General features: G+C 36.3%; 1 pseudogene; it reads left to right on the plus strand.

The window, feature by feature from the left end:
* Positions 1 to 76,709: 76,709 nt before the first annotated feature.
* Actb-ps1 (actin, beta, pseudogene 1) lies at positions 76,710 to 215,702 on the plus strand (annotated as a pseudogene).
* The last annotated feature ends 72,656 nt before the right edge of the window (positions 215,703 to 288,358 follow it).

Raw genomic sequence — 288,358 nt, forward strand, 5'->3', positions numbered from 1 at the left:
TTGACAACTTTGGCTTTCACCAAAGGCCAGAGAACAGGTACTGCTACTCTTGACCAAAATACAAATGCATGTATGTGTAAAAACATTAAATATCATTTAGCCCATTTATTTTTCTATATTACATAATTTTTCTTAGTAGGGAAAAGCCCACACCTAAGAGTATGATAGCCATATGCCTATTTGGCTTCAAGATAGGCTTCAAGATAGAGAGGACTAGAAGTGAAATTTCAAATAAATTTTATATACATATATAGATATATATTTGTAATATGTGACTATAATATATATATTCAAAAATTAATGAATACATTAAATGAATAAATATCTTTCTATCTCTAAATAGATTTTAAAATTATGACACAAATTATATAGTATTAGCTTCCAGGATTTGCCATTTATTGTGAAAGGTCAGAAAATTAATACATCGCACATTGTAAGTCATACAGCTCTGTTACTTCTATTCAATTCTACATTTGCAGTGTGAAAGCCACTATGAAAACAAATGGGTGTGTCTGACTTCTATTAAAAACTTGTTTATATAAAGAAATAAAAATCATATTTGACCTTTGGTCCATAATTTACAAACTCTGTTCTAAATAGGCAACCCTGTTAGTGATAAGGTTAAGTGACTTAATAACAAACACTTTAAAGGTAAGAAATGAGAAAATTAGCCTAATTATCATTATTATTCATAACCGGCTAGAATATATCATCCCAGTGAAAATATTCTAGAGCACTTAACTGAATCTATTTGAGTCTGTTGCCATGTAAAAGAAGTGATGCCAGTTATTTTCTACTTAATCCTAATGCATTTTAGTTTACAATGAGAGTCACAAAAAGGTACACTCCTCCATTGCTGGTGGGATTGCAAGCTGGTACAACCACTCTGGAAATCAGTCTGGAGGTTCCTCAGAAAGTTGGACATAGGACTCAGCTACACCACTCCTGGGCATATACCCAAAAGTTGCTCCAAAATGTAACAAGGACACATGCTCCACTATGTTCATAGCAGCCTTTTTAATAATAGCCAGAAGCTGGAAAGAATCCAGATGTCCTTCAACAGAGTAATAGATACAGAAAATGAGGTATATTTACGTAAACATTGGAGTACTACTCAGCTATTAAAATCAATGACTACATGAATTTCTTAGTCAAATGTATGGAATTGGAAAATACCATTCTGAGTGAGGTAATCTAGTCATAAAAGAACACATATGGTATATACTCAGTTCTATGTGGATATTAACCCAAAAGCTCAGAATATCCTAGAAACAATTCACAGACCATATGAAGTTTAAGAAGGAACATCAAAAGGTGGATATCTCAATCCTTCTTAGAAGGGGGAACAAAATACTCACAGGAGGAAATACAGTGACAAAGAATGGAGCAGAGACTCATGGACAGGCCATCCAGAGACTGTCCCACCTTGGCATTCATCCTATAAGCAGTCCAAACCGAGGCCCTATTGTTGATGCCAAGAGGTTCTTGCTGAAAGTAGCCTGATATAATGTCTTCTGAGAGGCTCTACCAAAGCCTTACTGATACAGATTAAGATGCTGGCAGCTAACCATCAAATTGAACATGGGTTCCCAATGTGAGGCATTAGAGAAAGGACTGAAGGAGCTGGAGCAGTCTGCAGCTCCATAGGAAGAACAACAATATCAACCAACCAGACCTCTCAGAGCTTCCAGGGACTAAATCACCAACCAAAAAGTACACATGTGGGTACCCATGGCTCCAACCACATATGTAGCAGAGGATGACACTGCCTGTCATCAGTAGGAGGAGAAACCCTTGGTCCTATGAAGGCATATTTCCCCAATATATGGGGAAGGCCAGAGTGTTGAGGTGGGAGTAGGTGAGTGGGATGGGGAACATCCTCACAGTAGCAAGCAGATGGGGGATGAGAGGGAGAACCAGGAAAGGGGATAATATTTGAAATTTAAATACATAAACTATCCAATGAAAAAAGAAAAAAATCAAAAATAAAAATAAAATAAAAGCACAACATGTAAATAATGGAGTAACAAGGTTTTTTATTTTAATGACTATAGAAAGTAAATAGAGTGAAAGGAGTAACAGACTTACAACACTTTGAGCTTCTTATAGATCTTTGGACATGATTGGTGGATCAATTGTTTGGCTGTTTTGTTTCAACAAAGAAACTTGAGATATGAAAATCTTTGTTGCATATGTACTCTCCATAGAAAAATTGATTTTAGTCACATGAATGACAAATTATAAATAGGCATAGAGTATCAAATAGAATATTTTGCCTAAATGTTCATTCTGAACACACAGTTTACTTTATTCTGTAAACACCTAAAGCATATTCTGATGTGTTTCTCTCCTTCTAGTACAAGAATGCCTTCTAGTGTGATTTAACAACAAAATATCAAAAGGATATTCTAGGATAGAACTGTACTCTTCTTTGTTTAAAAAGAGATCAGGGGTGTGTGTGTGTGTGTGTGTGTGTGTGTGTGTGTGTTTGTGTATGTATCTTGATAAAGGTTGCTAAACCATAGCTGCAAAGTGGCTACCTAGTTTTTATAAATGAAGACACCCACTGGGAAAGGGATGGGAAACAAGAAAAGATGGTGTTTGGATGAACTTATGTATATTATACTTGTAAACGTATATGAAAATCTTATACTAAAACAAAACAATTAGAAAATTTTTCTTAACTCAGTAATAAAACACTTTAAGGACCATTTGAGCTACATAATGAAATTTTCTCAGAAGGTACAATATTAGAATATATCTTAGACCCGAGATTTATTCGATAATTAATTTATCAAAAGTGGTGAACTGCTTATTCTAAGAAAAACTCCACATAATAATGTTGCTGTTTCATTGTTTAATATGATAAAAGGAACAATAGATGCTGGCAAGAAAACAAAACGTTTTATCTTATTCTTCAAAACTTAATTAAACCACTTGAATATGTATTTTTATTAGAGTTGACATCTGTAAATACAAATGTCAAGAATTATGAATGAACTTTGGGAGGGTTGGAAATATAAACATATTTTAATTCAAATGAAAAGATATCAATCTTCATCCTTGAGAGAATGTGAAGCTGCTTCATTCTAAAAGTAGATTTTATATGTGTACTTATGTTTTTGATCAAAAAGTTTAGTGAAATCTAATGTGTCCCATTCAGTTTAATTTTTTATGTCTCAATTATTGAGGAATACTTTGAAATATCATATGGAAAATAATTGTAAATATTCTAGTCATTGAATTAATGTTGAGTGGATATTCAAAATAATCAGAGATTTTTTTTTACACTTTATTTTAAATATCAGCCAAGTACAAGTTAACTACTTTCTACAAAGTGTCTTTCTAGGTTCCTGGTATACATTTCTGAATATTGAATTTATATACCGAATGCAAGGTTTTCAACAAATATTTTCAAACCTCTATCACCTGTGGCCCTCAATTGCAATCGAGCTCTTTCTAGGGACATGGAAAAAAAAGTTGGAGCTCAGTTATATATGTGGTATTACCAAATTGCCACTATCATACTATGCAAGAACAGAGAAAATATAAAAAAAATATAAAAAAAACATTTGAACCTTAAGTAGAACAGTTTCTCTGGAAATGCCCTCATAAACAGAATCAGAGGTACTCTTCACTACTTTGTAATCAAGCTGGCATTTTTATTTTATTGCAAAAGAATGAAAGGCACTCTTTGAAAGTTGATTTTATAAAATTCATAATAGATACTCATTATAAAAACATCATTCAATTGACAGACTTTGCCTTACAAATATGGAAGGTTGATCTGGGCAGTCTTGCCATCAAAGGATGCTCTACTTATAGTAAGTGATATAACAAAATGAAAAACATGTATCTTTTTTCCCAAAAAGCATGGCTAAAGAATATAAACTAACAATGTTGGCTTTGTTCTTTTATGTAGCGCCATTACATAAACTTTATTGCAATTTGGTGATTTTGAAAACAAATCAATGACAGGTATCTGTATCATCTAATATATATATATATATATATATATATATATATATATATATATATTAATAATATATATATATTGCTGAACAAGCAGAATTTAACCAAAAAAAAAAGAAAAAAGAAAAAGAAAAAGAAAAGTACTTAATAAAACTAAAAACCTTCCATAAAGCAAAGGACATATTCACTAGGACAAAACAATAGCCTATAGCCTAAACAATGGGAAAAAAGTTTTTATAAACTCCACATTCAACAGAAGGGTAATATCCAAATTATATAAAGAACTCAAGTAACTAAGCACAAACAAACCCAACAATCCTATTTAAAATGCCAATGACTCAGATTGGGGCACATTGTGTGGAATTACCAAGTAGTCAATAAAGTTATGTTGGAAAAATGAGTACTGGAAATGACATTTGTCACCAGAGGAATATTGAATGGTTGAGCAACATTTGATGAAATGGTAAAAATCCTTAGCCTGCAGGAAAATTCAAATCAAACGACTCTAAAATTCCATATAACAACTGTCAGAATGCCTAAAATCTTGAACATGAATGACATCTCATGCTGGCAAGAATAAGAGGAACATGGGGAACACTCTTTTTTTTTTTTCTTTTCTTTTTTTTTCTTCCATTTTTATTAAATTGTGTATTTTTTATTTACATTTCAAATGCTGTTCCCTTTCTTGGTTACCAGTCCATCAGCCCCCTAACCTCTCCCCCTCCCCTTCGATATGTGTGTTCCCCTCCCCATCCACCCCCATTACTGCACCCCTCCCGACAATCCACTACACTGGGGGTCCAACCTTGGCAGTGCACCTACAAGTCTATTCATTGCTACCTATGAATTTGGAGCCCAGGGTCAGTCCCTGTATAGTCTTTGGGTAGTGGTTTAGTCCCTGAAAGTTCTGACTGATTGGCATTCGTTCTTACCGGTCTCAAGCCTCTTTAGCTCTATCAGTCCTTTCTCTAATTCCTCCAACAGGTGTCCTATTCTCAGTTCAGTGGTTTGCTGCTGGCATTCGCCTCTGTATTTGACATATTCTGGCTGTGTCTCTCAGGAAATGTTCATATCCGGTTCTTGTCACCCTGCACTTCTTTGCTTCATCCATCTTATCTAGTTTGGTGGCTGTATATGTATGGGCCACATGTAGGGCAGTCTCTTAATGGCCGTTCCTTCAGTCTCTGTTCTAAACTTTGCATCCCTATCCCTTCCTATGGGTATTTTTGTTCCCCTTTTAAAGAAGGCGTGAAGCATCCCCATTTTGGTCATCTTTCTTGAGTTTCATGGCGGACACACTTTCATTGCTCTTGGGAATGCAAAATTGTACGAAACTGTGGAAATCTATACGGAAATCTATATGTTTTTTCCTCAGAATATTGGGAATCTGTGTACCTGAAGACCCAGCTATTTTACTCCCAGACACATGCCCAAAGGGTGGTCTATTGTTCAAAGACACTTCTTCAACTATGTTCATTGTGACTTTATTCATAATAGCCAGAAACTGGAAACAACCTAAATGTTCTTCAGCTGAAGAATGGATAAAGAAAATACAGTACATTTAAAAAATAAAGCATCACTCAGCATTTTATTTAAAATAACATAATGAAATTTGCAAATAAATGGATATAACTACAAAAAAATCTTTAGTGAGATAACCTAGATTTAGAAGGTCAAATATGATATGCACTCACTTTATATGAGTACACTCACTATATATTATCTGTTAAGTATAATCATGCTACAATACACAGAGCCAGAGAGACTAAGTAAAAAAATGAGGTTTCAAGTACATACACATGCATATCCCTGGAAAGGGAAACTAAAACAAAACTTGAGGTTGGACTGTAGGTGGGGAATGGAAACAGGAAGTATTTTGTGGGGAGAAGGGAGACAGTACAGAGGGAGACAACTGGAATTGGGTGACATTTGGGGGATTATATGGAAACAAAGTGCAGTGGAAATTTTCTAGAATATATGTGACTGACCCTAATGAATAGTCTTAGTAATAAGGGGCACAAAGCCTAAATTAACCATCTTCTTTTACCAACCAAGGCTTCCAGTGGTGGAAGTTGGACACCAACCCAGCCAAAATAATTTTAAACTACAATTTGTTCTGTCTGGAAGATGTACTGGGGCAATGGTGGCATAGAGTTTTTAGAAGTGACCAACCAAGAACTGATCCAAATTGAGTCCAATGCCATGAGAGGGAGCCCACACTTGAGACTGCCTGAAGGGTTATGTACCACAGGCTCAGAGAACTAGAATAGAACCAAACACAATGCATAAAAAGTCTATGAAATGAGTTTAAATGATATTCATAGATTGGTGCCTATCCTAGTCATTAGAGAATCTTTATTCAACAAGTGATGGGGGCAGATGTAGAAAAGAACACCAAAACTATAGGCAAAGCTTGGGGAATCCCAAGGAAAAAGGGAAAAAAAAGATTTTAGAAGCCAGAGAAATCAAGAACAAGGCCAAAAAATCTACAAAGCAGAGATGATAGGGGTTCACAAAGACTAAACTGCCAATCAGGAAGCCTATATGGGTCTTACCTAGGTCCTCTACATACTTATAATTTTGGTACTTGTTATTCTTGTGGCAATTCTAACAGTGGAGTGGGGGAAGTGTCTTATGACCCTTTTCCTCATCCTGGGTTGTGTCTTCTAGCCTTATATGAGGGTTTTTGCCTAGGCTTATTATAATTTGTTATGCCATATTTGGTTGCTATCCCTGGCAGGCCTGCTCTTTTCTGAAGGAAAATCTAGGAGCAGTGGAACTAAGGACTAAGTCACATAAGCAGTAGAGGAGGGAAACTGGGTGCAGTGGAGGAAGGAGAATATCTGGTCGAGATACAATGAATAAGAGAAGAATAAACAAAAACTAATGTAATTGATCAAAAATTCTAATGTTTTATTCATATAAAGTGTTTACTATTTCTAAAATGAATAAAAATTTAGGAGACACCCCAATGTGTAAAATACCATCTTTAGTAAGTTTCTCCTACATGTTGCCCATGTGGTTGTGGTTGCCTGGGAAAACCAGTTTAAAATAGAAACCTGTTATTAACTTATCCCATAAAGAAATAAAAGAAAATGTCAGAGGAAGCTAGTGTAAGACTCTCAGAGAGAATCTTCCCTCAGGAGGGAGATCCTCAAGCCCCAATGACCAGTCTGAGTCCACAGGCTGCAATCTGCAAGAGGATTTTTTATTGATCAGGAAGCACAGGTATCTGTGGGCGTCTCAGTCAATTCGGAAGACTGGCGCGCCTAGCAGAACTAGGGACGGGTTTTTATAGTGTATTGGAGAGCAGAAGCAGGCTTATAGAAGCAGATGCATGGTGACAGGGAGGGATGTGATTGGTGGAGTAAATGAGGCATATGTGTACATTACCTATTTTGGCTATAATCATAACAGTGAGTTAGCAAAAAGTACATGGTGGTCGGGTCTCTCAGGGGGTCAGGGACTGTTTCTTTTTCCCTGCCAGGTGGCCCATGGAGCAATGCCCATATTTTAGTCTGGTTTCTGCATTTTGTTTTCTTTTCTGGGCTATTTTGTCTAAATGTTGGGTCAGCTTGTCCCACAAGTCTTGGGACACATTTGAACCTCTTGAACTTTCTCATAAGGCTTATTTTAGTTCCAAGCCCGTGTATTAAAACTTATCTGTCATTTCTATGTTTGAGGGCCTAGGGCTGGGCTTGGCTTGTATAATTCCCTTTCTGGAAGGGGGTCTTTCACTAGAACTTTCTGAAACTCAAATGTTAGTATTTCAGGTTTCTAAACTGTGTAGTAAATGAAAAGCTTTCAAGGATAAATACAATTAGAGCAGCATTATTGACATTGAGAGAGTGATAAATTTAACTATAGGATATAGCAGAAAGGTTAGTCAATTCTTACCATTATAATGGTTATTATAAACTATTTTTATAGCATTTTCAAAGAATATTTTTCATCTATAAACATTATGGTCATCTAAAACCTTATCAGTCCTGACATAGAAGAGTATTAAATGTGTAACACCGGCAAAGTACCGAAGAATGTACTTGTAAAGCTCTAAAAAATATTTTCAATTTTTTCTCAATTATTTTTAGATACTGTCAAAATTTTACTATGAATAATATAGGAAAAACTGAAATTTATACAATGTATGAAATACATGACAACAAAGTTGAAAAGAATGTTCCATCTTTACATCAGAGCAATCAAATTGCATGCCTACAGTTTTAATATGAAATGAATTTTCCAACATTTGCAATTGCCTTTAGCTCTCTTTCAAATATGTCTCTATAGTTTATTTAAATCGATGAAATACTCTATCATGCTTCAGTAGAAGTGAAGACACAGGGCTTTGCTTCTTCCTTATTTCTCACTTACCAGTTATTTTCATCAATTAGAATGTCCCATACTCCACTAACATGTTGCAGGAATGAAGGTTCAAATAAGCACAGTGAATGAGAGGTCAATAACTCCTTTATTAAAATTAGAAGCCGATTACAGAGAATAGACTCAATACATTGAGATTATTAAAGACCAAATGATCCAATTTATCTTACTTGAAGAACAATCTTTCATAGAAATAGAGGTAAACTGAAAGGACTAGTAGCTAGTTTTCTACCAACCAAGTCCTTTGAACCAGAAAAAAAGCTAAAGGTGATAGGAATTACACACAAACACACACACACACACACACACACACACACAAACACACACACACGGGGGGGAGACAGTGAGAGACACAGAGAGAATGATACAATTCGTTATTTAGAACAAATTTTCACCTTTTTAAAACAATAAAACAGTGTGGGTCACATACTGACAAAGAGAATGCAGCTATGTTCTCTGAATACAGAGAAATAATTTAGAAAAATTAGGAAGGGTTCAGAGAAATATGAGGCATGTATAAACTTACAAAGACAGGCATAATAGAGCTACCAGAAAGGGAAAACAATTCAGGAAAGACTAGAAACACATTACAAGAAATCATAGCCTAAAATTTCTCAACTTTGAGGAACATTCTACTTGTAAGAAGTTCGACAAAATCAAGTGAGATAAACAGGTCTGAATTGGACTGGAGAGTGGGTTTGGTAGTTAAGAGCATTGACGACTCTTCCAGAAGTCCTGAGTTCAAATTCCAGCAAGCACATAGTGGCTCACAACCATCTATAATGGAATTTGATGCCCTCTTCTGGTGTGTCTGAAGACAACTACAGTGTACTCATATAAATAAAACAAATAAATTAAAAAGAAAAAGGTCTGCACTACAATATATTGCAGAACTCATTCAAACATCACTCAAAATTATATTAGCCAGCCTTAAAATGAAAACTTTTGAATAAATAGCATATTGTTATTGATATCATATGTTTGAAACTAGAAACTCTGTCTGTAATTATGTTAGTAATTCTCTAAGGCAGGGGATTTTAGAGTAATGGTACAATGACTGATAAAGTATACGGAGTCTGCGAAGCTACTTGGTTTAAAGAATATAATCTAAAATCACTGTGGTGAACATTTACAAATATATGAATTTACTAACAATTGAACTCCCATCATTTAAGTAGTAAGATATGTGATACAGAAATCATTCATCAATAAAGCAGCTTTAAAAAATAGAGAGTAAATCTAATAGGTTAAATGATTTAGGAGAAAGGTCAGTGATAGCTGATAAGGCCATCCTCTGCTACATATCCAGCTGGAACCATGGGTCCCTTTATGTGTACCCTTTGATTGGTGGTTTAGTCCCTGGGAGCTTTGGGGGTCTGGTTGGCTGATATTGTTGTTCTTCCTATGGGGTTGCAAACCCCTTCATCTCTTTCAGTCCTTGTCCTCACTTCTCTACTGGGGTGCCCATACTCAGTTCGATGTTTCACTGCATGCATCTGTATCTGTAATAGTCAGGCTATATTTTCTTTAATGAGCACGATATGTTCTAAAATTTGTTGTGTTGGTGTTGAAGTCCTGTGAATGTGACTAAAAGAAAAAAATTAAAATAAAAAATGAACACTGAAGTGTGCATTTTTTTTTTACTGGATTAGTTTATTCAGTCAAGTTAGTATACACAACCATCTTTGATCAGTGAAAATAAATATTCTATAAGGAAAAGCTTGAACTCATGTTTTGATGAAGTTGGACTCTCTCTGTGAAGCTTTTAAGTTTACTTCCATGGTGAAGAGAGGAACAAAGCTTTGATCTTAGAAAAAGTCTACCAAAATGATCGAAATATTATATTAATCAAATAATTCAACAATTGTGTAAAGACTAATTATAGAAATGGAAGTATAGCCCTGTGGAGTGGAGAAGTATTCCCCTCTGTTTCATCTCTGTCAGGGTTGGCCATTACAAAACTTAAGAACACTAATAGAAGAATCAAGAACTCCAATAATGAGATGGAGGTCACAAATGAAGGACCTAGCAAGATGATACGAATGAAGAATAGAATTCTCCAGATGATATCTCAGAGCAGATTCAAAGAAAGAGAAAAAGATGCTAACCTGGGAATGTTGAAGGAGCCCTGTAACTTTAATTTTTTTCAGATCCTATTTTTTTTTTATTAACTTGAGTATTTTTTATATACATTTCGAGTGTTATTCCCTTTCCCGGTTTCCGGGCAAACATCCCCCTCCCCCCTCCCCTTCCTTATGGGTGTTCCCCTTCCAACCCTCCCCCCATTGCCGCCCTCCCCCCATAGTCTAGTTCACTGGGGGTTCAGTCTTAGCAGGACCCAGGGCTTCCCCATCCAATGGTGCTCTTACTAGGATATTCATTGCTACCTATGGGGTCAGAGTCCAGGGTCAGTCCATGTATAGTCTTTATGTAGTGGCTTAGTCCCTGGAAGCTCTGGTTGCTTGGCATTGTTGTACTTTTGGGGTCTCGAGCCCCTTCAAGCTCTTCCAGTTCTTTCTCTGATTCTGAAGTGTGCATTTTAAATGGATGAATTATTTGATTTGTAATTTATAAAACTGCTAAATTCCAAGGAAAAATTTGTAAAAATTTTTGACTTCTAGATGAACTTATGCAATTATTAAAATGACAAAAAAGTTATTAGTAAAAATTTATATATCTTAATTAGGAGAGAATATTACAATGCTTCTTCATGTACTAGTCAGCTTCAACACTTAATATTTGATAGTCTTCTTTCAAATGATGTACTATGATTTCTTTAAATCAAAAAACAATATACTTTCTTAATCTTCTGCTACCCTAAGCCATTAGAATCTCACATATTTGTGTTTTTGGTGAATTTCTTTTTTTCTTTAATATACTTCTGTTGTATTTGAGAATTCCATGCATGTATTCAGTGTATTTTGATCATATATATTCTCATATTCCCCTATTCAAATCTTTCATGATATACGCCATATCCCTTTTTTAACTTCTCAACTTCATCTTTTAATTTTCTAATCTATTGAGTCTAACTACAGTTGATTGAATCCACATGGGTGGGGATTATAGCCTGCTACCTACCAGAAGACACACATTAAATCCTAATTGACTCTTTCTCCCACCCAGTAGGCATTCATTACCAACAGTTGCATAACCAAAAGTAGAGCCTTGTGAGAACCTTCTCTGTCTTATTTAAGGTTACTGTTACTATGCTGGAAAGAAACACCATGACCATGACTACTCTTTTTTTTTTAAATATAATTTTTTTTATTAACTTGAGTATTTCTTATATACATTTCAAGTGTTATTCCCTTTCCCGGTTTCCGGGCAAACATCCCCCTCCCCCCTCCCCTTCCTTATGGGTGTTCCCCTCCCAACCCTCCCCCCATTGCCGCCCTCCCCCCATAGTCTAGTTCACTGGGGGTTCAGTCTTAGCAGGACCCAGGCCTTCCCCTTCCACTGGTGCTCTTACTAGGATATTCATTGCTACCTATGGGGTCAGAGTCCAGGGTCAGTCCATGTATAGTCTTTAGGTAGTGGCTTAGTCCCTGGAAGCTCTGGTTGCTTGACATTGTTGTACTTTTGGGGTCTCGAGCCCCTTCAAGCTCTTCCAGTTCTTTCTCTGATTCCTTCAACGGGGGACCTATTCTCAGTTCAGTGGTTTGCTCCTGGCATTCACCTCTGTATTTGCTGTATTCTGGCTGTGTCTCTCAGGAGCGATCTACATCCGGCTCCTGTCAGTCTGCACTTCTTTGCTTCATCCATCTTGTCTAATTGGGTGGCTGTATATGTATGGGCCACATGTGGGGCAGGCTCTGAATGGGTGTTCCTTCAGTCTCTGTTTTAATCTTTGCCTCTCCCTTCCCTGCCAAGGGTATTCTTTTTCCTCATTTAAAGAAGGAGTGAAGCATTCACATTTTGATCATCCGTCTTGAGTTTCCTTTGTTCTAGGGATCTAGGGTAATTCAAGCACTTGGGCTAATAGCCACTTATCAATGAGTGCATACCATGTATGTCTTTCTGTGATTGGGTTAGCTCACTCAGGATGATATTTTCCAGTTCCAACCATTTGCCTACGAATTTCATAAACTCGTTGTTTTTGATAGCTGAGTAATATTCCATTGTGTAGATGTACCACATTTTCTGTATCCATTCCTCTGTTGAAGGGCATCTGGGTTCTTTCCAGTTTCTGGCTATTATAAATAAGGCTGCGATGAACATAGTGGAGCACGTGTCTCTTTTAGACCATGACTACTCTTATAAAAGAAAACATTTAACTAAGGCTATCTTATATTTCAGAGAGTTTAGTGGTAAACATGGATAAACTTAGGCTGACATGGTACTGGGAGGGTACAGCTGAGAATTCTACATCTGAACTGGCAGATAGTGATGTGAGAGAATGTGAGAAAGAGCTGGAGAGAGGAAGGAAGGGAATGTGAGAGAGAGGGGGGATAGAGAGATAGGGATGGAGAGAGAGGGGGAGAGAGAGAGAGAGAGAGAGAGAGAGAGAGAGAGAGAGAGAGAGAGAGAGAGAGAGAGAGAGAGAGAGACTGGGCCTACCTTAAGCATTTAGCATCCCAAACCAGTTTTGGATTTTCTCCCAACAAAGCTACACCTACTTGAACAAAGTCATACATCCTAATGCCACTTTGTAAGCATTCAAATATATAAATCTATGGAAACCATTCTTTTTCAAACTACCACAATCCTCATGCAGGAATGTTTACTAGCTTGACCTTGTGCATGGTTTTAAAGGTGACCACAGTTGCTATGAGTTCATGTGAGCATAAATAAACCCTTCTCATGTCCAAAAGGCAGTGTTTTACAGGACTCTTCCTTGACTTCTGCCTCATTCAATCTTTCTGACCTTTTTCTCAAAATTTTCTTTAAGTCTTAACATGATGGGGTACGATATATATTTCTCATTTAGCATATAACACTACACAGATACTTATTCTTTACCCTCTGACCAGTTCTGAGCCTCTCTGTTAAGCACAAGTCATTTTCAAAAGAAGAGTCTCTGATGAGAACTGATAGTTGAACTAATCTATAAGTATAGAGATAAGTGTTTATAAGGCAGATTTTCTTTCTGTTTAGTGTCTCTTTAGCAAAATTATAGTAGTAGATTCTCCCCAAGGGACTATGAGATCCAGAGTCAACATCTCTTGGCCAGATTTACAGTACCAGGCATGAGATTCCTCCTGTGGTGAGTGCTTTAAATCCAAACAGGAAATGTTGTTATACCCATAATAGTCATGCTTCTATTACTCTCATGGGCATATTTTGACAAAGTGGCCATTACTGTGGCTCACAGAGCTCATCAATGGGTAAGAATCCAGCTGCATTTTCTCTCCTATAAGGCTTAATAATATTTTGAAATCAAGCTGTTATAAGACCCCATAGTGGCCTTACCTCAGAAGCACCACCCACAGAGCCCAGATTGACAAAATGACCACTGCAATAGCATGAGGGTCTAAGGTTTTTAATCCATGTACTCGGGGTTGCTCATCCACACAGGGAGATGCAACCTCGAACCCAAAAAGCACAGAACTTTTATTCCTTACAGAGGGCAGACTTCAGCAACAGGGTTAGACATGGCCCATTCTCATTGGTGGTACACAGGACAAAAGATCTGGTCAGTTATTGGCTGGCCTGCTCAAGGGGCTGTTCTTGGCTCAGTTAGATACTTTGCTCATCCAGCTCTGCACCTGGCCTTGGAGAATCATTGGAAAATGGCTGAGTTGGCACATATCTTAGAGTGGGGGTGAACTGGGTAGTCGGGCAGGGTCAGGATGACATCTTGCTGTTGTTCTCAGAATTTTCCACACGGAGCTGTAATGTGTGGTCTTCCCGAGAACAGTTGGAGAAGAGTTGTTTTTGTTTTATCTTAACTTTAGTTCTGTCAAAATAGCCTGGTTTTCTGACTCAATATCTTGATCATCAAAACTTTATCATATCACTGGGCATCCTAACATCAGATGTATGTCTCAAAATCTTGTTTTTACAGCTTTGTTTTTTATATATATGAAACTTTATTTCTTCAAAGCCAGCTGAAAATAAGCTTCTAGGCTAGCATAAGCTTGATTTATTCAAGTCTTGTGTTCAAAGTGTGTGTTTTCTGCAGTGGTATATTACCAGCAATTGGCTATATTGCTTTAGGAGGGGACTATCTGAAATACTCCTCTGCATTGATCAACAGTCAAAAGAGAGGATATATATATATATATATATATATATATATATATATATATATATATTTGCACTAGGCTTTTAGTTTGATAGCTTATGACTCTGTGTGGACCATTATCCCTCGTGTTGTGTATTTAAACAACTTATATATGTGACATGATTGCATTATATAGGCAATTCCTAAAATTCCTGATTCCTATTACTCAACTCCTGAGTACTTTGATAACAGGCATAGGCCATCATGCGTTGTTCTGGCCTTGATTGGTTTGAAGATCAGTAATAAGATTTTATGTAACATGCATCTCAACTGGAATTTGTTTGAGTTGTCTTTTCATGAGTAGACAGTAATTATTTGGAGGAGGAAGAATATTGCAGTAAAGGTAAAGTTTTATGACATGATATTATGAATACATACAGTATCTTTAATGGTTTCTTAATATGATAAGGAAGAAGTAGAGAATGCCAAAGTTATCTAATGATGCAATTGCCTCTACTGTATCAAAAAATGTTAATCACTATGGAAAGCCTATATATCATTGTGTTCTTCCTCTTCTAATCTCACATGATAGATAAGGAATACTTTTCAACATGCATTGCCATTCTCTTATTAATTAAAACAATCACTTTACTTCAATAAAAATTCAAATTTAATTGTTATATACTTTTATTTATATTATCATTCTACAGAATTATATTTCATACTCTAATTGGTCTATAACAATCAATTAATGGACTTTTGATTGGTTTCCTGTGTCCCTATAACACATCTCCAATATCGTGGTATGTGTATTTGAAGTAGAGAAATTTTCATATTTATAAAATATATATAAGCATTATAAAATGCTTTAGAACTTTTCTATTTCTTTTGTGAATACTAGAATCTTCCATATCTATCTGGCATGGTTGAACACACCTGTAATCCCAGCCTTTGTGATTGAGCTAAAAGGAAGGAATGATTCAGACCAACTTTGACTACACTTTTACATTCACTCTCAAAAGAACAAACCAAAAACTTAAAAATGGAACACAGACTGAAGGAAAGGACATACAGAGACTGCTCCATTTAGGCATCTATCCCATTTGCAAACACCAAACCCAGACACTATTGATGATGCCAAGAAGTGCTTGCTGACAGGAACCTAGTATGGCTGTCCCCTGAGAAGCTCTGCCTGAGCCTGACCAACACAGATGAGGATGCTCAAAACCAAACATCAGAATAAGCAAGAGGATCTCAAGGGAAGAGTTACGGGAAAGAATGAAGGAGCTGAAGGGGTTTGCAACAACAATATCAACTAACAAGAACCCCCAGAGCTCCAAGTGACTAAATCACCAACCAGAGTATACCTGGGTTGACCCATAGCTCTAGCTGCATATGTACCAGAGGGATGGGACGTCCTTGATCTTGTGGAGCCTTGATGCCTCAGCAAAGGTGAATGCTAGGGGCATGATGTGGAAGAGGGTGGTAAGAACACCCTCATAGAACACAGCTACTCTCTAACTGCTTTGTGGAGCTTTATTGACCTCACACTTGGGAAGATGTTATATGAGCACACAAACATGGGAGTATTTTCTATATCTGCACACAGTTTTATTCATTTCTCCCCATACCTACAAGCATCATCCTCAAATTAAAAATATGAAATGATATTCCGTGGTATCAGCAGCTCTTAGATCTCAAACTGACTTTAAAAGAGTTTACAAACACAATTCGGATAGGTAATAAGTAATTATACCTATTTTTATACTTTTTCCTTTGTAATAAAGTCATTTATTAGTGGACAAAAAAAAAAGAACACCCTCATAAAGGCAGGGAGGGAGATATTGGAATAGAGAATTTGTGGAGGGGATACTGGAAAGGGGAACAACATGTGAAATGTAAATAAATAAAATGACCAATAAAATAGAGAAAACATTTTTTAGAAATGTGCTGTAATTATATAAATATATATAATTTGCAAATAACTAAAAATAAACATTATTAAAATCATTTGCTTCTGATATATTAGTCAAGCTCTTAAAAGTTACCACAGATCCATCTAGTTATTTACTTACTAACATCACTGTTTGGATTCTAAGTAAGTTTAGTCAGAATTCTTCCTCATCATCCACATCAGGTAACCAAACTGATATATGATCAGGTTTCACAATTGCCATCATTCAGGTAATGTCTCATCACACTAGTCTGTCTTCACAATCATAATGGAACAGTGTAGACATGTTTCCCTCTATCCCTAACCTTTCCTGTAACAATTTTTCATCTTCCAACCCTCACACTTCTCTTTTCCTGGAAAACTTCCGTATATTGATGAGGTTTTTAGATTTGAGCTCCTCCTTCCTCTTTCAATGTAAGGCCCCAATGCAGTAATATTTATTTATTCCAGTAACTCTGAATAAGATTTTCTCTTATCTTTCTTTAACAGATATCATTGAATTCCTTTGTATTCAAATTGATAACCATAAGAGGCTTGCCTCTTTAAAATTATTAAATCTTATGCATTATTCAATTTTAACACCTCAAATACCTAGATAATCCCTGATATTTTATTAATGTTATTTTAATTTTATTTGCCGAATATTATGTAATTATAATTATGCAATAATATATAACTTTTTAAGATGAATTTCTTCAACTTAATCTGTACAAGTTTAGAAATCTTCTACATATCATGAATTTTAACTTAATGAGTTAAATACCAATCAATATGTTGAAGAATCATATGATCAGACTAAGTGCAGATTTGTAAAATCCTGGAAAGTTCCATATCTCCACCAAATTTGTGATTGTTAGTTTTTTAATTTACAAAGTTTCCAGTTAAGTGTGTAATTTACTTTCAAGTATTTGATTTTATATATATATATATATATATATATATATATATATATATATATATATATATATAATATCTTAATTTGTAACCTTGACTGGCTTTAAATCTACTATGTAATTATAAATTCAAGAATTCTTGATCATCCTGCCTTAGTTTACAAATTTCAATATTTTAAAAATTGCGGCCTCTCTCTCTCACTCTCTCTCATTCTCTCTCTCCATTTCTCTCTCTCTCTCTCTCTCTCTCTCTATATATATATATATATATATATATATATATTATATAGTTTAATATATATTTTAATAGAGCACAAAGTAGATACATTTTTGATGCTTATGATTTTTTTATCTACTATTGCTAGGTAGGGTGCCATGAGGATTTGTCTCACTGTATTTTCTTAAGATTTTCAACATTATAAAATTTATATTTATTTCTTGACACAATTTAGAAAGCAAGATTACAATTTAATTTTTTTACAAAATGACTTCTTATATGTATATACTCACTATCATATACCTTGCTATCAAATTTTAGTACATTATCCTTTATTCAGATAATGAGAATAAAATCAAAAACCTACTTGCTTTGTGCACAGTGCACATGAGTTTCCAGGACCATAGAATGTCAAGTTAAATACAGGAAGAGCTAAGAAAGGCTTCACTTCTCTCGTGTGTTCATGTGTTACACTGGTGATATATTTTTTTTTCAGTTTTTTCTGCTTGAAATCCTTGAAATCAATCCAACATCTTTGAAAGTACTGTGTGATGGTTTTCCTGATTGATTAGCATAGTATGGTAGTGGGCAAAGTTTACTTCAGTTATTCTAAAACAGTTGCGTTAGAGAGTCTTGGCAATTGGAGCAGACTCTTTATAAGTCTTTGAGCTAAAGAATAAAATCCACAGATTCAAAGTACAGGAATAAAATAATGCTAGAGGAGTCTTAATCCACTGCATAAACAAACTCAATGAAAAAAAAAAAAGCACATGATCACCTTATCAGAGGATAAGGAAACATTTGACAAAATTCAACACCCCCTTCATGATATCAAGAAAATATCAAGAATTCAAGGCCAATACCTAAACATATTAACAGCAATATACAGCAAACCAGTAGCCAACATCACACTAAATGGAGAGACAGTTGAAGCAATCACACTAAAATCAGGAACTAGACAAGGCTGCCCACTCTCCCTACCTATTACAATACAGTACTCAAAGTCCTAGCCACAGCAATTAGACAACAAAACGATGTCAAAGGGATACAAATTGGAAAGAAAGAAGTCAAAATAGCCCTATTTGCAGATGATATGATAGTATATTTATATTGACCCAAAAATTCCACTAGACAACTCTGAAACCTAATAAACAACTTCAACAAAGTGGTAGATATAAAATTAACTCAAACAATTCATGAAGAGCCTTCCTCTACTCATATGATAAATGGGCTGAGAAAGAAATTAGGGAAACAATAACCTTTACAATAGTAAGAAATAATATAAAATACCTTGGTGTGATTCTAACAAAGCAAATGAAAGAAAGATCTGTATGATAAGTAACTTCAAGTTTCAGAAGAAAGATATCAGAGAACATTTCAGAAGATGGAAAGATCTCCCATGCTCATAGTCTGGCAGAATTAATATAGTAAAAATGGCCCTCTTGCCAAAAGCAATTTACAGATTCAATGCAATTCCCATCAAAATTCCAACGCAATTCTTTATAGAATTTGAAAGAATTAATTACAAATTAATTTGGAATAATGAAAATAGAGTATAACAAAAACTATACACAATAGTAAAAGAAATTCTGGGGGAATCACTATCCCTGACTTCAAGCTGTATTACAGATCAATCTTGATAAAATCTGATACAGAGACAGGCAGGTAGATCAACGTAATAGAATAGAAATCCAAGAAATGAACCCACACACATATGGTCCCTTGATCTTCACAAAGGAACTAAAACCTTCCAATGGATAAGGACATCATTTTCAACAAACAGTGCTGGTTCAAATGACAGTCACCATGTAGAATAATACAAGCCAATCCATTCTTGGATCATCATCATCATCTACTTGGACAAAGCTCAAGTCCAAGTGAATCAAGTACATCCACATAAAACCAGATCTACTGAAACTAATGGAAGAGAAAGTGCTGAAGAGCCTCAAAAACATAAGTACAGGGGAAATTTTCCTGAACAGAATAGTAATGGCTTATAGTCTAAGATGAAAAATAGACAAATGGGACCTCATAAAATTACAAAGCTTCTGTAAAGCAAAGGACAATGTCAATAGGACAAAACATCAACCAACAGATTGGAAACAGATCTTTACCAATCCTACATTGGACAAAGGGTTAATATCCAATAAATACTAAGAAATTTAGAAGTTAAACTCTAGAGAATCAAATAACGCTATTTAAAAAAAAATGAAGTACACAGATAAACGCGGAATTCTCAACAGAGGAATATCGAGTGGCTGAGAGGCACCTAAAGAGATGTTCAACATCCTAGTTATCAAGAAAATGCAAATCAAAACAACCCTGAGATTCCACTCACAGGAATCAGAATGGCTAAGATCAAAAACTCAGGTGACAGCAGATGCTGTTGAGGATGTAGAGAGAAACACTCCTCCATTGTTGGTGGTATTGTAAGCTGGTACAACAACTTTGGAAATGAGTCTGGAGGTTCCTCAGAAAATTAGACATTGCATTACCTGAGGATCCAGCTATACCACTCCTAGGCATATACCCAAAAGATGCTCCAACATATAACAAGGGCTCATCTTCCACTATGTTCATAGTAGCCTTATTTATAATATCTAGAAGCTGGAAATAACCCAGATGTCCTTCAACAGAGGAATGGATACAGAAAATGAGGTACATTTACACAATGGAGTACTACTCAGCTAATAAAACCAATGACTTCATGAAATTCTTTGGCAAAGGATGGAACTAGAAAATAATATCCTGAGTGAGGTAACCCAGAAGGAAAATACAAAAACAAAACCATACATCTTATACACTCACTGATAAGTGGTAATAGCCCCCAAAGCTCAGAATACCCAAGATACAATTCTCAAAAAAAACATGAATCTCAAGAAGAAGTAATACCAACATGTGGATGATTCGTTCCCTCTTACAAGGGAGAACAAATTACTCACAGGAGAAATTATGGAGACAAAATGTTAAAATGTCGAAGAGTGGTAAAGCTCAGTCTTATTATAGATCTATTTTCCACTTTTTGAAGAGGCCAATGATGATTTCTATAGGTGCTATATGACTTTGAACTCCAACCTGTAATCAATACTATGCTCCCTTCTTCATATCCTCATTAACATTCACTATCATTTATTTTATTGACACTGGCCATTCTGAGTAGGGTAAGATGAAATCTAAAAGTAGTTTTAATTTTTATTTCCTTAATGGCTGAACATGTTGAACATTTCTTTAAGAGTTTATCAACCATTTCTGTCCTTAGGCTTTACCACCCTTCGACATATATTCAAAGGACTCTACCTCATACTACAGTGATAATTTCTCATCCATATTAATTACTACTCTATTTACTCTATTCACAATAGATAGAAATCTAAACAGTGTAGATGTCTATATTAGTTACTTTTCAATTGCTGTGCTGAAACACCACAACTAAGGCAACTTATAAAAGAACGTATTAATTAATCTATATTTGGTTATAAACCTTATTTTTAATTATATTATTTATTTTCTTCATGTTTGATATATTTTTGAATCTATATATATCCTAGATAATAATACTCTACCAGATGTGCAATTGGTAATATTTCCCCCAATCTGTATTTTTCTGCTTTACTGAAATGATGGTGGCTATTGCTGTACTTTTTTTTTTCCGGAGCTGGGGACCGAACCCAGGGCCTTGCGCTTGCTAGGAAAGCGCTCTACCACTGAGCTAAATCCCCACCCCTATTGCTGTACTTTTTAACTTCGTAGGTTTGTTTGTATTTATTGTTGTTCTTAATGCTTTCACTATTAGAATCCTGTTAAGAAATTTATTTTTTGTGCCAATGAGGCTGAACCTATTCCCCAATTTCTCTACTATCAGGGTCAGGGTAGATAGAGGTATTATTTTAGGGACTGTCCTATATTACAAGTTTGATTTTATAAAGACTGATAGATATGGACAATTTTTCACTCATTTAACTACAGTGATACAGTTTGACAAGATCCATTTATTGGAGATTCTGTCATTTCTTCAGTGCCTATATCTGGCTTCTTTGTCAAAAATCAGGGGTCTATATATGTGTGGAATTATGTTTTCCTTTCATTGCATTGAAAGTTACCAAAGCATCTATTTAGATGTATTTACATAGATTGTTTCTTTCCAAATACAGATGAGACTAGGTAATCACTTTTCACTTTTAGTTTAATAAAAGGTTTACTTTTTAATAATTGTTTTATATCTAGCATTTGCTATGGATTATTTCTTTCACCTTTTTATTTGTCAGCATTTATTATCCTTCAATTACTTTTCTTCTTTATATTTCATTTAGAAACTAAAAGAAATGTTCATAATTATTTTCACTTCTTTGACTACCTGAAAATCCTAGGATATATCTTTAAGGGAGCATAGGTAAAATAACTTTACAAAGGGTGTTTGAACACCAGATAATGGATGTTTATCACATTGTTATAAAGGCGAGACAATACAATGGTGCCTCCATCTCATATTCTTGCTGAACTTATTTTAGGATTGAATAGAACTTGATCTCCTTGATGAAGAATCCCATGGAAGATTTGAGGTATGTTAGAATGTACTAGCTAACTTACCTTCTGTTAAACTGCCTGTTTAGAAGAACCCCTATCCATCTATCTGCTTATCTTAGCTTCTGTTAAAACTGCTTCTTCATACTCCACCAACTCCTGCACTGCAGCTGCTGAGGAAGAGGCAAAGATGTGGAATTTTCCTCAAAAAAACTATGTGCTCTCTATACTTTGAGTAACTGCAATGTCCCCAAATTTATCAAGTTGAAATAAAGACTTTCAATTGGCTATGAACTATTTCTGGGTGGTCATCTCCAGTGGACTACTCACAACAATATAACATAAATATATAGAAATTGCAACAGTCTAGTCAGTGTAAGCAATGAAAATATTTTATATTTACTTCTTTGTGATATTGATGTGTGTGCATGTATGTGTGTGTATGTGTTTATGTGTTTAATTAAAGCAAAAACATTTCATTTTGGATCATGATTTCTAAAGTTACAGGTCATGATTATTTGACACCATAGACTTTTCTACTGGCGACAAGGCAGATCTTAGGGAAAACATTGTGGATGAGAAATTTTCTTTTTCATAGTGGCTATGAATTAAACATGGAAAAGGGCTATAGTCTCTACAGGGTTTATTAATATATCTCTGGCAAAGAAAAAGAGGAATAAGCACAAAGATTATGAAAACCTGCTCATATAAATAAAGCTTTAATGATTCAATGGGTGGAGATTTTTTTCATTATACTCAATTCATTTGGCCTGTCAGTGCTATAGGCTCCTTGTGGTAGTTTATGAAACTACTTTGTTGTTGTTGTTGTTGCTGCTGCTGCTGTTGTGTTTGTTTTGTGTTTTCTTGGTGACTTTTTTTTGCGGTTTCATTTGTTGTTTTTTTTTTTTTTGTTTATTTTTAAAAAAAGCAACGTTAAAGACATTTTATTTAAAATTGCAACAAAAAAAATATTCCCTTAAATGGGGTTAAAGGAAAGTACCAACTCTGCTTACTGTCCTTTGGTCTTCCTGAATATTCCAGACACAGGAACACTTAGTCATCTATGCACACTAATAGTGCAAAAGACATAAGAAAATACTTTTAGAGAAAAGAAAAAGAAAAAAGAAAAGATCTACTCTCAAAGAGTGGAATCATCACTACGGGCATAGTACAAATACACAAGAAAATAAAAGGAAGAGCCATGGCTGGGCACTAAGGAGTATATGCTTGACTTTTCCCTATCACATTGCCTTACAGGAACTCCGCCTTTAGATTCCAGGAGATGGGAGTAATTTGAAACCAGGAAGTTGGGGATAGTCTCTGCACCTCACCATGAAAATTGTATTGTATTCTATTGCTTACTATCAGCCAGTTACAAACAAGAAGGTGTGAGTATATGAAACAGTCATCTTTGGCTATAGAACTCAGGCTTATCAAATGTGGCTAGCTAAAGATAAAATCAGAGTCCTGAGTTGCTTCCTAAGAGAGGATTTACTACTGATTTTTGCTAAGAATTAGGAATAAGCAAAGATCAAAAATTGAAGAAAATACTGGTAAATGGAAAAGTAAGTCTCAGGAAACCAAAGCATGAAAGGTATCCAAAGCTCTGTGTATACATTCTATGATATTGGGCATGAATAATATAAGGAGTAAGAGGATACTAGAAGAAGGATCAAATAAGAACAGAGTATATCTGGACTTGAAAATAGTATCACATGCTCCAAGCCAGTGTTTGTTAAGGAGGATCTTAATTCTGGAAAGGAAAGAAAAAGGTCATTCGAAAAGATTATGTGAGATGTTATTGGATGCTATCACCAATTCCATGTAAAATATGAGAGCTGAAGTCCATGCTTCCTTCTGAAGGTAAGGCTCTGTTTCCTTAGCCAATAGGTTCTTGGTAGGGGAGGTTATTTTGTTTCTGAAGAAATGTATAATTTGCTAGGACTAAAATTATCAGGTAGTTTCATTGTGTTTGTAACTACAATCATTTTCCTGAGTCACAGCTTCAGTTTTGTACCTTCTTTAGAAAACTAAAAAAGCCACATATAAAAAGTAATTTTAGTTGTATAAGGTCCCCAGTGTAAGCTTTTGCAGTCAAGATAAGACAGCATCTGCTGTTGTTCAACACTACACTCAAAAAGCAATTTTACCCAAGTGCCACTGCCATAAGTTCTGTATCTACCTCCTGTCTCACTGTAGAAACACTGGGATTACAAAGGTATGCTACGATTTCTGGCTTTATGTGGATTTTTGGGGATCAAACTCAGGTCCTCACACCTTTATCACATATATTGCACATATTGAGGTGATTCCCCAGCCCTTACTTTCTTTTTTATGTCAATGTAAAGTAAGAACTCATAAAATTTCAGTAATGGTTCTTTTAAAGACTAAAGACTAATGTAAGAAAATGACGTATTTTGCTTACTTTGAGGATAGAGTTTTGAGGCAATACAAAATAATACATAGAGATGTTTTTATGAAATATCTTTCCCAGACTGTTATGGATATTCTAGTTAATTTTACCTGGGAAAAAATCCATTGGTCAACACAACAGAATGAGGAGGCCTGTAGAAGGGAAGAAATAGGTAAACTGCAGACTGGAGGCACATACACGTTACATCATTGTATTATCATCGCACAGGCTAGATGTGTAGGCTTTCTCCCCTCACACCTTAAGATTCAGCCTGAGAAGTTTGAGTGTAAAATTCAGGACAATGCAACTGATTCTACTAGGGAAGGACAATCATCCTACTATGTCTGTTTCATGGGAGAAGGCTTGCCTTTGGTACGAGCTAGAGTTCTAAACAATGACTTTTTTTTTCTGGGTTTGCTTTTCCTTTGGCATAGCAGATAGCTCTGGGCACGGTTGCTCTCACATTCACTGTTAGTGATGGGCTTAGGGGCTTAAACAATGACTTTTAAACGTTTACTTTGCAATCCAGTGAGAAAACAGGCCAGGTGTTTAAATGTGCATTCCTAGGACAAAGTTTTATGAGACTGATTTCCAAACTCAAGCTAAAGCCACTTCTAACTCTATCATAATTGAATTGATCTCTCATTCCTACTTGTTTCAACTGTATGATTTAAAGTTGTTGATTCAATGGGGATGACATTAGTTGAAATGCCCAATAATAGGGAGATGGAACTGGAACAGACCATCTCCAGTAGATAGACATGGCCTCAAGTTGAGGAAGCAGACCACCTGCTCATCTTCAAAATTGTCAACCCAGAGTTTTTCCTGTCTAAAGAAAATGCAGGGACAAAGATGGAGCCGAGACTGAAAAAAAAAAAAAAAGGCCACCCAGTGACTGGTCCAACTTGAGATCCATACTATGTCTGTAAACAAAATTCTGACACTTTTATTGAAGCCATATTATCCATGCAGACAGAGCCTCACACAGTTGTCCTCTGAGAGACTCTGGCAGCAACTGACTGTGACAAATGGAGATACAACCAACTATTGGATTGAGGTTGGGGACCAATATGGAAGAATTAGAGGAAGGACTGAAGGGAATAACAACCCCATAGGAAGAACAACAGTGTCAAACAGCCAGGAACCATCAGAGCTTCCAGAGACTAAGCCAAACAAATGAGCTTGATCCTATAAAAAAATGATGTCCCAGTGAAGAATGATGTTGGTAGGAGTGAAGTAGGAGTGGGTAGGCAGGTGTGGGAGCACCCTTTCCCAGGTGGGATGGAAGGGAATGGGGTGAAGAACTCCAAGAGGGCAGATCAGGTAGGGTGGCAACTTTTAGAGAGTAAATAAATAAAATTATTCAATAAAATAAGATAAATTACAAGAAACAAAAATCTGTATTATGAAAGTACTAAATTGGAAATAGTTTGTATTCTGCTTTTAAAGACTTCCACTGAATCAGAGATACCCTACTTATTCTTTCTTTTGCTGTTTTTGTGCTACTTCTTCCACAAAGCCCCAACTCTTAAAGACTTAACCACATTCCTACAGTGCTGCTGAGAACCAGACCATTATCTTTGAAATTTTAGAAAATATTTAGGAATGAAATTACAAGATCCTGATCCTATTCTTCAGATTTTTGATATGCTTAGAATTTATAATACACAAGCATTTGAAATCACATTATTTGTTATGACCCTAAGTTGTTGTTTTTTTTTCTAATTTTATTATTGGTTATAGAAAATACTGCACATGTAGGCCACCATCAAATACATAAAATAAGACATCATGCTTATATTGTCATTAATTTTGGCCCTCATTTAACTTTTTAATTTTGGTGAAGTAATTTTATGTAAAAAATAGGCTATTTTAATATGCCAAGGAAAGTGTACCATTTTAATAATTACTTACTAAATATACATTTTATTATGTACATCTACTCTCTTAAAAATTATGCATATTTGACAAAATCTTAAATAGCTATCAAATTTTGAAATTAAGCAATTCTCTTTACCTAAATGAACTGAACTTCACGGTTCTATTTTTTCAAATTAAATGTAAAATTTAAATGTCCTTATTAAACTAAGCATTGTTAAAAGCTTTCTTTTTTTTAACCCAGTAATATAATTACAGTTTGTGATATCATATACTACCACTGCTCAAAAAAATAATGGGTGACATCATTTACTATGGTTGTCATTTTCTTTTGAATATGGAAAAAATACTAGAATGTATACAAAATTATTTTAAGCTTAGCAATAAGAAAAATTATATTGCTCTGTTGCTTTTTTTCAAATATTTGTGTATTTCACTACTTTTATATATTGGTAGACCAATAAAATATCCCCAATCATTATAAAGACATAAAATCCATGGGCTTAATAAAGTGATTTAGGTACTTGAGTACTTTTTCTGATCTCCAGTTAGATACAGTGAATCACATAAATATATGAAACCCTGAAAATATATGGAAATTTTGCATCATCATAATAAGTCTCAAGACAGCTTCATCATTTAAAATTAATAAATTTCTAGAAGAGGTTTAATGCTCATTAGCATGAAAACCATTCTATTACATTTACCTTGATGAAATATGGAAGATTATTTTCAATGGAGTAATAATAAATCACAAGCACAATTGGTATGGGAACATCAATGAGTTGCTGCTTTATACAAAGTTACAGTGTATAAAATTTGTCATTATTTGGCCTTTTTTTATCCAGTAGAAATCAATTTTTTATGTTTTGAACTTGTTCATTGAAAGGGAATGTTTTTCCTCAATTCTGGACTTTTGTGGAAAGAAACATAATATTCCATGTTGAGAAAAATGCAAAGCATTTGAATGTTTTAACAATATACATGAAGAGACGGCAGTGGATGTATGTACTGTTAACACAAGTACTCACTTGGGAAAAAGATTCACACAGATTTCTGTGAGTCCAAGGCCAGCCTGGTCAACGCAGTGAGTTCCAGGCCAGTGAGATCATCAAAAATAAAAGTATGTGTGAAACTTATTTATGCCCATATGTTCCAGCTATACCCACTTTGTTTAATACCATGTTCTCATGATCAATAAAATCAAGAGATTCACAGCCTAAAAAGTTTTCATATTCATTCTTCTTCTTCTTGTGGACATCAAATATGTTTACATTTCCCAGCTATTGTGGATAGAGCAGCAAAGAAATTACATTTTTTTTCAGGCAAATAGGTGCAATTGTAACAATTTGTGCTGAGTATATTAATTCAGCCCCATAAGGACAAACCCCATATGGCCTCTCACATCTGTAGACTCCAGTATCAAGACTACAGCTTCATGTGTTTATCTTGGGGCACTTGTAGAAGTCATAAAACCATAAAGGGGGCATCAGGAGGATATCTTGATGGCTGGGAAGGTAGCAAAATATAGTAATATTAAAGTAGACAGGGAAAACATAAGTTTAAGCAGGGATAGACTTTGAAAAATGAGGAGTATGGGAGGTGAGAAACAATGAGTAATCTAAGTGAGTAATCTTTTTAAAAGGCATTTGAAAACCCACTACATTGTAAAGTAATATTTTAAACTAAGTTACAAAGAATAAAAGTGATATATTATACATTGCTGAATACATTGCTGCTCCTAGAAGCCATTGTTTATTACACAGAAATCCTAGTGCCAGGTATGGGTGACCTAGTTATTAGTTCTTGGTCAAGAGGTTTCAGAATCCCCATCAACAAATTACACGGTATTGTTGTTCCTCTTTGTCGTCACTAAAACTAGAAGATAATACCTTGTTGCTGAAGACAGTACTCATCCAGACTGCAAAATATGAAGAAAGCTGGCTAGAAATGAACAGGATGCTTCTTCACTATGAGACAGCTTCCATGGTACTGAAAGATGCTATATAGGATTTGTGGTGAGAAAAGTTAACAGTGGGTCTATCCAAATATGAAGTCTATTAACTACAGTGCCAATCTACCAGGAGAGATATAACCTCTAGTACAATAGTGGCATGAAGATTATGAGTATAATCAACAACTCCTGAATTGCTTTTGAAGTCAATCTAATGATGGGCATGCATGTCTGATACTGTGATTCTAATCAAAATCCTGTTTGTGGAGTGTGCAGACCTTAAAACAGACCCACTATAGATTAGCTAAATTGACAGAATAGCAAACTTAACTTCCAATATTCATAATTCTTCCAAAATATTCATGGTTCTACTAATTGACAAATGCTATTCATATCTCTAATCAGAAAAGGTCATTTTTTGAGAGAAAGAGTGAATGTAGAGACTCATATCTGTTTAGTGTTTATAATATATAGCAATCTTGACCAACCCTTAAACAACCAGGTAACATGATGAGTGAAAGAGAAATAATTAAAAGCCAGAAAATATGGAGAAGGCATGTGAAAATATAATTTTCCAAGCATCAAATATTCACTGAAAAGGTACTATCTTAGTTGCCTACTATAGGGGTTCATATAATTTTGTGTCTTAGTTATAAGTCACAAAAAGATTCATGGGCCCTGACCTCTAGTCACTACCTTTAGCTGAGTAACAAAGAGTAGGTGAACACAGACTAATGGATATTCCTCAAACTTGTAGCCATATAGAAACTTCTGGTTAAAACCTGTTTAACAAAACTAAACAAGGGGGCATCAATGTGTTAAGAGATCTGTACATAACAGATAGCAGATGGGAAATAACAAGAATAGAAAAGAAATAAGAAGAAAGGATGGGAGGTAAAGGTCAACAGAATGTGTGTGTGTGTGTGTGTGTGTGTGTGTGTGTGTGTGTGTGTGTGTAAAATGATCAAAAAACAAAGGTAATCAATAAGCAGTCTTAAAAATTAGTTTTCCTGTTAAATTGTTTTAAAGTGACCTGTGCATAATCTGTCTCAACATCTATTTTTTTCTTTCTTATCCCTGTTATTAAATTGACAGATAAAATGTACAAGTACAAACACGGATAACTTGAAAATATCACTGAAGAATATAAGGTGTACTCTACATAAAAACATTTCCTGTTGCATAGGACAAAATGACTTAAACTATTATTCAAAACTGGATTAGATTAATCCATTTGTCTTTTCAGTTATTCAGTAGTTTTACAAATTCTGATAAAAAGCTAGCTATGTTATATAATGAGATTGATTGATATAATTATGTTAAGGAGCATATCCATGCTTTGAGCTGGAAAATCATAAGAAACACACACTCATTCACATATACACATTCCTAAGTTATCCTTCGAAGCATTGGCTTTAAGTAATGCTATTTATTATTTTATCTTTTTTCACAGTCTAGATGTTATCTCCCTCCATGTCCGAATGTTCCACATCCCATAACTCCTCCCCACATCTCTAAGAGGATGTCCTCACCCCACTCCCATCCCACCAAACCTCCCAACTAATTTGGGCCTCCAGGCTTTTGAGGCTTAGGTGCATTTTCTCACCTAATTCTAGACCCAGCAGACCTCTGCTGTAGATGTGTTTAGGGGCTCTTATCAGCTAGTGATTCTGCCTGATTGGTTGCTCAGTGACTGAGGGATCACAGGGGTCCAGGTTAGATTAGACTGCTTATCTTCTAACAGGGTCATCTTCTTTCTCCACTTCTTGCAGCTTTCCCCTAATTCAACCACAGTGGTCACTAGCTTCTGTTCATTGGTTGGATGCAAATATCTGCATCTGACTTTTTCAGCTGCTCGTTGGACCTTACAGAGGGCAGTCATGATAGGCCCCTGTTTATTAGCAAACCATAACATCAGTAATAGTTTCAAGTCTTGAGGCCTTTCTTTGAGCTGAATCCCAATTTGGGCCTGTCACTGGATCTCCTTTCCCCTCAGGCTCTTCTCCATTTTTGTCCATGCGTTGCTTTCAGACAAGAACAATTCTGGGTCAAAGTTTTTGACTATGGGATGGCAACTCCATCCCTTCACTTGATGCCCTATCTTTCTACTTGAGGTGGTCTCTACAAGTTCCCTCTCCCCACTGTAGGGAATTTCATCTAAATATCTCCCTTTGAGTCCTGAGAATCTCTTACCTCTCAGGTCTCTGATACATTCTAGAGGATCTTCCCTCCTCCTACCTCCCAAGGTTGCCTGTTTCCATTCTTTTTGCTGGTCCTCAGTGTTTTAGTCTTGTTTTCCCCACCTAATACTTGATCATTTTCTCCTCTTCCCCTCCCTATCACCTTTCCCAACCATGTCCCTTCTTCCTTCCCCTATCCTGTGATTGCTTTCTTCTCCCGCTCAAGTGGGATTGAGGTATCCTCATTTGGGCCCTTCAGCTTGTTAACCTTCTTGAGTTCTATAGATTTTATCGTGAGTATTTTGTACTTTTTGGCTAATATCCATTTATTAGTGAGTACATACCATGAATGTCCTTTTGAACTTGAATTACCTCACTCAGGAAGATATTTTTCTTGTTCCATCCATTTGTGTTAAAAACTCATGATGTCCTCATTCTTAAATGGTCAATGCTTGGTTCTCCTTTCCCATTTACCTCTTTCCTCTCTCTTATTCTTCTCCATTGAAAAAACATTCTTAATAAATCACGCATATTAAACCTTCACCTCAAACATTCCTTATAGGAAATTTGATATAAGATATATGTTAAATGAATTTTCATGGAGGAAACAAAAACAATTTTAGTCATTTAAATATGAATAGTATTAAGAAACTGAATACTAATCCATAAATGTGAAAAGAGCACTGGATTAAATTGAAGGATTGAACGAACTTTGTACTATCAGGTGTTTTGAAAGAAATGTTTAAAAAAATTTAAAAAATAGACCCTTCAATAAACTTAGAATTTATACTGCATTTATATGTGATATGTCAATGACAACAAATAATAAAAAAGGATGCAATTTCTAAACAAATTGAAGGAAAATAGAATGATACAATGAAATTTAATGGATAGGAAGCTAGGACAAGACTAGAAATGAGTCCTAAAAGCTAGAAGAAATAAAGAGCAAGACAAGGTGCTGTGTTGTATTTTGGATCATAGGAGATATGGTTTAGCACTTGAGATTGTTTGTAGCTCTTACAGCAGTCCTGGGTTCATTTTGTAGCATATGCATTAATATAATCCACCATATAAGCAAACTGAAAGGAAAAACAAAACAAAAGAAAACAAAATATGGTCATCTCACTAGATGCCAAAAATCATTTGAGAAAATCCAACATTCCTTCATGTTAAAAGTTGTACATAGTGATACAAGGACATAACTAAACACAATAAAGGCAATATACAACAAGAAAATAGCCAATGTCAAGTTAAATAGAAAGAAACTTAAAACATTTCCACTAAAATTGGGGACAAGACAAGGCTGTCACTCTGCTCATATCACTTCAATATAGTGTAGAGGGCCGCAATAACATTCGCCACTACAAGATGGCGCTGGCTTCCACTGCGCCCCACGTGGAAGGACGGGATACTTTTGCCATTACAAGATGGCGCTGGCCTCCGCCGCACCAGCCAACTTCCTTTCAGGAAGTTAACTGTGTGCGCATGTGCAAGAGTGCCTTCGTGCCAGGTCTTTGCCCACTCCAGGGGGTGCCTAATGAGATCATGGGTAAGCAACCAATCAGGTGTGGATGGGCCGTGCTAGGGTGTATATAGGCCACGTCATGCTGGCATCCCGCGGCCGCCCTCTCTATTATTAATAAATATAAGCATTTGGCTGCAGAAGATTCGTGTGTTCCCGAGTATTCTTGCTGGCGAGAGGTCGCGCGGGACAATATATTACTTGAAGTTCTAGTTAGAACAACAAGACAACTAATGAAATCAAGGGGATACAAATTAAAAAGGAAGAAGCCCAAGTATTGTTTGTTTTTTTTTTAACTTGAGTATTTCTTATATACATTTCGAGTGTTATTCCCTTTCCCGGTTTCCAGGCAAACATCCCCCCCCTCCCCTTCCTTATGGGTGTCCCCTCCCAACCCTCCCCCCATTGCCGCCCTCCCCCCCACAGTCTAGTTCACTGGGTGTTCAGTCTTAGCAGGACCCAGGGCTTCCCCTTCCACTGGTGCTCTTACTAGGATATTCATTGCTACCTATGAGGTCAGAGTCCAGGGTCAGTCCATGTATAGTCTTTAGGTAGTGGCTTAGTCCCTGGAAGCTCTGGTTGCTTGACATTGTTGTACATATGGGGTCACGAGGCCCTTCGAGCTCTTCCAGTTCTTTCTCTGATTCTTTCAATGGGGGTCCTATTCTCAGTTCAGTGGTTTGCTGCTGGCATTCGCCTCTGTATTTGCTGTATTCTGGCCGTGTCTCTCAGGAGCGATCTACATCCTGCTACTGCCGGTCTGCACTTCTTTGCTTCATCCATCTTCTATAATTGGGTGGCTGTATATGTATGGGCCACATGTGGGGCAGGCTCTGAATGGGTGTTCCTACAGTCTCTGTTTTAATCTTTGCCTCTCCCTTCCCTGCCAAGGGTATTCTTTTTCCTCATTTAAAGAAGGAGTGAAGCATTCACATTTTGATCATCCGTCTTGAGTTTCATTTGTTCTAGGCATCTAGGGTAATTCAAGCATTTGGGCTAATAGCCACTTATCAATGAGTGCATATCATGTATGTCTTTCTGTGATTGGGTTAGCTCACTCAGGATGATATTTTCCAGTTCCAACCATTTGCCTACGAATTTCATAAACTCGTTGTTTTTGATAGCTGAGTAATATTCCATTGTGTAGATGTACCACATTTTCTGTATCCATTCCTCTGTTGAAGGGCATCTGGGTTCTTTCCAGTTTCTGGCTACTATAAATAAGGCTACGATGAACATAGTGGAGCACGTGTCTCTTTTATATGTTGAGGCATCTTTTGGGTATATGCCCAAGAGAGGTATAGCTGGATCCTCAGGCAGTTCAATGTCCAATTTTCTGAGGAACCTCCAGACTGATTTCCAGAATGGTTTTACCAGTCTGCAATCCCAACAACAATGGAGGAGTGTTCTTCTTTCTCCACATCCTCGCCAGCATCTGCTGTCACCTGAGTTTTTGATCTTAGCCATTCTCACTGGTGTGAGGTGAAATCTCAGGGTTGTTTTGATTTGCATTTCCCTTATGACTAAGATGTTGAACATTTCTTTAGGTGTTTCTCAGCCATTCGGCATTCCTCAGCTGTGAATTCTTTGTTTAGCTCTGAACCCCATTTTTAATAGGGTTATTTGTTTCCCTGCGGTCTAACTTCTTGAGTTCTTTGTATATTTTGGATATAAGGCCTCTATCTGTTGTAGGATTGGTAAAGATCTTTTCCCAATCTGTTGGTTGCCGTTTTGTCCTAACCACAGTGTCCTTTACCTTACAGAAGCTTTGCAGTTTTATGAGATCCCATTTGTCGGTTCTTGATCTTAGAGCTTAAGCCATTGGTGTTTTGTTCAGGAAATTTTTCCAGTGCCCATGTGTTCCAGATGCTTCCCTAGTTTTTCTTCTATTAGTTTGAGTGTGTCTGGTTTGATGTGGAGGTCCTTGATCCACTTAGACTTAAGCTTTGTACAGGGTGATAAGCATGGATCGATCTGCATTCTTCTACATGTTGCGCTCCAGTTGAACCAGCACCATTTGCTGAAAATGCTATCATTTTTCCATTGGATGGTTTTGGCTCCTTTGTCAAAAATCAAGTGACCATAGGTGTGTGGGTTCATTTCTGGGTCTTCAATTCTATTCCATTGTTCTGTCTGTCTGTCTCTGTACCAATACCATGCAGTTTTTATCACTATTGCTCTGTAATACTGCTTGAGTTCAGGGATAGTGATTCCCCCTGAAGTCCTTTTATTGTTGAGGATAGCTTTAGCTATCCTGGGTTTTTTGTTATTCCAGATGAATTTGCAAATTGTTCTGTCTAACTCTTTGAAGAATTGGATTGGTATTTTGATGGGGATTGCATTGAATCTGTAGATTGCTTTTGGTAAAATGGCCATTTTTACTATATTAATCCTGCCAATCCATGAGCATGGGAGATCTTTCCATCTTCTGAGGTCTTCTTCAATTTCTTTCCTCAGTGTCTTGAAGTTCTTATTGTACAGATCTTTTACTTGCTTGGTTAAAGTCACACCGAGGTACTTTATATTATTTGGGTCTATTATGAAGGGTGTCCTTTCCCTAATTTCTTTCTCGGCTTGTTTCTCTTTTGTATAGAGGAAGGCAACTGATTTATTTGAGTTAATTTTATACGCAGCCACTTTGCTGAAGTTGTTTATCAGCTTTAGTAGTTCTCTGGTGGAGCTTTTGGGATCACTTAAATATACTATCATATCATCTGCAAATAGTGATATTTTGACCTCTTCTTTTCCGATCTGTATCCCCTTGATCTCCATTTGTTGTCTGATTGCTCAGGCTAGAAATTCAAGAACTATATTGAATAAGTAGGGAGAGAGGGGGCAGCCTTGTCTAGTCCCTGATTTTAGTGGGATTGCTTCAAGTTTCTCTCCATTTAGTTTAATGTTAGCAACTGGTTTGCTGTATATGGCTTTTACTATGTTTAGGTATGGGCCTTGAATTCCTATTCTTTCCAGGATTTTTATCATGAAGGGTTGTTGAATTTTGTCAAATGCTTTCTCAGCATCTAATGAAATGAGCATGTGGTTTTGTTCTTTCAGTTTGTTTATATAATGGATCATGTTGATGGTTTTCCGTATATTAAACCATCCCTGCATGCCTGGGATGAAGCCTACTTGATCATGGTGGATGATTGTTTTGATGTGCTCTTGAATTCGGTTTGCCAGAATTTTATTGAGTATTTTTGCGTCGATATTCATAAGGGAAATTGGTCTGAAGTTCTCTTTCTTTGTTGTGTCTTTGTGTGGTTTAGGTATAAGAGTAATTGTGGCTTCGTAGAAGGAATTCGGTAGTGCTCCATCTGTTTCAATTTTGTGGAATAGTTTGGATAATATTGGTATGAGGTCTTCTATGAAGGTTTGATAGAATTCTGCACTAAACCCGTCTGGACCTGGGCTCTTTTTGGTTGGGAGACCTTTAATGACTGCTTCTATTTCCTTAGGAGTTATGGGGTTGTTTAACTGGTTTATCTGTTCCTGATTTAACTTCGATACCTGGTATCTGTCTAGGAAATTGTCCATTTCCTGAAGATTTTCAAATTTTGTTGAATATAGGTTTTTATATTAAGATCTGATGATTTTTTGAATTTCCTCCGAATCTGTAGTTATGTCTCCCTTTTCATTTCTGATTTTGTTAATTTGGACGCACTCTCTGTGTCCTCTCGTTAGTCTGGCTAAGGGTTCATCTATCTTGTTGATTTTCTCAAAGAACCAACTTTTGGTTCTGTTGATTTTTTCTATGGTCCTTTTTGTTTCTACTTGGTTGATTTCAGCTCTGAGTTTGATTATTTCCTGCCTTCTACTCCTCCTGAGTGTATTTGCTTCTTTTTGTTCTAGAGCTTTTAGGTGTGCTGTCAAGCTGCTGACATATGCTCTTTCCTGTTTTTTTCTGCAGGCACTCAGCGCTATGAGTTTTCCTCTTAGCACAGCTTTCATTGTATCCCATAAGTTTCGGTATGTTGTACCTTCATTTTCATTAAATTCTAAAATGTTTTTAATTTCTTTCTTTATTTCTTCCTTGACCAGGTTATCATTGAGTAGAGCATTGTTCAATTTCCACTTATATGTGGGCATTCTTCCCTTATTGTTATTGAAGACCAGTTTTAGGCCGTGGTGGTCTGATAGCACGCATGGGATTATTTCTATCTTTCTGTACCTGTTGAGGCCCGTTTTTTGACCAAGTATATGGTCAACTTTGGAGAAAGTACCATGAGGAGCTGAGGATAGAATGTTCTATAAATATCCGTTAAGTTCATTTGGCTCATGACTTCTCTTAGTCTGTCTACATCTCTGTTTAATTTCTGTTTCCATGATCTGTCCATTGATGAGAGTGGGGTGTTGAAATCTCCCACTATTATTGTGTGAGGTGCAATGTGTGTTTTGAGCTTTAGTAAGGTTTCTTTTACGTATGTAGGTGCCCTTGTATTTGGGGCATAGATATTTAGAATTGAGAGTTCATCTTGGTGGATTTTTCCTTTGATGAATATGAAGTGTCCTTCCTTATATTTTTGATGACTTTTAGTTGAAAATTGATTTTATTTGATATTAGAATGGCTACTCCAGCTTGCTTCTTCTGACCATTTGCTTGGAAAGTTGTTTTCCAGCCTTTCACTCTGAGGTAGTGTCTGTCTTTGTCTCTGAGGTGTGTTTCCTCTAGGCAGCAGAATGCAGGGTCCTCGTTGCGTATCCAGTTTGTTAATCTATTTCTTTTTATTGGGGAGTTGAGGCCATTGATGTTGAGAGATATTAAGGAATAGTGATTATTGATTCCCGTTATATTCATATTTGGATGTGAGGTTATGTTTGTGTACTTTCATTCTCTTTGTTTTGTTGCCAAGACGATTAGTTTCTTGCTTCTTCTAGGGTATAGCTTGCCTCCTTATGTTGGGCTTTACCATTTATTATCCTTTGTAGTGCTGGATTTGTAGAAATATATTTTATAAATTTGGTTTTGTCATGGAATATCTTGGTTTCTCCATCTATGTTAATTGAGAGTTTTGCAGGATACAGTAACCTGGGCTGGCATTTGTGTTCTCTTAGGGTCTGTATGACATCAGTCCAGGATCTTCTGGCCTTCATAGTTTCTGGCAAGAAGTCTGGTGTGATTCTGATAGGTCTGCCTTTATATGTTACTTGACCTTTTTCCCTTACTGCTTTTAATATTCTGTCTTTATTTTGTGTGTTTGGTGTTTTGACAATTATGTGACGGGAGGTGTTTTTTTTCTGGTCCAATCTATTTGGAGTTCTGTAGGCTTCTTGTATGTCTATGGGTATCTCTTTTTTTTAATAAACAAGTAGAAGCCTACAGAGAGGAATCGCAAAAATCCCTGAAAGAATTCCAGGAAAACACAATCAAACAGTTGAAAGAATTAAAAATGGAAATAGAAGCAATCAAGAAAGAACACATGGAAACAACCCTGGATATAGAAAACCAAAAGAAGAGACAAGGAGCTGTAGATACCAGCTTCACCAACAGAATACAGGAGATGGAAGAGAGAATCTCAGGAGCAGAAGATTCCATAGAAATCATTGACTCAACTGTTAAAGATAATGTAAAGCAGAAAAAGCTACTGGTCCAAAACATACAGGAAATCCAGGACTCAATGAGAAGATCAAACCTAAGGATAATAGGTATAGAAGAGAGTGAAGACTCCCAGCTCAAAGGACCAAAATCTTCAACAAAATCATAGAAGAAAACTTCCCTAACGTAAAAAAATTGATACCCATAGACATACAAGAAGCCAAGTATTGTTATTAGCAGATGATATGATTGTATACAAAAGTCACCAGCAACCCCACAAATTCTGTCAGACAACTCAAACAGCTGATGAAGACCTTCACCAAAGTGGCTGGATACAAAATTAATTCAAAGAAATCTTTAGCTCACCTTATATATAAGCTATAAATGGAGTGAGAAAGAAGTTAGGAAAACAGTACCCATTATAATATCCACAATAACATAAAATACTGTGGTATAATTCTCTCCAAGCAAATGAAAGTCTCATATGACAAGAACTTCAAGTGTGTGAAGAAAGAAAATGAGGGAAAAAAAAAAACAAAATGTGGACAGATCACCCTTGCTCATGGATCAGTAGGATTAACATAGTGAAAATGACCATCTAACCAAAACCAATCTACAGATTCAATGCAGTTCCCATAAAAATTCAAACACAATTCTGCACAGATCTTGAAAGAACAATGTTCAACTTCATATGGAAAACTTATAAACTCGAGATAGATGAAAGAATCCTGAACAATAAAAGAACTTATCCAGGTATTACTCTCTCTCTGATGTTAAATTGTATTACAGTGCAATACAAGCAGACATGAGGACAAATGGTTCTAACTGTAGTTCCAGAAAACCCACATACCTATCAACACTTGATTTTTGACAAGGAAGCCAAAACCATAAGAGTGTATATTTAACTGAATGTCCACATGTAGAATAGTGCAAATATATTCATATTTATCACACTGCAGAAAACTCAAATCCAAATGGATAAAAGATCTCAACATAAAACCTGATACACTTAGTCTAATGCAATAGAAATTGGGAAGTAGCCCTGAACTCATCAGTAGAGAAGACAATTTCCTGAATGGAACACCAATGCCATAGGCACTGAGGTTAAGAAGTAATAAATGGAAATTCATAAAACCAAAACCTTCTATTATTGAAAGGATACTGTTATCAGGGCAAAATGACAGCATACATATTGGGAAAAGACTCTACATCCAAAACAGGGTTAATATCCAAACTAAGTAAATAACTGAAGAAGCTAGAGAGCAACAATCCAAATAACCCAATTTGAAAGACATGGAGTACTGGAGGTATTCTCTTCAGGTTCCATATGTGCAATGTTGTGAGTCAGAGAGACTTACCCCCATTGATTTGTGGGTACCTCCATATTCCAGGTCTCTATCTTGTCCTGGAGATGCCTACTATTTCTTCACTCAGATCAGTCGCAGATTTCTATTCATTTTCATGGCTATTTAATAATCTCTCCTGTTCCCCACACTTGATCCTGAACACCCATTCCCCTCTCCATCCCGCAGTTCCCTCCATCCATCTGACTTTTCTGACTATTTTATTCCCCCTTCTAAGTAAGATTCAAGCTTCTTTGCTTGGGCCTTCCATCTTTAGTTTCTTTGGTCTGTGGAGTGTAGCCTGGTACTTGTAGTACAGAGCTAACCAAATCCAATCATTCACAACAGAGGAATCTCAAATGGACAAGAAGCACCTAATTCAATTTCCTTAGTAATCTGGGAAATGTAAATCTAAACCACTCTGAGATTCCATTTATACCTATTAGAATGGCTAAGATCAAAAACTCACAGGAAAGCATACACTGGTGAGGTTGTGGAACAAGGGAACACTCCTCTGCTCTATTGGAAGGTCAAACTTGTACAACTATTCTGGAAATTAATTTGGCAGTTTGTCAGAAGACTTGGAATAGTTCTACCTTAAGACACAGCTATACCATACCTGGAGATATACCCAAAAGGTGCTTCCAACATCTTACAAGGATACTTGCTTAACTATGTTTGTAGCAGCTTTTTTTTATAATAGCCCAAAACTGGAAATAACCTAGATGTCACTAAACTGAAGAATGGACACAGAAAAAGTAGTATATCTATACAATGTAATACTACTTAGCCATCATGAATTTCACAGGCAAATGGGTAGGCACTAGAAAATATAATCCTGAGTAGGGAAACCCAGATCCAAAAGGACATTTATGGTGTGTACTCACTTATATTAGCCATAAAGTACAGGATAACCATTTTATAATCAACAAACCCCCAAAAAAGCCAGGTAACAAGGAGGGCCCAAGGGAGAATTTTTAAATCTTTCTTAGAAGGGGAAACAAAATAGATATACAGACTGGCTAGAAGGAAGGAACTAGAAGAAAAGGGGGTTGGTGAGGGAATTGAGCTAAGATTAGACATCATATGTAGGGATATCAGAGATAAGGGAGGGCATCTGTGAGTGGGGCAATCTCTAGAACAATCCAGAGACCTGGGATGGGAAGAAGTCCCAGAGTTTCTAAGGGGGTGATTCTAGCTGAGATTTCTACCAGTGAGGAATATGGTTCCTAAAGTAGCTATTTCCTCTAGCCAGTCAGGACACCCAGTAGAAGGTTAAGCACAACAACCTACCTACAAAGCCTTTGATCCAAAATGTGTCTTACTTATAAGATGTGCAAGTGCAGGGCTGTGGACCGAGAGAGGAAGCCTGGTAAGGTGGAGCTAAGGACTAGAAGCACCAGAAATCCTGATGGGATGGTAGGAGTTTCCTCTGCTCCCAGCCACAGGCCTTTGCCTTGTATCTGCATGACCCTCTCCCCAAACCCCCCTGATAGATTTGTGGCCATCAGTCACAGAAAGGAAATGCCCCCAAGCCCTTCCACATGTAGATGAGGCATCCCTAATTCTCAGACAAGACAGTGGGGAAAAAAGAGAATTCACCAGAGTCAAGTAGGCTCAAAATAGAGTTCTCCATGCTAATGAAGTACCTGGAGGGCATTGCCAGTATGCTTGCCTTCCCAGACATTCCTCCCTGGAAAAGGTATTTAATCTTGGGCCAACCTGAGAAGTGGGGTATGGTTTTATGCATCCATTTACTGCTGTGACCATAATAAACTGTTTGGAACCATGTACTACCAGTTTTCATGGAGACCTGTCATCAAGCCAAGGACTATCACTGCTGGGACTAGCCTGCACAGCTCACTTCCTCCCTACTCCCAGCTCTGGCCCTGTGGTAGGTTCCTAGCCTGAGGGCTTTCACTCCAATTCTCTGTTGTTCTGAGACTCCCGGTAGTGCCTGGATGTCAAAGAGCCTGAGAAAGTACCTGACCCACCCTTTTTGCAGGTCTGCACCTTCCCAGCCCCAGAGCATAGTGCCTCATACTTCCCTATGGTCCAAAACCCATCCCTGTGGTAGTGTGGGACAAGTGTAGTCAAACTCCCCATGTTTGGCCTCCCCAAGCATCTGTGCCCTGTAGTGGAGCAGATGAGAGACAACAGCCCTATATGCAGGGACAATGATAGAGCAGAGAATGAAGAAATGGTCAATCAATGACTGCCCCCAAATTGAGGCCCATCCTCTGGGAAAGAACCTTCCCTGACATTATTAATGAAACTGCTTTGCTTACAGACAGGAACCTAGCATAACTGTCATCTGAGAGGCTCTACAGTAGACAGAGATGGAAAGATTAATTCCTGAACATCTATTGGAGCTGGGGTGACTTACAGAAGATTTGGGAGAAAGTCTGAGGGAGCTGAATAGGATAGGAATCTATAGAAAGACCAACAAAGTCAACTAACCCGACCCTTTGGGGCTCCCAGAGGCTGAATCACCAACTTAAGAGTAAGCAAGGGCTAGACTTAAATTCCTGCACATATATAGCAGATGAGCAGCTTGGTCTTCATAAGGGACCCCAAAAGAATTGGAAAGGGGCCTGCCCTGAGGGGGGTTAGAGAAGTGGAAGGAGAAATGGGGGAGAACTTACATGAGGGGGTACTGGGAGGAGATGAAGGGCTAATATTGAGTTTTAAAGGGAATAAATATATAAATTAAACAATAAAAATAAAAGAATACTGGACTCTAAATCAAGTTGCACATAATTGTAAAGATGTATTTATTAAAAAAGAAATGAAAACTGTGAATAAATATCTGGAAATTATATTAAAATTATATTAAAAGGAAACACTAATGAAATATGCTAATATCTCAACTTTAAAAGCATAATAAAATGCAAATCAAATGAATTACAAATATTGAAGGAAAACCTAGAAGAGCACATAAAATAAATGAATCTGTAGCTGTATAAAGCCTAATTTCTAAAGACTTCATAAAACTGCCCCAAAATCTATACTGAAAACAAAAACCATAAAGGTAAATATATAAATAAACCGTATTATTTTAACATATTGACAAAATTATCAATGACATAGCAACTGAACAAAGATAGAAAACATGATTAGCAAACTTTGATTAACTTACATTAAAATAAACTGGATCCATATGTTTCAAAAAGCACACACTTGAAACAGACAAAAATCAACTCTAAAAGCTATGTATATTTTGTATATTTTCATTAAATCCCTTCCCTCAAGATTCAAAAATCCTTCAAGAAGAGGACATGCAAATAGTGTAAGGGCTATAGAGGTAGAGGAAAACAAGGAGGTAAGATTCTTTAAATTAATATGAGCAAAGCACACATGAGCTCAGAGAGACAAAGGCAGCATGCACAGGGCCTACACGAGTCTGTATCAGGTCCTTTGGGTGTATATATCATGGCTTCCAGTTTAGTATTTTTATTGGGTTCCCGAGTGGGCAAATGAGTGGAACTTTGATTCTTGTGCCTTCTCTTGGGCCCATTGCTTCTGTTGGTTTTTCTTGCACAACTTTGATATGATACTTTTTAGTTTTAGCTTATGTTATTTAATTTTGTTTCATTTTGTTATTATCCCTTAGAAGCCTGTTCTTTTCTAATGAGAGACAGAGGAAATCCTGACATAAGCAAGGAGGAGAGGAACTGGCAAGTGTAGAAAGAGGATAAACCACAATCAGGATATATTATGTGAGGAAAGAATCTACTTTCAATAAAAAATGAAAAGAAGAGAGAATGTTATGTAATGTATTTTGATAATATTTTATGCCCTTCCCCATCTCCTTTCATTTCCTTACTCAAATGCCTTCCTACTCAACTTTATGATCTCTTGCTGTCTCTCTATTTTAAAATATCTATGAACTCTAGTTTATTTTGACCAACTACCCTGGGTATAGGGCCTGCCCTGGAGTAGGGCCAGTATGTCAGGTATCACATCATTAAAGAAAACAGACTTCCCCTCTCCAAGCAGCAATAAAATGCTAATAGGAATGGAACATCATGCCTACCTCCCTTCTTTCATGCTAAAATTTTGTATAACTTGAGCTTGTGAAAGTCTAGACTATGTTGCCAAAATTGCTATGAGTTCACCAGTGCCACTTTCTATATTTTAAAGTTTTTCAATTTTTGATTTTGTATACATATACGAATACCATATTTACACCATTGCTGTGCCTCTCTCTTCCCTTCAACTCCCCCCATGTGTATATGCATGTGTATGTGAGATACACATATAAACAGTAAACTATTAATTCTATTTAGTACTACTCAGGTCTTTGTGTTTCGGTCTCAGCATTTAGGATTTCATAGCCTATAGGCATGCTTATTTCACAAGCAATTAATTGCCCGTGGTTCTTCATTTAAGGATGAGAATCTATGACATTCTTATCATTCACAGTGATAAATTCAATGGTATTGTCATTATGCAGTTATTTTATGTAGAAAACCATATCATTGATATTTTGTGTGTACAGCTTTATTAGAATATTAAAAGATGTTATTTCACAGTATGGGGGTTGCTTCTTGGGTTTACAATGTTCTTTCTTTTTCACAGTATTTCATAGGGATTTTGTTCTAGGTGTACTGTAATGACCAAGAAAATATCAATTTTGTGCAAGCAACCGTTCTAAATTTATAAAAGAAAAGGTCAAGTAACTCTGACTCCTTGCCTCCTTCCATGTATTATGAAACTGTTTGGAGATGATTAACTGCTTGCTGTGCTTTCTGTATTCTCTGTTTATCACTATGTGCCTGGGGAGTAAGAGAGTTCCTTGCTTTTTTCACCAGGAGTGAGGTGGTTCCTCACTTTGCTGTACATTCCAAGGAATGAAATAATTGTGATCTCCTTTTAATAGCCTCCTGTCCTTTCAGCTGGGCCTTAGTTTCAAACACAGCCATGAAAAATAAGTAATAGCTACAACTTAAAATGTAGAAATAAAAATTTATCTAACCATTTAAAGCGAGTCTTTGGATTTTTCCAGTGCATTTGAACTCAACCGTGGTACAAATTGGAGAAGGGTATTCACAGACTTATTTTCTCTGTATTTTGACCAATCGTGATTCTCAGTACCAACCTTTTTTCTTTTACAAAAAGAAGCTTCCTCAATGAAGTATGTGCTAGTTAGTTTTTTGTCAACTTTAATCCAAACTACAGTCACCTAGGTAGCAGGAAATGCAATCAAGAAATTGTTCTATCAGATTGGCCTATGCTATATTTTCTTGAATAATAATTGATGTGGGACATCTCATTCCATTGTGGGCAGTGCCATCCCTGAGCATGTATACCTGAATTATATAAGTAAACTGAGTGACACGAAAAGCAAACCAGTAAGTAGCAGTCTTCTATGATCTCTGCTTCAGTCACTGCATATAGCTTCTTACCTTAGCTTCCCTTGAGAATAGACTGTAACCTGTAAGATTAAATAATCCCTTTCTTCAACTGGGGTGATTTTTGGCCAATGTTTAATCACTAAAATGGAGAGCAAGTTGTAAAAATGGAGAAGGGATTTATTAAAAAAGATTTCAAGTATAACGTAAATGCTGACAAATCTTATCTGTCTGCATAAACATATATTTTGAGAATCTAGGTATAAATTATATTTATCTAGTTAAATGGCAGTAATAGGCTCTCCTTTAGGGTGTATAACTTCTCCAGGCAAAGGTAGTTAAGCTAGCACTAGTCATGAATTCCTTCTTACTGAACATGCCTTAAGTACAATTAGGCAGATGTTGGTTATCTCCAAAATAAAATTGCCACGATTGAATCATTAGAACTTCATGCTGGGCTGGTCATTGTTGAAGTTCATAGGAGTTATAGCTGGGTAGGATGTTGATTTTTTTCCATTAGAATCCCAAATAGCACATTCTGTTACTATGAGAGCTTCTTTCAGTGAGAATCCTTTCTGGTCATTTCTAGCTAGATTTCCCCAAATACTGTGTTTGAAGTATATGGTATCTCAAAGGGGACAAATGGCAATGATAAGAACTCTATGGTTCTTAGAGTCTCTGGGAAATCCCTAACCAGACAAATAAAAAGGATATTCCCCTTTCCTGGCCCTGGAGTTTTTGTTAATCTGTGGCTATCGAAGGAAGCAGTATTACCCCATGTGACAAGCATGTGTAGGCATATATGAAACTTTACTTTCTATTTTCCTACCTCTTGTGATTAATTTGGGTTTTATACTTAAATGTAAGATTGGGAGTTATGATCCCAGTAAGAAATAACATACTTCCATAAGTAAAATTAAATAAGTGAACAAACCTAAAGTATGATTAAAGGTAATTAGTGTGTGTACACATGTATGTATGTGTATTTGTGAATGTGTGTGAGAGTTGTTGTGTATACTATTTAAGCATACAAAAACATACACTCAAATGATTTTAACATTTATAAAATGTTATTTTCCTATGGCTTTTTCAAACACATATAGTGTTCTTTATCTCTCCTTCTTCCCTCTCCCTCCCCAGGTAAAGGCTCACTTTTACCCAATTTTTCCTTTCCCTACTATATCCCTCAGTAAGCCTGTCTTTTACTTCTCACAATGATCCAAATGCTGTGTAAAGTTAGACCTAGAAAAACAAATGCTGTATGTCTCTTATTCTAAAACATTGACTCCATGTCTTACATTTGACTATTTAAGGAAAAATAATCACAGAAGGTAGGAAAAGAAAAATAACATTTTTTAGTAACCTTTTTGATATATGTTAAGAACCACTAAAATGGTATTTATAACGCTTACCCAATTGTGATTTATCCCTTGTGGAGTCCATAATTATATCTGGAATGTGTCTTATTATATCTAATTCTTCCTTGAGGAGCTGATATCCTGCCCAGACCTGCGGGAGGTTCAGCAGAGACCTGAGGAAGTGGTGAAAGAATGGGGGACAGGAAGCACAAAGAAGGAGAGTAAGTCATTGTCTGATCAAACTCTCAAACTTTATTTCAGGGCAGTGGCTTATAAAGGGAAGCAAGCAGAAAGGTCACACAGGACCCAAGGCCAACCCATTACTGTCACCACCCTCCCCATGTCCTTTTGGTTCCTGGAACTCAACCTTCTTTCTGTTCCTGTGACCCTAAACCGCAAATGGCAGGGGTAGTTCTTTTATTATAACTGGCTAGGTTTCCCAGAAACAGAGGGTGTATAAGTGGGCTTGGCTCCGGGCATCTCCTCCCTTTTTATCAATTTGTGTGAGGCCGTTGAGTAATATGTAATGATGTCACGGAGACAAGCGGGCTGTAGCCAGAGTGGGGAAGTATTGACCTCATCCTCTGACCATTGTCACTGGTAGCTTTCTGGGGGTGTCTTTTTAGGGAGGAGAGGCTTTGACCCCTGCCAACTCTGCAAATCAACAGCTTGTGGATGAAAGGAAAATCGACACTAACCTCTATGCAATAAGGTTTGCTCCACGGAGGACTCAGAGACGGACATTAGGGTCTTCCCCTTATGGTACTTAGTCTTGCACCCCTTGCAGGTACCCAGGTCAATACAGATGAACATAAATTTGAGTGTTATGCAGCTCCCAAGGGAGATATGTCATCACAGGGCTCTGCCAGACCTCTATCTCCAAATTGAGCTTATGGTAATGAACCTGTAGGGGTTTGGATGCTAGGGAGTCAATTTGTTGTTTGGTAATGTCTGTGAGCCTGTTAAAGGCCCAAGGCCCAAAAGCCAAGAGCAGGAAGAAACTGACCAAGGAGTCCCAGAATGGAGGGGAAGGGGGTAGTGAGTCAGGGAGAGGTGAAAAACAAGCTTTGAAACCAGCCCTCTTCTTGTTCTGTTTCTTAGTTCTAAGCCTTCTCTAACCTTAGCCGTACTATCTCTGACTACCCCTGTATAGTTGGTGTAGAGACAACATTCTTACTTAAGGGCTGCACATAGCCCCCCATGCTGGAGGAAGAGCAAACCCAGTCCTCTTCGGTTCTGGAGAACCACTTCAGACAAGGAGACGGGGACTTTTCTAGGTTGGTAATGGCAATTTCTAGTTCCCTGATGTCCTTGTCAATGGCTTGCCGAAAATAAATAATGTCTATTGGAGAGAACCAGAAAGGTTGTGTCTGCCCCAGCACCTGTAGCACCAAGGCATAGAAGGACAGACAGAGTAACTGCTGTTATGACTTCTCGTTTTGTTCAAAGTAGAGCATGATCGGTAACAGGATCCCACATCTGGGCAAATTCATTGGTTGTATAATAGGTCAAGCGGGGAATTTGTTGTTCAAGTACACAAAAGAAAGTAGCATTATTTATCAAATTGGGAGTATAAATGCAGTATGTAAGGCCATAGTTACAAGCCCACCTTGTATCATTTAAGGGAAGAATATACTTGGAGAAGGAGGGAATGGGGATCATTTCTTTGCAAAGGTGGGCATGAGTGGAGGGAATTTGATTGCCGACACAACCCTTAGCCAGAGACCACACTCAGCATTAGTTTAGCCTCTGTTTGTTGGTGCCACCTACACAAGGAAGGATTACCTGTCCCTGAAACATTTATACATGTTGCAATTCCTTCATAGAAAGGGGGGTCAGAATGATTAACACAGCCAGCAGGACTTAGTAAGTTCAATACTGGAATGATTTAGCACCACAAAGGTTTGATGAACAATATTGAGGATAATTTGATGGGTATTGAACTCATAAAATATATTTAGAGGTAAATGAGTAGCGGAGGGCAAAGGGGATAGGGCTTAGGTAGTGGGGGAAGGTTTAAGAAGTCTCCCTGAAAAGGATAGGGGATTCAAAGCCTGGCAGGCCTGTTTGTATTTTTATAGTGAAGGTCACACCATCATCATGACATTCTTTATAAAGCCTCAGATCTCATGAAACACCACTGGTCCACGGGTGTATTTTTCCCTGTTCTGTAGATTGAATACGTAGTAGGTGGCACCACCATGAACACTGGGCTATGTTTGTCTGGGATTCCAGACTTAGGGTGGGTAAATTAGCAGTGACTTTAATGATCCCATGAGGAAGAGAAATTCCAAGGAGCATCACCTGTGTTCTCAGAGCCCCAATTACCACAGAAATATTTTGCCTTGCCTCTGTACTAATGGTTTAAAGCACGATCTCTATGAAAGCCGGGGCAGACATAAAAGGGGAACGTTCTCCTATCTTTTGTGGCACAACCACCCCATGCATGGGTTAAGACCATGTCTCCCAGGAGGTCGATGAAGGAGCCTTCTGAAGGTCCCTCAAGGTTCCAGTTGGCTGGGGCACCCATGGCCAGTTTGCAAAGATCTGGGTGAAGTCTAGAACACCAGGAGTTGGAGTTGTAATATTAGACGTGCTTCACACAGTATCATCCTCTCCATTTATTACCAGCAAGGTAAAATTGAGGGGTCAGTGAGAATTAGCTTCATACATCAAGACAGCAGCAGAACAAAATGTCTTGACAAGGAATGATCTATTTTCTTAACCTGTGAATAGAAAAGGAAAAAAGGAGTCTCAGGGAGACTCTTCCGTGGATTTCATCATTTTCTAATATTTCTGGGGACAAGTTATCCTTCTGGGGGACATCCACGTGTTTTACAAGTCTTTCTGGTAGCCACCGAGCAGCACCCGCCTTGGTGTCAAATAGACACACTGCCCCTCTACCCCAGGTAAGAACGGGGTCTGAACCATTCCATTTATAATTAAGAGGGTCTTTACACGTGGCTGTAGCATAATTCTTGTTTGTTTCAGGGTCCCAGAAACAGTCAGTGGCAGATCAACCATGGTTATCTAAGTTCAGCCAATTGACGACAAACAATGCATGGTCAAGAATATTTTTTTAGGATCCTTTTGTGGGGTACAAGTCACCCTTTTTTAACTTGAGAAGAGTATTTTTGAAAGTCTGGTAAGCACATTCAACTATACCATGGCCTTGGGGATTATAAGGGATGCCAGTAACATGTTTAATCTGTAGCCAGTGGCACAACTCTTGAAAACATTTTCCCGTATAGCCAGGACCATTGTCTGTCTTAATAATCTAGGTTTATCTGTAACTGAAAGTCAATTTAGGACATGGGCTATGACATTTTTTGAAGAATCTCCAGTATGTAGGCTGGCAATAATAAACCCACTAAAGCTGTGTATTATCACATGAAGATATTTAAGACGTCCAAATTAAGGCATGTGAGTAAGTCCGTCTGCCCTATCTCATTTGGGATCAAGCCCCTGGTGTTGGCCCCCAAAGAGGGTTCGGCAACAATGTGATACAAGCTGGGAAGTGTTTAACAATCTGACATGCCTGTTCTTGAGTAATTCTAGAGTTGTTGAAATGTCTGAACATTTAAGTGATTTAATGAGTAGCTCTCTTGGGCTTGTATAATGGGGTCTACAGAGATGGGGAAGGTCAAATGGGTGGCAGCAGAGGCACAAGCATTTCCCTCAGAGAGAGGGTCAGGGAGGTCTGAATGAGCACCAAGGTACTTAATGTAGAAGGGATGACATCTGGAGGTAATCAATTTCTGAAGTTGTAAAAATATGGAAACAGCATTATTGGAGGGCTTAATATAAGGGACCATCTCAAGGAGTTGGGCAGACTGGGCAATGGAAGCACTATCTGTGTATAAATTAAAATCGCAATTTATCATTACTTGAAAAACTTTAATTACTGCAAAGAGCTCTATAAGCTGTACAGAATTGAAGGGAGACTGAATTCTGGTGGTCTGTCCATCAATGACATAAGCTGCGTTTCTAGTAGAGGAGACATCTGTTAACACCAGGTTGAGTAGATGTGATCCTTGAAAAAAAGAAGGGATGAATCTTTGCAAATTGAAGCAGTTCATCAGCAGGATAGTGATTATCAATAATTCCTGAAAAGGATGAACAAACCTCAGGCCACACATCGGTAGTCTGCATAAGACAGTGTATCTGGTCCTTAGAATAGGGCAAGATTAGCTTATCAGAATCCTTGCCAAAGAATTGTCTGCTTTGTTCTCACCCAAAGAGGATAAGTTTATCAACCAAGGAAGTATAATGGATAAGGACTTTAGTGGGAGAAGCAGGATGATGTGTCCACAAAAGGAGGCTTTTTGTCAAAACCCACCCAGTGGGTGTGTGGGACATGGTTCAGACAATAAACAGGAGGGTTTATCATAGGAGATGAAGGTAATTCCCTGACTTTTAATAATCCCTTCAATGATTTGCAGGGTATTGTCTGCTGCAGGGTCAAGGATCAGTGGGAAGAGGGGTTAGAGACTCTCTTAAGAATGTCAAAAAGGTGCTTAAGTTCTCCTGTGCCGAGTTGAAGATAAGGCCTAAGCCAATTAATATCTCCCAAAATTTTTGAAAATCATTTAGTGTTTTTAAATGGATAGTCTTAAGCTGGACTTTTTGTGTAATAATCTTTTAATGATGAAGTTCAAACCCCAAGTAAAAATAAGGATCTTTTAACTGAATTTTATCAGGGCAATCTGAAGGCATTTAGCAGTCAATTTTTGTGAAAGCTGCTGGCAACAGCAAAGCAATTCAGAACCATTGGGCCAGGAGGATGTCATCCATAAAATGAATTATGTAAATTGAAGGCCATAGTACCCTAAACATGCCATTTGTACCATTATGCAACAAATCTTTGGCATAGGGTGGGGTTATTGGCCATTTCCTGAGGCAGAACCTTCCAGTGAAAGCGAGACATGGACCCTTTAAAATTTGTCTCTGGCAAACTGAATGGAAAGTGTTCTCTATCTTCAGGGTGTAAAGGGATGGTAAAAACACAATCTTTAAGGTCTATCACTATCTTATAGTTCCCAGCAGGAATGGCCACTGGTGTAAGCAAACCTGGTTGCAAGGCTCCCAAAGCAAGAATAGTTTTATTAACCTCTCTCAAATCTTGTAAAAGCCTCCACCTGCTTGAATTTTTCTTGATAACAAAGATGGGAGGGTTCCAAGGAGAGGTAGTAGTCTCAAGGCGCCCAGTGGCAAGCTGTTCCTGTAGTAATGCCACTGCCATGGCCAATTTTTCTGAAGCCAATGGCCATTGATCAACCCACACAGCATCACTGGATGTTCAATTGATTTTGTCTGCATGGGGTACAGGAGCATCAACAGCCATTAGGGTAAATTTGGTGCACCCAGACCCAAATGATCCAACTTTTCATTCACCTGAATAGGTTCTCTTATGCCTTGTGAAAGTTTTCTAAGTCCCTGTCTGAGGCAGAAGCCCTGTTTTACCATTGATGGGCTATGGTTTCATTTGGGCTACACATAGGGAGATTTAATTGGGGAAGAACATCCCTACCCCAAATGTTAATGGGTAAACCAGGCACAACATAAAGTTGGACAGTGCCAGTATTACCTTCCTCATCTGTCCATGTAAGGACCTTGGATCTTTGTAGGATGTTGGTGGTCTGTCGCATGCCTTTAAGGTGAGTCATAGAAGTACTAAGGGTCCAGGAGAAAGGGCAAGATTTCTCTGAAATTACTGTGGCATCTGCTCTAGTATCTATAAGTCCTACAAAAATCCTTCCATCTAAATTTAGTTTAAGGAGGGGTCAATCTTGAGAAATCTGTTGGATCCAATAAGCATCTAAGAAGCCAAAATTGCCAGTACTCCTGTTTTTTGTTGAGCATTTGGGTTGGGGTGAATAAGGGGGAATCAAAAGTACTTGAGCAATTCTCTGTCCCTAAATTACAGTTAGGGGACCAAGAGTAGAGGAGGCCAAAATCGTTATTTCTCCTGTATAATCATTGTCAATTATTTCAGGGGAAATATTCAACCCCTGGAGGGTTAGACTGGCGTGACCAAGAAGGAGACTGAAGGTGTCAGGAGGAAGTGGGCCAAAAACTCTCATAGGCAGGATTTGAATTCCCATCTCAGGTATTAATATTGTGCTAGTGGTGGAACCAAGGTCAAATCTTGTGCTGCCTATGGTTGCTCGATGAAAGGAGGCAACTCTTGGGTTGTCTGAGTCTGAGCGTTGGGTGTTTGAGTGTGGGGGAATGGACAAACCCGATAGTCCCAAGGGTTTGTGTCCAGCTCTGGGCCAGGGGCTGGCCCCTCTGGGAATTTCCCTGCCTTGGAGGCAGGTTGTTACCTTGGACATTCGTTTTAGATTGGCACTCAGAAGCACAATGTCTGCCTCTTTTGCATTGAGGACGCTGGGAGGAGGGAGGCATGCGTTCAGCCTTAGGGACCTTGCATTCTCTGGAGAAATGGCCTGTTTTTTTGCAATTGAAACAAGTCTTTGAGCAACTGTCCTACGTGAAGTCTTTAAGGATAGCTCTGATGGCTAGGCCAATAGTATGAGCTGAACCAATGTGTGCACAGACTTTGAAATAGCCCGAAATATTTTTGCCACAACGGTGGGGCCTTATAATATCTTGACAGGCAGGGTTTGTGTTTTGCAAAGCAATATGTTTAATGAATTTGCTTTCATTTTCATCTTTGTCGATAAGCCTTTCAGCTGTATCTGTGAGGCAGCTGACTAAACTTCTATAGGGCTCATCGGGACCCTGTATTATTTTGACCAGGGAGGTAGTTGCCTACCCCTTAAGGGAGGAGTTGTTTCCAAGCTTTAAGATCAGCATTTTTATCTGACCTAAGAGACTGGGAGGAAATTTAGCCTGTTTTTCTTTGTGTCATAGGGGCTGGGACCTAACAGTTTATCCTTGGTCCAAGTTTTGGAGGTTTTGTTTTCAGAATTGCGGATTGCTGTTTCCCTACAATTTTCAACAAATTCAGTTTCTGAGAGAACATAGTCACCCCTGACAAGGCAGCCCATGCCACAAGATACCAATCATTGGATGTAAGCCATTGGTCACTCAGGGTTTCAATTATGGATAGAGTGAATGGGCCACAAAGTGTCATCACTGTCTTTAATTCTTTTATGTGCTTAAACCTGAGGCAGCAATACTGTTGATGTCCAAGCTCTTCCTTTTCCCCATCTGAATCTCCTGAATCCTCATTCTCATTATATGAGGCTTCAGCATGTGAGTGGGGGATTCTCTTCCTGATCTGAAGCATTGTCCTCTCTGCCATTCCTTGGGGATGGGGGGAGGCTATTTTGATCTCTGTGACTGAAGGATTTTAGGTGATTTTTCTTTGTTTCAGTTTTAGTATTTTTCTTTCTCTCAATTTTAATAGGGGGTGGGCTCAGAGAGCTACCAGGTTACCTCAGGATCCAAAGCCCACAACTCCCTCAGTAGGGTAAGTTCTTCCCTTTTCTTTAAGAGTAAATTTTTAAGGGAGGCTATCTCCCAGCAAAGTTTGTTTTAGCATTTCCAGTGGCCGTGTCAATATCTGAGTCAAAATAAAAAACAGGAGTGCAAAATGGGGGAACAATGGCGTAGGTGGGTGTCCTAGAATGGGTATCATTTAAGGGTGGCCAATCAAGATTATGATATTTAGAGACACCGTGGGAGAGAGACCCGACTGCCTGGTCAGGTGGGAACTCCTGAGGCTGCAGAGCGGAAGAGACCACCAACACTGCCCACCCCTGCCCACATCCCTGGCCCAAGAGGAAACTGTATAAGGCCTCTGGGTTCCCGTGGGGGAGGGCCCAGGAGCGGCAGGACCACTGCATCTGAGACACCTCCGGAACTTGAAGGAAACAGACTGGATAAACAGTTCTCTGCAACCAAATCCCGTGGGAGGGAGAGCTAAACCCTCAGAGAGGCAGACACGCCTGGGAAACCAGAAGAGACTGCATTCTGCATACAATCTCGGACGCCAGAGGAAAACACCAAACGCCATCTGGAACCCTGGTGCACTGAAGCTCCCGGAAACGGCGGCGCAGATCTTCCTGGTTGCTGCTGCCACGGAGAGCTCTTGGGCAGCACCCCGAGAGCAAACTTGAGCCTCGGGACCACAGGTAAGACCAACTTTTCTGCTGCAAGTGACCTGTCTGGTGAACTCAAGACACAGGCCCACGGGAACAGCTGAAGACCTGTAGAGAGGGAAAACTACACGCCTGAAAGCAGAACACTCTGTCGCCATAACAGGCTGAAAGAAAACAGGAAAACAGGTCTACAGCACTCCTGACACACAGGCTTATAGGGCAGTCTAGCCACTGTCAGAAATAGCAGAACAAAGTAACACTAGAGATAATCTGATGGCGAGAGGCAAGCGCAGGAACCCAAGCAACAGAAACCAAGACTACATGGCACCATCGGAGCCCAATTCTCCCACCAAAACAAACATGGAATAGCCAAACACACCAGAAAAGCAAGATCTAGTTTCAAAATCATATTTGATCATGATGCTGGAGGACTTCAAGAAAGACGTGAAGAACTCCCTTAGAGAACAAGTAGAAGCCTACAGAGAGGAATCACAAAAATGCCTGAAAGAATTCCAGGAAAACATAATTAAACAAGTAGAAGCCCATAGAGAGGAGTCACAAAAATCCCTGAAAGAATTTCAGGAAATCATAAATAAACAAGTAGAAGGCCATAGAGAGGAGTCACAAAAATCCCTGAAAGAATTCCAGGAAAACACAATCAAACAGTTGAAGGAATTAAAAATGGAAATAGAAGCGATCAAGAAAGAACACATGGAAACAACCCTGGATATAGAAAACCAAAAGAAGAGACAAGGAGCTGTAGATACAAGCTTCACCAACAGAATACAGGAGATGGAAGAGAGAATCTCAGGAGCAGAAGATTCCATAGAAATCATTGACTCAACTGTCAAAGATAATGTAAAGCGGAAAAAGCTACTGGTCCAAAACATACAGGAAATCCAGGACTCAATGAGAAGATCAAACCTGAGGATAATAGGTATAGAAGAGAGTGAAGACTCCCAGCTCAAAGGACCAGTAAATATCTTCAACAAAATCATAGAAGAAAACTTCCCTAACCTAAAAAAAGAGATACCCATAGGCATACAAGAAGCCTACAGAACTCCAAATATATTGGACCAGAAAAGAAACACCTCCTGTCACATAATAGTCAAAACACCAAACGCACAAAATAAAGAAAGAATATTAAAAGCAGTAAGGGAAAAAGGTCAAGTAACATATAAAGGCAGACCTATCCGAATCACACCAGACTTTTCGCCAGAAACTATGAAGGCCAGAAGATCCTGGACAGATGTCATACAGACCCTAAGAGAACACAAATGCCAGCCCAGGTTACTTTATCCTGCAAAACTCTCAATTAACATAGATGGAGAAACCAAGATATTCCATGACAAAACCAAATTTACACAATATCTTTCTACAAATCCAGCACTACAAAGGATAATAAATGGTAAAGCCCAACATAAGGAGGCAAGCTATACCCTAGAAGAAGCAAGAAACTAATCATCTTGGCAACAAAACAAAGAGAATGAAAGCACACAAACATAACTTCACATCCAAATATGAATACGACAGGAATCAATAATCACTATTCCTTAATATCTCTCAACATCAATGGCCTCAACTCCCCAATAAAGAGACACAGATTAACAAACTGGATACGCAACGAGGACCCTGAATTCTGCTGCCTAGAGGAAACACACCTCAGAGACAAAGACAGACACTACCTCAGAGTGAAAGGCTGGAAAACAACTTTCCAAGCAAATGGTCAGAAGAAGCAAGCTGGAGTTGCCATTCTAATATCAGATAAAATCAATTTTCAACTAAAAGTCATCAAAAATATAAGGAAGGATACTTCATATTCATCAAAGGAAAAATCCACCAAGATGAACTCTCAATTCTAAATATCTATGCCCCAAATACAAGGGCACCTACATATGTAAATGAAAACTTACTAAAGCTCAAAACACACATTGCACCTCATACAATAATAGTAGGAGATTTCAACACCCCACTCTCATCAATGGACAGATCATGGAAACAGAAATTAAACAGAGACGTAGACAGACTAAGAGAAGTCATGAGCCAAATGGACTTAACGGATATTTATAGAACATTCTATCCTAAAGCAAAAGGATGTACCTTCTTCTCAGCTCCTCATGGTACGTTCTCCAAAATTGACCATATAGTTGGTCAAAAAACGGGCCTAAACAGGTACAGAAAGATAGAAATAATCCCATGCGTGCTATCAGACCACCACGGCCTAAAACTGGTCTTCAATAACAATAAGGGAAGAATGCCCACATATACGTGGAAATTGAACAATGCTCTACTCAATGATAACCTGGTCAAGGAAGAAATAAAGAAAGAAATTAAAAACTTTTTAGAATTTAATGAAAATGAAGATACAACATACTCAAACTTATGGGACACAATGAAAGCTGTGCTAAGAGGAAAACTCATAGCGCTGAGTGCCTGCAGAAAGAAACAGGAAAGAGGATATGTCAGCAGCTTGACAGCACACCTAAAAGCTCTAGAACAAAAAGAAGCAAATACACCCAGGAGGAGTAGAAGGCAGGAAATAATCAAACTCAGAGGTGAAATTAACCAAGTAGAAACAAAAAGGACCATAGAAAAAATCAACAGAACCAAAAGTTGGTTCTTTGAGAAAATCAACAAGATAGATAAACCCTTAGCCAGACTAACAAGAGGACACATAGAGTGTGTCCACATTAACAAAATCAGAAATAAAGGGAGACATAACTACAGATTCGGAGGAAATTCAAAAAATCATCAGATCTTACTATAAAAGCCTATATTCAACAAAACTTGAAAATCTGCAGGAAATGGACAATTTCCTAGACAGATACCAGGTACCGAAGTTAAATCAGGAACAGATAAACCAGTTAAACAACCCATAACTCCTAAGGAAATAGAAGCAGTCATTAAAGGTCTCCCAACCAAAAAGAGCCCAGGTCCAGACGGGTTTAGTGCAGAATTCTATCAGACCTTCATAGAAGACCTCATACCAATATTGTCCAAACTATTCCACAAAATTGAAACAGATGGAGCCCTACCGAATTCCTTCTATGAAGCCACTATTACTCTTATACCTAAACCACACAAAGACACAACAAAAAAAGAGAACTTCAGACCAATTTCCCTTATGAATATCGATGCAAAAATACTCAATAAAATTCTGGCAAACCGAATCCAAGAGCACATCAAAACAATCATCCACCATGATCAAGTAGGCTTTATCCCAGGCATGCAGTGATGGTTTAATATATGGAAAACCATTAAGGTGATCCATTATATAAACAAATTGAAAGAATAAAACCACATGATAATTTCACTAGATGCTGAGAAAGCATTTGACAAAATTCAATACCCCTTCATGATAAAAGTCCTGGAAAGAATAGGAATTCAAGGCCCATATCTAAACATAGTAAAAGCCATATACAGCAAACCAGTTGCTAACATTAAACTAAATGGAGAGAAACTTGAAGCAATCCCACTAAAATCAGGGACTAGACAAGGCTGCCCCCTCTCTCCCTACTTATTCAATTTAGTTCTTGAATTTCTAGCCAGAGCAATCAGACAACAAAAGGAGGTCAAGGGGATACAGACCAGAAAAGAAGAAGTCAAAATATCACTATTTGCAGATGATATGATAGCATATTTAAGCGATCCCAATAGTTCCACCAGAGAACTACTAAAGCTGATAAACAACTTCAGCAAAGTGGCTGGGTATAAAATTAACTCAAATAAATCAGTAGCCTTCCTCTACACAAAAGAGAAACAAGCCGAGAAAGAAATTAGGGAAAGGACACCCTTCATAACAGACCCAAATAATATAAAGTACCTCGGTGTGACTTTAACCAAGCAAGTTAAAGATCTGTACAATAAGAACTTCAAGACACTGAAGAAAGAAATTGAAGAAGACCTTAGAAGATGGAAAGATCTTCCATGCTCATGGATTGGCAGGATCAATATAGTAAAACTGGCCATTTTACCAAAAGCAATCTACAGATTCAATGCAATCCCCATCAAAATACCAATCCAATTCTTCAAAGAGCTACACAGAACAATTTGCAAATTCATCTGGAATAACAAAAAACCCAGGATAGCTAAAAGTATCCTCAACAATAAAAGGACTTCAGGGGGAATCACTATCCCTGAACTCAAGCAGTATTACAGAGCAATAGTGATAAAAACTGCATGGTATTGGTACAGAGACAGACAGATAGACCAATGGAATAGAGTTGAACACCCAGAAATGAACCCACACACCTATGGTCACTTGATTTTTGACAAAGGAGCCAAAACCATCCAATGGAAAAATGATAGCATTTTCAGCAAATGGTGCTGGTTCAACTGGAGGGCAACATGTTGAAGAATGCAGATCGATCCATGCTTATCACCCTGTACAAAGCTTAAGTCCAAGTGGATCAAGGACCTCCACATCAAACCAGACACACTCAAACTAATAGAAGAAATACTAGGGAAGCATCTGGAACACATGGGCACTGGAAAAAATTTCCTGAACAAAACACCAATGGCTTATGCTCTAAGATCAAGAATCAACAAATGGGATCTCATAAAACTGCAAAGCTTCTGTAAGGCAAAGGACACTGTGGTTAGGACAAAACGGCAACCAACAGATTGGGAAAAGATCTTTACCAATCCTACAACAGATAGATGCCTTATATCCAAAATATACAAAGAACTCAAGAAGTTAGACTGCAGGGAGACAAATAACCCTATTAAAAAATGGGGTTCAGAGCTAAACAAAGAATTCACAGCTGAGGAATGCCGAATGGCTGAGAAACACCTAAAGAAATGTTCAACATCTTTAGTCATAAGGGAAATGCAAATCAAAACAACCCTGAGATTTCACCTCACACCAGTGAGAATGGCTAAGATCAAAAACTCAGGTGACAGCAGATGCTGGCGAGGATGCGGAGAAAGAGGAACATTCCTCCATTGTTGGTGGGATTGCAGACTGGTACAACCATTCTGGAAATCAGTCTGGAGGTTCCTCAGAAAATTTGACATTGAACTGTCTGAGGTTCCAGCTATACCTCTCTTGGGCATATACACAAAAGATACCCCAACATTTAAAAAAGACACGTGCTCCATTATGTTCATTGCAGCCTTATTTATAATAGCCAGAAGCTGGAAATAACCCAGATGCCCTTCAACAGAGGAATGGATACAGAAAATGTGGTACATCTACACAATGGAATATTACTCAGCTATCAAAAACAATGGCTTTATGAAATTCGTAGGCAAATGGTTGGAACTGAAAAATATCATCCTGAGTGAGCTAACCCAATCACAGAAAGACATACATGGTATGCACTCATTGATAAGTGGCTATTAGCCCAAATGCTTGAATTACCCTAGATGCCTAGAACAAATGAATCTCAAGACAGATGATCAAAATGTGAATGTTTCACGCCTTCTTTAAAAGAGGAACAAGAATACCTTTGGCAGGGAAGAGAGAGGCAAAGATTAAAACAGAGACTGAAGTAACACCCATTCAGAGCCTGCCCCACATGTGGCCCATACATATACAGCCATCCAATTAGATAAGATGGATGAAGCAAAGAAGTGCAGACCGACAGGAGCCGGATGTAGATCGCTCCTGAGAGACACAGCCAGAATACAGCAAATTCAGAGGCGAATGCGAGCTGCAAACCACTGAACTGAGAATAGAACCCCTGTTGAAGGAATCAGAGAAAGAACTGGAAGAGCTTGAAGGGGCTCGAGACCCCATATGTACAACAATGCCAAGCAACCAGAGCTTCCAGGGACTAAGCCACTACCTAAAGACTATACATGGACTGACCCTGGACTCTGACCTCATAGGTAGCAATGAATATCTTAGTAAGAGCACCAGTGGAAGGGGAAGCCCTGGGTCCTGCTAAGACTGAACCCCCAGTGAACTAGACTGTTTGGGGGAGGGCGGCAATGGGGGGAGGGTTGGGAGGGGAATACCCATAAGGAAGGGGAGGGTGGAGGGGGAAGGGGGATTTTTGCCTGGAAACCGGGAAAGGGAATAACACTCGAAATGTATATAAGAAATACTCAAGTTAATAAAAAAAAAAGATTATGATATTTAGCAGCCTCCTTTTCTAGGGATGATGAATCCTCTTGGAGGAAGACCTCATCGGGCTCTCTGTGTACTGGGGCTTTCAACTCAAGTCAAGGAAGGGTAAATATTAGGAGTAGGTACTTTGGCCTACTTCTGTTTGGACTCAGCAGGTGGACCTGGCGGTGGGGGGGGGGGCATTGTTTGGAATGGCGATGGAGACAGAATCACAAACTGAAGGAGCCTAAGAATGGCGTTGTAGGACCTTTCCTCCCTCAATAAATACCTCTTGAATATCTGGCAACGTCTTATTGACCCTAGGTACTTCATTTATCAAGTTCCAGTAGGAAAAAGCTTGAATAGGGACCCTTTTCAGGCCAAACATCCTATAAAAGTCTTTCAGACAGTTTTCTACTCTGGCCCACCTTTTTTCATCAATAGTTCCCTTTTGGGGAAATCAAGGACAAATAACATCAAGAAATATAAAGCATTTAGCAAGATCCTTTTTCTTATCTTGAGGTCCTCACACCTTCAGGGACTCCTTAAGACCCTTTAAAAACAAGTCATGTTTACTCAATGCCTGTCCCATTATTGCGTTGCTTGGTCTTACCTTAGATTGGACTTACAGTGGGTAGCTGTGTCGATCACAGTATGGATCTTCTCTTGCGTCCTCAGTGAAGCCTCGATACTATGAGAGGGGGAGTCCATTGGTGAGCAACGTTCAGTCGGAACCCCGTACCCAGGCCCCACATTAGGCACCAGTTGCCCCGACCTGCAGGGGGGTTCAATGGAGACCTGAGAAGAGGGTGAAAGAATGGGGGACAGGAGGCACAAAGAAGGAGAGCATGTTGTTGTCTGATCAAGCTCTCAAACTTTATTTCAGGGCAGAGGCTTATAAAGACAAGCAAGCAGAATGGTCACACAGGGCCTAAGGCCAATCCATTACTGTCACCATCCTCCCAATGTCCTTTCAGTTATAGGAACTCGACGTTCTTTTGGTTCCTGTGACCCTAAACCACAAATGGCAGGTGTACTTCCATTATCGGTACTGGCTAGGTTTCCCAGAAACAGAGAGTATATAAGTGGGCTTGGCTCCCAGCAATATCCAAGGTTGAGTATGTCATATTTCCTGTTTGTGACCCTTTGTTCAGGGTGCATATCCATATTTTAGTATGACTTCCTTAAGAAACCCATATCTCCACTTGTTTATGTCTCCTTTCCATGACATTTTCTTGAGATGCCCTTTCTCTTTATGAGAGATTCTCCATCTATCTAACATATTTGATTATGCCTATACTAAAATTATCTTCAATAAAATCTTTTCTAATTCTAATTTATTATGGTAACCAGGAATGAAATTTTCTTCACTGTTGAAGGCATGAATTTTATTTTTGACATATATCAGATTTCCTGAAAATCCAGGGGCATTATTGAGGCTATATCTTTGTCCTATCCCCACTGACAGATTCATTATCTAACAATATGGTTAAGCTAAATATAGGACAATAAGTAGAAATACACATATGTTTAAATAAAAACTAATTTGAGAAACATATCAAAATGAGTAAATAATTTCAAATGACTATTATTTAAGAAAAATTGTAAAAGGTCCTGAACTGTGAAACACTATTTAAGTTAACAGCATGTGCTGGCTTGTTTTTGACAATGTAACACAAGCTAGAGTCATTGGAGAAAAGTAAACCTCAGATGAAATAGTGCTCTCCTCCATCAAACTAGCCTGGAGGCATTGCTGTGGGCCATTGTCTGGATTAATAGTTGATGTGGGAGGGCCTAGCTCATAGAGGCTTTCTGATACACCTGGGTAGGTGGTATTGAGTTCTAAATGATATCATGTTAAGCAAAAGAGAAAATAGCATTTCGCCAAAGTTTTCACTTCAGTTTCTGCTACCAGGTTCCTGTCTTACATCAATTCATATGCCTACTTCTCATCAGTGATGTACTGCTTGATATCAGTGTGATATGTAACAAAAATATTCCTTGCCAAGTTCTTTTAGCCATGGTGTTTATCAAATCAATAGAAATAAAGACTAAGACACTAGACAAGCTATCAGGAATAAACCAGTAAGTAGCATGCCTTTGTGATGCTGCTTCAGATTTTAACCTCCTGGTTTTCTCCATTGAATTCTTTCCTTGGGTTCTCTCAAAAGACTATGACCCAGGATCCGTAAGCCAAATAAACCCTTTCATTCATAAATTGCTTCAGATCAGTGTGTCAAAACAGAGATAGAAAGCAGACTAAGACACAGTAGAACACATATAGTATATAGTATTACTATAAATAATAAAGAAAATAAAAATATTTCTTATGGCTTATTTCTTATGGTTGTGGTGGGTTTGACTTAGAATACCCCTATATACACTGTGTGTGAATGTTTGATTCACAGTTGGTAGAATTTTTAGTAGGGTTACAAGGTGCGGGCTTTTTGGCGGTTTGTCGCTGGAGCTGAAAGTTTCTCAAGCCCTCCCCAGTCTCTCTCTCTCTCTCTCTCTCTCTCTCTCTCTCTCTCTCTCTCTCTCTCTCTCTCTCCACCTGCTGCTTATGGATAGGTTCTAACTGCAAAGTTGTTGCATTAGTGCCATGCCTACCAGCTGCCATGCATTCTGCCATGATGGTCATGGCCTATCATTCTAAAACTATTAGCATTCTTTCAATTAAAAACTTTCTTTTATAAGTTTCCTTGACCATGGTATCTTATAGCAACAGAACAGTGATTAAGACAGAAGCCACTGTATTTTGTACCAGAAGGCATTATTGGAATGTTTGTGGTAAAGTTGATATATATATTCCTACAGAGTTTCCAATTATACACTATAGTGAACAAACAAATATGTGTAATACATTACTGGTACACTGACAGTACTGCATGCTTACTATATATTTTAACTATTACAAATCTCTTCCTATTCATAAAATAAGAGTTTACCTATAAAACATCATACTAAATAGTGCTGGCTGTAGCTTCATATATTGTTTCATCATATTTATTGAATTAATAAAGAATTTAATATCAAGCAATTGACCTATACCATTTATATTTTTCTTTTTAAGATTTGTTTGATCATGTTACCTGCATATAATTCCACTATCCAATATTCAATTCTATCTGTATCTCCCTACTGCTATTTCCATGCAGTTTCATGTGTTTTTCTTGTTTGTTTATGCCTTTTAACTTGAAAATCCACTTAACAATGCTAGTAGAGTCATCTAGATCACTGGTAGTCTCACAAGTACTGCATCCATGAAAAAAAAATGAACAAAAACAAAACAAAATAAAATATAAAATGCAAACGAAAAACTGAGTCTTCTTGCAACCAGTGTCATTTGACAATAGGCTACCAGATATGCATAGGACATCCTGACCTTCACATTCCATGGTGCTATTTTTTCTGGTTTGATTTTATTCAGCCATTCTGTGTGTAGTTTCACCTGCAGTGAGTTCATATGTACTGCTGTTGCTCAAAGATATCAAGAAAACAGTTACATTGTCATCATCTGCCTCTGGCTCTTAGAACATTTCTTCCTCCTATTTCACAATGCTTTCTTAAGCAAGAAGGGAAGCTTTTCAATATAGATTTCCCATTTAGGGCCGAAGCAGCTGTTTTATTTTATTGTCTACAGATTGACCAGCTGTGTGTATCTAGGTTAACTGGTATCTACTACAAGAAGCTTCTTTTATGAGAGCTAAGAACTTTACAAGGTGTGCTGCATCAGGTAATGTTAGGGGTAGGAGCCAGGTTCCATGGTAGGATTCCTATCTAGATTTTATAGGTATTCTATATGATGTTGGAACAATTATAACATTGTGTAACAATGTATTTCTAAAATAAATTCCTGCTATTAAGGAGCAATTGTGGTTTAGATCAAAGAAGTTAATTTGATAAAAGCTTGATCTTTAAAGCAATGATGTTAATGAGTAGAACATTACAAAGATAACTGGATAATTACTGTTGTAATATCAACAATATATTAATCCACTAGTTAAATCCTAACTTAATGGAGTACTGACAATTTGGAGAAACATTAGGCATTATTTCCTAGTTTGAGAAACTAAATAATTGAGGCACATTCTTAAATGATATGTATTTTGTATCTAGTCCTTTAGCATTTTCTCTGTCTCTACACTTCTCCCCATCTCCTACTCACCCAATCTTGTCTTATATTCTTTTTCTATTCTTTTTAGTAATTATACCATATTTGCATTGTCACATGTTCTAAGCCATGGTGACCTGACTCAGCATGCCTTAGAACAGGTCAGCTAAATAACCTTGAACTCGAAATTGTGAAATTATGAGACAAAAGAAATATTCTTTCAAGTTGATTTTCATAGCAATTGGGTCACAGTAATTGAAACCTAACAGAGAAAACATGCACGAAGAACTAAACAGAGTACAGCAAATTTCTATGAACTTAATTTAAAATATTAAAAAAGGAAGTTGAAACAATTAGTAAATTATTTTCCATTTAATAAATATATATGCATTTTTGAAAACTAACAGAATTCCTTACACCCTCTAGATATTACTCGTTGTCAGATATAAAGTTTGTTTCTTTTTCAGTTTGTCCATTATCTGCTGATTTATTCATTTACAGGAATGAAACAGTGACATACTGGTTCCTGGAAGTCTTTATATTAAAATAAGACAGGTGTCCTTAATAGTATAAATATTGTATGAGTAACCAACCCAACCACTATCTGATTGTACATAAGTCCAATTCATAAGATGGAAACTATGTCTAACACTGTTAGGATGTCCAGCAATCTGAGACTAAATAGGCCATGGACTTGGGGAAAACCAAATACTATTGCTACAGTAAATAGACAGCAATGTGATGATTACTAGTGATGTTCTGGTATATTCATACAGTGTCTCAATCAATCATCATCATAAAAGATTCCTCCTGTAGTACATTGGAATTAATGCAGACACTCACAAACTGGGTTAAACAAGATATACCTCTTTCATAGACAGAAAGAACTTGGTACACTTAGTCCTTAATGAGATGTCTTCCTCAAACTCTTCTTTTGGTTTAGGGAACTCTGTGGAAGAGGAGGCAGAAGGAGTGTAAGAGCCAAAGTGGATGAAAAGCAGCCAAGGAAGACAGACCTTTTAAATACAGCAGGAGAAATGCACAAATGACCTTAGAGTTGATAATATTCATAGTACCTGCATAGGTTCAAGTCATATGGGGTTCTAGTACTGAGAAAGGACAGTGAATACAAGCTCCTATCTCTAACAGAGAGGCTATTTGCAATTGACAACTGATTAGAACAAAAGAGAATGTGTTTCCACCACTGGAATCTCACTGAGTATAGGAATCACACTGAAGGGCAAGTCCATTCGTAACAATAGAAGACCAACCGAAATGCACTCAATAGTGTTTTGTGGATTGTTATTTTTTAAGGGCAAGTCCATTTGTAAAGGAAGGCCAACCCAAAATGCACTCAATGGTGTTTTGTGGATTTTTATTTTTTACGTTACTGATCTTTTTGAATGTATGTCATGGTTTCTGATTTTCTGTTTTAATCCCCCTTGTTATTTTGTGTGTTTCTCTCTGTATAAATAAATGTCTTTCTCATTTTTGTCTGGTTTGTTAGTTTTTGTTGTGGTTTAGTTTGCTGTTATTGTTTGCTTGAGATTTTGTCTTTTTATTTCTTTTTACCTGTTTTATTTTCTAAAGAGACAGAGGTCATTGGAGTTTGATGTGTGGGGAGAGGTAGTATCTGGAAAGAGATGAGGAACAGGGAAACAACTCTGAGTATGCTGTATGAAAAACATTATTTTCAATAAAAATGAAGGTAAAGAAATATAAATTCTATAAAATCTCACTGATATGAAATATAAAAATGTTATACCATTAATACAAGCTGAGATTCAAAGAGAAGGTAAAGAGGAGTAAATAGGAGAAGCCAATCAGTGGGTTCAGTGTAACAGACAGGTGAATAGTGTGGGAAGGTGGGGGGAGCACCCTCATAGAGGTAGGGGAGAGGAGAGGGGGATTGTAGAGGAGACACTGAGAAGGGGGGGAAACATTTGAAATGTAAACAAATAAAATAATTTTTTTTATTAACTTGAGTATTTCTTATATACATTTCGAGTGTTATTCCCTTTCCCGGTTTCCGGGCAAACATCTCCCTCCCCCCTCCCCTTCCTTATGGGTGTTCCCCTCCCAACCCTCCCCCCATTGCCGCCCTCCCCCCATAGACTAGTTCACTGGGGGTTCAGTCTTAGCAGGACCCAGGGCTTCCCCTTCCACTGGTGCTCTTACTAGGATATCCATTGCTACCTATGGGGTCAGAGTCCAGGGTCAGTCCATGTATAGTCTTTAGGTAGTGGCTTAGTCCCTGGAAGCTCTGGTTGCTTGGCATTGTTGTACTTTTGGGGTCTCGAGCCCCTTCAAGCTCTTCCAGTTCTTTCTCTGATTCCTTCAATAGGGGACCTATTCTCAGTTCAGTGGTTTGCTGCTGGCATTCGCCTCTGTATTTGCTGTATTCTGGCTGTGTCTCTCAGGAGCGATCTACATCCGGCTCCTGTCGGTCTGCACTTCTTTGCTTCATCCATCTTGTCTAATTGGGTGGCTGTATATGTATGGGCCACATGTGGGGCAGGCTCTGAATGGGTGTTCCTTCAGTCTATGTTTTAATCTTTGCCTCTCCCTTCCCTGCCAAGGGTATTCTTTTTCCTCATTTAAAGAAGGAGTGAAGCATTCACATTTTGATCATCTGTCTTGAGTTTCGTTTGTTCTAGGGATCTAGGGTAATTCAAGCATTTGGGCTAATAGCCACTTATCAATGAGTGCATACCATGTATGTCTTTCTGTGATTGGGTTAGCTCACTCAGGATGATATTTTCCAGTTCCAACCATTTGCCTACGAATTTCATAAACTCGTTGTTTTTGATAGCTGAGTAATATTCCATTGTGTAGATGTACCACATTTTCTGTATCCATTCCTCTGTTGAAGGGCATCTGGGTTCTTTCCATTTTCTGGCTATTATAAATAAGGCTGCGATGAACATAGTGGAGCACGTGTCTCTTTTATATGTTGAGGCATCTTTTGGGTATATGCCCAAGAGAGGTATAGCTGGATCCTCAGGCAGTTCAATGTCCAATTTTCTGAGGAACCTCCAGACTGATTTCCAGAATGGTTTTACCAGTCTGCAATCCCACCAACAATGGAGGAGTGTTCCTCTTTCTCCACATCCTCGCCAGCATCTGCTGTCACCTGAGTTTTTGATCTTAGCCAATCACACTGGTGTGAGGTGAAATCTCAGGGTTGTTTTGATTTGCATTTCCCTTATGACTAAAGATGTTGAACATTGGAGAGACCCAACCGCCTGGTGAGGTGGGCACTCCTGAGGCTGCAGAGCGGAAGAGACCACCAACTCTGCTCACCCCTGCCCACATCCCTGGCCCAAGAGGAAACTGTAAAAGGCCTCTGGGCTCCCGTGGGGAAGGGCCCAGGAGCGGCAGGATCCCTGTGCCTGAGACACCGCCGGAACCTGAAAGAAACAGACCGGATAAACAGTTCTCTGCACCCAAATCCCGTGGGAGGGAGAGCTAAACCTTCAGAGAGGCAGACAAGCCTGGGAAACCAGAAGTGACTGCTCCCTGCACACACATCTCGGACGCCAGAGGAAAAAGCCAAAGACCATCTGGAACCCTGGTGCACTGAAGTTCCCGGAAGGGGCGGCACAGGTCTTCCTGGTTGCTGCCGCTGCAGAGAGCCCGTGGGCAGCAACCCACGAGCGAACCTGAGCCTCGGGACCACAGGTAAGACCAAATTTTCTGCTGCAAGAAAGCTGCCTGGTGAACTCAAGACACAGGCCCACAGGAACAGCTGAAGACCTGTAGAGAGGAAAAACTACACGCCCGAAAGCAGAACACTCTGTCCCCATAACTGACTGAAAGAGAGGAAAACAGGTCTACAGCACTCCTGACACACAGGCTTATAGGACAGTCTAGCCACTGTCAGAAATAGCAGAACAAAGTAACACTAGAGATAATCTGATGGCGAGAGGCAAGCGCAGGAACCCAAGCAACAGAAACCAAGACTACATGCCATCATCGGAGCCCAATTCTCCCATCAAAACAAACATGGAATATCCAAACACACCAGAAAAGCAAGATCTATTTTCAAAATCATATTTGATCATGATGCTGGAGGACTTCAAGAAAGACATGAAGAACTCCCTTAGAGAACAAGTAGAAGCCTACAGAGAGCAATCGCAAAAATCCCTGAAAGAATTCCAGGAAAACACAATCAAACAGTTGAAGGAATTAAAAATGGAAATAGAAGCAATCAAGAAAGAACACATGGAAACAACCCTGGATATAGAAAACCAAAAGAAGAGACAAGGAGCTGTAGATACAAGCCTCACCAACAGAATTCAAGAGATGGAAGAGAGAATCTCAGGAGCAGAAGATTCCATAGAAATCATTGACTCAACTGTCAAAGATAATGTAAAGCAGAAAAAGCTACTGGTCCAAAACATACAGGAAATCCAGGACTCAATGAGAAGATCAAACCTAAGGATAATAGGTACAGAAGAGAGTGAAGACTCCCAGCTCAAAGGACCAGTAAATATCTTCAACAAAATCATAGAAGAAAACTTCCCTAACCTAAAAAAAGAGATACCCATAGACATACAAGAAGCCTACAGAACTCCAAATAGATTGGACCAGAAAAGAAACACCTCCCGTCACATAATTGTCAAAACACCAAACACACAAAATAAAGAAAGAATCTTAAAAGCAGTAAGGGAAAAAGGTCAAGTAACATATAAAGGGAGACCTATCAGAATCACACCAGACTTCTCGCCAGAAACTATGAAGGCCAGAAGATCCTGGACTGATGTCATACAGACCCTAAGAGAACACAAATGCCAGCCCAGGTTACTGTATCCAGCAAAACTCTCAATTAACATTGATGGAGAAACCAAGATATTCCATGACAAAAACAAATTTACACAATATCTTTCTACAAATCCAGCACTACAAAGGATAATAAATGGTAAAGCCCAACATAAGGAGGCAAGCTATACCCTAGAAGAAGCAAGAAACTAATCGTCTTGGCAACAAAACAAAGAGAATGAAAGCACACAAACATAACCTCACATCCAAATATGAATATAAAGGGAAGCAATAATCACTATTCCTTAATATCTCTCAATATCAATGGCCTCAACTACCCAATAAAAAGACATAGATTAACAAACTGGATATGCAATGAGGACCCTGCATTCTGCTGCCTACAGGAAACACACCTCAGAGACAAAGACAGACACTACCTCAGAGTGAAAGGCTGGAAAACAACTTTCCAAGCAAATGGTCAGAAGAAGCAAGCTGGAGTAGCCATTCTAATATCAAATAAAATCAATTTCCAACTAAAAGTCATCAAAAAAGATAAGGAAGGACACTTCATATTCATCAAAGGAAAAATCCACCAAGATGAACTCTCAATCCTAAATATCTATGCCCCAAATACAAGGGCACCTACATACGTAAAAGAAACCTTACTAAAGCTCAAAACACACATGGCACCTCACACAATAATAGTGGGAGACTTCAACACCCCACTCTCATCAATGGACAGATCATGGAAACAGAAATTAAACAGTGATGTCGACAGACTAAGAGAAGTCATGAGCCAAATGGACTTAACGGATATTTATAGAACATTCTATCCTAAAGCAGAAGGATATACCTTCTTCTCAGCTCCTCATGGTACTTTCTCCAAAATTGACCATATAATTGGTCAAAAAACGGGCCTCAACAGGTACAGAAAGATAGAAATAATCCCATGTGTGTTATCAGACCACCACGGCCTAAAACTGGTCTTCAATAACAATAAGGGAAGAATGCCCACATATACGTGGAAGTTGAACAATGCTCTACTCAATGATAACCTGGTCAAGGAAGAAATAAAGAAAGAAATTAAAAACTTTTTAGAATTTAATGAAAATGAAGATACAACATACTCAAACTTATGGGACACAACGAAAGCTGTGCTAAGAGGAAAACTCATAGCGCTGAGTGCCTGCAGAAAGAAACAGGAAAGAGGATATGTCAGCAGCTTGACAGCACACCTAAAAGCTCTAGAACAAAAAGAAGCAAATACACCCAGGAGGAGTAGAAGGCAGGAAATAATCAAACTCAGAGCTGAAATCAACCAAGTAGAAACAAAAAGGACCATAGAAAGAATCAACAGAACCAAAAGTTGGTACTTTGAGAAAATCAACAAGATAGATAAACCCTTAGCCAGACTAACGAGAGGACACAGAGAGTGCGTCCAAATTAACAAAATTAGAAATGAAAAGGGAGACATAACTACAGATTCGGAGGAAATTCAAAAAATCATCAGATCTTACTATAAAAACCTATATTCAACAAAATTTGAAAATCTTCAGGAAATGGACAATTTCCTAGACAGATACCAGGTATCGAAGTTAAATCAGGAACAGATAAACCAGTTAAACAACCCCATAACTCCTAAGGAAATAGAAGCAGTCATTAAAGGTCTCCCAACCAAAAAGAGCCCAGGTCCAGACGGGTTTAGTGCAGAATTCTATCAAACCTTCATAGAAGACCTCATACCAATATTATCCAAACTATTCCACAAAATTGAAACAGATGGAGCCCTACCGAATTCCTTCTACGAAGCCACAATTACTCTTATACCTAAACCACACAAAGACACAACAAAGAAAGAGAACTTTAGACCAATTTCCGTAATGAATATCAACGCAAAAATACTCAATAAAATTCTGGCAAACCGAATTCAAGAGCACATCAAAACAATCATCCACCATGATCAAGTAGGCTTCATCCCAGGCATGCAGGGATGGTTTAATATAGGGAAAACCATCAACGTGATCCATCATATAAACAAACTGAAAGAACAAAACCACATGATCATTTCATTAGATGCTGAGAAAGCATTTGACAAAATTCAACACCCCTTCATGATAAAAGTCCTGGAAAGAATAGGAATTCAAGGCCCATACCTAAACATAGTAAAAGCCATATACAGCAAACCAGTTGCTAACATTAAACTAAATGGAGAGAAACTTGAGGCAATCCCACTAAAATCAGGGACTAGACAAGGCTGCCCACTCTCTCCCTACTTATTCAATATAGTTCTTGAAGTTCTAGCCAGAGCAATCAGACAACAAAAGGAGATCAAGGGGATACAGATCAGAAAAGAAGAAGTCAAAATATCACTATTTGCTGAAAATGCTATCTTTTTTCCATTGGATGGTTTTGGCTCCTTTGTCAAAAATCAAGTGACCATAGGTGTGTGGGTTCATTTCTGGGTCTTCAATTCTATTCCATTGGTCTATCTGTCTGTCTCTGTACCAATACCATGCAGTTTTTATCACTATTGCTCTGTAATACTGCTTGAGTTCAGGGATAGTGATTCCCCCTGAAGTCCTTTTATTGTTGAGGATAGCTTTAGCTATCCTGGGTTTTTTGTTATTCCAGATGAATTTGCAAATTGTTCTGTCTAACTCTTTGAAGAATTGGATTGGTATTTTGATGGGGATTGCATTGAATCTGTAGATTGCTTTTGGTAAAATGGCCATTTTTACTATATTAATCCTGCCAATCCATGAGCATGGGAGATCTTTCCATCTTCTGAGGTCTTCTTCAATTTCTTTCCTCAGTGTCTTGAAGTTCTTATTGTACAGATCTTTTACTTGCTTGGTTAAAGTCACACCGAAGTACTTTATATTATTTGGGTCTATTATGAAGGGTGTCGTTTCCCTAATTTCATTCTTGGCTTGTTTCTCTTTTGTATAGAGGAAGGCAACTGATTTATTTGAGTTAATTTTATACCCAGCCACTTTGCTGAAGTTGTTTATCAGCTTTAGTAGTTCTCTGGTGGAACTTTTGGGATCACTTAAATATACTATCATGTCATCTGCAAATAGTGATATTTTGACCTCTACTTTTCCGATCTGTATCCCTTTGATCTCCTTTTGTTGTCTGATTGCTCTGGCTAGAACTTCAAGAACTATATTGTATAAGTAGGGAGAGAGTGGGCAGCCTTGTCTAGTCCCTGATTTTAGTGGGATTGCCTCAAGTTTCTCTCCATTTAGTTTAATGTTAGCAACTGGTTTGCTGTATATGGCTTTTACTATGTTTAGGTATAGGCCTTGAATTCCTATTCTTTCCAGGACTTTTATCATGAAGGGGTGTTGAATTTTGTCAAATGCTTTCTCAGCATCTAATGAAATGATCATGTGGTTCTGTTCTTTCAGTTTGTTTATATAATGGATCACGTTGATGGTTTTCCGTATATTAAACCATCCCTGCATGCCTGGGATGAAGCCTACTTGATCATGGTGGATGATTGTTTTGATGTGCTCTTGAATTCGGTTTGCCAGAATTTTATTGAGTATTTTTGCGTCGATATTCATAAGGGAAATTGGTCTAAAGTTCTCTTTCGTTGTTGTGTCTTTGTGTGGTTTAGGTATAAGAGTAATTGTGGCTTCGTAGAAGGAATTCGGTAGGGCTCCATCTGTTTCAATTTTGTGGAATAGTTTGGATAATATTGGTATGAGGTCTTCTATGAAGGTTTGATAGAATTCTGCACTAAACCCGTCTGGACCTGGGCTCTTTTTGGTTGGGAGACCTTTAATGACTGCTTCTATTTCCTTAGGAGTTATGGGGTTGTTTAACTGGTTTATCTGTTCCTGATTTAACTTCGATACCTGGTATCTGTCTAGGAAATTGTCCATTTCCTGAAGATTTTCAAATTTTGTTGAATATAGGTTTTTATAGTAAGATCTGATGATTTTTTGAATTTCCTCCGAATCTGTAGTTATGTCTCCCTTTTCATTTCTGATTTTGTTAATTTGGACGCACTCTCTGTGTCCTCTCGTTAGTCTGGCTAAGGGTTTATCTATCTTGTTGATTTTCTCAAAGAACCAACTTTTGGTTCTGTTGATTCTTTCTATGGTCCTTTTTGTTTCTACTTGGTTGATTTCAGCTCTGAGTTTGATTATTTCCTGCCTTCTACTCCTCCTGGGTGTATTTGCTTCTTTTTGTTCTAGAGCTTTTAGGTGTGCTGTCAAGCTGCTGACATATCCTCTTTCCTGTTTCTTTCTGCAGGCACTCAGCGCTATGAGTTTTCCTCTTAGCACAGCTTTCGTTGTGTCCCATAAGTTTGAGTATGTTGTATCTTCATTTTCATTAAATTCTAAATAGTTATTAATTTCTTTCTTTATTTCTTCCTTGACCAGGTTATCATTGAGTAGAGCATTGTTCAATTTCCACGTATATGTGGGCATTCTTCCCTTATTGTTATTGAAGACCAGTTTTAGGCCGTGGTGGTCCGATAACACACATGGGATTATTTCTATCTTTCTGTACCTGTTGAGGCCCGTTTTTTGACCAATTATATGGTCAATTTTGGAAAAAGTACCATGAGGAGCTGAGAAGAAGGTATATCCTTTTGCTTTAGGATAGAATGTTCTATAAATATCCATTAAGTCCATTTGGCTCATGATTTCTCTTAGTCTGTCGACATCACTGTTTAATTTCTGTTTCCATGATCTGTCCATTGATGAGAGTGGGGTGTTGAAATCTCCCACTATTATTGTGTGAGGTGCAATGTGTGTTTTGAGCTTTAGTAAGGTTTCTTTTACGTATGTAGGTGCCCTTGTATTTGGGGCATAGATATTTAGGATTGAGAGTTCATCTTGGTTGATTTTTCCTTTGATGAATATGAAGTGTCCTTCCTTATCTTTTTTGATGACTTTTAGTTGGAAATTGATTTTATTTGATATTAGAATGGCTACTCCAGCTTGCTTCTTCTGACCATTTGCTTGGAAAATTGTTTTCTAGCCTTTCACTCTGAGGTAGTGTCTGTCTTTGTCTCTGACGTGTGTTTCCTGTAGGCAGCAGAATGCAGGGTCCTCGTTGCGTATCCAGTTTGTTAATCTATGTCTTTTTATTGGGGAGTTGAGGCCATTGATATTGAGAGATATTAAGGAATAGTGATTATTGCTTCCCGTTATATTCATATTTGGATGTGAGGTTATGTTTGTGTACTTTCATTCTCTTTGTTTTGTTGCCAAGACGATTAGTTTCTTGCTTCTTCTAGGGTATAGCTTGCCTCCTTATGTTGGGCTTTACCATTTATTATCCTTTGTAGTGCTGGATTTGTAGAAAGATATTGTGTAAATTTGTTTTTGTCATGGAATATCTTGGTTTCTCCATCAATGTTAATTGAGAGTTTTGCTGGATACAGTAACCTGGGCTGGCATTTGTGTTCTCTTAGGGTCTGTATAACATCAGTCCAGAATCTTCTGGCCTTCATAGTTTCTGGCGAGAAGTCTGGTGTGATTCTGATAGGTCTCCCTTTATATGTTACTTGACCTTTTTCCCTTACTGCTTTTAAGATTCTTTCTTTATTTTGTGCGTTTGGTGTTTTGACAATTATGTGACGGGAGGTGTTTCTTTTCTGGTCCAATCTATTTGGGGTTCTGTAGGCTTCTTGTATGTCTATGGGTATCTCATTTTTTAGGTTAGGGAAGTTTTCTTCTATGATTTTGTTGAAGATATTTACTGGTCCTGTGAGCTGGGAGTCTTCACTCTCTTCTATACCTATTATCCTTAGGTTTGATCTTCTCATTGAGTCCTGGATTTCCTGTATGTTTTGGACCAGTAGCTTTTTCCGCTTTACATTATCTTTGACAGTTGAGTCAATGATTTCTATGGAATCTTCTGCTCCTGAGATTCTCTCTTCCATCTCTTGAATTCTGTTGGTGAAGCTTGTATCTACAGCTCCTTGTCTCTTCTTTTGGTTTTCTATATCCAGGGTTGTTTCCATGTGTTCTTTCTTGATTGCTTCTATTTCCATTTTTAATTCCTTCAACTGTTTGATTGTGTTTTCCTTGAATTCTTTCAGGGATATTTGCGATTCCTCTCTGTAGGCTTCTACTTGTTTATTAATGTTTTCCTGTGTTTCCCTAAGTGTGTTCATGTCTTTCTTGAAGTCCTCCAGCATCATGATCAAATATGATTTTGAAACTAGATCTTGCTTTTCTGGTGTGTTTGGATATTCCATGTTTGTTTTGGTGGGAGAATTGGGCTCCGATGATGGCATGTAGTCTTGGTTTCTGTTGCTTGGGTTCCTGCGCTTGCCTCTCGCCATCAGATTATCTCTAGTGTTACTTTGTTCTGCTATTTCTGACAGTGGCTAGACTGTCCTATAAGCCTGTGTGTCAGGAGTGCTGTAGACCTGTTTTCCTCTCTTTCAGTCAGTTATGGGGACAGAGTGTTCTGCTTTCGGGCGTGTAGTTTTTCCTCTCTACAGGTCTTCAGCTGTTCCTGTGGGCCTGTTTCTTGAGTTCACCAGGCAGCTTTCTTGCAGTAGAAAATTTGGTCTTACCTGTGGTCCCGAGGCTCAGGTTCGCTCGTGGGGTGCTGCCCAGGGGCTCTCTGCAGCAGCAGCAACCAGGAATACCTGTGCCGCCCCTTCCGGGAGCTTCAGTGCACCAGGGTTCCAGATGGTCTTTGGCTTTTTCCTCTGGTGTCCGAGATGTGTGTGCAGGGAGTAGTCTCTTCTGGTTTCCCAGGCTTGTCTGCCTCTCTGAAGGTTTAGCTCTCCCTCCCACGGGATTTGGGTGCAGAGAACTGTTTATCCGGTCTGTTTCTTTCAGGTTCTGGAGGTGTCTCAGGCAGGTGTCCTGCTGCTCCTGGGCCCTCCCCCATGGGAGCCCAGAGGCCTTATACAGTTTCCTCTTGGGCCAGGGATGTGGGCAGGGGTGAGCAGTGTTGGTGGTCTCTTCCGCTCTGCAGCCTCAGGAGTGCCCACCTGACCAGGCGGTTGGGTCTCTCTCTCACCGGGTCTGGGAGCAGAGAGCTGCTGCGGGCCTGGATCCGCGGGTGTGGGACTTCTGGTAAACACAGAATGTGCCCGGTCCTAGAGAAATTCTGCTTCCGTGTGTCCCAAGCTCACCAGGCAGCTTTCTTGCAGCAGAAAATTTGGTCTTACCTGTGGTCCCGAGGCTCAGGTTTGCTCGTGGGGTGCCGCCCAGGGGCTCTCTGCAGCGGCAGCAACCAGGAAGACCTGTGCCGCCCCTTCCGGGAGCTTCAGTGCACCAGGGTTCCAGATGGTCTTTGGCTTTTTCCTCTGGCGTCCTAGATGTGTGTGCAGGGAGCAGTCTCTTCGGGTTTCCCAGGCTTGTCTGCCTCTCTGAAGGTTTAGCTCTCACTCCCATGGGATTTGAGTGCAGAGAACTGTTTATCTGGTCTGTTTCCTTCAGGGTCCGGTGGTGTCTCTGGCAGGGGTCCTGCCGCTCCTGAGCCCTCCCCCACGGGAGCCCAGAGGCCTTATACAGTTTCCTCTTGGGCCAGGGATGTGGGCAGGGGTGAGCAGTGTTGGTGGTCTCTTCCGCTCTGCAGCCTCAGGAGTGCCCACCTGACCAGGCGGTTGGGTCTCTCTCTCACCGGGTCTGGGAGCAGAGAGCTGCTGCGTGCCGGGATCCGCGGGTCTGCTGCGGGCCGGGATCCGCTGGTCTGCTGCGTGCCGGGATCTGCGGGTCTGCGGGCCGGGATCCGCGGGTCAAAATAAATTTAAAGAAAAAGAAAATGGTCAATTCCTTGACCCTTTCATTTCTGTATACATCTTTAAAATGAATATGGAATTTTTTAAAATCAATAAAATATTCTCATAGTAAGAAAGAAAAGAAAAACGAAAGGACATGACTGCCTCTAGGAATGGTGTAGGAAAAATTTTATTGGAGATAAAACAAAGAGCATAGCCAATGTCAAAGTTATATGGGAGATTCCAGAATAGACATGACTTTGATCCATGTGAGGAGACAGGGTGAGGAAAAGGGAAAGGGTAGGGAAAGAGGAGCCATTTACATTAGCTAGGAGGGCAAAGACACAAAAGAATGCAGATAATCAAAATGGTTGGATTCTATAGGGAAATGCAGCTCAGCCTCAATGAACTGGAAAGTTCAGTAGGGAGCACTGTATCCCTGTCATACTCTTATACAGGTAGGGACTGAGTGATGCTGGTAGAACCTGGTAACCAGCTCTGCTTTGATACATTAACTAAACACTTCAGCCTTTTGTCCCCGTTTTGAAAATTAAACTACATAGTTCTGATATTCTACTATATTAGTAGGCTGAATATAATCAACAATGTATTATGCAGTTTAATTGTTAAATAAGATGAATTTTGTAAGGCTAACAACACAATGATATGGTAAAGTAGAAGGGGTTATGTACAAAATACATGGAATTATTGTAAAATTATGGAAGTCATCATTGTGTGCCAATAAAAATGTGTGAAAAACAAAGAAATAAACAGTAGAATATGTAAGGTGATAGAAATATTAAGTATTTGATCAATACTTAATGTTTATATAACTTTTACCCAGAAATATGTGGGATTATTATGTTTCAATCTAACTGAAAATTATAACATGATTCCTAGGGTATTCTAGAGTATATTCTTAAGAATCTTGTCTCAATACTGTAAAATAATTAGTCTAAAAGTGAACAGTGTTCTTTTCTTGCCTAACAAATATTCAAATCAGTATTGTGACTTATTGTTGTTGTTACTTAACTATTTTCCAGAACAACGGTTAATAATTTTCATAGGAATACATTAATATGCAGAAGTCAGTTAAGTAAAATTCACTGTCTTTATTCTAACAGCAAGAAATTACCAGGTCTACAGTGAAGTAGAAAATATCTCAGAATGAGTAAGCAAATTAATCAAATGAAACTATCAAAGACCAGACACAGATGATAGAATTAGCAAATGAACATAGTACAGCAATAATTCCATTATGTATGTCCCTAGTACTCCCAAAGATTAGAATTACAAAGTGTAGTAGAAAGTTTGAAAGCAAATACACATTACATGTTGCACTTAAAAATAAGAAGTTTGAACAAATTATCAACTCAATGTTTATATAACTACTCAGTGTTTTAAATAAATTATATATTATAATATATATATTATATTTTGAAAAAATTATTCAAAAGAAATAGAAGAAAAGCAAACTAGTTTTGATCCTGTTGCTATGATAAAACAGTGAAAGAAATGATACAGTTCATCTTATACTTCCAGGAAATAGTTCATCACTCAGGGAATTGAGGGTAGGAACTAAACAAAGAACCAGGGTCTTCTGTCTACTGGCTTGCTCTCTTTGAATTGCTCAGCTTTAATTCTTATATAACTCAGGAAGCCCTGCCCAGGGCTGTCACCACTGGCAGTAGGCTACACACTCTCACATCAATCATTAATGAAGACAATTCCCTACATACTTGCCTCCAGTCCAATCTTACGGAGGCAATGCTTCAGTTGAGGATCTCTTTCCTCAAGAAATACTAGTTTATATTAAGTTGGCAGAAACTAACCAGGACCAAATAAAGTTAACATAAAATTTATTAGAAGAATTAAAATAAGTTTAATAGGGAGGCTAAGATTAAATAATCTGTATTTTAACTATTATGGCAAAAATAGCAGAAATAGTTATGCATTTGTGATAAGAGTATGTAATAATACATCCATTTTAGATAGTAATATTTCATTTGTCTAAAAAGTTGAACATAAGCCAGAAAGGTAACTCAGTGCCTTATGAGCACTGGCTACTCTTCCAGCAAAACTGTGTTTGATATGCACTACCTACAAGGTGAATTCTAATCATCTGTAACTACAACTTAAGGATGCCTGATCATTTCTTTTAGCCTCTATGAACATGCAGAAACAAGTGATACACACAAATTCATGCAAGTACACACACATATATATCAATAAAAAGATAAATCTTTAATATAAATAGGAATTTAAAGAACATTTCTATGTTCCCTCTCTTTACTTTTACATATTCATTTTACATCCTCTCACTACCCCCTCCCTGTCAGCCTCTCCTACAATCATTCCCCCATATCCCTTCCCCTCATTTTCTGAGGAGATAGAAGCCCCATGGTCATCTCCCCAAACTGGCACTTCAAGTATTTTCAGGACTAGGTGCTTCCTCTCCCACTGAGGACAAACAAGGCAGCACAGCTAGAAGATATCCCGCATACATGTCAAAGCTTTTGGGATAGCCCTCATTTCAGTTGTTCAGTACCTACATGAAAACCAAGCAGCACATATATTATATATGTGCAGAAGGCCAAGTCTAGCCTGTGTAGGTTCTTTGGTGGTTCAGTCTATGATAGCCTGAAAGGTTCTTGTTAGTTGATTCCATAAGTCTTCTTATGGAGTTCCTATCCCCTTAAGGGAAACAATTGTTCTGTCTGTACTTCCATAATAACAACCAAGCTCCATTCACTGTTTGGCTGTGAGTGTCTCCATTTGTCTGAGTCCAGCTGGTGAGTGGAGCCTTTCTGAGGACAGCCTTAGAGACAGCCAGTCTCCTGTCTACATGTATAACAGAGTATCAATAATGTCAGTGATTGGTGCTTTCCCGTGCGATAGATCTCAAGTTGGGCCAGTTTTTGGTTGGCCATTCCCTCAGTCTTTGCTTATCCCCAATCCCTGCATTTCTTATAGACAGGGTCGGTTTTGAGTTGAAAGTTTCTTGGTGGGTTGGTATCCCTATCACTCCCACAAATTTCTCGCCTGGCCATCGGAGGCAGCCTCCCCCAGGTTCTATATCACCAATGGTGTGAATCATTACTAAAAACACCTCCTTTGATTTTAGATTTCTTCCCCTATTTCTGGTCTTTGTATATTCCTGGTGATGCCATCCCATCAGAGCCAGATTTCCCTTTATTCCCATGATAATACTGCCATCTGCCCTACTCCTCTTCACACCTGGCCTGTAATGCCCACTCACCTCCAGATCTCCTCTCCCGTATCCTATGTTCTTAGTTAAGAATAAGAAAATTCACAGAAAACAACACAAAACAAGGATACATGCATGATCTCATCAAACTAAAAAAAAATTCCCAGCAAAATAGTCAACCATTTGACAAGGTAACCTGTGTGATGGTTACCTTAAGTTATGCTCACTCAGCATTTTTTTATCATAGGCCATTCCTCCAGTACTATTAGTTCTTAGTAGTTATTGGCAATAAGATTTACTCTTACCATTTTTATTGTGAACAGGTGTGTGTGTGTGTGTGTGTGTGTGTGTGTGTGTGTGTGTGTGTGTGTGTGCATATGTGTGTGTGTCTGTGTGTGTGTGTGTATATGTGTGTGTGTCTGTGTGTGTGTTTGTGTGTGTGTGTGTGTGTGTGTGTGTGTGTGTGAGAGAGAGAGAGAGAGAGAGAGAGAGAGAGAGAGAGAGAGAGAGAGAGAGAGAGAGAAGTGCTTATGCAGGCTAGAGAAATTTGGATGCCTGATGTCAGAGTTGGGAACCCAAATTGTGTCCTCTACCATAGCAGTATGTATTCTTATTCTGTACAGTATCTCTCAAGCCAAAGAAAACATTGTGCCTTACTACAAGTTACAGCACAGCAGAGCACATAGACCATGTATTAAAATATCCAAATATATGTACCACAGTAAACATTTCTAATAATCACTCGTATATATCACAGGTACACAATCTTACACAATTTGTGCCATATCATATATTGTTGCCATTTTTCCCTTTTACTCATTATTCTCTGTTTCTGATTCCTTTAGGGATGCAAAATAGATCTTTGGTTTTGAGGAATATTTGAGTAGGCCTTAAGCTCATGTGTAGTTCTCCAATACAAATTGAGCTCCTTTTTTGGGCTATTTTCTTTGTTTTGTTTTCCTAAGAGAAAAAGAATATGAAGTTGGATGTGTGGAAGATCTGGGAGTTGTTGAGTATTGTATAAAATTCTCAAAATATAAATAAAAACATAAAAGTGTTCTGTGTATTCTGTTGAAACAGTACAATCCCTATAAAATACCAAAGACATTCATTCTATGGAATGATAGCATATCCCCCATTATTTCTTTGGAACTCCAATTAACGCTGTATAATATTATCAAAAATTATCTCTACATTGTTGTTTTCAATCAAAGAATGACAGTGAAGTTAATTGACCATGTATTTCTTCCCACATCATTCAGTGAGATTATATTAAATATCTTTAAAATAGTTTCATTCATTTTGGCCTATTTTTGCTATAGTAAAACTTGACTATATTGTCAATGTTTAAGATAGCACTAGTTAAAGTACGTCTTTTGCACCAATTTGTTTTATTACTCATGGATCCACCACTTCAGCACCTCAAAGAACATTTTTTTCACAGTTAATTTTCTTCTGTATATTTTTAATTAATTTAATTATAATATTTGTCCCTTCCATTTCCACCCTCCCAATCATCTCATCTACCTCTCACTACTTTCCAAATTCATAACCACATCTTTCATTAATTGGTATTGTGTGCCTATATGGATTGGTATATTCATGACCATTCTTAAATATATCCTGTTCAGTCCACATAGTGTTACCTGTGCATATTTTTAGAGCTGATTACTTCACCAGGGAGAACTAGTTGTAATGCTCTGAGGAAAAATCACTTCTTTTCCTATCATTATTCAGTTGGAAATATTTTTTGTGTGAGTGCATGGTTGAGACTGTGGACTTTTCCTCTTTCACTTTTTTGGTATCATAAACTTTACAGCTATAGCTTGTGATATTACTAAAAACACAATATGACAGTAAGCGTCTTGATCCTTGGGCCATTATAAGCATCCCTCACCCACTACTTTCCCAGTGTTTCACTGGGTTTTAGTTATGGGAGTGTGTAGATGTGTGCTTTGGGACAAGGCTTGACACCTATGTATTTGAGTTGTCGATTTCTGTAATGTTGCCTACCTTTTGCAAAAATGTTTTCTTTATGAGGAATGAAGAGAGCTCTGGCCAACAACTCAAAAGAGGATTTCTCACGTTTGATATTGGAGTAGTCTTTGGCTCTTGGAGGAAACACTGGTGTCTCATGAGAAAAATTCATTAAAACTCTATATGCATATTCGTAAATTGAATTGTGTACATTATATATTTTAGGTCAATAGTAAATAGTAATATTAGTGGATTTTCAGACATCCATATTTTTATTGTACCCACCTCCCTTATATTTCTGTTTGTAACTCCCTTTCCCTTCCCTAAAGAGCCCTCTAAATTGTGCAGTGTCCTCTATCAGATCACTTGTATCCTGCCATTTCCCTTTATCCTCTTCCCTTTTCTTCTGTATTTACTCTTCTCTCAAAGGAGCATTCTATTTCCCATTTCCCTGATAAAATGGTTCGAGAATAGACAGGAACAGTAAATATATATCACTTTCCAACATGTTTGCCAAATCCTCAGTCTCGTGTTTTATACAAGAAGAGAAGTCAGGAGTAAATTTGTTGGAGGCACAGTAGGGTGTGCAGGAAGGGATGTCTCTCTGGGCCCATATTGAAGCATCCCTTCCCACTGAGTTACCAGCTGCAGGAAGGTATAGAATAGAGTGTATTTAGGGCATAGGGTGGGGAGTTGACAGGGTAAGTGAGAGAGAGAGAGAGAGAGAGAGAGAGAGAGAGAGAGAGAGAGAGAGAGAGTAGAAGAATACAGACTGGCTATGAGAATGTGGAGTATATGGAGAGGGAACAGGGAGGGGAATGGAGAGAGATGGGGAAGAGGGTAAGGGAGCAAGAGATCATATGAGCTTAGACTCTGTTAGTTTAGAAAGACTTGTTGTCTTCGTGTTCTGCATCTCCTCTGGATCTTACATTCATTCAACCTCCTCTTCTGCAGGGTTTCCTGAGCCCTGAGGAAGAAGATTTTATAAAGACATTCTATTTAGGTCTGAGTGTCCCAAGATTTTGCTCTGTCTGCATAATATCTGGCTTCATGCCTATGTATTTCTTCCCATCTACTTCAGGAGGAATTTTTCTGATGACAGCTGAGTAAGGCACTATTCTATGATTATAGTAGAATGTCATAAGGAGATTCTACTACAGTTTCACAGGAACAGTAATTTTTTTTTTAATCCTAGGCCCCTAGTAACCCAAGAAGTATCAAGTATGGGTACCATTTCCTGAAGTGGGCCTTAAGTCAAATTAGGTATTGGCTGGTTACTTCCACAAGCTTTGTGCTACCATTGCCTTAGCTTATCTTGCAGATAGAACACTATTGTCAATAAAAGTTTTTATGGCTGGGTTGGTCTTTTGGTAGCATATAAAGTATCTTTTTGTACTAAAGACTTTACAATGAAGGGATGAAGGCTCTATACAGGCACAAACTTGTATTCTCCATATGCAATGAGTTGTGCAGGTGTTCCTACATCCACAGAGCCTCATTCTCAGTTTGTGGAGAGCAATGTGTATCCTTGGCAACAGCCTGGTTTGTTTGGGCATTCCCATGTAACCTCTTGACCAACAAGTCAATCAGATGTAGTCCATATTTGGAATTAGAAATTTCATTTGGTGATAGTAGATGGCCAGTTAGGACTCTGAACCCCCCCACCCCCGTTATTTGGTGTTTTCCTTTAGATCTCCTGTAGATAAGTATATGTTTTAGAAATTTTCTATTGTATTCTATTGTATTCTGTACTGCTGCTTATTGGCCTTGAGCTGATTTTTCTCTTAAGGGAATTGATATCATAAATATTTGATTTATTTTATAATGTTTATTCCATCATTTTTTCTCAGATACATATTTTCCTTGTTTCATTTTCAAGCTCAATAGACTTCCCTGTTTTAAAAAAAACAATTTATTTTTTACTCACTTTATATTATGAGCACAACACACCCTCTCTCCTGTCCTCTTAGTCCCATAGTTACAAATCCCATTCCATTGTTCCCGCCCCGTGTTAGTCCTCTTGGGTATTACTCCACCATGGGACATATAGTCCTAGTAGGACTAGGATGATTCTCTCCCCCGACACGGCCCCACTATCTCCACTCTCATTCCCAGATCATTCCAAACCCCTCTTTCCCCATATCTTATCACCATCCTCCACAGTCGTCCATTCCCTTTTCTCCTCAACTCTCTACTACAAGGTTCCTTCTCTCCATCCAAATTTGATGACTATTTACTTGGATGTTCTGAGAGAAATTAATTCAATCTAAATTGAATAAATTGAATACAATAAATTGTTGTACTCTGTTCTTTTGTTATTTGAGGTAAAAATATTAATGAATTCAAATATTTTTCTCTGCACATTAAGGTGCTGTATAATCATATATATTTTAAAATTGCTGTTTCTTCTTTAGAAGTCTTGTCCTTCAAAAATAATTTTATCAAGTCTTTGAGAAGTTCATAAAATAAATTGTGAATGTATTCATTCCACACTCCTCCCTCTAACTCCTCTTGGTCTATACCTACTTCTTCCCTTTACCAACTAGTGTGTTAAACCACCTAGTTTGACCTCACACTCATGATTTAACTGAAGATAGACTTCTGAAATTCCTGCCTCTACCTCCTAGGTATGGAAATTGCAGACATGTGTTGTCATTTCTAGTTTATGTAATATTGAAGACAATCTCAGAGATGTTTGTGCTATCTACTGAGTTATATTGCCAAAGTCTTATATATTGTTTCTACAACTTTCAATGTTTATATTATAAAAATTACTCTTGTGGTATATATTTGACTACTGTATTAAATGTATAGTAATGGATGACTATACATTTAATATAGTAGAGTGAGGTATCTAAACTATAGCTTAGGTTTACCAAACATATACATCTAAAGTCTGTGCAAGCACACCACATGGCATTTAAACAGGGATGACACTGCATAGCTATTCATTTCTCAACATACTTTCATCAAATGACACAACTATGTTTTAGGAAGGCTCACATTCACAAGTCTTATTATAGTGCACTGTTAAAATAGTTGTAGTTTACTATTAGTTAATAATGATATGTATTTTGTTAAACATAAAATATACTTCTCTGTAAATTTACAAAAGTCATAATTTATGTAGGCTTTGATGTTATCTGTGGTTTCATTCAAGCATTGATTTTTCTTGGAACAAATTGCTTGAAGATCAGGGGAGTAGTGTATATTCTTTTTAAATTTTTCTTTCTATTGTCTCACCTTTAAATACTAGGTCATGTCTGTGTAAATGGATTTGCTCGAGATAAACTACGTTCATGAATTTACTCTTGTGACCCCACATAGCTGTAGTACCTTTTGTATAAATGTAGTCTAAAAATAATCAAGTCATGACTGGTGTTCGGTATTTTGGGATTAATATTTTGGTTTCTTTGTGGGGGAGTAATTTAATATTGACTGCCTGAGGAAATCAACTGCCCTCTGCTCTTTTCCTTGACATCATTTCAACCTCTGTTCCTACTGCATTATGCTTCCAGGCTTACGGAAAAGTTAGGAGGAAAGCAAGTAGAGATCTGCTGCAATTTTTATTGGAGAATTTTAAGTGCTGCAGACAGTGCTTTCTGATTCCAGTAGCAATGGCACTGTGGAGGCTTTTTAAGTTAGAGTGATTTTATGGTTATTTTAGAAGAATGGGGAGGAAATTCAGAAATTCATGACAATAACTTTCTAAATCATTTTCTTTCATTTCTACCTCTTCGTTTTAAGAAACAAATGCATAATTTGACAGTAAAATTTCTTAAATGTTCTCATCATTCTTTTTAAAGTATTCTGATTTTAACACAGAGTGAGAAAACATTAGGCATGTTTATGAGTACTTAAATTAAAATGACCTGAGATAGAATTCAGGAGAAGATTATTAGATAATGTAGCTTCTGCAAGACATTTAAAGCAAAGTGTAAAATTACATAGCTTGGCATGAAACAATACAGAGATAATTGGAAGAACAAAGGTGAAAGATTAAATATGTCTTGAATTCAACTATACTGATTCTTTTATAGGAAGCATAAAAATGAAGAGCAATACAGCATAATTAATGTCAGATCCACAATTGAGGGCAAAGATAATATGATAGTTTATTATTCAATAAAAATTCTCACTCATTTTTATGAGGTTCTCCTAATACTCCATCTCAGTAATGCCAAGGCTATGAAACTATTACAGAATATACACTTTATTTTATCTTACAAATTTTATGTTGATGATTAATTTTACAAATGATTGGTTTGTTAATATACACTTAAAATATATCTAAAAATAATTACATATTGAAGAAAAATAGAAAGCCCCCAGGAAAAATTTTACACAAACAGAAATATATGTTGATTACAAATCAATTGCATCTATTCAGAGTGTTGATGATTTCAACACAGAGAGCATGAAGTAAACTAGGAAAATGAAGCATATAAATCCAGTAATACACCTGCTACACTAAGATACTGTTAATATTAAAATTCTTTAAGTAATTTATTCATATAATAAGTATGAAATTCAGTATCCATATTCAATATGCCATTGTTGTCAAACACCTCAGTTGCTGTGGTAAATATGGAGATCCTATTTGAATCTATGAAAGATACGGGTAGAAAGATATAACTTTCTGAAAGTATTTAAGGTAAAACATTTTTTTAAAGATTTATTCATTTATTATATATAAGTACACTGTAACTGTCTTCAGATACACCAGAAGAGGGCATCAGATCTCTTTACAGATGGTTGTGAGCCACCATGTGGTTGCTGGGAATTGAACTCAGGACCTCTGGAAGAGCAGTCGGGGCTCTTAACCACTGAGCCATCTCTCCAGCCCAAGGTAAAACATTTAAAGTCTCTTCTAGATTTCTAATTATTTCTCTTTTAATAGGTATGTAAAAAGCAATTCAGATTACAAATATAAATTAGTAGCTATATGCAATATTTTGTGAAAGATGCTAAAACAAATATATTGATAAAATTAAAAATTATAAAATGCTTGTAATTACCATTCTCCACTCAAGTATAACGTAATCAAAACATGAATATAGTAATAAAGGCCACCAATGAAGTGGGACTTGAAAATTTTTCTTTCTATGAGGAGTGAAGAAGAATATTATGTAAAACTTGTTATCTCCTTTCAGTTATATTCCATATATTACTCATTCACATTTTAATGTTTTTATACATATATACATATATATATATATATATATATATATATATATATATATATATATATATATATATATAAGTATGTGTGTGTGTGTGTGTTTCCAAATTTTAAACCATAGAAAATATCAAACTCACTACTACCTTTTTACAAGCGAACCACTACAAACACAAATGAGGAATAAGCAATTTCCTATTACTCTGAATATTCACTTCCAACAAAATATATCTACCCCATCAGAGGAGATAAAGAGATCTCAGAAGGATTTCCATAATGAGACTTTTACTGTAGGAATGACAAATAACAGCAACAACAACAGCAACAACAACAACAACAACAACAGCAACAACAAAATCAAGGCCTTATCAATTTCCCAAAGGAATTGTAAATGATAAAGGAAGAAACCAAATCCTTTTATTTTCTATCAGTAGTTATTTTGTGTATAATCAAATTCCATATCATTAATTCATTTGAAGTCTGTATTCTGAATTATTTCAACATCCTCAGAGTTGTAGGTACTTTCTATCATCAGAGCAAAATACTCTATTTTTATTACTATTCCTCATTTTACCTTAACTTTGGTAGCTATAATTGGCTCCTATTCTCTTTCTAATTTCTATGATTATTCTGAATATCTTACATCAGTAGAGTTACTATATATGTGGTTCTTTGCACTATCTCTTTCACCTAGCATAGTAGGTCCAAGATTCATTCAGGATTTTTGATCCAAATGCGTGTTTTCCTTTCTCATACATATATGAACAAGTGTGACAAATGTATTCATTTTCTATTGCTTATATAAAAATCATCAGAGTTTTGGGGATTACAGAAAAGAGCTATGTCATTTTACAGAGTTATAATTCAAATTATAAAATTGTTCTCAATCATAAAAAAATCAAAGATTTGGTGTATTTTGTTTGTTTGCAATAAGGCTTGGTTGTTCTTTGAGAATTGATAGGATAATTTATTTGTAAACTCTTTATGGTACCAGTAGACTCACTTTATTATTTCCCCATGACTATTGCTGTGGTCTGGAAGGGTATGACCCCATAGACTCATGTGTTTGAATGCTTGGCCCATGGGGAGAATCATTTTTAAGAAGTATGACTGTGTTGGAGTAGGTGTGGCCTTGTTGGAGGAAGTATGTCACTGTGAGGTATAGACTGTCAGTTCTTCTATGCCCAAGATTCACCCCATGTAAAATCCAGTCTCCTTGCTTACTGCAAATCAAGTAGTAGAACTCTTAAGCTCTTCCCCAGTACCATGTTCACCTGTTCAGTACTGTACTTTCCCCCATGATGATAAATATACTAAAACTTTCAAACTATATGATAGCCTAAATTAAATATTTTATTTTATAAGAGTTGACTTGATCATGGTGTCTCATTCCAGCAATGAAATCCTAGCTAAGCATCTGTATTTGCATGCTTGACTCTAAACTCAAGTAAGATCTGTAAACATGGCCTACCAGTTAGGAATACTGGTTGCTCTTCCAGAAGACATACCTTTTATTTATACCACTCACATGGCAGCTTCCAACCATCCAGTACCAAGGATTCCAACAACTTCTTACTTCTGTCAAACAGGCATGCATTTGATACACAGACATGCATGCAGACAAAACATACTTCTTTAATTAATTTTTAAAAGATGATTCCAATTTAAGATTGTTAGATATGATAATATAAGAACAAAATATATTCACTAGGAACTACACTTTAAAATTTCAATTCTAATCTTTTTTTTCTTGGCCAGTCAAAATGAAAAGCATTTTCTTGTAATGTGTGGGAGTGGTTGGGATCTCCTCCAGCCACTTGATAAGAAGAGTATAGAACAATTCTCTGTAGTATACTGTTGCTAATGTATAATATTAAGCACTTCGGATGAAAGGGTCATTGGTTCTACTTTTGCTAAAAATCACTGATATCACACTTGAGAATGTGGATACCCAATGAGTAACTAAAATTAGAATAAAGTTTGGGCTACTTACTTTTCTTTTACATTTCTGATTTATCAATTTAAAATACCGGGTTAGATGCCTAATGAATTCTGTGTGTTACTTATGCAAGAATGATCATGTTAGTGTTACAGTCCTTACATGAGACAGAAGATCAAGATAAAAATAACTAAGATGGTTTTAGGATTCCAGGAGTTGGAGGTCCTGCCACAAGCCTGGAATTCCAGAAAAGAATCAGAGGTAGAAGGGTTGGCAGAAATTTAAGGCCAGCTTGGTTTATAATCATAATTTCCCAGAAATCCAGGCACATATAGGAAGATTATATCCCATAAAACAAAAAAATTAATATTTCAAGGAGTTCATCATCAATATACTATTACCAACATCATGGGATTTGTAGCATGCTATCTCATAGTATAGTAATTTCACAGTTTTTACACAGGAGTGCAGGAATAGTGATGCCTTGTAGGAAGAACAAGCAGGATGATACAGAATTCTTGGGAAAACTTATGACAGAATAAACAGCAAGACTTCTCTTCTCCACGAACAAGGAAGCATGCCATGACATGAACTGGTGTCTCAAAACTTAGTGACTTCTGTAGTCGTTTGAGAACTAGACCTGAGATAATGTTTAACAGGAAAGTAATTACATACTTGTTAAACATGATACCTCTTTTCCTGTGTCCCACTGATTATCTAATTGGAAGATAAGTTAAGGTCATTGACATATGCTAAGTCTTTCTAGTATAGTAATAATTAAATTCATTTCTACTTTTCACTATTACTTTTACCCTTAGGTTTGTTATAATTCCTTAATATTAAACATATTTTGGAGTAGGAATTTGGAAATAGTTTCATTAAATATGCTTAAGACTTTTGATAGTTTTAGTTTATGATGAGTTTGGCAAGATATATGCCTGTCAGATTATCAATGAGAACCTGTGATCGAAAAGTATGCACATACACCATACCAGGCTCAACTCAGTTAAGTAAGTCATATAGCCATTATCAGAGATACTTCCTTTTGTGGTAGGTGGGAATTAATACAGAGACCCCAAACCAGAAAATATTTAAAGAGTGAGAGACCTTGGAACACTCAGAACTAAATGGGAGGTCTTCATTAAACACCTCCCTTTAATGCTGAGGAATCTATGCCAAAGAGGGGCAGAAGCATTGTTAATAAAGATTTAAACAAATAAAAACAAATGAATTAAGCATTAACTGAAGAAAGGATGCTTGAGTAAGGGTTTGATAAATATACAAAGGACTTTAATAATTAGAAAAAACATTGTTGAATAGGTCTTTCACAATAATAAATCTTTTTAAATAGATATTTATTTTTTCAATTAATCTTCCTCAGAATAAAAATGAAAAGTTGTTTTCTACCTGGGTGCTATTCCTTTATATCTACTATATGTGAATAAACCTTAATTCAGAATTTATTGAACAAAGTGGTATTAATTTTATTACCTTGAATATTTTATATCATAAAATATACATTTGGCTATATTACACATAATTTTTATCTGTAAGAAATATTGTATGCATTTTTCAAATAAGATTTGTATCTATTTTAGGTTGATCTTTAATTTCTAATTATTTAGCCTATCCTCACTGGTGACTATATCTCCATTTCTTTACCTATATTTTTTCTGATAATGGGCAGTGAATTCAGAGCCTCAAATATAGTAGGTATGTTCTCTATCACTGAGTTATATCCCCAACATGCCTGTCTTTCCTCACTGTTCTATATCACTTTAATTTAGGTACATCAATTTTTATAATACAATGGTGGTATTTTCCTGACAGTCAAATTGTATTTTTTGTTTCAAATACTCATTTTATCCAATTTGTATTTCAAACTATTCTCATATTTGCGTTATAATTGCCATTGCTTCTATAATATTGTGTTATGATTTTATGAATCTCTAACATGCTATTTATCTCTTTTATATTTTTCTATTCATAAAGTTAGGTATTTTATAAAAACATAAATCCAAAATATTGATGTATGTAAATAATTTGGTAGAAGATACATAAATGTGAAGTATTTTGTGTGTTAGAAATATGTCCAACTGCTTTTTCAATTTTAAAAATTATTCATAAATATGTCTATCTTTTTGAACAATAACTATTAAATAATATTCATTTATTTCTAAATAACATTAAATGTGTCTGTATATGGGATGGATTACTCCTCACTTTATCTCCATATTTCCTATAGACAGGAGCAATTTTGAATTAAAAATGTGGCAGTGAGTGGATGGCCCTATCCCCCAACCAGGGATCTTACCTAACCTCTGGATATGGTCTCTACAGGTTCTCTCTCTCTTTTGTTCCTCATTTAGCCTAATCTCATCCCTATTGGGTCCTGGGAGCTCTTGCTTTCCTTGCATTGGGACTTTCTGATGGCTAACCACAATTGCCCATCCCCCATTGCTACCCAGCTCTGTTCCATTTCCTAAACATTTGTATATGTCCCTGATCCTGCCTCCCTTTCCCCCTCCCCCTCTTCCCTTTCTGCAATGTCCTTCCCACACTCTTCCTCCTGTGAGTATTTGTTCTATCTTCTTTTCTTTTTTTTTTTTTTTTTTTTTTTTCGGAGCTGGGGACCGAACCCAGGGCCTTGTGCTTGCTAGGCAAGCGCTCTACCACTGAGCTAAATCCCCAACCCCTTGTTCTATCTTCTAAGAAAGACTGAAGTATGGACTCTTTGGTCTTACTTCTTCTTGAGCTTCTTATGGTCTATGAGTTCTATCATGGGTATTCTGAATTTTTTGCCTAATATCCACTTATCAGTGAGTGGATACCAAGTATGTTCTTTTGTGACTGGGTTACTTCACTCAAGATGATATTTTCTAGTTCAATCCATATGCCTATGAATTTCATAAAGTCATTGTTTTGATAGCTGAGTAGTATTCCATTGTGTAAATATACCACATTTTCTGTATCCATTCCTCTATTGAGGAACATCTGCGGTGTTTTCAGCTTCTGGCTACTATAAATAAGTTTGCTATGAACATAGTGGAGCATGTATGTGTCCTTGTTCTGTGTTGGAGCATCTTTTGCGTATATGCCCAGGAGTGGTATAGCTAGGTCATCAGGGAGTACTCTGTCCAATTTTGTGAGGATTCACCAGACTGACTTTCAGAGTTGTTTGACCAGCTTGGAATTCCCCCAGTAATAGAGGAGTGTTCATCTTTCTTCCCATCCCCACCCACCATCTTTTGTCACCTGAGTTTTTGATATTAGACATTCTGACTGGTGTGATATAGAATCTCAGGTTTATTTTGATTTGCATTTCCTTGATGATTAAGAATGTTGGGGCTGGGGATTTAGCTCAGTGGTAGAGCGCTTGCCTGGGAAGCGCAAGGCCTTGGGTTCGGTCCCCAGCTCCGAAAAAAAGAACCAAAAAAAAAAATGTTGACCATTTCTTTATGCACAGACACCAAACCCATACACTATTGCTGATGCCAAGAAGCAGTTGCTGACAGGAGCCTGATGTAGCTGTCTACTGAGAGGCTATGCCAGAACCTGACAAATATAGATATGGATGCTTGCAGGAAACCATTGGAATTAACACTGGGACCCCAATTGAGGAGTTAGGGGAAGGACTGAAGGAGCTGACAAGGTTTGCAATCCTATAAGCAGAAAATAATATTAACCAGCCATACACCCGATACCCTACCCAGAGCTCCCAGGGACTAAACCATCAGTCAAACAGGGACTCATGGCTTCAGCTGCATATGTAGCAGAGGATGGACTTATCTGGCATCAGATACATAATATATATATATATATATATATATATATATATATATATATATATATATTCCAATAAAAATTTTTCAGGGGAGTAAATGTCTAAGTTCCTATGATTTTTAGAAAATAAATACAACTAGATTGGTATTCCAATACCCTCTTATTGGGGCCATGCCTGGAGACTGAAAATGGTAAATTCAGATTCAGTGTCCCTATTACTATAAAGTTCTGTTAGGGATACTCTTGTTGATTCCATGGGCCATTCCATTGTACTAGGTTTCAGGGAGCCATTAGAATTCTGACATAGGTCTCCACAGTATATATCTTATAGTATATATTGTTGTTCTTGTGGGAATACTAACAGTGGGAGTGTGATTTGTTTGATGCTTTTGCCTACTTGTGAGACCCATTTACTCCTACTGTGTTGCCTTGTCAAGTTCTCATATGATGGTGTGTACCTAGTCTCACTATCTTGTTATGCCCTGTTGGATTGATGTCACTAGGAGGCTTGCTCTTTACTGAGGTAAGGCCGAGGGAGGTGGCTGGATCTGGCGGAGAGATGGAAGGTAGTGAGAAGAAACTTATCAGAGGGGAGGGTTGGAAATTGCAGTCAGGATATAATATGTGAGAGAAGAATAAAAGAATACAATAAAATTAATGTATAACTTTTATGCCTGAAAGTCAACTTGACATGATTATAAAGTCCTTGACACATTTTATGAAGTTACTTGTGAAATTAGATTGCCCTAACCAAAAGGGGGAAAGTAGAAAAGTAAATTTGATGCCAATTATAAAATAACTTGGTTTTTCATTTGTCTAGGTTATTAAACTTTGCGGGGTATATAGTATTGAACACTTATACCCACCCTATTTAAGTCTTAAAAATATGGTTAGTGTTTAATCTTTTCCATTGCCTTAGTTTCCCTCTCAAAATGTGAGAAGTGATTACATTACTCAGAAATACTACACGTTTAATTGAAGATTGTTTTTGTAAAGTGAGTTAAGCAATAAGGTATATTACAAATATTTTTGTTTCCCAGTGGATAAAAATGTTATGTTTAACCATACTCTTTTATGTTGGGTGTATAAATCAACATGCCTTAATAAACAGTTACATACCATAATTTGAGTTTACGTTATTTCTTAAAACTGATAATCTTATTGTAGAAAAAGAGTTCAGTGATAGAGTGTGTTGCCCAGTTTTGAATCTCAGAATGAATTAAGGGAAAATGTTACTAATTATACTCAGAACCATAGGTGAGTCTTAATGATTTTGCAGATGGAGTGTTTTGCTTGCCTTGAGATTTGTGAGTTCTAAGTGATTAGTGTGGTTCTTACTGCTGGGCTTTCTATGATAACTCCATAAACTGAAACAATAATGAGGATTGCAAGCATTTACTAATTCTTCCTCTGATGTGAGATTTCTCTGTATGACATAGTTACAACTTCTTTTTAAAGTTGTAATGAATTCTGTCAAACTTTTTCACTATTTCAACTAAGCTTTCTTAATATTCCATACACTTCATTTCCATTAAAATACTATTAAAACTTCTTCATTTAGAGTTCATTTTTATCTGAATGAATTACTTTACTGTACATCCAGAGAACGCAGGCTACTGATTCATTAAAGTCTTTGGGTAAGATTTAAATAATATCCATACCTTATTAGGTTACAGTTCTAATTGTAATTTTTTTTTATATTTTAGCTTTATCTTCCACTGAAGTATTAATTCCTTCAAAGTCATCCACAGGGTTGAAATCAATTTCCATTAAACTCTTTGGAACTTTGATGTTTTGCACTCATCCATTGGATCACAAATATTGTCAATAGCATCTAGAACTGCAACATTTTCTGGAAGACTTAAATTTGCTTCCCTCAGATCTACTGCAAGATTTCTGAATTTCACAAATTATGTTGTTTACACCACTATATTTAAAAAGTAGGATGATTCCTTGGTGTGTGTGTGTGTGTGTGTGTGTGTGTGTGTGTGTGTGCGCGCGCGCGCGCGCACGTGTGTGTGTGTGCGCGCACGCGTGCACGTGTGTGTGCGTGTGTGCATGTGTGTGTGTGTGTTTGTGTGCGTATGTGTGTGCTTTATATAAGAGATTTTATGTTAGCAAGAGAGGATGTGATTATAAATTCTGATATCCTTATCATAACTCACGTATGAATAGACCCATTATTTACTAACAGTTGTATTTTGTCAGTAATCTATTTGTCTCAAATGATATGAAGAAATCTTGGATTTAGAATATTCAGTAACCCCACTCGAAATAATCATACTGTTATCTCAGCTTTGTTGTTCAATTCATAGATTATAGACACAATAGATCGAGCATAAGTCTTAAGATCTCTAGGATATTCAGCACAGAAGAGCATTGACTTTAGCAAAGTATTTAGATACATTAACTCATAAAACCTTGTCCTTTGAAGCTTTAAAGCTAAATACTGACTTCTTTGCTGTAAAAATCCTAAATTGTGGTATCCTCTTCCAAACAAAGCAAAAATCAACTTTCTTGATTGAAATTGTACGTAGCAGAGAATAACCATGTTGGGCACCAGTGGAAGGGGGAGTCCTTGGTCCTGCAGGGGAATGTCAAGGAGGAGGGCGGTAAGAGGGGTGAATGGGAGGAACACCCTTATGGAGGAGGGGGAGGGGATGGGGCTATGGACAGGAAACCAGGAAAGAGAATAACATTTGGAATATAAGTAAAGAAATATATCCAATAAAAAATGTGTTTCGTATGCTTTGAGTTTTTCTATCTTATTTTATCTCCATTTATTTGTGATGTGAAGTGCCACTTCCTCCTATCACTACCTATTTAAATTCATAATGGTTGATTTATCTCTCATACAACATTGGTTATACTCTATATGGTAATAATTTATGACTATCTTAAACTCCTTCATGCACATGGAACTCCTTGAAGAAAAGAACACTAGAGTTTTTATTTTTATATTATCTTCTCTGTCAGTTTTATATGTACATATATATATGAATTTATGTATATATGTATATATGTAATTAACATATTAAGTGATATATAGTACGTAGTTACATATATGGTCATACATCAAACATGTAAAAAGTATTCTTAAATTACTTATTTCACAAAAATAATAATGACATATTAAGAGCACTTTTCTATAATGTATAACTTTTCCTTTATAATTCAAACATTATAATTCTAAAGATTTTATAGAAATATTATAGATATATCCAGATGAATAGAATCATCACTATTTATTTCTTTAACTGAGTTCACTATGATGGCTCAATATACCACTATTTAAGCTCTTTAAAGGATATATGTAACACTTAAATTTGATGTATATATTTGTGAAACTTGGTTATCATGAAATAATACATATAAAAACAAACCACTAGAGTTTATGAAATGACATATTTATTTTATCTTTCAAAAATAAAATTTCATTATAATCATTTACAAACTGCATTTACTTACTGTAAAATTATATGTATGAGTATGCAATTATAGGCATATTTACAACCTAACTCTAATTGCCTTACTAGTTATCATTTATTCCCCCTAATTTTTATATTTATTCTTTTCTTAAAATTGAATTTTATTCTCAAGAGTTTCAGGAGGTAGAAGATGATAAACTTCTAGCCTCATAGATTGTTTCCTAGTATAATTTAAGATTATCTATATAAATAGTATAAGATTATACTATTTATACTATTATATCTATATAAATAGTATAAGATTATATTTGGTTGGGTGCACATATCTTCATTTCTACACCAATGAACAGAATCTGCTGACCCTGCTGGTTAAATTAGGGAAAAGCCTGAGGAAGCTGAGGATAGAAACCCTGTAAGAAGACCAGCAGTCTCCATTAACATGGACCCATGAGATCTCTCAGGTACTGGACCACCAACCAGGCAGCATACACAAGCTGATATGGGGCCCCCAGTACATATACAGCAGAGGACTGCCAGGTCAGAGTTCAGTCAGAGAAGATGCACCTAACCCTCAAGAGACTGGAGAACCTGGGGAGTTGTGGTTATGGTGGGGTTGGGGTAAGTGCATGAGGACATCCTCATGGAGATAGGGGTATAGGGAGGAGGTATGGGATGTGAAACATTTGGAGGGTGGACTGGAAGGAAAAAAATCTGGAGTGTAAAAATAACTAAGTAAATAAATAAATTATAAAAAGATTATATTTGGAAAGTCTATTGTTTGGTCTATACAAATTATTATATTTTTTCCTGATGTAACACACATTGTGGTCAAGCTACATATTATAAAGTTTCCTTGCCCTTTAACTCTTGCTCAGATTATTTCAAATTTAAATAGAATTTGATTGCCTTGATGGAGAATCTCATAGAAAATTACTAAAATCTATTCTAGAATAAAAGGGCAGATTGTCACAGCTAACTTCTCTTAGCTTCTGCTAAACTGCCTGTTTGTGTGGAATATCTCCCTACACCTCCTGATTTAACAGCTTATTTCAGCTTTTGTTTAAACTGCTTATTTCAAACTACTGCTCTTGCAAAGGTCCCTGGGGCCTACAGATAACAGGTTGTGTGTGATTTTGTGTATTTCCTTTAAAAAATGTTCTAGACACCTGAGACCACACCTAGATACCTTATCACTTCAGTGTGTTTAGACTTTCAATTGACTATACTGGGTATCTGATGATCCTCTCTGGTGTGCTACCATAAGATAATAATCTTTTTTATCCCTATCTTTTTTAGCAATGTCGTCTTTTTTTTTCTGTAGGCTAAATTTTTATTACTATGAGTTTAGATTTCCATCTTAGTGAAAAATAAAAATTGTTAGCACTAGTTATGAGGAAAGATTCAAATTTACTTCAGATACGTAGTGTGAAAATTACCTAGTCAAATCCTATTAACTGAAAGGGTATGAGTTATATACACATCTGTTGCTGTTCAATCAATATTTGTTGTTGAAATTTTTATATATCACTTTATATTAAAATAATTCACATTACCAACTTGTATACTTATCTTAATATTTATCCTTATTTAATACTAATAAAGTATTGTTTTATCCTCTAATAAATAAAATATGTAACCAAATATGTAGTAAAATACACAGTATTTGTTTCCTATTTGATAGTACCTCTACTTTGATGGCAAATTCCTGCTTTTATTTGGGTATTCATTTCCCAATGTATTCAAGGAAGTAGATAATATACCAGTCTTAAGTGTTGAGTGCAGATTTTAAAAAATTATGAAAACATGTCCTTCTTGTCATGGTTTGTTAAAGTATAAGCATGTGAAAATGAGCTATAGGGTATGATTATATCACCTAGTACCTAAATGTTTCTATAGAATTTTTAATATTTGAATTTCAACACAAAGGTTGTAAAATGTGTAGAAAGTTCTGATATGCCACAGATTAAGTCGATACTCATGAAAGAATGTGATCCATGTATGTCTCCAGTTAAGAAAAAATTATGCTTCTCATATTCATTTTATGAGAAATATAAACAGAAAAAGTAAAGAAAAGAAAGTCTCTGTCTCTGCAAGAGGATTTTACCTGACGAAGATCAGCATCTGTCTTCTCCTGTTTCTTTACTGACATGATTCTCTCTTGTGCAATAAATAATCTACACTCTTGCTTTAATGCCATCCCCTTTTGTCTCTGTACACATTTTGGAATTCAACAAGCATTTGTCTTGACTTCTTCCCTCACCACTCTTTATCAAAAATGGCAGTGTGAACCAAACTGGAATGTAAATTGTGTTTTTATTTTTTATAACTGTAAAAATTGCATTTGTGTCAAAACTGACAAATTCTTATTAGTGTACTGACCTTGGAATTGTTCATCTGTACAGTTCTAAAACATCCAAACAAATGGACACATGTCAAAGTGAATAGTATCCTAGAAAACCATATTACTAAAATGCTAGCTGCAAGGAAGCTTAAAGGTTCGCTCCTAGAGTTTTAAAAATTATTCTGATAGTCTCACAGGATATTTTTTAATGTCCCTGGAGTTTATGGTATTTGCAAGTGTTGTTTAATTGGTTCTTGTTCTATTTCACAGATTTTGAATTGAAAAATAATATGAGTATAAAATAATGACATTCTGTTTAACATATTATTTTATGTCATTGACAATACGAACCTATGCTTTGGGGGTATTCTGTCTTTCACTAAGTTTAACACAAATAATAAAAGCTATTCAATGGAAAAATGATATACTATATTTCAGTTGTTTTTTCCAGTTTTTTATTGATTATTTTTATTTATTTACATTTCATTGTTATCCCCCTTCCTGGTTTCTCATCCACAAACCTCCTATCCCATTTCTCATCCCCCTGATTTTATGAGGGTACTCCTCAACCCACCCACCCTCTCCCACCTCTCTGCCCTGTCATTCCCCTAACTGAGCCTTCACTGGACCAAGGGTCTCTCCTCCCACCAATGCCAGATAAGGTCATCCTCTGATACATATGGAGCTGGAGACATGTGTCTTTCCATGTGTACTCTTTGGTTGGTGGTTTAGTTCCTGGTAGCTCTCAAGTTGGGTTTGGGGTCTGGTTGTTTGATACTGTTGTTCTTCCTATGGGTTGCAAATTCCTTCAGCTCCTTTCTCTAACTCCTAATTTCTTCATTGGTTACCCTGTAATGAGTACAATGGTTGGTTGCCAGCATCTGCCTCTGTTTGTGTCAGTATCTGGCAAAGCATCTCAGGAGACAGCTATATCAAGCTCCTGTTAACATGCACTTCTTGACATCCACAATAGTGTCTTGATTTTGTGTCTGTATATGGGATGAATGTCTAGGTAGGCAGTCTCTGGATGGCCTTTCTGTCAATCTTTGCTCTACACTTTGTACCTTTATTTCCTTTAGACAGGAGCCATTCTGGGTTAAAAATTTTGAGATGTGTGGTTGGCCCCTCCCTCTATCGGGGCCTATGCCCAAACTCTGGGAATGGTCTCTACAGATTCTCTCTCCCCATTTTGGTGTCTTTAGGCTAATGTCACCCCTGCTAGGTCCAGGGCACCTCTTACTTTCCTGGCATCAAAGACTTTCTAGTGGGTACCCCTAATTGACCATCCCCCACTGCTAGCCAGGTTCAATTCCTTATCCTCTGTACTTCTCCCCTTGCTCCTACCACATTTGATCATACCCCCTCTCTCCTTCCTTGGTCCATCCCTCCATTTACCTCCAGTGATTATTTTGTTCCCTTTTCCATGTAGGACAGAAGCATCCACACTTTAGATTTAATTTTTTTTCAGCTTCAAATGGTCTGTGAGTTGTATTATGAGCTTATAGCCTAATGTCTATTATTTAGTGAGTATATACCATTTTTTTAATGACTGGGAATATATTTACCACACTCGGGAATGTAATTTTTAGTTCCACTCATTTACCTAAAAATTTCATGAAGTAATTTTTAAATAGCTGAGTAGTATCCCATTGTGTAAATGTACCACATTTTTTGTATCCTTTCCTCTGTTGCGGGACATCTGTTTTGTTTCCAGTTTGAAGATCAAAAAGAACATCACTTGAGGCCAATCAACCAATATGAATTCTTAATTCTGAATATCTATGCTCCAAATGCAAGGGCACCTATATTCATAAAAGAAACCATATTAAAACTCAAAGCACACATTGCACCTCACACAATAATAGTGGGAGACTTCAACACCACACTCTCAGCAATGGACAGATCATGGAAACAGAAACTCAACAGAGACACGGTGAAACTAACAGAAACTTTGAACCAAATGGATTTAACAGACATCTATAAAACATTTCATCTGAAAAAAAAATATATATATATATATTCTTCTTATCACTTCGTGGTACCTTCTCCAAAATGGACCACATAATTGGTCACAAAACAAGTCTCAGCAGATACAAAATGATAGAAATAATCCCATGCATTCTATCAGATCACCACGAACTAAGAGTGGTCTTAAATAAAAACAAAAATGACAGAAATCACACATCTAAATGGAAGTTGAACAACATTCTACTTAGTGATGAATATTTCAAGGAAGAAATAAAGAAAGAAATTAAAGTCTTTTTAGAATTTAATGAAAATGAAGGCCAACTTATGGGACACAACGAAAGCAGTGCTAAGAGGAAAAATCAAAGCTCTGAGTGCCTCTAAAAAGAAACTGGAGAGAGCATACACTAGCAGCTTGACATCACACCTAAAAACTCTAAAACAAATACAAGCAAATACACTCAAAAGGAATAGATGACAGCAAATAATCAAATTCAGGGCTGAAATCAATCAAGTAGAAACAAAAAGAACTATACAAAGAATCATAAATCCAAGAGCTGGTTCCCTGAGGAAAATCAACAAGATAGATAAATGCTAAGTCAGCCTAGCAATAGGGCACAGAGATGGTATCCAAATTAAGAAATTCAGAAATGAAAAGAGAGACACAATAACAGAAACTGAGTAAATTCAAAATATCATCAGATCCTACTAAAAAAGCCTATATTGAACAAAACTTGAAAATCTGGATGAAATGGACAATTTTCTAGACAGATAATAGGTACCAATGTTAAATCAGGATCAAATTAAACATCGTAACAGTCCCATATTTCCTAAAAAATAAAAGCAGTTATTAAAAGCCCCCAATAACAGCAACAACAAAAGCCCAGGACTAGATGTGTTTAGGACAGAATTCTATCAGACCTTCCTAGAAGAACCACTACCAATATTGTCCAAATTATGCCACAAAATAGAAACAGAAGGAACATTACCCAATTCCTTCTATGAAGCAAAAATTACGATTATACTTAAACCATACAAAGACCCAACAAAGAAATAGAACTTCAGACCAATTTCCCTTATGAATATCAACACAAATATACTCAATAAAATTCTCACAAACTGAATCCAAGAACACATCAAAATGATCATCCATTATGATCAAGTAGACTGCATCTCAGGCATGCAGGGATGGTTCAATATATGGAAAACAATCAATGTAATCCACTTTGTAATCTAACTCAAGAAAAAAAAAAAACATGGTCATCTTATCAGATGCTCAGAAAGAATTTGACATAGTTCCTCACCACTTCATCTTAAAAGTCTTGGAAATATCAGGAATTCAAGGCTCATACTTAAACAGAGTAAAAGCAATATATGGCACATCAGTAGCCAACATCAAACTAAATGGAGAGAAACCTAATGCAATCTGACTAAAATCAGGGGTTTGACAAGGCTGCCCAGTCTCTCCCTATTTACTCAGTATAGTACTTAATGTCCTAGCCAGAACAGTCAGACAACGAAAGGAGATCAAAGTCTTACAAATTAGAAAGGAAGAACTCAAAATACGACTATTTGCAGATGATATGATAGTATACATAAATGACCACAAAAGTTTCACCAGAGAACTACTAAGCCTGATTAACAACTTAAGCAAAGTGACTGGGTATAAAATTAACTCAAACAAATCACTAGCCTTTATCTACTCAAAGGATAAGCAGGTCGAGAAGGAAATTAGGGAAATGACACCCTTCACAATAGACACAAATCATATAAAATACCTCAGTGTAACTCTAACCAAGAAAGTGAAAGATCTGTATGTCAAGAACTTCAGCTCTGATGAAAGAAATTGAATATTTCAGAAGATGGAAAGACCTCCCAAACTCATCGATTGTCAGGTTTAATATGGTAAAACTGGCCTTTTTGCCAAAAGCAATCTGCAGATTCAATGCAATCCCCATCAAAATTCTTACTCAATTCTTCATAGAGTTAGAAAGAGCAATTTGAAAATTCATTTGGAATAACAAAAATCCCCGGATAGCAAAAACTATCCTCAACAATAAAAGAACTTCTAAGGGAATTACCCATCCCTGACCTCAAGCAGTATTACAGAGCAATAGTGATAAAAATTGTATGGTATTGGTACCGAGACAGGCAGGTAGATCAGTGGACTAGAATTGAAGACTCAGAAATGAACCCACACACCTATAGTCCCTTGATCTTTGACAAAGGAGATATAACCATCCAGTGAAAAAAGATAGGATTTTCAACAAGTGGTGCTGATTCAACTGGAGGTCAGCATGTAAAAGAATGCAAATCAACCCATTCTTATCTCCCTGCATAAAGTTCAAGTCCAGGTGGATTAAGCAACTCTGTATAAATCCAGATACACTTAAAGTAATAGAAGAGAAAAGCCTCAACTTCATAGGCACAGGGAAAAATTTCCTGAACAGAACACTAATGGATTATGCTCTAAGATCAAGAATCAACAAATGGGACCTCATAAAATTGCAGTTTCTGTAAGACAAAGGACAGTGTTATTAGGACAAAAAGGCCCCCAACAGATTGGGAGAAGATCTTTACCAATCCTATAGAAAATAGAGGGCTAATATCCAATACATCAAAGATCTCAAGAAGTTAGACTCCAGAGAATCAGATAAACTTATTTAAAAAATGTGGTACTCTGCTCTTAGCAGAGGAATATCAAGTGGCTGTGAAGCACCTAAAGAAATGTTCAACATTCTTAGTCATCAGGGAAATGCAAATCAAAACAACCCTGAGATTCCACTTTACACAAGTCACAAAGGGTAAAATAAAAAAAAATGGTGACAACAAATGCTAGTGATGGTTTGGGAAAAGAAGCATACTCCCACATTGTTGGTGGGATTGCAAGCTGGTACAATCTCTCTGGAAATCAGTTTGGAGGTTCCTCAGAAAATGGAACATAGTACTACATGAGGACCTAGCTATACCACTTCTGGGCATACACCCAAAAGATGATCCAACATATAACAAGGACACATCTTCCACTATGTTCATAGTAGCCTTATTTATAATAGCCAGAAGCTGGAAAAAACCTAGATGCCCTTCAACACAGTAATGGATAAAGAAAATATGGTACCTCTATACTGTGGAGTATCACTCAGCTATTAAGAACAATGACTTTATTAAATTTATAGGCAAATGAATGGAGGTAACCCATCCATTTGTAATCATGGAAAAACACACACATGGTATGTACTCAAGGGTAAGTGGATATTACCCAATAAACTTGGATTATCCAAGATAAAATCCACAGACCACATGAAGCTGAAGAATAATGATGACCTAAGTGCAGATATTTCAGTCCTTCTTAAAAGGGGGAACAAAGATATTCATAGGATGAGATACAAAAACAAAGTTTGGAGCAGAGACTGAAGAAATGGCCATTCAGAGTCTCCACCTGGGGATCTAGCATATATACATGTAGCCACTCTACCCAGACTATATTGATGAAGCCAAGAAGTACATGCTGACAGGAGCCTGATATAGCTGTTTCCTGAGAGGTTATGCCAGAGGGTGACAAATATAGAAGCAAATACTGGCAGCCAATCATTGAACTGAGAATGAGGTCCACATTGGAGGTGTTAGAGAAAGAATTGAAGGAGCAGAAAGGACTTGCAACCACATAATTGCAACAATGCAATCCACTCAGATCTCCCAGGGACTAAACCACCATCAAAATGGTACACATGGACAGACCCATGACTTCAGCTTCATATGTAGCAGAGGATGGCCTTGTTGTATACCAATCGGAAAAGAAGTCCTGCCATGGCTGGACCCCCCAGTGTAGGGTACTATCAGGGTGGGACAACAGGATGGAGTGGGTGGTTGGGTTGGGAAAACCCTCATAGAAGAAGGGGGAGGGAGGATGGGATAGGGGCTTTATAGGAGGGAAGCAGGGATGGGAGATAACTATTGAAATGCAATTTAAAATACCCAATAAAAAGTGTAATGATAGTAACAGAATTTTCTACACATACTCTTTAATAACTGTCAAAAATAATCACTCTAGCAAAGACATAAGAATATTCTGGTCCAAATAATTATGAGGTAAATTATCCCCTTCTTCCAGTAAATTTCTGTCAGTATATATGTATTTGAAAATAAGGTCTTTAACATTGAAATACATTTTTGATCAGTATAATGAACTAATTCTAATATGAATAAGTCATTAAGAAATGGGAACACAGTTATAAGTAAACTGCTCCATCATAAATTCATCTATGACAGGGACAAACATATAGAGTTCCATTGAAATGGAGCAAAACTTCATAGACAACTATCAACTACACATTTTCCATGCTATAAAAGGGTCAAACACTCACCACTTTTATGTACATCAATACACATATTTTGCCTATATTTCTGTATATTAAACTCCTTTTTATTAAGAATGTAATTTCCCACAACATATTTTATGTGTATTAATTATTTGACGATTTCATTCAATGTATCCCAGTCACACTTGTTTTCCATTCTTTCCAGGTCTATACTCCCATGATTGGACTTACCCCTTCCCCCCCCAAAAAAAGTCAAATTTGAACACCCATATATTAATTGGAGCATGATCCAATCGCTGGTGGCCATCCCCTTAAACAAAATCAAATCCTTCCCCAGAACTTTCAGGAAGCCATTATCTATGAAGAGCTACTCTTCAGCTTCTTTTCACTATTTTTAAGGGCTCTCTTCAATAGCTTCTTGTTTGAACTGTTTCTCTGGGAATGGTAATTTTTTGGAGGATGGGTAGTTGTCGCAGAAGCCTTCAATGTCTCCCATTCTTAGTTATGAATCTGTAGTCATCTATACCACTGGAAAGAATAGCTTCCTTATCCATAGAATTTAAAGGCAGCACAGATTGTGGTAGATAGCATAGATTATGATCAGCATGCTGTCAGCCACATTGACAAATACACACAAAAGGATAAACAGTGATAGTGAATGAACTTTTAACCTTTGCTTCTGTCTGATAGTTTTATTCAGTTGAAGTAATTAAATATAACAATATTGCTCAGAATCATTTTTATTTTTTAAAAGTTGTAACAGGAAAGCAGAAATACCATTAAACAGGTTTTGAACAATTACTGTGAGAATGTATTACCACTCTAATACATATTTCCATGTATATATACTCAATTTTGGTCATTCTTTAAATACTTTCAAACTGAAATTCTCATTAACACACAGTTTAACAGAATCATTTCAAAGTGATTTTAGTGCAGTTGTAAGACAATAAATTAATCAACTAATTAACTTTTAATTATAGTTACATTAAGTAGAATTGGCTTTGCATAGTTTAATAAGCTACTTGGAAAAAGATCAGACATGATTATTTTAACTCTTATTTTTTATTCTGGTAAATCACTTGTGGAAATATGTATGTCGATCTGTGTTGTGTATGTGTGTGTATGTGTGTGTTTGTGTGTATATTCAGGTAATGTGAGAACATAAATTAAAAAATTATTTCTGAGAATATACATTTTTCAATGAAATTAGAGCATTTCCATGTCAAAAGTTCATGTTTGATATAGATGTTAACATATGCATCCCCTCTTACCTTATAGAAATGTATAATCTTTTAAAGCAAGAGAAATATACTTTCTTTTATTCATCATGCGGTTTATGTCATTTAATTATTATGGATAATTTTAAAAATCAGTTAAAAGTTTATTTCCAAGTATTCATTATATACAGTTACGGGATTTGTAAACATTTTCATTCACAGATATCATATAATTTATCTATACTCACTTCTTCACCTATTTTTAAGAACTTTTGTTGTGATATTAAAATTTTATTCACTTGTTTTCTTTGTATGAGGTAGGGTTTCATTTTGTTTTCTATATTTGTGGAATTGTATTTTATACTTCCTTTGAATTATTTAGATATTATCAACTTTAGTTGTTAGAACAAACATTAAATAAGTGAATTTGGCATCTTTGAATACAGCACATGGACTTCTGTAGCCAGTTTATATTCTATTTTGTCCCTAATCTTCTTTATTACTGTGCATGTACTAAGTTCCCTGTCACCTAAACTACCTAAAACAGGCTGAATGTTAAATGGCTGCAGAAAGAACTACCTGCAACCAGCATGTTACATGGTACACATTTTTTAATATATGTCTATGTAAATATTCTTCCTTCTTTTTTTCATCTCAAAAGAATCTGATATATAGTTTCAGTAAGTGCAGTTAAGTGAAGCAATTCATGCACGCCAAGAAAAGTTTGTATAGGCTCTTCAAAAGGGGTGTCTAACATTAGATATGCTGTGGACTTTTAGCAATTTTATATTACATATAATATAATGTAATTATAATATATATATATATATATATATATATATATATATATACATCTATATAATTTATAGGGGTAACATGGGCCCCCTCCGTTTATTCTTCTTCTGCTTATCTGGATAGAAGTAATATGTCAGGGTGATTTATCCCATAATCCTTTTCAAACTCTCCCCAAAGAAGGTCAAAATGAAAATACAAATGGCATTTAAATGAAGCCTCTTGTACATCCCCTTTGTTTAGGCACATTACTTTTAACTGAGTAAATCCATTGTATTAGTTTTTAAAACTGTGGGGAAAACTTAGCTGTATCTTCACAAAGCTTCACTATGGGCATTATGAACACAACAAAACAAATAACACTAAATAAGCTTAAGTTTCTTACCAATTAATTAATCATATAGGATAGATGATACATAGATATCCATGATTGTCCTGATTTCTAGAAGTTATGAAGTGTGTGAGCTTGTCTCTCACTCTTCTTTTCATTTTAAAAGTGTTTTTAGAAAACTTATTTTACTTGTAATAATATTTTGTACACATTTATATTTATACACTATATGAATTCCTATTATGCATAGAAGTTAGAAGAGAATACTGAATTCTGTAGAACTGTAATTGCAAGTATTTGTGAGCTATAAGAGGGATGCTTAGAACAAAAGCCAGGTCCTCTGCAAGAACAAGTGTTCAAAACCACCGACGAAGCTCCCTAATGCTTCTATTTCAGGCCAACAATAGCAGTATTCTTTAAAATGTAGTTAATGTGGGCATATACCCTAAATATGCTCAAACATATAACAAGGACACATGCTCCACTCTGTTTGTAGCAGCCTTAGTTACTGTAGCCAGAAGCTGGAAACAACTCAGATGTCCCTCAACAGAGTAATAGATACAGAGAATGTGGTACATTTACACAGTAGGGTGATACTAATCTATTAAAAGCAATGACTTCATAAAATTCATAGGCAAATGAATCGAACTAGAAAATATCATTCTCGGTTGGAGATTTAGCTCAGTGGTAGAGCACTTGCCTAGCAAGTGCAAGGCCCTGGGTTCAGTCCTCAGCTCCGAAAGAGAAAAAAAATATCATGCTGAGTGAGGTAAGAGTCACAAATGAACACATATGGTATGTACTCACTGATAAGTGGACACTGGGATAAATAGCGCAGAATAGCCACAATACAACTCATAAACCATATGAAACTCAAGAAGGAAGACCAAAGTGTGGATGCTTCCATCCTACTTAAAAGGGCCAACAGAATAATTGCAGGAGATACAGGGAGGGAGGAACCTGGGAGGGAGAGAGGATGGGGAAGGAAAAGGTGGGCAGGATCAGGTGAGGGAGGAGATGGGGGAAAAATACAGAGGGTCGGGGAATTGAACTGCGGTGTGTAGTAGTGGGAGATGGAGAACTGGAGATAGTCATTAGAAAGTTGCAGATGCCAGGAAACAAAAGGCTCCCAGAACTCAACAGGGATGACATCAGCTGAAATACCCAACAAAGGTGAAAGAGATCCTGTAGTGACCAGATCCAGAGGTTAAGCACAGCCTCTGATTGAGGGATGGGGCCAACCACACAACTCAAAAATATTAACCATTGCTGTTGTGTAAAGGAAATTCAGGGATAAAGAGTAGAGCAGAGACTGAAGGAAAAGCTCACCCAGAGACTGCTCCAATTAGTTCTCCATCCCATCTGCAGACACCAAATGCAGACACTATTGCTGATGCCAAGTGCTGGTTGAAAGGAGACTGGTATGGCTGTCCCTTGAGAGGCTCTGCCAGAGCCTGACTAATACAGATGTGGATGCTTGCAGCTAACCATCGAACTGAGTACATAGACACCATTTTAGGACTTAGCAGAAAAACCAGTGGAGCCAAAGGAGTTAGAAACTCCATAGGAAGAACAAAATCAACCAAGCAGACACCCTAGAGCTTCCAGGCACTAAATCACTACCCAAAGAATACACATGGAGGGATCCATGGCTCTAGCAACATGTGTAGCAGAGAATGGCCTTACCTGGCATCAATAGGAGAAGAGGTCTTTGAATTTTGGAGGCTTGATGTCCCAGTGTAAGGGAATGTTAGTGCAGTGAGCCAAGAGTGGGTGGGTGGGTGGAACCTTCATAGAAGCCTGGGGAGGGGGATACATAGGGGTTTTGCCGAGAGGAAACAAAGAAGGAGGATAACATTTGCAATGCAAAGAAATAAAATATCCAATAAAAAATTAAATGCAATTGATATTGGTCCTTCTTGTTCATACAAAATAAAAAGCGTCCAGTTTGGAGCAGAACTAATAACAATCCTATTTATAAGCCATTCTTTCCTTTTCATATATCTCATATTTTTTAAAATATTTGATATTTAAAATAATATCAACTGGGGAAATTTCCAGTAGTTTTGGTGCTTCCTTTGTTCTTTTCTCTTATTCAAGAACTTTTATAAACTGTATAAAACATTTGTTTTTTTTTATTCATAAAAAATGAAATCTTTCTTGACCTAGTACATTATAAGTTAGTGATCATAAGATATCCGTAAACATCTAGAACCCATGGCTTATATCAGCCCAAAAAAAGAGAACATGTATTTTAGACATGGCTTCAACACTCTGCCAGGTACTAGATAATACAGAGCTCACTTGTTGCTTGTTATGAGACAAAAGATCTCCCACAAGTAAGAATTTAATGATTATTTAATTCTTACTTTAGTCCTGTATAACCTTGCATATACAACACTTCAAATGTGAATGAATTTCTAGTTTTCTAGAAACACATTAGAACTTAGTATAATCCCTGTGAATGTCTTAACAGACATTATACTCCTAATTTTGGGAATTTGTTCATTCTATCGTAATTGTGTCTGGTACTTCCAGTTAAAAATGGCTCTAACAACATTGAGGAATAGACTTTTTCAATAGATGATCTAGAGGGTCAAATGTAGCAATAGAATTATCACGGAATTTTTCATGTGTTTTCTGTTATGTGTATAATTTACAAGTATGACATTTATACCATAGTACTATGAAAGAAGATATGAATTTCATCCTTTGTGACAGGAATGGAGTTGGAAAGACGGCTCAGTCATTAAAATGGTTCATGACCCTAAAGAGTAATTAGTTTCTGCTATGAACATACACATGGTGGCTCAAAACTATTTGTAATTCTATGGGAATGAGGCACACACATGATAAACAAACATACTCCCAGGCTAAACACTCATACACATAAAATAGAAATAAGTTAGTCATTCTTAATTTTTTGAAATTAAATATAATTGCATTTTCTCCTTTTGCCTTTCTCTTTCTATTCCATCCTATATACAACTGCTTCCTCAATTCTTCCACCAACTCATGACCTCTGGTACTCTTTCTTTATTTCTTGTTACACACACACACACACACACACACACACACACACACACTCACACAGAAAACCACATACACAATTTATTCTTTCAAAATTCCTTTCATGTATAAAACATATTTTGTTCTTATGCACTACAGACTATTTCCCTCCAACATCCTCAGGACACACCAATGTGTCTTTCTTCCAACTTCATGTATTGTTTTTAAAATTATTATTTTAAGTAATAGTCCCTTGTTGGTATGAATGAGAATATAAAAGACTCAACAATACCATAGCCACTGTGTTTTGTATATTTCCTGCCTATGTTCCTAAGCTTGAGCAGTTTAGTGGCACAGAATTGATAATCAATGCAATCTTAGTCAGTTGTTCAAGTGACTAATACAAACATAATGATCTGTGAATGGAAAAAAACAAGCACCTGAATATCTAGCCATATTTTCAACAAATATATTGGTACTTCCATTAGTACCAGGTAAAATTACCACTTTTGCTTTATTTATGTTTAGAATACAGTATATAATTTTGCAAATAAAGGAATGCAAAATGTGCACACTTCTAACTTATTTTGTGCCATATATACAGTTAATATGGTTCAGCTTTGTGTATTCTTATATATTATAATTAATACTTTATGTACACGTTGTACTTTTACTTTAAGACAATTTACAAAGTTCGTGACACATTACTTGCCTAACTTTTTCACACAGCTGATAAAATTTCCATTGTATATCATTTGTACTCATTGTGTAGTGAGCAATTGAAAAAATCAAGATGAATTGTTAGGCAGCATTTAGAATGTAAATATATCCACAGTTATTAAAATATTCAAGCTAACATAGTGAACATTCATTTTATCTGTGTCTAACTAAAGACCTGAGACACTAAAATAAACACCATGAATCATTTGCTTTTCACTTTTCATTAATCACCTTTTAAACAGAGCCTGTCATTTTAATTTATATTTGATTTTATTTTTAAGTATTCTAAAAATAAACTCCTTACAAACATTCTATATATTAATTGATATAATAAATATCACATGTAGGTTTCACTATGTCACCTATTAATGTTGTTTAAGTTTCCAATAACAAATGTAAATGGTTCTACTTAATTTTATCCTGCAATCTCTTCTACAGAAAATAGTAACTCAAGTCTGGATAATATTTTGTTTATGTCGAGGGTTACAAAGTACTCCTTTTAAAATCAGAAATAGCTTAAAAGTTATGAAAGTCTGCTTGAACAATATTGAGGAATCTGTGTAAGTAACTATCTTTCAACATGAATAAATGTAGCTAGGCAAAGTAAATTGATCTTTTATACTCTTTCCTCAGACAAGAGGTAAAAGTTTGAACATCATAAAAACCATTAGTTGTTCTTGTATAAGTGGGAGATAGAGGGTCACTGGATGAGAGCTGAGGATAGGAATAGTTTGTGTTGAATTTCAAAATATGATTAAATTTCTGACCTTTCATGTTTAAATGTTTTATAGGTTAACTTTTTGTTTTCTCTGAGCACTATATAAGTTATAGATTTGCTTTGGCACTGGATATCTAAATTCACTAGAAACTGTATGACAAACTCTGATAACAATTTTGATAGAGGGATAGGTAGAAATTTTCAGGTAACCACTAAGCTAATTTACATATAGTATAAAATATTCATCTAAACAGTGGCAAAGTAAGTCTTGGATTACATGGTACATACCCTTACCACTAGAAGATTTTGTCTTTAGAAGAATTTATCATATTGATCTCTCTTAATCTGTCTTTCTCTCCTTCAGTATCTGTCACTATCTTTATCCCTCTGTCTTTATGTCTCTGTCTTTGTCTCTGTCTCTTTCATGTCTCTATCATTGTGTGTGTGTGTGTGTGTGTGTGTGTGTGTGTGTGTGTGTGTGTGTATACAAGGGCAAGTACAGAGGGAGATTAAAACCCAATTGGTAGGAGTTGATTCTTACCAAAAAGATCCTGGGGATTGAATGGGGATACGCAGAATTGTTGGTGGTATTACAAAACTGTTCATTAGTTTTGCATATGCTTATTATTGAAAATTATGAATGATAATTTTTATGTGTGGATATGTTTTTGTTCTTGTTTGATTTTTTTTGCTTCTATTATATATTCAATAAATCTGTTCTAATAAACAAAATAATATAGTTCCAAATGGAGTATTCCATATCTTATTATAAAAAGATAATGCTTGAAAGACATTTAGTCAAAGATTAAGATATATTTAGAAGAAACAAAACCTTCCTGTCAAAATGTGTACAAGAAGTGAGTTACTTTTCAATTCTTTTTCTCAAATTTGATTTCTGTATTGCTGCCAGTATTCATTGGCAGATATTTTCAGAGCTCTACATTGCCTACAGGATACAGCATAAAGTTGTCAGCCTGGGGTCTGAAATCTTACAATTTAACCTAAAATCTTCTCCCACTAGGACCCAATACATTCATTACATTCTGAACTTTGTATCGTAACTTAGAAAATCAAAATCTAGTGTCTCTAAGGGGATATAAAAAATATAAAGGAACAAAACAGGACAACTGCCTGAAATAATAACTTTTGTAATTTGCTAAATGTCACTTATTATAGAAAGTTAAATTCAAGTATACTCACTCCTTAGTATAATATATTTTGTCAATTGTGTAAGTAAAATATGCTCAATGGTTGTAAGCCAACCCCAAATATATGTTGTCCTTGTAAGATTTTCCTTGGTCATAGTGTCTGCTCACAACAGTAAAACTCTAAGACAGTTACCATACTCAAATATGTCCAACTGATGCAAACCGTGGTGGAAATTGGCTTAGCAGCTTAATTTAAAACAAAACCCAAAATAACAGCAAAACAAGCAAACAAACAACAAGCAAAACAAAGAGGATTGGCCAATTTTTGTGGCTAAAAGTTATAAATGTTTGTGTAAATTGAATTATTTTTGTCATTCACAAAGGCCAGAAGTGCCAGAAGTATCTAGGCCAAAGAGTTTTTTCTTTTGCGATGGCCAGAGGCTGGAGATGCTAGTAAGTATATCTGACTTTCTCTTATCTTTTTTCTCTAAAATATTATTTTCCTGAAAACCATTCTGAGGACACTATCAAATTCACAGAACCAAAAATCCAGAGTGAAAAAATGATTGATCACCCCCAACATATACAGACCTATGTTTTTCATTTTCTCTCTCCATGAAAGCCTTATTAATTCCAAAGCAATGGGTCTTAATACTATACTATTCTGTGGGGAGATTGGGACATTCTACTATAAGAGAGCTCTTCTTTCTCTGCCTAAGCTAAATACTTCTTTCTAAATTTTATAATTTGTGGCCACTAATTTTCATTCTTTGAATTCATGAAATGAGAATGCAAAAACCTCTGGCTTGGGTTGGCTTTGGTGATCATTACGTTTTCAGCATGATTGCTGCACAAACAAAGAACAACACGGTTGAGAAGGGTTCAGTTGCTCTCAGAACTCTCAAAATTTTCATATTAAAATTGTCTGTTTGGGGGTTAAATTTAGAGTTTATTTTATGGTGAGAAAATTAGAACACAGAGAAAAATTTTGCAGCTCATTATAGCAGTTTATCACTATGAAATGGACATACAAAAGGAATCTGCTGAAATTATGATGCTCATATTTTATATAGGGTAAATTTGAGATTATTTCTAAATATTATATTATGGTTTTGTGTGTGTGTATGTGTGTGTATATGTGTGTGTTTATCTGTGTTTATGTGTACATGTGGTATATGTGTGAATTTTTATGTACAGGATCATATGTGTGCATGAACATTTGGAAACCATGAGGAGTTCTGATGTTCTGTTTTATCATTGTTCCTCCTCATTCAGTTGAGGTCAGGTTAGTCCTTGAATCTGCAGCATACTCACTTATCAGCAATAATCCTCTGCTTCACAGGTATATGAAACCATGTCTGGACTTTAGGTAGATGCTAGGATCTGAGCTCATGTCCTCATATTTATATAAAAAGCTTTATTATACACCGAACCATCTACTCTACCTCAGTTTTTTAATTTAAAATCTTCTACTTAGGGACATAGACTAGTGGTGGATGATTTACTAGCATGTATCCAAGGCAGTAAGATTTAGTTTTACTCCCATGAAAAATAAAAATTCCATACAAATTTTCTATATTTTGTGCATGTGAGATAACATTTACCAAGATTAAAAGCTGTTGCTCTTACATGTCAGCATCCTCTGTCCAGATATTCAATTGACTGTGGTGGAATTTTGGAAGGTATAAAAACTTGCTTGTTGTGATATCTGTCATTTCTTTACCTCTTCAGCTTGTGCTCAGAATTTCAGTACTGTTTTCAACACTTTTCCTCCTAAACCTGTAGGTAACAATTTTCTCTGTCATCATTTATGCATTTTATAAACAGACAGTTGTCTAATATTGTCAAGCCATAACATTAATAAGAATCTGTTCTATTCCCTGTTTGCAAAGGAAATTGATATGTCACAGTGCAAAATCTTTTTTAAGAAAGTATATATGAATTATGAGTCATAAGAATCCAAACTTACTATACATGAAATATAATAATAATAATAATAATAATAAAAATAATAATATAAAAATAGACTTTCTTCATCCAGATCTCTTCTGAGTATAATGTGCTTAGACTGACAGATGGGCTCAGATTATACTGAGTATTTTCTTTCCATTAATTCTTTTCATTTTTCCTTATATCTAATCACTTATATTTTATTGTGCTACATACCTTCTACTACCTCACATAGAATCCCTTAGAGAGTCAAATTATGTGATAAATATTTTTAATATTTATAAATATTTCTAGTTCAATATAATAAACAAAATTCAGCTCAAAAAACAAGATGTTCTTGAGCAACTGAAATCACTAGAAGCACAGAGATTTGATTTTTTTTCTATTTTTACTCTTTATCACCCTTCAGTGAACAAGGCAATACAGCATGGATGAAGCAGTCTTCAATGTCATGCTCTATAAAGCAAGTAAATCATATCGATTTCTCAGGCTTTTCCAAGGTAGAGAATTTCTGATAACAAGCCACTGTGAAAACACAGAAATGTATTGTTTTGTATATTTTACTTCTTGTAAAAAGGCTTGAAAGAAAAGCATCAAAAGATATTTTTCCTCTAGGTGCCTATTTTTTAGATAATGCCAGATATCAATGCACTTGTGTTTGTGTGTGTGTGTGTGTGTGTGTGTGTGTGTGTGTGTGTGTGTGTGTGTTCTGTATATTTACTGTGTAGGAAATAAGGTCTAAAAATAACAGCTATTAGAGACATGTGTCATAAACTCAATTTCACAGGTAACATATAGTCTATTGAGTCTTTGAAATTTAGCAAAAGGCCTTGGCGAAAATGGCTTCAATGTGATTAAGTCACCTTAAAAGCAATAAAATATGTTTTTCTCAAATATACATCTCTGCTTTGTCTTACTATTTCTCAGGTCAGACTAGCTTTTACAGTGCCTCATCTTTATTGCAAAGCTTTAGATTTTAATCCTTTAAGTCATACTTTGATATCATAAATTAAATCATGAACAAGTCTACTAACCAAGGAATACTCTGAAACCTATGCATACAATGTATACTTGTGACCATAAATCAGAAAAGATTCTGCTCGTTATAAGTAGGTTTTAATATAAAATTCTTAGAAAGAAAAATAAATCTTAAATTTATATTTGGCCAGTGATTTGGGGAGCTCTGAGTTATGAATTGATGTCTTCATACATATTAGGAAAGAAATATAACATTGATTGAAATCTTTATTCCTATAAGATTTATATTTTAACACTTCATTTGATTACATAAAATACATTTCACATAGAATTATAATTTCAAATAATTATAAGTGCAAACCTCATTATGGAATAAAGTATTTAAAACAATATGTATCTAATTTCAATTACACAAAACAGCAGTGCAATAACAAATCAAAACAACCCAATTTAAAAGTAGGTTCAATTTTCTAATTAAGATAAAGCATTTGAACCCAGTTATATTTTTACAGTATACTTTTAAAAATACGATCTTATCATGTAATGTAGGCTGACTATGAATTTATAATCTTTCAACCTCTATCCATGGAATGCTCAAACAACAGTACTATACCAACATGCCTGGCCTGACACTAGATACTTATGTATGAAAGATGATTACTGAGATTTAAAATACTAAAACAACAGCTCTACATTGTTTTCTATCGTTAGACTTATGATCATTTGTTATGGAAGATAGAAGAAATAACAGAAGTAGGGAGATTTCATTATTTGCCAGGAATGCTTAGCAATTATAATCACATGCTCCTTGCTACTACTTTAATGTCAATTTTTCTGTGGTGAATATGTGGTAGTGCTCCATAACTTTGCTATACAATACAGAAGAAACAGATTCTTTTATTAGCTCTTTGTAAATAGTGTTCAAAATTGAGCCTATTGGTTTGCTATAGTACATTAATCTATTTATTTTCTTCTACTAAGAGTGGAAAGGAAGAAAAAATTCTTACCTTAAAGTTGCAATCTGGAAGAATATGATCATGGTTCACCACATGTTCAAACTGTGGCACCAAACCCACGGGATTGTGTAAAGCATTGCAGAACAGAACAAAGAAAGCTAGCAATCTAGAAAAGGGAGTAAGCATTTCAGATTGCCTTATATCATAAAAATTCAAGTCACAAGTGCAGAGGAAAACTACATTAATCTTGCCAGAAAACAGTGACCTCAATGACCTGATTACACAACAAAATCTGATAGAATTATTTGAATATTTATAAATAATTATAAACATTTAAAATTAGACACAATAAGTAAAATTCATCTTGAACAACAAAAACTTTCCTAAGCAGATTTGATCAGTAGAAAGCATATAAATTTAAGATTTAAAAAAATATTATTGGATATTTTTTATGTACATTTCATACGTTATTCCATTTCCCAGTTTCCTGACCATAAACACCCTATGCCACTCCTCTCCAACTTCTTCTATAAGGGTGTTCCCCCTCCACAACCAGTCCCCTGCCCACCTCCCTGCCCTGACATTGTCCTACACTGGGCAATCCAGCCTTGGCAGGACCAAGGGCTTTTCTGCCCATTGGTGCCCAACAAGGCCATGTTCTTTTACATATACATCTGGATCCATGGGTTTGTTCATGTATATTCTTTGGGTAGTGGTTTAGTCCCTGGGGGCTCTGTTTGGTTGGTATTGTTGTTCTTATGGGGTTGCAAGCCGCTCAGCTCCTTCAGTCCTTTCTATAATGCCTCCAATGGGCATGCCGCTTTCAGTTCAATGGTTTGCTGCTAGCATTCCCCTCTATATTTGTCACACTCAGGTTGAGCCTCTCAGGAGACAGTTATATCAAGTTCCTGTCAGCATGCACTTTTTGGCAACAGCAATATTGTCTGGGTTGGGTCGCTATTTAAATATGGGTTGGATCCCCAGGAGGGGCAAGCTCTGAATGGCTATTCATTCAGTCTCTGCTCCAAACTTTGTCTCTGTATCCCCTCCTATGAATATTTTTCTTCCCCCATTTAAGAAGGATTGAATCATCCACACTTTGGTTATCCTTCTTGAGAATCATGTGGTCTGTTGATTGTACCCTGAGTAATTTGAGCTTTTGGACTAATATACACTTATCAGTGAGTGCATAACATGTATGTTTTCTTGTGATTGGGTTAACTCACTAAGGATGATATTTTCGAGTTCCATCCATTTGCCTATGAATTTCATGAAGTCATTGTTTTTGATAGCTGAGGAGTACTTCATTGAGTAGATGTACCACATTTTCTGTATCCATTCGTTTTTAAGGGCATCTGGGTTCCTTCCAGTTTCTGGCTATTATAAATAATGCTGCTATGAACATAGTGGAGCACGTGTCTATATCTTGAGCCATCTTTGGGGTACATGCCCAAGAGAGGTATAAGCTGGGTCCTAAGGTAGTACTATGTCCAATTTTTTTGAGGAACCTCCAGACTGATTTCTAGAGTGGTCGTACCAGCTTGTAATCATACCAATAATGGAAGAGTGTGCCTTTGTCTCCAGATCCTTGCCAGCATCTGTTGTCACCTGAGTTTTTGATCTTAGACATTCTTACTGGTATGAGGTGGAATCTCAGGGATGTTTTAGTTTGCATTTCCTTGATGAAAAAGGATTTTGAGCATTTCTTTAGATACATGTCAGCTACTTGATATTCTTCAGCTGAGAATTCTATTTAAATCTGTACCCCACTTTTAATAGGATTATTTGGCTCTCTGGAATTTAAATTCTTGTGTTCTTTGTATATATTGGATATCAGCCCTCTATCAAATGTAGGATTGATAAAATTCTTTTCCCAATATGTTGGCTACTGTTTTGTCCTAATGACATTGTCCTTTGCCTTACAGAAGTGTTGCAGTTTTATGAGATCCCATTTGTTGATTCTTGATCTTAGAGCATAAATAACCCATTGGTGTTTTGTTCAGGAAAATTCTCATAGTACCCATGTTTTTGAGGCTCTTCCCCACTTTTTCTTCTAATTAGTTTGAGTGTATCTGGTTTTACGTGGAGGTCCTTGATCCACTTGGACTTAAGCTTTGTACAGGGCAAAAAATATGCATCGATTTGCATTCTTCTACACGATGACCTCCAGTTGAACCAGCACCATTTCTTGAAAACAATCTTTTTTCACTGGATGGTTATATCTTCTTTGTCAAAGGTTAAGTGACTGTAAGTGTATGGGTTCATTTCTAGGTCAATTCTATTCCATTGATCTACCTGCCTGTCTCTGTACCAATACCATACACTTTTTATCACTATTGCTCTGTAATGCAGCTTGAGGTCTGGGATGGTGATTCCCCCAGAAGTTCTTTTATTATTGAGGATAGTTTTTGCTATTCCAAATGAGTTTGCATATTGCTCTTTCTAACTTTTTGAAGAATTGAGTTGGAATTTTGATGATGATTTCATTGAATCTGTAGAGTGCTTTTGGCAAAATGGCCATTTTGGCTATATTAATCCTCCCAGTCTATGAGCATGGGAGATCCTTTCATCTTCTGTGATCTTCAATTTCTTTCTTTAGAGACTTAAAGTTCTTGTCATACAGATCTTTCACTTGCTTGATTAAATCACACCGAAGTGTTTTACATATTTGGGACTATTATGAAGGGTGTCATTTCCCTAATTTCTTTCTCAGCCTGTTTATTCTTTGAGTCGAGGAAGGCTAGTGATTTGTTTGAGTTAATTTTATATCCAGGCACTTTGCTGAAGTTATTTATTAGGATTAGTACTTCTCTGATGGAACTTTTGGGGTCACTTAATTATATCATCATGTCATCTGCAAATAGTGGTATTTTGACTTCTTCCTTTCAATTTGTATCCCTTTGATGTTCTTTTTTTCTCTGATTGCTCTGGCTAGGACGTTTTTATTGTCTGATTGCTTTGGCTAGAAGTCTATATCTTTTCAAGATATGAGAAAGGCTTAATAACCACAAGGTGATTATTTTGTAATTAAAAATTAATATCATTCTGTCTCTCTTTCTTTGTCTCTTCTGTCTCTGTGCTTATCTGTATCTCTTTCCCTCTTTCTCTCTTTGTCTCTGTCTCTCTCTGTCTCTTTGTCTCTGTCTCTCTCTGTCTCTGTGTCTCTGTCTCTCTCTGTCTCTTTCTGTCTCTCTGTCTCTATGTGCTTTTCTGTATCTCTTTCCCTCTTTCTCTGTCTCTCTCTGTCTCTTTCTGTCTCTCTGTCTCTATGTGCTTTTCTGTATCTCTTTCCCTCTTTCTCTGCCTCTATCTGTCTCTCTGTCTGTCTCTGCAGGGGAAAACAGTTTCTTTTTTTTCATTGTGTTTCAGGTTGCTTTCTAATGGGGCTCTAGTCAGCAAAACAAATGGAAAGTAATATGGATTTCATGTTCAACAGGATTTTTCAGGAGAAAAACAAAACAAAGAACATCACCAGCAGTCCTCAAAGAGAGGTTTCTGCATAAACTCCTATGAATGCTGGAAAGAGAAGAAGCACACAAATAGTTTCATTTGTTTCTTTTTAAAATTTTGAAGTTATGTTAAGCTTCAGTGACCTCAACTCAGACAGAAACGACATTTCAGGCTTTAGGGCTAAAAGTACTTTTCAGAACTGGATATTGAACTGCCTGAGGATCCAGCTATACCTCTCTTGGACATATACCCAAAAGATGCCCCAACATATAAAAAAGACACGTGCTCCACTATGTTCATTGCAGCCTTATTTATAATAGCCAGAAGCTGGAAAGAACCCAGATGCCCTTCAACAGAGGAATGGATACAGAAAATGTGGTACATCTACACAATGGAATATTACTCAGCTATCAAAAACAACGACTTTATGAAATTCGTAGGCAAATGGTTGGAACTGGAAAACATCATCCTGAGTGAGCTAACCCAATCACAGAAAGACATACATGGTATGCACTCATTGATAAGTGGCTATTAGCCCAAATGCTTGAATTACCCTAGATGCCTAGAACAAATGAAACTCAAGACGGATGATCAAAACGTGAGTGCTTCACTCCTTCTTTAAAAGGGGAACAAGAATACCCTTGGCAGGGAAGAGAGAGGCAAAGATTAAAACAGAGACTGAAGGAACACCCATTCAGAGCCTGCCCCACATGTGGCCCATACATATACAGCCACCCAATTAGACAAGATGGATGAAGCAAAGAAGCACAGACCGACAGGAGCCGGATGTAGATCGCTCCTGAGAGACACAGCCAGAATACAGCAAATACAGAGGCGAGTACCAGCAGCATACCACTGAACTGAGAATAGAACCCCCGTTGAAGGAATCAGAGAAAGAACTGGAAGAGCTTGAAGGGGCTCGAGACCCCATATGTACAACAATGCCAAGCAACCAGAGCTTCCAGGGACTAAGCCACTAACTAAAGACTATACATGGACTGACCCTGGACTCTGACCTCATAGGTAGCAATGAATATCCTAGTAAGAGCACCAGTGGAAGGGGAAGCCCTGGGTTCTGCTAAGACTGAACCCCAAGTGAACTAGACTGGTGGGGGGAGGGCGGCAATGGGGGGAGGGTTGGGAGGGGAACACCCATAAAGAAGGGGAGGGGGGAGGGGGATGTTTGCCCGGATACCGGGAAAGGGAATAACACTCGAAATGTATATAAGAAATACTCAAGTTAATAAAAAAAAGTACTTTTCAGACAAAATTGAATAATAATGTTATTTAATATAATGAAGGACCAGCTTGCATCCATGGTATGTTTAGAAGGCATCTTATAACAAAGTCAAACTAGGTTCATTCCTCTTTATGATTATAGTGCTATTTCTCAAGAACTAACTTGTAACCCACCTCTAACCTTAACTAGGTGTCTGTGCTTCCTGGTCTAGGAATGGCAATCATGTCTTTGTTTCAAAAAGTAAATAACCATCTTGCAATCCTATCTTTATTTCAAAAGGAATGTTATGGCTACCTTGTTGTTGCCATTGCCCTGCAACCATGTTGTTGTTTCAGGGGGTCCTTATGAATAACTTGTTATACCTATAGTCTGCTCTTATACTCCTGCCTATTTTACCCTGCCAAATATCCCATTTGGAAACCCCTAACCCTGAGTTTTAAAAATCTTTTCTTCCTAACATCTAATGCGACATCTCAAATAGGGACTTAAATGAAGGCAATCATATACACATTTTTTTAAAAGCTTGTTTAAATTAATTTGACCATCATGATTTGAGACTATGGTCTTTCTTTTCCCATCTTTGAGATTAAGAATAGAGTGAGAGTTAAAAGAGAAAAAATACACAAGTAAAACTATAAGAAGTAGCTAAGGAAGAATGATCAGAGAAAGAAACGACGATAGTAAGCAGTTGTTTTAAATTCTAACTACATTTAAAAATAGTAAAATTTAGTCAACATTTAAGCTTAATATAATTTAGTCTCTCATTTAACTCACATGAGTTTCATTTATTTGTTTCTTTATTTTCATCCCAAAGACGGCTGCCACACTTGGTTCCCACTCCCAGAGTTCTTCCCCCTTCTTCCTCCCCTTCTCTTCTGTGAGCCCCATTTCCACCACACCCCCAATATCAACCCACCATGGCATATCAAGTCTGTGCCCGATTAGACATATCCTCTCCTACTGAGCTAGACAAGGCAACCCCAATGGGGAACAGATAAGATAGGCTAGTGCTTTAGGGAAAGTCTCTGCTCCAGTTAGGGGAAACAATCTGAAAACTGAGCTGCCTGTTACATGTATTCTGGGGACCCCCTTCCAGCCAATATATGTTTTTGGTTGGTTCCTCAGTCTCTGAAAAGACCCAGTAGTCCAGGGTAGTTGATTCTGTTGGACTTTTTGTGGGGTCCAGTCCCCCTCACAGCCTTCATTCCTTCCCAAAACACTTCTGCAGAAGCCCCGGTCTTCCTCCAAAGTTTGTATATGGGTATCTATACCAATTTCATTCAGCTGCTGGGTAGAGCTTCTCAGAGGACAGTTACACTAGGCTCCTATCTGAAAGAATAACACAGTAGCATTAATAGTGTCAGGGATTGGTGGTTGCCCATGTGATGGGTTTCAAGTTGAGCTGGTTATTGTTTTGCTGTTCCTGCATCTCTGCTCCATCATTGTCCCTGCATTTCTTTCAGCCAGGACAAATTTGAAATAGAAAATTTTGTATTTTGGTTGGTATCCTTATTGCTCCACTGGGGGTCTTACCTGGCTACAGCAGGTCACCTTTTCATGTATCATATTCCCACTGTTATGTGTTGCTGTAATTTTAAATGAATTGTTCTTCTATCCTGCTCTAGTGCCAGCACTATAGGGCCACAAGGCATCTGCAAGGTATTCTCATCTTAGTGGCAGCTGGTTCTAGTGTGGCAACATGCCACATTACCTCTAGTTATCCTTTAGCCCCAACAGTCTCTCAGCCCCCATTGCTAGCTGCCTTCTCCTGGTTGTCTCTCTGTCAGCTGGGAACTCACTGGTCACAGCTACCGTGTAAAATCAGGAAACTAGAGGTTCAGCAGTGGCTGTCCTCTAGCGGCTCCCTTTTGCAGACTCTTCCCACACTCCCAGCTGCTGGTAGTTATAGTATAAACTCTCAGCAAACTGTTAAAAACAAGACTCAATAAGCTGTAATTTAGCAATCAAGTTTATATGTTAAATTCTCAGTCCATGATACATCCACACAATAAATTCACAACCAATTGATAAAGATAAAAACTGACTACCTGGATAAGATAAATTGACCTAAAGAAATCCATTCCTTAAGAAATGGGGAGGGGAACACCCATAAGGAAGGGGAGGGGTTGCCCGGAATGTTCCGGGATGTTTGCCCGGAAACCGGGAAAGAGAATAACACTCGAAATGTATATAAGAAATACTCAAGTTAATAAAAAAAAAGAAATATTCATAGCTACCTATGGCCATTTTAAACACACAGATCTGGGTTGTACTTCTCTGTCTCCATCTTGGTTCTCTTTTCTTGTTTCCTCTCTCCCCTTATCAAAACTCTGTGCTGTCCCACTTTCTCACTATCCATTTATAGGCCTCAACTTAACTTGTGCCAGCCCTCACTTGCATATATACCTCAACTATAGGCATTTTAGTTAATGTCATCTGCATTGACTCCTGGAAGCTTGCTACACCCCAGATACCTGGGGCGTCCTAAAGAGTCCCTCCCTGCAGATTTCCACTCATTCTCCTGGCCTTTTGGGCCTCTCTCCTGTCTCTGCCAACACTTAATCCAAACCCCTATCATTCCCATTCACATGTCCAACCCATTTCCTTCCCTCCATCTTCCCCCTATGATTTTTCTGTTCCCCCCTTTAAAGTGTACAGCAAGCTTTCTCACTTGGACCTACCTTCTTTGAGTCTGTGGGGGTGTTTCATGTATATTCTATACTTTTTAGATAATATGTATTTATCAGTGAGTACATGTCATGCATGTCCTTTTGGGTCTGGGTTATATCAGTCAGTATTAAATTTTCCAGTCTTACCTATTTGCCTATAAAATTCATGATGTCTTTGTTTTCAGCTGAATAGTATTCTATTGTGTAAATGAACAACACTTTCTGTATACATCTTCATTTGTATGACAACTGTATTGTTCCCAGTTTCTGGCTATTATGAATAGAGCTGTTATTAACATAGTGGATCATATGTCTTTGGAGTATGGTAGAACATTTCTTGGGTATATACTCAAGCATGATATAGCAGAAATGGAAGAGTATTCCACTTTCTCCACATCCTCATCGGCATGTGCTATCCCTTGGGTTTTTGATCTTAGCTATTACTATTGGTGTAAGTTGGAATCTCAGGGTCACTTTGATTTCCATTTGCCTCATGACTAAGGATGTTGATCATTTCTTTAAATGCTGCTTGGCCATTGAAGATTCCTCTCCTGAGAATTTCATGTTTATATCTGTATCCTGTTTTTTAAATTGGATTATTTACTATGTTGGATTCTAAGTTCTTGAGTTATTTATATGTTTTGGATATTACCTTTCTGTTGGATTTAGGGTTAGTAAGGATTATTTTCCAATCTCTAGACTGTTGTTTTGTCCAATTGGCAATGAATGCCCTTTGTCTTAGAGAAATTTTGCAGTTTCATGAGGTCTTGTTTATCAATTTTTGATCCTAGACACTGAGTTATTGCTGTTCTGCTCAAGAAATTGTCTCTTATACCAAGTGTTCAAGGCTATTTCCCACTTTCTCTTCTATTAAATTTACTGTACCAAGATTTATGTTAAGGTCCTTAATCAACTTGGACTTCAGTGTTCTGTAGGGTAATATATATGGATCTATTTGCACTTTCTAGGTACCGGCAACAAGTTAGATAAGCATCATCTGCTTAAGATGTTTTCTTTTGTCCATTTTATGAATTTGGCTTTTTTGTAAAAAGTCAAATGTCCACAGATATTTGGGGTTATTTCAGAGTTTTTGTTTACTGGATTTTTTTTTATATTTCAAATGATATCCCCTTTTCTGGTTTCCTGTCTATAAACCCCCTTTCCCATCCACCCCCAGATTCTATGAGGGTGTTTTCCAACCCACCCCTTCCTGCCTCTCCATCCTGACATTCTCCTACACTGGGGCATTGAGCCTTGGCAGGATCAAGGGCTTCTCTTCCCATTGATTCCCAACAAGGTCATCCTGTGCTACATATGCAGCTAGAGCCATGGGTCTGACCATGTATACTATTTGGATGGTGGTTGAGTCTTTAGCCTATTCTGTTGATCATCTTGCCTGTTTCTGTATCAATACTACACAGTTTTTATCACTGTTGATCTTCAGTACGTCATCGCAGATGATGATGGCTCTATTGGTTCTTGTATTGTCAGGATTGTTTTTACTTTTCCATATAAAGGCTAGAATTATGCTTTAAATGTCTCTAAAAATGTATTCAAATTTTCGTGGGAGTTGCATTGGATCTGTAATTGCTTTTCTTAAGATGGTCATTTTCATTATGTTAAACCAGCTGATCCAAATGCATGGGAAATCTATCTGTCTTCTGATATCTTCTTCAATTTCTTTCTTCAGGGATGTGAAGTTGTTGTCAGAACACATATTTGACTTGCTTCATTAGAGTTGCACCAAGGTATTATGAAATTATATTATCAAATTATAAATTATAAATTATGAAATTATTTGAGGTTATTGTAAAAGGTGCTGTTTCCATAACTTCTTTCTCTACCCATTTATCATTTGTCTGAAGCAGATTGACTGATTTTTTTTAATTAATTTTATATCCAGTTATTTGCTGAACGCATTTATCAGCTGTAGAAGTTATCTGATATAATTTGGAGTTTTTTATGTATATTACTACAATATTGTCCTTGAATTATCATATTTTTGACTTCTTTCTTTCTAATTTATATTCCTTTGACCGACTTTTGTTGTCTTATTGTACTAGCTTGAATTTTCAGTACTATATTGAATAGATATGGAAATAGTGAACAGTCTTGTCTTGTCTCTGATTTTAGTCGGATTACCTCAAGTTTCTCTCTATTGATTTTGATATTGGCTATTGGTTTGTTGTATATTGCTTTTATTATAGTTAGGTATGTGCCTTGGATCCCTGATCTCTCTAATACTTTTAACATAAAGGAGTGTTAGATTGTGTCAAAGGCTTTTTCAGCATCGAGTGAAATGATCATGTGGTTTTTTTCTTTCACTTTCTTTATATGGTGGATAAAATTGATGGATTTAAAAATACTTAACCACCTCTGCATTACTAGCATAAGAACTACTTGATCTTTGTGAATGATATTTTTGATGTGTTCTTGGATTACGTTCGTGAGAATTTTATTAAGTACTTTGTGTTCATGTTCATAAATGAAATTGGTCTAAGTTCTCTTTCTTGTTTATATATTTGTATGTTTTATGTATCAGGGTATCTGTGGGTTCATAGATTGTATATGACAATGTTCTGTCTTTTTCTGTATGTGGAATAGTTTGAGGAGTGTTGGTATTAGTTCTTTAAAAGCCTGGTAGAATTTTTCCCATAATACCATCTGGCCCTGGGCTTTTTGTGTTTTAGAGACTTTTAATGATTGTTTCTATTTCTAGTCTAGTGTATATGACTATTTTGTTAGTATAATTGATCTTTATTTAACTTTGGTAATTGGTATCTGTCTAGAAACTCATCCATTTCATTTAGAATTTCCAAATTTGTAGATTACAAGGTTTCCAATTAAGACCTAATCATCCTTTAAATTCCTCCATTGTCCATTGTTACCTCTCCTTTTTCTTTTCTAATTTTATTAATTTGGGTACTTTCTCTCTGCTTTTTGATTAGATTTGGCTAAGGTTTTGTCTATCATGTTGATTATCTTTAAAAAAGAGCTTTTGGTTTTGCAAATTTTTTTCCACTGTTCTTTTTGTCGCTAAATAATGGATTTCAGCACTGACGTTAATTATTTCCTTCAGTCTTTCATTCTCCTCCTACTCTTGGGTGTGTGTGCTTTTTTTTTCTAGAGCTTTCAGTTGCAATTTTAAATAGCTAGTATCAGAATTCCTCAATTTCTTTATAAAGGCATTGAGTGCTATGAACTTTCCCTTTAGCATTGCTTTCATTGTGTCCCATAAATTTGGGTATGTTATGCCTTCATTTTCATTGATTTTTACAAAGTCTTTAGTTTATTCCTTTCTTCCCCGATGAAGTTATCATTGAGTAGAGAGTTATTCAGTTCCCATGAGTATGTAGGCTTTCTGTTGTCCTTAAAGTCCAGCTGCAATCCATGGTTGTCTGACAGGATACAAGTAGTTATTTTAATTTTCTTGTATTTTGGGTCTTGCTTTATGACCCTATATATGGTGAAATTTGGAAAAGGTTCCATTAGGTGTTGAGAAAAAGATATATTCTTTTGTGTTTGGAAGAAATGTTATGTAGATATCTGTTAGGGCAATATGTGTTTATAACAACTGTGAGTTTCATGATTTCTCTGTTTAGTATCTATCTTGATGATAAACAATTTAGGACACTGAGGTATTGATGTCCCCCACTATTAATGTATGTTGTTCAATGTGTGATTTAAACTTTATTAATATGGGTACCATTGCATGTTGGGCAAATATGTTCAGAACTGAAATGTTGTTTTGGTAAATTTTTTCCTTTGATGACTATAAAGTGTCCTTCTGTAACTCTTTTGATTACTTTGTTTTAAAGTCTATTTTATTACATAGTTAAATAACTACTCCATCTTGCTTCTTGGTCCCATTTGATTGGAAAACCTTTTCCATTCTTTTACTCTGAAGTAATATCTCTCTCTTTGTTTCTGAGTTACTTCTTGTGTATAACAGAATAATGGATCCTATTTATGCATTCACTCCATTAGGATGTGTCTTTTTATAACTTCTCTGCTTTTTGGTTAAGATCTAGTGTAGGGTGTGTGTTTTTATAGGGGGAATTGAGACCATAAATGATAAGAGATACTAACGACCAATGAGTCGATGAGTGTCATTTCCTGTTATTTTGATCTTGGTGATGGTTATGTGTGTGTGTGTGTGTGTGTGTGTGTGTGTGTGTGTGTGTGTGTGTGTGTGAGAGAGAGAGAGAGAGAGAGAGAGAGAGAGAGAGAGAGAGAGAGAGAAAGAGAGAAAGAAAGAAAGAGAGAGAGAGCGCGCAAAATGAGATAGAGGAGCAGATGAGACAGATTCACTTTCTTTGATTTTGCTGGTGTGGGATTATCTACACTTGTTATTTAGTTAGATGTAGTTACTCCCTCCTGATTTTGCAATTTTCCTTCTAGTATACTCTGTATGTATGGATTAGTAGAAGACAAGACTTAAATTTCATTTGTCATGGAATATCTTTTTTTTCTCCATGTATAGTGATTGAAAATTTTCCTGGGTATAGAAGTCTGGACTGGCATCTGTGTTATTTTAGAGACTTAAAATATTTATCTAGGCCTTTCTGGCTTTCAAAACCTTTGTTGAAAAGTCTACTGTAATTTTAGCAACTCTTCCCATTCTTTGTTACTTGGCATTTATCTCTTGTGGCTTTTAATATTCTTTTGTTTAACTATCAATTTCTTCCTTGACATATTCTATGTCAGAGGTTCCTTCTATCATTTGTATTCTGCTCTTTATGCTTTGTCGGTAGTTCCTGTTCTCTTTTGTAGATTTTCTATTTCTAGGATTGCCTAAAATTTTGTTTTCCTTAATGCTTCAATTTCTATTTTCAGGTCTTGAACAATTTTATTCTTTTTGTTTTTTACCTGTATGATTATATTTTCATGTATTTCTTCATTTTTTTCTCAGTTTCTCTTTATGGTTCTCTACTATTTGTATTTTGCTGTAGTTCTTTAAGGGATTTATTCATTTACTCTTTAAAAGCTTCTAACATCTTTGAAATAATAGATTTCAGGTTATTCTCTTTGCAATTCATATGTATTAGGATATACAGGGCTTACTGTAGTAGGGTACCTAGGTGCTGATGTTATGTTTCCATGGCTATTTTTAATTGTGTTCTTATGCTCTCCTTTAGCAATCTGGTTGTCCCTAGAGTTGGCAGGCCTTGTAGTCCCTGATGGGAGTATATCTCCAGGGCTGCAGATAGTTGATGTAAGCAGTTCTCTGATATTGCAGGTAGAGTTTGATGTCTCTGATGGCAGCAGGTCTCCAGGGATACAGGAAAAGCTGGTGTTCCCTTATATTTTCAGGTCTCTGTTCTGGGCAGCAGTTATCAGGTAGGGATTCAGGTGGAATTGAGAACCAGGATATGGAATGCAGAAGGGACAAGGCAGAGCTTGCTACTGCTGCTTTTGCTTTGATGGGTTTTTAGACAAGAAATTGAGGTAAGATTCTCCGCTCATGGTTTGCTGATGGCTGTGTCTGTCTGGGAGTTTGGTTAGAGGTGTGGACCAGAAACAAGATGTGTGTTTTTAGATGGTTTTATGTGTTGTATGGTGATCGGGCTTTGTCAGCTTTTACCAACTATTTTCTGCCTCTGGAGCTTTGACTTACCCGGCTATTGTTTATATAAACATGAAGATGCTCAAGACAGTTGATATCCAATGTCTAATATGTGTCTTCCTTTGAAAATTAAAGTTTCCTTCGACTTTACTGGAGTATGTTTGTTGGGCTTTAATATGATGTCATTGTACATTGTGGAGTATTCTTCCCAATATATCTATGAGAGTGAGATTGAGTAAACAAGTGTCTTTTCTTTTCAGTGACTTCATCATCAGACACTTTTAATATTCATTAACTAAAGGCTTAGTTAGGTCACATAAGAAACAACAAAAAGGTAAAACAAAACAAAATGAAACACAAAGTTATGTATTTGAAGAGGAGTATAATGGGACAAATATCAAATAAAAATAAATCAAACTATTTCACACAGGCCAAAAAAAGACAAAAATGAGAAAAAAGTGCACTCAGTGTTTCAAAAATAAGAAGAAACAAATGACTTTAGAGATATGAAAGCAAGCTAACAAGCAACAAAACAAAACAAAAATGGAATAACAAAACAAAAGCAAAAACAAAACAAAACAAAAGAAAACTCAAAAATACACTTCTAGACCAAAATGCTGTCAAAGAAAACAAGAAAAAATGGATAACATAAAACAAATACTTTGAAACCAGATCAAAATAGGTGTTTATCGAATGAGTATGCTTAATTAGCCACCTAAGAATAAATGAATGGCTCATCAACCAAGCCAAAGGAGGCCTCAAACCTCAGCAAGAATGTGCCAACACTCCATCTAAAAATGTTAGAAAATTGTCCATTTCCTCCAGAGCTTTATGAATGAAGCCTACTTGATCATGGTGAATGACAGTTTTGATGTATTCTTAGATTCTGATTGTGAGAATTATATTGAGTATACTTTCATTGATACTCATAAGTGAAATTGGTCTGAAATGAAAATGAAAGATCAAAGGGATACAAATTGGAAAGGCAGAAGTCAAAATACCACTATTTACAGAGAATACTTGTGACCCCAAAAGTTTCACCAGAGAACTACTAAACCTGATTAAAAAAAAAAAAAAACTTCAGCAAAGTGTGTGAGTATAAAATTAACTCAAAGAAATAAGTAGTCTTCCACTACTCAAAGGATAAACAGGCTGAAAAAGAAATTAGGGAAATGACACCATTCACAATTGTCCCAAATAATATCAAATACCTCTGTGTGACTTTAGCCAAGCAAGTGAAATATCTGTATGACAAGAACTTCAAGTCTCTGAAGAAAGAAATGGAAGATCTCAGAAGATAGAAAGGCCTACCATGCTCATGTATTGGCAGGATAAATATAGTAAAAATGTCCATTTTTGACAAAAGCAATCTAAAGATTCAATGCAGTCCTCATCAAAATTACAAATCAATTCTTCATAGAGATAGAAAGAGAAATTTGCAAATTCATTTGGAATAACAAAAAAACCAGGAGAGCCAAAACTATGCTGAACAATAAAGAATTTCTGGGAGAATCACCATCCCTGAATTCATGCCATATTACAGTTCAATAGAGATAAAAATTGTATGATATTGGTACAGAGACAGGCAGATCAGTATAACAGAATTGAAGACCCACCTATGGTCACTTGATCTTGAAAAAGGAGCAAAAACCATTCAAATGAAAAAAAGACAGCATTTTCAAGAAATGGTGCTGGTTCAACTGGAGGTCAGCATGTTGAAGAATGCAAATGGACCATTTTTATTGCCCTGTATGAAGCTTAAGTCTAGGCGGTTTAAGTAACTCTACATCTAACCAGATACACTCAAACTAATAAAAGAAAAAGTGGGGAAGAGTGTTGAACACATGGGTACTAGGGCAATTTTTCTTAATAAAACCATTGTTATGTTGTAAGATCAAGAATCAACAAATGGGACCTCATAAAACTGCATAGCTTCTGTAAGGCAAAAAGACACTGTCTTTAGGACAAAGCAGCAAACGACAGATTGGTAAAAGATCTTTATCAACCCTATATCCAATGGAGGGTTAATATTCAAAATATATGAAGAACTCAAGACGTTAGATTCTAAAGAGCCAAATAACCCTCTTAAAAATGGGGTACAGAGCTAAACAAAGAATTCTCAGCTGAGGAATATTGAATGACTTCGAAGCACCCAAAGAAATGTTCAACATTCTTAGTCATCAGGGAAATGCAAATCAAAACAACCCTGAGATTCTACCTCACACCAATGAGAATGACTAAGATAAAAAAGTCAGGCAACAGCAGACACTGGAGAGGATTTGCAGAAAAAGGAACACTTCTCCATTATTGGTGGGATTGTGAAATGTACAAGCACTCTGGAAATCAGTCTGGAGGTTCCTCAGAAAATTAAACATTCCACTATCTGAGGACCCAGCTATACCTCTCCTAGGCATATACCCAACAGATGCTCTAACATACAACAAAGACACATGCTCCACTATATTCATAGCAGTATTACTTATAATAACCAGAAGCTGGAAATAGCCCAGATGCTCTTTCACAGAGGAAGGGATACAGAAAATGTGGTACATCTATACAATGGAATACTAACAAGCTATCAAACACAATGACTTCATGAAGTTCATAGGCAAATGGATTGAAACCGAAAATATCATCCTGACTGAGGGAACCCAGTCACAGAAAAACACACATTATGCCCTCACTGATAAGTGTATATTAGCCAAAAATCTCAAATTACCCAAAATGCAATCTACCCACAAGACCACATGAAGCTCAAGAAGAAGAATGACTAAAATGCAGATGCTTCACTCCTTTTTAAAAGGTGGAACAGGGAGCCAGAACCTCCCTGATCCCTGCCCACATTCCCTGCTCCCAAACCACTTGGGTGAGAGTTCTCACCGCCCAGACAGGTGGGCACTCCTGAGACTGCAGAGTGGGAGAGACCACCAATACTGCCCACCCTTGCCCACATCCCTGGCCCAAGAGGAAACTGTATAGGGCCTCTGGGAACCAGAAGATAGGGGCACTCAAGTGGCAGGTCCCCTGCAGTCCAGCCAGCACCCGGACCTGAAAGGACCAGATCAAAAACTCCCTGCAAACAAATCCCGTAGGAGGGAGAGCTAAACCTTCAGAGGGGCAGACATGCCTGGGAAGCCAGAAGAGACTACACTCTGCCCACATTTCTGACTCCAGAGGAAAACACCTAACGCCATCTGGGACCCTGGTGCACGAGGCCCTAGGGAAAAGGCCATGCAGACCCTCCTGGTTGCCGCCCTCACAAAGAGCTGAAACCCAGCTCTGAGGAGCAACTTCAGGCACAAGACCAGAGGTAAGACCAAATTTTCTGCTCCAAGCATCCTGCCTGGTGGACTCAGGACTCAGGCCCACAGGAACAGCTGAAGACCAGTAGACAGGAAAGACTACACGCCCGAAAGAATAACACTCTGTTCCCATAACTGGCAGAAAGAAAACAGGAAAACAGGTCTACAACACTCCTGACACACAGGACTATAGGACGATCTAGCCACTGTCAGAAATAGCAGAACAAGGTAACCTGATGGCAAGAGGCAAGCGCAGGAACTCAAACAATAGAAACCAAGACTACATGGCATCATTGGAACCCAATTCTCCCACCAAAGCAAACACTGGATATCCAAACGCACCAGAAAAGCAAGATCTAGATTTAATATCACATTTGATCAGGAGGTTGGGGGACTTCAAGAAAGACATAAAGAACTCCTTTAGAGAAATGCAGGAGAACTCAAGTAAACAAGTAGAAGCCCATAGAGAGGAAACACAAAAATCCCTGAAAGAATTACAGGAAAACACAGTCAAACAGGTGAAGGAATTAAAAATGGACATAGAAGCAATAAAGAAAGCAGAAAGGGAGACAACCCTGGATATAGAAAACCAATGGAAGAAACAAGGAGCTGTAGATACAAGCATCACCAGCAGAATACAAGAGATAGAAAAGAGAAACTCAGGAGCAGAAGATTCCATAGAAATCATGGACACAATTGTCAAAGATAATGTGAAACGGAAAAAGCTCCTGGTCCAAAACATACAGGAAATCCAGTACTCAATGAGAAGATCAAACCTAAGGATAATAGGTATAGAAGAGAGTGAAGACTCCCAGCTCAAAGGACCACTAAATATCTTCAACAAAATCATAGAAGAACACTTCCCTAACCTAAAGAAAGAGATGCCCATAAGCATACAAGAAGCCTACAGAACTCCAAATAGATTGGACCAGAAAAGAAACTCCTCCCGTCACATAATAGTCAAAACACAAAATGCACCAAAACAAAGAATATAAAAAGCAGTAAGGGAAAAAAGGTCAAGTAACATATAAAGGCAGACCTATCAGAATCACACCGGACTTTTCAACAGAGACTATGAAAGCCAGAAGATTCTGGACAGATGTCATACAGACGCTAAGAGAACACAATGCCAGCCCAGGTTACTGTAACCAGAAAAACTCTCAATTAACATAGATGGAGAAACAAAGATATTCCATGACAAATCCAAATTTACACAATATCTTTCTACAAATCTAGGCTTCCAAAGGATAATAAATGGTAAAGCCCAATACAAGGAGGCAAGCTACACACTAGAAAAAGCAAGAAACTATTTGCTTTGCAACAAAAAAAAAAAAAAGAGAAGACAACACAAACATGATCTCTCCTCCAAATACAAAGATATCTGGAAGCAGCAATCACTATTCCTTAACATCTCTCAACATCAATGAACTCAATTCCCCAATAAAAAGACACAGATTAACAAACTGGATACAAGATGTGGACCCAGCATTTTGCTTCCTAAAGGAAACACATCTCAGAGACAAAGACAGACACTACATCAGAGTAAAAGACTGGAAAACAACTTTCCAAGCAAATGGTCTGAAGAAGCAAGCTGGAGTAGCCATTCTATATCGAATAAAATCGATTTTTAATCAAAAGTCATCAAAAAAGATAAGGAAGGACATTTCATATTCATCAAAGGAAAAATCCACCGAGATGAACTCTCAATCCTAAATATCTATGTTCCAAATACAAGGGCACCTACTTACATAAAAGAAACCTTACTAAAGATCAAACCACACATTGGACCTCACACAGTAACAGTAGGAAATTTTGCCACCCCACTCTCATCAATAGACAGATAATGGAAACAGAAATTAAACAGAAATATAGACAGACTAAGAGAAGTCATGAACCAAATTGTCTTAACAGATATTTATAGAACGTTCTATCCTAAAACAAAAGGATATACCTTCTTCTCACCACTTCATGGTACTTTCTCAGAAATTGACCATATAATTGGTCATAAAACAGGCCTCAATATATACAGAAGGATAGAAATAATCTCATGCGTCCTTTCAGACCACCACAGGCTAAAGCTAGTCTTCAAAAACAATAGGGGAAGAATGCCCACATATACATGAAAATTGAACAATGCTCTACTCAATGATAACCTAGTCTTAGACTTCTTAGAATTTAATGAAAATGAAGGTACAACATACCCAAACTTATGGGACACAATGAAAGCTCTGCTAAGAGGAAAACTCATAGCTCTGAGTGCCTGCAGAAAGAAACAGGAGAGAGCCTATATCAGCAGCTTGACAGCACACCTAAAAGCTCTAGAACAAGAAGAAGCAAATACACCCAGGAGGAGTAGAAGGCAGGAAATGATCTAACTGAGAGCTGAAATGAACCAAGTAGAAACAAAAAATGACCATACAAAGAATCAACAGAAACAAAAGTTGGTTATTTGAGAAAGTCAACAAGATGGATAAACCCTTAGCCAGACTAACGAGAGACACAGAGAGTGTGTCCAAATTAACAAAATCAGAAATGAAAAGGGAGACAAAACAACAGAATCAGAGGAAATTCAAAAAATCATAAGATCCTACTACAAATCCTATGTTCAGCAAAATTGAAAATCTGCAGGAAATGGACAATTTCCTAGACAGATACCAGGTACTGAAGTTAAATCATGAACAGATAAACCATTTGAACAACCCCATAATTCCTAACAAAATAGAAGCAGTCAATAAAGGTCTCCCAACCAAAAAGAAACCATGTCCAGATGGGTAGAGTGCAGAATTGTATCAGAACTTCATAGAAGACCTCATACCAATATTATCCAAACTATTCCACAAAACTGAAACAGATGGAGCGCTACTGAGTTCCTTCTATGAAGCCACAATTACTCTTATACCTAAAACACACAAAGACCCAAAAAAAGAGGACTTCAGACCAAATTACCTTATGAACATCAACACAAAAATACTCAATAAAATTCTGGCAAACTGAGTCCAAGAGCACATCAAAACAATCATCCACCATGATCATGTAGGCTTCATCCCAGGCATGCAAGGATGGTTTAATATATGGAAAACCATCAACATAATCCATTATATAAACAAACTGAAAGATAAAAACCACATGATCATTTCATTAGATGCTGAGAAAGCATGTGACAAAATTCAACACCCTTTCATGATAAAAGTCCTGGAAAGAATAGGAATTCAAGGCCGATACCTAAACATAGTAAAAGCCATATACAGCAAACAAGTAGCTAACAGTAAACTAAATGGAGAGAAACTTGAAGCAATCCTACTAAAATCTGGGACTAGACAAGGCTGCCCACTCTCTCCCTCCTTATTCAATATAGTTCTTGAAGTTCTAGACAGAGGAATCAGAAAACAAAAGAAGATCAATGGGATACAGATTGGCAAAGAAGAAGTCAAAATATCACTATTTGCAGATGATATGATAGTTTATTAAGTGATCACAAAAGTTCCACCAAGGAACTACTAAACCTGATAAACACCATCAGCAAAGTGGCTGGGTATAAAATTAACTCAAATAAATCAGTAGCCTTCCTCTACACTAAAGAGAAACAAGCCGGGAAAGAAATTAGGGAAATGGCACCCTTCGTAATAGGTTCAAATTATATAAAATACCTCAGTGTGACTTTAACCAAGCAAGTGAAAGATCTGTATGATAAGAACTTCAAACCTATGAAGAAAGAAATTGAAGAAGATCTCAGAAGATGGAAAGATCTCCCATGCTCATGGATTGGCAGGATTAATATAGTAAAAATGGCCATTTTACCAAAAGCGATAGATAAAAGATCTCAGAAGATGGAAAGATTTCCCATGCTCATGGATTGGCAGGATTAATATAGTAAAAATTGCCATTTTACCAAAAGTGATCTAGAGATTCATTGCAATCCCCATCAAAATATGAATCCAATTCTTCAAAGAGTTAGACAGAACAATTTCCCAATTCATCTGGAATAACAAAAAAACCCAGGATAGCTAAAACTATCCTCAACAATAAAAGGACTTCAGGGGGAATCACTATCCCTGAACTCAAGCAGTACTACAGAGCAATAGTGATAAAAACTGCATGGTATTGGTACAGAGACAGACAGATAGACCAGTGGAATAGAATTGAAGACCCAGAAATGAACCCACACACCTATGGTGACTTGATTTTGGACAAAGGAGCCAAAACCATCCAATGGAAAAAAGATAGCATTTTCAGCAAATGGTGCTGGTTCAACTGCAGGACAGCATGTAGAAGAATCAGATCGATCCATGATTATTACCCTGTACAAAGCTTAAGTCGAAGTGGATCAACGACCTTTATATCAAACCAGATACACTCAAACTAATAGAAGAAAAAGTGGGGAAGCATCTCGAACACATGGACACTGGAGAAAATTTCCTGAACACAACACCAATGGCTTATGCTCTAAGATCAAGAATAGACAAATGGGATCCCATAAAACTGCAAAGCTTCTGTAAGGCAAAGGACACTGTTGTTAGGACAAAACTACAACCAACAGATTGGGAAAAGATCTTTATATATCAAAGACACATGCTCCACTATGTTCATAGCAGCCTCATTTATAATAGACAGAAGCTGGAAAGAACCCAGATGCCCTTCAAGAGAGGAATGGATACAGAAAATGTGCTACATCTACACAATGGAATATTACTCAGCTATCAAAAAAATGACTTTATAAAATTCATAGGCAAATGATGGAACTGGAAAATATCATCCTGAGTGAAGTAACCCAATCACAGAAAAACATACATAGTATGCACTCATTGATAAGTGGATATTAGCCCAAATGCTCAAATTACCCTTGATGCACAGAACACATGAAACTCAAGAAGGATGACCAAAATGCGAATTCTTCACTCCTTCTTTAAAAGGGGAACAAGAATACCCTTGGCAGGTAATAGGGAGGCAAAGTTTAGAACAGAGACAGAAGGAACACCCATTCAGAGCCTGCCCTACATGGGGCCCATACATATACAGCCACCAAACTAGATAAGATGGATGAAACAAAGAAGTGCAGGCTGACAGGAAACAGATGTAGACCTCTCCCAAGAGACACAGCTAGAAAACAGCAAATACATAGGTGAATGCCAGCAGCAAACCACTGAACTGAGAATGGCACCCCTGTTGAAAGAATCAGAGAAAGGACTGAAAGAGCTTTAAGGGGCTTGAAACCCCATATGAACAACAATGCCAACCAACCAGAGCTCCCAGGGACTAAGCCACTACCCAAAGACTACACATGGACTGACCCTGGGCTCCAACCTCATAGGTAGCAATAAATAGCCTAGTAAGAGCACCAGTGGAAGGGGAAGCCCTTTGGTCCTGCCAAGACTGAACCCCCAGTGAATGTGATTGTTGCAGGGAGGGCGGTAATGGCTGGAGGATGGGGAGGGGAACATCCATAGAGAAGGGGAGGAGCCGGGGTTAGGGGGATGTTCACCAGGAAACCCGGAAGGGGAAAAACATTTGAAACGTAAATAAGAAATACTCAAGTTAATAAAGATGAAAAAAAAAGGCAGAACAAAAAACATCCATAGGAGGGTATATGGAGGCAAAATTTAGAGCAGAGACGGAAGGAATGGCCATTTACATGTGGCCGATAGATAGATAGATAGATAGATAGATAGATAGATAGATAGATAGATAGATAGATAGATGTAGATAGATAGATGTAGATAGATAGATGTAGATAAATATAGATATAGATATAGATATAGATATAGATATAGATATAGATATAGATATAGATATAGATATAGATATAGATATAGATATAGATATAGATATAGATATAGATATAGATATATCAACCAAAACTAGGTAAGATTTATGAAGCTAAGAAGTACATCCTGATAGTAACTCCATTTCTTATTACCTGATATTCTCTTCTGATTTTTATCAGCATCAGGCATACAAATGATACACAGACCTACATTCAGGTAGACCGTATAAACACTTAGAACACTTAAATTTAAATAAAGTAGGAGATAGAGGAGGTAGTTTTATTCATTTAGATGCTTGAAAATGTGCAGTAAAATTATTTAGTTCAAAGAAATGTATCCACTGACACCAAAGAAGCTTCTTTTTGAAATAAATGGTTACTAATACAGAGATCCACAACTAGTCAACACATAAGGCACAAAGCTGCAAAGTGCCCATACCTACATGAGATATATATATTCTATCTAGTATTAGTCAGGGTTCTCTAAAAGAACAGAACTCATAGAATAAATTTTGTATGGGTTACCACCAGAAGGTGTGGCCCAGATTTGGGGTTGGTCTTCCCACCACAAATAATCCAATAAACAAAGTCCAGTATTCAAATTAGCCACCAAGATTAGCTATGGCACAGTCCTTTTCATAAGGATCAAGGAAAATCAAGGAAGGAGGAGCTGAAAAACTGCAAGAGCCAAATGTAGTAGATGTTTGCAGCCAGCCAGTATTATCTAAACACAACAGAACCATTGCACACATGATTCTCAGCAGCTGGGATTGATCCCCAAGGTTTGCAGAAGTTCAAGCTAATTAAAACTCCAGCATGCATGGAAAAGATCATTAAGTTCCAACCCATGGATTTTTGGCAACTGATATTTTGTTATTATACAAGACTTTAAGAGAATACCTGACCAAGGAAGGGAAACATTCTTCTTAAGGATCTTCAGAGAGGAATAAAAGAATTCTACCACTGCATTTTTAATGTATTGAGACCAATGATTGTTTTATATCCTTGAAAATTATAATACATTTTTTGTTTAAATCATTAAGTATTTGGTTCTGCAGAGGCAATAACAAAATATTAGTGCCATGCTCATACCTTTTTTACTTATTTGGCAAGCTACCTACACCAAAATTTTAAATTATGGTTAATAATATTATTGTTATCAAAATTCTATATTATTCTATAATTTAAATAGTGATTTATTTCATTAAAATGCTGTACTTTGTTGTCTACATTGGCATATTCTGATTTGCTATAATTTTATAATAGAAATTGATCAGATGAAGAAAAATGATAAAAATGGTAAAAAGAGAAAACATCTGTTCATAAAAATGAAAAAAGAATATACTTGTCTAAAAATATTAAGATAGTATTATAGAAAAAGTAAGAATGTGCTTATTATTCATTATTAATGAACATTCAGAAATACGTACTCCTCCCTTTGTTGCAATTAAGTCACTTCAAAATTAATGAAACTTATGAGTTTATAGCAAGGTGAAAAAAATATCTAATTAGGATTGGCTTAAACCCCTATCCATGGAATAATTTATAAGAATTTACTAAATCCTTTAATAGAACCACAGTGAATATCCAAGTGAATATTTAGCTATGATATAATTTGGAATATTATTGGAATATTAAGACAAAAGGCACAGTGTGGATGCAGTATCTCTCTCTCCATATATATATATATATATATATATATATATATATATATATTATATTATATATATATATTCTTTTCATTCTCTACCAAATAAAAGCTCCTTGGAGGAATAAAACAAGAAATGGGGAATAGTGTTTGCTAAAATTATGGCAATATATTTAGGAAATGTTTCCTAATTTATTTTTACTGATTCATATAATGTAGTGGAAAGAGTATTCTGAATTCCTTCTCTAAATTCTAGTGAAGATATTTCTCTTTCATGAATCTGATCAGATTGAGTTGTATTATCTGTCCTCATGAAATTCATTCTACAATATAAATCTCACAAAGGCATGCAAGTTAAACATAGTTGGGACCCACTTCCTATACTTGCGTTATGATTATCATTCTATTTTGGTTGCTTTTGATTTTAGTACTCATCCATATAAAATAAATGTCTGTTTCATTACCTCCCAGAGCTTCAAAGTCACTTAACCTTTTATAAATGGAGTCTTTGGCCCAGATTGATCGAGTTAGATTTTCATAGTGAGTAAACTACTCCCTAGGACAAAGTTGAACATTTTTGGAAACTGTGTGAACTCTTCCCTGTCACTGGGGTTCCATTAAGTAAGTTACTGCTTCAATGGCTTGAAAGAAGTCATTCAGCTTCCAAAGTGCCTAATTGACTCTCTGGGAATACTGTTGGAGGTAGCTGCTCAGTCACTATTGTTTTTTCATATTTGCAACTTCCACTTCATTGGTGGATTTAATGGAAGGACACTAAGTGAGCCAGATTTTCCCAGCATGGGAGCCTGTTAAGACTAAATCAGGCAGTCTGTAATCTGACTTGAGAATTCAGCCACAGCTCAGTGATAAGATAGGAGGCAATTGTTTAATGACTAAAGAATTCTGGATACTCCTAAATTTACAACCCAGTTCTAAGAGTTTAGATAATTAATCAGACCAAATAATGTGACATAGAACATATGAACTTAGAACTTGAAATTAGAACTATATAAAAAAGCACTGTGGTGAAAGATAATATTTTCTAAGAAACCTTGTCTTTGATCATGCAACAAGGAGTATGGAAGGAAGTATAAGTGAAAATTTGTCATGAATTCAGTATGTTCCTTGCAGTACTAAATTCATTTTGTATTGTATTATTTCAGTGTGGCCTTGATTCTGAAAGTACAACAAACATATTTTGCACTGTTTATGCCAGTACAACCAGTATATGTCCTAGTGGAACACTTAAACTCAGATTGAGAGGTAATACAGAATGTGAAATGCAGTATTCATGTATGTTCCATGTTTTGGGCTCCTATAGCACTGTAGTGACATACTTAATAAAATGAAAAACTTAATTATCCTTCCATCATTCCTCAGTGTTGTAAGGGAGTGTAAGCCACTCCACAGGCAGAAAAGTAGTTTTGAAGGGGACAAACTAGTGGTCTGTCTCAGAAAAGTAGAGAGAAATACCCCAGATGGGGAGAAGCAAGTAAGCTTTAGAGGGTTTCTGAATACTTTGGTGCATATTCTTTCCTTTTGGGAGATTTTCCCTATCTTAGGTAGAACAGGGTCCTGAGGCTGTGCCTTTAGAGGGTCTGTACCTGAAATAATCACATAAGTTCATGTTTAGCAGATGCTTCTTTGCCTGTTGAGAGTGCCTGTTTAGAGAGTAATGAAGGGACTGAAGGTATCCAGTCAGCAAGGCCCCTGGAATCAAAGGGTTTGTGTGAAATTATGGACATTAGGTTTCTGTTCCCTCATGACCATCTACCCTGACTGAATTTAGTAGCAAATGTAGCAGATGTACTGCTGCCATCATTGTAACCTAACAAATATGTGTGGGTAATAAATTGTTTTATTATTCCATTATATTTTGATAAAATATTGCTTTTCATATTTGCTATTTGAGATACTGACTTTATTAAAACCATTAAATACTTTTTAACTTGTTTAAAAAAATTTTGAACAATGTTTAAAAAACACATGAAATAAAAAAAAACCACATAAACTAAATTTGTTCTTAAATTTAGGAATAGAATTTCTGAAATGGTCCTGAAACCATGTCTTTCATTTTGTGCTCCGTATTAATGTGAAGTAGTATTCCCAGTATTGATAATTATAAAATTAACATATTACTAGGTTTTTAAAAAATATTAATGATCTATGTCCTGTAGCCTCTAAAATACTCAGTAAAGATGCAATTCATGTAAATGTAAAGACCCACCATATTAGTGTGCAAATTTGTTTTGATTGTAAATAAAGTAAAAGTATATGTACAGGAAGGAATAATTTTAAAATATGATTTTATGACTATCAGCTAATGTTTAGCTTAAATATTCAGCAGCATGTAACAATTTTTTAGAAAGTTGACACAGTAGAAAAGCTTTAAGTCCCAGTGTGAACACTAAAGTTAAACATTTTAATTGAATTTTAAAAGTAAATTATTAATTAAGAAGATAGAAAACATTTTTGTACACTATTAATATAAGGTCATGATTCAAGTGTAGGTTGAAAAGAAAGCTAGATAAATAGTCATGGGTTCTACTTAACTGCAGGCAATTAGCATTTGACATCTATTACAAGCAGCTTTCCTTCATCTGTGCACTGTAATTATTCTATTATATTGCAGTAGAATAAAATTAACATAATGGTATTATAATAATGCATGCAATGCCATTCTTAATATTCAAACTGTGTCCCAAAACACATAACATTCTCTCCTTCAATTTAAAAGATCATGAAAAGAAAATATATATTCTTAGACTTAAACAACATTTGTTGCTGAATAAAGAACCTATCTAAAGCAAAGTTTTATTTGCCAGATGAAATTATCTTGGATGCTGACTTCTGGATAAATACACTCTTTCTAGTACTTTCTGCACTCTGGCTGGCTGGTTCAACTCGGCTGTTGTAGCCCAAATTCCTTTCCATCCTGACTGACTCAAACTGGTTTATCTCAGCTTCTGATTGAATTTCTGTGCTTGGCTTCAAACTGACTCTGGCAATTTGTTGTAATCCTCTTGCCCTTTCTCATTCTTTGGCTTGTTTTGTCTTCATGTTTGACCTGTCTCTATAAAGTATACTAAGTACCAGTTTGCATTCCAGAAAGACTGATTAAATGTGTATGGAAGGTCTGCATTCCAGTGAAATCACAAAGAACTAGCCCTTTGGATGTTATCCTTTGCCAGAGCAGCCATATTGCTGGATTAAACTTCATTTATAAAGATATTTTCTTTAATTCTGACAATAATATATTTTAAGTGTTTATTTCATCATTTCATAGTTTTTCATAAAAATGTTACTGCTGAATATTTTCTTTACTTATGATTTCAACAGTATTTAAGAAGATTATCAGAATTGCAAAACAAAAACCAGACACTCTCTCCTCTGAAAAAATAAATTTTTAAGTTCTGATCAACTTTGAGGAAAGTCAGCATATTCTATCTTTAACTTGAAATTTAGAATTAATAGAATGATGTAACTCACTTATTTGTTAAGCCATATTCTCTCTATATAATTACCTCCAAGTCAAATATACAGAAATAGATGTTTTATAATTGTTCAGTTTTGGGTAGAAGCTGAGAAAACTCACTTCAGAGACAGAAGCTAAAAAACGAAAGCTTTATTTTCTGAGTTCATGATATGAACTCTGTCCCCGAAGTAAGATTGTACAATATTTTTAAAGGATGGGAACATAGAGCAAAGGTGTGGGGAGCTGCAGTATTATCCAATTGTATTTTGAAATTACAGGTTAAGCAAGGGAGTACCCGTTGGAGACTGGGCTTGTATCCAGGGCACCTGGCTTCAAGGTCCTTATTTAGCTTTTGCAGCCAGGTGCCTTGCTGGACTCTGGCCCAGAATTTTAGAATGATAAGGGAACAAAGGGGCGGGCAAGCTGCATGTAGTCAAATAGGGCATAACAGGCAAACACTTACATATTTTTATAATTTATGATTATGTAATTTTGGTTTATATTACATCAATTTCTATATTTTTTACTGGTTAACAGACAATTCAGAAAACATTTGGAGAGGTGGGATAGCTGTTAATTCCTAAGCCTGGGATAATGAACATGTCTGATCCTCCTAGCAAAAAAGTAAAAATGTCCTTGAGATGACTGGACTCAGACAATCATATCCTTACAAATTATCCCTGAAATGTCTGGAGTCATTCAACGGTTCATAAGAAAAGGTGTTCATATATAGGTAACTTGTCAATACTGCTAAGACCTGGGACATTAAATTTAGTTTCTCCCTATGACTAAATTGATTCTGAAAACAAAATGGTAGTGCTTAAAATAAGTTTCTTTTGCTTGCTTGCAACAAGAATCCTGTTAATTCCATCCAAACTTTTAGGTTTAAATCCCAGAGAACTATTACCATTCATTCTATATATTCTTAGATATATTCAAAATTGAGAAGAAACATATGTGAAGAAAAATCATTCATATGCTAAATTAGATAATGTCTTTTAATTTGCATAATGAATTGTCAACAAATATGTCTATCTTTTGCCACTTTTCCAACAGTTTTTTTTCCTAGACTCAGTTCTTGCAATAAAAATACAAAGTCTAGATAAATGCATTCTTTGGAGCTTCAAGTAGTTTTCTGTACAACTCCACTTAGATTTCCTGGAAATTTATGGCAAATATAGGGAATTAAGGGGATTACAAATAAATGTAGTTGTGGGTTTTGTTATAGGCTCTTTAGGAATGAGACAATTGTTTAAAAATAATATGTTTCCAGAGATGACTTTAGTATAATTTATTTGCCTATAAATTAGTCATTTTATTGATGTAAATTTTCTTTATTTTATTACCATTCTATTTCTAATCACATTTTATTTTCTCTCTTTGTTTTTTATTGTTGTTGCTTTCCAGTTTGTTTGGTTTTGCTCTGTTATGTTCCATACTGGTTGGTTTAGGCAGTGTCATTGTATAATTCAGGGTCACTGTGAATGAAGTCTACAGACCAAAGCTACCTTAAAATTGCTGTTTTCCTATCTTTGTTTTCAAAGTACTTTGATTATAGTCATGTACCACTATACAAAGATCACTTCCAATCTTTTATCTTTTCCAACTTACCACATTTATTTATCTAAAGAGATAATAAATAAAATATTTTAATTTAAGGGTAGAATGGGGCCTCTATGTGTGCAAACTAAAGAGGAGTTTCTACAAATATACTTTCATTTGATTTTGTTAACACACATTACAAACATTTTTATTCTTTATTTACACATTTAAAGAAGATAGCAATAAAATAATATGCCCTTTTGAATTTAATTTTCATACAACTGGCCATTTAGCGTGCTTTATTAGATGAAGTACAAGTAAAACTTGTTAGGCAGAGATTTGGTAAAATGCATGCTTTGGCCTCACCCTTCTTTCTTTTTCATGATGTACCTGAAAGTAAATGATAAAAATTATATTTAGCAGCTGGCATACTAGGAGTGACAATCTGAGTAATTGCCCCTTAAGGATATTAGCAGAATCTAAAATTTGGAAAAAACAAACATCTTCTCCTAATCACAAAGAACCAGTCATGGTTAAACATTAATGTTAGCTCTAGAACATTGATTTAACAACTTCTAGTATTGTGTTAAGCCACTGAATATATGAAACATTTTACAGACTCTCTGTATATAGTTTTGAGTGTTCTGGAAATCCTATGTAGACTAAGCTGGCATTGAACTACCAAAATTCCTCCTACTTCTACCTTTCAAGTTCTGGCATTACAAGAGTATGCCATTGCAACTCGTCTATTCATTCCTTATTTTCTCATCAGTGATTTATTCCCTGTTCTCTCTCTCTCTCTCTCTCTCTCTCTCTCTCTCTCTCTCTCTCTCTCTCTTTTCTTTTTCTCACTAACTTGATGAATTTAAATAGACTTGGTCTTGATTTTCTCTCCAAAACCTGGCTGACAAATGTAATAGTTAAACAAAGGTGCATTTAAAATGTTTCACTTTCTTATAATAATTTGATATTTTCTTATTTCTTTTAAATTAGTAAAGACTAGCATTGACAGATATTGTCCTCCAACTTTCATTATAATCATATTTTTGTTTGAGAATTTCCTTTATGTTCTAACTATGAGAATGTTCTATTGTAACTCCCATGAGCATATTTTTTTTATTTCTACTTTATTTTAGTAATGACACTCCATCATCTGTTTCTCAAATAAATTATTTTTCTAAAACACATTAAGCTCTTTAGTGTAGTTATGCTCATTATGTGTAAAGGTTTTAACTTTTAACCAGGGGTGGTGTGCATATATATAATACCAGAACATAGGAGATAGAAGTCAGAAGATCAGAAGTTCAAGGTGAACCTCTGCTGCTTAATGAATTTGGACTGGACAACATAACACCCTGCATGACAAAACAAAAACAAAGTATTTTATTTATCTCCATTGACAGTTATCTTCATTTACCTAAAGCCAAGGTGCTTTGTCAATATCTTTGTAAATCTTCCTTGCAACTTGTACAATATATCACACCTTTTAAAATGTCTAACATGTTATAGGCTGTGATTTTTTAGTGAGAGAAATCCTGACACATTACCTTAAAATTAAATTTATAACAAGAGTTATTAACACATATAATTTTGTCCCTTGCTTAAAATCAAATAGTATTACAATATCCTATGTTAGAGGAAATTAAAGGAAAATAGTGCAGAATGATTGCTGTTGATTACTTCTGGTGATTGCATCAAGGTTCCAGTTAATTAAGGATAATTGTAGAACTGACATGTGTGACAAGGCTGGTGATTATCTGGATAACAATATTGGGCTCACTTCACGGCAAGTGTTAAATGTGTAAAATGTGTACAAACCTGCTGAGTTAACAAGGAATGTTAATGGTAAAATAAAATAGATAATGTGAGCTAAATACTTAATTTTTGTTACTTACTATGAAGGTAGTTATTGATATGGCAAATTTGCAAGTGAGAAGACTAGAAATTGTGAGATAAATGTCTTAGTTGACTGAATAGGTGTTTTTCTGTAGCAAAAGAAAAAGGTACAAATAGAACACATTTACTCAAATATTTGTACACTGTTGATTTTGTGCATCAGTAGTCAAATAATTCAACTAGGTTGTTAAAATGAGGAAGACAGAAAAATATCAGTTTAATAGCTATTATAAATAAAAAAGAACTAAAAGTATAATTCTAAGATACTTTTAACATGTTGGCTGAATTCAGAATTTAAACTATCTTAAAGCTTTAAACTAATCTTAATACAATGATTAATGTGTAAAGGTGAAAAAGATTATTCACTGTTTTTCACGCTATAGCTTCCTGAACAACTCATTTATAAGAAACATTGGCTAAGCAGTTACAATAAGACATTTCAAAAATCAAATTTACTTTATAAATTCCTTTTGAATTCCAAAATGATTTCTGGAGTATAGGACCCCTGATTTCTTATTTAAAATGCTTAGAAACAAAAATGATTCCAACTCAATTTTTTCTGTTTTTTTTTAATATTAGAATTAATGCACTGATATATATTTGGCCTAATATTCAGTTCCAAATGTTAAATCCATTCATATTTTATACATATCTTATGCATGTAACAGCAAGGAAATTTTTTATGATAGAATAGTTTGCCTGAGATTTTTTACCTCTTGATATGTACACATTTGTGAATTTATTTGCTTGGGTCATTGTGCTAGTGATCAGTTTCAGTTTTTCACTGTTTTGAAAAGCAATTTTGATTTGTATTTACTTCTCTTTTTCTTTTTTAATGACAAAGTTTTAAAAATATATTTCAGAAGAATAAAACATAATTTAAAAATACAATAAATTGAAAGAAGCTATTAAAACTGTCAAAGAGTAAACCTGGAAGGGGCACTTTGCAAGGAATAAGAAGAGAGAGAGAAAGAGGAATATGCAGAGAGATTGAAAATAGATGAGACAACAAGTCAGGGATAAAGGAAACAGAGGGGAAAAGAGAAGAGAAAAGAAGAGAAGAGGAGAGAGAGAGGGAGAGAGAGAGAGAGAGGGGGAGAGAGAGAGAAAGAGATTGCATTTACTTCTTAGCAAAAGATGATTTACACTTAAAAATATTCATTACCCATTTGTCTTTCTTCTAAGAGTTGCCTGGTTTACTAGCCAATGTATTGACTGGGAGTGTTGACTTTTTAGCATTTATATTTGTATAACTGGCTTTGTTTGAATTAAGTTTTGGTGATACTTATGGCAGTAAGGCAGTGTCCAATCAGACATGGTACAAGAGAAGCTGAGAGTTCTACATGTTCATCTGAAGGTTTTTCAAGATCCATAAAGCTATTAGGAGGCTATTAAAGCCCATGTTCACAATAACACATGTCTTTGAATAAGGCTACACCTACTCTTAAAAGGTCACACCTCCTAATAGTGTGACTCCCAGTGCCAAGCTTATTCAAACTACCACATTCCACTCCCTGGGCCCCAGAGGCTTATTCAAACACATAAGTCTATGCGAGCCATACCTAGTCATAGGTATTATGAAAAATGTCATAATGCAAACATCCCAATAGTCTATGACAATCTCAACAATGTTAAAGTTCAAAAGTTCAAATTCTCTTCTGAGATTCATAGTGTCTTGTTTGTAATCCAATATAAAGCCAAAAATACTGGAACAAAGTAATTCAAAAAACAAGCTGAACAGCCTATATGATTCCCATGAGGTCTGAAGTAACCAGGGACAGAGGTGACACTCCTGACAAAATACCTACAACAGCTTGATCACCCTCCGAAACCCTATAGCTTGCCCTACCTCTCATGAGGTCCACAGTAACCAGAGATACAGCAGGCCCATACTACAGAGAGACAGCACTGCTGTCTCCCAGGAAACCAGCTTTTTTCCATTTCACAGAGCTCTATTTTTCTTCAGAAAAGACCAGTTTGAGTCAGAGATACTGAGGCCAGTTAACACCAAAGATAACCAATTGGCATTAGGCAAGGCACGATCATAAGCTACAGAAAACAATGCAAGTTGGCAGAATAAGAACTCAATTCTCCCACCACAGGAAACACTAGGTACTGTAACAGGCCTGAAAAGCAAGATTACGATCTAAAATCCCATTTCATGAAGATGATGGAGATCTTTAAGAAGGATGTAAATACCTCACTCAAATAAATACAGGAAAACATGGGCAAACAGGTACAAGCTCTTAAATAGAAAACAAATGAATCCCTTAAAGAAATAGAGGAAACTACAATCAAGCAGGTAAATGAATTGAGCAAAACATTCCAAGAACCTTCTCCAAAACTGACCACATAATCGGACACAAAACGACTCAACAGATATAAGAAGATTGAAATTATCCCTTACATTCTGTCAGATCACTATGGACTAAAGCTGGATTTCAATATCAACAAAAACAACAGAAGTACCACATAGTCATGGAAACTGACAAATGATCTGATCAATTATTACTTGGTCAGGGAAGAAATAATGAAGTAAATCAAAACTTTATGGAATTCAATGAAAATTAAGACACAACATACCCAAACATGTGGGACACAATGAAAGTACTCTTAAGACAAAAATTCATAGCACTAAGTGACTTCGTAAAGAAATCGGAGACAATACCACCCTGATACTCTGAAGCACCCAGGATCACAAAAGAGGCCACAGCATGTGTGCAACACCTGCCCCAATATCTGGAATATCTGGGTTCTCCAGGAACCCCCGTCCAGCCAGAGGCATGGGTTCCTTCCAGTCTGAAACAGTGCCCTGAGCAGACTCTGGGCACTGTCTCTGCACCAAGTACCACAACAACAGAAGAAACCAGACTCTCAGGTACTCTAACATGCCCAGGATCAGAGGTGCTCTGAAATGCTCAGGATCACGGGATCACAGCAGAAGTTCTACTCACAGAAGATCAAAAAGAATTAGCATCTCAGGATCACAGGATTTCAGAACCATAGGATCACAGAGACAGCTGGACTAGGAAGAAAGAGTCCTGGCACAACTAGGATCACATAAAGGACAAACTACAGTGAGAGACAGCAAGGGTAGGTAACACTAGAGATAACAAGATGGCAAGAGGTAAGCCCAAGAACAAAAGCAACAAAAACCAAGGCCGTCTGACATCATCAGAACCCAGTTCTCCCAACACAGCAAATCCTGGTTACCCCAACATACAGGAAAAGCAAGATTCTGATTTAAAATCACATCTCATGATGATGATAGAGGATTTAGGAAGGCCATAAATAACTCCCTTAAGGAAATACAGGAGAACACAGATAAACAGGTAGAAGCCCTTAAAAAGGAAACACGAAAATCCCTTAAAGAATTACAGGAAAATATAACCAAACAAGTGAAGGAATTGAAGAAAACCATCTAAGATCTAAAATGGAAAAACAAACAATGAAGAAGTCACAAAAGGAAACAACCTTGGAGATAGAAAACGTAGGAAAGAGATCACCAACAGAATACAAAGAGATAGAAGAGAGAGTCTCAGGTGCAGAAGATACCATAGAAAACATTGACACAATAGTCAAAGAAAATTCAAAATGCAAAAAATCTCCTAATCCAAAACATCAAAGAAATCCAGGACACTATGATGAAACCAAACCTAAGGATAATAGGTACAGAAGAGAGTGAAGTTCCCCAAATTAAAGGGTCAGTATATATCTTTAACAAAATTATAGAAGAAAACTTATCTAATGTAAAGAAAGAGATGCCTATGAACATACAAGAAGGCTATAGAACTCAAAATAGACTGGACCACAAAAGAAACTCCTTCCATCACATAACAATCAAAACACCAAATGCACAAAACAAAGATTATGAAAAGCAGTAAGGGAAAAAGGTCAAGTAACATATAAAGGCAGACCTATCAGAATTACACCAGACTTCTCACCAGAGACTATGAAAGCCAGAAGTTCCTGGACAGATGGCATACAGACCCTAATAGAACAAAAATGCCAGCCCATCTCTCATTACCATAGACGGAGTAACCAAGATATGCTATGACAAACAAATTATTTATAAAGTCTTTTCACAAATTCAGCCCAACGAAGGATAATAGTTTCCAACACAAGGAGGGAAACTGCACCCTACAAAAAGCAAGAAATTAATCTTTAAACAATCCAAAGAAAAAAGGATGGCCACACAAACATAATTCCACCTGTATCAACAAAATAAATGAAAGCAACTATTACTTTCCTTAATATCTCTTAATATCAATGGACTCACTTTTCCAATAAAAAGACATAGAATAATGACAGGATACTTAAACAGGACCCAGCATTTTCCTGAATACAGGAAACACACCTCAGTGATAAAGACAGAACTACTTTAGCATAAAAGGCTGGAGAAACATTTTCCAAGGAAATGGTCCTAAGAAACAAGCTGGAGTAGCCATTCATTATATTTGTGGACTTAACAATGCTACTAAAACTTTTGAGAATCACTGTATTCTTCATAATAAAGGAGTATAATATCAAAAATTAGCTAATTTTTCAGGCATTCAAATTATGCCTTGTTGGGATGCAAATTGAGTAGAATTATGCTATGCTATTCTGAACGATTCAATTAAAGTACCAGATCAAAATAAAAATAAAATTAAACTTTTAAATATTTGCTGCAGTAGTGCAATAAACATTAAACTAGAGGAAGTGTTAATGTTCCCTACCACCACCATCACATGCAATGTTGGCACTGTTCCAATTTATTTCTAAATAAAGAAATAAAGAACACCAAAGAAGTTTGCTGTTCAAGTGACAGTCAGATCATCAAAGATATAGAAAATGGCCTCAATACTAAGGAAAGTAGTTAGAAAGTTCCACAACACTGTTCTGTGAAGCTGGGATCTCGGGAATAAAAGAAAATAAGCAGACATATAGTACAGAGAACTGAGCATATTCTCTCAATGGAGAAAACATGGCATTTTCTCTCCACTAATTTTCTCTGGGTCATAAAGAGATTTTGACAGAGTTAATCAAGTTAAAGCCTGATCAAAGGCCCACATTAAAAAAGTCTTCTGAGAGGAGGTAGCAAGAATCAATATGCAGACCTGCAAAAACATGTGGCTGGAAAAAGAAACCAGAAAAAATCACTACATCTATCTGAGTGTTGTAGTGCACTCTTATCACATCAAGTGTAGTGGAAGAATGTAGCTTGGCCAATGAAGCATCCAGATGAGCATTTATAATTTAGTGCCCGTGGAAGGATATAAAAGTCGTAGCTAGAGGCAATGCTTATATAATTTATTTAAAAATACCCAGCACTTCAATCATATTGAGGTATTTATTATTTTAGTTATTAGGTTCTGTTCTGTTAATCCAACCCTATTAAGAATTTTCATTGTCATATTTTCTATGTATTTTATTTGGTACCTGAATAGAGGTAATTTGCTTAATCAAAAATTTTTAAGCTATTGTGAAGGCCCAGAAGCAGTCAAGTCATCTCATTTTATCTTGTTTATAGCAAGGAAAAAAATCACATTTCAGTGATAAATTTGAGATAGGTTAATAATTAAAGAAATGTCAACTCACTGACATGTAAACTCCTTCTTAATACTTGTTACTATGTCATGGTGTGAAGTCACTAAAATGACTTTACTGACAAATATATCCAAATACAATACCTATTACTAAGAAATAATGTGATTATAATTTGGAGCTTCAAGCTGATTAAAGAAAAATTCATTTTTAATTCTCTGCCTACTGATTCATGATTTCACTATCATTTATCAATATGAATTGTAGCAAGGTCTTTCTATAACAAAAATGTCTGATAGAAGCAATATATTGCAATGCCAAATTTGACATGTTAATATGAAAAAGAATAATTATATTAAAACGAACTTTTTGGATTCATCATTAAATATAATAATTTAACTTCATAAAATACAATTATGATCATATTGTTAAGAAAAAGGTGTTCAAAGGTTAATATAATAAGCCACATCAACTTAAAAAAATATCAAACACCCATTCAAGGGGATCTGATTTCTCAACTGTCTTCTGTAATCTCATGAATACCTGTGATGCACATAAATATAGTGAGGTACATACACATTCATATAAATAAAATAAATGCTTTTTACATAAATTAAGAAAGTTGCATATGGGTTATATTTTCCTTTATTTCTCATAATGAATCACACAGCTCCATCATTTCTTTGCCCCTTAATCTCTCTTTTACATTTTTACAATTTTATGAATTAATATATTTTATAAGATATTATGCAATATATACATTATTCTAGTGAAGTTCAGTGACTAAAGTCTTATTGAATATATGGAAGCAAGCAAAAGAATACAATGATTAATTCAGAGTTTATTTCCCATAAGTAGTACTACATTTATATTTAAATTTTTTAAAGTTATTAGAAAATAATAAGCCAGTATAGATAATTAATGAGACTTCTCTCACTTCTAGGTGCATGAGCAAGTAACATTAATGAAATGAGAGTATTCAGCAGTATAAAAGTAACACTAGGAAGACTTTGAAGGTTTTGCAAAATGCCATTGCAAAATGCCATGATATAATAACTTCTCTTTGCATGATACCTTTTTGTTCCTTTGGGTTAAATACAAAAGATTTTCAAACTAATATTTTACTGAGTATAATAGAAACTCCACCACTTTATTCCTACCAGAATTCCCCTAAAGGACAGCATTAACTGAAATACCAAAAGATATCTTCCAAATAAAAATTTTCACAGTAAGTTTATTTTAATGTTGTCATGTGTAACAACTTTAATTATTTGAGGTTTAGGTTCTAACATTCTGTCAATGAAATTTGAGACATATTTAAGGGCAGAGACTAAAGTCAGACTATTGATATTTCTGCCTATTCATTTAGCATCTGTTTTCCAAACTGACAACCTGATACAAAATTTTAAAAGATGTACAACTAATCATAATCTTCAGCATAAGGAATGAAAATAACTATATCAAGTAGACCTGCATAATGACAAGGTCAGTATACATGCCAGAGTAGATGGAAAAGTCTAGCAGGGTCCAACCCTAGTTGAACTGCTGCAAGCATTTAATCACTACCAAGAAGGGGAAAATTCATGTTCCAGGACAAACCTTCTTTCTTGTTATCTAGTATCAGATGGTGAATACTAAAACACAAATGCACAGAACAAAGACAGACTATTAAACGCTGTAAGGGGGAAGGCCAAGTAACACATACCAGATAACACATGCCAAAATTAAAAGAAGATTAGGTAAACTATCTAAACAGTCCTGTACAACCTAAGGAAATAGAAGAAATCATTAAAAATCTCCCAACCAAAAAGTAGATCAGGGCCTGGTGGCTTAAGTGACGAATTCTAGCAGAACTTAAAAATGAACTAATATCAAACTCCTCAAAATAATCCATAAAAGAGAAAGAGAAGAAATACTTGAATTCATTCTATGAAGCTACATTTACTCTGATACTTAAACCATACAAAGACCCATCAAAAAAAAGGAGAATTTCAGACCAATTTCACTAATGAATATCAATGAAAATATAGTAAATATAATTCTCACAATCCGATTCTAAGAATACATCAAAACCGTCAATCACAATGATAAAGTAGGCTTCATCCCAGGGATGCATGTTCAGTTTAATATATGAAAATGCATTGAGGTAATCTACTACGTAAACAAATTCAAAGGAAAAATCACAACTCTCTCATTTGATGCTGAAAAAGCATTTGACAAAAAAAGAAACAAAAAATAATACTTCATGTTAAAAGTATTGGAGAAATCAGGAATCATGAATTCAAGGCACACACCTAAACATAATGAAAGTGTTACACAGCAAACCAACAGCCAGTATCAAAATAGATGGACAGATACTTGAGGCAATCCCACTAAAATCATGGACAAGACAAGGAAGGCCACTCTCCCTGTATCTATTCAATATGGTATTCAAAACTCTAGTTAGAGCAATAACACAATAAATGGGATATCAATTACCAAAAACAAGTCAATGTATCACTGTTTGAAGATCATATGATAGTATACATAAACAACCCCAAAAATTCTACCAAAGAACTTCTATAGCTGATACACAACTTTAGCATAGTTTGTAGATATAAAATTCACTCAAATAAATCACTAACATTCCTTTACATAAATGGTAAATGGCCTGAGAAGGAATTTAGGAAAACAATCCCCTTCAAAATAGACACAACTAATAAAAAAATATTTTGGGGTAATTCTAACTGAAAATGTGAAAGAACTGTATGACAATAGCTTCAAGTCTCTCAAGAAAGACATATAATTCCTCACAAAATTGTGAGATCTCCCATGCTTATGGACTGTAGTACAAATGACCATACTTCCAAAGGCAATCTACAGTTCAGTGCAATCCTTATCAAAATCCAACACAATTCTCCAAAGACTTAGAAAGAACAATTCTCAAATTCATCTAGAAAAGCAAAAAGTCCAGAATAGGGAAAACAATTCTTAACAATAAAAGAACTACTGGGGGAAGCAATATCCCTAATCTATACCTATACTACATAAAATAAGTGGAAAAACTGTATGGTATTTATGCAGAGACAGAACGGTTGAACAATGGAATCTTACTGAAGACGCAGAAATAAAACCACACACTTACGGACACTTGATCTTTGACAAAGAATCCAAAAATACATATTTTACAAGTGAAAGCATCTTCATTACATAGTGTTGGTCTAAATGGTAACTTGTATATAGCAAAATGAAAATAGAACTGTATTTGTCACATTGCACAAAGCTCATGTCCAAGCAGATCAAGGAACTCAACATAAAACCAAATACACTGAATCTAACAGAGGAGAAAGTGGGAAAGAGCACCAAACTCGTAGGCTCAGGTTGGACGTTTTTCCTAAACAGAACTCCAATGGCTCAGGCTCTAAGATCAAGAATTGATATATGGGACCTCATGAAAGTAGAAAGCTTGTATAAGCCAAAGAACATAATCAATAGGACATATTGGTAACCTACAAATAGAAAATAAATCTTCACTAATCTCTCATTAGATAAATAGCTAATATGCAAAATATATAAAGAACTCAAGAAGCAAACCACCAATCACCATCCCTTACCTCAACCTCTATTACAGAACAATAGTGATAGGAAAAAAAACCTGTATGGTATTGGTACAGAGACAGGCAGGTAGATCTATGGAATTGAACTGAAGATCCAGAAATAAAACCACACATCTATAGTCACTTGATCTTTGACAAAGGATTTAAAAACCTCCAGTGGAAAAAAGATAGCATTTTCAACAAATGGTGCTGGTTCAACTGGAGGTCAGCATGAAGGAGAATGCAAATCGATCAATATTTATCACCCTGTATAAATTCAAGTCCAAGTGGATCAAGGACCTACACATAAAAACCAGACAGACTCATACTAATAGAAGAAAAAGTGGGGAAGAGCCTTGAACTCATGGGCACAGTGGTAAAATTACTGAAAAAACACAAATGGTTTATGCTCCAAGATCAATAATCGACAAATGGGACTCCTAAATATTGCAAAGCTTTTGAAAGACAAAGGATACTGTCATTAGGGCAAAAGGGCAACCAACAGCTTGGGAAAGGACCTTTACCAATCCTATGTCCAATAGAGGGCTAATATCAAATATATACAACTAATTCAAGAAGTTAGACTCCAGAGAATCAAATAACCCTATGAAAATGGAGTACAGAGTCTGCCCTGAACCCAGAATTAAACTGAAACCATCACGTGGCTCTGTGCATCCAAATTCCATGGGGGAGAGAGCTAAAGCCTCAAAAGTGTGGACATTCCTGAGAACTCAGAGGAGACTACTCTCTGCTCACATTCCCAACCCAACAGGCAATCGCCTGGTGACCTCTGTGTCCCCTGGGCATAGGGACCTAGGATCAGTCAGGGGCAGGACCATTCAGGTTTCTGCCTATTTCAAGACCTGAAAACCAGTCATTAGGAGCATCTACACACCTGAAAGCAGAGCTAAGACCAACTTTTCTGCTCCAAGCAAACTGTCTGGTGGACTCAGGACACACAAAGGCAGAAGTCTTCTGGGACAGGGTACTTCCGGTTTCTAACTGTTCCCGGAACTGATCTTAACTGATCCAACAGCTCGCTGTACACAAATCCCATGGGGGAGAGAGCTAATCACCCAGAAGTTTGAAAAATCCTGAGACCTCAGGAGAGTACGCCACTTCTGTGGACCTCTCCCATGTCCCTGGCCCAAGAGGGAATTGCATAGTGCCTCTGGATATAGGAATATAAGAGAAGTCAGAGGCAGGAACCTGCTAGGTCCGGTCTGTGCCTGGATCTGCACTGAAACAGTCACACAGCTAGGAGTACCTACATATCATAACACTCTGATCCCAGATCCAGTTGAAAGAAAACAGATCTATAGGAGTGGGGACACACAGGCCTAAAAGAGGGTAAAGTCACTGTCAGAGACAGCAAGAAAAGCTAACACCAGAGACAACCTGATGGAAAGAGGCAGGCACAGGAAGCTAAGCAACAGAAACCAAGATTATTTGGCATCATCAGAGCCCAGCACTCCCACCAAAGCAAATACTGGACATCCAAACACACCAGAAAATCAAGATTTAGATATAAAGTGACATTATATGATTATGATAGAGGACCTTAAAAAACCATAAATAACGCCCTTGAAGAAATACAGGACAACACAAGTGAACAAGTAGAAGTCCTTAAAGAGGAAACACAAAAATCCCTTAAAGAAATACACGAAAACACAACCAAAGAGGTGAAGGAATTGAGCAAAACAGTCCAGGATTTAAAAATGGAAATAGAAACAACAAAGAAAGCACAAAGGGAGACAACCCTGGAGATAAAAAACTTAGAGAAGAGATCAGGAGACAAAGATGCAAGCATCATCAACAGAATATAAGACATAGAAGAGAGAATCTCAGGGGCAGAATGTACCATAAAAAGAAAAGACACAACCCTCAAAGATAATGTAAAATGCAAAAAGTTTCTAGCCCAAAGCATCCAGGAAATCCAGGACACAATGAGAAGGTCAACCCTAAGTTTTATAGGTATAGAACTTAAAGGGCCAGTAAGTATTTTTAAAAAAGTTATAGAGGAAAACTTCTCTAACCTAGAGAAAATGATACCCATACACATAAAAGAAGCCTATAGAACTCCAAATAGATTGGGCCAGAAAGAAATTAGTCCTGTCACATAATATTCAAAACACCAAATGCACAAAACAAAGAAAGAATATTAGAAGCAGTAAGGGAAAAAAGTCAAACAACATATAAAGGCAGACCTATCAGAATTACACCAGATTTCTCATCAGAGAAGATGAAATCCAGAAGGTCCTGGACAGACGTCATGCAGATCCTAAGAGAACACAAATGTCAGCCCAGGTTACTATATCCACCAAAACTCTCAATTAACATGGATGGAGAAACCAAGATATTCCATGACAAAACTAAATTTACAAAATAACTTTCTACAAATCCAGCCCTACAAAGGATAACAGATAGAAAACTCTAACAGAAGGAGAGAAATTATAACCTGGAAAAAGCAAGAAAGTAATCTCCTTGCAACAAAACCAAAAGAAGTGAGACACAAACATAATTCCACCTCTAACAACAAAAATCACAGGAAACAACAATCACTATTCCTTACTCTCTCTTAACATCATTGGATTCAATTCCCCAATAAAAAGATAGAGAGTAACAGACTGGATACATAAAGAGGACTCAGTACTTTGCTGCATACAGGAAACACACCTCAGAGACAAAGACAGACACTACCTCAGAGTAAAAGGCTGGAAAACAAATTTCCAAGCAAATGGTCCAAAGAAACAAGCTGGAGTCACCATTCTAATATTGAATAAAATCAACTTTCAACAGAAAGTCTTCAAAAAAGATAAAGAAGGAAACTTCATATTCATCAAAGTAAAAATCCATCAAGGTGAACTCTTAATCTTACATATCAATGCTCCAAATGCAAAGGCACCTACATTCATGAAAGAAATCTTACTAAAGCTCAAAGCACACATTGCACCTTACATAATAATAGTAGGGGATTTCAACACCCAACTTTCATCAATGGTCAGAAACTGCAAATAGAAATTGAACAGAGACATACAGAAACTAACAGAAGTTATGAACCAAATGGTCTTCACAGATATTAATAGAATATTTCATCCTAAAACAAAAGGAGCCACCTTCTTTTCAGCACCGCATGGTAACTTCTCCAAAATTGACCATACAATCGGTCACAAAACAGAGCTGAACAAATACAGGAATATAGTAATAATTCCATGCATTCTATCATATCAACAATGACAAAATCTGGTCTTCAATAACAACAAAAATGACAGAAAGCCAACATATATCTGGAATATGAACAATGCTCTACTCAATGATAAGTTAGTCAAGGAAGAAATAAAGAAATTAAAAACATCTTAGAATTTAATGAAAATGAAGGCACAAAATACACATACTTATGGGACACAATGAAAGCAGTGCTAAAAGGAAAACTCAGCTCTGAGTGTCTCAAAAAAGAAACAGGAGAGAGCATGCACCAGCACCTTGACAGCACACTTAAAACTCTAGAAAAAAAGAAGCAAATATACCCAAGAGGAGTAAAGAGCAGGAAATAATCAAATTCAGTGCCGAATCAAACAAGTAGAACTAAAAAGGACTATACAAAGAATCAACAAAACCAGGAGCTGATACTTTGAGAAAATCAACAAGATAGATGAACCCTTAGCTGGAATAACTAGAGGGCACAGTGAGTGTACACAAATTAACAAAATCAGAAACAAAATGGGAGACATAAGAACAGAATCTGAGGAAATTAAAAAATCATCAGCTCTTACTACAAAAGCCTATACTCAACAAAACAGAAAAATCTGGAGGAAATGGACAATTTTCTATACAAATACCAGGAACCAATGTTAAATCAGGAACAGATAAACCATCTAAACCACCCCAAACTCCTAAAGAAATAGAAGCAGTTATTAAAAGTCTCCCAACTAAAAAGAGCACTAGATCAAATGGGCTATCAGACCTTCATAGAAGACCATATACCAATACTGTCCAAAGTATTCCAAAAAATAGAAACAGATAGAGCACTACAAATTTCCTTCTATGAAGCCACAATAATGCTTAAACCTTAATCACACAAAGATCCAACGAAGAAAGAGTTCTTCCGAACAATTACCCTTATGAATATTGACACAAAACTATTCAATAAAATTATTGGAAACACATCAAAATGATTATCAATCATGATCAAGAAGGTTTCATCCCAGGGATGCAGGGATGGTTCAATATAAGGAAATCCATCAACATACGTCAGCATATAAACAAACTCAAAGAAAAAAAAGCAAATATGATTTTATTAGATGCTGAGAAAGCATTTTACAAAATTCAACACCCCTTCATGATAAAAAGCCTGGAAAGATCAGGAATTCAAGGCCCATACCTAAACATATTAAAAGCAGTATACAGCAAATCAGTAGCTAATCTCAAACTCAATGCAGAGAAACTTGAAGCAATCCTACATAAATCAGGGACTGGACAAGGCTGACAACTCTCTCCCTACTTTTTCAATATAGTACTCAAAGTCCTAGCCAGAGAAATCAGAAAATGAAGGGAGGTCAAAGGGATACAAATTGAAATGAAAAAGTCAAAACATCACAATTTGTAGATGATAGGATAATATATTTAAAAGACCCCAAAAGTTCTACCAGAGAACTACTAAGCCTGATAAACAACTTGAGCAAAGTAGCTGGATATAATATTAACTCAAACAAATGAGTAGCCTTCCTCTACTCAAAGGATAAACAGACTGAGAAAGAAATTGGGGAAATGAAACCCTTCACAATTTTCTCAAATGATATATCTCAGTGTGATTTTAACCAAGCAAGAGAAAGATCAGCATGACAAGAACTTCAAGACACTGAAGAACGAAACTGAAGAAGATCTCAGAAGACAGAAAAATCTCCCAAGCTAATGGGTTGGCAGGATTAATACAGGAAAAATGGCGAGTTTGCCAAAAGAAATCTACAGATTCAATGCAACCCCCACCAAGATTCCAACTCAATTCGTCCTAGAGTTAGAAAGAGAAATTTTCAAATTCATTTGAAATTAAAACAAAACAAAACAGGATAGGGAAAACTATGCTCAACAATAAAAGAACCTCTGGGGTAATCACCATCCCTGACCTCAAATCATATTACACAGCAATAGTCATAAAAACTGTATGGTATTGTCAAAGAGACAGGTAGGTAGATCAGCAGGATAGAACTGAAGACCCAGAAATGAACCCACACACCTATGGTCACTTGATCTTTGACAAAAGAGCTAAAACTATCCAATGGAAAAAAGATAGCGTTTTCAAGAAATGGTGCTTCTTCAACTGTAGGTGAGCATGTAGAAGAATGCAAATTGATCCATTTTTATCACCCTGTACAAAGTTTAAGTCCATCTGGATCAATGATCTCGGCATCAAAGCAGATACACTCAAACTACTAGAAGAAAAAGTGGGGAAGAGTCTTGATCACAAGGGCACTGGGGAAAATTTCTTGAATAAAACACCAATGGCTGATGCTCTAAGAACAAGAATCAACAAATGGGACCTCATAAAACTGCAAATCTTCTATAAGGCAAAGGACACTATCATTAGGACAAAAAGGCAATTAACAGATTTGGAAAAGATCTTTACCAAACTTACATCTGATAGAGCTAAACAAAGAAGTCACAGCTGAACAATGTCTAATGGTTGAGAAGCACCTAAAGAGATGTTCAACATCTTTAGTTGTAAGGGAAATGCAAATCAAAACAACCCTGAGATTCTACCTCACAGCAGTCAGAATGGCTAAGATCAAAAATGTCGGTGACAGCATATGCTGGAGAGGATTTGGAGAAAGAGGAACACTCCTCCATTGCTATGAGATTGCAGACTGTACAACCATTCTGGAAATCAGTCTGGAGGTTCCTCAGAAAATTGGACATTGCACTACCTGAGGACCCAGCTATACCTCTCTTGGGCATATACCCAAAAGATTCCCCAACATATAAAAAAACACGTGCTCCACTATGTTCATTGCAGTGTTATTTATAATAGCCAGAAGTTGGAAAGAATCCAGATGCCCTTCAACAGAGGAATGGATACAGATAATGTGGTATATCTATACAATGGAATACTACTCAGCTATCAAAAACCATGACTTTATGGAATTCATAGGCAAATGGATGGAACTGGAAAATATCATCCTGAGTGAGGTAACCCAATCACAGAAAAACACACATGGTATGCACTCATTAATAAGTGGATATTAGCACAAATGCTCAAATTGCCCTAGATTCACAGAACACATGAAACTCAAGAAGGATGACCAAAATGCCGATGCTTCTCCCCTTCTTTAAAAGGGAACAAGAATACCCTTAGGAGGGCATCGGGAGGCAAAGTTTAGAACTGAGGGTGAAGGAATGCCCATTCAGAGCCTGCTGCACAGGTGGTCCATATATATACAGCCACCAAACTAGATAAGATGGATGAAGCAAAGAAGTGCAGGCTGACAAGAACCAGATGTAGATCTCTCCTGCGGGACAAAGCCAAAATTTGGCAAATACATAGGTGAATGCCAGCAGCAAACCACTGAACTGAGAATGGGACCCTCATTGAAGAAATCTGAGAAAGAACTGAAAGAACTGAAGTGGCTTGAGACCCCATATGAAAAACAATGCCAACCAACGAGAGCTTCTAGGGACTATGCCACTACCCAAAGACTATACATGGACTGACCCTGGGCTCCAACTGCATAGGTATCAATGAATAGCCTAGTAAGAGAACTAGTAAAAGGGGAAGCCCTTGATCCTGCCAAGGCTGGACCACCAGTAAATGAGATCCTTGGGGGTAGCGTGGTTATTGGGGGAGGATTGGGAGGGGATCACCCATATAAAAGGGAAGGGGGAGGGGTTAGGGGGATATTGGCCTGGAAACCAGGAAAGAGAATAACATTTGAAATGTAAATAAGAAATCCCACTTAACAAAGATGCAAAAAATAATGAATATAAAATTATTAATGTAATATAAATGTAAGCCTTTAAATTATGAATGAACTATACCTGACACATGAAATTAGACAGAAAGATAATAAATTTCAGAATAAAATTAGTGGGGTAGAAATAAAAGAAACAAAAAAGAATTAAAGAGATGGATTCGTTATCTGAAAATATTGATGATGAACAAAATTGGGTCACAAAACAGTAGCCAAATTAATCAAAATTATATTATATGATTAATAAAATTAGAGATAAAATGGACAAAAATTCAACAGAGAAGATATTCAGAGGGTCATAAATACTCTCTTTAAAATCTATAGTCTAATTTCTACTTTTGCATTAGCTAGCGAAAAGAGTAATATTATATAAGTGGTACATAAATTTACCATATAAAATGTACATGCAACTGATTTTGGCATTCTTCATCCATAGCTACACAGCCAGTAGAACACATTTCTTCCTTCCCAACAGAATGTTATATTCATGAAATAGGTTAAAAATCATCCCTATAGTATCTTTCCCTATCTTCAGAGAACAAATCATGATTGTCTAGTTATCACTTATTTAAGAAAGTATTTTAAATGTTGATAGATGAACCAGTTTATGTGAATGAGATAGAAGGAATATTGTAACAGAAAGAGCATTTCTTTCCAAAGAAGTATATGTTCTCTGAAGAGAAAGCTTTTTCCCATAGCATCACTTTTCTTCATTTGAATAAAAACTATTAATTTTAAATCAACATTGTGTTGTCTAGAATTACTTGGAAAAGGTATATCAATGAGGGATTGCCTAGATCAAATTGATCTGTAGGTGTACCTAGGACAACAAAAATTCTTCTTTTTCTCTGCTTTTCTTTATTTTTAAAATAAATTCTTTTCTCACATATCCCAGTTGCTGCCTCTTCTTCCTCACTTCCTTGCTTCCTCTCTTCCTTATAACACCCCCTTCTGTCTTCCCCAGATCCACTGCTACTCTGTTTCCATTGAGAAAATAGCAGGCTTCCCAGTGATATGAGCCAAATTCAGCGTAAGGAGATACAATCAGACTAGGAACAAATTCTCATATCAAGGTCTGATGAGGCAACCCTGTAGGAAGAAAAAATTCCCATAAGCAGGAAAAGAAGACATCCCAACTCTTTTTTTTCCAGCATATACATTTTACTTTTATTCTTTTTTTTATTAACTTGAGTATTTCTTATATACATTTTGAGTGTTATTCCCTTTCCCGGTTTCCGGGCAAACATCCCCCTCCCCCCTCCCTTTCCTTATGGGTGTTCCCCTCCCAACCCTCCCCCCATTGCCACCCTCCCCCCAACAGTCTAGTTCACTGGGGGTTCAATCTTAGCAGGACCCAGGGCTTCCCCTTCTACTGGTGCTCTTACTAGGATATTCATTGCTACCTATGAGGTCAGAGTCCAGGGTCAGTCCATGTATAGTCTTTAGGTAGTGGCTTAGTCCCTGGAATCTCTGGTTGCTTGGCATTGTTGTACATATGGGGTCTCGAGCCCCTTCAAGCTCTTCCAGTTCTTTCTCTGATTCCTTCAACGGGGGTTCTATTCTCAGTTCAGTGGTTTGCTGCTGGCATTCGCCTCTGTATTTGCTGTATTCTGGCTGTGTCTCTCAGGAGCGATCTACATCCAGCTCCTGTCGGTCTGCACTTCTATGCTTCATCCATCTTGTCTAATTGGGTGGCTGTATATGTGTGGAACACATGTGGGGCAGGCTCTGAATGGGTGTTCCTTCTATCTCTGTTTTAATCTTTGCCTCTCTCTTCCCTGCCAAGGGTATTCTTGTTCCCCTTTTAAAGAAGGTGTGAAACATTTACATTTTGATCATCTGTCTTGAGTTTCATTTATTCTAGGCATCTAGGGTATTTCAAGCATTTGGGCTAATAGCCACTTATCAATGAGTGCATACCATGTATGTCTTTCTGTGATTGGGTTAACTCACTCAGGATGATATTTTCCAGTTCCAACCATTTGCCTACGAATTTCATAAAGTCGTTTTTTTTTTTGATAGCTGAGTAATATTCCATTGTGTAGATGTACCATATTTTCTGTATCCATTCCTCTGTTGAAGGGCATCTGGGTTCTTTCCAGCTTCTGGCTATTATAAATAAGGCTGCGATGAACATAGTGGAGCACGTGTCTTTTTTATATGTTGGGGCATCTTTTGGGTATATGCCCAAGAGAGGTATAGCTGGATCCTCAGGCAGTTCAATGTCCAATTTTCTGAGGAACCTCCAGACTGATTTCCAGAATGGTTGTACCAGTCTGCAATCCCAACAACAATGGAGGACTGTTCCTCTTTCTCCACATCCTCGCCAGCATCTGCTGTCACCTGAGTTTTTGATCTTAGGCATTCTGACTGGTGTGAGGTGAAATCTCAGGGTTGTTTTGATTTGCATTTCCCTTATGACTAAAGATGTTGAACATTTCTTTAGGTGTTTCTCAGCCATTCGGCATCCCTCAGCTGTGAATTCTTTGTTTATCTCTGAACCCCATTTTTTAATAGGGTTATTTGTTTCCCTGCGGTCTAACTTCTTGAGTTCTTTGTATATTTTGGATATAAGGCCTCTATCTGTTGTAGGATTGGTAAAGATCTTTTCCCAATCTGTTGGTTGCCGTTTTGTCCTAACCACCGTGTCCTTTGCCTTACAGAAGCTTTGCAGTTTTATGAGATCCCATTTGTCGATTCTTGATCTTAGAGCATAAGCCATTGGTGTTTTGTTCAGGAAATTTTTTCCAGTGCCCATGTGTTCCAGATGCTTCCCTAGTTTTTCTTCTATTAGTTTGAGTGTGTCTGGTTTGATGTGGAGGTCCTTGATCCACTTGGACTTAAGCTTTGTACAGGGTGGTAAGCATGGATTGATCTGCATTCTTCTACATGTTGCCCTCCAGTTGAACCAGCACCATTTGCTGAAAATGCTATCTTTTTTCCATTGGATGGTTTTGGCTCCTTTGTCAAAAATCAAGTGACCATAGGTGTGTGGGTTCATTTCTGGGTCTTCAATTCTATTCCATTGGTCTATCTGTCTGTCTCTGTACCAAAACCAGGCAGTTTTTATCACTATTGCTCTGTAATACTGCTTGAGTTCAGGGATAGTGATTCCCCCTGAAGTCCTTTTATTGTTGAGGATAGTTTTAGCTATCCTGAGTTTTTTGTTATTCCAGATGAATTTGCAAATTGTTCTGTCTAACTCTTTGAAGAATTGGATTGGTATTTTGATGGGGATTGCATTGAATCTGTAGATCGCTTTTGGTAAAATGGCCATTTTTACTATATTAATCCTGCCAATCCATGAGCATGGGAGATCTTTCCATCTTCTGAGGTCTTCTTCAATTTCTTTCTTCAGTGTCTTGAAGTTGTTATTGTACAGATCTTTTACTTGCTTGGTTAAAGTCACACCGAGGTACTTTATATTATTTGGGTCTATTATGAAGGGTGTCCTTTCCCTAATTTCCTTCTCGGCTTGTTTCTCTTTTGTGTAGAGGAAGGCTACTGATTTATTTGAGTTAATTTTATACCCAGCTACTTTGCTGAAGTTGTTTATCAGCTTTAGTAGTTCTCTGGTGGAACTTTTGGGATCACTTAAATATACTATCATATAATCTGTAAATAGTGATATTTTGACTTCCTCTTTTCTGATCTGTATCACATTGACCTCCTTTTGTTTTCTGATTGCTCTGGCTAGAACTTCAAGAACTATATTGAATAAGTAGGGAGAGAGTGGGCAGCCTTGTCTAGTCCCTGATTTTAGTGGGATTGCTTCAAGTTTCTCTCCATTTAGTTTAATGTTAGCAACTGGTTTGATGTATATGGCTTTTACTATGTTTAGGTATGGGCCTCGAATTCCTATTCTTTCCAGGACTTTTATCATGAAGGGGTGTTGAATTTTGTCAAATGCTTTCTCAGCATCTAATGAAATGATCATGTGGTTTTGTTCTTTCAGTTTGTTTATATAATGGATCATGTTGCTGGTTTCCCGTATATTAAACCATCCCTGCATACCTGGGATGAAGCCAACTTGATCATGGTAGATGATTGTTTGGATGTGTTCTTGGATTCGGTTTGCCAGAATTTTATTGAGTATTTTTGCGTCGATATTCATAAGGAAAATTGGTCTGAAGTTCTCTTTCTTTGTTGGGTCTTTGTGTGGTTTAGGTATAAGAGTAATTGTGGCTTCATAGAAGGAATTCGGTAGTGCTCCATCTGTTTCAATTTTGTGGAATAGTTTGGATAATGTTGGTATGAGGTCTTCTATGAAGGTCTAATAAAATTCTGCACGAAACCCGTCTGGACCTGGGCTCTTTTTGGTTGGGAGACCCTTAATGACTGCTTCTATTTCCTTAGGTGTTATGGGGTTGTTTAACTGGTTTATCTGTTCCTGATTTAAGTTCGGTACCTGGTATCTGTCTAGGAAATTGTCCATTTCCTGCAGATTTTCAAGTTTTGTTGAATATAGGCTTTTATAGTAAGATCTGATGATTTTTTGTATTTCCTCTGAATCTGTAGTTATGTCTCCCTTTTCATTTCTGATTTTGTTAATTTGGACACACTCTCTGTGTCCTCTCGTTAGTCTGGCTAATGGTTTATCTATCTTGTTGATTTTCTCAAAGAACCAATTTTGGTTCTGTTGATTCTTTCTATGGTCCTTTTTGTTTCTACTTGGTTGATTACAGCTCTGAATTTGATAATTTCCTGCCTTCTACTCCTCCTGGGTAGCCCTTGCATCTTTTTTTCTAGAGATGTTAGGTATGCTGTCAAGCTGCTGACATGTGCTCTTTCCTGTTTCTTTCTGCAGGCACTCAGCGCTATGAATATTCCTCTTAGCACAGCTTTCATTGTGTCCCATAAGTTTGGGTATGTTGTACCTTCATTTTCATTAAATTCTAAAAAGTCTTTAATTTCTTTCTTTATTTCTTCCTTGACCAGGTTATCATTGAGTAGAGCATTGTTCAATTTCCACGTATATGTGGGCATTCTTCCCTTATTGTTATTGAAGACCAGTTTTAGGCCGTGGTGGTCTGATAGCACGCATGGTATTATTTCTATCTTTCTGTACCTGTTGAGGCCCGTTTTTTGTCCAAGTATATGGTCAATTTTGGAGAAAGTACCATGAGGAGCTGAGAAGAAGGTATATCCTTTTGCTTTAGCATAGAATGTTCTATAAATATCCGTTAAGTCTATTTGGCTCATGACTACTCTTAGTCCTTCTACGTCTCTGTTTAATTTCTGTTTCCATGATCTGTCCATTGATGGTAGTGGGGTGTTGAAATCTCCTACTATTATTGTGTGAGGTGCAATGTGTGTTTTGAGCTTTAGTAAGGTTTCTTTTACGTATGTAGGTGCCCTTGTATTTGGGGCATTGATATTTAGGATTGAGAGTTCATCTTGGTGGATTTTTCCTTTGATGAATATGAAGTGTCCTTCCTTATCTTTTTTGATGACTTTTAGTTGAACATTGATTTTATCTGATATTAGAATGGCTACTCCAGCTTGCTTCTTCTGACCATTTGCTTGGAAAGTTGTTTTCTAGCCTTTCACTCTGAGGTAGTGTCTGTCTTTTTCTCTGACGTGTGTTTCCTGTAGGCAGCAGAATGCAGGGTCCTCGTTGCGTATCCAGTTTGTTAATCTATGTCTTTTTATTGGGGAGTTGAGGCCATTGATGTTGAGAGATATTAAGGAATAGTGATTATTGCTTCCCGTTATATTCATATTTGGATGTGAGGTTATGTTTGTGTGCTTTCATTCTCTTTGTTTTGTTGCCAAGACGATTAGTTTCTTGCTTCTTCTAGGGTATAGCTTGCCTCCTTATGTTGGGCTTTACCATTTATTATCCTTTGTAGTGCTGGATTTGTAGAAAGATATTGTGTAAATTTGGTTTTTTCATGGAATATCTTGGTTTCTCCATCTATGTTAATTGAGAGTTTTGCAGGATACAGTAACCTGGGCTGGTATTTGTGTTCTCTTAGGGTCTGTATGTCATCAGTCCAGGATCTTCTGGCCTTCATAGTTTCTGGCGAGAAGTCTGGTGTGAATCTGATAGGTCTGCCTTTATATGGTACTTAACCTTTTTCCCTTACTGCTTTTAATATTCTTTCTTTATTTTTTGCACTTGGTGTTTTGACTATTATGTGACGGGAGGTGATTCTTTTCTGGTCCAATCTATTTGGAGTTCTGTAGGCTCCTTGTATGCCTATGGGTATCTCTTTTTTTAGGTTAGGGAAATTCTCTTCTATGATTTTGTTGAAGATATTTTCTGGTCCTTTGAGCTGGGAGTCTTAACTCTCTTCTATACCTATTATCCTTAGGTTTAATCTTCTCATTGAGTCCTGGATTTCCTGTATGTTTTGGACCAGTAGCTTTTTCTGCTTTATATTATCTTTGACAGTTGAGTCAATGATTTCTATGGAATCTTCTGCTCCTGAGATTCTCTCTTCCATCTCTTGTATTCTGTTGGTGAAGCTTGTATCTACAGCTCCTTGTCTCTTCTTTTGGTTTTCTATATCCAGGGTTGTTTCCATGTGTTCTTTCTTGATTGCTTCTATTTCCATTTTTAATTCCTTCAACTGTTTGACTGTGTTTTCCTGGAATTCTTTCAGGGATTTTTGTGTCTCCTCTCTATGGGCTTCTACTTGTTTATTTATGTTTTCCTGGAATTCTTTCAGGCATTTTTGCGATTCTTCTCTGTAGGCTTCTACTTGTTTATTAATGTTTTCCTGTGTTTCTCTAAGGGAGTTCTTCACCTCTTTCTTGAAGTCCTCCAGCATCATGATCAAATATGATTTTGAAACTAGATCTTGCTTTTCTGGTGTGTTTGGATATTCCATGTTTGTTTTGATGGGAGAATTGGGCTCTGATGGTTCCATATAGTCTTGGTTTCTGTTGCTTGGGTTCCTGCGCTTGCCTCTTGCCATCAGATTATCTCTAGTGTTACTTTGTTCTGCTATTTCTGACAGTGGCTAGACTGCCCTATAAGCCTGTGTGTCAGGAGTGCTGTAGACCTGTTTTCCTGTTTTCTTTCGGCCTGTTATGGGGACAGAGTGTTCTGCTTTCGGGCGTGTAGTTTTTCTTCTCTACAGGTCTTCAGCTGTTCCTGTGGGCCTGTGTCTTGAGTTCACCATTCAGGTCTCTTGCAGCAGTAAAGTTGGTCTTACCTGTGGTCCCGAGGCTCCAGTTCGCTCGGGGTGTGCTGCCCACGAGCTCTCTGAGGCGGCAGCAACCAGGAAGATCTGCGCTGTCGTTTCCGGGAGCTTCAGTGCACCAGGGTTCCAGATGGCGTTTGGTGTTTTCCTCTGGCATCCGAGATGTGTGTGCAGAATGCAGTCTCTTCTGGTTTCCCAGGCGTGTCTGCCTCTCTGAAGGTTTACCTCTTCCTCCCATGGGATTTGGGTGCAGAGAACTGTTTATCCGGTCTGTTTCCTTCAGGTTCCAGCGGTTTCTCAGACTTAGTGGTCCTGCCGCTCCTGGGCCCTCCCCCACGGGAACCCAGTGGCCTTATAGAGTTTCCTCTTGAGCCAGGGATGTGGGCAGGAGTGGGCAGTGTTTGTGGTCTCTTCTGCTCTGCAGCCTCAGGATTGCCCACCTGACCAGGCGGTGAGGTCTCTCTCCCACGGGGTCTGGGAGCAGAGAGCTGCTGTGGGCTGCGATCCCCGGGTGTGGGACTCCTGGTAAACACACGAGGTGCCTGGTCCTAGAGGAATTCTGCCTCTGTGTGTCCTGAGATCACCAGGCTGGTCTCTTGCAGCAGAAAAGTTGGTCTTACCTGTGGTCCCGAGGCTCAAGTTTGCTCGCGGGGTGCTGCCCACGAGTTCTCTGCGGCGGCAGCAACCAGGAAGATCTGACATCCCAACCCTTATTAAGAGTCCAATAAAAATTCCAAGCTAAAAGACCACAGTCTGTATGCAGAGGACCTAGTGCAGACATAAGTCGATTTTATAGTTGCCGATTTAATCCTAGTGAGCTTTTGTGTTTCCTGTTCAGTTGATTCTGTGGGCCTTGTTCTCCTGGTGCCTTTTACCCTCTGGATCCTAAAATCCACCCCCCCCATCTGTGTAATTCTGTGTCTCATGTTCAGTTGTGGTTCTCTGTGTCTGCTTCCATCTATTGCTGAAGGAATTTTCTTTTGATGAGTAGACATGGATCCTATTAGTATAGCAGAATATCATTAGGAATCATTTCACTGAACTTTCTTTTGTTACTTCTGTTTGGTGGTACAGTAGAATTCTGAGCCATCCACTTCCTGATTCTGGGCATTTAAACATTTGGGTGTATGGGCTAGTGAATTAATTTTGTGTTGGCCATACACTGCTAAGCAAGTAGTCTACTATGAAGTGTGTATAATATACCCAATGAGACTCAACCAGAGAAAACAATTTCTTTCTTTCCAAATAGGTTTCAACTGAAGATAACTTCTTGGTTATGAATGAGGACTTGTGTTACTTCCCATTCTCAGTATGGGAACTGCAGCTGTCTCTGATTACATCGACCCTGTTTTTGCTGCCATGGTGTCTATGAATTCATATTTGTGTTTGTCTTGTGTCTGGAAGACAATGTTTCCTTTGAGCAATCAATCATCATAGTATTTTATAACACAAAAGGACTAAAAATGAAAATACTATTCTATGACCACAAGGCAATGAATAGTTGAGAAAAACCCCAGCAAGGGCTTTTAGATGAATTATGGAACAGCTTTTTGAGTCACAATAATGGTAACTTCTGGATTCTTAATAGTTTTAGAGAAATAAACTTCTCTTTGCTTAAACCATAAAGTAAAAATTGATATTCCTTCAAACAGAAAAAAAGAAAAGGGGTGAATATTTGAATGCTATGATGTGTCAAAGTTAAATCAAGATGAGGTAAATAACTTAGACACAAAAGATTTAATTATTTAGAGGTAGCAGCTTAGTTATTTTCCCACTGCTGTAGTGAACCACTATTACCAAAATCAACTTGAGAAAAGACTTTGAGCTTACACTTCCAGGAAATAGTCCATTAGTTAGGAAAGGCAGGGCAGGAATCTGGACTCAGAAAATGTGCAAACCCCATGGGATGTGCTCATTACTCATATGTCTATCATGGCTTGTTTAACCTGTTTTCATATATTACTCAGGTCCACCCACAGTAAGCTGGGCCATCCCTCATCAATCATAAGTCAAGAACATCCACCACAGGCTTGCCAATACTTGATTCTTTTCAGGAAGAATTGAAACTCCTTCTGCTCAAATGACACTAGTTCAATAGTTCTCAACCCTCTTAATTCTGCCACCTTTAATACAGTTCTTCATATTGGAGTGAACCTAAACCATGAAATCTATTTTCTCGACTCTTTCATCACTGTAATTTTTCTATTGTTTTAGTCATTAGATAAGCAGTAGTTACAAGTCTCCAAAGTAAAAGAATTCCAGAGCCAGATGGATTCAGTGCAGAATTCTGCAACACCGTTAAAAGAACTATTATCAATATTCCACAAATTGTATGAAATTGAAAAGAAGGCACATTTCAATTTTTTTACAGTCCTTTTTACTATGAAACAAATGAGCACAACAATTCTCAGTAATATATTTGTATACTGAATTCAGTAATGTATTAGAAAGTTTTTATCCATCATAATGTAATAAGCTTGAGTCCAGAGCTGTAAGGATATTTCAAGAGAAGTATATCAATAAATGTAATCAACCACATAACACAGATTTGACTACAGAAAGCATTTGATCATCTTTTTAGTTGCAGGCCAAAGGGGAAAGCTGAACAAAATCCAAATCACTTCATGGTAAATGTTTTAGAGAATCAAGAGATATGTGAATGATATTACAACATAACAATGGCAACATAATGGAGATATTTAGGATGGAGGAATCTTACCATTTGCACGGCAATCAGGGTCAAGAAAGAGATGTCTGCTGTCTTCATACCTATTCAATAGAGTGCTTGAAGTCTTAGTTACAGGAATAAGAAAATAGGTGGAAAAGAAGATACAAATAAGAAACAAAAGAGTAAAAATACCTTCCTTTAAGATGATATGCTTCTATAAAAACTAATCACTAGAGATTCTGCCAAAAAAATTTTTTATACTTAGGAACCTGCCTGACTTCAGTTAGAAGGCAAGAGCCATTATGCTGTACTCCTAAAAACAAGTTTCATTTAGTATAAGAGCTAAGCTGCTAATAAGTCTGTTCCTTTTGTTTGTTTGTTTGTTTGTTTGTTTGTTTGTTTGTTGTTTGTTTGGGGGTTTCTCTTAGACTGATCTGCCCCAACACATGACATTGACCTGTCTTTGAGAATACCTTAACCTTTCCTAACCCTCGCTAATCCTGCCCCTTCAATTAAATGGTAACCACATGGTGTTTTTTAAATTAATTGATTTATTTATTTAAATACCAAATGTTGCACCCCTCTAGGTCCCCCTCCCAGAGTTCTTCACCCCATGACCTCTCCCCTTCACTTCTGAGAGGGTGACCCCTAGCATCGTTATACCCAGGGGCTTCAAATCTCTTCATGGTTAGGTGTACCCTCTACCTCTGGGGCCAGACAAGGAAGAATTCTGCTTCATATGTTGCAGGGGCCTCAGATCAGCCCGCGGATGTTCTTTTTTTTTTTTTTTTCCTCCTTTTCTTTAGTGGCTTAGTGTCTGGGAGCTCCCAGAGGTCCATATTAGTTGACACTTTTGGTCTTCCTATGTGGTTGCTATCCCCTTGAGCTCCTTTAATCCTTTCCCTATCTGTTCCATGGGGGACTCTGACCTTAGTCCTATGGTTGGCTGTAAGTATCTGCAAATGTTTCCATCAGCTTCTGGTAATGCCGCTCAGAGAATACCCATGCTTGGTTACTCTCAGTAAACATAACATAGCATCAATAATAATGTCAGGGTTTGGTTTTTAGATATTTCTCAATACATCCTTATTGCTTTAGTGTTTCTCTTTTATAAACCTGCTGTGCAACTACTTATGATTTTATCCATTAAAGGGGCTCCAAGAAATGGACTTGGGGATGTTCTCTTTAACCTGACTTAGGATGTAGTAACTTGGGGGCACATTAATAAAAATCAACCTTGCTTTAAATTTGGCTTAAAATAATGGGAGTGGTCTTACTCTTGTTCAGTAGTATCAAACATAGATGATAAAAACATTCAGCAAACTCTCAATGTGAAAATTTTATGCACAAAATGAGTAACCTCATGTAGCTAAGAAAATTATACAAAAAAATTAAGGAAACAACACCATTTGTAGTAGCATCAAAAATATCTTGGAATAAGTCTAAACAAGGTAGTGAAAGACAGATACAGTGAAGTTTATAAGTTACTGCAGAGAGAAATTTAAAAATATCAAAAGATGGAAGATCATCCATGCTCATGAATTGGTAGGATTAATTATATCAGCATGAACATCGTATCCAAAACAATGTATAGACACAATGCAATCTCCTTTAAAATACCAACTCAGTTATAAATAAAAATTAAATATTATTTTAAAGTTAATATGTAAAAATAAGTCTCAGGGTAGACAAACCAATAATTAATAATTAATAATATTTACAATAACAATAATAACTCTAGAAATCACTACCCCAAATTTTGTTATACTGCATTACTAGAGTAATAAAACCAGCATACTACTGGCATAGAATACAGATATAGAAAAAAATAGAATACAATTGATTCCCTAAGTATATGTTTTCATCACTACAATCTCTTGATTTTTTGACAAGGAAGCCAATTTACACTGGATAAAAGTCACCATTTTCTACAAATGATGGTGGCCAAATCTAAGTCCCTATACAAAACTAATCTTCAAATATTTCAAGGACTTCAACATAAGACATGGTAACTTGAAATACTTAAAAGAGAAAATAAGATATCCACTTAAACATTTAGGCACAGGAAAGGACTTCAGTACATCAGGAATTAAGATCAGTTGCTGGAAAATGGGACATGATGAAAGAGTTGCTCTATATCAAAGGACATCATATTTCAAATAAAGGGATAGCTTGCATAAAGGGAAAACATTTGGCATCTAGGTACCTGGCAGTGGGTTAGTTTCTAGAATATGATTGAACTAAAATCTAAACACTGAGAAAAACAATAAACCACACAATTAAAAACTGGGCATAGACCTAATCAGAGTGCTCATAAAATATGGGATACAAATAGCTGAAAAGCATTTTTTTTAATTATGTAACATCTTTAGACATCAGAGAAGTTTTAAAATTAAAGTTTTAAAATTAAAACTGCTTTGAATTCAATCTTCTATTAGAGTGATTATGATAAAGAAAAATGATGAGTACTGGCTGGTATACATGTGCTAATGGGGGTAAATACTAGTTCAGTCACTATGGAAACAATGTGTGAATTTCTAAAAAAAACTAAAACTAGATTTTCTACAAAAGTCGGGTATATAACTCCTTTTCATATATTCAACAAATTCTATACCCCACTGTAGAGACATTTGCTAACCCATGTCCATTGGTATTTTATTCTCAACACTGAAGTTGAGAAAGCTAAATACTCATTTACTGATGAATGGATACTGAAAGTATGACACATTGGAACAAGGGAATATTATTCAACTTTTAAGGAAAATGAAATGATGAAACGAGTAAATGTGTAGAGCTAAAAAAAGAAAAAAAACAGTCATTTTAACCTGGGTAGTTTTCTTATAGACAGACAAGGATCCCATCTTTAAGTTCTGGATGAATCTTCAGCTATTCACCCTCTATTAGAATTTACACATAGGTTAAAATTTAGTGAGAGCGGGGGACTTTCAAGGGAGGAGAGAAAGAATGCATTGATATAAAGGTTAAGGATGGAAAAAGAAAAAGGAATAACTAGATTGAGGTAAGAAATAGAAGGATATTATGGAACAGAGAATACAAAAAGTATAACTAACACTTAAATTATTTTAAGTCATACAGAAATATAATGCAACAAATAAAAACCATACTACAAAGATTTGTTTACTTTTCTCTACTTTGTAGGTTATTAGAATCCACAAAAGCCCAAACATTGTTTGAATAGAAATGTACTTCTCCCCCAAGGCTGAGTGCTTCCTTTCTAGTTTCTGGCACTATTGGGTAGATTTAAGAGGTGAAGTGCATCACTAAGGGAGGGCTTTATGGCTCTCTTTCCCTGTTTTCAGTTCACAGTTTGAGATGTGGTCTCTCACCTCTTCATACCTCATGTCTACTTCTTTTTGCCACAGTCCCCTCCCATGATGGAAGCTTCTCTTTCTTGAGCCATAACTCCAAATAAATCCTTTCTTGTATAAGTGTCTTTGGTTATAGTGTTTTATCAAAGCCATATAAAAGTAATCAATACAAGCTCCAAACATTATAATATATTGCCTGTGCTTTTTAACACCTTATACTACTTGATGGTTAAAACCTTTTGTTTGAAGATACCATATACATGTGCAAATTACTCCTTAATTTTGTATATATGTCTAAGCTTCATGCTGAGATTTATGTCTACCTGTAGATTGCACAGGTGAGGTACATACTGTCACAGATTTTTATATAGTTCATATGTTCAACCGAACATATTCACAAGTTGTAAATCTCTGTATTCATAGCAATTTACTTCAAAATGAATTTCATAAGTATTCTGTACTTTTGGCCTAATACTGACTTATAAGTGAATAAATACCATGCATGTCCTTTTGGGTCTCAGTTTCCTCATTTTGCCTGCAAAATTCTGGTTGTCCTCATTTTCAATAACTGAACCGTATTATATTGTGTAAATGTACCACATTTTCTGCATCCATTCTTTAGCTGAAGGACATCTGAGTTGTTTTCAGCTTTTGCTTATTACACATGAGGCTGCTATGAACATGGTTGAAGCATGGGTCCTTGTGTTATGGTGGGGCATCTTTTGCGTATATGCGTATAGCTGTGTTGTCAGGTAGAACTATTTCCAATTTTGTGAGGAAACTCCAGACTGATTTCCAGACTGGTTGTAGCAGTTTTCAACCCCACTGGCAATGGAGGAGTGTTCTTTTTGATCTGCCTCCTCACAGCAGGTTCTGTTGCTTTAGTTTTTCATCTTAGCCATTCTGTTTGGGGTGATATAGAATTTCAGGGTTGTTTTGATGTACATTTGTCTGATGAGTAAGGACTTGAACATTTCTTTAAGTGTTTCTCAGCCATTTGAGATTCTTCTGTTGTGAATTCTCTGTTTGGCTCTGTAATCCCTTTTTATTTGGGTTATTTGCGTTGTTGGAGGTTGACATTTTGAGTTTCTTACATAGTTTGGATAGTAGTCATCTGTCAATGGAGGGTTAGGGAAGATATTTTCCCAGTCTGTAGGTTGTTGCCAATTTGTCCATGCATGAACAAAAATGTGCACATATACTCATAAAGAGAAACACATAAATGAATAAATGTTTTTAAATTATTAACAATCATACAAAGATAGATTTTAATAAATTATAGTTCCCCTATCAATACTTTTCACCAAAATAAGCTTTTTTTCATGGCTTCTATGTTTATTTCTTCTATCATCTTAAAATCTACATAAATTGAATGTCAAGGATGCTTTGTTTATATTAAGAAATTGTGTGACATACTAAATATATCATAATGTCACATGCTTTATTACCAAGTTAAAAACTAAACATTTGTAGCATATCCTTTGAACATTATAGTAAAAACAATTTTTCCTTAGAGTTATGGGTGTTTTTATTTTTTCTCATTATGTGGAAATGCAATGCTAAAATCAAACTTTTTTCTATATACTAACAACTTCAAAAACATGGTGTAATGATCATTTACATTCAGTAAATGTCTGTTAACTCTATATGCAACTAGAGCTTTCCTGTCAAATTAATTAATATGCAAATTTAGTTGGCTTTTACTAATTCTCATTAATGACTGGGAAACCTATTAAAAATGACCAGATGTTGATAAATGATTATGTGAATAAATATTGTAATTGTCAATATTCATTGCACTGCATGAAAATGAGATGACATAGAATTACTTTTAAAATCAAGGACAATGCAAAGTTATATAAAGGGAAAATCAATAAGCTATTGTGTATCAATTTCAGTTCCTAGTATAGTATAGAAATAGAGGCAGTTTTTTTTAAATAAAATGTTTGTATTCTAGGTAGGTAAAATACACTAAAGCAAGCAATATCTTGGGTAAATTTTGGGACAATCGGAAAGAAATCTGTGAAAAACTGACTATGGATTTCGATTTGCTAAAGCGAATAAAGTAATCATTGAAGGAATGAAACAACAGAAGTGATTTACAAAGGGATTAAGACTGATATTGAGTCATGAGACCTTTAAGCTGCTTTCTTTGTACTCTTCCCTGGAGTGTGATATTCAGTTTCTTATAACTCATAAAATTATGTAACGATCACATAATTTACTACAGAAAGAGCATGCTCTGCAGAGCACCCTTCTGAATATATCACTTTTCAGAGAAAAGTTTTTTTCTGAGGAAGTTTCCTCAGGTTTTAACTTGGAGATAAATAAGCAGGAGTCATTAACGTAATTCGTTGTGTGTGTTTGTGTATGTGTACATGTGTGTGTGTGTATTGGAAATTAAGGTATAATTTAAAATATTTGAATGCTAATCCTTTCTCTATTTTTATTTTGTCATTATTATTGCCTTCTGCAATGTTTTAATCTTTCTTTTACTATAATGCACTCAAAAGTTTTTATGTAACCTTGAACAAACAATGTGTTCTTTATCTTATATTCATTATAAACTCATACCAACATTGCTTCTTAGAGCAGCATTTTTCTCTTTGGTATGCCTCTGGTAAGGTCATGTCTCCTTACCTTGTTATCTAAACTATAAATATAATATATTTAAAATGTTAAATACTTAATTTATTAAGGTAATATACAGTGTAAATCTTCCTTTACATTCATCCATATACCTAATTTATGCTCTAGTACTTATAACGCATTTCAACATTCCATGAATAAGTCTGATATTTTCCAGAACAATGAGATGTTAAATATCACATTCTGTTATTTAAAACAACCTTATTGAAAAACAATTCCTGATTCATGCATACATAAATAAGGACTCAGTTTTTCAATGAACTCACTTCTGAATTTCTTATTGGATTAGCCAAATTTAATATACAAATATTATATAAAAAGTTTATATATACATATATACATTAGATAAAATGTTTGTTTATATATACATATATATATATGTTATATAAAAATCAATATTATCCTGTATTGTTTCCATATTTGAATAGTTAGTGTCTAGACCGTAAATCTATGTATATGAATCATTAAGTATATTATATACTCATAAAAATGCTTCTGACTAGTCCTTAAAAGATGATGCTCTTTAGCTTCTAAGTATAGACTACAATAATATTTGAAAATAAGCAAACTATCCATTATAACCTTTTTATGGGTGAGGCTCAGTGCAAGAGTATTTGCCTAGCATTCTCCAGGAAGTATATTTAATCTCCAGCATTGCAAAGATCATATGTGTGTTTATAATTTATAAGAAAAATAGGTGATCTATAAAATAGTTTTTCTTTCATAAGTAAATATTACTTCAGTAGATCACAAGGCATATGTATGGATTTACATATTTAATGTATTGCTGCATTATATTTACTGTTTGTGTTTGTATGTGTGTATGTATGTGTGTGTGTGTGAGCATACATATTATACGTTAAGAAATTTAGAGGACAACTAAACTTATAGGCATTGACTAATTCTATTATATGGATAGTGGGGATAAAACTCACATTTTGCTTTGAAGCAAGTTCTACCTATTGATCCTCTGTGACCATAACTATATATATATATATATATATATATATATATATATATATATATATATATATATATGTGCAAAGTACTATTTTCACCTTGAGATGTAATCCAATCTTGACTGCATTGGTCAAATGCCTGTGTACATACTTCAATAAAAGCTTTTCCAGCATTGTCCAAATTGTTTTAAAGACACTATTCTTGCAAATCTTTTCTCAATGAGTATTCATTTTTACACTTTAAAGTCTTTAGCCTTATCATCAATGCCATGTCTATTGTCCCAGAATCAAGTGCATATGTTTCTTAATATTTTTAATAACTGCAGTAGTTTATTTTACCATTTAAAAATACTCCATGGCTTTAAGTTTCTCCTCACTGAACTGTGAACTTTTTCATTTTTCTCTTTCTCTTCCAAGCTGGCTATATACAATGATCAGCAACTTTACCATGACCTGACTGGTATATGGTTATTTATATATCCCCCATCAAAATAAACAAAAAATTAAAACAAAACAAAAACAAAAAATGTAGAGAGCGGCGCGGCGAAACAAAGATGACGCCGACATCCAGCCTTGTCTGGATATAAACGACTTACTGCGCATGTGCAGGCTTGTCCCCTTGCTAGGGCTCCCTCTAGTGGTGAACAGCGGTACTGCACATGTGCAGTTTATTCACCAGGTGTTAGTTGACCGTTAATATGCTAATGAGGTGATTCATTCTCCGCCAATCCCTGGAGGACAAGTAGTGGGGTGATCCAAGCCCCACCAATCCCTGAGAGATAATTAGCATACTGTTGTCTATATAAGCCGAGCGATTTTGCTGCTCGGGGTCCCTGTTCAAGAGAGCTGTAACACTAAGAGAGCTGTAACACTAAGAAGAGCTGTAACACTAAGAAGAGCTGTAACACAGTAAAGGCTTGCTCGCAGAAGAATCCTGTTGCCGCGCGTTGTTCTTGCTGGCGGGACATTGGGCGCGCGATAAGTGGTGCCGAAACCCGGGAACCAACATCGCCGGTGCCAGGGGACCCTTCAGTGTGCTGAAGAGGATTCAGAACTGCGAGAAGGTAAATTAAAAGGTAAGCTTCGAGAGGCATGCCCCTTTTTGGAAGAGAGCATGTCAGAAACGGAGCAGAGTGAGAAATTAGGCTTCGAGAGGCATGCCCCGTTTTGGATTTAAGAGAGCATGTCAGAAACGGAGCAGAGGCAGAAACGGAGCAGAGTGAGAAATTAGGAGCTCAAATTAGGAGCTCGCAAAAAGAAAAAGGTTACTAAAACAAAAGTGAAAGAGATACAAAAGGCAGAAGAAATGCCGCTGGAGGAAAAAATAAGAGTGCCCAGGAGGACGAAGTACAAGTCATCCGGAGAGGATACTTTGTATCCATTAAAAGAATTAGAAGCCTTAGAACTGGCTGGCAGTGACTCTGAGCAAGAGTTGTCAGAGTCCGAGGAGGAGGAATTAGAGGAAGAGGCAGCCATATATGAGGAAGAAAGATATGGGCCTAGGTGGAGAGCCACTGTGAAGAAACCTAAAGTTATGGATCCTTTGTGGGCAAGGCTGGTAATTTTGTTTCTTTTTTTCTTTGTGTGGGATAGAGAAGCCACAGACGGCAAGCTTAAGCCCAGACCAAAACCTCTTTGGCAAATGGTCCCTGCCTGCTTAGAGGATAAACAATGTGAGGAAGCCGTTAGAGCCGTTAGGACAGGTCAGAGGGTCCTTGCAGAGCAACAAAGTATGTCAGAGGGAGAAAAGGTCTCCAAAGAAAAAAAGAAAAGAAAGGGAGATAAAAGGAACAGAGAGAAGGCAGAGATAAAAAAAGAGGATAATCAGGACCAGGAAACAAATAAGATATATTCTTTAAAAGCCTTGACCTTAGAAATGTCAGACAATCTAGAAAGCATCACCGACAGCTTAGAGAAAGTGAAACTAAAGGTAGAACCATCGGGTCCCGGGCCTCCCGCAGAGCAACAAAAGGAAGCGCAGGACTCGACCTCAGTTCGACCACCAGACTCGTATTGACCCCTCGAATGGGAACTCAGGTGGTGGATACAGATTTTAAAGGCCCCAGTAAGCAGAATTCAGAAGGATCACAGAAACTGAAAGCATGTGCAAAGATAAAGATTTGGGGTAGTGGTAGTGGACAAGGTAATAATGGTAAAATGTTTTTGTGTATGTGTTCTTTTAGAGTTATGTTAAAATCTAGAGAAGCAAAGTCGATTCTCATAGATGCTTCTAGTCTTTGGACCCTGACTAGAGACAGTTTACACCCTGGACAAGAGAGAGAATGGGGTTGAGAAAAACATTCCTCCCGAACTCTCCACAGATGCTTTGGCAAAAGAAGGAAATGAGCTTAAACTTTTTGGAGCTCTCCTGGGAACAGAAGGAGGTGGGAGACGTCTTGCCTCCTTGCTGGCTCCTATTGGAGAAGTGCTTATTTCTGGTTCTGGGTTCTTTAGGTAGGATGTTTGGGTCCTTTTGGTGGAACACCATCTAGTTCTTTTCCTCTGTGTCTATTGTCTGTCCTTGGTGCACCAAGCTGTCCATGTATGTCAATTTATGTCTGGGTTTTGCTTCTCCTTGCTTGAATGTTTTGTGTTTCATGTTTAAAAGAAAAGGTTAAAATTTTAAATGCTGGTTGATTCACCCATTGATGTAGCTTTAACTCCTTTCAAGAAAGGAACAAATAAATAAAAAGTTTCAATTGGCTTTTGGAGCCTGCATCTGTAGCTAGAAACCTAAGTCGGCTGGGCAAGCTCCCCAGGGGGCTGGCTAAATGTTTACACTAGCCGATCCTAAAGACACAAGGAGCTTCACAGCTTCTAAGGTAACGGAACTGATCGCTGTCTCTCTTAGAAAAATCTTTGACTGTGATTATTGGACTCAACAGGTGACAAGGTGTTTCTCTTAAAACTACAGCTAGAAAAAGTAAAAATGGTGATTGATTTAAATATTAAAGGTATGTGTAGCCACTTCATTTTTGTTTTCTGATTGGTTTTAAATGAATGAATATTCTCTACATGCCTTGGTTATGGACTATTGGCTTTTAAGTTATTGGATATGGTTTAAAAAAATGTAACATTGGAGGAAAGTAGATTAGAAAAGGCAATGCTAAGAAGGTACAAGGAAAAGGAAGATCTGCTTTTGTGTATACTAAGAACCTTTTGTCAGCCTACAGGAGTGCTATGGCAACAAGGTCCACTTCTTTGGATTTATCCCCATACTTCTCCAAATAAGACCCTTGAATATTACACTTCTGCTGTTGCACAGCTTGCTGTGTTAGGCGTTAAATCTTGTATTCAGCATTTTGGTATTTTACCCAAGAAAATTATTATACCATATACAACAGCTCAAATAGAAACATTGTGTGCCTTGATAGATGATTGGGCCATATTACGCTGTAGTTTTGATGGAGAGTTTGACAATCATTATCCTAAGGATCCTTTGCTACAATTTTTTTTTACTGAACATCCAGTGATCTTTCCTAAGATCACTGCCTCAGAGCCTTTGCCAGAGCCTTTGTTAGATATTTATACAGATGGCTCCAAAACAGGTGTAGGTGCCTATATGGTTGATTCTCAAGAACCAGTATTAATTCAATACAGTCCAGGTACCCCCTAAATTACAGAATATAAAATTGTATTGAAAGTTTTCAAAAGATTTCATGATTATTTTAATTTAATTTCTGATTCTGCTTATGTAGTTAATGCTGTGCACTCACTTGAAATTGCAGGGCCAATTTGGTCGAGTAGTACCGTATGTCAAATTCTTTTAGAATTACAAAATTTGATTTGGGCCAGAAAAAATAAAATTTTTATACAACATATTCGAGCCCATACTAATTTGCCTGGTCCCATGACCAGTAATAACACCCTGGTGGATGCTAGTACTCGTAGAGAGTTTATTTTTCATGCCACTCCGGTTGATCTCGCTAGAGGATTTCATCAAAAGTTTCATGTACCTGCTTTTACTCTTCAACAAAAATTTAAAAATCTCTAGAGCTGCAGCTTGTGATGTGGTGTTACGTTGCCAAAATTGTGTTCAATTTCACCACCCTCCTCATGTGGTATTAACCCTCGTGGTCTGATCCAGCTAAAACTTTGGCAGATGGATGTCACACACATATCTCAATTTGGAAATTTAAAATATGCTCATGTTTCTGTTGATACCTATTCCGGTATTATACATGCTACTCTGATGACTGGTGAAAAGGCTCGTAATGCCATTAGCCATTGCTAAAACTTTGGCAGATGGATGTCACACACATATCTCAATTTGGAAATTTAAAATATGCTCATGTTTCTGTTGATACCTATTCCGGTATTATACATGCTACTCTGATGACTGGTGAAAAGGCTCGTAATGCCATTAGCCATTGCTTAGAGGCATGGACAGCCTGGGGAAAGCCTGATAGTCTCAAGACAGACAACAGGCCTGCCTACACTGCAAAGTCCTTTCAGGCATTTTGCCAGACAATGCAGGTCAAACATACTACAAGATTGCCATACAATCCCCAAGGTCAAGGAATTGTGGAAAGAGTACATCGTACCTTAAAAGAGCTTATACAAAAACAAAAAGGGGGAATTGCCAGCAGCTGAACACCAAAAGAACAACTTTCTTTAGCTCTTTTTACTCTAAATTTCTTAATTCTGGATGCGCATGGCCGTTCTGCCACGGATCGCCATGCTGCTACTACACCTATAACTAATGTAGAAGTAAAGTGGAAGGATGTCTTAACTGATGAATGGCATGGCCCAGATCCCGTGATTTCGAGATCTAGGGGAGCGATTGTGTTTTTCCGCAGAATCAAGAAAATCCAATTTGGGTACCTGAGCGTTTGACTCGAAAATTGCCTTCTGCTCTTCCTGAAGATGAGACTACAAACCCTACTATTACTACTGGGAATGGTAATACAGGTTAATTCTCTCACCCTGTGGGCTATTGCCAGATCCTGGCCAGTACCCATGCCAGTTCATAGCAATTCTACTGTTTTGAGAATAAGACTGACAAGCATAATCTCTGGTCTTGGTTTCAATGGGTGCTGTCCAATGAGCAAGGGGCATATACATCCCTGACCCCCTTTGCTAGGTTGATGGGAGAGAACTTCGTGCTGTATAATGTTTCAGCTACCAGAAAAAGGTGATACCAGGTTGATCAATATTCAATATAATAACCTCTTGGTAAATAATACTGCCACTAGTACTTCAGTATGTGCTAGATCACCTTTTTTCTGATAAGCACTAATGTAAGCAGTGGTGCTTTAAATTGTAATAGCTCTGATGTAGTCTGCTATTTAGCTGAATGCTGGGATGGCACTAATGACACCGCAGTGATGGTTAAGATTCCCTCCTTTGTGCCAATCCCAGTGGAGGCAAACCCAGATAGCTTTCCTATTCTTAATTTGCTGAGAGCCAAAAGAGATTTTGGAATTACGGCAGCCATAATTTCAGCCATTGTGCTGTCTGCTGCCGCAGCTACCACAGCTGAAATCGCTATGACCAATCAAATACAGACAGCTGAGACTGTCAATCAGATTGTAGAAAGAACTGCAGTGGTGCTAGAGATACAAGAAGAATTTAATACCCATTTGGCATCTGGCCTTCTATTAGCCAATCAAAGGATAGATTTAGTTCAAGAACAAATTGAAGCACTGTATCATATGACACAGCTGTCTTGTGTTTCCTCCCTTAGAGGTTTATGCATTATTCCTTTGTGAGCTAACTTTTCTCAGAATTTTCAACAGACCAAAGAAATCTCGAATTATCTGAAAGGAAACTGGTCCATGAAAGCAGAGCAACTATCAAGACAATTGCTGATGCAGATTGCTGTCCTCAACAGCACTAGGCTGGACCCCATCACAGTTGAAGACTTTACCTCATGGATTACCAATGCTTTCTCCCTTTTCAAGGAGTGGGCGGGCATGTTTGTCCCGGGGACCTCTACTGTAATGTCCATTCAAATTCGCTTATGGTATTTCAAATTATTTTGGCTCCAAAAATTCCTCCACAGACTAGTCCTTAATAATCTATGGTCAAGCTCATCACAGCATCAATTGAATAATTAATACCAATTCTGTACATGAGTTAATTGTCCCATTGATGAGAAAGATTATCTTACCAATTCTTTTAGTGAAAAGAAAACTTTCAATGATCAATGGTTAAAGTTTATTACAGCAGGAAATAAAGCATAGGTGGAACAGCTGGCTCTATATTAATGAGGCATGGTGGCCTGTTACATTTTTTACTAAGAAGAAGGAAAATGGATATCTTGAGCTATAACTGGAGGTGGGCTATAATTCAAAGCAAGAAGATGCATGACCTCTGAGAAATGCTTACAGGTACACACACACACACACACACACACACACACACACACAGAGAGAGAGAGAGAGAGAGAGAGAGAGAGAGAGAGAGACAATGAGAGACAGAGAGACAGAGAGAGACAGAGACAGAGAAAGAAAGAGAACATTATTGTTTGTCCTGCATAATAGCAAATAAATAATTTATTTTAAACTTTATTAGAATTATAGAAGTATGAAAGAGGTAGAGAAGTTTGCAATGAAAATGCTCTGAATTTTGCAAGGAAAAGGAGCATTCTGATTTACAAAACTCAAATATTTCCAAAAGTTTTGATTTCAAAATACTATATGTCTAGACATATTCAAGTGTCTAGGTATTATGACAAGTTAGTAAACACCTTTCTACAACTCACAGAAGATTCGAAACAGCTGTATATGTAGGAGCGGGTGGCACTGTTGGGCACCAAAAAGAGGAGAAGCCCTTGGTCCTGCCAAGGGTGGACCCCAGAGTGTAGGGGAATGTCAGGGCAGGGAAGAGGGAAGGAGTGGGTGGTTGAGTGGGGAAAAAGTATGATATTGAAATGTAAATAAAAATATCCAATAAAAATCATCAGTAACATTAATAAAATGAGAAGCATGAAAAAATAAAAATAAAAAAATAGACGCTATAATTTTCAGTGAAAGAACTGTGAAAGAAAACAATAAGTCTAGATACTATATACTCCTAAAAGTATATATTTGCAGCAGCCACAAAATGAAACTTGCACAATGATGGTGTAGCATGTAGCTGTCATTGTGATGTTTTCCCTGTCTGGAAACAAGACTGCCACAACAGCAGAGAACATAACCTAACTGAATTGTTTGGATATGTTCAGAGGTTGGATTCAGCTCAGGTACAAAAGCGTCCAAAACATTGCAGGCTGTGAAGGCAAGGGCAAAAGTATAATACCATGCCTGTGAGTGAAATAATCTTCTTGCATTCTGCAGCATATATCTTAATGACAGATCTCTAACACTCCATGAATAAGTGACAACATGTGTGCTGTTTATAATTGCCACAGTCTCTCCAATAGGAGTAACTAAGAATATGTTATCTATTTAAAAAAGCTAACCACAAGTTGGCAGACTATTGTTCCCTACTCTGAGCATCATTACCACAACATTTTACATGCCAACACCCATTTATAAATGAGCAGATACAGTATTTAATGGGCATGTCCTAGATTGAAAAATACTGACAAAAATTGGAGGTCCATATGGATACCTGTCTTTTCAAGAAGGACATATTAACATCATACTTCAGTTTCTAAGACTATCAGTCCTTTCCCGCATATAGAAACTGCTACAAAAGATAATTGAAGGAAATAGAGAAAACATTCATCCCAATCAAGAATAAATACTAACTGGGTTTATTGTGTTTTATTATATTCTGTTTTATTTACTTTTAATTTTTCTATAATTCACATATGTTTTATTTTCTCAATTAACATGCGAACAACAGATTTCTTTATATGCAAGCAAACTTAATTTTGATCGACCCCTCGCCACCCCTGTACTACTTGTGCCTCATCTCCCTGACCTCTATTCCCTGCATGTACACTACTACTCACAGGATTATTTTTTTCAACTTTAATATTTTATGTGTTCTGCTAACATTCTCACCCATTTCCTTACAGCCCATTTGCCCTTCTCTTAGGCCCAATTTCTAGTTTCTTGACCTTCAGCTTCTTGTACTCACAAATAAATTAACATATCTAAAAACTAAAAGTTAGGAGCCACATACAAGAAGAAATTGGAATATTTGTCCTTCTGAGCATGAATTATCTTGTATAATAATATATTTTCTGGTCTCAATACATTACTGAAAATTTGGTATCTTCATTTTTATTCACAGTTTAACAAAATTACATTGTATATATTACCACATTTTCATTTTTACTTGAATGTTTATATTGTAACTGTTTAGTTGTTTTGTTTTACCCTACATTTCATCAGATTTGACATTTTTATAGGCTTTTTTGTCTATGTACTTCCTATATAATGTTGTCTTTGACATTAATCATCTCTCCAATCCCATCCTTGCCAACATGTGTTATCACCTGAATTTTTGATCTTAGCCATTCTCATTGGTATAAGGTGGAATGTCAGGGTTGTTTTACTTTGCATTTCCCTGATGACTAAGGACATTGAACAGTTCTTTAAGTGCTTTTCAGCCATTTGATATTCCTCTGTTGTGAATGCCCTGTTTAGTTCTATACCCCATTTTTTGGTTGTGTTGTTCAAGGGGAGATACTAACTCCTGACACTATTGCTGATGTTATGGTGGGCTTACAGAGAGGATCCTGCCATGGCTGCCCTCCAAAAGACACAATAAGCTGCTAAAAGTGTCAGATGCAGATACTTAATACCAACCAATGGACAGAAACTGAAGACCACTGTAGTAGAATTCTGGAAAAGCTGGAGAAGTTGAGGAAGAGGACCACCCCATAGGAAGATCAGCAGTCTTAAATAATCTGGACTCCTGAGATCTTCCAGACACTGAGCTACCAACCAGGCAGAATACAGCAGTTAATATGAGACTCCCTGACACATGCAGAAGAGGACTGCCTGGTCTGGCTTCAGTGAGAAAAGATATACCTAACCATTTAGTGACTTGAGACCCCAGGAAGTAGGGAGGTGCGTGTGGTAAGGGTGGGGGTCAGGAGTTTGGTACATTCTCTTGGAGTCAGGGATGAGGAAAAACCTGAGGACAGAACAGGAGGGGGATAATGACTGGATTATAAAACAGATTCAATAATAATGATAATGATAATGATAATGATAATGATAATAATAAAGAAATGTGCTATCTATGAAAATGTGATGTGTATTATTTTCATTAATTTTTAATATATGATAATGTAGTTATATCTAAATATAATTTTTAAATATGCTAAATGGGAAAATAAATTTAAAAGAAAGTAATGCGTCCACTTTGCTTTAAATATAAACGAATTTTTACCATATATTTTAGGCAATTTTGTGAAATAAAACATACAATTATTAATATATTAATTTTTCCTAAAATTTTCAATTCTGGATTTATATTTTTACTTGAAGCCAATTTTAACTCCTGTTTCCTTAATTTTTAAATATTTTAAATACATATATTCATAGATATTAAAAATAGTCTAAGACTATTCTACAGTGTCAAGAAAAGATAACAAATACATTCTTTTTTAAATGATTTACCAAATATTTTGCCATTTAAGTCTTTTAAAATGCATTGCTTTGTACTCAAGTGTAAGAAAGCCACAGTTACTTATTTTGTTTTAACCAATTGTTTGCTTCCATTTTATTTCTAAAATCTATCGTAAGAAGCATTTTGAGTGTATTTCTTGCTTACATGTAGAGAATATTAAAAATGTGGGTAGTATGTCTGGACCATAAAATATAAACAACTTCAAATTAAAAAAAATAAAAAAGTACCTATGTTATGTATCTATCCATAGCTTTTTATGTCATTTAAGCACTGTTTTTAAAAAATTCAAAACATTTAAGAGGAAATAATTTGAGATTTTTCCTCCTCAATTTTCATATTCATAATTCTTTCCTAAAGGGTATATCCAGATTTTTTAAATTAAATTTAAAGATATATTTTAATAACATTAAAGAGTAATTGTTGAAGCTGCCCTGGCAGTCTGCTATTACTAGGGAACTTCCATTATCTTGCAACTTCTGCCCAACCTTCATCAGACCTATTGATCCTGAATCATAAAGGTAAGCTTCCTTTTCCCTACCCATCCTTCCTGCTAGATGGGTCTTCTGGGGCAACCCAAGCTGCTATGTGTAGCCTCTTCCCCAAGGGGAACCTCCATTCTTCCACCACCTCTCTTCTGAGCTTTATCAGTAATATTGAACATGACCCATCCAGTTTAGCTTCCCGTCCCCTTTCATCTTCCAGGTTGCTGAGTCCTTTGGGAAAAACAAGTTACCCTAAACATCCTATTATGAAGGGGGGCCAATATTCTCCTGCTACCTCCTCCCCCACCTTCATCACACATTTGAATACTGTAACAAACTGGTAGACTTTTGTTCTTCCACCCATTTTCCCTGATTGTTGTTCCCCCAGACCAAACCAAGCTGCTCTGAGCTGTCTGCTAGCTCAAGCCAACTTGCATTTTCCTGTCACATTTCTGCACACCTTCATTGGACCTGTGGCTCCTGTGCATACAGACCTCCAAATCCTGAATGATACAGACCTACAGATTCATAAACATACAACCCAAGGATACCCATCAAAGGCCTGAAACACCCAGACCATTAGGATTAACCAACCTCCTAACAACTAGTAGAATAGGAAATTCCAGAAACCAATGCCATCCAGGTGGTTAAACGTCCTCAAAGAACACATCAAAAGCCCCAAGCACAACTTCAGAACAAACAGCCCCCCCCCACAGCCAGTCTTGGATATCATAACACAACTGAAGCACGGGAAAATAACCATAAATCCAATCTTATAAAGATGATAGAAGCCTTTGGTGAGGAAATAATAAATCCCTTAAAAAATACAGGAAAATACAATGTTACAAATACATGTCTCTAAAGAGTAAACAAACAAACCCTTTAATGAACAACAGAAATATGTAATTAAACAGGTGATGGGAATGAAGAAAACTGATAAAGACCTGAAAAAGAAAATAGATGCCATAAAACAAATAAAACAAACAAACAAACAAACAAAAAGCCTAAGGGAATCCTGGAGATGGAAAACATAAGGAAGAGAACAGAAACAACAGATGCAAGGATCACCAAAAGAATTCAGGGGATAGAAGAGAGAATCTTAAATGTTGAATACATAATAGAAGAAATTGATCAGTCAAAGAAAATGTCATATCTAAACCATTACTGACATATACCGTACAAAAAATCTGGGATACCATGAAAAGACCTAATCTAAGAATAATAGGAATAGCAGGAGGAGGACGAAGAGTCCCAATTGAAGGCTGAGAAAATGTTTTCAACAAAATCAAAGAAGAATACTTCCCAACCTAAAGAAAGAGATGCCTATAAACATACAAGAAATTTTTAGAACACCAGCTAGACTGGACCAGAAAAGAAAATCCTCCTGCCACATAATAAAGAAAACAAAATCTACACAAAATATAAGAATATTAAAAGGGGAAATGGGAAAAGGCCTGGTAACATACAAAGGTAGATCTATCAGAATTACACCAGACTTCTCAATAGAAATTCTAAAAGCTAGAAACTCCTGGACAAATATCTAGAAACCTGTAAAATACACAGATGTTGACCTAGTCTACTATATCCAGCAAAACTCTCAATCACTGTAGATAGAGAAAACAAGATATTTCAAGACAAATCTAAATTCAAACAATATCTATCAACAAATCAAGCCCTACAGAAAACACTTCAAGGAAAACTCAAAACCAAGGGGAATTCTTACTTCTAAGAAAACGCAGGAAATAAGTAATTCCATAGCAGCACAAACAAGAGAAGCATTCACAAACACAAGCTAACACCTCCAACATCAAAATAACAGGAAATAACAATCACTGGTCATTAAAATCTCTCAATATCAATGGACTCAATTCCCCAATAAAAATGATGCAGGCTAACAGAATGGATGCAAAAACAAGATCCATCATTCTGCTGCATGCAGGAACAGACCTCACCAAAGATACTTTCTCAGAGTAAAGCAAACTATCCAAAAAGCAAGCGGAAGTAGCCATTCTAATAGATAAAACCGTAGAATGTCAACCAAAATTAATCCAAAAAAGCAAGGAAGCATACTTCATACTCATCATCACCAAGATTCCCAACCAAAAGGGGCACCCTCATTTGTAAAAGAAACATTGGTAAATCTTAAGTTTTAGATCAAATCCATATATTAAGTGTGAGAGACATTTGTATCTCACAAATTGAAAGGCCATCCACACAAAAATAGAGAAATAATGGAATTAAGGGATATTATAAATAAAATGAACCTAATAGACATCTATTTAATATTTTACCCAGACACAAAATAATATATCTTCTTTTCAGCATCTCATAAATCCTTCTGCAAAACTGACCACATAGTCGGTCACAAAGCAAGCCTTAACAGATTGAAGAAAACTGAAATAATTCCTTGTATTTTATCAAACCACTATGGATTAAAGCATGACTTCAACAATGGCAGACATACCAGAAAACATATACACTCAAGGAAACTAAACAGATCTCTATTCAGTGTTCTCTGGGTCAGGAAAGAAATAAAGAAATTAAAGTTTTTCTAGAAATCAATTAAAATGAAGGCACAATGTACTCAAAGTTAAGGGACACAATGAAAGCAGTGGTAAGAGTAAAGTTCATAACATTAAGTGCCTCCATAAGGAAAATTTAAAAAAAAAAAAAAAAAACCTCTTACAAGCACTTTAAAAGTATAACTGAAAGTTCTAGAAAAAAAGCAAGCATACCAAAGAGGACAACAATGAGAGAAATAATAAAAATCATGGCTAAAATCACTCAGAAACAAAGGTGATAATAAAAGCAATTAACAAAGATAAAAGCTGGTGCTTTGAGAAAATCAACAAGATGAACATATACTTAGCCAAACTAGCCAAAAGACACATAATACCAAAACAAACAAAATCCGAAATGAAAAGGGTGACATAACAATAGACCCTGAAGAAATCCAAAGGACCATTAAGACTTACTTCTCAAGCCTATACGCTGTAAAATTGGAAAATCTCAATGAAATGAATGATAATCTAGACAGGTACCACTTACCAAAGTTAAATCAAGATCATATAAAATATTTAAACAGCCCTTTAGCCCCTAAAGGAACAATAAGTCATCTCAAGTCTCTGCCCCCCAATACTAAGCCCAGGACCACATAGTTTTAGTGCAGAATTCTATCAGACATTCGAAGAAGAATACTCAAACTTTTTCATAAAATAGAAACATAAGGAGCATCACCAAACTCATTTTATGAAACCAAAGTTACCCTAATAGCTAAACCACACAAAGACTCAAAAAGTATTTCAGACCCATTTCTCTTTTAAATACTGAGGCAAATATACTTAATAAAATACTTGCAAACCAAATCCAAGAACATCATCTATCATGATCAAGTAGGCTTCATTCCACAGGCTCAGGAATGTTTCAGTATATGAATATTCATCAAAATATTCCACCTCATTACAAAAACTGAAAGAAAAATATCATAAGACTTACCAATTAAATGTTAATGAAATCATTTGACAATAACCAAAACCATTCATGTTAATGGTATTAGAGAAATCAGAGATGAAGGGCACATTCCTAAACATAATTAAAGCAATATACAGGAAGACAGTGTCCAACATCACACTAAGTGGAGAGGAACTCAATACATATTCACTAAAATCAGGAACAAAAGAAGAGTGCCCAATCTCTCCCTGTCTATTCAATATAGTACCTGAAATTCTAACCTGAGCAATAAGACAACCAAAGGAGATCAAGATGACACAAATTGGAAAGGGCAAGTCATAGTAACATTCATTGCACATGATAAGAGTGTATACTTAAGTGAGCCAGAAAACTATGCAAGAGAACTCCTACAATTGTAAAACAGCTTCAGCAAAGTGGCTGGATATAAAATTTATTCAAAGACTTCAATAATCCTCCTTTATATAAATGATCAACGGATTGAATAAGAAATTAAGGAAAGAAACCCCTTACAATAGCCATACATAGTATAAAATATCACAGTGTAACTCTAACTATGCAAGTGAAACATCTGTATGACAAGAATATCAAGTCCCTGAAGAAAGAAATTGAAGCTATCAGAGGATGGAATGATCTCCCATGTTCATGGATAAGTAGGGTTAGCATAGAGAAAATGGCCATCTTACCAAAAGCAATCTACATATTCAATGCAATCTTCATCAAAATTCCAACACAATTTTTTTATCATTTGAGTTTTTTATTTTTATTTTATGAATACCTTTATCACTTTGCTGTTCCTATGATAAAACACCACAACCAAAACACCATATAAAAGAAACCATTTAATTTGGGAGCTCATGGTTTCAGAGATTTGGAGTTCATGACTAAAATGGCATTGAGCATGAGAGCAGCCAGGCAGCCATGGAACCTGAGCAATAGCTGAGGGCTTACATCTTGAATCATAAGCAGGAGGCAAATATAGCTAACTAGTAATAAGCAGACCAACAGTGAAAAAAACTACATAATATTGTTATAGAAACAAACATGTAGATAAATGGAAACAAATTGAAGACCCAAAAATAAATCCACATACCTATGGGCCCTTGATTTTTGATAAAGAAACCAAAACCATACAATGGAGAAAAGAATGCATCTTCAAAGAATTGTACTGGTTTAACTGAATGTCTACCTGCAGAAGAATGAAAATAAATCCATGTTTATCTTACCACACAAAACTCAAGACCAAATCTGAGGTGGAAACATAAGGTTCTATGGAAAGTCAGTTGGTTGATGGCGTTTGTCTTGCACAAACATGTGAAGAAAGGTTTCTTTGAAGAGAACATAGGCTAAAGCAGACTTGTAAAGAAGGAACATTTCACTGAAGTAGACACAGGAGAGAGGGTATATTCCATGAGTGGTATATATAGCTGGGTCATGAAATAGAACTAACACAGTTTTCTTAGAAAATGCCAAATTGTTTTACAAAGTGGTTGTACAAGTTTGCACTCGCTCTATATCTGCACCAGCATGTCCTACATCCTGAGATTTTTATCTTATCCAATTTGATGAATAAAACATGAAATCTCAGATTTGTTTTGATTTGCATTATGGGATGACTAAAGATTTTGAACATTTCTTAGTGTTTCTCAGCCATTTGATATTCTTTGGTTGAAAATTCTCTGTTTATGTCTGTGCCTCATTTTTCATAGGATTATTTGGGCTATTGGTGTTTAACTTCTTGAGTTCTGTATAACTTTTGTACTGGTCTAACTAACAAAGACAGTTGGTATGACAATTGGTATGAACTATGTTCATAGCAGTGCTATTTGTATTAGCCAGAAACAGGAATCAAACAAAATGTCCCTCAACTTAAGAATGGATACAAGAAATGTGGTATATCAAAATAATGGAATAGTATCCATCTATGAAAAGTTAAAGCATCATGAATTTTGCAGAAAAATGGATGGATCTTGAGAATATCACCCTGAGTGATATATCCCATTCCCAATTGGTGATACATGGTATGTGTATACTTGTAAGTGATTGTTAGTCATAAAATACAGGATGTTCATGGAACACTTCAAAATATAAGGAGGCCTGACAGTAAGGGAGGCATAAGGGAGAATATTTGAATTTCACTTGAATGGGTCATGGAAAGCAGATGGCAGGAGGGAACTGGGTGGGACAATGGATCAATAGGAAGGTTTTTAGGTTTGGAGTCAGGTACAGTCAGGGGTAGGGGGGATGGATGGATAAACAAGGGAATGAATGCATATCTGCATCTGACTGGGAGGGAAGGGAGAAGGCATCTCCAAGAAGACATGGAGATATGGGATAAGGGAGTTGCCCAAGTATCAATGGGAGTGTCCTTAGCTTTGAGTCACAGCACTAGGGATATGGAGCCTGGAGAGGCTCCCTCCTGTTGCCAAGCAGGAACCTGGTTGAATCAGTAGGGACACTAACCTACCCATACAACCTGTGACCCTAAACTTACCCTGTGTACAAGAAAGGAATGTATTGAAGATGGAGCAGATTCTAACAAAACAACCAACCAAAATCCTTTCTGATTTGAGACACAGTCCATGGGCAAACACCAATCCCTTATACTCTTTTAATGATACTCTTTTTTTAATTCGTTATTTTATTTATTTTCATTTCAAATTTTAACTCCCTTTCCAGTTTCCCTTCCACAAACCCCCTCCCATCTCCCCCTCCTGCCTCTATGAGGATGCTCCCCTCACCACCTACCCAATCTTGTTTCTGTGCTCTAGCATTCCCCTACGTTAGGTCATTGAGCCTCAACAGGACCAAGGGGCTCCTTTCCCAGCCATACCTGATAAGGCAATCCTCTGCTACATATCCAGTTGGAGCCATGTGTCTTCTATTTGTACTCTTTGGATGTTTAGTTCCTGGGAGATTTGGTGGGTCTGGTTGGTTGATATTTGTATGACAAGAACTTCAAGTGTCTGAAGAAAGAAGTTGAAGTAAACCTCCAAAGATGGAAAGATATCCCCTGCTCATGGATCAGCAGGACTAACATAATAAAAATGGCCATCTTACAAAACAGTCTATAGAGTCAATGCAATCTCCATTAAAATTCCAACTCAATTCTTCACAGAGATAGAAAGAGCAATTCTCAAATTCATTTGGAATAAAAAAGCAACCAGGATAGTGAAAACTATTCTGAACAATAAAGTAAGTTCTGGGGGAATCACCATCCCTGACCCCAAGCTGCATTACAATACAATACAATAGGGATTAAAAGCAAAGCAAAACAAAACAAAACCATATGGTATTGGTATTGAGACAGACAAGTAGATCAATGGAATAGAATTGAAGACCCAGAAATAAAGCCACATACTTATGGTCACTTGATCTTTGAGAAAGAAGCTAAAACCATCCAGTGGAAAAAAGACAGCATTTTCAACAAATGAAGTTAGTTCAACTAGAAGTCTACATGGAGAAGAATGCAAATTGACCCATTCTTATCTTCTTGTACAAAACTCAAGGCCAAGTGGATCAAGGACCTCTACATAAAAACATATACAATGAATCTAATAGAACAGAAATTGCAAAATAAAAGAAACACTCAAACATATTGGCATAGAAGAAAATTTCCTGAAAGAACACCAATGGCTTAAGATCTAAGATCAAGAATTGATAGGACCTCAAAAAATTGAAAATATTCTGTATGGCAAAGGACACTGTCAATAGGACAAAACTATAAACCATAGAATGGGAAAAGTTCTTTACAACCCTACATCCAACAGAGGGCTAACATCTGAAATATACAAAGAACTCAAAAAGTAAGACTCAAAAGAAACGAATATCCCTATTAAAATTGGGTACAGAGCTAAACTTAGAATTCACAATTCATAAATCTTAAATGACTGAGAATCGCTTAAAGAAAATGTAAATAAATAAAATGTTCAATAAAAAAGAAATGATACTCTTGCTAGGCTTGCAGACAGTAGTCTAGCATGACTCACCCCCGAAAGGCTCTACCCATCATCTGACTATGACTAATTCAGAAACTAACAGCCAAGCAGTGGATGAAACTTGGTAACACTTATGGAAGAATAGGAGGAAGGATTACTACTCCTAAGAATACCAACAGAATCAAGTAACCAAGACCCTTGGAGATCTCAGAGATTTAACTACCAACTTAAGAAAATACAAAGGTTGGACCTAAGACAACCTGTTCATATATAGCAGATATTTAGCTTGACATTCATGTGGGGCATGAGCAACTGGAACAGAGGCTATTCCAAAAGCTATTGCATGTAAATATATGTTCAAGTAGCTGGGATACCTTGTCTGACCTCAGTAGGAGAGGACGTACCTAGCCTAGATAGGACTTGAAGTGCCAGGATTCGGGTATATCCAGGGGAAATCATACGCAAAGGGAAGGGATACATGGGAGTATTGTGAGAATGAGTGAATGGGGTAGGGGGAGTGAGCAGCATGCAAAGTGAATAAGTAAAAATAAATAAGTGAAAAAGAAGGAAATGCCTTTAGGTCACAGATCACATGTAATACCAATATTTTCATCCAAAAACTGGCCAAGAGGGCCTACCCAGGATACCACAAGGTACAAGAGCCACAGAGCTGCCTGGGATAGGATATTTCCATTCTCCATCAGTGACCCAGAGCTAACAATGAGACACAGTTATACACACACACACAAATCCTTCTGGGAGAGAATTGGTCTCCCAGGACTGCTGACACACCTAAGATCACAGGCTCCCAGGAGGAACAGCCTCCAATCAGACAAAGCAAGACCAAGTAACACTAGAGATAACCAGATGATGAGAAGCAAGCTCAAGAACATAAACAATGAAACCAAGGCTACTTGGCATCATTAGAACATAGTTCTCCGACTATAGCAAATCCTAGATACTCTGTCACATTGGAAAGTCAAGATTCATATTAAACATCACATCTCAGGATGATAATAGTGGACTTTAAGAAGAACATAAACAATTCCCTTAAAAATAGAGGAGAACACAGGTAAACAGGTAGAAACCTTGAAAGAGGAAACACAAAAATCCCTTAAACAATTGTAGGAAAACAGAAACAAACAGCTGAAGGAGTTGAACAAAATCATTGAGGATCTACAAATGGAAATAGAAAGAATAAAGAAATTACAAGGGTATAAAATGCTGTAGATAGAAAACCTAGGAAAGAGACCAGGAGTCATAGATGCAAGCATCATCATCACAATACAAGAGATAGGAGAGTCTCAGGTACAGAAGATAGCATAGAAAACACTGACACAACAGTCAAAGAAAATGCAAAATGCAAAAAGGTCCTAACCCAAAACATCCAGGAAATCTAGGACACAATGGGAAGTTTAAACCTAAGGACAATACATACAAAAGAGATCGAAGATGTCTAGTTTGAAGGGCCAATAAATATCTTCAACGAAATCACTGAAGAAAACCTCCCTAACCTAAAGAAAGAAATGCCCATTAAAATAAAAGTAGCCTACAGAACTCCAAATATATTGGACCAGAACAGAAATTTCCCCCATCACATAATAATCAAAACACCAAATGCAAAATACAAAAGGATATTAAAAGCAGAGAGCAAAAGAGGTCATGTAACATATGAAGGCTGACCTATCAGAGTTACACCAGAATTCTCAACAGACTTTATAAGCCCGAAGATCCTGGGCATATGTCATATAGACCCTAAGAGAACACAAATGCCAGCTACTATACCCATTAAAACTCTCAATTACCATAGTTGGAGAAACCAAGATATCCCATGTCTATAACAATTTATGCACTATCTTTCCCCAAATCCAGCCCTACAAAGGATAATAGATGGCAAACTACACCTAATGAAAAGAAATAAAGTAAGTTGGGTTCTTTCAACAAACCCAAAGCAAGATAGACACATAAACATAATTCCAAAACTAACAACAAAAAGTACGTGAAGCAATAATCACTTTTCCTTCATACCTCTTAATATCAAAGGACTCAATTGCCCCCCCCCAAGAAGACATAGACTAACAGACTAACAGACTGAATATCTAAACAGGACCCAGCCTTTTTGCTGGATACATGAAAGACACCTCAGTGACAAAAACACTACCTCAAAATAAAAGACTGGCAAAAATTTTCCAAGCAAATGGTCCCAAGAAAGAATCTTTAGTAGCCATTTTAATTCTAATAAAATGAACTTTCAACCAAAAGTTGTCTAAAATGATAAAATAGGACACTCATAAAAGGAAACAATATACCAAAATGAACTCTCAACACTTAACATGTATGGTTCAAATGAAACGTCACCTACATTCATAAAAGAAAGCTTACTAAAGTTCAAAGCACACATTGCACATAACACAGTAATAGTGTGAGACTTTAATAACCTAGGTTCATCAGTGAACACATCAAGGAAACAAAAACTAAACAGAGATACATTGAAACAAATGGAGTTATGAACCGAATTGATTTAATAGTTATCTATAGAACATTTCATCCTAAAGCAAATGAATACACCTTCTTCTTAGGAACTCATGGTACCCTCTCCAAAATTGACCATATAATAGGTCAGAAAACAGGCATTAACATATACAAGAAGATCAAAATAATCCCATACATACTATAATATCACCACAGACTAAGTCTGGTTTTCAATAACACCAAAAACAACAGAAAGCCCACATATGGATGGAAGCTGAACAACTATCTTTTCAAAAATAACTTGTTCCAGTAATAAACACAGGAAGAAATTGAAGACGTTTTTAGAATTTAATGAAAATGAAGGCACAACATACCAAAGCTTATAGGGCACAATGAAAGCAGTACTAAGAGGAAAATTCATAGCTCCGAGTGCCTCCAAAAAAGAAAGTAAAGAGAGCATACTCTAGCAGCTTGACAGCACACCTAAAATATCTAGAATAAAAAGAAAGATGACAGGAAATAATAAAACTGGGACTGATATCGACAAAGTAGAAACAAAAAGAACTATACAAAGAATCAAAACACCAGTACTTGGTTCTTTGAGAAAACAAACAAGATAGATAAACCCTTAGCCATACTAACCAGAGGACACAGAGAAAGTATCCAAATTACCAAAACCAGAAATGAAAGTGGAGACATAACAGGAAATTCAAAATGATCACATCCTACTAAAACAGTCTATACTCAACAAAACTGGAAAATCTGGAGGAAATGGAACATTTTCTTTTCTTTTTCTTTCTTTTTTTTTTGTTTTTTTCGGAGCTGGGGACCGAACCCAGGGCCTTGTGTTTGCTAGGCAAGCGCTCTACCACTGAGCTAAATCCCCAACCCCAAGATACCATGTATCAAAGTTAAATCAGGATCAGATAATCCATCTAAACAGTCCCATAAGCCCTAAAGAAAGAGAAGCAGTCAATAAAAACATCCAAACTAGGGGCTGGGGATTTAGGTCAGTGGTAGAGCGCTTACCTAGGAAGCGCAAGGCCCTGGGTTCGGTCCCCAGCTCCGGAAAAAAAAAAAATCCAAACTAAAAAAAAATCCCTGGGTCAGATGGTTTTAGGATAGAATTCTATCAGAACTTCAAAGAAGACCTAATACCAATAGTCTTCAAACTATTCCACAAAATATAAACATAAGGAATACTACCTTATTTGTTCTTTGAAGTCACAATTATACTTAATTTAAAACATACAATTATCCAACAAAGAATGAGAAATTCAAACCAATTTCCCTCATTAATATCAATGCAAAGATATTCAATAAAATTCTCACCAACTGAATCAAAAAACACATCAAAATAAAGCCGCTGTCCTGATCAAGTAGGCTTCATCCCAGGGATTCAGTGATGGTTCAGTACACAGAAATCCATCAATGTAATACACTATATAAACCAACTCAAAGGAAAAAAAACACATAATAATATCATTAGATGGTGAGAAAGCATTTGATAAAATTCAATGCTGCTTTATGGTAAAAGACATGGAAAGATCAGGAATTCAAGGTCTATACGTAATCCTAGAAAATGTAATATACAGCAAAATAGTAGCCAACATCAAACTCAATGAAGGAAAACTTGAAGCAATCCTACTAAAATCATGGACTAGACAAGGTTGCCCACTTTCTCCCACCCTTTTCAAAATAGTACTCAAAGTCCTAGCCAGAGCAATCAGACAACAAAAGGAGGTCAAAGGGATACAAATTGGAAAGAAAAAGTATCACTATTTGCAGATGATATGATAGTATACTTAAATGACCCCAAAACATCCACCACAGAACTACTAAGCCTGATTCACAACTTCATCAAACTGGCCAGATAAAAATTTAACTAAAAAAATCATTAGCCTTCCTATACTCAAAGGATAAAAGGGCTGAGAAATTGAAGTGCAGAGCTAAAAATGAATTTTCAGCTGAGGAATAGTGAATGGCTGATAAGTACCTAAAGAAATGTACAACATCTTTAGTCAACAGGGAAATGCAAATCAAAACAACCCTGAGATTCCACCTCACACTAGTCAGAATGGCCAAGATCAAAATCTCAGATGTCAGCAGGTGCTGGTAAGGATGTAGAAAAATAGGAACACTCCTTCATTGTTGGTAGAATTGCAAGCTGGCTTGACCATTCTGAAATTCAGTCCTGAGTTTCATCAGAAAATTGGACATAGTACTACCTTAGGACCCAGCTATACCACTCCTAGGCATACACCTGAAAATGCTCCAACATATATAATAAGGACAAATGCTCCACTATTCTCATATCAGTCTTATTTATAATGCCAGAGTCTTGAAAGAAACAAGATATCCCTCAGCAGAGGAATGGATACAGAAAATGTGGTACATTTACACATTGGAGTACTACTCATCTATTAAAAACCATTACTTCATGAAATTCTCAGGCAAATAGATGGAACTAGAAAATATCATCCTGCATGAGATAACCCAGTCTCAAAAGAACACACACAGTATGTACTCACTGATAAGTGGATGTTAGCCCAAAAGTTTGAATACCCAAGATATAATTCATAGATCATGTAATGCTCAGAAAGAAGGTAGACCTAAGTGTGGATGCTTTGGTACTTCTTAGAAGGGGGAATAAAATATCCTTAGGAGGTAGTGAGTTGGAGAGAATTGGGAGGAAGAGGGGAAGAGTAGGGTAAAAACCAGACAGGATTAGGTATGGGAGGAGATGGGGATGATATACAGAGGGTCAAGAATTTGAACAGAGTTGTGTAGCAACTGAGGTTGGGAACTGGTGATAGCCACCAGCAAGTCCAAGATTTCAGGATAGAAAGTGTCTCCCAGGACCTAACTCGGATTAGATTAGCTGAAATGAACTACAAAGGGGAGGGAGTACCTGTAGAGTCCATATCCAGAGGTTAGAAATGACCCCTGGTTGCAGTATGGGGTCACCCAAGCATCTCCGAATTTTTAACCCAAAATTGCTCCAGTCTAAAGAAAATATGGAGATAAAATTGTGGAGCAGATACTGATAGTAACCTCATTCTGAGACTGCCACAGATGGGGATTCCTCACATATACAAATATCAAACCCAGACATTATTGCTGATGCCAAGAAATGCTTGCTGACAGAAAGCCTGATAAAGCTGTCTCCTCAGAGGCTCTGCCAGAGCTTGACAAATACAGAGGTGGATGCCCGCAGCCAAACATTGAACTGAGCACAGGTCACCAGGCTTCCCAGAGCTCCCAGGGATTAGACCACCAACCAAATAGTACACACGGAGGGACCCAAGGCTCCTGCCACATATGTAGCAGAGGATGGCCTTGTCAGGCATCAATGGAAGGGGAGGCCTTTGGTCCTGTGTAGGTTCGATACCCCAGTGTAGGGAAATGACTGTGTGGGTAGGTAGGGGAACACCCTCATAGAAGCAGGGAAATGGAAATGGAGTAGGGGGTCTCTGAAGGAGAAATCTAAAAAGGAAATAACATTTGAAATCTAAATGAATAAAATATCCAAAAAAAACTCCTCCCCAAATGCGTAATTTTTATTAATGAACTAAGATCTCTATTTTAGTAATTTATTAAAAATACAAAATATGCACATTCTCAATTGATTATTAGTTAAGTAATAATTACCTCTTGAACAACAATCATAATACCAACATCAAAGAAGTGAAGCAACTTTATTGTTCTTCTAAATGAACAGAGTAAACAATATACTATAATCACCAAAGCTGCTTGTTTTCCTTTACCTCTTGCTTTGGGCTTGTACTTATTTTGGTCCAGATTAGTATAAACCTTGGCAGATAGCTGTATATGATCAAATTCTATATTCATTCAGTGACTCAAAACCGTATAATGAACAGAGAAATCCACAAAGTTTGATGTTTCAAGTCCATGTTTAACTTTAAGTTCATATAACTTCTTTGTTAGCTGAACATTCTTTAATTTTTAAGACAATTTTTATAATGCAAATGGATTGTTGTACAGTGTATGGTACAGTTCAACTCTTTTAAGAGGTTCCAAGCATTTATATCCAGCTTCCTTGTTTAATTCCCATTGTAATATCGGTTTTCCACTGTATTGTAACAGTACTTGCTGTTATAATATACCTTGAGGGAGGGTCAAATTGGTGAATACAGCTTCATCACATGGGGTTATTACCAAGGAGTGCTGTATCATAAGACTGAAATTTTTCTTTGCCTCCATAGGCTTATGATTCTAACTTAATAGTGTTTAAATATAAGTTGCTTCTCTTTAATTTCTTTCTGGAAATATAACTCATCGTGACAGTATTTCATTTTGCCTGACACAAAGCAAAACCGCTGTTGAGTTCTAAGGAAAGTGTTTTACCATTATAAAACACTCTCAAATAGCAGTAATATAAAAATTAAGTAGCTGCCATTTTATACTAAAACAATTTTGCCCAAAGTCATATGCTTACTGCACAACATGGTATCATAATGCAATGGCCCTGAGATTTGTTGATATTTTAATAATAACTTAGTCTCATAAAGGTCTGCAAATATACTTTATTCAGATTTGGATGATGAAACCAAATATTGTATCAACAACGTAATATGTTTCAAATATAATATCCATAGGTTGATATTGAAATTTTTATGTTCCATATTTGGATATATCTTTTGTGCAAGGCAATAGATTTTCATTTACCACCGTAAATTCAATAGATTAAAGAAACAGATGTTATAATGTCCCTTTCTCCATCAACTGTTATCAAATCCTGATTAAACATGCAATTACTTTATTCATACTTAAGAATAATTTTAAGCAGCTCTATAGATAGCTCAGTTGAGCAAACGATTTTTACACAGATTTGACAACCTGAGTTTTGACTCCCAGAACTCATGTGAGAAAAAAAAGCCATATAAAACTCAAGGAAAAGAAAGGGCAAAATGTGGATATTTCAGTCCTACATATAAGGGGGAATAAAATAATGCCCCTTGGGATTTGGGAGGGAGGGGCTTGGGAGGAAGACAGGAGTGGGAATGGGAAAAGTGGGCAGGATCAGATGTGGGAGGAGACAGGTGAGATATACAGAGGGTCAGGAAATTTTAACAGAGATGTATAGCAATTCAGGATGGGGAACTGAGAGTAGCCACCAGAAAGTCCAAGGGGCCAGCAAAGTAAGAGTCTACAGGACCCAAAGGAGATGACATTAGCTAAAATATCCAGCAAAGGGGAGAATGAACCTGTGTAGACCATATCAAGGGTGTTAGGCATGGCCTTCAGTTGAGGAATTGCTTCACTCAGCAGTCTCAAAAATATTAATCCAGAATTGCTCCTGTCTTTAATAGAAAAACAAGGACAAAGAATAGAGTAGAGACTGAAGGAAATGTCATCCAGATACTGCCCCTTCTGGGGATCCATCCCATATACAGACACTAATCTGAGACACTATTGCTGATGCCAAGAAGTGTTTCCTGACAGGAGCCTGATATAGCTGTCTCCTGAGAGGCTCTGTCAGAGTCTGACAAATACAGATGTGGATGCTCACATCCAACCATTGTACTGAGCATGGTTACCCGAAGGTGCTGAAGGAGTTGGCAATTCTATAGGAAGAACAACAATATCAATCAACCAGACCCAAAAAGCTCACAAGACCAAACCACCAACCAATGAGTACATATGGAAGGACCCATAGCTCTAGCTGCATATGTAGCAGAGGATGGCCTCGTCAGGCATCAATGGGAGGGGAGGCCATTGGTCCGGTGAAGGCTTGAAGGCTTGATGCCCCAGCACAGGATAATGCTAGGGTGGTAAGGTGGGAGTTGGTGGGTGGGTGGGGAGCATCCTCATAGAAGAAGGGGAGAGGGAAATGGGAATGGTAGGGGGTGTGCGGGGAGGGGGGAACTCTAAAGGGGGATTATATTTAAAATGCAAATAATTAAAACAACCAGTAAAAAAAAGCCAGGCATGGTTGTCCATTGACCAGCTTCCCTAACTCATTGCTTAGCCATGTTTGCTGAGACCCTGTCTCCAGGAAGTATGAAGGAACATTTATCTGTCTGAGGAAGACATTATAATATCAGTTTATGAACTCTACCTGCCTGTTCATAGACATGTATGCCCCTGTTCATTTATATACATAAAGAATGTTTTAAAGATATTTTAAAGATTTGAACTTTATCAAATTCAAAATATGCCACAATGCACTAATTAAAATTCTTTACTAGAATCATTCCTGTTTTCTTCCTTGTTTTGTCCAGAAGAAAAGGAATATAATATAATTTTAACCGTTATCCTTTTTCCTGGTTTCCCCTCTGGAAACCAGCTATCCCATTGCTCTTCCCCCAGCTTCTATGAGGATGCTTCCCCAACCACCAACCCACTCCCTCCCCCCTTCCCCGCACTGACTTTTTCTTATGGGGTTGAAAACTTCTTCAACTCCTTCAGTCCTTCCTCTAACTCATCCTCAATTCCATGGTTAGCTGCAAGCATCTCCCTCTGTATTTGTCAGGCTCAGGCAGAGCCTCTCAGGTACATAAAATCTTAATTGATAGTATTAATGTAAAAATTGCTGTAGGAATGATCAATGGGTCTTTCTCAAGCTAGAGTTTGTGTGATCTGTAGGAATGATCAATGGGTCTTTCTCAAGCTAGAGTTTGTGTGATAAGAAATATGACTGTACTGGAAAGAAAGATCTTATTTTATACAAATATCTTTCTTGTATTTTTACCTAAAATTGACAAACATTATTAACTGGGTTGTCCAATATATTCTAGTTGACCTGGTCTAAATCTTAGACAAACATGTTTGTCTCAATTATTCATGTCTTTGGATTTCTTCAGATAGTTCCTTCTATCCTTGTCTTTGCTACTTCGAGTTTCAGTTACTTATTTTTGTGTTGTTATTGTTCTGTTTAGTTTTCATACAGGGTCTTCTGTATAGTGCTCATTGGCACATAACTCACTTTGTTAACCAGGCTGACTTTGAATTCATGGAGACATACTTGCTTCAGCTTCCCTTGTACACTATTATGCTCAATCAATGATGCTGTTGTTTATTATTTTATTTTTTGAAGTGTGTTTGCTATCATAAAATTTATTGTTTCTTTTTTTATTTGATTTAATGTTTTTACACTTCAGATTTTATCCCACTCCTGGTCTACCCAATGAGTGTTCCACATCCCATATTTCCATCCACCCCACCCCCCTCACCAAAAAGATGTTCCCATCCTGACCCGCTACCCCAGCAGATCTTCTCCCTCCCTGGGGCCTCCAGTCTCTTGAGGGTTAGGTTCATCTTCTCTTACTGAATCCAGACCTGGCAGTCATCTATATTGGGGACCACATATAAGCTACCTTATTGGTGGTTTAGTGTCAGAGAGATTTTGGAGTTCCAGGTTAGTTGAGACTGTTGGTCCTCTTATAGGATCACTCTTCTCCTCAGCTTCTTCCAGATTTTCCCTAATTCAACCACAGGGCTCAACAGCTTCTGTTCATTGGTTGGGTGCAAATATCTGAATGTGACTCTTTCAGCTGATTGTTGGACCTTTTGGAGGGCAGTCATGATTGATTAGACCCCTTTTTGTCAGTACTCCTCAGTAATAGTGTCAGGACTTGGGCACTCCAGTGAGCTTGATTCCATTTTTGGCCTGTCTTTGTACCTCCTTTTCCTCACCTTCTCCTTCAGTTTTGTCCTTGCAGTTTTTTCAAACAGGAACAATTATAGGTCAGAGATACCCCTTAAAGAAATGTTTAAAGTTCTTTCCTCAGGGAAATGCAAATCAAAGCAACCCTGAAATACCACCTTACACCAATCAGAATGGCTGAGATCAAAACCTCAGGGGACAGCATATGTTGGCGAGGATATGGAGATAGATAAACATTCCTCCATTGCTGGTGGAATTGCAAACCACTGTGGAAATTAATCTGGAGATGATTCAGAAAATTGGAAATATATCTACCTGAAAATCCAGTTATACCACTCTTGAGTATATACCCAAAAGATACCCTACCATGCCATAGGGGCAGGTATTCTGCTATGTTCACAGTGGCCTTGTTTGTGATAACCAGAAGCTGGAAACAACCCAGATGTTCTTCAACAGAAGAATGGATAAAGAAAATGTGGTTCATTTACTCAATAGAATTCTACTCAGCTATTAAAAATGAAGGAATCCCGCCTTTTGCAGGCAAAAGGATGGAACTAGAAAATATCATCCTCAGTGAGATAACTCAGACCCAAAAGGACATGCAGGGTATGTACACACTAATAGTGAATATTAGTCAAAAATATACAGAATACTCTGGATACAGTCCTCTGTACTCAAAAAGGTTAACAAGCAGAAGGACCCAAGTGAGTATGCCTCAATCCCACTTGGGAAGGAGAAGAATGCAATCCCAGGATAGGGGATGGAGGGAGGGTCTTGGGTGAGAAAGGAGACAGGGAGTGGAAGAGGGAAACTTGACAAGGTATTGGGTAGGACAAATGGTCTGAAGCCCTGAGGGCTAATAGAAAGAATGGAAACAGGCAACCTGTGGAGGTAGGTGGTTGGAGGGGGCACCCTTTAGTATGTATCAGGGACTTGGGAGGTAAGAAACTTTCAGGACACAAGGGAGGGAACATCAATGAAATGCCCTACACTAGGGAGAGGGAACTGCAGTAGAGGGGCAGGGCATCAGGTGAGGGATGGGCTTGCCATCCCACAGTCAAAAACTCTGACACATGATTACTCTGTTTCTTCTTGATCAAAATTAGCATACTTTCTTCCTTTGTGTAATTCTCTTCTCCAATTTAGTTTCTACATTCAATCTATTTTTTAAAGTACACCATTTTCTATAGGAAAACAACTTCTTCCTCTATATTATTATAATAATTTAATGTCGACTACCTAAGCATTTAATTTTATATTTTGTTTTTAATATTAATTGATGTATACCTGTGTGTCCTCTAATAATTTTAGCAAAGTTTACTTAGGCGAACCTTCTTTATTCTTTTTCTGCAGTCAGGAAGCTCCCTGTTATATCAAGCTGCTTTTTGAACTTGTGGCAAGGTTCTAGCCTCTATGTACTGATGGTACTAGATTCAAGTGTGATCACAGCTAAGTAGATATATGTTTTGTATTAGTTTTTAGATCCTTACACACACACACACATACACACACACACACACACACACAGAGAGAGAGAGAGAGAGAGAGAGAGATTTAGTTTTCTATATTGTGAAGAGTGTAGTTTGCTAAAGTTGTGCTCTTGCAAGATTAACTCCTAAAGAACACAATTATACAGTGCTTGAAAAGATGTCAAATAATGGTTTTTAAACTATTCTATTATATTAAGAGGAGTGGGAGGGCTGTTTAACTTTTTTTCCTGGCTCTTAGTTAGCAGTACTTTGAGAAAGGTCTTTAAAGGGGAAACAAAGTATAATTAGCCTTTAAACCAAGCTGGGATATTCCTTTTTGAGCACCATTTAATCATTACTAGCCATCCCAATTAAGCAGAATTACCATCCCAATTAAACAGTGATCATTGTTGTTAATTAGTATTAATTCAGTAACTTGGGAAATGTTTCATTAAAGTGGACTTCTTAATTAAGTCTCAATTAGATTGAATACATTGTAATAAAAATGATGATCAAATACTCAGCATTGTTTGGCAATTATAAACTGATTGCTTTAAAACTTAGCCTGTCAACCAATATATTTTTTGAGGCACTTTATTTATCAAAATGTGTTGAGAGAATTGTACTGAAATTACTGCTGATTTTTTTAATTAATTAATTTATTTTTTTTAACTTGAGTATTTCTTATTTACATTTCGAGTGTTATTCCCTTTCCCGGTTTAGAGGCCAACATCCCCCTAACCCCTTCCCTCCCCCTCCCCTTGTTTATGGGTGTTCCCCTCCCCATCCTCCCCCCATTGCCCCTGTCCCCCCAACAATCACGTTCAGTCTTAGCAGGACCCAGGGCTTCACCTTACACTGGTGATCTTACTAGGATATTCATTGCTACCTATGAGGTCAGAGTCCAGGGTCAGTCCATGTACAGTCTTTAGGCAGTGGCTTAGTCCCTGGAAGCTCTGGTTGCTTGGCATTATTGTTCATATGGGGTCTCAAGCCCCTTCAAGCTCTTCCAGTTCTTTTTCTGATTCCTTCAATGGGGGTCAAAGAGAAAAAAAGCACACAAACATAACCTCATATCCAAATATGAATATAACAGGAAGCAATAATCACTATTCCTTAATATCTCTCAACATCAATGGACTCAACTCCCCAATAAAAAGACATAGATTAACAAAATGGATAGGCAACGAGGACGCTGCATTCTGCTGCCTACAGGAAACACACCTCAGAGACAAAGACAGACACTACCTCAGAGTGAAAGGCTGGAAAACAACTTTCCAAGCAAATGGTCAGAAGAAGTAAGCTGGAATAGCCATTCTAATATCAAATAAAATCAATTTTCAACTAAAAGTCATCAAAAAAGATAAGGAAGGACACTTCATATTCATCAAAGGAAAAATCAACCAAGATGAACTCTCAATCCTAAATATCTATGCCCCAAATACAAGGGCACCTACATACGTAAAAGAAACCTTACTAAAGCTCAAAACACACATGGCACCTCACACAATAATAGTAGGAGATTTCAACACCCCACTCTCATCAATGGACATATCATGGAAACAGAAATTAAACAGAGACATAGACAGACTAAGAGAAGTCATGAGCCCAATGGACTTAACGGATATTTATAGAACATTCTATCCTAAAGCAAAAGGATATACCTTCTTGTCAGCTCCTCATGGAACTTTCTCCAAAATTGACCATATACTTGGTCAAAAAACGGGGCTCAACAGGTACAGAAAGATAGAAATAACCCCATGCGTGCTATCAGACCACCACGGCCTAAAGCTGGTCTTCAATAACAATAAGGGAAAAACACCCACATATACGTGGAAGTTGAACAATGCTCTACTCAATGATAACCTGGTCAAGGAAGAAATAAAGAAAGAAATTAAAGACTTTTAAGAATTTAATGAAAATGAAGGTACAACATACCCAAACTTATGGGACACAATGAAAGCTGTGCTAAGAGGAAAACTCATAGCTCTGAGTGCCTGCAGAAAGAAACAGGAGAGAGCATATGTCAGCAGCTTGACACCACACCTAAAAGCTCTAGAACAAAAAGACGCAAATACATCCAGGAGGAGCAGAAGGCAGGAAATAATCAAACTCAGAGCTGAAATCAACCAAGTAGAAAAAAAAAAAAGACCATAGAAAGAATCAACAGAACCAAAAGTTGGTTCTTTGAGAAAATCAACAAGATAGATAAACCATTAGCCAGATTAACGAGAGGACCCAGAGAGTGTGTCCAAATTAACAAAATCAGAAATAAAAAGGGAGACATAACTACAGATTCAGAGGAAATTCAAAAAAATCATCAGACCTTACTATAAAAGACTATATTCAACAAAACTTGAAAATCTGCAGGAAATGGACAATTTCCTAGACAGATACCAGGTACCGAACTTAAATCAGTAACAGATAAACCAGTTAAACAACCCCATAACTCCTAAGGAAATAGAAGCAGTCATTAAAGGTCTCCGAACCAGAAAGAGCCCAGGTTCAGACAGGTTTAGTGCAGAATTCTATCAGACCTTCATAGAAGACCTCATACCAATATTATCCAAACTATTCCACAAAATTGAAACAGTGGAGCACTACCGAATTCCTTCTATGAAGCCACAATTACTCTTATACCTAAACCACACAAAGACCCAACAAAGAAAGAGAACTTCAGACCAATTTCCCTTATGAATATCGACACAAAAATACTCAATAAAATTCTGGCAAACCGAATCCAAGAGCACATCAAAACAATCATCCACCATGATCAAGTAGGCTTCATCCCAGGCATGCAGGGATGGTTTAATATATGGAAAACCATCAACGTGATCCATTATATAAACAAACTGAAAGAACAAAACCACATGATCATTTCATTAGATGCTGAGAAAGCATTTGACAAAATTCAACACCCCTTCATTATGAAAGTCCTGGAAAGAATAGGAATTCAAGGCCCATACCTAAACATAGTAAAAGCCATATACAGCAAACCAGTTGCTAACATTAAACTAAATAGAGAGAAACTTGAAGCAATCCCACTAAAATCAGGGACTAGACAAGGCTGCCCACTCTCTCCCTACTTATTCAATATAGTTCTTGAAGTTCTAGCCAGAGCAATCAGACAACAAAAGGAAGTCAAGGGGATACAGATCGGAAAAGAAGAAGTCAAAATATCACTTTTTGCAGATGATATGATAGTATATTTAAGTGATCCCAAAACTTCCACCAGAGAACTACTAAAGCTGATACACAACTTCAGCAAAGTGACTGGGTATAAAATTAACTCAAATAAATCAGTAGCCTCCCTCTACACAAAAGAGACACAAGCCGAGAAAGAAATTAGGGAAACGACACCCTTCATAACAGAACCAAATAATATAAAGTACCTCGGTGTGACTTTAACCAAGCAAGTAAAAGATCTGTACAATAAGAACTTCAAGAAACTGAAGAAAGAAATTGAAGAAGACCTCAGAAGATGGAAAGATCTCCCATGCTCATGTATTGGCAGGATTAATATAGTAAAAATGGCCGTTTTACCAAAAGCGATCTCCAGATTCAATGCAATCCCCATCAAAATACCAAGCCATTTCTTCAAAGAGTTAGACAGAACAATTTGCAAATTCATCTGGAATAACAAAAAAAACAGGATAGCTAAAACTATCCTCAACAATAAAAGGACTTCAGGGAGAATCACTATTCCTGAACTCAAGCAGTATTGCAAAGCAATAGTGATAAAAACGGCATGGTATTGGTACAGAGACAGACAGATAGACCAATGGAACAGAATTGAAGACCCAGAAATGAACCCACACACCTATGGGCACTTGATTTTTAACAAAGGAGCCCAAACCATCCAATGGAAAAAAGATAGCATTTTCAGCAATTGGTGCTGGTTCAACTGGAGGTCAACATGTAGAAGAATCCAGATCGATCCATGCTTATCACCCTGTACAAAGCTTAAGTCCAAGTGGATCAAGGACCTCCACATCAAACCAGATACACTAAAACTAATAGGAGAAAAACTAGTGCAGCATCTCGAACACATGGGCACTAGAAAAAATTTCCTGAACAAAACACCAATGGCTTATGCTCTAAGATCAATAATCGACAAATGGGATCTCATAAAATTGCAAAGCTTCTGTAAGGCAAAGGACTCTGTGGTTAGGACAAAACGGCAACCAACAGATTGGGAAAAGATCTTTACCAATCCTACAACAGATAGAGGCCTTATATCCAAAATATACAAAGAAGTCAAGAAGTTAGACTGCAGGGAGACAAATAACCCTATTAAAAAATAGGGTTCAGAGCTAAACAAAGAATTCACAACTGAGGAATGCTGAATGGCTGAGAAACACCTAAAGAAGTGTTCAACATCTTTAGTCATAAGGGAAATGCAAATCAAAACAACCCTGAGATTTCACCTACACCAGTGAGAATGGCTAATATCCAAAACTCAGGTGACAGCAAATGCTGGCGAGGATACGGAGAAAGAGAAACACTCCTCCATTTTTGGTGGGATTGCAGACTGGTACAACCATTCTGAAAATCAGTCTGGAGGTTCCTCAGAAAATTGGACATTGAACTGCCTGAGGATCCAGCTATACCTCTCTTTGGCATATACCCAAAAGATGCCCCAACATATAAAAAGGACATGTGCTCCACTATGTTCATAGCAGCCTTATTTATAATAGCCAGAAGGTGGAAAGAACCCAGATGCCCTTCAACAGAGGAATGGATACAGAAAATGTGGTACATCTACACAATGGAATATTACTCAGCTATCAAAAACAATGACTTTATGAAATTCATAGACAAATGGTTTGAACTGGAAAATATCATCCTGAGTGAGGTAACCCAATCACAGAGAAACACACATGGTATGCACTCATTGATAAGTGGCTATTAGCCCAAATGCTTGAATTACCCTAGATGCGTAGAACACATGAAACTCAAGACGGATGATCAAAATGTGAATGCTTCACTCTTTCTTTAAAAAAGGAAGAAGAATACCCTTGGCAGGGAATAGAGAGCCAAAGATTAAAACAGAGGCAGAAGGAACACCCATTCAGAGCCTGCCCCACATGTGGCCTATACATATACAGCCACCCAATTAGACAAGATGGATGAAGCAAAGAAGTGCAGGCAGACAGGAACCGCATGTAGATCTCTCCTGAAAGACACAGCAGGAATACAACAAATAGAGTGGCGAATGCCAGCAGCAAACCACTGAATTACTGCTGATTTTACCCTTTATGAATTTGTATAATTGCATAGAGTCGTTTGATTTTACAATTGAAACAGAAAAACATTCAGAAACAAGAAAATGGAAACATATTATCAATGTCTAGAACATTGGTCTAGGGAATATTGTACAGCCATTTTAATTTAAAAAGTTGCTTTATAAAAAAATCACTTCTAAATAGCTGCTATGCTAAACTAACTCAGAATGGTCGTATTATTATTATATTTCTCTATTTTTCTTTAATTTTCTGTTTAGTAGTATACTAGTCAACATGGCAAAAGAACTTACCTTGCACACTTGAGATGAGTTACTTATACATACAAGCTATAAGTCAATCAACAGAGAAATATATTTATTTCCAAAATTTTAGCATCTTTTCAAGATAAATATCGATATCTTATGTTGTATACTGAGATCTGAGCAATCACATGGATTTTTTTATAAAAGTCTCCTTCAGTTCATTCCTGAATTACTAATCGTTCCTACAATACAAAGTGGTCTGAAGACTTTGAAATGATTTGTGACAGTTATTGTACAGACCTGGCTTTGGATTCTTTGGTTAATTCTTTGGATTAAATGTTTGCTTCTTCACAAAATTCATACCTTACATTGTAATCCATATAATGTTATTAAGATTTAAGATCTTTTGGTAATGTCTGGATTACGATGGTTTCATTTTCATGAATGGCTTTAATTCTTACGTAAATAAGACTTGAGAATTACTTTTAATTCTATTGCTGACAGCCTTATCTGAGAATGAAATATATTTTGTGTTTAAGAGCTTTCCAACCTGTGGCATATATCTTACTTTTTTTCTGTGATAAGGCACCATGATTAAGCAACTTATAAAATGCTTTTTATTGCTTACATTATCTAAAGAGGAGTTCAAGGCCAACATGACAGGAGCATAGAATCAGGCAGACAGGCATGATGCAGCAGTAGCCGAGAATTTACATCTTGACATTTTGATCCACAAGAATAAGACACCTACAGCTAACGGGGACTTTGAAACTTAGTCCAAGCTAACTGGCTTGAATTTTGAAACCTCAAAACTCACAACTAGTGACACATCCATTCCAAGAAGGCAGATCCACTTCCTAATCTTTCCCAAAGACATTTTCTAGCTAGAAACCATGAATTCATAAACATGCTTGTATGGTGTCATTCTAATTCAAAACACATCTTTCTACTCCCTGGACCCTACAAACTTATGGCCATACAAAAGACTACCTCATGAAGATCCTGACTGAACAAGGCTAGAGCTTTACCACCACTATGGAGAGGGAAACTGTGACATAAAGGAGAAGCTGTGCTATGTTGCCCTGGACTTTGAGCAAGGAATGGCTACTGCTGCATCATCTTCCTCCTTGGAAAAGAGTTATGAACTGCCTGATGGGCAGGTAATCACCATTGGCAATGAGTGGTTCTGGTGTCTAGAGGCATTCTTCCAGTCTTCCTTCCTGGGCATGGAGTCTTGTGGCATCCATGAGACTACCTTCATCTGCATCATGAAGTGTGATATGGATATTTACATAGACCTGTATTCCAGTACAGTTCTGTCTGGTGATACCACCATGTATTCAGGCACTGCTGATAGGATGCAGAAGGAGATCACAACCCTAGCACCCAGCACAATGAAGATTAAGATCATTGCTCCCCCTGAGTCCAAGTACTTATTCCAGATTAGCGGCTCCATCCTGGCCTCACTGTCTACCTTCCAGGAGATGTGGATCAGCAAGCAGGAGTATTATGAGTCAGGCCCCTCCACTGTCTACTGCAAATGCTTCTAGATGGGCTAAATGGGTGTCATGTATCTGCTGCATGAGCTGATTGTGAAGTTTTGATTTGCCCTGGCAAATGTACACCTCATGCTAGCCTCATGAAAATGGAATAAGCCTTTGAAAAGAAATTTGTCCCTGAAGCTTGTATCCGATATCATTACTGGATTGTAGAACTTGTTGCTGATTTTTGACTTTGTATTCAAGTTAACTGTTCCCTTGGTTTATGTTTAATACCATGTGCATATCTTGATTTCATCCGTAGTTCATGTGTCTCAGTCACTTGGTGGCTAGGCAGAGCACACTGTGCAAGAAAAGTCCCCAGCCTAGTGGATCTCTGTGAGCACCACATAGTAATCTGTTCAGGGTATTTAACCCACAACAGACTTCTAGGATTTCACAAGTCTGGTAAGGGTTCCTGAACCAGATACCACTTCCCCCTGGCAATTTATGTAAGTTTTTTTTGTACTCAATACTTTAAGAAATGACAATTTTTTTCTCTACTGATCAGTAAGAACATTAGGCCCCAGCAACATGTCATTGTGTGAAGAAAAATATATCGTTCTGTAGTACAGCTTGAGGTCAGGGATGGAGATTGCTCCTGAAGTTCTTTTATTGTTCAGGGTTTTTGTTTGTTTGTTTGTTTTGGTTTGTTTTTTTTTTTTTTAGTATCCTGTTTTTGGGTTTCTTGTGCTTGTTTGTTTGTTTGTCTTTTCATATGAAACTGTGAATTATTCCTTCAAAATCAGTACAGAATTGTGTTGGAATTCTTAAGGTTATTGCATGGAATATGTAGATTGCTTTTCAAAAGATGGCCATTTTCTCTCTGTTAGTTCTATATATCCATGAGCATAGGCAATCTTTCTCTCTTCTGCAATGTTTTCAATTTCTTTCGCCAGGTGTTTGAAGTTCTTGTCATAAAGATCTTTCACTTGCTTGGTTAGAATTACGCTAAAATATTTTAAATTATACATGGCAATTGTAAAAAGTTGTTTCCAGAATTTTTTCTCGGCCGAGTTATCCTTCATATAAAGGAGGGCTACTGATTTCTTTGAGTAAATTTTTTATCCATCCACTTTGCTGGAGCTGTTTTTTTACTGTAGAAGTTTTCTGGTATAATTCTTGGGGTTGCTTTTGTATACTATCATATCATCTGCAAATAGGAATAGTTTGACGTCTTCCTTTCCCATATGTATCTGCCTAGATTTCCTTTACTTCTCTTATTGCTTTCAATAGAACTTCAAGTACTATATTGAATAGATAGGGAGAGACTGTGAAGCCTTGATTTATCCCTGATTTCAGTTGTACTGCTTTGATTTTCTCTCCTTTTGGTTTAATGTTGGCTGTCTGCTTGCTATATACTGCTTTGATTATGTTTAGAAATGTGGCTTATATCCTTACTCTCTCTAATACATTTACCATGAAGGTGTATGGTATTTTCAAAGGGATTTTCAACATCTACTGACATGATCATGTGATTTTTCTTTAAGATTATTTATATATTATATTAATAAATTTTCACATATTGAACCATACCTGTATCCCTGGGATGAAGGCAACTTGGTCATGATGGATGATATATTTTATGTGTTCCTGGATTTGTGAGTATTTTATTGAGTATATTTAAATCAATGTTCACAAGAGAAACCGTTCTGAAATTTTCTTCTTTGTTGAATCTCTGTTTGATTATCTATCCAGGGGACCGTGTCTTCAAAGAATGAGTTTTGCAGTGTTCCTTTTGTTTTCATTTTGGGGATTAGTTTGATTAGTATTGTTAGTAGGTCTTCTTTGTAAGTCTAGTAGAATTCTGCATTAAAACTATTTGGTCTTTGGCTATTTCTGGTTGGAAAACCTTTAATCATTGCTTTTATTTCTTTAAGGATTATGGGGATCTTTAAATAGTTTGCATAATCTTGACTTTACTTACTAATTGGTACTCTTTTGGTGTTCTTGATTCTTTGTTTTTCCTATACATTTTTGGTGTAGTTTTAAATTACTGGTATGTGAACATTCTAATTTCTTTATGGAAGCACATAGTGCTATGAGCATTTCTCTTAGCACTGCTTTCTTTGTGTCCCTTAATTTTGAGCACATTGTGCCTCCATTTTCTTTAAATTCTAAAATTACTTTAATTTCTTCTTTCTTTCTTTCTTTCTTTCTTTCTTTCTTTCTTTCTTTCTTTCTTTCTTCCTTCCTTCCTTCCTTCCTTCCTTCATTCCTTCCTTCCTTTCCTAGTCCAGAAACCATTGAGAAACTTTTTGTTCAATTTCTATGAGTGTATATGTTTTTTGGTATGTCTATTGTTGTTGAAGTCCAGCTTTAATCCATGGTGGTCTGATAAGATACAATGTATTACTTCATTTTTGTTTGAACTCTTCAGGCTTGACTTTATTATTGACTATATGGTAAACTTTGTAGAAGGATTCATGAACTGCTCAGAAGAAAATATATTCTCTTGTGTTTGGTTGAAATATTAAACAGATGTCTATTATGTCCATTTGCTTCATAATATCTGTTTGATTATTTTTCTGTTTCTTTTTTGTCTGGACAACCTATCAATATGTGAGAATGGAATATTGAGTTCTCCCATTATTAATGTGTGGAGTTCAAGGTCCACTTTAAGCTGCTTTAGCAATATTTCTTTTACAAATGTCATTGCTCTTCTATTTGGGGCATAGATGTTCATAACTGAAATATGATCTTGGTAGATTTTTCCTTTAATAAATATGATGTGTCCTTCCCTATCTTCTTTGATCAATTTTGGTTGAAAGTCTATTTTATTACACATGAGAATGACTACTCCGGCTTTTTTCTTGGGTCCATTTGTTTAGAAAACTTTTCTCCAGGCCTTTATGCTGAGAAAATATCTACCTTTATTGCTGTGGTGTTTGTTTCCTTTTTTGTAACTGAATGATGGGTCCTCTTTTCACCTCCATTCTGTTAGCCTGTGTGTTTTCATTGAACAATTGAGTTCATTGATGTTGAGCGATATTAATAACCAATGGTGATTTTTTCCTATTATTTTGATATTATTTTGATGTTGATGTAGTATGTGTGTGTGTGTGTGTGTGTGTGTGTGTGAGAGAGAGAGAGAGAGAGAGAGAGAGAGAGAGAGAGAGAGAGAGAGAAGGAGGAGGAGGAGGAGGAGGAGGGGGAGAAGGATTGAGGGTATGTGTGTGCTTCCTTTCTTGGGGGGGGTGGTCAGTATTGAGTTACTTCTTTACTAGGTGGTTTTAGTTCTTATTGGTTTTTATTTTGTTTTGTTTTTATTTAGTTGCTGTGATTTTTATGTAGTTATCCTCATTGATTTGAAGTTTTCTTTGTAGTATTTTGTGTAAGGTTGGATTTGTGCATAGATATTGTTTAGGTTTGGATTTGTCTTGAAATGTCTTCTTTTCTCCATCTATAGTAATTGAGAGTTTTACTGGCTATTGCAGTCTGTGTTGGCACCTGTTGCTTTTAAGGGATTGCAAAATAACTGATCAGACACTTCTGGTTTCTAAAGTCTGTTGAGAATTCAGGTAAATTCTGATATATCTTCTTTTGTATGTTACCTGGTTTTTTTCTCTTGTAGCTTTGAATACTCTTTGTTCTATAGAAATTGTGTTTTGATTATTATGTAGTGGGAGGATTTTCTTTTCTGGTCTAGTTTCATTGATGTTCTATAAGCTTCTTGTATGTTTATAGGCCTGTCTTTCTTTAGATTGGCAACGTTTTCTTCCATTATATTGTTGATAGTATTTTCTAGGCCTTGAAGCTAGGACTCTTCAACTTCTTCTATTCTTATTTTTCTTACATTCAGTTTTTTTTATGGCATCACAGATTTCTTAGATGTTTTGTGTCAGGGGTTATTTAGATTTAAAATTTTCATTGACTAATAAATCATTTCTTCTACTGTATCTTCTACTCCTGAAATCCTCTTTTCCATCTCCTATATTCTTTTGGCGATGCTAGGATTTGTTATTCCTCATGACTTCCCTAGGTTTTCCATCTCCAGATTTTTTTTTTATTTTGTGTTTTCTTTATTCTTTCTATTTCCATTTCAGGTCTAAAACACTTTTATTAACTTCCTTCACCTGATTAATTGTATTTTCCTGTATTACTTTAAGCAATTTATTTCTTTATTCTTTAAAATATCTACCTGTTTCTTTGAATTTTTCAGTATTTATTTAATTGTTCTTCCATATTTATTCTGGGGGTGATGTTTGTTCTTTTTTTGGATACTTTTTAATTTACATCAAATATTGTCCCCTTTCTCTGTTTCCCATTCATAAACCCCCTATCTCATTCCCGTCTCCTGCTGCTGCTTCAATGAGGGTGTTCCCCCACCCATCTCCCTCTTCCCACCTGGACATTCCTCTGCACAGGAGGAATTGAGACTTGGCAGGACCAACGGCTTCTCCCATTGATGCCCAATAAGGCCATTCTCTGCTAAATATGCAGCTGGAGTCATGGGTCTGTCCATGTGTACTCTTTGGGTAGTGGTTTAGTCCCTTGTAGCTCTGGCTGGTTGCTATTGTTGTTCTTATGGGGTTGCAAATCCCTTCAGCTCCTGCAATCCTTTCTCTAACTGCTCCACTGGGGATCCCATTCTAGTTCAATGGTTGGCTGCTAGCATTTGCCCATAAATTTGTCATGCTCTGGCAGACCCTCTCAGGAGACAACTATATCACTCTCTTGTCAGCTTGCACTTCTTGGCATCAGCAGTATTGTCTGGGTTTGGTGGTTGTATATGCACTGGATCCCCAAGTAGGGCAGTCTCAGGATGGCCTTTCCTTTACTCTCAGCTCCAAACTTTGTCTCTGTAATTCCTCCTGTGAATATTTTTGTTACCCCTTCTAAGAAGGACTGAAGCACTTTGGTCATCCTTATTCTTGAGCTTCATGTGGTCTGTGGCTTGTATCTTGGGTAATCTAAGCCTTTGGTCTAATATCCACTTATCAGGGAGTGAATACCATATGGGGTGTGTGTGTGTGTGTGTGTGTGTGTGTGTGTGTGTGCGTGTGTGTTTGGATTACCTCACACAAGAAGATATTTTCTAGTTCCATCCATTTGCCTATGAATTTCATGAAGTCATTGTTTCTAAAAGCTGAGTATACTTCATTATGTAGATGAACCACTTTTCTGTATCCATTCTTCATTTTAAGGGCATCTGGGTTCTTTCCAGCTTCTGGCTCTTATAAATAAGGCTGCTACGAACATAGTGGAGCATGTGTCCTTTTTATATGTTGGAACATATTTTGGGTATATTCCCAGGAGTGGTATATCTGGTTCCTAGCAATAGTATCGTTTTCTCTTCAAATACCTTTATAATCTTTGTAAGATTATATTTAAGATCATTTTCCTATGTTTCAGTTGTGTTGTACATATACAGGTCTTTCTCTAATTGGATATCTGTGCTCTGATGGATTCATATTCCCTGTCTTTGTTGAGTGTGTTTGTTCAAGGGCTTTTAGCCATATGGATGGCTTTCATCCCTGAATGTTCCTTTTGTAGTAGGTATTTGGAAAGTAGACACTCAGGGGAGAACTTCAATAATACTGATATGGCAAGCCTCTGATGGATATACTTGGGTTGTATGGTTTCAGGTCAGCAGGTCACTATGGCTCAGATTACAAAGATCTGTATGGTTCAGGATCTGTAGGTCTGTATCATTCAAGGTCCACAAGTCTGATAAAGGTAGCCTGAGAATTGCTGGGAGTATGAAAGTAAACTTGGAAATCAGATTGTACAGAGCAGCTTGGTGTGCCACAGAGGATTTAGCAAGTAGGAAAGATAGGTGGGGAAGAGGGAATTTAACATGTATGGGTCAGTGTACACAGGTCTGATAAAGGTGGGCAGAGAGTTTTTTATAGACAACTGTAACAAGCAATTATAACATTCTGCAAAATATGAACAAGATACAATTTATTTAAACAACTATAGATCTTATAACTCTTGGGCATTCCTAAGCTATAGAGGTGTTTTTTTTTTTTTATTTTGTTTTGTTTTATTTTTAGGTTTTTTTTTTCTGTTTTGTTTTGTTACCATTGGCAAGTATCTTAGATCTACACATGAGTTTATACTAATGTAGTGATTCAGAGTAGCACCTTGGAAGAGCCTTAGACTAGAGCTAGAAACCAGCAAGATTAAATTTGTGGTTTGAGGGCTGGAGAGATGGCTCAGTGGTTAAGAGCACCGGCTGCTCTTCCAGAGGTCTTGAGTTCAATTCCGAGCAACGACATGGTGGCTCACAACCTGGTGTGTCTGAAGTCAGTGACAGTGTACTCACAGATATAAAATAAATATTTAAAAAAATTGTGGTTTGATTGTGACTAGAAAATACAAACATTCAACCCCATCATTTGTCAGTCAAATGAATGAGGCAGGAAGAGTGGGTTATAAATGCTTTTAAATGAGGTTGGTTTGTCCATTGATGTCCTGAGATAAGTGCATGCCTAAAAACGTATGAAAGCAGTTTCTCTATCTCTGTAAGTCTTCCTTAATTATTTAATCCTTGGTAGTTCATCAATAGTGGACTTTAGCATAAACTTGGAAAAGCTAAAATAGTATGTGAATATATGCATAAATAAACATCATAATATTCCACTTAATAGCAAGTTGTTAATGTTTTACAATGACAGAAGCAATCAATTTACTCAACCCTTTTCTCATTTTTACTAAACTTTGTATATAAACCTTGTTATTGCAGTATCTTTTCATTAAGTCAAAATACCTTATAAATTATATTGAAAATTATTTTCAATGCAAAAATTATATTAAACATACAAAATATTTATAGGAAATTTTTAATTAAAATGTAATTACATGATTTGACCATAAAATAATTTTAAACCATTTTGAAAATTTCAAATTTCCTGTTAAGATTCATTTGTTTTCTTTGCAAGTTTTGGTTTTCAATGTTAATCTCTGTTTTATTACAGTTTGTTTTGTAAATTGCTTCAGAATGCATTCAGTCTTTCTATGCAGTTACTATGTGAATATATAAATAGAACACAATAGATAAAATTTGAACAAGAGAAGCTGCCAGAAGCAGTGTAATTGCTGCCCCAGAAGAAACTAAAATTGAAAGGCTCTTTGATGACTCTGTTTCTTAGGGCTGACAATTTTTCCAGAATGACTTTGTAGTTAGCAAGTTTATAGCATCATTTGCAATCCTGAAGAACTGACACTTAATGATACTATTCTGTCCTGTCTTTCTTCTGCTATCTTGTTTTTTGTTTTGTTTTTTTAAATAAGCCCAAAGAAATCAGATATATTTCCTCCAATGTTTACAGTTTCTAATTAAAAATAGAAAGGCAGTTTCAGGATATCAATGCACTATTGAACAAGTAGGTTTTTGTTTTGCTGTAAGAATGAAACCATACCAATTAGTAATGTTTTGACCAACATGTTAAATAAAGAGAAAAGCAAAAAGCACCTCACTGCATGACATAAGAAGTGAAGGGTTTATTTTTCTTGGCTATCAAGAAAATTAAAAAGTAATGTAGTTCATAACTTATTTTGCTGCTTGAGAATACTGGTATGGAACCAGGTTTGTTTTTAATCCAACATCTTCATTGTGTGACTTTCTTACTTAGAGCTAGAATATATTATCTGTGCATAAATTATCTCTTTGTGCTAGGCAGGAAGAAGTGAACTGGAGAAAAGAAAATTCCGAAAATGTTCAACTTTAAAGCCAGGGAAATTTTGTTTGTGAATAAAAATCTCAAGGGACTTCTACCTGTATCTGATTGGTCACAACTAGATCACAAACCAGCTCCTCAAAACAAAGAATGGATTGTTAAATTCTCTGGGCATATTGCCTGCCAACAGACTAAAAGTAGGGTTCGATTAGTAAGAAAGACATAATATAGTTTGGACAAGCACATAGAACTTTTGCCTGAAAAAATTTTGTCTTACTTTATATATAGCTATCATGTAACAAATACTTTCTTAAGACATTGATATTGAAAATATTGAATTAGTGGCACTAGATAAGGCTTTGCTTTTCATATTCTGAATAATTTCTTTTCTAAATTTTCACAGTAAGTGAGTACCATTCTCTAGTTAGAGATGTTAAAATGAAAAAACATAATTTTCATTTTGGGGTGTTTTGTCTGTCATTTAAGGCTTATACTTGAGACAAACTATAAATAAAAATGATTGCTTTCACTGTATGTGTCAAAGAAATATTTCAATGCCAACATTACATTCAAGTAATGAAAGAGCTGTTAAACCTGCTTCTAAGAAATAGTCACCTTGTTATTTTAAGTGTTCTGTTCAAATACAAACACTATTCTCAAGAGAAATTCTGGCAATTAAACATTTATATCATACAATAGACTGTTTAAACCTGTGATACTTAGAATTAAATGCCTTACTGCACATACTTTTGGCTTGCTGAATGCAGACTTCCCTGTTCTTGTAAAGCTATTATGAATCTGTAATCACTTCCTGAGAAGAAAGTAGCCTTCTTATGAAAATCAATCCCACAGATCAGAGGATGCTAGTCGATTGTGACCTTTAGGACATTTCTCTGCTGTTTTCTTTGCCTGTAGATTTGCCCTTTCCATACAAGTGTAATATTTACTTGGGAAAATTAGTCTTTTTGCATATGATCAGTATCATCCCTTTTAAGAATAAAACAAGTGTAAGTACAATATGATGGGATACTACTCTAAATCCAGTACAAAAAATCATGTAAGCCAGGAGTTTTGCCAATAAAATAAAAATCATCAACCAAATCTATACCAATAATATGCATGAGGATTGTAATTAAAATGTTATATGGCTTGTAGAATTTCTGCTGAGTATATTTTAATTGTTTTGGGAATTTACAAGACTGGATATCTATGAGATTATGTATGTTGCTGGCTTGTAGAGCTCTCTGTATTATCCATAAATATCTAATAGTTGCACTGAAATAAAAAAGGGCAGAAAAAATTCCACAAGTTCTCACTCCATGTGGATCCTTGTGCTCTGTTTGTCTGTCAGCTGCTTTCACACACTGTCCCCTTGATGGTTTGTTACCACACCTGACACATACATTGCATTTCACTGGCAGTGCTAGTGTGACCCCACACCAAGCTAGCCCAAAGCATTCTATAGCCTAGCATGGCTTTCCATCACGGACTCTGCTCACACTCCCACCAACCCAGTAAAATAATGATCCAACAAACTGCAACCCAAAAACCAGATTTATATGTTAAATACTCAATGTACAATACATCCACACAATAATTTACAATCAATTGATAAGTATATAAACCACCCATCTAGATAAGATATAATTTGGTCATCTAGACACACAAAATCCTGTATACATCCATCCATTAAGAATTTGGCATGGAGTCGACTATGTTTTATGCTATTTAAATAAAGTGTATTTAATGTAAAAAAAAGAATAGTCATAACAACCTGTACACGTGCAGAGAGAAACCTTAACATGTGCCAACATGTTCTCTCTGCTCCCCCTCCCCTTGCCCTGGTCTCCTCTTCTCTCTAAAACTTTTCTCCCACCAATCCTTCTTTCTCATCTAATGACAGGCCTTGTTCTATTCTTCATCTGCATAATGACATCAACCTTCATCTACTAACTTTATATTGTTTACCTAAACAATATAAATTATTTTTAAAATAAGAAATAAAAGACTGCACCCAGATCTGAAGGGATACAGTCAAACAGCACCCTGTACCAAGTCCCGTGGGAGGGAGAGCTAGACCTTCAGAGTGGCAGACATGCCTGGGAAACCAGAGGAGACTACTCTCCGCCCACATTTCTGACTCTAGAGGAAAACGCCTAGCGCCATCTGGGCACCCTGTGCACAGGGACCCCGGAGAAGGAGGGGCAGGCCCTTCTGGTTGTTGCCCTCATGGAGAGCTGAAACCTAGCCCCAAAGAGCAACTTCATGCCCAACACCAGAGGTAAGACCAACTTTTCTTTTTTTTTTTTCTTTTTCTTTTTTTTGGGGCTGGGGACCGAACCCAGGGCCTTGTACTTGCTACGCAAGCGCTCTACCACTGAGCTAAATCTCCAACCCAAGATCAACTTTTCTGCTCCAAGTGACCTGCCTGGTGGATTCAGAACACACAAAGGCAAAATTCCTCTGGGACTGGACACTTCCGGTTTCTAGCTGGAGCCCAAACCTTGCTGATTCCAGCCCATAGCTTGACTGTATCTGGTTGGATGTGGTGGTCCTTAATCCACTTGGACTTAAGCTTTTTACAGGGTGATAAGAATGGATCAATCTGCAATCTTCTACATGCTGACCTCCAGTTGAACCAGCACCATTGCTATGTTTTTTCCATTTGATGGTTTTGGTTCCTTTGTCAAAAATCAAGTGACCATAGGTGTATGGGTTCACTTCGGGGTCTTCAATTCTATTCCAATGGTCTATCTGCCTGTCTCTGTCCCAATACCATACAGTTTTTATCACTATTGCTCTGTAATACTGCTTGAGATTTGACCTCACATCAGTCAGAATTGCTAAGATCAAAAACTCAGGTGACAGCAGATGCTGGGGAGGATGCGGAGAAAGAGGAACACTCCTCCATTGTTGGTGGGATTGCAGACTGGTACAACCATTCTGGAAATCAGTCTGGAGGTTCCTCAGAAAATTGGACATTGAACTACCTGAGTACCCAGCTATACCTCTCTTGGGCATATATCCAAAAGATGCCCCAACATATGACAAAGGCACGTGCTCCATTATGTTCATAGCAACCTTATTTATAATAGCCAGAAGCTGGAAAGAACCCAGATGCCCTTCAACAGAGGAATTGATACAGAAAATATGGTACATCCACACAATGTAATACTAACCAGCTATCAAAAACAATGACTTTTTGAAATTCATAGGCAGATGTATGGAACTGGAAAATATCATCCTGAGTAAGGTAACCCAAACACAGAAAAACACACATGGTATGCACTCACTGATAAGTGGATATTAGCCCAAATGCTGGAATTACCCTAGATGCACAGAACACATGAAACTCAAGAAGGATGACCAAAATGCGGATGCTTTACTCCTTCTTTAAAAGGGGAACAAGAATACACTTGGGAGGGGATAGGGAGGCAAAGTTTAGAATAGAGGCTAAAAGAATGCCCATTCAGAGCCTGCCCTACATGTGGCCCATACAGATACAGCCACCAAACTAGATAAGATGGATGAAGCAAAGAAGTTCGGGCTGAACGGAACCAGATGTAGATCTCTCCTGAAAGACACAGCCAAAATACAGCAAATACATAGGCAAATGCCAGCAGCAAACCACTGAACTGAGATCAGGACCCCCATTGAAGGAATCAGAGAAAGGACTGAAAGAACTGAAGGGGCTTGAGACCCCATATGAACAACAATGCCAACCAACCAGAGCCTCCAGGGACTAAGCCACTACCCAAAGACTATACATGGACTGACTCTGGGCTCCAACTGCATAGGTAACAATAAATAGCCTACTAAGGGCACCAGTGGAAGGGGAAGCCTGTGGTCCTGCCATGGCTGGACCCCCATTGAACAGGATTCTTGCGGGGAGGGCAGTAATGGGGGCAGTATGGGGAGAGTACACCCATATAGAAGGGGAAGGCCTAGGAGGATGATGACCTGGAAACTTGGAAAGGTAATAACAATTTAAATGTAAATAAGAAATACCCAATTTAATAAAGATGAAAAAAAAGAAATAAAATAATGTAATATGTTTATTTTTATGTTTGATATTTAATTTTCATTGACAATTTCATATTCTGGTTACTCTCCTTCCCTTACTCACTTACTACCTTACATATCAATCACATTTCATATTCCACAAGACTTTTTTTGTATAGATTAGTTATTTCTATTTAGTTCTGCTTTGTAGTTCATTTACTTTAATAAGAGTCATCTGCGTGAGCCCTGTATTGACTCTGTATACTGTAGCTTTGTACAGACACCAGTGCACACACAAGTGATGGCCATAACTACCCCCGAATCCATCGGTAGTATTTAATCAGAAAAGAGGAAAGCCCCCTGAGCCCATTCACCGTCTATTCCTAACTATTGAGAGGCACATTCTTGGTCTGACCCAAAGCAGGTGTTGTGAATTCCTGTACACACACACACACACACACACACACACACTTATTTCCCAAATCTTAAAGGAGATGTTACAAACATATTTTTTATGGCGGGGCATTTACTCTCAGTTTCTGGAGTAGCCATGAGTCTGTCCACTTATTACCATTCCTCAGGAAAGTATTCCCAATTAAAGCTGAGAGTAAATTCCTCATAAATAAACATGAATATTTAGAAGATACTTCATTATTGTTAACTCATACTTACTCAGTAATTAATCACTCTTTCTTTTCCTCTTTAAATCATATTTTCTTGTTTTATAAAATTATATTTCATAATTTTGATTTTATTTATTTTTATTATTCCTATGTGTGCCTGAAAACAAGTCATTATTATTTAATTCAAATTTTATACTTCATTACTATTAGGTATTTTTTCATTTAAAAATTACTTGTATGTGTGTCTGTGTGCTTGCATGTAAAATATTCATCTACCTGGTTTTGGCTTCCTGGCACCTTCTCCTTTCTCATTGCTTCTTGTTTCCATTAACCTCTTGTCCTTTAGACAGGTTCATTTCTACTTTCATGTAATAAATGCAGGCATATATTTTATGTGACTATAACATTTTGGAAACACAAATGAATGGAAACATAATATTTGTCTTTCTAAGACTGACTGTGTTGCTTTGAATATGCTTGGCCAAAGGAATGGCACTATTTAGAAGTGAGCCTTGTTGGAGTAGGTCTGTCACTGTAGGTGTGCGCTTTAAGATCCTATCATAACTACCTGGAAGTCAGTCTTCCATTAGCAGTCTTCAGATGAAGTTATAGAACTCTCAGCAACTCCTGTACCATGGCTGCTTGGATGCTACCCCGTTCCCACCTTGATGATGATGCACTGGACCTCTGAACGTTAAGCCAACTCCAATTAAATGTTGTCTTTTATAAAACTTGCATTGGTAATGATGACTTTTCACAGCAATAAAACCCTAATTAAGATACTGACATCATTTTATTAATAATATTAATATTATTAGCTCTGTTAGTATATATTTTCTTAAAAAATCATATAATTTCATTGTTCCTCTAAAATTTACATTCTGTATAAAGAACAAAATTTCCATAGACACCTTGGTTGTTTCCTTAGTTTACTAGTAAATAGGGCTACAGTAAACTGATATGCTAGTATCTCTATGGTATGTTGGCATAGGGCCCTTTAAATGAATATACAGAAGTAATTCAACTGGTTCTAATTTTCTGAGTAAATTATATACTCACTACCAAACTTGGAGTCCCACTGTGCAATCCAAGAGCCATAGTTAGGTCATTTATCCTTAAGAACCAAACTAACAGTCATATTAATGGTAAAAAGCAGAAAAAGGAGATTCATTCATCCACACAGAGGGAAGGAGGAGTTTTCCAGAAAGAGTTCATTCAAAACATTAGAAAACATGTGCTTAAAACAGAGATACAAAGAAGAAAGGAAGAGTTACATTTTTGTCAATTATTCAGAAAAGGAGGCTGAGTTATAAAGCAACATAGCTTTAACTGGATAAAAATCTGTATGAGGAGTGAGTTGTGGGAATTCTTGAAATGTAAAGTTTATTATTTTATTAAAAAGAAAATATTTCCTCCTGTCTCTTTATTGTGGTTTAAGGTAGACTTGGCATCTTGAATAATGCACCCATAGCCAAGTTATGTTTTCTACAATTGGATTATTACTATGGTGTTTGGGCTACCTCTAAAGACTAGGTATCTACACAGACGAAAAAATTAGCATTCCCTCATAGGACTCCCTATATCCCTGATCAAATCTACTGTAAGAGTTAAATTCCCTTTTGTTGATACACTCATTAGTATTTGTTGTGGCAACCCATTCATTTTTATTTTACTTGCTATTATTCTCTTAATATTTTTACATATAAGATGGTGTATATGTGTGTGTTCCCTGACTTGTATGTGCTACAGTACACACATGGAAGTGAGAAGAAAACTTTCAGGTTTTATGCTTTCTGCATTCAATCCAACTAACAATTTCAGTTATTAGGATAATGTAGCAAGTACTTTTTACCAGCTAGGTCTCCTAGCAGGCCTTGTTTCCTTAACTACTGATATCCTAAATAGATCAGGAATTGCTATGTAGATTTAATTGCCATTTTTCTTGTTATGTTGAATACTTTTTTCAAATGTGTATTGGCTATTATTATTTTCCTCCAATCTGCCTAACAAATAAGGAATTTTTTCCATAGTTCAAATGATTAACTGTCTATTTAAGAAATAAAATCACATGTTCCTCTTTGACACACTATGAAACACAGGAGTCTCATACACAAAGTCATGAATGTTGAAATGGTCTTCTCAGCTTCCTAACCATGCATTTCCCCATACATTGCCTGTAATTTGCATTATCAAATTTAAAAATAATGAATTCTAAATTAGATTTTAGATTTGGACAGGAAAATGAAGAGTCATATTCTTTACCCAATAGCTACTTGCTGGTTGCATACCATGTAGTAGACAAAATACCACGTGCAGTGATAAGTCAGTGAAAAAATGCATATTTGATATTTAATCATATTTTAATTTATTATAATACTCATAACATCTGTTAAAGATAGATATAGATATGTGTGAGAATAAACACTGAGGGTCTAACGATGTTTCATATGTGTATGTTTGAAAATATGTATATTAGTTATTCTTTAATGCTGGGAAAAAATAAAATTGCCAAAGGTAACTTAAATAAGAAAAGATTTGCTTCACTTACAGTTCCAGAAGGTTAGAGCTCACAATGCAGCTGATGATAGGAGTGGGCTTTCTGCTTGTAAACCACTAATTTAAGACATATGGACAGTTAATATTTAAATTTATAAATATGAAGATATGTTAGAATTGTGTAACAATAAGATAAAATTTACAACAACCTCCAAAACTTCCTATAATGAAGATCATATTAAGTTTTCTTTTTTCTTAAATTCATTTTGTTCACAGTATTTAAAATTAAAACTTTTCATCTTACTAAAGAAAAAAATTAGTGAATGCATATCAAGACTATTGGAGCAAAGGAAGAATAAATTTTAATGTACAAAACCACTGTTGGATCCTGGAAGCATATTTTCATACATAGTTCTACCTGTCTTTGATCAATACTTTACTTAGTACCTTATAATTCTCAGAACACATTTAGGAAATAACACAAATTAATCAATAGTTAAATTTCTTTATTTGGCACATACTCTAAAGTCGGAGATATGTTAAATATACTTCATGACACATGATAATCAGTGCTGTGAAAAACAGAAATGAGGAAATGAAATTTAGACAGAGGATTCAGTAGTAAATATTCAGTTAGGGCTCCAAGAAATAATAAGAATACCTTAAATAGAGAAGGTTGTGTCAGAGAACATCTTAGAAAGAATGACAAAATAATTGAACTCTCCTTGTACTTATTTTTATGCTGTTCCAACTCCAATTTGTTAAGCCCAATAAACATCACAAATAACCTACAACCATGATTTCCATTGTAAAATCATCCACCTGGATACAGGGTTTATTTTTCAAAAGTATTTAACTGTCTAATTTCGTGTAAACTAATGTTCATTCTGAATTATAATTTTCTTAGTTTTTTAATTGTATAGACTGTATTTTGATTACATTTCTCTCTACCCTTTTTACCTTCTAAACTAACCCATAAACCCTTCACCTTAACTGCTACATTTCTCATCAATTGTTATTGTGTGCATATGTGTGTGTGTATTATATTTATAGGAGTGTGTGTATACCTATATGTATTATATATGTATGTGTGTGTGTGAATGAATTTTTAAATACCCTTTGATACTACCTCTACGTATGTTTTCAGATCTGTCTTTTTCGCACAAGATAAAAATTGGTGTGCTCTTCTCTATGGTGGATCAAATCTCTTACTCTCAGATTTACTCAGTTGCCTACAATCCTTTAAATAGGGTTGAGGCCATGTGGGCTTTTTAAACACCAGGTTTGCATGTTAGTTTTTATCTTCCTTGTTTAGCTCATGTTTGTAGAGCAAAGTCTCACAAAAAAATGGGTAACATTTCTGCTGTGACTAGAAGGTATAGTCATACATCAAAGTTGATGATCTTCTAGCTCCTATAATCTTTTCTCAATGTTCCAGTTTTATCTGTGGAAATATTTTGTGATTGCACTCAACATGACTAGACTCCAAAACTCTACATATTGATTACTTGTGGATTTTTGTAATGGTCTTCATCTGTTACAACAAGAAGTTTCTTTTATGCAGGTGAAGACTATAATTTACATGGGTATAAAGACAGATGTTTATAGGACTTTGTTAGAAATTATGTTGATTTAATAAATTAATGGTTATAAAATTTGAAATTGAACCAACAGTATGTTTTTTAATATAAACATTGTACTAGGTATTCAGAGACAACAAAGATTGTCAAAACTTTATCTTTTTACAAAGATTGCCTTCTGTCAATAGAATCATGTATTTACAAAATGTGATAAGATCTAAAATCTATTGTAACAAAATTTTATTGAAGCATCTATAACACCAACATTTGGAAGTCAGACAAGAGGATAAAGCCACTCTCAGTTGCAGAGGACATTCAAGTCTAGTCTGCGGTTATATAAGACCATGTTTCAAAATTAATCTATTTTTCTCAAATGTAATTATTTAATTTTAATTTTAATATGTTGACCTACAAAGTAAGAGGTTTAACTATGACATTTCCATGCATGTGATATATGTTCATAATTATACCCTCTCTCAATAGTGTGACAGGACGGAAAAAGAGATTTTATTTTCTATATAAACTTTTTCTTTCAAATGCCCAAGCTATTTTAAGCATTTGAAATAAAGCATGTATTTTGCACTTGGAGTTGATATCAATTAGCAATACATATAAAAACATGGAACTTTAGTATTAAATAAGAGACTTTTTCTAATAAAATAAGCTGTGTGGAAAAAAAAGATGATCTGCAAAGATAACATCATGAAATGAAATAGAGAGGTTCGTATTTTAGCTGTTATTTTTTTAAAAAATGAAGGTTCTTCATTTTGAAAAATTTTTGTATGAATGCAATGATGTGTGAACAAGAGTAAGGGTATGGATATTTCAGGAAATGCAAGTGGTTTAATAATGAAAGAAAGAGAGTCACAGGATATTTCACCTTTTTCTTATCCAAATATTAACTCTATGATAGAAAAAAAAATATATCTGCTTATTTACTTACAAATTGAAGTCACTTAGAATAGTGTTCATATCTGAAAAACTATTTATTTGATAGTAATAAATATGTTAATCCAAATACAGAACTGAATATGAAGGACTATTAGTTACTCAGAATACTGAAAATCAATTATCATGGTATTTATTTTTTATAGAACTTTTATTAGACTTAAGTGATTTTTAAGGAGTTAATTTTCAGCATTTCATATTAACATTTATTATATTTATGTTTTATACTTTTCACAGATGAAGATTTTCTCTTAAGGTTATACACCGTAGAATCAAGGAACTTTCAGTAGAAAGAATGACTTCCAAGTCTGAGAGGAATTTAAAAAATATATAATATATCAACTAACTAAAAGTTAATATTTTCTAGTATGTGCAATGGTTTCTTCAACAAATAAAATAATCTTATCACAATTTTTATGACTATTAAAATAATAATAAAAGCTGTATTTTATATGATAGTACCATTTTGCATTAATGTAATTTTGATTTAGTTTTACTCTGTTATAATTATTGATTTTATTTATAAGAAGCATTTCTTCCTTTCATTTCAGAATTAGCATTTATAGAAGAGCACACATGCCTTGTCATAATCTCAAGTATATAATTAGGGGCACACCTCACTTATGCCATTTTTCCTACTATAATCTATCACAAAAATGTAAAGTAGGCCATTCTTTTTGCCCAGTGATAACTACATCAGAAGTGTTCATTTTTATTCACCACTCATTGTTTTATGCATCAGCACTTTTTCTTTTGACCATTTCTGACAGCAACTAATTTATAATGTTCATTTTTATATTCTCAACACAGTTATCAAATCTTTAGACCTTGAGGAAAAGAAGCAAATTAAAGCTATTAACATGTTAGAAAATTGTTTGATTTATTCATTATGAATGATTCTGAATCTAAGGAGCTCATACAAGATGCCTACAGGCATGGAAAAGTTTGATTGGCATTGTCAGGAAAGTGAAGGACAAAGAAGAAACTTTTAATAAATCTTAAATAGCATTAAGAAATGTTGGATTCTAATTGGGCAAAAGCAAGTCATAACCATTATTATGCTAATATGATTATAAAGAATGAAAACCTAAGTGACAAGACTTGGAATTTCCTTCTGAGAATAACTGCCTTTAATATTTCCTTTGCTACTAGAAGGAATTTTTTATCTCTCCCCTGTATTGCTTTCTAATCAATGTACTTTTCTCATTTGAAAATATGTGAGGTTTCTCCAAACCATGTTTTAGAAATATGCATCTAATGATGCTGAAATATACTTTAGTATTTGGAGGGCAAAAGTATGAAAATGCTATAAAAATGAACAAGTAAGAAAAAGACCTAGAATTTTAAAATGTTAAACACAAGTACATTAAAAAGGTTACTTTGTAGCAAGCAAGTAAGTTCTAAGTTAAATTATTCATTCTACCAACCAGAATTAAAATAATTTTGTATCTCATCATTGGATGGTTCTGACTCATATTCTACCAAGAATGCACAAGGGCTGCTAAATAACATCACGCTGTTGGGAAAAGACTGGATTTATATTATAAGTCCTTTAAACTATTCAGAAATTCAGAGCAAGAACAAGCAGGAACAAACAGTTCTTGGCAGTATTTATTTTTATATATTTGCCCCACATACATGTTCAATAATACTGTGAATCTACAGTACAAACATTGTTATATTAACTATCTTAGCAAGGGATTCTATTTACAATTGTCTCCTGAAACAATAAATATACTCAATGTCTCAGTCTCCTGCACATGAAACACAGGACTGCACCACTTCAAACATATTACTTTTCTTCATTATTTTAGCACATTCTAACATATTTAAACATAAAATTGACAGTTTACATAATTACAATTCAGAGACATTATACTGCTGCTCACATAATGCAGCATTAACTGATTTTTTATTAATTTTAACTTCTTATCTAAAGTATTTTCACTAAATATTCTTAATTACTTTTCTATTTATCTTAATGTCTTTTATCAAACACAATTTCCACATGACATAACATACACCAATTATCGCAAGAATGGGCATTCTGGAAACAAATTTCTATAATATAAATTCATGGCATTTAGTAAACAAATATCCCAGTTATAAAATTTCTACTTGTCAACTCTTGGATTTTTTTATAGGAACAGGAACATTGAAAATTAAATATGGCTCATGAAATTTATCTGAGTAAAAGTTTCTTTACTTTTCTATAATCTATTTTTATTAATTTTGTTTATGTTTATTGTATTAATATTTATGTGGATATGTGCACATTAGTACAGGTGCCTATAGAATCCAGACACCTTCTATCCCCTTAGAAAATGAGTTACAAATTTGAACCAGACCTAAGGAATGCAAGAAGGTTAAAGCTCTGAGCTCTCTCTCCATTCTCCTAAATGTTTCTTTAAATCAGACTTACTGGTAGCATTTATTTAGTTGTTCCCAAATAACATTCAGATTTACTACATGACTCCAATGTTAAGACAATTGCTTTCTAATTTTAACGTCATTTTCTTACATAAAATTTTAATTTATAAGTAAATAATAATGAAAGGAAAGCCAACTACAAAAATATTAACATGTTTTAAAGTTGGTTTCCTTTTATCAAATTGTTTTATGCCTAATAATGTTCTTTTGTTAAGGCATGTACTTAGAGTAAGTGAATAATTGCCTTCAACAGCTTTGGAGGATTCAAATATTTATCACTAATGAGCAAGAAAACATTTTCAACATGTAGCATAAAAATCTATGACAAGTATAGAACAGTTATTTTCTGAAATATTAGAATTTCTGTTTTTTTAAAACATGAATATATGCAGTTTTTAATGGGTAGTCAAAGCATATTTTATGACATTACTTCTAGCACAACTACTGACACTATGAAAAACATTTGGCTTGGTTTCTCCAACATTGAAAAAATAATAAACTGATTTTTAGAGAAAAAGTTTTGAAGCTACGAATGGTGGACATAGAGAAAACACCTCTAAAGAATTATTGATAATTTCTATAACAGCAAGAAATTCTTTTAGTTAGGAAACAATTAGTCTTAAAATATATTTCACCAAATGTTTGATTTTATTTGCTGTACTAAAACACCATGGCAAAAAAACATCGTGTGGAGGAAAGAGTTTATTTTACTTAGTTCTTCTTTACAACCCTTTACTCATGAAAATCATGGGGAAGACTTCAACTAAGAACCTAGAAACAGAAATTGAAGCAGTGACCATGAAAAAATACCCATTATTAGTTTGTTCCACATTGTCAACATGTTCAGCCTGCTTCCTTGTACAATCCAGGATCATCTGCTAAGGGATAACATCTACATTGTACTTGACCATCCTGTACACGTCATCAATGAAGAAAACGCACCACAAACTTTCCTTTAGGCCAACTAATTTGTCCCTTTGCTTGATTGTGTGGTTTCACCTCCCTAAATGATACCTGTTTGTGCTTAAAGTTCATAGTAAGCTAAGCAGGACACCTAACATTGTAACTATAGTTTATAGAAGACAAAATGATTTCTCCCTGAGTTTTGTTAGATTCATCATGAATAGGTAATAAAAATAAATGCAAGAAATCCCCTATGTAATATGATGTTACCAATATTAAAGAAAAATAAGCTATTGTCATTAAATTCCTATCTTTTTTTTTTTTGAAAATTTAGGTTTATTTCTTTATTGTTAACATGTAAGAGTATGTGCACAAGGTCTCAGATGCCCTGGAACTGAGGTCACAGAATGTTGCAAACCACCACCTAGGTGCTGGGAACTGAACTGAAGCCTTCTGTAGCGCAAAAGGTGCCCTTAGCATTTGAGCCATCTCTCCAGCTCCCACAGGCTTTATTTTGAAATCATAGCTCACTATATTGTCCTGGAAGTTCTTAATCCTATCTTTACAATCAAAATATAATTTAAATTTTAGGTGAAGTTTTGCTACTTTTATGGCATTTTGTGGTGGTTTGAATAGGAATGGATCCCACAGATTCAAGTGTTTTAATACTTGGGCCAGAGGGAGTGGCACTATTAGGAGAGGAAACCTTCTTGACGTAACTGTACATATGAATGAAGGTCTGTAGAGAGATAAACTAAACTCTTAATTTGCCTTCCTTTTAACATTCAGGGATTTAATGAACTTCCTTCTAAGATGGAAATGTTTTGTATTAGAAAGATCTGCCAGTCGACAAATGTTGGATATTCATGTTTAATTTCTAGAACTATCTTTTCAAATCTGATGGCATATATAACAAAAATTTGCTTTCTCATATTATGGAAACTGTAAGGCCATGATGAAGCTGTTGAATGTGTTTGTATACTCTTGGGTCTATGACATCGAATTACATATACATCTGCATATGTTCCAATGCCTTATTCTAAGGGAACAAACATATTTGTTTTGGGTTCCACTCTAATGAATACCATTTTACTAATTGTCTTAAAATTTCACTGTTGTGAAGCAATATAACCAAGACAACTTTATAAAATAAAACATTTAATTTGAGGATGGCTCAAATTTCAGAGGTTTAGTCCATGATATCACCATGGGAAGCATGGTGCTGGAGATATGAAGGCAGTAGAAGGGGACTATGTGCCATAGCAGGCATAGCTTGAGCATAGATGAACACATAGCCCACCCCAAAGTGCCACATTCCTCAAATAAGATCACATCTACTTCAACAAGGTCATACCTTCTAATAGTGCCACTCCCTATAGTCAAAGGTTCAAACATATGAATCTTTGGGGGCCATTCCTATTCAAATCACCACATTGACTTACTAAGGCAACTAATTTAACACATATGTTTTAGAGAGGTAAATTTGAGCTTATCACAGTATTCAATAAAGAAATAAAATTGGTATTATTAAGTCGTTGTCTCCAACCAAATTTTATCAAACTGATTTCAATTATTTTTGAAATCCAAAAACAGTTGAACATAATAAGTATCAATTTAAAACTTAGCTCTGTTAGTAAGGAATTATTTAGAAATAGGAAAGAAAGGAAAATCGAAATAAGGATTCAAGAAAAATAACAACATATGTGATTGAAGATATAACAAAATGTATTTTATATTCTAAAAAAAACACTTAAATAAACAAAGTTCAAAACACACATTGAACCACACATAATAATAGTGGGAGACTTCAAAATTCACTCTCACCATTGTACACGTCATTGAAACAAGAACTAAACAGAGGCATACTAAAATTAATAGAAGTTATGAACCAAATGGATTTAACACACATCTACAGACATTTTATCCTAAAACAAAAGAATACACCTTCTGTTCAGTAACTCATGGTAACTTCTTCAAAATTGACCATATTATTGGTCACAAAACAACCCTCAACTAATACAAGAAGTTTGAGATAACCCCATGCCTCCTATCAGACCACCATGACATAAGCTGGCCTTCAATAACAACAAAAGCAACAGAAAACCCACATACATGTGGAAACGGTCTATTCAATGATAATTGGATCAGGGAAGAAATAAAGAAATAAATAAAAGACTTCCTGGAATTTAATGAAAATATTGAAACATCATACCCAAACTTATGGAACACAATTAAAGCAGTGATAAGATGAAAATTATAGCACTAGGAGTACTAGGAAAAAAAAAACTGGAGAGATCTGATACTAGGAACTTAACAGCACACCTGAGCGCTCTAGAACAAACTGAAGTAAACTCACCCAAGTGGAATAAATGGCAGTAAATTGTCAAAAACAGGGCTAAAATAAACCAAATAAAAACAAAGAGAACAACTCAAAGAAACAGCAAAACCAAAAGCTGGTTCTTTGAGAGAATTAGCAAGATAGAGAAACCCTTAGCCAAACTAAGTAAGGGGCCCAGAGGCAGGATCCAATTTAACAAAATCAGAAATGAAAAGGAAGACATAACAACAGAAACAGAGGAAATTCAAAAAATCATCAGATCCTACTACATAAACCCTATACTCAACAAAACTAGAAAATCTAGATGAAATGAATGTTTTTTAGATAGATGCCACACACCAAAGTTAATTTAAGAGCACTTGAATTTTCTAAACAGTCCCATATCCTATAAGGAAATAGAAGTTATTTTTTTTATTAACTTGAGTATTTCTCATATACATTTCGAGTGTTATTCCCTTTCCCGGTTTCCTGGCAAACATCCCCCTCACCCTCCCCTTCTTTATGGGTGTTCCCCTACCCATCCTCCCCCCTTGTCGCCCTCCCCCCAACAATCTAGTTCACTGGGGGTTCAGTCTTAGCAGGACCCAGGGCTTACCCTTCCTCTGGTGCTCTTACTAGGATATTCAGGAAATAGAAGTTATTAAAAACCTCCCAAACATAAAAAGCCGATCGATCTAGTTCAGAATTCTACCAGACGTTCAAAGAAGACGTGATACCAATATTCCTCAAACTATTCCATAAAATAGAAACAGAAGGAACACTTCCTAAACCACTCTATGAAGCCACAATTACTCTGATACCTAAATCACACAAGAACTCTACCAAAAAAGAGAACTTCAAACCAATCTCACTTATGAATGTCAATGCAAAAATACTCAATAAAATTCTAGCAAATGGAATCTAAGAGCATATTAAGAACATCATTCACCACAATCAAGTAGGCTTCATCCCAGAGATGCAAGATTGGTTCAATATATGAACAACCACTAACGTAATCCGCCATATAAACAAGCTCAAAGAAAAAAAATTACATGATCTTCTCCTTAGATGAGAAAAAACATTTGACAAAATGAAACACCCCTTTATGTTAAAAGTATTTGAGAGATCAGTAATCCAAGGGTCTTACCTAAACGCAATAAAAACAATTAATTGTAAACCAATATAATATCAAATTAAATGGGGAGATACTTGAAGCAATCTCACTAAAATCTAAAATCAGAGACAAGGATGCCCACTCTTCCCATATCTATTCAATATAGTACTCGAAGTGCTAATAGATAGAACAATAAAACAACAAAAAGAGATCAAGAGGATATAAATTGGCAAGGAAGAATTACATGTATCACTATTTGCAAAAGATATGCTAGTATAATTAAGCCACCCCAAAAAATCTACCAGAGAACTTTTCCAGTTGATAAACAACTTCAGCAAAGTAGCTGGATATAAAATTAATTCAAATAAATAAGTAGTCTTCCTTTATACAAATGATAAACAGGCTGAGAAAGAAATTAGGGAATTAGTCCCTTCACAATGGCCACAGATAATATAAAATACATTGGGGTAATTCTAACAAAACAAGTATAAGATCTGTATAATAAGAATTTCAAGTCTCTCAAGAAAGAAACTGAAAAAGATCTCAGAAAAATGGAGAAATCTCCCATGTTCATGGATTGGCAGAATTAACATAGCAAAAAGCCCATCCTACCAAAGAGTATCTACAGATTCAATGAAATCTCCATCAAAATCACAACACAAGTCTTCAAATATATGAAAGCAGCAATTCTCAAATCCATCTGGAAAGGTAAAAAAAACACAGAATAGTGAAAATAATTCTTAACAATAAAAGAAAGGTTGGAGAAATCACCATCCCCTAACTCAAGCTCTACTACAGAATAATGTGACAAGAACTGCATGATATTGGTACAGAGATTATTTAATGGAATAGAATTCAAGACCAAGAATAAAGCAACATACTTACAATTGATATTTGTCAAAGAAGCCAAAAAGAATACAATGGGGAAAAAGCATCTTAAATAAGTGGTGGTGGGCTAATTGGCTGTCTATGTAGAAAAATGAAAATAGACCCATATTTGTCACTATGCACAAACTCAAGTCCAAGTGGATCAAGCACCTCAACATAAAACCAGATACACTCAATCTAATAGAAGAGAAAGAGGGGAAGACCCTTGAACTCATTGGCACAGGGGGAAATTTCCTAAACAGAACTACAATGGAACATGCTCTAAGATCAACCATTGATAAATTGGACCTCATGAAACTGTAAAAAGCTTCTGTAAGGCAAAGGACATAGTCAAAAAGACAAATCAGCATCCTCCAGATTGCAAAAAAAAAAATATCTTCACTAACCCCACATCTGCTAGAGGGCTAATATCCAAAATATATAAAGAACCCAAGAAGCTTACCACCACAAAAAGAAACAACCCAATCAAATAATGGGGTATAGAACTAAACTGAGAATTCACAAGAGAGGAATCTCAAATGGCTGTGAAGCACCTAAAGAAATGTTCAATGTCCTTATTGATCAGAGAAATGCAAATCAAAAAGACCCTGAGATTCCACTTTACACCATTCAGATTGGCTAAGATCAATATCTCAGGTAATAACACATGTTGGTGAGGATGTGAGGAAAGGGAACCTCCTCCATTGCTTATGGGATTGCAGACTGGTACAACCACTCTCAAAAACAATTTGGAGGTTCCTCAGAAAATTGGAAATAAACCCACCTAAATACCAAGAAATACAACTCTTGGGAATATACCCAAAAGATGACTCACCATGCCACAGGGTCATGTGTTCCACTATGTTCATAGCAGCCTTATTTATGATAGCCAGAAGCTGGAAAGAACCCACATATCCCACAACAGAGGAATGGATACAGAAAATGTGGTTTGCTTACACAATGGAATACTACTGATTGATCTTGTTATCTATTAACATGAACAAATATACACAGAAAGTGTGTATTCCAGGCTTTGTTATCATCACCATGGAGAATTTGTATATGTGAGTGTTCCCCATGTAAAACAACCTCTCTAAAATAAAATATTTCTTGTATACAATTAAAACTGCAATGACAATCTTTAAACAACCACACAGTTGGACCTATAACTGAAAATTGAAGAAAATGTCTCATGCTGCTTTATAGAATTCTCAAATGTTTACACCATAACAACCCATATTTTTTTACATTCTATTCTATAGTAGTATATGTCTTGTTTTACTAAGAAGAAAAAGGAAAAGAATGTTGTTAGAAATTGCATTGTCAGAATAAGTCTAATATTTACTGGTTAGTTTGGAGAGTGCTTTTCTTAAGTGAAAAGAAACAAATATTTGGATATTAACACTATTTTTCCTTCTTGTAATGCAGAAAAATGAAACTAAAGTATCTTAAGAATGTTTTTCCTTAATCATTGCAACTTTATGTTTAAATATTAATCCCAATACAAAGTTCCCTAACATTACATAAAAGAGACAATGAAAACGTATGTAAATATTTAAAATCATTATTCAGCATGAAATTCTGTAATTTTGTCAATTTCCTGTGGTACTAGTTCCATCTGAGAATTTACTGACTTGTATCTCATGTTTATATTTTTAAATAATGTATTTTCTTTTATTTGTTTCTTTTTATCGGGTATACATATTATGTATTTATATTTCAAATGTTATCTCCTGTACTCTCTCTTGCTTCTATGAAGATTCTCCCACTCAACTCACCAACTCCCACCTCCGTACCCTGGCATTCCCCTATACAGGGGAATAGAGTCTTCACAAGACCAAGGGCTTCTCCTCCTATTAATGCCAGACAATGGTATCCTATGCTACATATGAGGCTGGAACCATGGGTCCTTCCATGTGTAATCTTTGGTTGGTGGTATAGTGTCCTGGATCTCTGTGGGTTTAGTTAGTTGATACTGTTGTTCTTCTTATGAAGTTGCAAACATTTCACCTCCTTCAGTCTTTTCTCTAACTCCTCTATTCAGATACTTGTACTCAATCTGTATCAGTTAGGTTTTGGCAGAGCCTCTCAGGAGACATTCATGTCAGCCTCCTGTCAGCAAACACTTGTTGGCATCAGCAGTAGTGACTGGGTTTGGTGGCTGTATTTGGGATGGATCCCCAGGTGGGCAGTCTCTTAATGACCTTTCCTTCAGTTCATACTCCACACTTTGTCCCTATATTTCTTCCTGTGAGTATTTTGTTCTTCCTTCTAAGAAGGACTGATGCATTCACATTTTGGTCTTCCTTCTGCTTTAGTTTCATATGACCAGTAAATTGTATCTTGGGTATTCCAAGTTTTTGGGCTAATATCCACTTATCAGTGAGTACATACCATGTGTATTTGTTACTAGGTTACCTCACTAAGGAGGATATTTTCAAGTTCCATCCATTTGCCTAAGAATTTCATGAAGTCATTGATTTTAATAGCAGAGTAATACTCCATTATAGAAATACACCACATTTTCTATATCCATTCCTCTGTTAAAGGACATCTGGGTTCTGTCCAGCTTCTGGCTAATATAAATAAGGCTGCTATGAACATAGTAGAGCATGTGTCCTTGTTATATTTTGGAGTATATTTTGGGTGTATGCCATATTCTCAGGATTGGTTATTTAGCTCCCTCCATGTTAAAATATTTGCTTAACAAAGACAAGGCCTTGCATTTTATCCAAAGCATTTAGAAAATCATAAAGGAAAGAAAGAAAAGCATCATTCTGATGAAATATTTGTTACTTTAAAACACTATTTCAGTTCTTTATTATTGCTCTAAATTTGAAAGCATGTCTCTAAAAATCTGTATATGTATTTGTTCACTTTATAAATCATTGTCTTATGTTTCTTTATTCAGCACCAATTTTCCAGAGATTTTTCCATTTTATCTAAAATCATAGACACAGAAAAATAGCTACATGAGTTGGAATTCTGTAAAAACCTAAAGCAGGAAGCAAACAACTGGTAGCTGTTTAGAATTTCTTTTAATATAGCCTGAAATTAAGTATTATTAGTAAACATTCAAAACTGACAGAAGAGTTAAAACAGCTTGCATCTCTGACCATTACTTCCTGCATTTATTATTGATGCCTCTAATTACACTGTCAGTATTCTGAAAAGAATGGCTCATTTCCCTTAGGATAAGACTAATTTCCTTCATCATTTAATCATATATTATTACCAGTGCCTAACCACAATGATATTGTAGTCTCCTTCTTTGAAACAGATAAGCTGTGCTAAGATGCATCACAACCAGTAAGTGATATCAAAAAAGGAAAATAATAAAATAACACTAAAACAGCAAATTATGCAGATTTTTTTTACCCCGGAAACAAACCTAAAGCTAAATACATTATATGCATAACCCGTTGGTAGATTTTCCCAAAGGAAATTGCTCAATTTGGTTCCATATGCCCAAAAACCAGAGGAATCGTTTTCAATATAAAAGATAATGATGTACATTTATTTATTATTGTTTAAACTAGCTATCAATATTCTTAGCATCATATGTTTTATTTATAATCACTGTGCAGAATTTAAAATATGCAAACACATTAGTTCTTTGGTGTCTTTTCTTCCTAAACGTCCCCGGAGTAATTATGCATGGGTAAAGATATTATATACAAATAAGTCAAAGAAAAATACATCAAATTTGTACTTGTACAGCTTGTGCAGTGTAACAAGGTATCTGCAAGCTCCTCACTATAAAAGGAGAGCTAATTAGATAGGAAACTTGAAAAATACTACATTTGCAGATGAATAATAATAATGAAAGACAGGAAGGAAGACAAAGAAAGAAAGAAAGGAAGAAAGAAAGAAAGAAAGAAGAAAGAAAGAAAGAAAGAAAGAAAGAAAGAAAGAAAGAAAGAAAGAAAGGAAGAAAGAAAGAAAGAAAGAAATCAAGCAGCAAGCCAGTATAGCTAAATTTCTAAGAACTTACTAGCCAGGTTTGTCTGTCATGAAAAATTGTGAAGGTGCAAGTGGCAAATCATTAATGTACCAGAGTCCAAGTCTCCTTTTAAGGCATATATTTCACCAAATTTACCTTAAGACACTCACTGTGCATGCTATATTAAACTCTGTTATTAGAGGGAAATTGTAATTAATTCTATACCCTAAATATTTTCTATAATTTACCTTTTATTATCAATATTTGAAGAAAGCTGTATCTACAACCAATGAAATGCCCATTTTCACAGAAGAGGTCTGGATGCCCTGCAAATATAATTATGCCAATGTTTTAAGGAGAAATCTAGTATCCTTCAGGATCAACCCAGCAGCACTCTCAATTCTTGTGCTCTCTAATGTGAAGAATTCAGACAAGAAACAATATTAAAACAAACAGTCAAGAGTTTAATTAAAACAAGCAAGTTAGCAATGATAAATTCTTCAAAGAAAGAGCAGACTGAGAATTTGATCACAACCACCTATTTTTCTAGAACCTTCTTTTGAAACCCTGATGCAATCTATCTAGAGTTCACCTCCAACTTTCTTTTTATATCTTGACCACCTGTCATCTATCACCAGTATATTTAAGTATTGTTTCAAAGCTTGTGCAGTTCGAGGGACCATGATCATTTTTCTTTATGCCCTATTTTAGAAAACATATAAACAGTCTCAATATGAGCTAACCTGCCAATACAATAATATTAACAATATTAGTGTCATCCTAATTTGTAGGCTGTTATATGAACTATCACCTTATCCAGAATTTTATAATTAAATGACACTTTTTAAGAATCAGTCTGAGTTCTGAGTTTCTTTTTTAGGCAATTTTTAAATAGTCTAGAATCCAATGCTCCTAGATAATGTGCCCAAATGCCCAATCAATTCATGAATATCTAATATTGAAACAGAATATTGTCTTTGTGTGTGTGTGTGTGTGTGTGTGTGTGTGTGTGTGTGTGTGTGTGTGTCTACAATTAAAAAGAGGGCACAAATTTGAAATAGAGCAAGGAGTGGTATATGGGAGGTTTTGGAATAATAAGGGAAAAGGGTAAATGTAATCAGATTAAAATCTCAAAAGTTGAAAAGAAATAAAAAAGAGTAAAATTTTTTATATAAAATGAAAGAATAATTTAATAAATATGAAGTCAAAAGTTGGTTAACTAATATTTATTGAGATAATTTAAAACCCAATTATGTTAATTTAGCATGTAATTAATTTCAATATTCATTTATTTATGTATTTACTGACTTAGTAGCTTACTATGTTATCAATGCTCTCCTCTAACTTGTGATCCTATGATATCCACATCAAAGATGTTAGAAATATATGTTTGTGCTGTAAAATGCAGCTTGAAAGTTTAAATTTTGAAGTTAACTTCCATAAGAACCTAAATAAAATTTTCCTCATTTCCCTCTTACTATTAAGGGAGGTATAAAGAGTTGTATGATCTGACAACTTCAAAGTAGTTCATTACTCAGTCCTTGTATCCCTGGCCAGAATGTAATGATGATGACCTCTTCTAAACCCTTTTGACTTTAATGGTACTAAACATTCAAGAAGACATAATAAACATTAATTATCTATTTTAAAGTTTCATTGAAACATTTGCCAAAATTCATACTTATTTGCATTTATATGTTTGTGAGCAGTTTGTTTACATATTGCCTTTGGCCTCCACAGGAGTAAAGAAGGTTTCTGAGTCATGTAACTGAAGTTACAGATGACTGTGAGCCACCCTGTAGGTGCTGCAAGACAATCCTTGGTGCTCTGAAAGGGCAGCCAATACTTTTAATGATTGAGTTCTAACTTCAGTCAACTTCAGTCTCTTAAACAAATATTTAAACTAGCATTGAAAACAGTAACTTGTCAATTGAATGTTTTGAGCCAATTTACTACGTTTCTGGGAAGGAGAGTCTTTTTCATCTTCTACATTGTTAAAATGTGTGTGTGTGTGTGTGTGTGTGTGTGTGTGTGTGTGTGTGTGTGTGTGTGTGTGTGTTTGTATACCTATATGTGTGTACCTGACAAGGGTACTGGTGAACATGAGGTTTCCTCTTTGTATGCTATCCACCTTATCATTTTTACTTACTTACTTAATTACATTTTTAATTAATTAATTAATTAATTAATTTACATTCAAAATGATGTCCCCCAACCTGCTCCTCCCTCTCGGTGTTCTCCTCCCATCCCCCTTGTATCTTCAGGATTAAGCACATCTTTTCCCACTGATGCCAGGCAAGGCAGCCCTCTGCTACATATGGGGTGGGAACTGAGAGCTGCCTGTGTTTGCTCTTTGGTTGGTGGCTCAGAACTAAACAGAGTATTCTCAACAGAGGAATCTCAAATGGCTGAAAAAACACTTAAAGAAATGTTCAACATCCTTAATCTTCAGGGAAATGCAAATCAAAACAACCCTGAGATTCCACCTCACATCAGTCAGAATGGCTAAGATCAAATACTCAGGTGACAGCAGATGCTGGCTAGGATGTGGGAAAAAGGGAACACTCCTCCATTGCTGGTGGGATTGCAAGCTGTTAAAACCACTCTGGAAATCAATCTGTCAGTTTCTTAGAAAACTGAAAATAGTTCTACCTGAAGATCCAATCATACCACTCGTGGGCATGTACCCAAAAGAAGTCCATCATACCTCATGGACAGGGCAGGGGTTCTGGTAAGTTCATAGCAGCTTTATTCATAATATCCAGAAACTGAAAACAATTCTACCTTATTTTTTGAGAAAAGGGTGTTTGTGAACTTGGTGTTCACTGATTTGGCTAGACTGGCACTCCTGTAATCCCCTGGGATCCTCCTGTTGGATCCATATTCCCAGAACTCAATTGTGTATGTTTAGATATTTTAAATAAATTTTCAATGTATAGAAAACATTTTATCAAAATATTTATTTGAAAACATATACATTTGATACAAATGTAATACTTATATAATTAATTTACATTCTAAATTATGTCCCCCAATCTGGTCCTCCCTCTCAGTGTTCTCCTCCCATCTCCCTTGTATCTGCACAATTAAGCACATCTTCTATATGTATATATATATATATATATGTATATACATATACATATATATACATGTATATACATATATATATATAGAGAGAGAGAGTTGAAAACAAAACATCTTAACTATGACAGATCTTAAATAAATGTTATCACTGAGAAGAATTTTGTTGAGATATTTATTGTTAGGTTTACAAAGTTTATTACTGTTATTACTATTAGTACTATTATTATTCTTTTACATTCAAGATATAGACGGGATGAAAATTTATTCTTAATTATAATGTTAAACGAGGCTTTTGGGAAAGGATCACTTATTGTTAGAGATTATAATATTAGTTAAACATTATTAAAAGAGAGGATGTTCACATAAGGAATTTCATCATTTTTCTCATTTAGTTGTTGATATAAATAAATTGCCATGCCATACCTATTCTTAATAAGAAAAAAGATATTAATAGTAAAATGTCTAATTTGGATGAGAAGTAAGAAAAAATTTAATATGCTGTTGGAAGGTGTATCATCTATCCATTCACCCATTGTCTATCTATGGAATGAAGGTCTATTTTCTGGTCACTAATTTGTGTATTGTGACCTCTAATATTTCCCCTATTGATTCTACATAATGATTTAATCAGTACCCAAAGAGATTTGTTTGCATATTTGATTATGCCTGGATTAAATGTAGATGTCTACATCACAGGTAAGCAACACTATGTGGAAATGGTCATTATTAATATTTTGTATGATCAAACATGGAGTTTTTAGTAAGTTCTATTTCTTGTATATTAAAATTTAGTAAAAATACAAGACAAATTTCATTAAGTTGTACTTTTAACAAAGTAATGACAATGAAGGTTCTTAAATCAATAAGCCTCATATTATTGACAGAAAATATTAATGAGATCACCAAACCATGTTTGTCTTAAAATATACCTTGATTAATATACATCTAGAATTGTAAATTAAATGAGAAATAAACTTTTAGTCCTAAAATAGTACAATGAAGCTCTGTATTTTAAATTAAATAAAATAAATTTTAATTTGCCATAACTGCAATCAAGTAAATATCTTACTCTGTTAATTGGATTTTAATTCAGGACATGTCTATTTTTGTAAACTGTGAATTTTTATTCATCATTTTTATTGTAGCTATGGAAAAACATGATTTGTTTCCACAGCCTTGGTAGCATGATTATAAGTAATACTCTTATTTCATTCTGATTTGTGATTATTTCCTTTCACAGATTTTTATGCCAGTGATAATGCTAATGAAACAGATTTTTCATGAAATCTGTCATGAAGAGATCAACGCATCTACATGAAACAAACAAACAAAAAAACCTATTACACTCTTAGCTCAGAAATCACATCTCATCATCAGAGCTATAACACTAAATTAAAACCACAGAAATAATAAAGCAGGTAAGAAATGGCTAGTTATTTGAACCAAGGATAATGACTTTTTTTCACAGTGAGATCAGAAAGTTAATTTAATTCATCATTTCTATATCCTAAGGTTCACATGTTTGATTGAAGCTGTGACAAGTAAAATTGCACACGGATTTTACACGAAAAATAATGTGTATGTACTGCAAACTCATAGTTTGGAGGAACATCATCCTTTCATAATGAAAAACAAACCAACTTGATGTTCAGAGAATAAACAAAACAAGTGATTTGGTATGCTATTTTCACAAATTCTGAGTGTTCACATGTGAGTTCAGTAGGGAATGTAAAGATTTACATCTCTACAGGGTTAAAACTTTATCATTCACTATATAACTAACCACAAAGCACATTAGGAAAAAGCCCTCACTGGTAATGTCTGTGCCTTATATCTGGCTTTTACTCTCAAAGTGTTAGATAGGAGTATAAGCTCTATTTATGGTTGCTGGGGTTAAGGACAAAGAAGCATGTTGGAAAGGGGTAGTTTTACTTTTCAAAGTAGCCCCTTCCCTTGAGTCAAGGCTATATTGGTCTGGTGTCATTAACAAAGTATAGCCCATCATCCATCTGTTCCAGCTCATTCTGCATTTCTAACATTTTCTTTTAAAATGTTTCCTAGGAATGTTAAGAATTACTCTTTTATAGACATCTCGCCAATCTGGAAGACTGCTGTTTAAGAACTTAGCCCTTAGCAATCAAATCTCCCCATGAAAATCCTTTTGTGTACAAGTACAGACTTAATGCAGGAGGCTGCAGAGGGGAGGCGTTTAAATAGGGAGAATACATATCTAAAGGAGAATGAGAAGGCTTTAAGAAATTACCAAGATGTTAACTTCTAAAGGTGGCAAAAATTATTCTGGGGAAAACTCCTTACTCTCCTTTTCCAATTCTGTTGGAGAGGGTGAAGATGGAAAGCTTTCCTCCCTGCAAATTCCAATCCAGATCACAATTAGACACCCGCTCCCTGCCATGAGTCGTGAAATGTTATCCTGAACAAACATATGTGGTTGTGAAGCACACATCGCAGACGACAGGGAGTCTATTTTCTCACACAACAGTGCCAAACACTGCTTGAGACGTGCAAAGTCATTTACGCAGCTTAAATGTGGCTGGGCTTCATCTCCTGTGATGAAGATCAGATCTCCATCATTCAGAGGAGTGACGCAGGTAACAGGGTTAAGAACTGCTATCCTTTCGTTATGCAAAACTTCAGCCAAATTCTATGGGAATATTTTAGTTGAAGTTATCTTCCTCCTTTTAGGCAAATTGCCCTTGACCTCTTTTAGTGTTTTTCCTATTGTTTTTTTTTCTTTCCTAGTCATAGCTGTTTCTGAACAGCACAGATACCAGAGTTAACATAATTATCTGAATTATGGCATGGTGATAGTATATTTATACTTTAAAATGCATGATTAAGAATTACAATCAGTGATCCACCATCCTTGTAATTGCCATATATATGTATATATGTATATATACTGTTGAGATAGATTCTTTGCTGCTGTCTTCCTAAACAGATTTTTTCATTATCTTTAAATGTCCTACATTGCATGTATGCTAACATTTCCTTTCAAATGCATTTATCTGTTGCAGACACTCATTATATTTCATTTTGAACTTCAAGAGAAATAGGATTTCCTCCAATAAGTAAAGTATGTCACACCGAAGACAAAGACTCCAGTTATAAAGAAGATCATCCATGACTTATTAAAAATTACATGCACATCAAATATTTTCCACTCCAATTTATTTTTCATTGAAGTTATTTGAAAACAGAAAAAACATGAAATGTTTAAATCATGATGAATTCAGCACACTACCAACTGTCAGCAGATGGAGCTATTCTGCAGCAGACACTTATAGTTTGTTCAATGATGAATGCAGACTAAGAAATTAATATTTCAATTCCATGCCTCTTTGATCAGAGGATAACAAAATATATCTTTAAAAACTTAGTCTTCCTATAATTGTAATGAGTTTTTAGTGTAGAAGTCTGGCTGTGGCAGCCCCAGTCAGCAAGGTTCAGCTTCTTGTCTTCGATGTTCTAATTAAAAGAACAAGTAATGTTGAAAAATAGGGAGAGGAGATTTGTTCAGTGCAGCTACACAGAGAAGAGAAAGATAAAAGGTTCACTGACTTTATATCTGCCTATGGGGCGCAGACATAAAGTACATGTTTAATAAAAGGGAGGAATTCAGAAATGGATAAAGGGTATGCTTAGTTAAGCAGTCCTGGCCTAGCCGTGGTCAATTTGATCATGGTAAAGTGGCCGAAAGAAGTAATACTGTTTGAGGTAACAGGAGGTTATTACTTCTTCTCCAGGGTGCTGACTCACTTCATGAATAGGAGTTCTTATCTGGGGGTATAGTCTGTATTAAAAGGTTCTGTGTGTTCTAGAATTCAAAATAACTCACGAGAAAAGATTAAGGCCAATTCCTAGTACCTGTGTTTTCAGCCAATTAAATGAGAGAAATTGTGAAGCCAAAGGGAAAAAAAATTCATTCTGGATTTTGCTTTGTTGAAGATCCAAATGAGAACTCAATTATGTTTAGTAAAAGTAGCTATGAATTGTCTGTTCCATAATTTGGGCCACTAGGATATACATATTTTCTTTCCAAAAGGTTTCTGTTAACACGCCAAAATAATAGAGAAAAACTTAAGTAATTTTCAAGCATAATAGAAATATGCAACAAATTATTGGAATGTTTAACTTTGAAAAATATGCTATGCAGAATTTGTGTAATGGCAAATGCCACATATCTAATGTTCAGGTACAAAATTATAATACAAGCAAGGAAACATCCTTTAGCAATGTTACATGTAATAAACGCAAGCATATATTTTTGATTTTTGGTGTCTATGAACTTTACAGATTGATTTTCAATAAAAAATAACCTTTAAAGATCAAAGATGCTGAATTACAAGGCAGTCAAAGAGAATGAGATAGCATTTTTCTAGGTGCAGTATTTGCTCTGTCACCCAAGACTGTAAACATTCCTTTTTTACTGAATGATAAAATCAAGATACTGGCTTAAAAGATATTTGGGCGATTTGATTCTAATTTTCACCTCCTGTTAGTTTTGTACAACCTTGACTCATCTCTCATTTTTGGACTTGTATTAGCAGGCAACTTCACACTTTTGTTTAGAAGAATAATCAAAAATCTGTCACTGGGTTTGTTTTAAGCTGAATGATTCTATTGTTCCTCGTTTATTGATTCATAAGTTTACTTTAAAGAACAGTCATTTGTCTTTTTCTTTTCTTTCTTTAATCTTTCAGTTTTATCTTGGACTAAAATCCTATCTCTTATTTTATTGAAAATAACAGGAATAATGAAACACACACTTACAAGCTGTAAAAGCATCTACTTTTTATTGGTTCCAAAAGGTGAAATAGCATGAGAACAGAACCTGACATCTTCACTACAATTTTTTATCTGTCTGTCTCTTATACTTTGGCAGAAGATACACTGCTAGGTCACAATTTTTAACTTTTCCCTTTGGTCCAACTCAGGTTCTGAGACTAGCAGGACTGCTCAGGGATAACAAACCCTAAGAAAAAGACCATTATCCATAGAAGTGAGATAGTAACAAATACTCCAGTAATGATATACTTAAATCCAGCCTATTTTCCTCAGTAATAAAGCTGTCTTTGACCAGTTATAAGAGTGGAACTGAGATGATCAAGAGACCATAATTTGGTTGGTATTATTTTCCTTTCTGCTTTCCTGACTATTACTCTATTTAAGCCTATAGGCTTTGTCAGTATCCTGAAGATGGTCTTGTGAGAACTGGGTCATTTATCTGCTTCACACTGAATAAATATCCTCTCTCTATTCCACAAAATTCTCCATCTCTTTAACTGGCAAATTGGGACAGGACCTAGGTCTTGCCTACTGAAGACGCCAGAGTCCTGACTTTTCCTTGGACATCTCTTACTACATTAATATGTGTTATTATTAGAAACCACAAAATTTTGCTTCACATAATTTTATTTATTCACTCAAAACTAATTTATTAAGTTTTTGTTATGTGGCAGGCACTGTGTTTTGCATATGGTATTGTATTGAAATTACATTGAACTAATAATCTGTTGAATATGTTCATGTCTTGCCATTCCCTGTTCTGAATTATTCTATACCATATAAAACAATGTTTCATTTTATTTTGGTTTTTCCATTGTTGTTGTTTTAGATTGCACCTAGCCTTAAGTGACTAGAGTTTACAAGTAGCTTTGGATTGCATTTTGAGGATGAAGTCTCACTCCATACCTATGTGTACATATGAATACACACCAAGTTTCTAGCATGACCAATACAGCACAGACTGAAAAGTGACATATCCAAAATATAAAGGCTTCCACTGTACATATGTATAAATGAAGGTTGGAATATTAAAATCAATGCCCCTAATATGGGCCTGAGAATTATAGCACATACCAAACTGAGGTGTGTGTGTGTGTGTGTGTGTGTGTGTGTGTGTGTGTGTCTGTGTGTGATTCACCTCACCTATTTAAAAAAAAGGGAAAACATAGAACAATGTAGAAGAAACGGTCCAACCAAACTGTTATCTTCCCATATACTGTGTGTATCAAGGAAAAAACTTCCAGAGTACTCCCAAGTACTCCCAAATATCCAATGGATTCAACTGGGCTTTGTCTTCACTGTTTATGTTTCCTACTGAAATTTCTATCTGAACACCAATTCTTCCATTCCTTGATCTGAATATGATATAGCTAGCCCTTTGTTTCTTATTTACTTCTATTGTTTTTTTGTTCTGATATTTTGAGACAGGGTCTCACTATGTGTCTTTGGCTAACATTGAACTCACTATATAGACCTTTCTGTCCTTCAATTCATAGAGATATGTCTACATTTGCCTCTAGAGTGATGGGATGACAGCTGTGTACCTCACAGCACTGCTCATAGATCATGTTTCTGTAGCTTCCACCATAATTTGTTTCAAGTCTGATCCTGCAGTCCAAGTTTAGAGCAATAGTAACAGCAATATCTCTGACTGCCTTCATCATGATAAACCTGTAGAGACTATACTAACACATTACCAGCTTTTACCATTGAGGCTTTTGGAAAATCCTTGACATCATCTATACATCTTCAACCCTGTGTGTCCATTTTCCAATACATACACACACACACACACACACACACACACACACACACACACACACATATATATATATATATATATATATATATATATATATATATATATATACAAATACACATATACTCACTGTCTGATGTGTAATAATGCCCTAAGAGTTAATATTAGTAATTAATATTGGAATGAAAAAAGCCATATGTTCCTTTGGTGTCTATCAAGAAAAGCAACTCTTGTTAGTAAACAGTAGTCAATGAAATTATCAAACCTAGTAAATTTATTGTTATTCAAATAAGCTAACATTTGGAAAGACAAATATCTATTCACCTCTATTTCTGGCAATATGCTAATGACACCTTTGTATTAATTATTTCTCTATTTTTCAAACAAAGAAGCTATATCTTAAAATGTTATTTAACTAAGATCACATGTGTTTTCCACTATTAAGTGTGGAAAACAAAAGGGAATGATGAAAATAATAGATGTTATATTTCTTCTCCTTTACTTTAAGTGTTCCAGAGGCCTTGCTATCTTTCATACTTATCTCCTAAATTTCCCCAGGACACTGAATTCAGCTTACTGATAAAGAAATGGGGACACTATAGATCTCTGAACCATGCTTGGAGGTAATTTATATCATTATTTTCTATTGTCCTCTGAAAAATTAAACCAGTAGGTCTCATCTAGAATAAAGTAAAGGGAGAGACAGTCCAATATTCCTAGCCAGCGATTATTGCAAGCTCACGGAGACAAGAAAATTTCTATAGAGTTGCTTTGCAGTTAATCATTATGAATATTAGCCTGCTTTAAGTGTTTGCTGTATGAAAAGGACTGTAGGAAGGAATTACAAATATTTTGTCATTTACAACAACCTTTGAAGATTGTTGTTATTATTCAAATTTTATAGTAGAGTTACTGGCTTGTTCTGAGTGCTTTTTCCCTGACAAGTGTTATTTCTTTTTCATTAAAAATATACTGTTCCCTCAAATAATATATCACAAGTACAGTTCCATCCCTCCATTACTCTTACCTCTCCTTTCTCTTTACCTTTTCCCCTGATGCAATTCCTCTCCATTTTCTCTTCAGAATAAAGCAGGTCTCCAAGAGACCAGAGACGAACAGAACAAAACAAGAAGTGATAAGACAAAGTAAAACCTTCATATCAATGTTGGGCAAAGCAACCCAAAGGAGGAAAATAGTCTTAAGAGCATGCAAAAGAGTAAGAGACACACCCACTCTCACTGTTATACATCCTACACACTTTAATGGCTTGCTGCTAGCATTCACCTCTGTATTTGATATGCTCTGGCTTAGCCTGTAAGGGTACAGCTATATTAGACTCCTTTCAGCATGTACTTATTGGCTTCATCATTATTATCTAGTTTCAGTGGCTGTATATAAATTGTATGTATACCCAGGTGGGGCAGACTCTGAAGGGCCACAGGGTCCCCACTGGAGGAATTAGAGAAAGGATTAAAGAGCTGAAGGGGCTTTCAACACCATAAGAACAACAATAACAACCAACCAGAGCTCCTAGGGACTAAACCACTACCCAAATAGTACACATGGACAGATCCATGTCTCCACCTGCATATGTAGCAGAGGATAGCCTTGTTGGGCACAGTGAGAGGAGAAGCCCTTGGTCCTGCCAAGGATGGAACCCCCCCTCCTGTGCAGAGGAATGTTGGGGGTGTGGGAAGGGGAATGGTGGGGAGGGAGTACACCTTCATAGAAGAAGGGGTGGGAGATGGGATAGAGGACTTATGGCTGGGAAACTGGAAAACGGAATAACATTTGAAATGTAAATTAAAAATATCCAATAAAAATAATAAAATTTCCATCTAATGTGGAATGGAAAGATGCAACAATTTAGAATTTGATGAATTCTTCTTCCTTTAGGGTTCTCTGCAATAGCATGTAAGTTCAGTGGGTCAAGTATCATTAAGAAGAATGCACATCTATCAAAGAAACAAGGTCCTGGTTATAAAATGATGAGGCAAATTGCCATCAGTGTTCTCTCTTAAAACTGGAGATCCAATAAAAAAATTAAAGATGCACACTTTCTGAAGAAAAAAAAACACACAAACATCAAGCTAATAGCCATTATGTATATGCGGAGGGACTGCTGCACCTGTATTCAGGACTCCTGCTTTCCACTTCAGTTTTTTGTGAGCCCATACAATCTCTGTTTAATTGCTTCAGTGGGTCATGTTCCTGGTGTCCTCCATTTGCTCTGACTTTTGTAACCCTTTATTCCCCTCTTCCATAAGACTCTCACATCCCCAGTGGGAGGGACCCAATACAGACCTCCAATTTAAATGCTTTTTATGCATGTCTGGCTATGTGTCTCTCTACCTCTTATCTTCTGCTACAAGAAATCTCTCTTAGCACTACTGGATAAGCCACCACTCTATGATTTATAAAAAAAAAAGCCTGTCTGTTTCTGTCCTTTGTCTCTGGGCTATCTGGTCTCTGGTTCCTGGCCATCCAAATACAAGGCATCCACTTCAAGTTGAGTCAAACTTTGATTGGTTGTTCCCACAAGTTCTTTACCTCAGTTACCACATCATATTTTATAGGGAGGACAGATTATAGGTAGAGGGTTTTGTGGTTGGTTTGGTATATAGATTTCTATTTCAGTAGTATCCTTCATTGTACCTTTGTATGCCAAAGAGATAAGAATGTAGGGATTAAGGCTCCAAGACTATACCATCTTGAATTTTATGTTCTCTGTGGAAGTTGTCTTAGGAATGGGATCCCAACTGCCAGTTTTCAAATTGTATCTTTCTGTCCTAACATCACTATTCTGAGTTATTTTAGGATCTCCATGGGATGATCTTGGCCAGCAACTCAATCAAATGTAACCTAGTCCTACCACTGGTAGCCTTGCCTAGCCAGGCTAAAAAAAAAAAAAAAAAAAAAAAAAAAAAAAAAAAAAAAAGATAGTCACTACAGACTTTTTATGCTCCAATAGCAGAAGCCCTTTCTAGGGTCACCCTTATAGATTTTAGAAACTTTCCTCTGTAAAAAAAAAAAAAAAAAAAAAAAAAGAAAGAAAGAAAAAAATCCTTCTATGCAAACCAACAACCGACAACACATGACTTTTAAAATTTATACATATCATTTAGTTTTATTTCATGTTCATTGGTATTTTGCCTGTATGTATGTCTGTGTGATGGTTTTAAACAGAACACTTAGAAACATACTGGCACAAGGAAAGCTTAGATCAAGGTTTGTCCCTAAATTAGTTATTTTCCATTTTCTAACTCCTTGTATCATATTTGGTACACTGAATGTTATATATAGATATTGAACTGATAAGATATTTTCTCTATGTACAACCTGATTTTCAAACAAGTTTGGGTAGAATGATTGAAACAATAAAAAAATAAAGATCCAAAACTTTTAAAATTTGTGAACTATAATTACTATATGAAATACTTGTTTTATACACGTACAGTTATTTTTTAGTTTTCTTTTTTATTGGATAGTTTTTATTTACATTTCAAATGTTATACCCTTTCCCAGTTTCCTGTCCATAACCCCCCTATCCCATGGCCTTTCCCTCTGCTTCAATTAGGGCATTTTTCTCCATCCACCCACCCCTTCCTGCCTCCCCGCCCTGACATTCCTCTACTCTGGGCATTGAGCCTTGGTAGGACCAAGGGCTTCTCCTCCCAAAAAGGTTATCCTCTGCTAGATATGCAGCCGGAGCCATGGGTCTGTCCATGTGTACTCTTTGGGAGCTTTGGTTGATTGGTATTGTTGTTCTTATGGGGTTGCTAACACCTTTAGGTCCTTCAATCCTTTCTCTAACTCTTCCAATGGGGACTCCATTCCCAGTTAATGGTTGGCTGTGAGCATCCATCTTTGTATTTGCCGTGGTCAAGCACAGACTCTCAGGTTACAGCTATATCAGGCTCTTGTCAGCATACACTTCTTGGTATGAGTAGTATTGTCTAGGTTTGGTGGCTGCATGTATATGGGTTGGAACTCAAGGGTGGCAGGTTCTGAATGCTTATTCTTTCAATGTCTGCTCCAAACTTTATCTCCATATCTCCCTATGATATTTTTGTTCCACCTTCTAGAAAGGACTGAAGCATCTGTACTTTTGTCATCCTTCTTCTTGAGCTTCATGTGGTATGTGGATTATATCTTGGGTAATTCAAGCATTTGGACTAATATCCACTTATCAGTAAGTGCATACCATGTGCATTTTTTTTGTGATTAGGTTACCTCATTCAGGATGATATTTTCTAGTTCCATCATTTGCCTATGAATTTCATAAAGTCACTGTTTTTGATAGCTGTGTAGTATTGCATTGTGTAGATTACCACATTTTCTGTATCCATTCCTCTGTTGAAGGATATCTAGGTCCTTTCGAGTTTCTAGCTATTATAAATAAGGCTTCTATGAATATAGTGAAGGTTGTGTCCTTGTTATAGGTTGAAGTATCTTTTGGGTATATGGCCAGGAGAGTGGTATAGCTGGGAACTCAGGTAGTACTATGTCCAATTTTCTGAGGAACTTCCAAATTGATTTCCAGAGTCATTGCACCAGCTTGAAATCTCACCAAAAATGGAGGAGTGTTTCTCTTTCTCCACATCCTTGCCAGGATCTGTTGTCAACTAAGTTTTTGATCTTAGCCATTCTGACTGGTAAGAGGAGGAATCTCGGGTTGTTTTGATTTGCATTTCCCTGATGACTAAGGATGTTGAACATTTCTTTAGATTCTTCTCAGCCATTCGATATTCCTCAGTTGAGCATTCTTTGTTTAGATCTGTGCCCCATTTTTAAATAGAGTTATTTGATTCTCTGGAGTCAAACTTCTAGAGTTCTTTGTATATTTGGACATTAGTCCTCTGTCAAATGTAGGATTGGTAAAGATCTTCTCCCCAATCTGTAGTTTGCCATTTTGTCCTAATGACAGTGTCCTTTGCCTTATAGAGGCTTTGTGATTTTATGAAGTCCCATTTGTCAATTCTTGATCTCAGAGCATAAGCCATTGGTGTTCTGTTCAGAAAAATTTCCCCAGTGCCCATGTGTCGAGCTTCTTCCCCACTTTTTCTTCTATTAGCTTGAGTGTATCTGGTTTTATGTGGAGGTCCTTGATCTACTTAGACTTGATATTTGTACAGGGTGATAAGGATGGATCAGTCAGCATTCTTCTATATGCTGACCTTAAGTTGAACCAGAACCATTTGTTGAAAACCATCTTTCCACTGGATAGATTTTTTTCTCATTGTCAAAGATCAAGTGACTATAGGTAGGACAAATACAGGTAAGCTGTGCTCTAAATATAATTTGAGGCTTGTTTAGATTTTTTATTTAATCTAATAAATCATATTTATATTTCTGTACTATATATTAATCATAAGGTACATTTAGATGCATATTAGTTTTGTATGGTATTTGTGTATATTTAAGTGTGTTGGTGTATGCATTTATCTGTATATGTGTGTACCACATGTGCATGGGAGTACAGAGGTCACAGGTCAACATCAAGTAATTTTACCACTTGTACATTTCTTTATTTTTGAGACAAGGACTTCCACTAGATCCCACATTTACTAATTTTATATGTTGGGCAATAGAGAAATATGCCTGTTTCTAATTCTCAGTAAGTGATTACAGACATATCACTGAGTTTTTCAAGGTACCAGTTCTCTAAATAAATTGTTGTTGTATAGCATTTATTCTACATAAATATTTGTTGCCTTTTTAAAGGTATACATGAAAAAACATTTTAAATGAAAATAATATTTATGCTTAGTAAATGAATAATAATCTTTCAACCTTCAAATTCTTCTGTTTACCCATTAGATGAACATTGGTATTCTCACAGAAACCATGATCTATACAATTGTCAACATGAGAGACATGTGTACAACACTTATTTTAGTAAATCTTAAAGTACAATATAGATTTATTTAATGATATTTGAAATAGAGAATATGCATTTGAAAAGAATTAATTCATATATAAATAAGGAAAAAACAACTAAATGATTGGGAGTACCAGTCTTCAGTAGACCATCTACAAGAAAAACAATTCAGATAGCAATGGAGATATGTAAATTTGTTTACTTTTCTTTATAACAAGAGAAGTGAAAATCCAAACTACAGAAAACAGTCATTATGGTTCAAAATTAGTGCTATTAAAACAGATGTGGTTTTTTAGCAGGAGTCCCAAACACGCGGATCCCTGCCCCCAGCAGCTCAGTGCTCCCAAACCCTGTGGGAGAGAGACCTCACCGCCTGGACAGGTGGGCACTCCTGAGACTGTAGACCGGAAGAGTCTACCAACACTACCCACACCTGCCCACATCCCTGGCCCAAGAGGAAACTGTATAAGGCCTCTGGGTTCCTGTAGAGGAGGGCCCAAAAGCAGCAGGACTGCTGCGTCTGAGACACCGCCAAAACCTGAAGGTACCAACCAAATAATCAGCTCTCTGCACCCAAATCCCGTGGGAGGGAGAGCTAAAACTTCAGAGAGGCAGACACCCTGGGAAACCAGAAGAGACTGCACTCTGCCCACATTACTGATTCCAGAGGAAAACACCAAATGCCATCTAGAACCCTGGTGCACAGAAGCTCCTGGAAAGGGCAGTGCAGATCTTCCTGGTTGCTGACCCCACGGAGAGCTCATAAGCAACACCCCATGAGCAAACTTGAACCTCGGGACCACAGGTAAGACAAACCTTCCTACTCCAAGCGATCTGCCTAGTGAACTCAAGACACAGGCCAACAGGAACAGCTGAAGACCTGTAGATAGGAAAAACTACACGCCTGAAAGCAGAACACTCTGTTCCCATAACTGGCTGAAAGAAAACAGGAAAACAGGTCTACAGCACCCCTGACACACAGGCTTATAGGACAGTCTAGCCACTGTCAGAAATAGAAGAACAAAGTAACACTAGAGATAATCTGATGGCGAGAGGCAAACGCAGGAATCCAAGCAACAAAAACCAAGACTACATGGCATCATCAGAGCCCAGTTCTCCCACCAAAGCAAACACTGAATATCCAAACACACCAGAAAAGCAAGATCTAGTTTCAAAATGATATTTGATAATGACGCTGGAGGACTTCAAGAAAGGCGTGAAGAACTCCCTTAGAGAAACCCAGGAAAACATAAATAAACAAGTAGAAGCCTTCAGAGAAGACTCACAAAAATCCCTGAAAGAATTCAAGGAAAACACAATCAAACAGTTGAAGGAATTAAAAATGGAAATAGAAGCAATCAAGAAAGAACACATGGAAACAACCCTGGATATAGAAAACCAAAAGAAGAGACAAGGAGCCATGGATACAAGTTTCACCAACAGAATACAAGAGATAGAAGAGAGAATCTCTGGAGCAGAAGATTCAATAGAAATCATCGACTCCACCTTCGAAGATAATGTAAAGCAGAAAAAGCTACTGGTCCAAAACATACAGGAAATCCAGGACTCAATGAGGAGATCAAACTTAAGGATAATAGGTATTGAAGAGTGTGAAGACTCCCAGCTCAAAGGACCAGTAAATATCTTCAACAAAATCATAGAAGAAAACTTCCCTAACCTAAAGAAAGAGATACCCATAAGCATACAAGAAGCCTACAGAATTACAAATAGATAGGACCAGAAAAGAAACACCTCCCATCACATAATAGTCAAAACACCAAATGCACAAAATAAAGAAAGAATATTAAAAGCAGTAAGGGGAAAAGGTCAAGTAACATATAAAGGCAGACCTATCAGAATCTCACCAGACTTTTCTCCAGAGACTATGAAAGCCAGAAGATCCTGGACAGATGTCATATAGACACTAAGAGAAAACAACTGCCAGTACAGGTTACTATATCCTGCAAAACTCTCAATTAACATAGATGGAGAAACCAAGATATTCCATGACAAAACCAAATTTACACAATATCTTTCTACAAATCCAGCACTACAAAGGATAATAAATGGTAATGCCCAACATAAGGAGGCAAGCTATACCCTAGAAGAAGCAAGAAACTAATCGTCTTGGCAACAAAACAAAAAGAAGAAAAGCACACAAACATAACATCATATCCAAATATGAATATAACAGGAAGCAATAATCACTATTCCTTAATATCTCTCAACATCAGTGGCCTCAAATCCCCAATAAAAAGATATAGATTAACAAACTGGATACGCAACGAGGACCCTGCATTCTGCTGCCTACAGGAAACACACCACAGAGACAAAGACAGACACTACCTCAGAGTGAAAGGCTGGAAAAAAACTTTCCAAGCAAATGGTCAGAAGAAGCAAGCTGGAGTAGCCATTCTAATATCAAATAAAATCAATTTTCAACTAAAAGTCATCAAAAAAGGTAAGGAAGGATACTTTATACCCATCAAAGGAAAAATCCACCAAGATGAACTCTCAATCCTAAATATCTATGCCCCAAATACAAGGGCACCTACATACGTAAAAGAAACCTTACTAAAGCTCAAAACACACATTGCACCTCACACAATAATAGTAGGAGGTTTCAACACCCCACTCTCATCAATGGACAGATCATGGAAACAGAAATTAAACAGAGACGTAGACAGACTAAGAGAAGTCATGAGCCAAATGGTCTTAACAGATATTTATAGAACATTCTATCCTAAAGCAAAAGGATACACCTTCTTCTCAGAACCTCATGGTACTTTCTCCAAAATTGACCATATACTTGGTCAAAAAACAGGCCTCAACAGGTACAGAAAGATAGAAATAATCCTATCAGACCACCACGGCCTAAAGCTTGTCTTCAATAACAATAAGGGAAGAAGGCCCACATATACATGGAAGTTGAACAATGCTCTACTCAAAGATAACCTGATCAAGGAAGAAATAAAGAAATAAATTAATGACTTTTTAGAATTTAATGAAAAGGAAGGTACAACATACCAAAAATTATAGGACACAATGAAAGCTGTGCTAACAGGAAAAAACATAGCTCTGAGTGCCTGCAGAAAGAAACAGGAAAGAGCATATGTCACCAGCTTGACAGCACACCTAAAAGCTCTAGAACAAAAAGAAGCAAATACACCCAGGAGGAGTAGAAGGCAGGAAATAATCAAACTCAGAGCTGAAATCAACCAAGTAGAAAGAAAAAGGACAATAGAAAGAATCAACAGAACCAAAAGTTGGTTCTTTGAAAAAATCAACATGATAGATAAACCCTTAGCCAGACTAATGAGAGGATACAGAGAGTGTGTCCAAATTAACAAAATCAGAAATGAAAAGGGAGACATAACTACAGATTCAGAGGAAATTCAAAAAATCATCAGATCTTCTATAAAAGCCTATATTCAACAAAACTTGAAAAACCTCAGGAAATGGACAATTTCCTAGAGGGATACCAGGTACCGAAGTTAAATCAGGAACATATAAACCAGTTAAACACCCCCATAACTCCTAAGGAAATAGAAGCAGTCTTTAAAGGTCTCCAACCAGAAAGAGCCCAGGTCCAGACGGGTTTAGTGCAGAATTCTATCAGACCTTCATAGAAGACCTCATACCAATATTATCCAAACTATTCCACAAAATTGAAACAGATGGAGCACTACCGAATTCCTTCTATGAAGCCACAATTACTCTTATACCTGAACCACACAAAGACCCAACAAAGAAAGAGAACTTCAGACCAATTTCCCTTATGAATATCGACACAAAAATACTCAATATAATTCTGGCAAACCGAATCCAAGAGCACATCAAAACAATCATCCACCAGGATCAAGTAGGCTTCATCCCAGGCATGCAGGGATGGATTAATATACGGAAAACCATCAACGTGATCCATTATATAAACAAACTGAAAGAACAAAACCACATGATCATTTCATTAGATGCTGAGAAAGCATTTGACAAAATTCAACACTCCTTCATTATGAAAGTCCTGGAAAGAATAGGAATTCAAGGCCTATACTTAAACATACTAAAAGCCATATACAGCAAACCAGTTCCAAACATAAACTAAATGGAGAGAAACTTGAAGCAATCCCACTAAAATCAAGGACTGGACAAGGTTACCCACTCACTCCCTAATTATTCAATACAGTTCTTGAAGTTCTAGCCAGAGCAATCAGACAAGAAAAGGACGTCAAGGGGATACAGATCGAAAAAGAAGAAGTCAAAATATCACTATTTGCAGATGATATGATAATATATTTAAGTGATCCCAAAAGTTCCACCAGAGAACTACTAAAGCTGATAGACAACTTCAGCAAAGTGGCTGGGTATAAAATTAACTCAAATAAATCAGTAGCCTTCCTCTACACAAAAGAGAAACAAGCCGAGAAAGAAATTAGGGAAACGACACCCTTCATAATAGACCCAAATAATATATAGTACCTCGGTGTGACTTTAACCAAGCAAGTAAAAGATCTGTACAATAAGAACTTCAAGACTCTGAAGAAAGAAATTGAAGAAGTCCTCAGAAGATGGAAAGACCTCCCATGCTCATGGATTGGCAGGATTTATATAGTAAAAATGGCCATTTAACCAAAAGCGATCTACAGATTCAATGCAATCCCCATCAAAATACCAATCCATTTCTTCAAAGAGTTAGACAGAACAATTTGCAAATTCATCTGGAATAACAAAAAACCCAGGATAGCTAAAACTATCCTCAACAAAAAAAGGACTTCAGGGGGAATCACTATCCCTGAACTCAAGCAGTATTACAGAGCAATAGTGATAAAAACTGCATGGTTTTGGTACAGAGACAGACAGATAGACCAATGGAACAGAATTGAAGACCCAGAAATGAACCCACACACCTATAGTCACTTGATTTTTGACAAAGGAGCCAAAACCATCCAATGGAAAAGAGATGGTGCCGGTTCAACTGGAGGTCAGCATGTAGAAGAATGCAGATTGATCCATGCTTATCACCCTGTACAAAGCTTAAGTCCAAGTGGATCAAGGACCTCCACATCAAACCAGATACACTCAAACTAATAGAAGAAAAACTAGGGCAGCATCTCAAGCACATGGGCACTGGAAAAAATTTCCTGAACAAAACACCAATGGCTTATGCTCTAAGATCAAGAATTGACAAATGGGGTCTCATAAAAGTGCAAAGCTCCTGTAAGGCAAAGGACACTGTGGTTAGGACAAAACAGCAACCAACAGATTGGGGAAAGTATTTTACCAATCCTACAACAGATAGAGGCCTTATATCCAAAATATACAAAGAAGTCAAGAAGTTAGCCCGCAGGGAGACAAATAACCCTATTAAAAAATGGGGTTCAGAGCTAAACAAAGAATTCACAGCTGAGGAATCCCGAATGGCTGAGAAACACCTAAAGAAATGTTCAACACCTTTAGTCATAAGGGAAATGCAAATCAAAACATCCCTGAGATTTCACCTCACACCAGTGAGAATGGCTAAGATCAAAAACTCAGGTGACAGCAGATGCTGGCAAGGATGTGGAGAAAGAGGAACACTCCTCTATGGTTGGTGGGATTGCAGACTGCTACAACCATTCTGGAAATCATTCTGGATGTTGCTCAGAAAATTGGACATTGAACTGCCTGAGGATCCAGCTATACCTCTCTTGGGCATATACTCAAAAGATGCCCCAACATATAAAAAAGACACGTGCTCCACTATGTTCATTGCAGCCTTATGTATAATAGCCAGAAGCTGGAAAGAACCCAGATGCCCTTCAACAGAGGAATGGATACAGAAAATGTGCTACATCTACACCATGGAATATTACTCAGCTATCAGAAACAATGCCTTTATGAAATTCGTGGGCAAATGGTTGGAACTGAGAAATATCATCCTGAGTAAGGTAACCCAATCACAGAGAAACACACATGGTATGCACTCATTGATAAGTGGCTCTTAGCCCAAATGCTTGAATTACCCTAGATGCCTAGAATACATGAAACTCAAGACGGATGATCAAAATGTGAATGCTTCACTCCTTCTTTAAAAGGGGAACAAGAATACCCTTGGCAGGGAAGACAGAGGCAAAGATTAAAACAGAGACAGAAGGAACACCCATTCAGAGCCTGCCCCACATGTGGCCCATACATATACAGCCAACCAATTAGACAAGATGGATGAAGCAAAGAAGTGTAGGCCGACAGGAGCCGGATGTAGATCTCTCCTGAGAGACACAGCCAGAATACAGCAAACACAGAAGCCTATGCCAGCAGCAAACCACTGAATTGAGAATAGGACCCCCGTTGAAGGAATCAGAGAAAAAACTGGAAGAGCTTGAAGGGGCTCGAGACCCCATATGTACAACAATGCCAAGCAAGCAGAGCTTCCAGGGACTAAGCCAGTACCTAAAAACTATACATGGACTGACCCTGGCCTCTGACCTTTTAGGTAGCAATGAATATCCTAGTAAGAGCACCAGTGGAAGAGGAAGCCCTGGGTCCTGCTAAGACTGAATGTGTTTGTTGGGGGGAGGGTGGTAATGGGGGTAGGATGGGGAGGGGAACACCCATAAAGAAGGGAAGGGGGTGGTATTAGGGGGATGTTGGCCTGTAAACCGGGAAAGGGAATAACACTCTAAATGTAAATAAGAAATACTCAAGTTAAAAAAAATAAAATTAAAAAAAACAGATGTGTACTTTTTTTCAGATTTAAAGCAAGCAGTACACTTAAAACTATTCAGTAAATCTGAAAAAGCTTGATTTGCAAATCAATTTTCAAAATAAAATATCAGTTAACAAGAAAAAAATTGATAACTATTCATATTTATCTATGATCAATATATGCATAGCACAACTCTAAAGACTTTGACTCTGAAATGTGCCTTTAGGGGAAAAGTGCGTATGTGCATTAAAAACATGTACAATGATGGTCAATTCAGTACAATGTTATAATAGACAACAATTTCATGTACTTATATATTATGTAATGACTATATGATAATGAGTTATCAAATTCTACTAGCAACATAGATAAAACTCACAAGACTATTAAGTAAAAGAAACAAATTTGTAAATTATACATGCAATCATATTTGAATTAATAGATATCTGAACTATAATGTTAACTTATAGCATGAGATATAGAGATAATAGCTTTGAGAAGGAATAAGAATGTGTAGGTGGGATATGGCACCAGTAGGATCTATGAAAATATCATTCTCTTCACCACAGTTACTTATATATTGAAGCCTTAATCAAGCTTCATAAAATTATAGTTTATAAACATTTGTATGTACATACATTTGCATATTCTATATCTATGAGACTTATGGAAATCCAAAAAGCTTTCTACAAATTTTCTAAAGAACAGTCATCCTCAGTTGAAGTTGACAGACATGTGACCAAATACTTTAAGGACTTTAGAAGTTAGATGTTAAGGTTTTATAGATAGACCAAAAGAACTCTTGTGCTACAGTGATAGATATCATTCAAAACAAAACAAAAAATAATAAAAATAAAAACAGTAACAAAACAAACAATGACAACAACAAAACACAAAGTAATGAACCTGAAGGCATTTCAGAGGTCAGAAGGGTTATCACTTTTACTACAGTCTACTATATAATGCAAGGATAGTATGAATGGGATCTGTAATTCTCAAGTGGATCCCGGAAATTGTGCCTTCTCATTAGTTTCAGTAGAACTAAAACAGTATTCTATGGTGTTAGGAGAAAGAGTTACCACTTCTATGAAATTGCATAAAGAACTGGAATCTAAAGTACACCTAAAACTTAAAATTTAATGATACACCATAATAACTTTCTAATAAAATTCATATTTTAAAAGTTTCAAAGGGACTTGATTTGATTTGACATACTTTTTCCCACAATAAAATTAAATGTGATGTATAACTTTCCTTTTTTTTGGACCCAAACTCCCTTGATCTTTCCTAATTCTCATTTTAGGTGTGAAAACACTATAAACCAGAATTAATAACTGATTTTGAGTTAGGTGTATAATTTAATATTGTATAATAGTTTCTCAAGCACTATCTATATCCATAGCCCCTTTAGAAATGCAATTTGTGTATATAATAATAAAGCCTTGAGGTTAATAGAGTTTTACCAATGTCATATTGCATATATATGACAAAACTGTGTCATACAAGTCCAAAAATTAAGTCATAAATGAAGACAGTATCTAAACCATTAATCATTATATTTTCCTTCCTTACTAGACTGCCAAGAAAACATGTGGTACAAGTGTTATATCATACATTCTATTTCTACAATACATAAAGAATTCAAACTTTGATATTTAATGATGCATAATGCCAATCACTATAAATATTATACTGCATACTTTAAATGTTTCAAAGAGAGTATATCCGATTTTAACTGTTTTCCTGGAATAAATTTAAAGCATACATATTTTAGAAGAGTAAGATTTATGTTTGCATCCAAAATATTAAAGTGTATATTCAAGGAAGTATATCTGTTTTCTATCTTTCTTAATGAATAGTATAGTGTACAGAGAGACAATAAAGTTGCTACTCACTGATCTTATCAATATTCCCTTTGATGCTACAGCTTCTATAAAACCCAGTCTAAAAACTATGACATTGTCTTTACCCATGTAATTGTTTCTTTTTACATGGGTCTAGGGCATTGATGCTGAAGGATTAGAACTAAGAAAGGACTAAAAAATATATTCTGTGGGGAAGAAGAGCCCTTTGTGTATAGTTTAAACCAAACCCAATAACAATGTAGTTTTTTTTATCTTACCTATAAAACTCTAATATGATGAGATGTGAATGGTGAATTACATACTCAATTACAATACCCATAAAATAAAGTTTAGGTAATTTATCAAATATTAAAATTTAAGCATTAAATTATAAATGTTAAAATGGGTTCGGTCCTCAGCTCCGGAAAACAAAAATGAGGATCTGGTTATTTTAAATATCTCACATAGGTAATAAAGTGAAATAGTGTGAATTTTTCAATAATTGGAGAAAATAGCACAGTGAAATCTTACATTTTATAAGAAGGTAAATAAGATTTGTAAGTAATAAAAATGATTTTCAAGATAATTAAGTATGTATCTTTCAATAATATATGAATCAATAACTTATGTGCTATGAACCTTTCGAAAACTAAACTATGTGCTTATGGTTGGGTTGGCTACTAAACTGACAGTTGGCAAAAGCAGTAGGTCCCTTTGTGATCTAAGTGTTAGAAAGCAGACTTTCTCAGAATAAAGTACATATGTCCCTTGGGGTCTCTGAGTGGTACATGCTCTGAATCAATTAATTATTACAAAGTGTACGCTATCTTATAACTGTGTGGGGCTTTTTGACACTTTGTATGTACTTAAAAAAAACCTAGAGTTTCCTATTTTGTATTCTAAAGTAGTAATGTTTGTCCAAAATTACAAAAGAAAAATCATTTTTGGGCTCTCTCTCTCTCTCTCTCTCTCTCTCTCTCTCTCTCTCTCTCTCTCTCTCTCTGTCTTTCTTTCTTTCTTTCCTTCTCTCATCACTCAATTCATTTTTTTCTTTTCTTGTTTTTTTTTAGTAAGGAATATCAGGAATAGAAATGTTTGTATGGAAATTAGTTCATGTTTTTCTTTCACATATAAAGGTATCTGTTGATTAAAAATACAATAGGTAATTATTTTTAGATTTTATAACATTGTTTACTTGACAGGTTTTCCAATATTCTTTCTATTTTAACATTTTAAGGTCAAATTTTGTTTAGTAAACTGGTTTATTATATCAGCATTTATGCATGTGAACAGTATCTTTGAAGGTAAGGATTTTATTACTATTCTTTTTCAATACTTCAGCTCATTAGCTAAAATAATATCAATAGTTGAAAATATAAAATACATATAAAGAAAGTCCACTATAAGAGGTAAATGAAGTAAACATGGCTTTGTTCTCAGTTAAATAGAGATGGTGGGTCATGGTAGTCAGCTTCAGGAAGACAAGGCTGATATCTCACAATACCAATGAACAGGCCATCATTTTCTAACTTTTATTTCCTTCAACTTTATAGACAGAGCTGATATAAAAATCATTCTGAGCTGAATTGGATAGAGTTCTGTTGTGTAACTTTTACTGAAGATATAAAAAATATCATTTTACTCCAGGTAGGGCAACAATGACATACAAAACTACATTACTGAGGCTACTCACAGAAAAATGTGTGCTAGGTCATCCACAGAAGCATGGTGATTTAGATTACCACATCAACTAAAGCTCTACCCTAGTGTGGTAACAACTCAGAAAAATCTATTACTGTATTTTCTGCACTATTTAAAGGTATTTCAAGCCAAGGAACTGATTTTTACTAGTAAATGTTTTCTTCTTACATAATCTGTGGAAGTACCCTCTTTGGTTTGTAAGTTTACTGTGAATTTCCTCCACAAAGGGAATGTTTCAATTAGAAGGAAACATTTTCACAAGCCTTATTATCCAAATACTTTTGTTCATAAGAACTGGAAAATTATAACAGATGTGATTGAATCAGTATCTGTATGGCACCAGTCTAGAGACATATACAGTTAGCAAATAAGAACAGTAAGTTACTTTATAATGCTAAAGATGTGAAAGCTATTATTTATATCATCCTATTGTTTAATATTCTTTCAATATAAATCCACAAATACTGTTTATAAAGCCTGTCATAGAACATGTGTGCCATTGTCATATAATATGCAATTAAGATGAGAAACTCTGCTGTATAATTGGTGTGAAAATTCTATTTTATGTATATGACATATTACTATGGAGTTGATAATATGACATTCTTATGTCCATATTTATCTACAGTAGAGGTGACTAAATTTTGCAAATGTGTTTACATTGTATAATGAATTACTGCATATATTGAAAATAATTTGAGACTTTTGATTATACTTTCAGAAGGACACTTTGTACAGCTCCATAAACAATAAAGCTGTGCATGAGCACCAGTTTCTCACAAACTGACCATTTTTACAAAACATCAGTTTATGAGGGTCACTGCCAAGTCATGTCCATAAGGCCCTCATAGCCCTCCTACCTATTATTTGTCTCTTACAGTTTTTCTATCTCTCCCTTTCATGTTATTCATTGATAGTGTGCCACATTTCATGTTAATATTAAATGGTAAATTATTCTCAGGACTTCAGCTAGCAGTAGCTCTCTACCTTAGCTATTAACTGCTTCTTGCTGAAAAGAGAAACTTCTTTGATCGAAACTGAGAGTAGAACTTCTCCATGGGTAAATATACAAGAGCCATATTGACAAAATTTCCAAGTCGTTGTCAACTATTTAGAATAGTAGTAGTAGTAATAGACCCAGCTAGAGAATCTACAACTTTCAAAGTCATGGACCTTTGACTAGATCTATAATACCTAAGGGATCTGAGAATTCTCTGATGAACTGGACTTCAGATCTGATCAGAAATAACTTGATTACTCCCATAATATCCATACAACTATTGGACCAATAAGCATCTCTTGCTTGATAAAATGGTATTATAACATATGAATTATAAAGGTGACTAAGACTGTTCATTTTTTTCTCCAAGTTTTCTGCATTGCCACTTCAGTCATAATCTCAAAACAGCTATGGTTTCCTGGACAGGGAATACAAAAGACTAACCCAATGAAGATTCAGTCATTGTTGGAGGTAAGTCTCTATTCCATTCAAGAAAGCTACTGTCAGTTGGAGGGTTCTGGTAAAAAGGAACTCATTGCCTTTAGTGATATAACCACTGCTGTGTGATCTGAGTTCCAGTGGATAGTGTCATCCATATGTCAACACAAGTAGCCCTGGTTAAATACTGTAGGTCACAAGACAAAAATAAAACTAAACATTTGGAAAAGAAAATAAGATAGGGAGTTGGTGGGGAAAAGGCAGGGAAGTTGACGGGGTGAGAGATGGATAACAGCATGTGGAAGCAGGAATCTTACCAGAATGAACTATGTATATGCATGAAATTTTCAAGAATAAATTAATAGTAAAAAGTAAATTGTTAATAGGAACTCCATGGTAGATTAAACAAGCTGTATTATATCCCCAGGACTCTTATGGTAGAAGGAGAGAAATTTGCCAAACCTGGCAAGCTGTACTTTCATTTCACTTAGCAGTATATTCAGGAGGAAAGAAAAATTTTTACGAAGTGACTACATCTCCTAAGGCTATAAATCCTGGAAAGATATTATAAAATTACCATTGTGTTTTTAAAGAATCAGTGTAAGTTTATGAGGTCTGTGACTATATACATGGATGCAAGTGCAACCAATAAATCTATAAATGTAATAAAAATATAACTTCATTTGTAAGACAAGATTTTTAATTCTTCATTATACTGAGCTGCTAAAAATATGTATGTAAGTATTAAGAAGGCATCATGAATACCACTCTCCATTCATTGTATTATGTTTGAAAATGGAAGAGTTAGGGGGAGGATTGAAGGAACTGAAGTGAATGGCAAACCCACAGGAACACCAACAGTATCAAATAACCTGGACCCCTGGGAGCTCCCAGAGACTGAGCCACCAACCAAAGATCATACACAGGCTGCTACTCAACCCCTGGCACAAATATAGCAAAGGGCTACTTTGTTGGCCTCAGTGGGAGAGGTTAGGACAAATTCTGTAGAAACTTGGTACCTGTGTTGGGGGGGCACCCTCTCAGAGGCAAAGGAGAAGGGAAAGGGGAAGAAGTCTGAAAATAAAGAATGAGAGAAAGTACATTTTGGATGTACATAATAAATTATTATTAATAATAAAAAATTCCAAAAAGAAAAGTTCATATATTTTTAGTTATTTTTACTTATTAAATTTATATCCTTCTCACTGCCCCCATCCCGATCAACCCCTCCCAAAATACTTCCCCTATGTCACCTTCTGTTTCTACTGTGAGTAGATTAGTACCCACATGAATATGCCTCACCCTGACACTTCAAGTCTCTGTGAAACTAAGTGCTTCTCCCGCTGAGACTGACAAAGCAGTCTAGCTAGAAGAATTTATCCCAGAGACAGGTTAACAGCTTTTGGGATAGTCCCCTCTCCAGTTTTTCGGGACCCACATGAAGACCAAGCTGCTTGTCTGCTACATATGTGATGGGAAGCCTAGGACTAGCCCATGTACATTCCTTGGTTGGTGGTTACTCTCTGAAAACACCAAAGGTCCAGTTTAGTTGATCCCGTTTGTGTTTCAGTGGAGTTTCTATCCCTTGAGGGGATGCAATCCTTCCTCCTATTCTTCCATAAGGGTCCCATAGCTCCATGTACTATTTGGCTATGGGTATCTGCAACTGTCTAAGTAAGCTGGTGGGTGTAGCCTCTCAGAGGACAGCTATGCTGGACTCCTGTCTGCAAGTGTAATAGAGTATAATTAATAGTATCAGGGATTGCTGCTTGCGCATGGGATGGGTCACAAGTTGGGCAGCTGATTGTTTGACTGTTCCCTTGGTCTCTGTTACATCCAAAATCCTTGCATTTCTTGTAGACAGGATACATTTTGGGACCAAAATCCTATGAGTGGGTTGGTATCCCTATTGTTCCATTGGTGTTCCTGCCTGGTCACAGTAGGTGGCCTTCCCAAGTTCCATATTTCCCATGCTGTGAGTCCCAGCTAAGGACACCTCCTTTGTTTCTTGGGTGACTACCCTATCCTAGGTCTCCTTCTCTTCCTAAAGATGCTCTCTACCTTTACTCTCTGTCAGTTGAAGATTTCCATTATGCTCATGGCCATTCAGCCAACCCCCCTGCCCTTTTCCACACCCAACCATGAGCCCTGTACTCCTCTCCTCATCTCTTCTCCTACACAATTTCCTTCCTCCATCTGCTTTCCAAAACCATTCCATTCCCTCATCCAGGTGAGAAGCAAACATCCTTGTTTGTGCTCTTCTTCCTCTCCTGCCTCCCTATGTCTATGGAGTCAAAGACATCTGGTATTTCATGGTTAATATTTGCTTATAAGTGAATACATGCCATTCATGTCCTTTTGGGACTGGGTTACCTCATTATGAATGATATTCTCAATTTCCATCCATTGCCTGCATAATTCATTATGTCTTTGGTTTTCATAGCTGAATAGTATTCCCTTGTATAAATGTATCACAATCTATCTATTCATCAGTTGAAGTACATCTAGGTTGTTTCCAGTTTCTGGTTATTATGAACATAGTTAAACAACTGTCTTTGTGGGATGTTGTAGCATCTTTGGGTATATGCTCAGAAATGAGACAGAAATAGAACTATTCCCAGTGTTCTGAGAAACCACTAAATTGATTTCTATAGTGTTTACGCAAGTTTGCACTCTCACCAGCAGTGTAGGAGTATGCCCCTTGCTCCACACCCTTGCCAGCAAGTGAAAAACCAATGGAATCATGAATTATGCAGGCAAATGGATGCAAATTGAGACTATCATGCAGAATGCGGTAACACGGTCCGAAAGGGACATGAACAGCATTTTATCTTATCCATTCTGACTGGTGTGAGTTGGAATCTCAGAATTATTTTGATTTGCATTTACCTGTTGAACTAGAACTTTGAACATTTCTTTTTTTCTTTCTTTTTTTTTTTTTTTTTTTTTTTTAGTTCTTTTTTTCGGAGCTGTGGACCGGACCCAGGGCCTTGTGCTTCCTAGGCAAGCGCTCTACCACTGAGCTAAATCCCCAACTCCTGAACATTTCTTTAAATGTTTCTCTGCCATTCAAAATTCCTCTATTGAGAATTCCCTATTTAGTTCTATACCCCATTTTTAATTGGGTTATTTGGACTGGTGGTATCTAACTTTCTGAGTTCTTTATCAATTTTGGATATTAGCCCTCAGTCAGATATAGGGTTGATGAAAATTGTTTCCCATTTTGTAGGTTCCTGTTTTGTCCTGTCGAAAAAGTACTTTGTTTTATAGTGGCTTTTCAATTTGCATAAGTCCCATTTCTCATTTCTTGACTTTAGAAACTGAACCATTGGTGTTTTCTCATATTAATGTATCCAAAGATATTTCTCACTTTCTCTTAGTAGTTTTGTTGATGTTTTATGTTAAGATCCTTGATTCACTTGGATTTGAGTTTTCTGCAATGTGATAAATATTCATTGATAACTTTCATATTTCTACATGTAGGCATCTAGTTATACAAGTAGAAAAAGGTCAAATATTTGAAAACAGCAATTTCTACAAAACTCGAGTCAAAATTAGACAAATTTTAAATGGTTATACCTAATGTTAATAAATGAACTTATAGAATTTTATTTTCTTCAATAATATGTTTCAATTAATTTTTCTTAACCTATTTTTAATAAAAGGTAGAAACTTTCTTCTAGATCCTCTTTATGTTGAAGTTTATTTGATGTGTAGTTGGATAAATTTAGAGGAGCACACATTTGTTTCAAATGGTATTTATAACCAGCAGACCTGGATAGGAAATTAAGAATAAACTTTTTACCAGGGGAAGGAAATACACCAAAGCCTTCTCTCATCATTTCCATTGCTGTGGCTCTGTAACCAATGTTTTAATATAGGATAAACCTCTTTGTATTCTTTAGTGACTATTTCCATGTGCAATCCTCAAAGGAAAATTTGTAAAACTGACATCTGGTCATCTTCAGATTCAATGTATAATTGAGAAGCAAAATTGGCTTAGAAAATTAAAAACAAGTGAGAATTTACCCAACTGAATCCAAGCTGTGTTCCCACACAGCATAACTGTTTTCCCAACCCTGCAATGAGGAAAACCCAAGTGTAGATAATCAGAAGTCAACTTTGAAGTAAAATCCAATTTGTAAATTATTTCCCTAAAGCGTTAGCCCATGTTTCCCTAAATACTTATTTAATTTCAGCTAGAAAAAAAAGGAAATTGAAGTCTTGTAATTTATTATTGCTAATTCAAAAACAAAATAAGGTTCATCGCACATTTCCCTATTTTCATTTATATTAATCTATATACTTATAGTTTTTCTTCCTGGCCATTCCTGTTTTCTCAATTATATCTATCTATTGTTTTTTTAAAGATTTATAACAAATATCATATATCCACTGTTCAACACTTTATTTTTTAAATAAGTTTAAACTAAGAGAAAAAGAAATTAATAAAAATATTAATTACTGTAGTTAGCCAAAATCAGAAGCCCTTGGAAATAGTTTCATTTTTGGTCATCAAACACTGGTGAGCTGCCAGATATTAAATGCCAGATTACACAGAAGGCAAACTAGTACAATGATTTGAAACCTCAAATTAGTATCTAATTTGGCCTATGCCATTTATTAAATGGTATAACTTTGACTGGATAATATTTTTTTTTCATTTCTCTTTCCTGTTTTTCATATGTAAGCAGGGTGAAAAACTGTAGTAGTATAAACTTTCTTCAAAGATAATACACACTAAAAAGTGTGCTGCCTAGATATTATTCAACAGACAAAGGCTATACATAATTGACCCTCATAGGGTTTGATTTAATTTAATTTCTGTGTCATCTAGTCATATGTGCATATTTTTCTACTTACAAAAATCACTTTAGAGTAAGCTGTGTTTAAGCTGAATGGTACAAGTATGTAGCAGATAGCCACCAGCAGTAAATATCATGGACAAAGCAGATGAAAATATAATTTGTTGTTAGAAAAATATTCACCTGAATCTGTGTTGTCTTTACCTGCAAACAACCCTAGTCCAGCAAACATCATTATCCTAAAATTAGTCAGAAGAGGTAAAGAAGGTATTGTATGGAGAAAATTCATCCATCAATAAGTTGTCCTAATTTTAAAATGACATTTAATAAATATTTGAGATGGTGATTTCATAAAATAAATACCAATGAGTAAAAAAGTGATAATAAAATTTCTGATAAAATAATAGTAAGTGACTTGAATAGATCATTATCATCTTCCAATAGGTCATTTGAAATAAAGATCAGTAAGGAAAATATGCCATACTTCAAAAGTATTTTGACAAAATTCTCTAGAATAACCCAACCAACACATATAAGATATTGATTATTCCTAAATTTACATAGAACTTTTTCTAAATTAAAGCATATTGTAGTCCAAAAACCAAGTCTTAACAAAGTGAAAGGAATCCAAAATAATTTCTTGATTCTTACCAGATCATGATGGAGCAACCCAGAAATAAATGACTAAAAATACTTTATCAACTACACAGACACTGGGAGACTGAACAAATAATGTATCTTCGAATGAACAGTGACTCATTGAAGCAGTCAAGGAGCAAATTAAGGAATTCCTAGAATCAGACTGAAGTGAAAGCTAAATTTACCAATGTAAATGTAAACTCTTCCAATCTTTTGAGGGGATAAAAACAAACCTTTTTATAGTTGTTAAACAAAACAGAAAAGGATAATGCACTATAAAACTTATTCTGCGAAGACGATGTTGTCCTGATACTGAAACCTTATGAACATAGATGAAAATGTATTATTTAGAACACCTGCAAATAAAGTTACATAGTTTATTATTAAGATATTTTCCCCACCACCAAGGTATATCAGGGGTAACATCCTTTAAGATTTCCTAATCAGAGAAGGATAGAATTCAGCCTGCATCAATGAAACATCTTTTTGGAGAAGGTGGAGACCATTACAGAAATTCCTGAATTGTGAAAATGCAGAGAAAACTGAATGTGTGATTCTTAACTGAAATAAATATATCTACAACACAATTCCTGCAACTGAGTCTTTGAGAACATTGCTTCAGTAAAGATAGCACAAAGTTTGCAAGAACCAGATGATTCTGTATTGAGATTGTGTCATCAGTATGAAAGGAAAGCCACACCCATGTAATTTAACAATGCTTTCTGTACAAGACCTGAGGAGTTATAACACTAGTTGACACAACAATATTAATAGGAGAAACCACTCAAGGCCCCCCTGTAAATAGAAGAAGAGCTCCAGGCAATTAATGGCTGGTAGAGGGAAAAGGATGAGACCCCTGAGTGGTTATACACTACAAAATAGTCAGCCCTAAGCTTGAACACACACATAAACACACACACACACACACACACACACACACACACACACAAAACTTAAAAATACTGAACTGAATCTGCTTCTTGGACTTTTATTCATGTATATGTATATATGATATCAATGATTAAAGAGGAGGCCCCGAATTTGGGAGGGAGTGGCAGACATGATAGAAGGAGGAAGGCTAAGAGGGAGGAGAAAAAAAGATACAGTCATAGTTTTATTGAATAAAAATAAAGAATATCATATACCATGAGCAAGATGGTTTAACTCTGTATACGCAAGTTTAGTTTAACAATAAAATTCAGTCAATATAATATAACATACAACCAAAAGAAAGATATCACATAATCACTTCAATAGATAAGAAGGGTTCCTCAATAAATTTCAATATCCTTCCATGATGTAAAAGAAAAGAAAAGAAAAGGAAAAAAAAGGCTGGGCAGAATGAGGTTAATGAGATGGCTTAACTGCTTAATGCCCTTACTGCTCTTAAAGAAAACTCATGTTCAGTTACTAACATTTGCAAGGAAGCACACAATTAACTACTTAGTACAGAGTCCCAAAGAATCTGATACCATCTTTTAATCTTCATTGGCACTGTATGCAAGTATTGTATGCATGGAAACTCAGGCAAACACATATACATAAAATGAATTACATAAGTAATTTTAGGAAACTGTAAAGAGCCTAGAAACAGGAGGAACATATTCCAATAATCTCTCTCTCTCTCTCTCTCTCTCTCTCTCTCTCTCTCTCTCTCTCTCCCCCCCCGTGTGTGTGTGGGGTGTAGTTCCATGGATGACTCAATATAATTATCATATTTATTCACCAAACACACCAGTTTTTTCCTCCTGTTGAACTTGAATATTTTACCCTTACCCAGGAAACTGTCAGAACCCTAGGCTACAATGCAAGATCATTTTGAGACTTCTAAACTTACAATGGAGTAGTATCTTGACAAAACAAAATGTAAAAATGCATTACATAAAAAGTGCAATTAATTTACCTGAAATTATCAAATGTTATAGCTTAGCTTAAGGTTAGCCGAAACATGTTGAAACTTGGCTTTGGCTATAAAGTTAAGTATTAGCCTAAAGCTGGGCAATGACATATAACCCAAAGTAAATTTCTTAATAAAGTGATCAATATACCATTTCATAATAGACTGACATTTTATAGACATAAAATACAAATACATATGTTCTGCATACCATAGTAGCAACAGAAGAAGTTATGGACTCATTTACTGCTTTGATTTGTCTTTGATTAGGAGACAGACCCCACCTCTGCTGAAGTCTAGCATAGCATGGAACTATTACACTGTTATTGTGGGTTGCATACTACTATGGATAATTTTACTACATGTGACTGCTTGGGGTTAAAATCCAAAATTCAACTCATTGATTTCCCTGAATTTGTATGGATTTTGTAACATTATAAAGAGAAAATGGGTTTGGTCCCCAGCTCTGAAAAAAAAAAAAAGGAAAAAAAAAAATAAAGAGAAAATATCAAGTCAGGCATTCCTGTCTTCTCTTGGAGAAACAAAAGTAAAAGCTTTGGCTTGGGTATAGAAAAAATCAAAGTCCTCAGCATTAATGACCAAAGACAAGTTTCCATATTTTGAAATGGAAGTACCATCATATGTGTGTAAAAACAAAATAAAACTGAGAACACATTTTATGGTGACTTGGACTGTTTGGTACATGGAAGCATCAAACAAAATGACAGCAATCACCATCTCTATTTTTGAGCAAACATATTTTACACAAGACCTCAAAGTAAAACTATAATCGTCTGTTTATATTTTATGTGATTGTTTCTTGTTGTTTTGATTTTTTTGTTTGTTTGTTTGTTCTTCTTTTCAAGATAGTGTCTTACTATGTAAACCTCCCTGGCCTCAAACACACATTTGAAGTTGAGATTGGCCTTGAACATGTACTGATCCTCTTGCCCCTGCCTCTTGAGTATTAGAAATATATGCAAGAGCTACTGTGGCTGGCTTGAAACCACAAAATTCTAGTGGACATATACACTAGGAAAAACACATATGGATATACTGATTATTAGAGGGTAGGATCTTCAGAGTTGACTCGTTTTCACATCTATACTTAACTAAAAACTTCTATTTTGTTCTTTTTAAGGAAGCATAAATGTATGTGTTCGCTGAAGCAGGATTTTGTCTTTTCTTTTTTTCTGACAGTATGAGGATACAGGTGATTAAAAAAAGGGACAGAGGACTGTAAGGTCTGAGGCTATGGAAGGCTGCAAAGAAACATTTCCAGGCTGCCGCCGCGGAGAGCTCCTGGCAGCAACCCACGAGCAAACTAGAGCCTCGGGACCACAGGTAAGACCAACTTTTCTGCTGCAAGAGACCTGCCTGGTAAACTCAGGACACACAGAGGCAAAATTCCTCTAGGTCCGGGCACTTCCTGTGTCTACCTGGAGTCCCAAACTCGCAGATCCCGGCGCGCAGCAGCTCTCTGCTCCCAGACACCGTGGGAGAGAGACCTCACCGCCTGGTCAGGTGGGCACTCCTGAGGCTGCAGAATGGAAGAGACCACCAACACTGCCCACTCCTGCCCACATCCCTGGCCCAAGAGGAAACTGTATGCAGCCTCTGGGTTCCCGTGGGGGAGGGCCCAGGAGCAGCAGGACCCCTGCACCTGAGACACCACCAGAACCTGAAAGGACAGACCGGATAAACAGTTCTCTGCACCCAAATCCCGTGGGAGGGAGAGCTAAACCTACAGAGAGGCAGACATGCCTGGGAAACCAGAAGAGACTGCACTCTGCACACATCTCTGACCCCAGAGGAAAACACCAAACACCATCTGGAACCCTGGTGCACAGAGGCTCCCGGAAACAACTGCCAGTCCATGTTACTGTATCCTGCAAAACTCTCAATTAACATAGATGGAGAAACCAAGATATTCCATGACAAAACCAAATTTACACAATATCTTTCTACAAGTCCAGCACTACAAAGGATAATAAATGGTAAAGCCCAACATAAGGAGGCAAGCTATACCCTAGAAGAAGCAAGAAACTAATCGTCTTGGCAACAAAACAAAGAGAAGAAAAGCACACAAACATAACCTCACATCCAAATATGAATATAACGGGAAGCAATAATCACTATTCCTTAATATCTCTCAACATCAATAGACTCAACTCCCCAATAAAAAGACATAGATTAACAAACTGGATACGCAACAAGGACACTGCATTCTGCTGCCTACAGGAAACACACCTCAGAGACAAAGACAGACACTACCTCAGAGTGAAAGGCTGGAAAACAATTTTCCAAGCAAATGGTCAGAAGAAGCAAGCTGGAGTAGCCATTCTAATATCAAATAAAATCAATTTTCAACTAAAATTCATCGAAAAAGATAAGGAAGGACACTTCATATTCATCAAAGGAAAAATCCACCAGGATGAACTCTCAATCCTAACTATCTATGCCCCAAATACAAGGGCACCTACATACGTAAAAGAAACCTTACTAAAGCTCAAAACACACATTGCACCTCACACAATAATAGTGGGAGATTTCAACACCCCACTATCATCAATGGACAGATCATGGAAACAGAAATTAAACAGAGATATAGAGAGACTAAGAGAAGTCATGAGCCAAATGGACTTAACAGATATTTATAGAACATTCTACCCTAAAGCAAAAGGATATACCTTCTTCTCAGCTCCTCATGGTACTTTCTCCAAAATTGACCATATAATTGGTCAAAAAACGGGCCTCAACAGGTACAGAAAGGTAGAAATAATCCCATGCGTGCTATCGGACCACCACGGCCTAAAAGTGGTCTTCAATAACAATAAGGGAAGAAGGCCCACATATACGTGGAAGTTGAACAATGTTCTACTCAACGATAACCTGGTCAAGGAAGAAATAAAGAAAGAAATTAAAGACTTTTAAGAATTTAATGAAAATGAAAGTACAACATACCCAAACTTATGGGACACAATGAAAGCTGTGCTAAGAGGAAAACTCATAGCGCTGAGTGCCTGCAGAAAGAAACAGGAAAGAGCATATGTCAGCAGCTTGACAGCACACCTAAAAGCTCTAGAACAAAAAGAAGCAAATACAACCAGGAGGAGTAGAAGGCAGGAAATAATCAAACTCAGAGCTGAAATCAACCAAGTAGAAACAAAAAGGACGATAGAAAGTATCAACAGAACCAAAAGTTGGTTCTTTGAGAAAATCAACAAGATAGATAAACCCTTAGCCAGACTAACAAGACGACACACAGAGTGTATCCAAATTAACAAAATCAGAAACGAAAAGGGAGACATAACTACAGATTCAGAGGAAATTCAAAAATCATCAGATCTTACTATAAAAGCCTGTATTCAACAAAACTTGAAAATCTGCAGGAAATAGACAATTTCCTAGACAGATACCAGGTACTGAAGTTAAATCAGGAACAGATTAACCAGTTAAACAACCCCATAACTCCTAAGGAAATAGAAGCAGTCATTAAAGGTCTCCCAACCAAAAAGAGCCCAGGTCCAGACGGGTTTAGTGCAGAATTCTATCAGACCTTCATAGAAGACCTCATACCAATATTATTCAAACTATTCCACAAAATTGAAACAGATGGAGCACTACCGAATTCCTTCTATGAAGCCACAATTACTCTTATACCTAAACCACACAAAGACCCAACAAAGAAAGAGAACTTCAGACCAATTTCCCTTATGAATTTCGACGTAAAAATACTCAATAAAATTCTGGCAAACCGAATCCAAGAGCACATCAAAACAATCATCCACCAGGATCAAGTAGGCTTCATCCCAGGCATGCAGGGATGGTTTAAACCATCAACGTGATCCATTATATAAACAAACTGAAAGAACAAAACCACATGATCATTTCATTAGATGCTGAGAAAGCATTTGACAAAATTCAACACCCCTTCATTATGAAAGTCCTGGAAAGAATAGGAATTCAAGGCCCATACCTAAACATAGTAAAAGCCATATACAGCAAACCAGTTGCTAACATTCAACTAAATGGAGAGAAACTTGAAGCAATCCCACTAAAATCAGGGACTAAATAAGGCTGCCCACTCTCTCCCTACTTATTCAATATAGTTCTTGAAGTTCTAGCCAGAGCAATCAGACAACAAAAGGAAGTCAATGGGATACAGATCGGAAAAGAAGAAGTCAAAATATCACTATTTGCAGATGATATGATAGTATATTTAGGTGATCCCAAACGTTCCACCAGTGAGCTACTAAAGCTGATACACAACTTCAGCAAAGTGACTGGGTATAAAATTAACTCAAATAAATCAGTAGCCTTCCTCTACACAAAAGAGAAACAAGCCGAGAAAGAAATTAGGGAAACGACACCCTTCATAATAGACCCAAATAATATAAATACCTCGGTGTGACTTAACCAACCAAGTAAAAGATTTGTACAATAAGGATTTCAAGACTCTGAAGAAAGAAATTGAAGAAGTCCTCAGAAGATGGAAAGATCTCCCATGCTCATGGATTGGCAGGATTAATATAGTAAAAATGGCCATTTTACCAAAAGCGATCTACAGATTCAATGCAATCCCCATCAAAATACCAATCCAATTCTTCAAAGAGTTAGACAGAACAATTTGCAAATTCATCTGGAATAACAAAAAAAAAAGAAAAACAGGATAGCTAAAACTATCCTCAACAATAAAAGGACTTCAGGGAGAATCACTATTCCTGAACTCAAGCAGTATTGCAAAGCAATAGTGATAAAAACGGCATGGTATTGGTACAGAGACAGACAGATAGACCAATGGAACAGAATTGAAGACCCAGAAATGAACCCACACACCTATGGGCACTTGATTTTTGACAAATGAGCCAAAACCAACAAATGGAAAAAAGACAGCATTTTCAGCAAATGGTGCTGGTTCTACTGGAGGTCAACATGCAGAAGAATGCAGATCGAACCATGCTTATCACCCTGTACAAAGCTTAAGTCCAAGTGGATCAAGGAACTCCACATCAAACCAGATACACTCAAACTAATAGAAGAAAAACTAGGGAAGCATCTGGAACATATGGGCACTGGAAAAAATTTCCTGAACAAAACACCAATGGCTTATGCTCTAAGATCAAGAATCAACAAATGGGATCTCATAAAACTGCAAAGCTTCTGTAAGGCAAAGGACACTGTGGTGAGGACAAAACGGCAAGCAACAGATTGGGAAAAGGCCTTTACCAATCCTACAACTAATAGAGGGCTTATATCCAAAATATACAAAGAACTCAAGAAGTTAGACCGCAGGGATACAAATAACCCTATTAAAAAATGGGGTTCAGAGCTAAAGAAAGAATTCACAGTTGAGGAATGCCGAATGGCTGAGAAACACCTAAAGAAATGTTCAACATCTTTAGTCATAAGGGAAATGCAAATCAAAACAACCCTGAGATTTCACCTCACACCAGTGAGAATGGCTAAGATCCAAAACTCAGGTGACAGCAAATGCTGGCGAGGATGTGGAGAAAGAGGAACACTCCTCCATTGTTGGTGTGATTGCAGACTGTTACAACCATTCTGGATATCAGTCTGGAGGTTCCTCAGAAAATTGGACATTGAACTGTCTGAGGATCCAGCTATACCTCTCTTGGGCATATACCCAAAGATGCCCCAACATATAAAAAAGACACGTGCTCCACTATGTTCATCGCAGCCTTATTTATAATAGCCAGAAGCTGGAAAGAACCCAGATGCCCTTCAACAGAGGAATGGATACAGAAAATGTGGTACATCTACACAATGGAATATTACTCAGCTATCAAAAAAATGACTTTATGAAATTCGTAGGCAAATGGTTGGAACTGGAAAATATCATCCTGAGTGAGCTAACCCAATCACAGAAAGACACACATGGTATGCACTCATTGATAAGTGGCTATTAGCCCAAATGCTTGAATTACCCTAGATGCCTAGAACAAATGAAACTCAAGACGGATGATCAAAATGTGAATGCTTCACTCCTTCTTTAAAAGGGGAACAAGAATACCCTTGGCAGGGAATAGAGAGGTAAAGATTAAAACAGAGACAGAAGGAACACCCATTCAGAGCCTGCCCCACATGTGGCCCATGCACATACAGCCATCCAATTAGACAAGATGAATGAAGCAAAGAATTGCAGGCCGACAGTAGCCGGAAGTAGATCTCTCCTGAGAGACACAGCCAGAATACAGCAAACACAGAAGCCTATGCCAGCAGCAAACCACTGAATTGAGAATAGGACCCCTGTTGAAGGAATCAGAGAAAGAACTGGAAGAGCTTGAAGGGGCTCGAGACCCCATATGTACAACAATGCCAAGCAAGCAGAGCTTCCACGGACTAAGCCACTACCTAAAAACTATACATGGACTGACCCTGGACTCTGACCTTTTAGGTAGCAATGAATATCCTAGTAAGAGCACCAGTGGAAGAGGAAGCCCTGGGTCCTGCTGAGACTGAACCCCCAGTGAACTAGATTGTTGGGGGGAGGGCGGCAAGGGGGGGAGGATCGGGAGGGTAACACCCATAAAAAAGGGGAGGGGGAGGGGGATGATTGCCCAGAAACCGGGAAAGGGAATAACACTCGAAATGTTTATAAGAAATACTCAAGTTAATAAAAAAAAAAAGAAACATTTCCAGATATAACAGGAAAACTGCAGATATGAACTCACAACTGAGAGAATGCACACAAGCTATGCAATCTCAGATCAAACAAAGAGAAGTTGTGAAAATTCTTATTACCAAAGAGTTCAGCATAGAAAATATAAAGCAGTGATATTAGAGTAAAAAAATCTGTACTCTAATAAGTTCTGCCTGTTAAGAGGACTGTTCAGATAGAGTTAAGAGGAATATTCAGATAGAAAATTAAAAGTCTCTGATCCTCAAATTTCCTTGAAGACTACAGGATCAAGAAGAAAATAATCACTGCAACCACAGAAGTTTAGAATCCCAAAGGCAAAGAATGTGAAGTATGTCATCTGGCAAGCTACAAGGCCAGTCACAGCTTTAACATCTGGCAGCATTACATACATTGCAGATTTTCTCATCCCTGTGAGACACAGGATTTTCAACTAGGTAGTGAAGAAAAATTATTTCATTTTGTTGAATTGCTAAAAACTCAAATGAAAATATTTGTTAAATTTTAAAAGAATAAAAGCTTATAAAACTTTGAGGATGTTATGCTTATTAGCATATATAGTATATAAACATAGATTTGTTATTATAAAAGATTAAATGAAATGTGTAAACAGTATGACAAATGATTGGTTTTGTTGCTAATTTGAGTCTAATAAAAAATGTAAATTTGTAAACAACTCTAACTCTTTAAAAATTATTTAAAAAATTTAAAAACTACTGTGTATGATATTTGAAGTATGCCATATATAGATAAAATTATTTCAAATTCATAAAGCATTAATCTTTTTACCAACTTTAATATTAATCCAATTACTAGTGACTTATGAAAATATGTATTTAACCTGAAAATAAAATCTATTTTTGATGTTAAAAATATTTTATTTTTTTTTCAAAATAAACTAAAAATGGAATATAATAACAAACCACAAAATTCCATTTTCTGCAAAACAACCTAAGAAAAAATTTTATTATGAAAATTTAGCATTCATCACTCTAATCAGCAGAGTGCATTTTATTTTAATTTCTACTTTCTCCTAACATATATAATTATAAAGCAAACACAACATCACTAATTATTTCCACAGATAGAAGTAGAGAAAACAGTCCTTGGATAATAAAATAATTTTAGGTCTCAAGAACTCATACTTAGAAGAGATACTTGCTTTTTCTTCTATTTGTAAATAAAAAGACATTTGAAAGGAAATTGATCATCTGAAATTTATTGGCTAGACTACTGGGAAAACATAACTATTTAATAAATAATAATTAAAACTAAATCTAATGATGTTCAGAATATGAATTGCAAGAAGTGTTCATCACTACTGAATTAAGACAAAGTTTATGAACTATCAAGCACCTGTCCACTTTATGAATACAATGAACTATAAGGGACGTGCTTCATATTAAATATACAGAAAAATATTTAAGTGGTTGAAAGATTGATTATATCATACCTGTACAAATATATATAATATGTGTGTGTGTTTGTGTGTGTGTGTTTATGTAATCTGAATGAGTCAGATTCCCAAAATAGAACATAGTATCAATGGAAAAGATATATGAAAAATAAATTTTAACACAACTAAGGGTCTTACCCTCAATGTATTTGGACTATTTGTAAACGAACTGACTGCAAATTTCACTACAATGCTGTGAGAATGGGCAAATTGAAGTTTTAATGTTTATTCATAAAAATTTTAGAGTGTATCTTTTTAGAAAAATAACTAAGTAATACGTGTATGTGATACTTTTAAATACTTTGGGCATCATCAGTAAATAAATAAATAAATAAATAAATAAATAAATAAATAAATAAATAAAAGTATAAAATTGACCTAACAGTTAAATCTATGTGTTATAGTAATATTTTGAAGGATTGTTAATACAAATATGTCTTATATATAAATGGTAAAATATATAATTATATAACATATAATTTATATATTAACATTGGGAAAACAAAATGTAAGTGCCCAGTTATTAAAATGTAAGGAATCTGTAAGGCAAACGACATTGTTAATAGGACAAAACAATAGTCCATAAACTCACAATGCCTAGTGATAAAACCCACAGACCATATCATATGGAGTTTAGAAGGAAGGAAGATCAGGGTGTGGTTGCTCCAGTACTACATTGAGTAGGGAACAGGATAATCGAAGGAAGTGGGCGGAGGGGGAACGTGGGAGGGAGGAGAGGGAGGAAATAAGGCAGAGGCAGTATCAGGTACTGGAGGGGACAGGAGAGAGGTACAGAGAGTCAAGAAACGGAATAAAAATATGTAGCAGTGGGGGCGATAGCCACTGGAGCGTCCCAGACACCAAAGGGGATGATTTTAGCAGAGAAGGAGATATAGAACCTGTAAAGACAACTTCCAGTAGACAGGCACAGCCCCTGGTAATAGGATGGGGCCCCACATCCATCTCAAAGTTTTTAACCGAGAAATGTTCCTACCCAAAGGAAGAACAGAGACAAAAAATGGAGCAGAACCTGAAACAAAGGGCATCTGAGGACTGCCCCACCTGGGGAATCCATCCTGTCTGCAGACACCAAGCTCAACACTGTTGCCTTTGCCAAGAGACACGTGCTGACAGGAACCTGGTATGATTGCTCCTTGGGAGGTTCAG

This window comes from Rattus norvegicus, chromosome X, assembly GCF_036323735.1.
Source record: "Rattus norvegicus strain BN/NHsdMcwi chromosome X, GRCr8, whole genome shotgun sequence".
In the NCBI taxonomy this organism is placed as follows: Eukaryota; Metazoa; Chordata; class Mammalia; order Rodentia; family Muridae; genus Rattus; species Rattus norvegicus.